The sequence below is a fragment of the Leptosomus discolor genome, chromosome Z (assembly GCF_034619465.1).
Source record: "Leptosomus discolor isolate bLepDis1 chromosome Z, bLepDis1.hap2, whole genome shotgun sequence".
Lineage (NCBI taxonomy): Eukaryota > Metazoa > Chordata > Aves > Leptosomiformes > Leptosomidae > Leptosomus > Leptosomus discolor.
In genome coordinates this window covers 3,611,897-3,862,273 of record NC_141419.1, presented here as the reverse complement: position 1 = coordinate 3,862,273, position 250,377 = coordinate 3,611,897, and the positions used below count along the sequence as shown (strand labels likewise).

Below are 250,377 nucleotides of genomic sequence, written 5' to 3'. Positions count from 1 at the left end.
GCACCTGCGTGCCCGGCTCGGGGTGACTCTGGCAGCGGGGCTGTTCGGCACCCCGCGTGCCGTGACTCCCGCACGCGTCACCAGGCTGCACGGCTTGGGGCTTCCCGTGGCCGGTGTGGGCCCGTGCGGAGATCATCCGGTGACTCACGCGCTCTCTGCCTGTGGAAAGCGGCCGTCACGGGGCTGAGATCACCTTGGGAGCCGTCCGTCACCCTTCAGCAGCCGCGGCGAGGGGCGGAGGGACAGGCTGACAAGGCAGTCCTTCCTCCCACCGGGCTGTTGGCTGACATTTGAGGTGTTGCTGTGGGTAGGAGGGTGACGGGGCAGGGGGGAGGCTTCGCGGGGCTTTACCCCACGCCTCGTCTGGGTCAGGCATGGCAAACGGGGTGGTGTTTGCATCCACAAATGGCCTGCAGCCGGTGCTTCTAACCCCCCCCCCCGAAATTTAACACCATCTCTAAAAAGTCACCACCGCGTTCCAAAATCCGAAACATTTTATTAAAAAAATAATTTACTGCATCTTATATACAAACCGCAAGAATGCTCACTCATAAAATACTGACATCTAACTTGGGGCAGGAGCTGCAGGCAGGAGGAGCAAAGTTCCAGGCTGTGAGCCCACGGAGGACCGTGTGGTTCCACCACTAAACCAGCTCCGCAGCGTTCACAGCTCGCTCGGGGTGAGCCCCCAGCCCCAAAGGAGGTGCAGTGGGTTTAGGTGCTCGAAGGTAACCCAGTGTTGGAAGTAGGTGATCTTTAAGGTCCCTTCCAACCCAAACCTCTCTGTGGTTCTGCCGCTTCGCGGTTCGTGGCGTCATGGAGAAAAAGATACAATCTAAGAAAAAGCCAGAGGGGTGAATCTGCACGCCCTGTAAGATTTCACGCCCTGGCTTTTTGCCCTCTTGGTGCCTCAGGAGGATCTTTCATGACCATTTGTAAGATTTCAAGCACAACAGAGAGACCAAAACTTTACCCAGACCTGATTCCATAACGTTTGCCCTCGTAAAGCGACCCCACTGCAGGCGTGTTGCTCCGCGGGCCCGACCCCCGCAGAACCCGGCTGCGAGCTGAGGGCAAACCTCCTCGCTCGGAGCCAACAGCAAAATGCACGTGGATCTCCACGAGACCCAGGAGTCACCGTGTGAAAACCGGGAGCGGGCTCTAACCCGACCTCTGTGCTCTGTTTGCAGGTGGTTGAGCTGCTCCGGCCACGAAAAGAGACAGAAACCCCTCACGGCACACGTGCTCCCCGGGACGGAGCGCCGGCACCGGCGGAGCAGGAGCTGCTCTAAACCTCGGCTGAACCGGAGCCGCTTCTCCACGTACCCTGCCGCAGCCTGGCTCAATCCTCCGACCTCACCCCTACCGAAACGCGCCCCGTTCCTCACAGGGGTCCAGAGCGCTTCACTCGCCAAATCCCCGCTCCCAGACTCGCTTGGCTGCCCCCGGCGAGGCGCGGGGAGCACCCACGGGGCCGGCAGGCGGCTCAGCGCGCCGCGGGCGCCGGCTGCCCGCCGGTGAGGGCGTACAGCATCTCCGCGATGAGCTCGACGATGTCGGCGTTGCCGATGACGGGTCGGAAGAAGAGATCGGTGATGAGGGCGGGAGGGATGGATTTTAAGGTGGAGGCGATCAGCAGAACGCGGGCAAAGCGGCCCTGGTCCTTGGGGTGCAGGGGCTGCAGGACCTCCTGAAGCGCTCTCTGGGCTTCCCGCTGGAGGCTCTGGATGTACAGCGAGGCCCTCAGCCCGGGAACGTCTGCCAAGGGAGAGGAGGAAGAGCCGGTGAGGAGGAAGGCTGGGAAACAGCCCCGGGGTTCTCCCATTCCCACCGTTTCCCAGGAAGGCTCTCGGAGGCCGCGCTACTGCAGCGCTATGGAGACGTAGCTATTCCAGGGCTGCCGTTTGAGGGAGGAAAAGTAGCGAATTGGGCAAATTCTTGCTTTACAAATGAAATCCCAGGGTCCCTTATTGTCTGCAGGGCAGGCAAAAGTCTCTGGCTTTTATCCCTACAGGTCACATCCCTCCTCCCCTGCTCTCCGGCGCGTTCGGTGACGATCGGTGTCACGGGTAAGGTACCCAAGCCCTCTCCCCTCGCCCGCCTGCCCCCGCTCTGACCGTCTCTGAGCCCAGAGGCGCGTGGGACGTGACCCCCCGAGGGCCGGGCACTCACCGGGGTTGAAGAGAACGGCTCCCTTCAGGTAGGCGTATTCCTTGGGGCTCAGGTCCAGGCTCCAGAAGGTGTGGAGGCAGCACTGCAGCCGCTGCACGGCGGCTAGCGTGGGCTGCGCCCGCTCGGGCTCCTGCCATTCGCTTTGGCCGTCGAGGAGGATCTTCTTGAGCATGCTGGGGGCCGGGGTCTCCATCACCTCGAAGGTGACCATCTCCTGGACCAGCCCCAGGAGGAAAAGGGGGCCCCAGCAGCTCTCCAGCAGCAGGAGCTGATCCTCTCGGGGCAGCAGGTGGAAGGAGGGGAGGTTTTTCAGGAAGCTGATGGTTTTCACCAGCACGTCGGAGGCCGCCTGGCAGGTGACGTGGGGCGTGCGGAGGCAGACGGTGCGGCGCTGGTGACAGAGGCAGCGCTGGTGGGCTGGGCTGCGGCCACCCCGGCTGGGGTGGAGGTTCTGGCTGAGGAGGGTGTAGAGGATGGCGGTGCGCTGGTCTTCGCCGTGGCACCGGCACCGCTCGCAGCCCACGTCCATGCCGCTGGTGGTCACAGCGGGCAGGTCCTCGGCGCAACTCGGCTCCTGCGACAGCAGACGGGAGAGAGGCTTATAACCCCTTCCCGAAACCCTCCGTCGCAGGCTGGATTCTCCCCGTCCTCCCAAGCTCTGCCAGCCCATGGCTGCTCAGAGCGGCTCTTATAAGGCGGGGTCACCAGTGAAACACCCCTCCACAGCCTTGACCGCTCTGATTAAGCGGTTCTCGTTAAAAAAACCCAACCACCCAGCCGTCCCTGGGCTGATTGGCCGGGGCAAACGAGTTCCCCGCGCGCGGTGTCAACGGCCGTTTTCTCAATGAAGCGCCGGCGGGGAGGGGGGCGGTGGGTTGGGTGGCCTTATCACGATTACCCCAACAGTCTAAACAGAGTCATTAACCCAGCCTGTACCATGGCACCAAGGCCCCGCGCTGTCACCGGGCAGCGCCGTGTGGCAGGTGTCACTGCCAGGAGGTTCACACGCACGCAGGGCGCTCGTCTGGGCCCTGTGTTCAACGACCTTGGAAAGAGCAACCTGGAAGTCGTTTTATCAGCGGCTGTTTGCCTAACCTTGCTGACAGGAGACTGTTACGGTCGAGGAAGAGAAATCCGGTGAGCTGACCGGCCGTAGTATCCAGCCCCAGGCAGGGCCCATCGGTTCACGTCTCTCCGAGGAAACGCAAGGCAGGGGAAGGGCAAAACCGAACGCGAGCCGGCAATGCGCGCTGCCAGAAAGCAAATCATCTCCTGGGCTGCATCAAAAGCAACATCAAAAGGTTCTGTCCCTCTGCTCTGCTCTGGTGAGACCCCACCTGCAGCGCTGCGTCCAGCTCTGGGGTCTAAGAAAGACAAGGAGCTGCTCGAGCGTGTCCAGAGGAGGCCAAGAAGATGCTCAGGGGGCTGGAGCACCTCTTCTGTGAGGGCAGGCTGAGAGAGCTGGGGTTGTTCAGCCTGGAGAAGCTCTGGGGAGACCTTAGAGTGGCTTTTCAGTGCTGAAAGGGGGCTGCAGGAAAGGTGGGGAGGGACTCTTGATCAGGGAGGGTAGTGACAGGACGAGGGGTAACGGCTTTAAACTGGAAGAGGTGAGATTTAGATTAGATGTAAGAAGAAATTCTTCACCATGAGGGTGGTGAGGCGCTGGCACACGTTGCCCAGAGCAGCTGTGGCTGCCCCCTCCCTGGCAGGGCTCAAGGCCAGGCTGGATGGGGCTGGGAGCGACCTGGTCTGGTGGGAGGTGTCCCTGCCCAGGGCAGGGGGTCGGCACTGGGTGACCTTCAAGGTCCCTCCCGACCCGAGATTTTCACCGTGAATCACCAGGTATTTTTACCCGTTGCCCAGCAGAAATCGAGGCGCTTCTCCTCCCCCATTTCCAGGGGGCTGGTGGCAGGGTGAGGGACTCCCGCGGCAGCGAGGGAGTCCCCCCCGCCCCCGTAACCGGGAGACCCCCTCCGGGAGACCCCTCCCCGCTCCCGTACCCGGGAGACCCCCTCCCACCCGGGGATGGCGGCCACTCGGCCGGAGGAAAGGCCGGCCCCAGGCCTTGGCCCGCCACGGGACCCAGAGCCGGGGGGGTCGGCCCGGGCCCCCGGTCCCCGGGAGGGCAGGGCCAGGCCCAGACCCGGCCGTGACACGCAGCCCTCAGGAGGCCCCGCCCCCTGCACTTTGACCCCTGACCCCCCCGCGAGGTCACGGGCTCCCGCCGAGCTTTCTGGAAAGGCCTGGGGGGGGGGTGGGGAACCTGCCGTCGCTATAGCAACCGGACCCAGCGCCTCGCGTCCCGCCTCCTTCCGGCGGATTGGCCGCGGTGGCGGCCAATCCGACGAAGAGAGCGGCGCGGACTGGCTCGGGGATTGGCGGGTAGGGGAAGGTGCGCGCGTGTGCTTCCGGTCGCGCCGCTTCCGGTTCCGGGTGGTAGCGTGAGGGGGCTGAGGCGGCCGGTGAGGCGGCGGTGGCGGCGGGCAGGATGGGGCTGAGCGCGGAGGAGGCGGCGGAGCAGGAGGATCGCTTCGATGGCATGCTCCTCGCCATGGCCCAGCAGCACCAGGGCGGCGTGCGCGAGGTAGCGCCGCCAGGCCCGGGCGCGGGATGAGGCGGCGGAAGCTTTTCCGTATTCCCGGGAGGGGGTGGGGCGGGCCCGGGAGGAGCTGAGCGGAGCGGAGGTGAGGGCGTCCCGGCCCTTCCCGGGTCCCGGCCCTTCCCCTCCCCGTTCTGAGAGCGGCGATAACGGCGCAGGCCTGCGCCAGCCTCGGGGAGCGCGGAGGACGCGCTAATTAATTAACGTGATGGTAATTAACTGGCGTAATGCTGAGGAGCTCCGGCCTGTGCACTCGCCACGGCCTCGCACGCCGGCTCCTGCCGCCTCCGGGCTTCCCGCACCCCCAGCCCTCGGTCAGGCCGGCGGCGCTGCCCCGCCGGAGGTGTCGGTGCGCGCAGGCAGCGCCTGTCCCGGGTGACAGCAAAACCGCACCCCGCAGGGGAGGATGGAGTCCCTCTGTCCCGCTTTCCCAGCGCGACCCCCTGGTAGCGGCCCCTTGAGGGGTTTAGACTTTGGCCATGGAGTGTGTTTGGTCGTGGAGGTGGTTCCCCTCCGCGTGGCCGGGGCTCTGCTGACACACCCCACGCTTCCCGCCCTGCTGAGTCTTGCTGGGGGCGCTGGGGGTCCGGGTGCTGACCTGCAGGAGGGCTGGAGAGTGTGGGAACATCCCACTGCCAAATGGGGAAATGGGCCTAGTGACAGCTCGTCGTGCTGGAGGGAAACCGCTGACTGAAACACTGGCAGGAGGGAGTTCCTGGGAGATAAAGAAGCCAAGCCCACGGATTTCCCTAGGGGTCTTTGGGGGTGCCAGTTCATAACTGGTAATTCATCGGTGAGATCTGGCAGGCAGCCGGTTATTTTTACCAAATAAATCGCACATTTTGAGGGTTTAGGCATGCAAAGAAGCAGGATATGGTGTATGTGTGTATCTATGTATGTGCACGTATATATGCACAGATACACGCACCCAAATTCCTGCCTCAGATACCAGCTTGGGGTATCAAGGTAGATGTCCCTCCCGGGTGACCTGAGAATAAACCACTTGCCCTTTCTTCGTGTAAACACCACAAATGCCTCTTCTACAAACTGGGGATCCAGGAGCTGAATCTCCACAAAATCCATGGGACATTTTCTCTGGGAAAAATGGGGCTGATTTCAGCACGACCCCGGCACAGGCAGGGAGTACAAAGAATAAAGGCTGCTTGAGACATGAGGTGGCTTGGAGGGATCTGGTCTCATGGTTCTTTTTTTTTTTTTCTTCTCTCCACCCCTTCTCCCACCCCCCTCCCTGTCTCCTCTACCAGCTTGTGAACACCTTCTTTAGTTTCCTGAGGCGTAAAACGGATTTCTTCACCGGTGGAGAAGATGGAGTAGCAGAGAAGGTAAAAAAACCACCCAAACCCAATCCTTGAGCTTTTTTATCTCCTAAGTTAGGTGCCACCCGTGTCTGTGCACACTAAGACTTCCTCCCCTGAGCAACTCCAAGCATTACGGTGCACTTGGGGACTATCAGCCCGTGATGCTGATGGAATTCATCCCTGGAGCAAGGCAGTAATGAGTTGCCCCTGTCTGGGGCGAGGCTCGGGCGAGTGGTGCTGACGGTGCGGGGTGGTTTTTTGCTACGCTCTGGCCAAAGGCTTGTTTGGAAAGCAAATCTGCCAGCCCCACTGACTGAACGGTGACAGACACCGCGGCGTTGATAACCCCAGGTTACCTTGTTTGTTCATCTCAGGAAAAGCCCAAAGTCCAGAGCTCTGCACCTTTGTCTCGGGGCTGGGGAGCGAGCCTGGGGGTCCGGGTGGCCTCGCTGGCAGCCTGAGCATCTCCAGTCCAGCTCGAGAGCTGGAAACCAGCATTGTTTCACTGTAGGGAAAGAAGAACCAGAACATTCAGACACAAACTGAAGGTTTCTTGTTTGTACTTACCAGCGTAGCAGCTGTTCCCCTCCCTGGACTACTGGAACGCCACCAGCCAAGCAGGCACTGCTGCCCAGTTGGATGTGTTAGGGCAGGTGTTAATTGCTAACACGGCGTGTGACGTACTCTGTCTGGTCTCTAAAGTGGCAAAACTAAACTAAGGCGGGTAAGGGATGGGAAAGGGGATGTTTCAGAGTAAGAAAGATGAAGCCTGCTGTCATTTTTCTTAGTCTAGAGGGCAAATCTCCCCAAATTCCTGGGGACTGTGTGCTCCCAGGGAGTGAAACCCTGAGTATCACTTCAGAGACAAGCACTGGCTGGTGATTTCGGAGGTCCTGGCTGCTGTTGTTGGCAATTCTGTGTCTGTAAAAGTTTGTGTCCTTGAGTGGTATCTGTGAAAACACTTCATGGTCTTCTGAAAAAGGTGCTCAGAGTCTGACACCACAGTAACCCCCACAAAAATGGACGAAGCTGCTTCCCCAGTCCCGCTTTGGCAGGAAAGAGAAAGAGGAGAGGGTGGGAAAGTCATCATTTATGGGGTGCCCTTCTAGTGTAGAGTGTGTGTGTGGGGGTGGTGCCTTGAGAGAAGCTCTGACAAGCTCGGGCAATGGATTGTTGTTAGGAGCAGAGGCTGGGAGATGCTGGTTGTGAATTCTGTGTCCTAGGGGACGCTGCACTCGCCTTGTGTAACTAAATCTTGCTCTCCCCTTTTAAAACAAAGCAGAAATACTTGGTTGGTTACAAAACGACAAGGTGTGGATGCTTTGAGTTGCTCTGGAAAGGTGCTGAACCCCCCCCTGAAGTTTCTGTTGTACCTATAAGCCACTACCTGAAACCTTCTCTGAGAACTCTGCTCCGATTCCTTTTCTCGGGTTGTGTCTGTATGGTTTTGCGGAGCAGGCTTCAGTTCTCATACGTGCTGCTTTGCACAGCGCCGCTGGCGTTATCGACCCCGGGGCAATTGCTCTGGCTTCTTGCCTGTGTACTCAGCTTTTCCCCCGGGCAGCACGGCTGTTTGCATCGGGGACCTTGAGAGTTTGCTTTTCACAGTCACAACAACAGGAGAAACCGGAGGGAGGTCTGAAGCAAAGATTTGGGTAGCAATTTGCCCCTAAGTGTGAAATACCGAGCTTTTCAAACGTTTCTCCTCTAAATCCTGACACTGGATCTCCCATCTAGTGCCTGGGGAAAAGCCCCCTCGTGGGAAAGGTCAGAAGTAGGTCAAAACCTTGGATCCAGTGTCTCCATTTTTCCAGCTGTCCCAGCTATCCAGAGTGGCTGTCAGATGGCTGGTTAGGCATCTGCTTATCCTGCTGGAATTGCACAAAGACCAAAACAAATGGACTATTTTTATTTCTCTGTCTCCATGGAAGTACATTCCCTGCGTAAGGAAGAACTAGGAAGGGCTACACGTAAATATTTTGAATTTTATCCTACTTGTCAAAAGACTAGAGTGAAAACGAAGGGAAAAGTCACGACATCTGGGTGCCTAAGTGCTCCTCAGCAGACAGCGAGTTGCCTTCATTTGGGTTTGAAGAAGTGGTGATTTTTTTGAAACCCCTTTGACACGTGTCCGTGCCTTTCAGCTGATCACAGATACCTTCAACCATCACAACAAACTGGCTCAGAAGGAGCGGAAGGAGAAAAAGGCTCGTCAGGAGGCGGAGCGGCGCGAAAAGGCAGAGCGAGCTGCGAAACTGGCGCAGGAAAAGCAAGACGCGAACGAGCCGCGGATTAAGGAGCTGACGGATGAGGAAGCGGAAAGGCTGCAGCTGGAAATCAACCAGGTGAGAGCCATGGCTGGTGCCTGCAGGGAGCGCCCAGGTCGTCTCCTCCGCTGGCTGCCTGTAGCTCGGGGAGCAGCGAGTGGTTCAAAGGGCTCAGACGTGTTCCTCGGAAGCGTCTGGAGCAGGTGGGGTGGGGTGCTTCGAAACTGAACTGGCCTAGGCACAACCCTTGGCATTTTCACATGGATTCTCCCATAATTCCCTTTGCTTTTCTGCTTTCGGCAAGCTCGGCGACTGTAAGGACACCCTCTGCTGCAGTCATCGGGGTGGGAGGACCGAGGGGTCTGCCCTGGGCAGCGCCGCTTTCCTGTAGCGCTTCGAAGGGCTGAAGGTTCAGGCTCGGGTGCAGTTCTCAGTCCCGCTCTGGGGTTTCGGCTGAAGAGGCTGAGAGGCCACCTAGTGTCAGATCAGCGAGTAACACAAAGGGCCAACCCTTCCCTGAGCACGTTCGTTCTCTTTTTTTTTTTTTTAAACAGAAGAAGGAGGCACAAGGACAGGTTAACGGTGTCCCCGTGAAACCCTCGGAGGATGAAGGTGAATCTTCAGATTCGAACAAACAGGTAAAGCTCATCTAAGGACTTTATTTTAGGCTGAGAGCAATATGTTTCTGGGCAACCATGAGAACTCCTGTGAGTGTGAGGGGGTGTCCAGTCTGGCTTGCTTTAAGAGTACACACTTAATTCCCAAAAGCTTCAGTATGGACTTTTTTTTTTTTTTCTTTTTTTCTTGTAATTACATTTTAACAGAAACACCTAGTCATTTCGGGCTGAATTTATGGGAATATCAAATACATGCACCTGATCTGAAATTCTTATAAAACCCAAGAGCTGTTGTTACAAGTGAAGGATAAATGGAAACTTGAAAAGCTTCTTCCTTTTCACTTTAAATTGGTTGCTTAGGAAACAGATGACGAAGAAGAAGATGAGAAGGATAAAGGAAAACTTAAACCCAACTCTGGCAATGGAGCTGACCTTCCAAATTATAGATGGACACAGACTCTTTCAGAACTGGATGTAAGTATTGCCTCGCTGCCGGCACCTGAGGAATCTGAGATGGGGAATAAGAGCAGGAGCTGGTGAGGACGGGGGAGCCGATGCCCTGTATCTGGGTGGCCTGTGGAAGGTTGTTAGTTGTACTTGGCAGCGTTTCAGTAGCTGGGAGAGAGCTTGGTAAGAAATAAAATTAAAATAAATCGAGAAGCTGTAGTTAGCTTTGCCAAACCTTCGTCTTGTTTTAACAAGACATTAAAACCCTCTTCCCTTTTTATGGTCCCTTGGAGGTGTTGGCCCTCCTGTGCCAAACTCACTCTTGCATCCGTTCACCTCCCGTTCGCTCAGTACCCCAAGGAAAATACTGCGTGGTGAAACCAAGGCAGAAAGTCTTAGAACAGCAGCATGAGAGGGTAGGGAGAGACTTCACTGCTCAGCTCCTCAAGTCTGATCTTTGTCTGGTCCAGCTGGCCATCCCTTTCAAGGTGAACTTCAGGTTGAAGGGGAAGGACGTGGTGGTGGACATCCAGAGACGGCGCCTCAGAGTTGGCCTGAAGGGCCATTCGCCTGTCATTGAGGGGGAGCTTTTCAATGAAGTGAAGGTGGAGGAGAGCTCCTGGCTGATTGAAGATGGTAAAACAGTCACCGTGCACCTGGAGAAGGTAAAGAGTGGATCAGGGAGGATCCAGACTTGTCTGCCTCTTCCCTGGTGAAGTAAGAGTCTGACAAAACCTATGAAAGCCCTGGGCTTTGTCCACCGAAACGGAAGGACGGTGCTTATCCTTGGTCAGTGATGCTATTGGAAGCGGAGTGTTGGACGTTCCCCCTGTCTGCAGCCTAGCTTCGTGCTAATCCAGGACATCCAATTGATTGCTCAGCAGTGCAGGAGAAGCTGGAAGGGAATCAGTCATTTTAAAGTTGTTCTTTAGTGGGATAACGGCATGTTTTGACATCTGTGAGCGATGAGAAAATCCAGGGACAGACCTTAACTGCTTATTGTGTCCCTTCTGGGCCTCTCCAGGTGATTTGTTTGTAATGCCATTTATGTCACGCCAAACGTGACATCTGACATGCTCTGAGATTTCCTGGGTGTGGACATTCAGGCTGCCTAAAGTGGTTAGGCATGGAAGTGGTACCCTTGATCCATGTTTAGATTTTACTGACATTTAGAAAACTGTCGAGTAAAGTTTGATTCCAGCAGTTTTTTTCCTGTGACTGAGACATAAAATTCCTAGAGCAAGTCCAGGAAAAAAAAAAAACCACAAACATTTTTGCTTCTTCATCCTTCAGATCAACAAGATGGAATGGTGGAACAAACTAGTCTCCACAGACCCAGAAATCAACACCAAGAAAATCAATCCAGAGAACTCAAAGGTAAGAACTTCCCCCCGTTTTATTTCTCTTGTGCTCACAGCCGGCTCACGTGCAACTGCTACGTCTCTTTTTTTTTTTTTACCACTGCTGCACCTGGTGCTGTCCTATCCCATAAGCGCCCCCAAAACCTCAAATGAATGAGGCTGAGTCTGTAGATGAGTGTCTGTATAAGGGTTTCTGCAGCCCGTGCGTACGGCGTAGCGTGACCCCCTGGGAGCAGGGTGTACGTAAGGGCTGAAATAAGTTATTCCAATTATTGATCAAAGTCCTTGCTTTTAGTTGTCAGACCTGGACAGCGAAACTCGCAGTATGGTGGAGAAAATGATGTACGATCAGCGACAGAAATCCATGGGCCTCCCCACGTCTGACGAACAGAAGAAGCAAGACATTTTGAAAAAGTGCGTAGACCTCGTTAATTTGTGGGTATTGGCTTTCCCCGAGCCCTCTCTCCTCTTCCTCTTTGGCACAACCACGTGAGCAGAAAACAGGTTGGCCTTCAATCCTACCTGTGCCCACAGCTGCATCGTCATTGAGTTGTTGGCCAACCCCCCCGCCCCGTGGCTAGAAAAGCCCGTGGGGTTAGAAAGCAGAATGGGAAATTCTGGGAATAGCCTAACTCTGGAATTGTCTTAATCTGCTGATTTCAAGTCCAGGAAGCATGTTTGGGCCTGGAGGTGCCGTCTCTACTGAACTTTAACATGGTCTAGATTGTTTCCTAATCTCCTACTACTCGGTAGCCCAGATAATCACCCCTCCCTGCCACCAGACAGCTGTCTCCAAGCCGACAGCACTTTTATGCCTTTATTGCCCTGTTTGGCATAAATGCACCTTGGCAGGGAAATTACTCACGGGGCTCCCAAGGCCGTTTGGGAAGGCGTGGAAGCAATTCTGGGACACGCAGCTTCTTCAGCAAGCGCGAACCCCCGGCTTATCTGAGGGGCGGAAGGAAGCTCGGCGCAGCAGGCCTGCCTCCTGTTCTCCCTTGGCTTATCTCGAGCGGCAGCAGCTTCGCTCCGAGCACTGCGTAGGGTGTTTCAGAGCAGAGAGCAGGTGTCCTTAGCACCTGTCTGTCGAGTTCCTAGAATGGGAGGGAGCTTCCCAGGTATTCTTCCTCCTGGGAAGTCCACATACAGGATACCTTGTGGGTAGGGTCCCTTGTTCAGCTCTCTGGAAGTTTTGACCGGGTTAGGACCAAGTTTTGACCGGGTTAGGACCAAGTTTTGACCGGGTTAGGACCAAGTTTTGACCGGGTTAGGACCAAGTTTTGACCCGGTTAGGACCAAGTTTTGACCCGGTTAGGACCAAGTTTTGACCCGGTTAGGACCAAGTTTTGATCCTTTTCAGGCCAAAGTAGCCTCAGGGACGCCCAGGTGGGTCCTCCTCTTTGCCAGCAAAGCCCTCCTGGCTGCTAAACAAGGACACTTACTCTCCCAGCACCTCTTTCCATAGAAACGGCAAGTGTGGGAACGCTGTGGTGGCGTTTCGGGGGAAACCGTTGAGGTGAGAGCGCGGAGGAAGGCGGAGGCCCGCTTTAATTTGCGCTTGGTGCGTGAATCCTCCACACGGTTGTGTGTGGCATCCCTTGGGGAACTGCGGGGCAGAGGAGGAAGCCAGGAGCTCCTGGGTGCGCGGATCCCTCCTGCTCGCTCACGGGCGCAGCGTGTTGCTCTCGGAACTTTCTGATGTGGCAGCCTGAGTCCAAATAGTCCCGTCTGCTGGGACGGCGGGGCGTTTGAAGTCGGGTTGCACCGAGCCTGAAACCAGATTTCTCTGGTCACGTCCTCCAGGAGTTTTCCCTGTCGCAGCACTGGAGATATTCCCTGCGTCCCCAGTCACGCGTAAGATGACAAGTTTGAGCTTAAATTGTAATCTGCCCTCGCAATCTCCCCTCTGCCCCACAATCACTGTCGTAGCTGCTACGTGTCCGTCCGAGAGGTAACAGCGAAAGGGTGTGTGTTTGATAATTAATAACTCCCCTCTGTGTGGACTTGCTGACCTTGAGGGCTGGTAGGATTGCTGATACCGCTGACCTGAGGAAGGAGGGTTTGTAGTAAGGGGAGCGTGGCCCAAGCTCAGCAAAAGAGTCCCTGCAGTGGAGGGTGTGGGGAGGAAGCAAACTCGGTAGTGCAGGAAGCGGGGATGCCTCAGCCCCCCCTCCAACAGAGCTGTTGTGTGGCTCCCGCTGACTCCTACCCAAGCTCTTGTCTTTGGTTTCCTTGCAGGTTCATGGAGCAGCACCCAGAAATGGACTTTTCGAAGGCGAAATTCAACTGAGCCCTCCCCTCCTCTTTCACTCAGCCTGTCAAATGGGGCAGGATATGTATTGCCAGATGTCCCTTCCCTTGAGCAAGTCAACACCTCCAGCATCCCCACCTGAGCTTGCTGTGGCGGCAGCTTCATGAGGTCGCCCTCAGTTGTCCCGTGTCGAGCAGCGCGCGAGGCCCCGGGAGCAGCCTGTGACACTTCCCAAACGGCAGTTAGGAGAGAAGGAAGGGGGTACAGCGCGAAGGGTGGTAGGGCTACAAGAGCCAGGCTTGAGAGGTTTTGGGGCATGTCCTTAATGTATCCCCTAGTGTCATTTCTGGCTCCTCAGAGCCGCTGATCCACTCTTTGCCGTTTCAGTTTGGCAGCAGGTACGCCCCGGTTTTTACTCCCTTCCCCTCCTGTGAGAACAAGGGCTGGTTTATTTTGTAAAGCAATTCTTCTGCCTCCTTGGGAAGGGAAAACACCAGTCTGAAAAAAAAAAATCAGCTGTTACAGAGGCAGACTCTGCTCCTCCTTGCTGCTGCTTCTGTTCTGGCCAGCAGCGGAACAGACTGAGCCCCGCAGGGCTCCCGCCACAGCTGGAGAGGTTGACCTGCTGTCCTGCAGCAAGGGACAGCTGGAGAGTCTGGGGTTTTGGGCAGGGAGAGAGGAGGTGGTGGTGGGGGGTGTCTTTGGGGGTGCTGTTCTTGCTGGCAGTGCATCTCCTGCCTCTTTTCCAAGAGCCTCTCTCCCTGCTGACTCCCGACAGGCATCGCTGCGTTCTCTTCCGAGCCCCCGCTGACAAGTGGCGTAACTTTGCATGTTCGTATCTTTGTTAAAACTGCAGTGCAACATAAAAAGGAAAAAAAACAGTGGTGTATTTCGAGGTAGAGTGTGTGATTTCTCCTGCAGAAGGGATCCAGGCTGCTGTGTGAGCTGGGAGGGGGCAGCGTCTGTGAACGAGGGTGCTGCTGCCAGGGGCTGGAGGGTTGTGCTCTCTGCAGCCGCCTGGAGATCCCTCTCGGGCTCCCTGCTCTGATGTTCGCTCCCCGGCTAAGGAGAGGTGGGGTGGGAATGCTGGTGCACTCCATGTCCAGCTTAAACACCCAGGGATGACCAAGGCTCCTTGCTCCAGGCTCCACCCTCCACATGGCAGCGCGTGACTGCGCCGAGGAAGCCACCCTTGCCCCAGGTCTCCTTTAGGATGAGCTAAGGAGGAAAGTGTCCCAAAAGTCTGGACTCCTGCCAGCCCTTGGCAGGCTACCCCAGATCCCTGCTGCCGTGGTTCTTGCCTCTGCCTCCCCGAAACGTTTCCACCTCCTACCACAGGGAGTGGGCACAAACGGCTGAAAAACCTGCTTGGGCGAAGTCCAGCCTGGTATTGCACCTGGTCTGTTGGGTTTTATTATTTTTTTGAGTAGTAGGACATGGGTTGCGTTTAGTCTCCCAGTTTTATAGGTTCTTGGGGTCAAAAACCAGCACCCATCCAGTTGAGCTTGTGGGTGAGCAAGCACCCAGGTGGAGGCAGCTGCCTCGGACTGCTCTGCTCTGGATCCTCCCGCCTGTTCGCTGCACAGGTCACCCTGCACGTGTTTGCCTGTCTGTGCTTTGGCCCTGATGAAACACCAGGGTCTCCCCTTGCTGTAAAAAAAAGCCACTGTGTGGCTCCGAAGGGGCTTAGCCCAGGAGCGAGTGTACCCACCAGTGTCTGCTGAACCGGGGGGCCTGGGGCAGGCGAGCTGCGAGGTCCGAGCTGTTCTCAGGGGGGTGTGTGATGAGCTTCACCCCGTTCTCAGCTGCTGCTGCTCCCTGGAGTTGCTGGAGATGAGGGGAGACGGCCGGGCTCTGCACCTGCAGCGGGATCCGCATCCAGCTGCCAGCCCCTCCTAAGGAGCAAGCACAGGCAGGCACCAGGATGGCAAACTGGGACCCATTGTAAACTGGTGCAGTTCACAGCACCACCCCAAGCCCAACCTGTAGCTTCGTTATTGCCCCATTACCGCCTCAGCCCTGTACCCAACACCAGAACCCCCCAGTCCGACCTGAGCCGACTGCTGGCAGCTGCCTGGATCTGGCAGCAGCCGCCGGCTCAGGAGGTCACTGTTACACGGCCTAAGTGCAGAGCTCCCTCAAAACCAAAATCTTGGGGCTGTTCCTGTCCTCAGCCCCTGCAGGGCCGTGCTGTGTGTGAGCCATGGCAGTGGTTGGGGTAACAACTGGGAAACTCCTGAGTTTCCCAGTTCAGGCTGGCGCTGGGCTTGGAGCTTGCAGGAGGTAGAAGCTGAGAAAAGGCAGCGGCAGGAACCCCAGAGGAAGCTGAGGGAGGTTTTTGGGAGGGTGAAGGACTGTCATTTTGCCTTGTGAAAGGGAAAGGCAAACAGTCCTGGGAGAATGGGGCCACAACGGCGGCTCGGCATACGGCAGGTGAATGCCCGGGGCTGTGTTTGTGAACCGCGGCTGATCCCAGCGCTACCCCTGGACTTCAACCCTGCCGGCCAGCGGAACAGAAGGTGTTTCTCCTGATGGCCTTGTCCTCTGCAAACACCCAGCTGCCACTGACTTTCCCCTGGCCAAGGTGAATGAAAAGCACCCTTTTGCTTCCAAAAGGCCGTTTCCCCTGGAATAATCCATGCCAGGGCTGGGCTGAGCAGCTGCAGAAGAGGCTTAAAGAAAGCAAAGCCTCACCTCAGGCTGAGTTACCGGAGACCACGGCCTTGCCCTTGTCACCGTGGCAGGGTGACACCAAGCACCACAAGGGACGTTGGGACCCAAACGCTACAAATACATCCTTGTCCTTCGCTCCCAGCAGATGTTTCCCTGCCCAAGCCCCAGCAGAGCGGGGAGGGCCGTGCTGGAGGGTGGCAGGTGATGAAGGTCCCTTTGCCTTTCCACACCCGTGTCAAGTCACCTGGAGAAGCCGTTTCGGTGCTGCCACCCGCCGGAGCCGCGGCTGCCAGCAACGCCCCGAGCTCCTCCACCCGCCTGGCCGTGGCTCCCTCGCTGCTGGGCCCCTTCTCACGGCCTTTAGGAGCAAAACCTTGAAGGCCTACAGGCTCTGCAGAGGGCTTTCCATCTGGTAAAATTTTCCCCTAGTCTGGTTTTGAGTTGTGTGGTTTTTTTTCCTAACAGGAGCTCTTGGCTTAGCTTTGATTAATGAGCATTGCAGCTCAGGCCAGACTGCAGGACTGCTTTGGAAAGAGCAATGAAACAGCAAAACCCCAAAGAGGGAAGCAGAGGCACTGGGTATTTAACACTGCCGCTCACTTTGAGGAGAAGCCACAGCTCCTCTGTCACTGCTGAGGACCAGGCTGTAAAGAATTAGGGTCAATCCATCCCCTTTTGAACTTCTAAGGCCACCCTGAAATACATAATTCAGTAGTTCAGGGTGTGGATGGGGAAGATGAGTTTCTTAAACACTCAAAGCCTCACGCATCCATTCCCAGCGGAGTTACTGAGCTGCCTTAACCCGAACCCAAGGACCACGGGCCGGGGGGTGGCTTGGGCTGTGCCCCACATTGGATCCTACTGAAGTGACAGCACGAAAGAGCGGAACTTTTGCGGCACGGCGAGGACCCCTGCACAGCGTGAATCTCTGGCGAGTCTCCTGGCAAAACCGAGCTCAATAAAAATCAAACGATGTCTTCAGGAAAAGAAAGGTGCTGAGTCAGGCTCCCAGAAGGAAGTACCTGCGCGAAAAGAGCAGGTTTACGTGCACGCAGCCGGGTAAAGGGCTCTCGTGTTTGTCAGATCCCCACTTGGGCAACCAACTCTTTCTGCCGGGTCACTCAGCAGAACACTCAACCAGAGCAAAAACCACTAAAGCAACAGCCGAGACAGCTTGATCGATAGCAAACACGACCTCCAGCAGACAAAGAGACCTGTGGGTTCATCCCACGTGCGGCTGCGAGCAAGGAAACCCACGGTCCACGCGGCGAACTTGAAAGCAGGAGAGCTGCTGAACGCAGGACTGGCAGCAGAGACAGATCGACTGCGGCATCGTAGTTTTAAATGCAGAGTTTGCCAATCTTTCCAGAAACTGCAGGGATCTTGCAGCAGCAGCCAGCCCGTTAGGAAGCAGCGCTTTGGGGCAGGGGATGAGCTCCCGCGCCGGGCACCCAGCAGAGCCGCGCTGAGCGGTGATCCAACCCCGAAGCCTCCAGAAACTTTTTCCCCCAGGGATTCAACGTGCCCAAGAGAAGCAGAAGGGATACTGCGTGTTACAGCCCCGTGGTCACTCCAGCTGCTTGAACGAGCGCTGAGGGAAGATTAACCTCTTCCAGGAAAAGCTCTGGAGGACTTTAGAGAGGAAGAGTAGGCACAGAGCAGAAAAACGTGGCCCAGACTTGCAGGGGGAACTAGCAGGGCGGCTTAGGAGCAGGTGGGGACAGCAGAGACGGCAGTGACACAGCCACGTCCCCGCACGGGGTGCTGGAGGCTGGTCAGCAAGCTGCTGCTGGCAGCCTTTGCTCCATTTCCCTGGGGGCCCAACCAGCTGGTTTGAGGGTTCCAGACACAAAACCATCTCCCCTGGAGACCTTCCCAGCCGAGAGAAGGCAGCATTGACCTGTTCACGGCTCTCAAATCCTTCCAGGAAACACATCTCTCGCACAAGCGCGGTGGACTCTGCCTGCTGCTGCCCAAGGCTGGCCAGGTTGGACTTTGTGGTTTAATAAAATGGGGGCAGGAAAGGCAGGGGACCACGTACAGAAAGACTCAAGTTTGGGCTCAGTCTTCTGCCCGTCTGCACAGTCTAGACAAGAATTACAAATCCTTAACAGACCAAACTTAAGGAAATAAAAGAGGAGTTAGTGCCAATCCTTCACACGCCTCGCCGGGATGCGCTGAGCAGCGACGAGACCCAAAGGGGCATCTGGGGGGGGGTAAAAAAACCCCCACCCACCCCTTGTGCACCAGGGGGAAAAAACCTACCCACGACCACCTCCCCTCCATCCTCTGCCCAGGGAGGGCGAGGGAAGGTCAGCAGCAGGGAATGGAGCTCTGCAGGTTGTCAGCCCAGTTTTTGTAGTGAAATGAGAAAGTACAAAACTGGTCCTTCAAGTCACAGGGTCAGAGGCTGAGCCAGGCTCCCTCCCCAGGCGGATCCTGCCCCGCCATCCGGGACAGCAGCTGCTCTGGAGCCATTCTAGCATTTTCTAGCAACAGCTGTCACCACCACGGGGACCAAGCTGGAAATCCTTCCCCCCAGGCTCAGTTTTTCCAGAGCTGGGTTCCAGCATCACCCCCTTAGGGAAAATCCAGGTTTCCCTGCATGCAAACAGGCTCCTTTATTTGCAACCCAACTTCCCATGCATCAGCTCAGCATTCAGCCCTCTGAAAAATCCCCCGGGCACGGGCAAGTGCTGCCAAATGGATGGAAATACCTTCGTCCATGGGAAAGCAGGGATCAGCAAGCCCCTGTACAGACCCTTTCCCCCGCTCCTGGCCCAGGCTCCCTCCACAGAGGGATGCTCTTCCCGAACTGAGGCAAGCAGGAATGTGAAAGACACAGCACAGGTAAAGAGCACATCTGTTGCTTTATAAAAAAAAAAAAAAAAAAAAAAAAAAAAAGACCAAATCAGACGTTTTAAGGCCAAGGAGTGCAAAAGAATCCCGTAAAGACACCACAGGTGCACCAGCTTCAAGGACCATGGAGTTGACAGTCTTCCTTTTAGTGAGTTTTTTGGGTTTGGGTTGGTTTTTTTTGCAAGCTTAATCCATACCCATTCATTTTTGGTACACAGACTAAACATAAACCGTGTCCTATTGCATCTGTAATAGCCAGCGGCAGCTTTTTGCATCCTCACCCCTCGTCTCCAAAGCTCCAAGCGCGCAGACCACAGAGCTGCATGTCAGCGTGACCCATGCCGACGCCTCCGTGCACGGCTTTGAGTCAACTCGTCCAAATACGCGGGTACAAATCCATTCGGAAGCGGGAAGCCAAGCGGGTCCGTCGGTACATGGGGCCTTCAGAAGGAGGTGACCCAACACAGCTCCTCTGGGAGTCCCGGGCTGGCCTTGCTTCAAGTCTCTTCCTTGCATAAACGGAGTTTTTCACAAAACAACAGCTTTAAAAACAAAGCAGGGAGGGGAAGCCAAATCCAAGTCTCGGGCTCTCCCCTTTATTTTCAAAATCTCTTGTCAGTGTCTCAAGGTGTGGCCTCAGTAACGTCTGTGACTTATAAAAATTTACAAAAACAGGCTCTAACAGGGACTTGAACTGTCATTTCAAAGGGCTTTGGCCAGTTAAATAAGCCTGACTGCTCGTGTGAGGAATTAAATCCTTTCCCCCCCTACCCAGCCTTCTGAAGAGTCATCCCAGGCTGTGAAATAAAGGCACATTTCTGTTCAATTAAGGCACAAAACCGTGCTCCGCACCAAAGCACGGGGCCTATTTTGGTTTCCCTCTCCCCCAAAACCAGAGGCTGTGTTTATCCTCCGGCTGATAAATTCAACCGAGCGTTTTCTGTTCATGTCCAAGGGCACCCCAACGTATAAACAAGCCCCACGGCTTCACGTGTTTACTTATGATAAACAACCCAGCGGCAACACCAGGGCGACGCAGCTTCCTCCTGCCGCAGGGCTGCAGCCCTCAAGGTCGCCCGGCGCCGCGCCCCCGGGGTAGCAACGCCCCATCTCCTGCTTCTGACCCACAGGGGAAAGGCAGGAGCCAGCAGCTCCTTGCAGACCCTCTCAGGGGAGGTTTTTTCCTTTCGAAGCAAGCCACTTTTAAGGGAGTTTCTAGCAGAACAGTCAAGCAGCCCGATCCTTAATTATAAGAATTAAAAATGAACCGACTGTTTCCCTCACCTGCCATAACCCGAGTTCGAGGCTTGCCCGGCAGCCAGCGTGAGGCTGAGCGTGCTGGGGAAACGCAGGGGGCTTGGCAGAGGAGTGAGGAAGAGCTGACTGGAATTGTGAATAGGAGGCACACAAGGTACCCAGTGGTGGTTGGAACAGGTGACAGCAATTGTGACAAGCATCAGCACAAATCAGCTTTCCTTCATCTATGAGCAACCAACTGTCACACACTTTGAAGGACCGAAGTACCTCATGTCCAGGAGGCCATCATTAACAGGGAGGGGTGAAGCCCAGACCCCAGCTTGCTCTAAAAATGGGTCTGCTAGCCAACAAAGCGAGTCTTATTCACCAGTGGGATACGCAATGCCACACTGAAGGGTTTGGGTTTTTTTTTTTAAAAATATATATTATTGGCAGGTCACAGCTCAACGCGTGCCATCGGTAACGCCTCCTCCCACAGCTCACATCAGCCTGGCAGCCACTGCAAAGCTGATCCCCAGGGTCTGCCCGGGAGGTGTCCAGGCATCCCGCCCCTCTGCAACCGGCACTACCTCGGGAGACAGGCCAAGAGGCCGAAGATGAACCCAGCGGCGTTACCTGAACCTTCTCCTTGCAAGGCCGCAGGAGACGACACCGCCACGTGTCAGCAGGAAGGCGGCAGATCTGGCTACGGCAAACACCACGGATAGAGGATTTTGGGGACCGACCCAGCCACTTTAAATAGAGATTTGGGTCCCTGGAGAGCAGGTGCTCGGCCTTCACCTCAGCACGGGCACAAACAGAGGCACCATCCAGTTATTCCCTACCCAAGTTAACGTATGCAATGCCAGAAAGCAAGAACTGTGCAACAGCTCCTCAAAGCAGCGAAAGGGCTGGGCCACTGAGGTTGTCAATGCTAAAGTACGGAAATCAGAGAGGCACGAGTTATCTGATACTTCCTCGTCCATCTTCTCCTCCCTGGGCACACATTCCACCTCCCAAGTTCATTAGCTCCACAGTTCATTTCCTTGATGTTCTATATCGCCCCCCCCCCAAAACAAAAAAAATACCAGTGAAATTCAGACAGCAGGTGAAATTTGGCTTCAACAAAGGATCAGGGGAGACTGGGGGGGGGGGGGGGGGGGAAAGGCGGCCTAAGACACCCCGTATTGAAAGAGGAGAAATCTGATTGCAGCAAAGCCTTGGGTCCTTGCTCGCTGCTTGGGTCCTTCTCTTTAACAATACACCTGAAGCAGAGGTGCTCCAGATGAGTCAGTCTCTGTGTCTTGGAAAGAGGAATCTCTGCTTGTTGGAGAGCCTTGGAGAGGAAAGAGAAGAGATGGTGACATTAGCCAACGTGTGAACCGGAGCAGCCGAGTGCCTGGCAGCTGCCACAAAAGCCTTTGTGTATCATGAGGGAGGAGAAAGCCACACAAAGCCCACGGGCAGGGAACAACCCTGCCTGTATTGTAGCCATTTTCTAGACAGATCTGTCATTAGGCAGGAGGAAACTTGTCTTTTAGCCCTGGGCTGCTCTTTGGAGTGGAGCAGGCATGCCAGCAGGGTCAGAGCTCAGGGGACAGCCCGTCACTCCCCCCTGCTTCGCTTTTACACCGTTCCTTTTGTTCCCAGTATAACCCAGCTGTGACCCCAGCCGGTCACACCCCAAATCCAGCCCCAAACTTTGTCAAGACACCCAGAGACTGAAAGCTCTGAGGGCAAGACACGGACAGAGAACACTCCATACTTGGGTTTCGTTCTTCTTCAGAAGGACCCACCAGCCCAGGCAGTCTCCTGAGCTCCCTCCACTCCCGAAGCTCAAGAGAACTACACCCCGGAGGGTAACCCAAGAGGCAGGTGTCAGCTCAGCCTTTGCAGATGGTGACAACCGAAGGCATATGGGAAATTCAGGGCATTCCCCTCACTCCTGTGATGCTGCTGCAGCTGAGACCCCCCGGCCAGGAAGGTTACCTGCGCTGCTGTGCCGCCTCATGTTCCTGGCTATCACATCTGCTGGTGTTTCTTCCGATATTTGCACGGCCAAATCTGGAATGGAAAACCAAGAGGGCCTGAGCACAGGAAAGGATGGGCAGCTCTGATTCAAGATCCCTGTCAAGGAATGCACAGGGCTCTCCTTCAGAAGGCACCACCCTCAGGTAAGAGGAGAGGTAGAGTCTGATTCTTCAGATTGCTTCCACCATTGTCTTGGTAATCTGAGCTTGAGAGTCCCTAAATACCAGGAAGCAACAGGAGTCTTAACTGCTAAGCTGAGAGGCACAAAGCCACCTGGGTTTCCTCCCGCTACTTCTGGATGTCTCCTTGCCCCCCACACTCAGCTTTTCCAAGGTCTTTCTACAACAAACTCTCTTAGAATCTGTTGTGGATGTCGGTCACTTCAGACAAGGAAGACGGCACCCCTGACAGAGCCACGAGGCGCTCACGCTGCGGCAGCTGCCCTTCCCTCCTCTTCGCAGGGATATTTCCTGGCTGCCCCTCGCCCCGCTGGGTAGAAGTCTCAGCTCCGAGGAGGCGCTCTGTGGCGTTAGCAAGGAGCGCTGGGAGAACACGGGGGAAGAGAGCCAGCTTAGGAACTGGACATCCTCTGGCAGAAGCCAGCTCGTCTGGTCATACCAGTTAAGTTTGACTCATGGTCTTTCTGCCTGGCTTAGAGGTGCGGAGGAAAGCCAGAATCATTGCAGCAGCAGAATTAGCCCTTCCATTGCTCAGCACAAACTTCACAGACAGTGGAAGATGCCATCAAGAAAGCCACAACCCCGTGGCTGGCGAGAAGCAGAGGTCTCCAGCGACACGCAAGGACCTCCGCTCCCACATCCCAGGAAAAGGAAGCCCAGCCCGAAGAGAGACGTCAGTTTTCGACCCTGCTCCACCGCCACATCTCCACGGCCTCAATAAAACCCCCCCTCTGGTCTCGAACACCAGGGAACCCCCACGTACCGTCTTGGCTGATGACCATGGACTCCAGCATCGTCTCGTTACCGCTGTCTGGCGCATTGCCTCTGCTGGACTTCTCCTCGTGGCTCTGGCTGGCTGGGATAGAAATAGGGGGCCGGACCCTGCTTTTGCGGGTGCTGATGCGGATGATGCCTCGGACCAGCCTGCATTCAGCATCCTGCTCATCCAGGTTGTAGTCCTGAGTGATGCTGTTGATGAGGTCCGAGATCTTGTTGGTCTTCTCCAGGAAGACAGTGTCTGACGTGCACTTGGCCAGCTCATCGATCTGGTGAACGCTGAAGAGCTCCGTCAGTTTCTTGAAGATGAGGACGTCGATCTCCCTGCTGGACATGGAGCCGTTCAGCTCACAGATGTCCAGGTCGGACTCGTGGAAGGAATAATATTCCTCTGAACTCCGGTGGCTGCTGGGGAGCGGTGGCTTTTCGATGCTGTTCCTGGAGGGCTTCTCTGAGAGCTGCTCTTTGCAGCACGAATCCGATTCCAGGTGGTGGCTGGGGCTCCTGTTTTGATAGACAGGAATGCCCTTCAGTTTCACATCGGGGTAGCTGAAACTGCTGCCCATGCTGGACTTCTTGATCTGGTTCCCATTCTTCTCAGCAGGAGAGACGTTGGCGGGGCTGTTTGGCAGCCGCCCGTTATAATCTCCGTTCTTTCCCTCATCAGTGGAGGTCTCGGTGGGCCCCGGATAGGGGATGCAGACACTGCAGTCCTGAAAGCAGCCCCCACAGGTCACTATACAACAGAAAACAGCCTTGTACGTGTTCCAGGCCTGCGACAGAGAGGAACAGCAAAAGCTCTGGTTTGGGGGAGCCTCCGCCGTACCAGAAATGAAGGTGATCGTTTCGGCCTCTCTCCCGTTGGAGTCTTTGAGGTCAGCCTTGCGGCCTTTCCGATCCCGCGCCTGCTGGGCTCTGGCGCGGCTCGGTTTGATTTCGGGCGTCGAGCCGCTGAACACCTCCAAACTGACATCCGTCTCCTTGGATGCTCTGGTCCGCAGGGGCACAGCCTCCTGGTAGGACTGGTTCAGCTGGCGGTGGCTGTTCAGGTGGTGGGGGAGTGCTGTTTTCCGGCCCAGCATGGCTCACCGCTCAGGCACCTGGGGATCGAGAAGGTCTCGGGTCAAAGCAAGCGTTGGTCACCAGTCTCACCTCGGCGAGCTGTTGATCAACGGAGAAGGACCCAACGTTCAAATCTGGTGATTCTCAAACTCAACATTTCCATGAGTTAGAGAAATTAGGGCTCAGGCTGCTCTCGCTTGTCGCACAGAGAGGGAACCCAGCCTTGAGCTTCAGGGTTCTCCGACTACTCTAGCTTTGCTACTTCCCTTCGGTAGATGCTTGAATCAGAAGAGATATGTTTTAAAAGGGCTGGGTTTAAGACTTCAAACTCCCTGTCACCTTCAGAAGAGGGTTCCTCAGCGCGGCTGGAAGACGAGTCAAGCTCCAGAGTGGAGCAGCACAGCCATAGGTGGAGCCAGCTGACAGGCTCCAAAGGGAAAGTATCTGCTTTTAAACAACTTCCCCTTTGTCTGGCATTCCTTCGGATTAAGCTGGGCCCTGACAGCGCTTCTCAAAACACACCGTGCCCAGGAGGAGATGACAAGCAATCAATCACTATGCAAGCGGCCAATTCGGACTCCAGATTATTCGGGGCTCTTCAAATTTAGGGGATTTAGCAACAACGGCGTTCCTAACACTGATGACTTTTGCTAGTCGTGCTAAGGCTGCGCTACCTTAAGGACCTTCCTTGGAGATCTGATGTCTTCATCTGGATTAAAGACAAGATCTTGTCAACAAGTCAGTCCCAAATCCCTCCTCACAGGGGCAAAACCTTTACAAAGCCTGACTGCAGGAAGCCCACAGCAGGCTACCGAACGGTTTTTCTCGTTGCCACTGTACTAACACACCTGCCCCAGGGCTGCACACAGGAGTGAACGGTTTTTACAGGGTGCCGTGTCACCCTTTAGCTCCACAGATCCAACACGCAGAGCTGGGCCCGTGGAATCCCCCTGTTAGGAAGAAAGCTCAGCACTGGGCGACGTGGAGAGGAAAGTCGGGTCAAGGCTCTCACCCTTCAGTCGCGGCCGCTTTTATCCCAGGCTGTGGTGGGCCCCTAAATTGTCCACGGTTTCTAAGCTTCTTGGCTAACCCTGCTTTCACCCCCCAAGAGATCCTTTTAAATACTAATTAGGCTAATTAATAAGCAGTGAGAGCCCAGCCATAGCTTAAGTGTTTCTGGACTGTCCCTGCTGCTCTACTATATAGTTTCTATAGGGCATCTCAAGCATGAATAAATCAATCTGTCCCTCCTTGTTAGGGCATTGCCTCTTTTTCCCTTTTTTTAAAACAAACAGCAGCGTTGCTCCCACAAAGGAACAGGCACAGACTGACAGCCAGGCAGCTACAGCACACCACTGCTTTCCAGGAATACTGTGGCTCCACCGGCTTATAAAAATCCCCACGTAGCGCGTGTCCCAGGAGCTCCCTTTGCACATTCCTGGACAATATGTTCAATATAAGAGCCCCAGACGCTCCAGTTTCAGCGCTGAGCAGGCAGAGCTCCCTAGACTCAGCACCAGCAGAGAGTTCTGAATGCTTTCACTTCAGAACAACAGGTTTGTTTTTCTTTTTCCCCCCCTCAGCTTCGTTTCTGTAATGCAGTTCAAAACTGAAAAACAAATCAAAAACTGGAGCTGACCTAAGCACAGAACTGCTTACTGGGATGTTACCGAGGCCTCATCAAGAGATCCAACCTCTACACTGCACAGTGACCATCACAGTATATAATATTCTGACATTTCAGAGCGTTTTTGACATGAGGAAGAGCATTATCTCAGCTCTACAGAAAAGGACTTGCGGGCTCAGAGGCTGAACCACTCACCTGACACAACCCTCAGCTGCATCAGGCGTCACAGACCCCCCCCAGCCCCAAACCCTGAGCTCTCCCCCTTCCCATCACAGCTCCCGTTTCCGCGACCACCGGGTCACACGTCTGAAGAGCTCCTCGGGAGCAGGTACAAGACACAGCTCCTCGATCCAGCAGCTGCTCTGGCACAAGCAGCAGACCAGACTGAAACCCGCAGCCAGCTGCTTCACACAGCCATAAACAAAAGCTCAGAATAAAATCCCCAGCCGAGCTGATACTTACAGGATCGTTGGGAGCTTCGTCTGTTCTCACGCAGGCACCGGGTGCGAATTCAAGTGTGTGACCAGAGAAGATCCTTCTAAAGAAATGCAGCATCTGCTTCAGAAGAGGGAGGAGGGACTCACAGTTTGCGCCTCTAAGAGTTACCCGGGATCTAAGATCTTCATTGTTCAGAGGACAGGATATCCTTTGAAAGTTTAAAAACAAAACAAAACAACACAACTAAATTAAGTCGCAAATCTACCTCATAATGCCACATCAGTCTGCCAATAACAGTATTGCCACTGGTTTTAGAAGCTAGGGAAGCCAAAGCGTTAAGTTAAAAAGGGGCCAGAGGACCTAAATGTAGGATACAACATTTATACGCAGATACAACTTCTCCTACATATATGGAAGCATCAATAGCTGTTAAGTTTCCAAAGCAGCCTGGCCAGGAGCTGAAAGCTCCCCGACTCCTGATGGTTCTGCTGGTACCAGGCAGTGACAGAGACCCTGGCCCAGAGTTAACAGGGATCCGGCTCTTTGTGTGGCTCTATCCTCCCTCTCACCTACCTGGGATACAAACAGCCCGACCAAGGAACTGCCTCTCCCCAAACGCTTCCCTTCACCCCTGGCCCAAAGCACATTTCCCCCCCCCCCCGTCCCCGTTCCAGCTGACAACCAGGACTCCACCGCGGTGCAAGTGAACAGAATTTGCGCCTTCCTTGTCACAAACGAAGCGCTGCAAGGAGGGGAGACCCGCCAGGGCACCAAGCAGAGGCCCCTCTGCCTACCCTGAGCCCCCAGACGTCCTCGACGCGGCGAGGTTTTGAGAGAAGAGAAGCTGCCAGCAGAGAACCGACGGTTTCCAGCACAGCCACTGACCCGTCCCGGCAAGGCCTGCCCTTTCCCGCACAGGCTCCCCACCGCCCTCCCCCCTTAGGTTTTCACCCTTCCCAAGACCAGCCGACCCCCAGCGGGGGCCAGAGAGACCCGACCCCGCACCACCACGCCCCCGGGAGAGCTCCTACCGACACCAGGGCGAGGGCAGGGAGGGTCCTAAAGCAGCGGGAGGGACGGGGACAGCTGGTGGCGGGGGTGGGGGGGGTGGTGCCTGTCCCCCAGCCCTAAGCGGGGGTCCAGGCCCACAGCCTGGGGACGCCTGGCTCGGGGGAGGCCCGGAGCGCACGGAGAGGGAGAAGCCGGTTTTGGCACGGCGGGGAACAGCACCCGGGGCACGCCGGTCTCGGGAAGGACCGTGGGGATCCGCGGTGTAAGAAGCGGCGGGGGGTGGGGTGGGGGGGTGGGGGGTGGGCGGGCAGCGCCTGCCCCTCCCTCCCGCCGTCCCTCCCTGCCGGTTGCGGCCTGCTGCTGCCCCCAGGCCCGGGCCGGGCGGCCTCGCCGGGGGAAAGCGCCGAGGGCGGCGGTGGGCGCTGCCGTCGGGCCGGAGCAAGGGCCGGGGTCGGGGTCGGGCTCCCCCCACCTCCTCCTCCCCCTCCCCCTCCTCCTCCTCCTCCTCCTCCCACGGCGGCGTCGCGGCCCCCCCCGCCCCGGCGTTACCTGCGGGCCAGGGAACGGCGTCCGGCCCCGCCCCACCTGGGCCAGGTGAGCCACGTGACCCGGCCCGACGGGCCGCCGCGAGGGACAGCAGAGCGCGGCCGGCGAAGCCGTCCCGGCCCGCACGGCCCGGGGTGCCCGTCCCCAAGGACCCCTGCCCCCAAGCATCCCTCTGCCCGAGGGTCCTCGTCCCCGAGGGTCTGTGTCCCAAACTGTCCCTGTCTCCCACGGCCCTCGTCCCCCCAGGATCCCCTGGTGCTGAGCATCGCCTTGCCCGAGGGTCCCTGTCCCCAAGGTCCCCATCCTTAAGGTCTTCATCCCCAAGGACCCCTGTCCCGAAGAACCCTTGTCCCTGAGGATTCTGTCTCAAAGGATCCCTATCCCCAAACATCCCCATCCCTTAGGATCCCCATCACCAAGGATCCCTGCCCCAAACGATCCCTTCAAGGATCCCTGTCCCCAAACATCCCCATCCCTGTGGATTCAGGTCACTGAGGATCCCTGTCCCAACAGATCCCTGTCCCCAAGGGTCCCCATCACCAAGGATCCCTGCCTCAAACGATCCCCACCTCCAAGGATCCCTGTCCCCAAGGGTCCCCATCACCAAGGATCCATGCCCCAAACAATCCCTGCCTCCAAAGATCCCTGTCCCCAAGCATCCCCATCACCAAGGATCCCTGCCCCAAATGATCCCTGCCTCCAAGGATCCCTGTCCCCAAGCATCCCCATCCTTGTGGATTCAGATCACTGAGGACCCCTGCCCCAAGGGATCCCTTTCCCCAAGAGTCCCCATCCAGAGGATCCCCCCGATCTGCCATTCCTCGTCATTTTAGCTCCCATGCAGGCAACCCCCCCCCTGCCCTGTGCTGCCTGTGCCGGGCAGCACCGCCCTGTCGAGGGCCATGAAGTGGCAGGCGTGGGGTGGCCGCATGGGTCACTTGGGGTCCCGCAGGACCTACGCCCCGGGAAGAACACCTCGCCTGCACCTCCCCGGGTGCTGCTTGTGGTTTTGGGTGCCTCACACTGGAGTCAGGAGCCCATCCACCCCAGGATGAACCCCCCCACCCAGGCCATGCCTGGCCCAAGCGCTCCGATAGCCCCAAAGCCTTCGGCCACCCCTCCTGCCCCAGCCAGCCCTGCTCTCCCAACCCATCCGCAGCCACAGAGGGACCTGCACCCTCTGCCTGGGGGGATTCCACCCTCTCTGCTCAGCACCCTGCAAAGCGACAACAACGTCTGTCCCTTCACCCAGTGGGAGCAATCGTTTCTGCCCAATTCGCCCTGGGGACAGCGGTGGCACAGGGGGACATGTCCTGCAGGGATGCCCAGCGCTCCCCAGGCACCAGGGCTGCTGGGCTTAGCCCGTCCTGTTTGCTGCTGCTCAGTGACTCAGTGGTTCTCTCCAAAGAGCTGGTGATTCACGCTCAGGGAGTCAGATCCTTCCCTGAAGGTTTGGGGAAAAGGAAGGAAACCAGGAGGGGAAAGGGGGCAGGCAGGCAGGCAGGGAAGGAGCCCGCCCGAACCGCAGCCACGCACCGAGGCTGCAGCCGAAGCAGCAGCCGCTCTGCTCGGACGCACCAGCCCGTTTCCGAGAGGAAAGAGGAGAGAGAAAAATCAATTTAAAGGGTGGTGACAGTGCCAAGAAGCTCATTCCTTCTCTAAAGGGCACAAAGACCGCGTTTATTTATTTAAGCCTCTGGCACAGGAACATCGTACTCAATTCCAGCCGGTGTCATTTCCCTGGCCAGGCTGGAATTTGTGTGTAACTCAAAGCACTGCTTGGAAATCCATTGTCTCCATCTCTGCCAGGTGCCTTGAGCACAGATCCCGGCCACGAAACCTCTCCTGGTGTTGTCCCATCGAGCCTGGCACTGCCAGCATGAGCTGAGCAGCCCCGTGCTGCGCAGTGCCCCTCGGCTCCTGCGTTTTCCCCGTGCCCCATCACCTCCCACCATGGGCCAGGGCTCCGGTCCCAAACCGCCGCTGCCAGCGTCAAGGACAAGCGGCGTCAAGGACAGCGGGGCAGGGAGCTACGTTGACCGAGGAGTCCTGGGGCTTAAACCTGAAATCCTGGTGCAGGATTCCTTCCCTTAAACTGGGCCAGGATGCGAGAGCAGCGCCTGGGTCCCCCTCTGTCCTGGTAACTGGGACACCTGGGGAAAAAAAACTTGCAGAGACTGGGAGAGTTGGCACTAACATTCATTATTTACTGCTATATAATAAGGCTTCACTTTTCTGGAGCGCATCCCAATGTGGGGCTTTAAAGAGGCTGGAGAGAAGAGGTCAGCGCACAGCCCTCGGCCACGTTCTCCCGCAGGGCTGCCCTACCCCGGGGCAGAGCTTGGCCGATGCGGGGCTGGCTGCCCCCATCGCTGGGACAATACTGGGGACCAGCCCCGGGCTGGCTGGGGGATGCAGCGTGGTGCCCCATCCCGGCGGTCGGTGCTTCCGTGGGCGGCTGCGGAGGGTCGCTGCCGGGGAAGGGAAAACGACGCTCTCAACCGGGCTTTTGCATTAACGAGGTTTATTCTGAGCGCTGCTAATTTCAGACTCTGCTGCTACATCATTAATAGCTCATCAGCCCAGGCAGAGATCCCGCAGCAGCGCAGGAGGGTTTCTGGGACTCAGGCAGTGACTTACCCCGTGGGGCAGTTCTTCTATTTTTGTATTATTTTACCAGCCTCTGCCTGCTCAGCTACCGGGATGTGCTATGGCCGGCTGGGACAGCCTCTGCAAGGGGCTCAATGACACCCTCAGCCTCACTGGCCAACATCCCCAGCCCATCTGGTCCCTTCTTATTTCTTAAACTCATGTCCAGGCGTGGCTGCTCCCCGTTTCCATTCTATTTTCTCACCCTGGACCAGGGACTGGAGCTGGGATGGTGACGAGCAGCACAGACCTGGGGGGTGTCTCCAAAAAAAGCAATTATTTTACAAGCAGCTGACTGGTGGAGCAGGCACCTCCAGAAGTCCCTCCAGCCTCAGCCACTCTAAGGTTTCACTTTGAGGGAATGGGGGAAGCTCACTGCAAGACAGACCCCAGCCCTTTCCCGCTTGGGGGGTACCCTTGGGGGTCCAGGTTCCACCAAAGCAGAGCAAAAAATCAGAGAGGAGGATGTTCTGTTCAATACCTGCCTGTCCCCCGAGTTTCTTTGGGTTGGAGGCAGAGCGAGCAAGAGCAGAGCTTTGACCCTAAACCTACGGTGGGGCAGCACCCCTCAAATCCCCAAACACCATTTTCTAGAAGAAGCATTTCCATCGGATACACGAAGACGGCTCAGCCTGGGCTTCAGCTTCCCTAGAGCCCGAAATGCAGCCTGCAGAGCTGAAGCAAACGTCGTGGCCACGTCTCTGACACCGGGCAGTGAAGATGCAGCGGGAGCCGGTGGACGGGCAGGGACGAACAGGCAGCGGGGGCCGGGAGCGGTGACGCAGCAGCCTCTGACGCTGCTCCGGTGTCTGGCAGACGTGTGGCAGCGCTGGCAAGAGCACGAATGCAACGCAAAGCACAAGAGATGGGTTGGGTTTTTTTTTTCCCCCTAAGGTAAAGAAAGCAAAGCTGCCATCAGCCCACGTAGGGTGGGGGTGACATCCACTGCAGGCCTGGATATGGCTCTGCCTGGAACAGATTTAGGCTGGGTTTTGTTCCTCTCTGGGGGTGGGATGAGACCTCGGCACCTGTTTTCTGTCACCCCTTTTATCCTCCCTGCGCCTCTGATGCGAAGCACAAGCAGGCTTTGCCCCATGCAACTGCGTGAAGATGCAAACACTGAGCTAGTGACATTCTGGTCCCAGCAGGAGGGACCCCAAAAATGGGGGGGGGGCAATGTGGGAGCAGCACCCTCTCGCTCCAGCCCCTTCCCTGCACTGTCTCAGCCTGCTCTCAGCTCTATTAACGCTATCTTAAATGATAATGACATTGGCAGTGACATTGCTGTAACAGTCATGCAACCAAGGACATGCTGTCCTGGTGCCACTGGTGCCACATCCTCTGCACCCCAAGGCTAGGACACTCCAGCTACAGCCCTGGGGGGGGGGAACGGGGGCTGTCCCCTGCCCTTTTCCCTGCCCCAGGCTGGCAGCTGGGGCACCAGCATCCCCCAACCCGCACCAGGAGCTTCTTAAGCTGCTTCTCCCAGGGACTACAGACATGAAACGAGTCATTCCAGTAACCCATCCCAGTCCAGCCTTTCCCGGTGATCCTCCAGTAACCCTTTCCCAGTGACACCCCCCCCCCCCCCCTTCCCAGCTCACCATTTCCCAGCAACCCCCCCAAACCTCAAGGGAGGGCAGTTTTCCCGCACCACGAACCACTAATGCCACCGGGCTGGGGCTGCACCGGGCGGCACCGACCCCGGGGCCGTGCTGGTGGCGATACCGGTGCCGTGCCGCACCGGACCACACCGAGCCCGGGGCCATGTCTGTGTCGGTGCTGTGCTGTACCGAGCCCGGTGCTCGTATTGAGCCCGGACTCGTGACAGTGTCACTACCGGTGCCATACCGCGCCATACCCAGCCCGGTGCCAGTGCCGTACCGGGCCATACCCAGTGCCGGTGCCGGCCCGTGCCGCACCGGGCCATACCCAGTGCCGGTGCTGATGCTGGTGCCGTACTGGGCCATATCCAGTGCCGGTGCTGCATCGGGCCATATCCAGTGCTGGTGCCGCACCGGGCCATACCCGGTGCCGGTGCCGGTGCCGCACCGGGCCATACCCAGTGCTGGTGCTGATACCGGTGCCGTACCGGGCCATACCCAGCCCGGTGCCGGTGCCGCACCGGGCCATACCCAGTGCTGGTGCTGATACCGGTGCCGTACCGGGCCATATCCAGTGCCGGTGCCGCACCGGGCCATACCCAGTGCTGGTGCTGATACCGGTGCCGTACCGGGCCATACCCAGCCCGGTGCCGGTGCCGCACCGGGCCATACCCAGCCCGAGCACCACCAGCCGTCCCGTCCCGGGCCGGGGTCACACCGCCCTGTGCCGGTGCGGCACCGGCACCGGAGCCGCCCCCGGCGGGGCCGAGCCGCCCGGAGCCGGCACCGCCCCCGGGCTATATATCCTCACAGCGCGGCGCTGCCCCGCTCCCGTTCCCGTTCCCATGGCGGCGGCGGCAGCGGCGTCGGCTCCTCCTCCGGTTGCGGGCAGCGAGCAGCGCCCCGATCGCGGCGGTACCAACCCCGGCAGCACCAACGGCGGCTCCGGCAGCGGCAGCAACACCAACAGCGGCGGCAGCAGCAGCAGCGGCGGCGGCGGCGACAGCAGCAGCAGCCCCGGGTCGGTGGAGCTAGCGGCGGCGCGGCGGCGGCTGGTGGCGGCGGAGGGTCGCCGTCGGGCGGCGGCGGAGCTGGAGGGCCGGGTCCGGCAGGTTCACTGCGCCCTGCGGCACGCCGAGCTCCGCCTGGCCGCCCGCGCCGAGGCCTTAGGCCGCTTGGGGGCCGGCGTGGCCCAGGCCCAGCTGGCGCTGGCGGCGCAGAGCCAGCGGCTGCAGAAGGGGCTCCGCCGCCGCCCCCGCCCCCGCCCCGCCGCCCTCTTGGCCGCCGCCCGCGCCCTCCGCAGCTGCGTCCCTTGGGCCCCCGCCCGCCCCCGCGGGACCGCCCCGCCGCCCGCCGCCGCCCGCCGCCTGCCCGCCGCGCCCCGCAGCCCCGCCTAGGGGGGGGGGAAAAGAGGGAGGGAGGGGGGGGGGGGGGTCTGGGGTCCTTGAGGGGGTCCGGGGGAGTCTGGGGAGTTGGGAGCCTGTGGGGTTTGGGGGACCGAGTGGGGTCTGGGGTCCTTGAGGGGGTCCGGGGGAGTCTGGTGAGTTGGGACCCTGCAAGGTTTAGGGGACCCTGATGCGGTGGGGGGGGGGGGACCCAGCGGGGTCTGGGGTCCTTGAGAGGGTCTTGGGGAGTCTGATGGGTTGGGACCCTAATAAGGTGGGGGGACCCAGCAGGGTCTGGGGTCCTTGAGGGGGTCCGGGGGAGTCTGGTGAGTTTGGACCCTGTAGGGTTTGGGGGACCCAGCAGGGTCTGGGGTCCTTGAGAGGGTCTTGGGGAGTCTGATGGGTTGGGACCCTAATGGGGTGGGGGGACCCAGCAGGGTCTGGGGTCCTTGAGGGGGTCTGGGGGAGTCTGGTGAGTTGGGACCCTGTAGGGTTTGGGGGACCCAGCAGGGTCTGGGGTCCTTGAGAGGGTCCTGGGGAGTCTGATGGGTTGGGACCTTAATAAGGTGGGGGGACCCAGCAGGGTCTGGGGTCCTTGAGAGGGTCCGGGGGAGTCTGGTGAGTTGGGACCCTGTAGGGTTTGGGGGACCCAGCAGGGTCTGGGGTCCTTGAGAGAGTCCTGGGGAGTCTGAGGGGTTGGGACCCTAATGGGGTGGGGGGACCCAGCAGGGTCTGGGGTCCTTGAGAGGGTCCTGGGGAGTCTGAGACCCTCATGGGGTGGGGGTACCCAGCAGGGTCTGGGGTCCTTGAGAGGGTCCTGGGGAGTCTGAGGGGTTGGGACCCTAATGGAGTGGGGGGACCCAGCAGGGTCTGGGGTCCTTGAGAGGGTCCTGGGGAGTCTGAGGGGTTGGGACCCAGTGGGGTTTGGGGGACCCAGCAGGGTCTGGGGTCCTTGAGAGCATCCTAGGGAGTCTGATGGGTTGGGATCCTGCAGGGTTTGGTGGACCCTGGTGAGGTGGGGGGGACCCAGCAGGGTCTAGTGTCCTTGAGAGGGTCCTGGGGAGTCTGATGGGTTGGGACCCTGCAGGGTTTGGGGGTCCTGAGGTGACCCTGCAGGGTTTAGGGGGCTGGGAGGACCCTGCAAGGTTTGGGGGACCCTGCAAGTTTCAGGGGACCCTAATGGGGTGGGGGGACCCAGCAGGGTTTGGGGGTCATTGAGAGGGTCCTGGGAAATCTGATGAGTTGGAACCCTAATGGGGTGGGGGGACCCAGCATGGTCTGGGGTCCTTGAGGGAGTCTTTGGGAGTCTGATGGGTAGGGATCCTGCAGGATTTGGGGGTCCTGAGGTGACCCTGAAAGGTTTAGGGGACCCTGATGGGGTGGGGGGGACCCAGCAGGGTCTAGTGTCTTTGAGAGGGTCCTGAGGAGTCTGATGGGTTGGGACCTGGTGGATTGGGAGGGTTTGGGTGTCCTCAGGGGACCCTGTGGCTTTGGGGGACATGGGGGGACCTTGCTGGGTGTGGGGGGATCTTGGGGACCTCATGGTGTGGTGGGGGACCCAGTGGGGGTCTTGGGGAGTCTGATGAGTTGGGGACCTGTAGGTTTAGAGGTCCTGGGAGGGTCCTGCAGGTCTGGGGGACTCTATGAGGTGGGGGTACCCAGCAGGGTCTGGGGAATCTGTTGGGCTGGAACCTGATGGGTTGGGGGGTCCCAGAGGGGTCCTGCAGGGTGGGGGTGGGGGTCTAGGGGAACCCAGCGGGATCTGGGGACCTTGGGGGTGGCCTGAGGAGTCTGGGTTGGGACCCAGTGGGTCGGGAGGGCTTAGTGTCCTTGGGGATCCTAGCTGGATCCTGCAGGATCTGGGGGACCCTATGGGTTGAGGGGACCCAGCAGGGTCTGGGGTCCTAGATGGTGGCCTGAGGGGTCTGATGGGAGATCCTGTGGGGTCTGGGGTTCCTTAGGGGACTCTGTGGGATTGGGGCACTCCAGGGGACCCAGCAGGGTCTGGGGACCTTGGGGTGCCCTGAGGAATCTGGGGAGGGGGTTGTCCCTCGGGGACCCTGGGGGTTTGGGGTGTTTGAAGGACCCTGCAGGGTCAGGGGTGCGGGGATGTGCAGTGAGCTGGCAGAGCTGGGGGGGGACAGTGAGATTGGGGGACCCAGCAGGGTCTGGGAACCCCCATGGTGTTGGGAGACCCTGCAGGGTCTGGGGTGCACAAGGGACCCTGCAGGGTCTGGGATCCCTGGAGGATCTTGCCAGATCTGGGGGTGTTTATAGGGGGAATTTACTGTCAGCACCCCCAGCAAGGTCTGGGGTCACCTCCCTCCCTCCCAAAGGCAGCAGCCACTATGGGGCAGGGCCCCTTCCCCGCCTGAGCCCCACTGCCCCCCCCCGGGAGGGGTCCCCAAGACCCTGGGCCAGCAGGACACTGGTGGGACCGTGCCTCACGCCGGGAGTCGGGTGCAGCCTTCACGTGCCCCCGTGCAAGCCTCAGCGGGGGAATCGAGTGGGCTCGGGGTCACCCCACTTCCATCATCCCTGGACGGTGATTTCGGCTCCGGACTGTGCACCCCCGCGGGGGCAGAGAGCAGAAGAGGACTAGTCCTCATGGTGGCACCGGCACCGTTTGCCTCCCGCTAAGCTGGATTTTTGGGACTGCTTTGACAACCGACCGGGTGGGTGACACTTGAAGCCACCCCACTCTTCCAGCAAGAGTCCTCGGGCACCCCAAAAGTCACCCTGCAGCAGAGCCTCTCGCTGTGGGCACCGGAGGGGCGAGACGGCACGAGGAGACGGAGGTGGGCGTAGGACAGAGCACCCCTCTCCGGGCAGAAGGCTTGTGCGGGGCCGTGGCATTGCTGTCCCCATCGCTGTCCCCATCTCTGCCCCGCCAGCCCTGAGCCGGCCTCGGGACGGGGGGCTCGGACCCGACAGCATCATCCCTTCCCCGCCGGCACCCGCAGCGGTTCAAGCCCACCGTGAGCCCGCTCCTTTGCCGGACACAGCCGCAGCCTTCGCCATCCCCGGGCTAACGGCGTCCCCGTGGCCTAGCCACCGAAACGGGGGCTCGCTTTGCCGTGCCAAGCTTTCGCAGTGGCTTTCCCCGGAGGCTGCATGAATCCCTCCCTCCTGCTGGAAAACCAGAACTCCCTTATTTATTTATTTTATTTTTTAATTAAAAAAAAAACAAAACCCAAACCCACTCGGTTTGGGCTGGGGTGGGTGGGTGTGTGTGGGGGGGTGGATTTCACTGACTCATGAATGTGCCGCGACTACCTTGGTGTGAGACAGCGGGTCTGTTGTGTAAATCCTCGCTTCTCGCCTCTGCGCCGGCTGGCGCTGCTGCCGGACTCCTGCCTGTACGGTGCTGCCTGCGCGGTGCTGCCCGCGCTCCGCAGCGGGGCACAAGCAGAAGTAAACTTTGATATATTTTATTCACGACGCGCCGTGTCCTTAAGTGCCGGCTGAAATCTCACCGGGAGGCTGGTTAGGGCTGGGATTAGCAAATAAGCCCCGGTAATGGCGTGTAATTAACACCAGAGTGGATTTCTCTGATTTACTGACCTCTTCCCTCCTCTGGGTGTGCGGGGACGCGGGAAATACGGTGGGAGCCGAGTGTCCCAGGGTCTCTGCCAGGCACTGCAGATGTCCATATAAAATAACATACGCATGTACAGACGTTGTCCTGAAAAATTTGTGTAAGGTACAACTTGCACGTGAATGTGTGCAAAAAAAAACGGGCGGCAGAGAAATCAGAGAAATATTTGAACCACCAGCATGACTTCACGGTCATGTGCTGCAGGGGGGGGATGTGTCTTTCTCCTATTAATCCTCGTTTTCAAACAATTATTTTTGGATTTTGTGCTACCCTCCGCGGAGCTTGCAGCTGCTCTGACACCCCGTGGCTCCTCGGTGCTCCCTAATTTCTACCCCTGCACCAAATTGCTGCCTGCTGGAGGTTCTCCCGTGCGTGCAGAGCCCTAATCCCAACCAGGAGGTGATTCCCCAAGCCGGGTGGGGAGTTTGTTGCTAATAGCAGCTTACAGGTCTCAGCCGGGAGAAGGGACACATTATCTCTCCCAGGCTTTCAATTAATAGTATGAAATGCACAGCTTGGTCTTAAATCCCTCGATTTTTTTCCCCCCTCCCTGGTGATTATTTGCAAATCAGCTTTTGACCTGATTAGAGCAGAACCTACTTAAAGGAACTGCAGGGAAAGACCTTAAAAAAAAATCCAAAACCACACCAAAAAGACCTCCATTAAACCAGTAAGACTGAAATCATTCAAAATCCTTCGATGCGAGGTTCCTCCCCACCCTTCAGTCTCTGTAAGGTTATGGTCTCATCACACTTTGTGTTCCCGCAGTATCTTTGGCTGGAACATGATGTCCATTACAATTCACAGGTTTATTCCCATTTTCCTACGGGACAGGGGAGGTGGATGCAGTCAGCGAGGACGGGAGGGGTGGTGGAAGGGCAAGGAGGAGATCCCGGGTCTCCTCACAGCTCCACCCTGCGCACATTTAGCTGAAATAAGGATCCCAGTCTGCCCAGGGAAAGCCACAATCGGGATTTCAGAGGATGGGGAAAGGCAGCTGGGGTCCCCTCGGTCTCGCAGGGCAGGGGGGTGGATGTCCCCCCCTTTTGGCAGGAAGAGCAGCGGGTGCAGTTGAACCGCACGGAGGGGTGATGGGGAGGGAGGTTGTGGCCACATCTGAGACCTGGTTTTCGGAGCGGAGGGGTAACAGCAGCTCCCCAGGCTGAGGCTGGAGCGAGATGCGGTTCCTGTTTCAGGAAAAAGAATAAAAAGAAAATAAACCCTAACCCCCGAGTGCTGTCACAGGGGGGCTGCTCGAGGGCAGGCTAACACACCTCTGCCACCGCCTCTGCTGCGGGGGAGCAGCCACCACCTCCTGTGTCCGCACGAGTCCGTGGGCCGTGGTTTTGGGCAAGGTCTCTGCAGGTAAATCCTCATCCAGAGACTGGTCCTGCAAGGCACTGCTGGTCCCCAGCCCGCTGGGCCTCCCCAAAGCCGTGCTGTGGGGTGCGGCAAGCCCCGTCCCTGCACCACGGCCGTGGCTGTGGTGGCACTCGTGCGTCCATCGTCGCTTCTGGATGGACAAGGCTGGTCCAGCCACTGGCCAGGAGCCTCCCACAGCACCATCCAGGGACCATCCTGGTTTAGTTTTGGGGGTGACCTGGCCCGTGAACCCCCCGTGCCCTGTACAGCACAGGAGCCCTGTGCCACCCCCAGAAAGCTCTGGCTGACGCCGTCACCGAGCTGCTCACGCACCATGGGGACAGCAACAAAGTCCTGCTGAAGAGTCCTGGGCCCATTTGGGGCACGAATTTTGGGGAGAAAACCCCACACCACCTCCAGCACAAAGTCAGAGGGAAAACACAGAGCAGCAGCCATCAGGCTGCCAGCTTTTGGGAGCATCCCCTGCCCTGGGAGCACAGGGCTTTACATAACCCCGCTCGCCTTTCTGCCCTCCCGCCAGCAATAACGTTACATAAATAGCACCAACACTTGTTGGTTTTAGGAGATTATTTTGTTACAGACTTTCTGGGAAAAATAAAATTAACGTGACATGTTAATACCTAAGCCCAGCTTCTCTCCTTTCCGCTGTTAATTCCTTCGGGCTAGTCCCCATGAAGTGTGTTGGCACAAGGCCGGTGCCAGGGAGGGTGCCAGGGGTGCAGGCACCGACGGGCAGGGACAGAAACTCCCCGGAGGTGAGATTCTGCCAAGAGGTTGGTGCGAAAGAGATGGAGGGGGGACAGGGATGGGGTGAGAGCGATGGAGGGGGGACAGAGACAGGGTAGAGAGCGATGAAGGGGGGACAGGGACAGTGTAGAGAGTGATGGAGGGGGGACAGAGACGGGGCAAGAGTGATGAAGGGGGGACAGGGACAGTGTAGAGAGTGATGGAGCGGGGACAGAGACAGGGCAAGAGTGATGGAGGGGGGACAGGGACAGGGTAGAGAGCGATGGGGGCAGGACGGAGACGGGGCCAGAGCGATGGAGGGAGAGGGAAAGGGATGGGGCGAGAGCGACGGAGGGGGTCAGAAAGGGACGGTGGCAGAGCGATGGGGATGGAAGGGACAAGACTACGCCCAGAAGGTCCCCATGCCAGGTCCCAAGAGGCCACCGAGGAGGCTCAGAGTCTCTCCGGGTCGCCGTCGCAAGAGGGCACTGCAGGAGCCGCCTTCCGCAGCCCAGCCCAGCGCCGCAGCAGCTCCGCGGGGCCGGCGGCAGCCCGGGCAGGGGGAACCCGGCTCCCCCTTCCAGCCCCGGCACCGGCGATGGGTCCCCAACTCTGGGGTCGCCAGACAAGCCTGGCCTCCTCCCCCCCGCAGCATCCCCCCAGCTCTCCTCTTTCCCCGCAACATCGCATTGCATCCCATCCCATCCCATCGCATCCCATCGCATCGCATCGCATCCCATCCCATCTCATCCCATCCCATCCCTGCATTTGAACACCGTTTTCCCCAGCCCACTGCCTTCCCCTTAACCTTTTCCCCCTGGGGACATCCCCCCCCCCTCAGTCTCCATTTCATGCCCTCTCTCCCCACCCCAGCCTTTACTCCTTCAGGAGGCTGTTACAGCCCAAATTAGCCACAGAGGGTGGGAATTTCCCCCCTGACCCCTGATTTGCCTCTTTGGGCAGCTAAGCCCAGCCTGGGCTCCCCTGAACTTTCAGGGGGAGGGGCTGGAAGTCACCACACCGGGACTTTGGCCTTTTTCTGTCTCATGGCCAGAGTAGCTGGTGCCTGGGGGTGTCTGCAGGGGCTGGGTGTGTGACCTGGGATACACCTGGGCATGGTTTTGGCTCCTTTTGAGCCCCCCCCCCAACAGCCCCCGGGAGGCGCAGCCTTGTGCTTCAACCCCCAGTTTAGCTGTGCTGAGAAATGCCAATAAATCCCTTCCTTCCCATTCAGTCACCCCATGCCTGCCCAGAACCCCCCCATTGAAGATCTGAGACACCCGCTCCCCACTTGGCCCAAGGGACAGGGGGTCCCTGTGGGTTTGCAGCCACCCCATCCCCTGCGTGAAGAGTGGTGGAAGTGGGGGATGCTGCCCCGGGTCAATTCAGGTGATGAAGGCAGGCACCTCTTGTCCCCACCACCCCGTCTCCCCCAGCACCACCAGCTCGACACAGCCTGACCCCATGTCCCCACCCAGGGTCTTGCTTCCAGGATGGGCTTCCAGGTCTCAGGAGCTTGCTCCTGCCTCTCGCCTCACTGTGCTAAGCGCGTCTTGGTCCAGTTCTCTCCTCCCTGCTAAAGCTCCTTAAGTCACTGATCTGGTTAAACCGTAGCAATCGGTTTGTTTTGCCCTGTGAGTTAATGTGCCTAATTCCTGCCCCGCTTGCTCCCGACGCCCTGACTCCTGCAGAGTCCCCGTGCCCACGCGGGGACGGGCACGGGCACATCGCACACCTCCCCCTGCTCCTGTCCTGGTTGATTTTGATCGTGGCAGCCCCCCGTGGAAAGGAGTCCTGGGGAAATCCCTTGGTTGTCCCTGTCTCAGCCCCCGGGGGTTGGATGGCAGCGTGTGGCAAGGGCAGGACAGTGCCCAGTGTCCCCAGCTCAGCGCAGGCAGGAGCAGCCCTGGCAGCAAGCTGCAGCCGGAGGTGGGTCAGGGGTGCTGCAGAGATGGGCAGCTTTGGACCAGGGTGCAAATCCATGCCATGGGGTCCTTGCGAGCCTGGTGGGTCCCTCAGCATGAGGCTGACCTGCCCACTTTCTCAGGGTCCTGCCCCATGCACCCCACTCCCCAGCAGGCTGGGATGAGGCTCTGCTGTGGTGCCCCCACTCCTTGTCATGGCTGCCCCCCCCCCCGCCAGACCTTCTGCTCTTGGGTGGAGAAGAGCAGCAGAAGGTGGCTTGCTCAGCCTCATCCCCCTCCCCACACCCCTTCCAAATGTTTGGGCATTGAGGAAGGTTTTCTCCAGGCTTTTGAACCCTTTTTCAAGGGAATCATTTAAGCAAAATGGAGTAATTAACTCTGCTACCTGTGGACTTGGGGCTGTGGTTTCTCATGGCCTTTCTCCTACCACGAAGGAGCTGGACGAGGCCGTTGGGCAACAGCCGGGACAGTCCAAGCTGTGATTTTCCAAGGTTCAAATATCTTTGCATCTCGCCTCCCACCCAGGCTTGGCTGAAGCACCCCATGAGCCTCCCGTCGCGGAGCGGCGTCTCTATTTTCGGCCCCAGCTGCCCTAATCCGATCACACGCCTCCGCCTGCGCTGCAGCCGGCTCCTTCCCAAAGCCCACAGGTGTTTTGTGTCACCGGCTTGGGCAGGATCCGGAGTCTCCTCCAGTGGCTGTGTCTGCAACGGAGGGGAGTCACCATCCTGCTCCTCCCTGGAGCTGATCCCGAGCATCCCAGCACCCGCACAAGCCCCTTCCCTAGAGCGCCGGGGTTTCCCTACACCCTCAGCAGCCAAATCTTCGGCAAGTCTGGGAAGGGTGATGGAGAGAGGACTGCGCCCCAAAATAGCTACATAACGTGTACAGCAAAAGGGCAAGGTGCCGGCGAGCGGTTTCGCCTTGCTCACGATCCCAGCTTACGCACGGCAGGGCTGGGGGAAGCGGGAACAGATCCCCCCTGCAACGCCAAATAGATATATGCTCATAGATACAGATTGATTTATTTTAATATATATAAAAAGCCCAACACCCCACCCTGCAGTAGGGACGTACGGAACAGAGGGACTACGGGAGACAGCCCCTGCCCCGCACGTTTCGTTCGGCTGTCCCTGCTAATCCTCAGCAATCCGACGGGATGGGAGACTTGTAACGTGATCACGGCTCGTTAAGGGGTTTAAAGAGATTAATTGCCAAAAGCACCAGTTATTGCTTGCAGCCCTCTGCCCCGCTGCTGCCCCCCTCCATCCCGGGGAGGACTTGGAGGTCCCTGGGCTCTGCACACCGGGGTGTCCATGGGGATGTCCTAAAATTGCAGTGGTGTAACCCCCGCACCTCAAAAATAATGAGTTTTGGGGTTCCCCTTCCAGAGGTGGGGGAGCAGAGGCAGCTCTGGGTGTTCACCTGCGAGATAGTGGCACATCCCGGTTCCCACGTGCGGCACCTTCCCCCCACGCCGGTGCGTGGCTGTGGAACGGGTCACACCGTGACCTCGGCATCCCCGAGCCGGGGCTTGCACGCTGCCGTGACTGCGGGATTTAAGGTTCGTTCAACCAGCAAAGCTCATCTGTTAGAGCTAAAAACGGGGTGGGGTTGGGGGCTCGAGTGATCCCAGCGCAGCGGGGTGCGGTGCTTGTCCTGCTGCCCGGCTTCTGCGGAGGACTGAGCTCCCGGAGTCCCGTGAGTGTGTGAGAGTGTGAGTGTATGAGTGTGTGAGGAAGGCAGGCAGGAAGGAAGGCAGGAAGGCAGGAAGGAAGGAAGGAAGGAAGAAAGGAAGGAAGGAAGGGAGGGAGGAAGGGAGGGAGGGAGGGAGGGAGGGAGGGAGGAAGGCAGGAAGGAAGGAAGGATGGCAGAAAGGAAGGTGAAAGAAAAGCAACCCACATTCCTTCTTTCTCTTCCCTCTCCCATGCCTGCAGGGGTGGTGGACCCGCAGCACCAGCGAGCTCACCCCTGTGCCGTGGGCTGGCTGACACCAGGAGCCCCAGCCTCTTCGGCTGGAAACACCCCCCGGTCAGGGCGCTGCGCCCACGTCCTCACACAAGACCCCCGGGCACCATGAGGCATCGAGACCCTGCGATGTCCCCGGGGTGCTTCTGCCCAACGCCTGCCCACCGGCCCCGGCCCCGCTGACGTGTGGCCAGGCTGACGCCGGGGACTATATCGGTCGGTGACAGGCAGGAAAGGAATCCGTGGAGGGAAGCCAAGCGCAGGCTCCTCTCGGCTCTCCCCATCGCCTCGCCTCTTATGGAGAGGAGCCGGAGGGAAGAGGGGCCGGGAGCAGCTCCTGTTATGGAGAAGCCCTGGGGAAGCCCTGGCTCGCACGGGCACCCAGTGGGGGGCCCCAGCAGCCTTCGTCCACCCTGGCAGGACGCAGCGGGGATGACATGCTTGGGACATGCCATAATCCATGTGGGCAGCCCCGAGACACGGCTTAAAGCTGCCAGGCCATGGCGGGACAGCGGCTCCTGGGAGATGCACTAGTTATCCCCAGGTTTTAGGCAGCTGCCAGGCACGCCGGGAGCTCCCCGTGCACGGGCAGAGGGACTTGTTGCAATAAAGGACACGGGGATTTAAAAACCAGCAGGACCACAGGCAGGGCAGACACCTTTATGTTACAGCCGATGCCTCCTGGAGAGGAGGAGGAGGAGGAAGAGCTCACACCAGGCATTGGGGACTTGGCTGGGAGCAGCCAGGCCACTAACCTGGCCTCACCCCGGGGCTTTTTGTCCTTGATTAGTGCTGACCCTTAATGCTTGGGGGTCAGCCACGCTGCCAAGCCATGAGCAGAAGGACCTGGCGGGTGGTCATGGGGTGCTCGGTGCCACTGGGTGCCCCGGCGGGTCGGGGCTGGTGCCGGTGCATCAGCCTTTGCCTCTTGCACAGGCTCATTCCCCAATTCCCACATCGTTTCCAAGAAAAACTGGGTGGATGGGGAATGTGCTGCTTCCAGAGCCCCACCCTGGGAAATGGCTGTGGTGAGGAAGCAGCGTCAGGCCCGTGTCAATGCCACGGTGGTGTTGGCACAGGAGGGATTTTCACTCCTCAGCTGCTGAGCGAGGACTGGAGGATGGTCTTGCTTTATAAGCGATAGAAAACGATGCTTGAAGGTACTGCAGCCATAGGGAAAAGCCTCAAGAAGTGAACCCTGGAGAGACTAAATAGTAGGTGGGAACTCCCCAAGCACAGAGTTGCCACCACGGGGGTGAGGGACTGGGGGTGGTTTGGGGTGGAAGGGGATCTGGTATCCGATGTGCAATGCCCCACTCCAACAGCTCAGTGCTGCCACTGCGCAACGTTGCTCAGCTTCATACACAGAAGGATTTTGGGGTAGATTTGGGCTCCCTGGGGACCACAGGAACTTCGAGCATCTTCAGCGCAGGTGGCAGGGCAGAAGGTACAGCCCAGGTCCTCCCTGAGCGCCCCTGCCCCTGGTGCCCAGCAGGGTTTTCCATAGCCAGCCAAGAGCGATGCCTCTTTGCTCAGGTGCAAATTAAAAGCCTCTTTGTGCAAACCTGCGGAGCATAAAGAGGTTTGAAACCTGGGCAGTTCGGCACAGCGACAGGTCAGGGCACGGTTGAACCCCCACGGACCGAGTCCGGCTCCCCAGGAACCTCCCCCCAGAGCCAGGGAAGCAAACGCTCCTGCTCTTTCCCATGTGTTACTGCGCTGTGCAAATATTTGCTTTGGAAAGCGCTGCCTTGCCCCGAGCCCCGTAGCCAAGGCCGGCCCTGGCAGAACGGCCGCTCACACCGGGCACCGAGGATGGATCCTGCTCAGATGCAAAAACGTGCTGGCCTCGTGCTCCGGGGATGCTCTGCGGGGACTTGGGACCTTCCTCAGAGCTGGGTGGGGAGACGCTGTTGCAGCTTGTGGAGCTCGTGGGCTCCGGCGAGGGGACCCTCCTCCTCCAGCCTCTCCTTGGCCGCCTTCACAGCCTGGAAATCACCTGGGGAAGGGGCCAGCGGGGCCAGAGGGGACATCAGCACCCTATCCCGCAGCACCCCAGGGTGCAGGGAGCGTGGGAGAGGCATGCGGGTGCTCAGGGCTATTGGGCATCTACACTGGGCTCGGAGCCGCCCCAAAATCCTAGGAGATGGGCTGGGGATACACCTGCGGAGGGAAGAGCCCTGGGAAGAGCTGGGAAGCTGCTTGAGGGTCTCAGAGGGGAATCCCAGCCCTTTTGTGCTGTTTTTCAACCCCTCTTTGACCCTAGAAATGCACTTTTGGCTGGCGAGCAGCAGGAGAAGGAGCTGGGCACGGCTGGGGGGCTGCAGGGGCAGGAATTTGGGGCAGGGGCCCCTGCGGTGGTGGCGTTTCTGGCTCTGCCCGCGCTCCCCAGCCCTGGCCTCCGCGCCGCCGGGAGCCGAACCAGCCCTCGGCGTCTGGGACACTGGCCTTTGTTTCGGAGAATAAAGTTAGCGCTGTTACTCAGCCTGTCGCTATTCCAGCAATTCCTGCCTCCACTTTCGCTCGGCAGCGGGGAAACATTCCTGCCTGGGGGCTGCCAAGAAAAATACGCACCGGAGGGACACGCAGGGACAGGGACTGGCACCGCCATGGTGACAGGGATGGCTGTGGGACCACGGCTCCCCAGGACGGGCATCGCACCCTGGCTGCGGGGTGGTGCCTGTTTAGTGTCCCATAAGAGCCCACTCCCAGCACGCGACACCAGTAACCCACCCCAGCAACATGACGGATGGCTTGGGGTCCCTTGGGCGAGCAAACAGCAAACGGAGGGCACGGGGACAAGGCGTGTCACCTCTGGTGCGTCCCAGAGGTGAAACGTTATCGCCGAGCACCACCAATTTCCATGGAAAGTTTTCCCGATGCCAGCAGGGCTCCCGCGGCCGCAGCCGCACGGAGCTGTGGTGTTTTTCCCTGCCTGTTTTCTGCCCTTTACCTTGTGATAGGCAAAGCCAACAGCCCGTCCCCAGGGTCCCTCTGTCCCCAGGATCCGGCCACGTCCTAGTGCTGCTCCCGCGCTATCACCCCCGAGTGGAAAAAATGTGGCTGCCCCGATAACCCCTCTCCGAGCGATAACACAACCACCTCGAGCAAAAGCTGTGGCCTCTGTCAGCTCCCACGTGTTGGCTACTGACCTGCTGCCCGGGGCTGCGGGGGGCTGCGGGGGGCTGCGGGCAGGGGCTGCGGGCAGGGGCTGCGGGCAGGGGCTGCGGGCAGGGCTGGGGATGATGCTGTGGTTGAGTCGTGGGGGTCGCAGTGAAACGGCAGCCTGGCTTTGCTGGGAAAGAGGACGTGGGGAGTCTGGGAGGGCTGCGGGCTGCCAGGCTGGGGGGGCTCGGCCGCTAGCTGACTTGCCGTGGCTGAGCTCATCCAGCCCGTCTGCGGCAATTCCTCTTTCAGTTCTCGCCGGAGCTGGTGGGAGGACGGAGGAAGGGAGACTTGAAAGCGAAACCCACCAGCACCTTCCTCCTGCACCCATCCCTTCCCCTGCATGGGGGGAGAGGGAGCCCTGATGGAGATGTTTGGGCGCTACCAACCCCAGTCCTGGCCGGCACGTCCTGCCCACGCTGGGCTGGGGCTGTAGGACACATGGAGCCACGTGGGAGCCGAGAGCACGTCCTGTTCCATCCTTTTTTGGGGGGGATGGTCCTCTCCGCTCCCTCCCACCACAGGCATGGCATCCTCATGCCCTCCTCTGTAAAACCTTGGAGAACAGAGCCCCTGCCATGGGCATAGTCCTAAAACCCACTGAAAATCCTTGTGAGCACCAAGACCCAACATGCTTTAATCTGTCCGACCGAGGACAAAGCAGAAACCCCGGGGCAGCACACCCGCAGCTGGGGCTCCGTGCTACAATGCCCAACCCGGGAACAAAGGGAGGTTGGAGGCCGGGAACGTCCCTTCCCAGCTCCGGGGACATTAAACAAACCCCAAGAGACCATTCTCCCTTTGTCAGCCCCACAGGTCACCCGAGGTTTGATCTACAGCCCAGTGCGGTGGATGGAAAAATTCCCGGCGAGGGTTTTGGATTGGGTCCCTGCTGTTTTCTTCTAGCTGGAGAGTTACTGGTAAAGCTGCTGGGATACCCCTTTCTGCAGTGCGAACCCCGAAAAGCCCTGCCTGTCCTTTTGAAGCCCCTCTGAAGTGCATCGTAGGGTTGTATTTTCTCCACTCCCCTTCTTTCTGAAAGCTTTTAATTCCCTCCTACATCTGAGAAGAAAAGTTTGAAGGCTGGCAGGTGAACCACAGACGTGTTCATCAGCTCAAAGCGTGGAAACGTCCTAAAGTTAAGCCCAAGATGCACCGTGAACTCCTGGGGTCACAACCCTCCGAGCCCCCATCACCCACTCCACTTTCAGCCCAGGCTTTTAGCCCACATTCCCACTTGCTACTAAACTTTTGGCCAAGGTGAAGCTGTATTTCCACTGCAGAAGAGCTGCTGAGGGCTTTGGGGAGAAAACCTCCTATCCTGCAGTGCCCATGGGTCTGGCTGAGCCTGGGACATTTGGGGACCAACCTAGGGGAGAAAACAGCCACATTATTTTCCTCCTACCACCCTGGCTTGTCAAAGCAGGTGGTAATATGCCCCAAAAAACCAATTAAAAAGGTAAAAGCTTCACTTGGCTTTGCACGGCTGCAAGGCTGGCCCACACTGAGTGAAGCAAAGGGTGCAATATTCACACTTGCTGCAGCGTAATGCGCTTTAGGAACCCATCAATTTAGCCTTATAATTGCATTATAAGCTGAAGCTATTTTAATGTCGCTATCTCCCTCTCCTAGGCTCTTCTGATAACCCCAAAGTTATGTACATAAATAATGCTAAATGGCTGTAATCTCCTGTACTGCACACAGAGCCCGTGCTGGGAGAAAGCGGCCAGGACACAAAGGTTGCCGTAATCTTGAAATACCTGAAGAACAGGGCACGGTGAGGAGAATTTATTACCTGCTGTCTCGCTCTGCTCCGGCCAGGGCTGCCTGAGCCACAGAGTCACCGGGGAGAAATTCAAATAGTCCCACTGAGAGCAAATCACCCGGCCCCGCTGCAGCTTTTGGGATGTTTTGGTGCTGTGCTGGTAGCGCAGACGATGCTGCGTGGCTGGGCTTGGGCTCAGAGAGATGGGAAGGGGATTTTCTGGGCTCACCTCATCCCACCGTGCTTTGTGGGACAGAGCTGATGCTGGTAGCAGGGTCACCAGTGCTGGGGACAGGGACAGCAGGCGCTGGGAGGCAGGATCCAACCCCTCCAGCGTGCACAACCCAGCGTGAGCCTCGCACGAGGCAGCCCCGGCACCGGCCCGTGCCATGCCGATGTGCCAGCCCACGACGGACACGTGGGGCGAGGTGGCAGTGGGCACCCACATCTCCTCCCCGTTCCCTGCACCGGTGGGCTCGCGTGGTCCTGGAGCAGGGTGCAGCCCGCAAGCCTGTCCCAGCACGTCCCAGCACAGCTGTGTGCACTGGGAGGGGGGGCTCGGTGCAGCTGGAAAACTCATCCCCCTTCCCAGGAGGAGAAAGGCTGGATTAGACCCCCCCAGCCTGGGGCCAAGGGAGCGGGCTGGAGCACAGCACGGGGCGCGGGGACAGCCAGGTTCTTATCTCGGCTGCCCTTATCACGGCTGGGTACGCGTGTCGACCGCTGCACCGGGGGTTGGCACACGCTGACCACGCACAGCTCCGGCCCCAGCAGCAGCGGCTGGAGAGGAGGAGTTGGACAGATGGGTATCACAAAGCACCGAGCGCCTCATCACCTCCTTTTTCCAGCCCATGGCCTCCGAGGGGACAATTAAAAGGTCTTCCCTGGGTGTGACACACGGCCTGGGGGATTCCCAAAGCTGCCCCGTCTGGTTCAGGAGGGTGATGTTCCCCCAGCACCCTGCTCCAGGCTGTCCTGCTCGCACACGTGGCCCTGGTCCTGCCCTGGCTGTGACAGCAGGCTGGTGGCGGTCGCTTCCCCCAGCCCCTCTGCTCCTGCCCGTGTGGCTGAAAAGGCAATTCCCACCGGGACAATGCAAGCCCCAGGAGCAGGAGGATGAGACGTGGGCAGCACCTCTGTCCAGACGGAGCCAGGGGTGCTGGTGGGTGCTGGTGCTGTGCAGCTGCAAGGGTGCACCGGGCTCAGCTGGGCTCTGTGTCCCTTCCCAACACCCAACACCTCGTGCTGGCATTTAGGCTCTGCCATACAGCACCTCCTGGCTCCCCTTTACTCCGGGAAGCGTGGCTGGCTGAACCGGCCCTGATGGTTCAAACACCCCCCCAAGCTCCAGCGTGACCCGGAGTCCACAGCTCAGGGCAGCCCTGGGTGCTCCTGCCTGCTGAATGCCCTCCCTCTCCATCGATATTGCAGCTTGGAATGATTATCCAGCTCTCACACAGCTCCTCCTGCCTAAACAGACCTCTTCATCCTTCCCGACGGATCTGCCCGGTGTATTCACCCGCCTGTGCAGACACCCCAGGAAAGCCTGGCTAAAAGCACAGCCGTGCTGGGGGGGACACCCCGGTGAGCATCCTGCCGTGCCGGGGGAAACCACCACACTGTTCTCCCCTGCCACCTCGTCCCGCAGCCAAGTCCTCCCTGGAACTGGCCCCGAGAGCGCTGGCCTAGCCCAGCCGTGCATGGCTTACCGAGCTGGACCAGCTCCCAGCCACCCGGCCAAGATCAGGCAGGATCAGGCTCTGCTCGGTGCTGGAAGGGCACCCCTTCCCTGTGCACCCTGTATCCGGCTTCCCCCTCAGCCTGGGTGATCCCCCGAGCCTGGGTGCTGTCTCTGCGCTGGCAGGGCTGCACTGCAACACCTCCTTTAACCCCGTTAATCCATCGAGACGCACCAGAGCGGCTGTCGAGCAGCTTTAATTCATACTCACCCACCAGCCCGCCGGACCCGGCATGGGCTGCCAGCAGGCAGGTGCTGGTGCAACGCAGGCAGCAGGGCAGGCAGGGGATGGTGGGGGTGTCTCAGCATCCTCCTTGGATGTCTCAGCATCCTCCTTGGGTGTCTCAGCATCCTCCTCTTCCACCAAGGCGGCGATGGAGCCGACCCGGCCCGGCAGCCGGTGCGGGGAGCATCCCTGCGTGGTGGAGGTTGCACGTCCCGCAGCGCAGGGCATGGTGGGCGCTGGGCCAGACCCCGGCACGGGGCTGGGCTGTGGGGCAGAGCAATGGGGCAGCACGACAGGGCTCAGTGGTGCCCCCAGCCCAGCCCAGGGCAAGGGGAGGTGTGGGTGTGGGCGAGAGGCAGACCCCCAGGAGCCCCCTCTTTGCCACGAGTTGATTTAATGGGGCAGGTCTGGCCGGTGGTGCTGGACCCTGCGTGTCCTCCCAGGGCAGTGGGGGCATGTCCACCACCACCACCACCATGCTGGGTGAGAAACCACGGGCTGGCAGGGTTTGGGGCTGGCAGAGCTCGGGGCTGGCAGGGCCCTTTGCTTTGCCATAAGGCAGCGGGAGGCAGGAGGAGGGTCAGGGTTCCGGGAGAGCCCTGCATGGTTTCCCTCGTAGGTGGATGTGCCACATCTGGAACTCGCTGGTGAAGCTGGACTTGGATCTGGGTCCTGTTACAGGCAGGCTCAGACCCTGGGCTGGCCATTGATGGGGCACAGCCCGCTCTCCGCTCGCCGAAGGACATCCCGGCACGGGGATGCAGGAGCTGGCGTGCGAAGGGACAGGCTCAGCAGGGACGACGCTCCTTTCGGGAGGCTGCGGGGAGGAGCTGGCAGCTCCACCAAGGAGAAAACCTTGTGCAGACGATTAAGCTTTACCCCAAAGCAGCCCGGAGGCGAACGCAGGCAGCTGCCGCCCTGCAGTTAGAGCAGAAAACCCCACCAACCCAACCCAACCCCTTTGATCCCGCAGCCTTTGGTGGCACGAGCCGGTGGCTGGGGGAAGCCCTGTGGCCACCCCAGCAGCTTGCCAGGCTCCCCAGCCCCACGCAGGGCCAGCGGTGCCTTTGCTGAAGTTCGGGAGATGGGGGTGGGGGGAGCGGTGGGGACCGTCCTGAGAGGAAAGGAGGAAAGGGAACGAGGCAGCAGCCACCGATGGGGCTAATAAGAGGGTAGATTTCCTCACTTATAGGATAACGCCAGTAATCCCGGCTTTCGAAGGTTTAGGGGAGTAACAACTGCTGTGGGATGAGCCCGCCTTCCTCCCACCCACACGACGGCCGAGGAGCCCGGTGCCTTCGCTGTGCCCTGACCCAGGGAGCGGAGCAGCACCCCGCCTGCCCGCAAACACAAACCTCGGCACCCAAACACCCTGCAGCACCCTCACGCCCTGCAGCACCCTCGCCTGCCCAAGGGTGCCTTGACATCAGCTAAAAACCACCAGCCGCCCCGGCGGAGATGGACTCTCCAGCCCAGCCCGTCGTGGCAGCTCCTGGCCACCAGCACGCTCAGGCCGGCGGTGTTTGGAGTCACCTTTCCCGGAGGCGGGAGTTGGCTCTTCCCGGCTGCCGGTGGGTTTGGCACTTACCTGGGGCCGCGGGGAGCTGGTGCCACAGGGAAGAGCGGCGTGCCCCGGGAGCTGGATGCATCCCAGCTTCTCAGGAGGTCACTGCCCTGCAAGGAGGGGAATTTCCTTTATGCCGGCCAAAAAGATGCTGTCCCTGGGGCGGGGTGGCAGCAAGAGGGGCACACGTGGAGCCAGATGTGACACTTTGTGGAGCCAGACGTGACACTTTGTGGAGCCAGACGTGACACTTTGTTTTCCCCCATTTCAGCCCTCCCCCCCCCACCCCCCCCCCGATCCCCCGCAAAAGCCCTGAACGTCTCTTTTATCCTCCCCATCCCAAGGAGGAAGAAATAAGTGCTTGGAGATAAGGAACCGGAGGGATGGCTGAGAGATGGGGCTTGGTTTTGGCACCGGATAAACCGCATTCATCCAACTGGGAGCCGGCTGGAAAACAGAGCTTGGCCCCGCAGCATCTCCTCGCTCACCTGCACAACCCAGGATGGCCTCGGGGCGGATGGGTTGAGGTTGGACGTAAGGCAGCCTGTCTGGATAAAACAAGTCATCAGCTAAATAACTACCGGGCAATTATGGCTATTAGCAACGCCGACCCGGTCTCCAATTCCTTGGGCATTAATAGGAGGTGGAGGGTAGCCGGCCCCTCCCAGGGTTAGGTCACCCCTGACGTGGGGTGGTGGTGAGGATGCCCTTACTCACGTCGCTCTGCGCCCTCCGTCACGGGCAGCCCGGCAGCACCCAGCCCCAAACGAGCAGGTTGCGTTCAAAGGCCGCCTGCTTTGGCACAAAACCCCCGAGCTGCTTGTGGTAGGAGCAACCCCCATGCCGGCCCTCGCAGGTGGTTGTCACCGTAGGGAAGGGCTGCATCCCTCCTGCCTTCCCACCACCCACAATTAGGGTGGTTTCTTTTTTTAGCCCTCCCACCATCCACAATTAGGGTTGGGTTTTTTTTTCTGTAGCCTTCCCAGGACAGTAGCGCTGCTCGGGATCTCGACTAAAACACCCCCGGGCAGAGGATCATCCTTTCATGGACAGATTCCTCCCGAGCTCTGTTGCACCAGCGAGAAAATCTCTCTGCGAAGGGGGATGACACCCTGGTCGCTCAGCCTTTGCGATGGGAGTACAGGGACCGTCTAGGGCTGCAGGGGGGGAGGAGCAGGGGAAGAAACTGGCTCAACTCGTTACACTGGTGATCTTTGAAAAGGGTGGTTAGTAAGTGGCATGTTAACATTATGTCCAGTCTTTAAGGAATGCATCCAGGATTCATTAGGGGAGCAGTAGTTAGGTGAGTCACGCTGCGGACATGCAGATTTAACCGGGATTTCAAGCCCAAGCGACCTGTAATTGCATATTAGTAGAGGGATGCTTAAAGTAATCAGCTGTTCCAGCCACGCTGGCCCGGTGGCTACTGGTGGAGGGGGGAAGGGAGGAGGGCTGGAGGGGTGTCGTGCATCCAGCCCCTCCTTGGATTACAAGGCAAAAATGTAGGGCACACAAACACCCCGGGGAACGCGCTGCTTGGTGGCTTTTCCTTTGAAGGCAGGGTGACACTGCTCTTGCTGAGGCTGGGGGGGTGATAGTGGCAAGATAAGCAGGGTAAATACGCCGTGGTGGCAGGAGAGGGCAAGGATCAACCACCCCGGCGCTGTCGGCTGAGCCCCAAACAGCCGGCCCCGCGCAGAGCTACCCCCCCCAAAAGAGAGCCGTCCCCATCCGTCCCCAAAGAGAAACCTCCTGGCCAGGAGGGAGAGGTGGGAACGGCTCTGACACACGGGAAGAACAATGTGAACTCTTAGGAGTGAAAATGCGTGTTCTCGCTTGTTCGCTTGTGCGGGGAGAGAGATAACACATTACACACCGCCCTGCGCCTCCCCTGGCACCGCTCCAGCCTAACGCCTGGCACCAAAACCACGGTCCCACCTACAAGTCCTCTCCCCTCCTGGAAATGCCTTTTTTTTTCCCCCCTTGGCATCGCTGAAGGGCTGTGCAGTGAGTCGGGGTAGGGGGGTGCAAGGACACCCCAGCCCTGGCCCACCTCACGGCTCAGTTGTGCAACAGCTTGAGGCTGCACGTTGACTTCCCCCCCCCCCTCGCTCCTTTCTCTTAGAAAACATGACTTTGCAACTGTCAGTCATTCTCCTTAATCACTCGGGATGCCAGCAGATGATTTCAATCAAATTTGTCAGAGCCATCAAGTTGCTACAAGCTGAAATGGGTGGCTGGGCACGGGGATCCACCCAGCCGAGGGAGCAGCAAAGCGACCGCAGCTTCCACCCGAGCAGCAGCCGGGCGCTCGGCACACGTGCGGCTCTCACCGGCGACGGCCGATGCCAGGGCTTGCTCCACCAAAGCAGGAGCTGCTAGAAAAGCAGGAGCAGGGAAGAGCAGGAGCGGGGAAGCACAGGCACCCAGCGAGGCGGCATTAGCTTTGGCAGAAGCACATCAGGGGTTTGGACTGCTGTCCTAGGTGGAGCGGGTGAGAGGCTCTGCACATGCTGATCTCTTCTTGCCATGGCTCAGGAGGGAAGGGAACACCTGAGCTTTCGATTCGAGGCTGGATGCAAGAAGACAGGAGGTGGGGGAAGGCGCTCGACCCCAGGGATTCATAGAGCTTCCCGCTTCCCCAACTCCTAGCCAAAAGGCATGCGGCAAACCGCATTTGGAGCCAAACTGTGCAAATGTCCCATTCACAGGATGAAAAAAAAAACCCTTTTAAACACTCCTCCGCCTCCAAACCAGCTCTAACACGAGCTGAAATCCTCTTTGTAATGCAACAGCCTGAACCAGAACCTCCAGCAGACAGCGAGTGGGGCCAGGAGATAAGATAGGAGGGTTCAATGACAGAGTACAAGCTGCACGCCGCACCATTTCCCACTATCAGCCTTCACCCTCCTCCAAGGCTCAGCTGCTCCCCGGGCTCAGGACCGTAGCAAAAGGGACGGAGTTTGTGCCATCCTCCGGCAGCTCAGCTCCGCTGCCCCAGCCCCGCCGGGAGCACGCTGCCCTCCCGGTATGTACATGTCAATGAAGCATTTGTCTCGTGCTTGGCACCAGGCGTCGGAGCACAAGGGTCCGTGTGCTGGATCGCCTAAACACAGCTATAAATGGAAAGAGGAGCCGCACAGACAGACTGTTCTCTCATTCGGCGTGATCTCAAATGGCAGAGTTAACGCCCGCGCTGCCCGAGCGGCTACCGAGGAGGAGGGCAGCCGGGGAGAAACGCCGGCGCGCTACAAGAGAGGCGAACGGGAGAGCCCGAGGTACAACTTGAATGCCACGCCGGGTCTAGCTACCCGCCCGCATCTAGACGGTGCCACCCTCGGCATCGAGCCGAGGGATTAAGGACAGCTGAAAGCAGGAAGGTTGGAGCAAGATGTTTCTTGCATTCTGGAGATTCAAGACAAATTCCTCCCGTTTCAGTGATTTTGGAGCTCGGCCAGATGTCCTTCCAGGAGAAAAGCTGCTGCAGGCAGGTCTGCAGCTGTAAACCCGGCCCGGCAAGCCCTGGAAATGATCTAGCTGATGGCACACGGAGTATTTTTGGATGCATTTCAAAGGATCGATCACCCACCAGCCCTTTGCAGAGGTGCTGCAGGGCATGTGCCGCACTCACACGCAGTCTGCGGCGTGGGCTTCTCCGCTCCCGCCTTCAGTTATCTGAGCATAACCCAGACCAGTCTGCCACGGGCATTAACACCAGTGGTCTGAATACAGGGAACTGCCAGGGCAGAGCCACTGCCACCCCGACACACGCCTTTCCTTGGGGCAGAGCTGAGAGAAGCACTCAGGCACCCAGCGCTCACCAACACACCCATCACCAGAGTCCAAATCTCATCCACCAGATACTCAGGCACATCCTGACTTGTCCATCAGCCCCTGCGAGAAAAATAAATGACAGACTACAGGCTGTGAGAAAATATATAGGTTTGGGGTTTGGTTTTTTTTTTTTTTTTATTATTTGACAATTAACAAAAGAGGGATCCAAATCTCAGTTGTAAACATTGATAGCTCCTTTCTGATCACAACTAGTACTTTCCATGAACATCCCTTTGTATAGTCTGATCCGCTCCAACAATGACAAGCCGACTCTGTCAGGGCTTTTGCTGCTCTGCTCAGGGTCACAAATCCAGAGGCAGCTTATTCACCACGGCATCAACAGCCACGGGCAGGACCGACCCCTGGCACTGAGGAGACGGCTAACGAACTAAGCAGGTATTTTAGAGCCGCTCCCACACGCAAGATGCGCTCAGGGAAGGCAGGAGCTTCGTGCAGGGTTGAGCGTCAGCAAGAGGCGAGCACCCCATCTCGCTGCCAACAGGTTGAGAGAGAAATCAGCTCTGCAAGAGTCAAGCAGGCGATGGGGACACGGTCCTCCGTGGTGCCAGCCCAGCAAGAACAACCCCGACCTGTTGTCAGAGGGAAGCTTGGCCCCGGACTGCGGAAAACTTGGAGATGCAGAGCCAGCAAGTTTGTCTCAAAGAGGGACTGGCACGTCATCGGCTCGATTGTTGCAGTGGAACCAGCACTGCCTGTAGCTTGACAAGGGGAAGTGAAATTTCATCTCAGGCTGGAGGGCAGCCAGAGCTGGAGGAGCTTGCACCCAAGCTTCCAGCCATCCCACGGGAATCTGGCCTGAACATCAGCAGATCCAAGGTTTTTTGGGAGATAAACCTTTCTGAGCCTCTCACCCTCCCCTCTCCAAGAGGAACCACTCTGCAGGTGGCTCAGCTACACAAAATAAGCAAATCTTCGTGACACAAGCAACCTTCTGCTGCTCGTGACCATTGGAGGAGAATGAAGCCGCAGAAAGGCAGCAGCAGCGCCAGCAAGAGTCTCCCAGTACCGTCCCCAAGAGCAGGGACCTCAGATCACCACCAGCACCCAGCAGGCTGCCACATGGGGCCACCCTCCCCCACCAGCAACTTGAGGAGCCACCAGGAAAAGGGAAGAACCACAACACTAAAGAACAGTGTTATAAATAGAAACCTCCCTCGGCCGCAGGAGTGACCTGCCAACAGCTACACGCTCCGCAGGCTCCGTAGCTGCTTCGGTTTGAGGGATTGAGCAGCCAGACGCACAGGGAGCATTTGGCCAGGTCCAGAACCAGGCTCTCAGCTCGAGGTGACCAGCTGGTTCAGAGCCTGGTTCTTGGTGGGAGTAGGGTCGGCCGTCTCAACACCACGCTACCCGGATGGACAAGCAAATAAAAATAAAAATAACCCAACAGGTTTGAATACACTGTATTTATTTGTAACAGATTCTAAAGAATCTAGTGAGTCTATGTCAAGCCCATTGCATGACAAGTGATACAGGTGTAGGAAAAAAAAAAAAAGACATTTAAAACAAAATCAAGTGCCATTCAAGCTACTGGAATTTTCCAATTGCCCCCTCACAGGGGGTAGCACAGTATCACTGCAAGGTCTAGAAAAATTCAGATTCAATCCATTCACAAGAGTCCCACCACACACACTCTGTAAATCAAAAGTGCAATCTCAACATCAGTTGCCCTGTCGAGCTGTTGGCTGTAGGGAATCTTTTTGACATCTTAAAGGGAAGGAGGGAATCTCAGTTTAGTGCGTCTATGGGTCTGTGGGTAGAGGGGAAGCAGCTTGTAAAAAAAAAAAAAGCATGCTACATGTCATCTATGTTCATCTGAAGTTTAAAATGCAAGAAAAAAATATCTTCCCTTGAAGCCATGAAGGTGGCATACTTAGGATCTCAACAGCAGCCCTTAAACCAGTTTTACCTTGCACTGGAAAATCTCAAGCTCCCACCACAGGGATTAGGCTCTGGGCACCAGGGAGTTACTGGGCTGTGGCAGAGTCTACACGCCAGCCTTGCCCACGAAGGCAAGGCTGTACTACGGGAAGGCAGTTAAACCTGCAATAACTACATCGTTAGTGACACTTCTTCAGCTCTGTCTGGATAGGAAGCAAAGCTGGACCGATTTCAGCTTGGTTAGTTCATGTTAAGTGCAAGAGCCCCCAGATTACTCCCCCACCCACCCCTTACGCCCACTCCACATCGCCCCTACCCCAAAAAAGGTAGCAATCTGGCTATACACATTCCAAGGATCTAGTCTTTATTAGAGCGTTCATTCTGCCCAGCTATTACAGTTTCATCACAAAAAAAAAACCCCAACAAAACCCCCCCTCCCAAGTTAAAGATACTCAAGTATGTCAGCCTCGGAGGAAGCACCATGAAGTCATGGTGGTTCCAGAGCAGCATCTCTAGGGAGCGCCCGCTTGCTCGCCCACCTCTCCCTCCGTGCATAGCTAGATCTGAGATGATGTTTCACCAGAAGGGGCACAGCAATCCAGGCACCTCAGTGAAAGACTGTTTGTGCTCTAGACACCCAACTTCAAAGCCACATTTGACTAAGAGAGCCAAACCCTTAAGACACGAGAGGGTTTGTTTAGAGAAGACATACTTTTTCCTAAGGCCAACTGACTTTCACATTACCCACCCCCCACCCCAAGCTCCATTTCTAGCTAGAGAATGAATTTCAAATGCTATCAGTGGCTCACATGTGGAATCACGTAGCTGGGAAGAGGTTGCTTTTGAAGATAGGACCTGCCCAAGGGCAAAGGGAAGATCTCCAGCCATAGGAGGCTGAAGTCTGGAAGAGGTCTGCCTATCTCCTAGAAGGACACGGGCTCCAGCCTCCCAGCACAGCACCAGCTGGAGATAACTGACTAGTGAACTAGTTGGTTTGTGCTTCAAAGGACAAGCCTCATCTTCCCAGATATCCCAGCTGGCCTCTGGCTTTGTGCATTAAAACCACACTGCATGCCAAAAGAAAAAAAAATAAGCAGCATTTCAAATTCCCCTACAAAATACATAATTAGGTACAGTAGCCTGGGGCAGGCTCCTGGACAGATCTTCTGCCTCATCAGTTATATACACGGTTACATTTTGGCACTGCAGACTTGGGAGCTTGAGTAAATTCAGATGCAGGTCCCTGCTGCCTTTTGTTTTTCCTCCATAAAGCTCTGCACAGCGTTTTCTCCACCATGCACTCCCCCCACCCCAGTGTCCCCAGTTTTAGGCATTTACACATAAAGTCATTCCAAACCCACCCCTGTTGATGCAACTCCGCTTGGACAGCTATTTGCCACAGCTGGTCCTTCACAGGCAGCAAGCCAGAAAACCTCAGCGACATGTAACCTGCCATCCCAATTCCTGCTTCAGCGAGGTTACTAGAAATGATCTTACGACCCTCCCTGACTTCCCCCCCCCCGCCCCAACCCCCAACAGAAACATTCTCCTCTTCAGACATCCCCGCTCAAGCTCTTGGGATGTCAGCCCCTGCGAAAAAAAAATAAGGTTTACAGTACAGTTGTGTTTATATTGTTACAGGCACTTAAAGAGGATTCTTTGGTCCTTCAAAGGAATTAGCCACTCTGGCTTCTATCGTCAGAAACCACAAGTCTGCACACCCATAACACCTCCCGCACTAAAAAAAGAAAAACAAAAACAAACCAACAACAAACAACAAACCCAATTCAGATCCGTTTCAGGGCAGTGCAGCTCTACCTTAGTGTAATTCTACAATCTCCCCTCACACACCCTCGCCCTCCCCTGTTGCCTCCAGAATTCAACAAGCAATCGAGTCCTCCCGTAAACGTCCGAGTCATCTAGTTTCCATAACACTGCACTTCCCATCACAGTGTACAGCAGACGGGCCTCGTTCCAACAACCCCAGGAACAAGACACTCAAGCAAGAGTCCAGGAAGTTCCTTTTGTTGCAGATCTAGGAAAGTTCTGTCTTTTTTTTTTTTTTTTGCCCCCCTCCACCCCCCTCCCCAAGGCAAGGAAGTACCTTGGAGGACAGAGACCCTGAAGTTTGTCCTGGCTCAGTTACAGGGAAGCCACGTTGGGTAAGACTGATTGCAAGGCAGGAAGGGCTGCACGTGGGTGACATAGTAGTTGAAGTTTATTTCACTGACATAAGGAGCTGGCTGGTAGTAGCAGGTAACGTTTGTGACCGTGGGGATGATGTTCTGCTCAGCCAGGACTCTCACAGCCAGCATAGCAATGAGGTTCAGGGTCTGCCTCCTCTCGTGTCCCATAAGGCAGACTGTGCTCTCATTGACCACCCTGTGGAGGGTCATCAAATAGTCATATCTTTTGCTCTCCATCCCCACAAAGTGGCTCTGAAGGTAGCACTCCAGCTTCCTCTGCTGCTCACCGATGTCAGAGAAGTCTATGAAAAACCTGGAGCACATGTATCTCTGTAGGGCCTTCATATCCACTTCCGATTTGGGTTTAAACCCCCTCACCAAGAGGTTGCAGTATTTCAGAAGCCCCCCACCTCTGATCTCCTCTGGGTTCCTGGTGGCGATGACCCTGTTCCGGAGATGGTCCATTGCCTCCTCGAAGTCCCCGTACATGCTCTCCCCAGTGACCGTAGGGTGGAAGTTCTCAGCCATGGGGTTCTCTGAACACTCCCCAAACAGCAGAAGCGAATCCAGGATGATCTGGAAGGAGTCCACGCTGAACTCGAACTGCCGTCTGAGAGAGTCCACGAATTTGAGCTCCACGTTCTTCCCGCTGTTGTTGGAGAGCGAGATGAGGCTCCAGCGGTCGGTTTCATTGCACACCTTCACAAGCTTCTGCACGTACGCTTCCTTCAGAGTCATGGGGGTGATCTTGTCTTTGTTGACACCTTCTGGGAGGAAGTCAAGAAGGCAGTCCATGACCACATCTTTAACAAGCTGGAAGACATCTTCGGTCTTCAGATCTACGCCAAAGATGAGGTCTAGGTCTTTGTACCCCAAGCCACTGTCTTGATGTAGAACGTGACTAGCTGCTGAGCCATTCAACCTCACGTTATGGACTGCGATTCCTTTCTTCTCCAGGCGACTACGGACAACCTGAGAGATAAAGAGAGTCAGTGAGAAGCACAAAAGGGTTCCTGGAGCAGGCCGGTCACAGCAGCAGGATTCACTCCCTGCACTTATATGGGTCATTCCGGTGCAAGACAAGTGAAATAAAAAGCTAATCCATTAGAAATAGGTCACTCTGGAGTCTTGCCAGCAGCTGGCGGTGGCTCTCCTCTACTTATTCCCTCGCATTAGAGGGTTCTTACTGCACAGGAACAGCTGTTTCTGCTTCCAGGACAGCTGTTTGCTCCTCCCTCCCTTCCACCACAGCAGAGAGGTTACCTAGACCCATTCTTTAGGGAGGTCTCTGCCTCCTCCATCCCCCCCACGGGCGCAGCCAAGCCTTTCCAGCCATCGAGCGAAGCCCAGCCGATCCAAAAAGGACTCCCACTACCAGGCGGCGGCACAGTCTGCAGCAGGCCCTGCTGATTTAATCAGGGTGGCTCAGCCCTTTCAGCCTCCCCCCCTCCTTTGCCTGTCAAGATTCACTAAACACAAACCAAGATGCCAGAACTGCTCAAAAGCGCCAGCCAGGCGTATGCAAGTTCATGTCCTAACTAGTAAGTGTATCCTAACAATTTCCAGTGTGTCAGAGCTTCGTGCTGAACTTGGCATGCTATCAAGCACAAGAGGCAGCTTTCATCTCACGGGTGTTACTCCAGAGATTTTAATGCTGCCTGCTCAGTCCTGGCACACCCACCAGTCCCTCCAAAGCTTTGTTCATTTAGAGGGAAGCTGAATCACTTGCCTGATTACTTAACATGCAGGAGGCTGAAATAACCCCAAGACCATAAAATAAACGATCTGGACAGCAGCTTACAATTTGAGTTTAAGTGAGCTCAAAGATCCCAAGAAGATTAAGTTCACATCTTCCACCAGAAGCTCTCCACATTTCTTTCACCCTGCTTTCGTGTTTCTCTCCAGCAATTACCCCACATCCCATGAGCCCCAGCTAGCCAGCCTGCTCACCCGGTGCTTGAAGCAAGGCTAGAGCTGGAAAGAGCCAAAGCTTGGGATACAACTGGACAAATTATATCACTAGAAGCCAGTTTGACTGGGCTATTCAGCCCTGTGAGGCTGTCCTAGTTAGAAAGGCCCCACCAAAATTCACAACTTCAGAGGGGCCAAAAGCCCTGCTTGGTTGACACGGCCCTGAGCAGACGGACCTGGGGACATCAGAGCACTGCAGCTCCAGTGGGTCTCAGCAGCTGTAAAACTGCCCCTTCACAAGTTTTGTTTAGAAGAAACAACACGGAAAAGGCGAAGGACTGCAGTACGCAACGCTGGGCACGTCACAGACATGCAAGGGCGCATATCCTGGTACAAACTGGTGAATGGTGGGTTTTTTTTTAAACTTGGAGGTTGTTAAACCCCCTGATGCAGCTTCTCTGCTGGTGTTTCCCCTATTACTCCCTGACGTGAGCCACTGCTGCTCAGGCTAGAAATGTGCCCGGGCTCCTTGCCAACCGAATGGTGACAGTCACATGTCAGGCAACAGTTAACCAGTGAGCGATTCACCATCGGAAGTCCCAAGTCCCCACCAGCACATCCAGTCCAGCCACGAAAGCAGTTGTTTTCAAAGGCAGAGAGCCTGAAAACAGAACTTACTCCTAGAAAAGACACGGGGTTATTCCCCCCTATAGAACAAATACCAGGCAGCCGAGCCAGGGCAAGTCCTGGTGCGCTTTTGTTGCCAACCCATCAGTCACTGGAGTCGCTCACCCGAGGCACAGCTTTGTGGAGTTAAGAGTTTTGTGCCATTAGGCTTAGAGAGACAAGATATAGGTCACAAAAGCGTTAGATGCAGAGCTAGGACCAGAGCTTGGAGAAGATCTCATTCCAGATTAATTTCCTAGCCCCAAAGAACATCTGCTTAACCCCTTTTTGGGCACGGCTCAGGACCTGCAGCATTTCAGACCCATAAGCTTCAGGCTTACAGGAGCTCCCCAAATTTACAGGTCCACCCATGCGTGATATATTCAGAAAAGCAAGGGAAGGGGGGGGGGGAATAATCCAACTGCTCATCTCAAATCACCCCAAAAAGCTCCAAACTGCAGAGCACCAGGGAGCAGAGAGCCTTGCCACTTCCCCGAGGACAGCAGGCTCCAGCCTACCAGTCTCAACCTGAAGCACATCTCCCCGGTGGGTTCAGGTATGTGGTGTTTTGTTGTTTTTCCCCAGGGGGGTTGGATATTTAAAGGGTTAGGCAGCTGCTGACCTGCTTCCCAAAACAGCACCTCACGTTACCGTGTGGTTCAGATAATTGACTCTGACAGCCAGGCGGGAGCAGAGCCTGCCTGCGCCCTGACCTGCCGCTTCCCACCTCCCACAACAACAAGAGCACGCAATAAATAACTGCCTTTTAGGTTACTTGTTGCAGATTAGTCAGCCCTAAATACAGGGTCTGCCGGGGCAGTTGGTCAGAAGAATTACAGCCCTCAGTTATTTGGTGTTTGAAGTTGCTAGTGGCAACATCCTTTTCGGCACCTCCGCCACCAAATCGCTTCAGTTTCGTGGAACCAAACAGTAATAACTGGTGGAATATCTGATGCTGCGCCGGCCTTGCGCAAGCCAAGGGCAGTGTCTTTGACAGTAGCGCTCGTCTGTCGTTCAGCTGAAAGCTTTAGCAGCCAATATTTAGTGCTTCGGCCGCCAGACACAGCAGAACTCGAGGAATTTGAAATCAGCCGAGGCTTTCGTACGGCAGAGTGTCTTTCAAATGTCACCTTCCCATTTTCCAGCCTGAAGTAGAAATATTTCTCAAGCAGCTGAGGCTTCAAAACCCTAGCGATTAGTTTATTGTGAAAGCCAGTTGGGTTTTAAGCTTTGTGAATAGCCTTTTTAATTAGAAGCTAACATGCCCGATTTTACATTTGATGAGTCATTACCGAGGAATGAAGTCGCCTCCCAAATATGAATATGCATCAGCTTATTTGAACTACATTGTTAGTTTAATATTAAACACAGTTATTACTTTATGGTTAAACTAACAGGAACTCTTCAACAAGACAAAGTCTCAGGCAGGCTCTGGAGGACACAGGCAGGGAGACGAGAATCAAAGGACACTGACATTTGATCCAGCATCTCAGCAACTGCCTCTCACCACACACGAGCCCAACATGTCCACCAGCACGAAGCCATTTCGTGGCACCAGCTCCAAACCCCCACTTCGCCTCAGCTGCCCACATTTCACAGCTCAAGGGGCACCAAACCGACCCCAAAAGAGGAGGGACACAGGACGGGAGGGAGCAAAGCAGGATCCACAGCACAAGCTGCAGGGGCTCAGGCACGAAATTGAAACGCGTGTCATTTTTTGTCAAATTTTCTTTCTTTTTTTTTTTTTAGAGAAAGCTGTTTCCAGTAGGGTCCTTCCAACTTCCCCCCCTTCCCTGCAGCAGGCACCCCCAGGCCGAGCAGCCAGCCCCACCGAGACCCCCACCACCGGGGCCAGCCGAGCACCCAGCCCCCCCAACCCCCTCCACAACGCGGGGGCTCCCCAGCTTTTAAACCACCCTCCCCCCCCCGCCCAGCATCCTCAACCCCCTCCACGCCCGGGGGGGGGGGGACGACACCCCCAGCCGGCCCAGCTTCATGCGGCCCGGGAGCTCTGCCCTGAGCCCGGCGGGGGGGAGGCAGAGGGTGCCCGGCCGGGCTGGCTCGGGGCCCGGCGGGCCGGTTACCGCCGCCTCAGCAGTTTTATTTTCTCCCTGACCCCCGCGGGAGCGGGGCAGAGTCCAACGAGGCGGCGAAACGCGGCCTGTACCCCCCACAACTACCTCCCCGGCACCCCCCCTGGGCCTACTGCGGCCTCCCCGGGACCACCCCCCCCCCCCCGACCCCCGCCGGGCCTCACCTGCACGATGGTGCGGGGCCGCACGGAGAGCGTGGGGAAGTTCCCGCGGCCGTGGATGGGCACGGCCTCGCCCAGGATCTGGTCCAGCCGCTGCACCTGCTCCCACGTCAGGACGCTGAAGCGCTCCTCCGAAACGCCCGGAGCGGGCCCCGCCGCCGCCACCAGCATCGCCCTCCCCCCCCCCCGAGCCGGAACCGCCGCCGGAAGAGGAGCACGAATCACCCGGAAACGGCCCCGGAAAACAGCCGGAAGTGCCGGGTTAGGAGAGGAAATGGGAGAAAAATTTAAAAAAAAAAAAAAAAAACCCACCCCAAAAAACAAGCCCCACACAAAAACCAAAACCACTGTTTCTGAGGGCGGCTTCCCGCGGGGCGGAGAGGCGCGGCCCGGGGGGGGGGGGGGGGAGGGTGGGGGAAGGCACGCTGCAACGAACCGGCCGGCGCCGCTCCCCACTCGCCACCGGCTACGCTGAGCACTGCGCTGCCCGCGCCCCGCCGCCGCTTTATATACCCCTCCCAGCCGCGCCCCCATTGGCCCGGCCCCTCCACCTATCCCTACGCGGCCTCGCCGCCTCTCCGGCTCTCTCATAGGTCCAGGGGGAAGGTTGGGGCTGGGTTAGGAACCAATCAGAGGAGCGGGTAGGGAAAGAGGAGGAGCGAAGGGTAGAAGAGGGGTGGGAGATGCTGGTGCAGCCCCGCCCCTCCGGCGCGGCTCGCGGCGTGCGGGAATCCCGGCGGTGATTGGTCGGGACGGAGCGCGGGTTAAAGGGACACCCCATTGATGCCCCATTGATGCCCCACTGATGCCCCATCGACGCCCCATTGATGCCCCGCAGTCCGATACCCCACCGGTGACCCACGTCCTTCCCGATGCCCCACTGATGCCCCGTGCCCTGGCACCCCGCTGGTGCCCCAAGGTCTGATACCCCATTGATACACCACAGCCTGGCACCCCACAGCCCCCCCGCCTCCCGCCCTGGCACCCCCCCCTCTCCCCAGGGCACTCTCTCCCCGGCCACCAGTGTCCCCAAGGATCCACCGCGCCAGCCAGCTGCAGGGAGCTCCGGCACCCAGGAGACACGGGGTGATGCCCCGGGGGGATGGAGCCCACCGGCTCAGGGGGCTGATGCTGGGCGCTCCCAGGCCCGGGAGATCAACCCCAGCCCCTAAAACCCACCATGTGGCCTCGCTGCTGGCCGAGCCTCCGCCTTCTCCTCGGGCCAGGCATGTCCTCAGCCGCCGGCTGCCCATTTCCTTTCATCCCAACAATTCCCATCACTTTGAAGAGCTCATTTCTCCACAGCGTTTAACCCTGCAGACATTTCCAGGAGGCGCCTCCCTGCCGAGCCAGTGCCCGATGCCCCGCGGTCCCACGGACGGATGGGCACAACTCCAGGCTCTGCATCTGCAACCGCTGCTCCCATTTCCCTGGTTCCTGCTCAGAGCCGGGATTCATCCTTAAAAGGCACGACCCCAGCCGGGGTATGAGCCAGCACTGATTTATTTTTATAGCCTCGCAAGGATTTATTGCAAAAGCACCTCTGAAAACCCCCAGACCCCCAACCTGGGGCATTTCGTCTTGTGGATATCGTTGCAGAGCTCTTCAGTGCTGCAAAGTCCATCTCCGAAGCTGAGGCTTGATGGCAGCAGGCTGCCCCCCCACCATATCCCAAGGGTCTGCCACTGGAAGCTGGAGTTGGCTGCGGAAAAAGTAACTTAGGGACAGGGGGATTTGGGTTTGGGGGTCAATGGGGTGTTTAGAGCACCCACAGCTGGGGTTGGAGGGAGAGGGAGCAAGGGGGTGCCCCAAGCCCTCACCCCCTCTGAAATCCTCCCCACCCTGTGATGGACCAACAGCCTGAGGGGTCCTCACGGGCGGCTCATGCCGGGGTCTCCATGGGGGGATGCTACTCATGCCACCGTGTTTTGCCCTCTGGCTCCCACCGGCGTCATCATGTGGCTCCATCAGGCATCTCCATCAGGATTAAATGCTGCTCCTGGTTACTCCCCATGAGGCTCCTAATCGGGGTGTGGGAGGAGGGGATTTTCCAAAGAACTTGATAAAAACTCAGGCAGCTGCCTCCTGTTGCAAAACCCCTTTATCCTGTTGGTGAACGAACCAGATCAGGAAGAGTTTCCCAAGAGGCTGAGCGGGGCCAAATGGCTTTGGAGATCAGGATCCACCCTGCCAGCCCATCCTGGGGGTCCCACCGGGGAGGTTCAGGTGCAGGAGGAAGCACTGGCCGGGTGCTGAGCATCCCATGAGCAGAGCAGTTCGGGGGACCCCACCAGCCGCGACACCCTTGGGGCGGTGGGACAGGATGCGGCCGCGGAGCTGATGGGATGAACGAGGCGCTGCAGATCCTTGGGGGATGAGCTGGTGGCCCGGTGATGAGCTGGGAGATACAGACTGGTGCTGCCTGGGCCGAGTGGGGCAGGGGTGCTGACGGCTCCAGAGAAAACATGGGCCCATTAAAAAGAGCTGACGCGCTCCGGCCGGACTGGCTGAGCTGCTCGTTAACATCCATCACCAAATGATTATCCCAAAGAGCCGCCGGCAGTGAACCCAGGACCGGGAATGGCATTGAGGCTGTTTCCTTCCAGCTCAGCTAGGGCCAACCCCGGCTTTATGTGTTTGTTTTGTTGGCAATTAAGGAATAATCAGCGTCTTGGGGGTGAAAGGCGGGTGGATCCTGCCTCCTGGGTCATGGCACGAGGGTTGCAGAGCCCCTTTGGGGTTGTGAGGGTGAGCCAGGGGCTGGGCAGGGGAATGCGGGCTCGGGGATGCTGTGGCCCTGCTCGCCCCGTGGATCCAGGATTGGCAGCATCCCAGTTCTGCTCAGGGGGCACCGGCTTCACCCTGCTGGGAAATCACCTGGGAGGGAGCTGGGACGTGCCCCGGCGTGTGCACGAGGTGGAAAGGGGCACCTCACCGCCAGGACACGGAGAGGGGCAGGGGCTGCTCGGTGGGGGAGTTGGGGGAAAAGAGCTGAGGGAGCAGAGCAGGGGGTAAAAGCCCAAGGTGGAGATGAAGAGAGACCTTGGGGACTCCCTGACCCGCGTGGGACCAGCTCCATCCCACCCACCATTAAGCAGGGTGTGTGCAACTCCCTGAGCAAGCAGGAGGGACCAAGCCCTTCTCCCAGAGTCACGAACGTCACCCAGTGTTGCCCCAGGGGAGCAGCAACGCTCCCCGTCGGGGTGGGGGCATTCCTCCTGCCCCGCTCTTACAGCAGCCACCCCCAGAATCGTCACCGTGCACACGCCAGCCGTGTCCCAGGCTGTCCCCGTGCACGTACTGGCTGTCCCTATGCCCACAGCAGCTGTCCCCCTGCATGCACCCGCTGTCCCATGCATGCATCAGCCACCCCTGTGCATGCCCGGGCTGCCCCATGCACACACACCAAGCGTCCCCACGCAGATGCCAGCTGTCCCCGTGCGTTCGCCTGCCGTCCCCGTGCACACTTGCCACCATCTCCGTGCAAATGCACACTGTCCCATGCACATGTGCTGCTGTCCCCACACGCCTGCCACCGTCCCCACGCCCATGCTGCCTCCCCACGCCCGCTGTGGATTTAGGAGGTGGAGCCCTTCACCGGGGCTGTGTCCAAAACCTCCCTTGGCAAACACCGTTCCTGGACACCTTCCAGTCGCTCACATCCACATCTAAGTCCCGTTCGCTCCCACACAGCCCGTCCCAGGGGTGCCACCGCTGCTCGCTGTCCCCAGACCCTCACTACTGGGCCACCCGTGTCCCCAGGGCTGTGCCAACGGCTGCCTCCGTGGCCCCGAGTGGCCCCAGCAAGGCCAAATTCGGTGTCACAAGCAGTGTGGCTGCATTGGGAGCACCCGTGTTCACTGCATGGCATGAGGGGTGTCACTCTCTGCTCTCAGCCCAGGGTCCCTGTGTCACCGGCCGGGACCCCCAGACCCCACCACATCTCCAGCTGCCTCCTGGAATTAATGATAAGTGATGACGCCAGGACGCCCTCACCCTGGAGAGGGACACCTCGGAGGCCCTGAGATGAAAGGGAGCGCAAGGTGTTATTACTGTGGGTGACACAGAGCTGGGGAATGGCACCCGTCACCTCCCCTGGCTGCTGCAAAATGCTGCCCGGGGAGTGCAGGGGGGACACGGCACCGCCGGGGCACGGGGAGGGTGACACAGCACCAAAGTGCAGCCAGAGCGGAGCAGGGACCGAGCTGCCCCCTTGAAGCTGGTGTCACTGGCTGGGGAGGTCCCTGTCCCCTGCTGTCCCCCCCCCTGGAATGAACAGTGACCTGTGTGTCCCAGGCTCGGTGGCTTCCCAGTGACACCATGTGCTGTTTTGCTTGGTGAGACTTGAGCTTTTAAAGCCGTGGCAAGGGACAACCCGTCTTAATGCCACTAATTTGAGCCTAGTAGAGAATGCAGCTGGTCCCTTTGCTTGGGGTTTTTGGGCCCTGGGTGACACCCGAGTGTGGCTGCGGGTGGTGGCAGCTCCAGTACAGCCTGTCCCATCGCCCACCAGCTGCTCCATCGCCACCCTGGCTGCCCCAATAACGCTCCTCTTGGGAAAGCCGGGCAGCCAGCCGGGAGCCCTGTTTTGAGTGGGTGCTGAGCCTGGAGCTGGTGACACTGAGGGTGATTTCATGGCTTTTCCCGAGGGGTCTCGATCCCCGCTGCTCACGCAGTGGCGTGGGGCTGTGGGGCTGTTTGCTCTCCCCCTGCCCCTTGCTGCAAGCCAGGGCTTCGTGCCAGACCACGCAGAGGGAAACGAAGGCACGAGGGAGCCCAGGCATCCCGGCCAGGGCAGATTCCTGCAGCTGCAGAGGCAGCAGCTCTTTAATCCCCACGGATGGGGGGGTTACGGGAAGGGGGACAAACGCCTCAGCACATGCGTGTGTGGGAAGAAGGTCATCCCGCTCAGGGTTCCTCCATTCTCCCTGGCCTTGGAGCCACCACCAGGGCCGCAATGCGCTTTGGGAGGGAGCAGTGGAGTAGCTGGGGGCTGGGGGAAGGGGTGTACAGGGCACAGGGGGGCTGTACATAGGGAAAAGTCATAACCACCAGGACGGCAGGGCTCGGGGCCCATTTGCCACCCCCTGTCCTCAGTGCTGTGTGTGCTTTGGCAGTTGCTCAGCGGTGACAGCCCATCCCTGGAGGGATTATTAGTCCCCCCTCATTAAAAAAGATTACTCACCTTTTAAGACAGAAGCAAAAATATCCTGGAAATGCCTCGGTTTGGTGAGTTCTAGCATTAAAGGTATGACCAAAATCAAGAGGGCGGCTGCACGTGACGCTCACCAGCACGTGGGGCAGGTGAGGTGCTCAGGCAGAGCCCGGGGCTGCTGCGCAGCCCTTTCCCCTCCGTGCCCGGGATGGGTGGCCATCACCCGGCTTCTGGGCTGCAGCCAGCACCTCTTGGTGCTCCCACCCATCGAGCTGGGATGGAGAAACTGCTGGTCTCCTCCAGCCCATTCCCTCCAAACCCTCCTGCTTCAGGCTCCCCCGGCACTGCTGCCCCGGGGACAAGGCCCCCCAAACCCTGCGTGGGGTGCAAGGACGGCACCAACCCCCCACAGCATCGCCTGTCCCACATCCCCGGCCACCCTGTCCTGCTCAGGGACCCCCCATCAAGGTGGGGAGACCTCCGCAGGGTGGTGGCCGGGCCAAGTCCCAGCCTGGGGCTATGGGGGACTCTGGGCTTCAGGTATTTCGGGCACATGAGCCACGCCAGCCGATCGTGCTGGATGGCGAGGGGCTGAGTCACGGCCTCCTTGAATCAGCGCTTTAATTGGCAGCTATGACACACGCTCCCATCGCAATTGCCCAAAAGCGAGGAGCTCTGGCCACCCCGGGGCACCCCCAGCCCTGGGTGAGGGGCTTCTTGGCAGAGGGGGAAGGTGCGAACGCTGTTGGGAGCTGGGAAGGGCTTTCCTGGGGGATTTTTGGGTTGGGGTGCAGCCCCTCACCCAGGCACCACCTTGACCCTCGTCCCTCTCTCTGGTTGTAGGATGCTGGTGGGAAGCAGCTCCTCTCTGAGGGCTTCAGCCCCGGCTTCTGGGATAACCCAGGAAAAACATCACAGGGTTCAAATGTCCCCAAGCCCCCTCCCCTGGGAACAGAGCCATTAGCCCCCCCAAACCCCGCTGCAGCGCAGGCAGGGAACCAGGATAGGCGGGTGCTGCCAGCAGCGGGATGTCTGCCCCTTCCTCCCCGGGGGCAACACACGGGGCTCGGGGAGGGCAGAGCTGTGCCAGGACACCCGGCCGGCACCTCCCCGTGACGGGGCGATCCATGTCCCCACAGAAGGACCTGCCTTTTGCCTTCTTCCCCCTGCAAGGTGACAAAAACTGCCCTTCCCCTCCCAACACACCAGCGTAGCCCCGGGGAGGGATGCGGGGGTCCAGGCTCTGCCAAACCTCTGTCTTCGCCGAAGTTGGGAATGGCTTAAAATGTGCCCCCCTTGGCCGGGGCTCCACATCTCCTCAAGCCACAGCGGGAAGGTGAGGGGGAAACCCTCCATCCTGCCAGCACTGGGGACGAGGTCTCACAGCCGCCTTGTTCATCTGCGACCCCGTAGCAGGGGTAGGATCCTGAACAGCCGTAGAAACCCCCACTAAAAATTAACATTAATTTATTAGAATATTCATGATAAAAACCAAGATTCTCTTTACATGTGTGGTTTTTTTCCTTTTTATACAAGAGAATTTTCATTGCTTTTTTCCTCCTGGAGACAGAGCAGGGCAGGCAGGCAGGCGCAGGCAGCGACGTGGGCTCTCGCCCCGGCGTGACGAAGCCACGCAGACGCCGGTCCCCCGGTTACCGGGACGTGGAGCGGGTGGGTGCGCGGGACAGGTGCCCACCGAGGCAGCGGGGCAGAGACGACGCATGGCAAGGCACGGCGCGGGGAGGGGGAAGCAGCCCGAGCTCCCCGGGGAGGGGGCGCTGAGCGCCCCACGGCACGGGAGAAGCAGCACCCATGGCAAAGGGTGACACGTGGGGGACGAGGTGACACGTTCGAGCACGACGCAGGACATCCCAGCGCTCCCTCCCAGCCAAGCCATGGGGAAAGACGGCTCCTTCCAAATTCAGGACCCCAATACCCCCAGTCGTTCCCCTCAGTGGGGAGATAGTCCCCCTCCTGCCAACCTCCCTGCCCCAACGTGTCCCCATGCTGGGGGGGCTCTTCCCCAGCTCCTCTCTGTTGCAGGGAGAGAAAAATCACCCCCCCGCGTGCCCCCTCGCCGCACCCGGGGAGCCCGGACGCCGTCTTTGGTTAAGGAGCAGCCGGTGCCGCTGCTGCGCTGCCGAAGAGGCACGGGGTGAGGGGCCGAGGGTCCCCGTGGGGGTGGGTGACAGGTAGCGGTTCCAGGAGGGCTGGAGAGGCCCGGGCTTGCAGGGCCACTCAAAGCGAGGGGGGACCCGGCTCCCCCCTTGCATGGCTCTAGGATATTTATTTAACAAGACCTGGCATGAAATGCAGGGCCGGAGGAGAGGTTCCCGGGCGGCAGCCGGCCCCATGGGGGAAGCAGCCAAGGTGGGGAGCAGTGGCATGAGCCCGAGGTCCCTGGGAGGCTGCCCGGTGAGGGGGTGGGTGCACCAGCCCCGACGCAGAGCCTGGCTCCCGTCTGCCCGTCTCTCCGCTCCGGAGCAAGGCGAGGGGGCGGGTAAAACACAAGCCGGGGAGAGGCGAAGCGGTGCCATGGGGCAGCCTCCACGGACACCCCCAGCTCCCCGGCCAGAGCCCACCCTGTGGCGGTCGCAGCCGCCCCGAGGAGCCGCTTGCAGGTCCTGAGTGGGTGGGCAGCCTCCAGGAAAGCCCCACCGGGGCTGCGAGGCACCTGCAAATCCCAGTGCCGAGCGGTAAATCGTCCGTCACCCCCAGGCCACGGCCGCCGAGGAGCCCGGTGCATCCCAGGGGCTCCTTCCTCGCTCCTCGGGGCCAGCCCAGGGCTTGCTGGCCAGAGCTGTCCTGGCAATCCCAGTCCATCCAGGAACGGTCTCCCCTTCCCGAACCCGGTGTGTAGTGACAGAGGAAACCAAAAAAAAAGGAGAGCAAAGAAAAAAAAAAAAACGAATGAAGAGAAAGAGAAACCGTGTAGAGGCGGGTGAGGCTTCGCACGCCCGCTGCTACTGCCCCTTGGGGATGAAGGGTTCCCCCTCCTCCGGCTCCGGCCGAGGCCCCGGGTCACTCAGGCATCGCAGCATCCGCTGGTTGCTGGGGCTGTCGCCGGTCCCCGGGGTGAAGACATCGTCAGTACCCGGGGAGGAAGGCTCCTTCACCCGCATCACCAGCCCTTCCTCATCCTCCTCGGGCGAGGGCGGGAGGCCGCCGCAGCCCTTGGGCTCCTCGTTCATCAGGTCCACGGACTCTGGGGACTGCGGGGAGGCTGGGTCGATGGTGATGATGGGCAGGTTCTCCGAGTCCGCCTTGGGTTCGTAGGCCAGCGGGTCTGGGGAGGCAGAGAAAGGTCAGGCAGGGCCTGTCTCACGGTATTATGGACAAACTGGGTCAGGATCACCTGGGGAAGGGGAAGGGGGGTCTCAGGGACCCCCAGGCAACGCATCCCAGATATCTGGGGCTGGGACACCTGGGCTCGCTCGCTCTCTGATTTCCAAATCTGCTGTTTAATTCCTTTTTTTTTTTGACCTCCACGTCCCATCTGGAGCTGCTCCAGACAGCCCAGCCCTGCCTCCCAGGATTGCTCGTAAGGGGCAAAGCCGCCCTCTGCCGATTAACCGCCGGCGTGGCAAGTGCCAGCAGCGGCGTCACACCCCGTCACGCTGTCCCCAAAGCAGGAGAGGACACAGAGGACGGGAGGAACCAAAGGTGGCAAAGCAAACGCGTGATGGAGAAGCTGGGAGTCCGGGGGCAGGTCTCAGGGCTGAGCACTCCTGGTCATCTCCCCTGCAGGGAGAGGCAGGGCCAGAATATCTGGCGTTGTGGATGGAGCGAGCTGAGCTCCGGACAGATCTACCGACCAGCCAAGCTCACTTCCCAGCGGGAAGCGTGCCGGGAAGCGAGCCGGGTACTTCTGCTCAGGCAGAGCTCGGGCTTGAGAACACAGCAAACCCCCGGGGCTTGGCTGCACTGCCGTGGGGGAGCGGGATGGGAACGATCGGGGCTGGAGAGCCGCAGAGGAGCGGAGGGGGTGCAGGACAACACGACCTCCGAGTGTTTCGGCACCGAAGCGTCGGCGAGGCCCAGCGAGGTGCTGGCAGTGGCGCTCCCCCAGCCGCTCCGTCCCACCTACCTGAGCCTATGCGAGCCCGGGACATGGTGGGCGAATCGAGCTTGTGAGCCGGCACCGTCAGGTAGTTGTTCATCTGGAATCGGAGCACAGGGACCATCTCCATCAGTGGTCAGGATAAATTGGGGAAGGGGAGGCAGGGAATTGACCCCAGGCCACGGGGATGAATGAGAAGCAGCAGCAGGATGCAAAGGACATGCGCATGCATCCTCCCGGCCCTGCTGGAGGGGCTTGCTCGGAGCCAGGGACCATCAGAGGACCCCCAAGGCGTGGGGTCACCCGCTGTCATCTGACCCTCAGTGCCCTCCCCATGCAGCACACCGATGGCCTCCCCAGGCTGGGTAGCCCCCCTCGGTCCCCCCTGTCCTCCCCCAGCCTTCTCCAGCATCCCCTTGCCACCTTCTGTTCCAGCTGCCGGGCCTTCTGCCTCCGCAGGAGCATCTGGTTCCAGGCTTCCTCGTAGGGGTCGGCCACAAGCGTGTGCCGGTTGTAGGATCGCAACTGGGAAAAGGCCCCAAGGAAAAGGAGATGGGTTAAAAAAAACACCTCACAGAAGGGCAAAGGAAGGTCACAGCACTGTTTCCCTCGGAGGTGGATGAAACAGCCACCAGTGGGAAGCGCACATCCAGGCAAGCTGGTGGCTCGACCCTTGTGTGCTCCCATGGGATGCCTGATCTGGGCCCACCTTAGCCCAGCGAGGGTTTAAACGCTGGGCTCAGCCACCGACTGAGCCAGCATCCCCCTTGGCTCTATCCCAGCACCATCCCAGGAGGAAAAGCCTCCTGGGGAGGGAGAGCCAGACCAGGGACACGAGGGGCAGGAGGGCAGGGACACTGGGAGTGAAGGGCCCAGCTGGCCCTGAGGGCTTCTGGTTGGAAGTGGTCCTGGCCACCCCCAGGGAAGCAAAGGGAGCACACGCACGGTGCCAGGGGACGCCTCACCCTCTGCCTCGTTTTCTGCAGGTTGTTGCGAAGGATTTTCCGGATCTCCTCCTCCTTGTCCTTGGAGAGGGCCGGAAGGATGCGCTCCACGGGGAGGGTCTTGGGGTTGATGTTCCTGTGCGGACAGACAGGATTCAGAGGGACGCTGCAACGGCCACGGCAGGGCCCAACGGCTGGTGGCCCTGCGGCCACTAGCAGGGAGCGCTCAGCTAGACCATGGGCCCGCCGGAGGCACAGGGCAGCCAGGGCTGAGGAACTCACTGGATGGAGACGGTGGAGACAGCGGAGGGGATCTTGCCAATGCCCCCACTCTCCACCAGCTCGATTGCCTGCTTCATCTCCATCTTGTGATAGAAAGCGATGAGCTGGGGCTCCTTGGACCTCTCCCCCGCAATCAGGCACTTCTTCACGTACTTCTTGTTGAAGCGATTCAGCCTTCCCGAGGACGGGGGGAAAGGAGGAGCAGCGATATATCAGGCCTCCCCCTGCCTCAACACCCACTCCCCGCTCCCCGGCCCCGGCCCAGATCAGCAGAAGATGGTTCAGCTCCCACCAGTGCAGGTCAGACCAGGTTTCCCCAACTGCCTCCAGGCAGCCTCCAAAACACCCAGCAGCTACGGGCACCCACCACGGAGGGTCCTGAGCTTCCTGCAGGGACCAGCCACTGGCAGCTCCCTCGCCGCTGCGGACATGCCGTGGGCGGCGTGGCGAAGGGGTGCAGCCCTGCAGCCCTACTCGCACCCAACCCCGGTGTAATTCACCGAGGGGAGTGTGGGTGTGCGGATAATACAGCCCAGGGAAAAATCCAGCACAGGACTGGAAAACCTGCCAGGCTTTCAAACCCTTCCCTACCTCCCCCAAGGGTCCCCTGGGTCACCAAACCTCCGCACTCACTTGTCCTTCCAGTGGTGATGCCCGTAGTGACCACAGATATCCTCGATCCCAGTCAGAAGGTGATCCAAGAACTGGAAGAGAAGGTCCAAGGTGTAGGCAGCTCGCAGAGCTGTCGCCCACCCTCTCCCCACCCCGACACCCACGCTGACACAGGGGTGAGGGCACTCAAGGGGGTGCAAAACCAGGGCTGTGGGTCCAGGATGGGCCTCAGGAGGGCAGCACGGTCCTACACAACCGGGCTGCTGTTCTACCAGGCACAGGGGAGGTCTGGGTCGGAGCGGGCACCACCGGACGACACAGATAGGGGAGAGCCCTCGCTCCGTCCCCCCTTACCTTGGGCATGGATTTAGGGGCAGCTCCCGCTCTGTAAACCCGCCTGGTTACAGCGGTGGAGGCGGCAGAAGCAGAGAGAGAAGAGGGCTAAGGCAGCGAAGAGAAGCGCGGGGGAACGGCCGGCCGGTGCAGCGGGTTACCTGCGTGTGGATCTCTTCGTTGATGGAGCGCTTTGTCTCTTGCTTCTTCTTCACGGCCAACAGGTCCACCAAGGGCCGGATGGTCATGCCCTAGGGAACGGGGAGGGTGGGTTAGACCTCTCCCCGAGGCACACCAAGTGGGAGCGGGATGGGTTGAGCCCAGCCGAACCACGGGGCTCCGCACCGCCCGTGTCACCTGGCAGCTTTTGGAGAAGGGGGACAGGGACAGGGTCAGGGCTGGAGGCTGGGGATGGGCTCCTCAGTCGCTGCACACACACTGAATAACCCCCTTTCCCTCCAAAACCACGCCGTGACCGCCTGCGTGCCACCAACCTGCACGAAAACTGTGAAGAAGATGACGGTGATGATGGCTGTGAGGAACATGTCCCTCATGCCAAAATGCTTATAGTCCAGGAGGTAACAGAGGGAGAAGGCGATGGCTCCCCGCAGGCCCCCGTAGGCGATGATGAACTGGTCCTTTGGCGTCAGCTTCACAATTCGGAACTTGTTGATGAACCAGGTGAGGACCAGGACGCCTGGGGGAGTGGGGCAGGGCCTCGTGTGAGCCACGGGGAAGGACGCCCTCCAGCTCCAAGGAGACCCTCCCCCAGCAGCCCAGCACAGTGTCACCCCCTCAGAGCCATGGGTGCAGGTGGGTGCTGTCCTGCTCACTCACCCCAACCCCCTCACCAGCTTCAACCCCGCCTCTAGCACAAACGTGGCCTTAACCCCACCTCCCCACAAAGCCAACCACCGGCAGGGCTGATGCCCACGGTGGAGCAGTGCCACCCAGTCAATTCCAGTCTCCCCAGCAAGGCAAACCGGGGCCCGTGTGGCCCTGAGAGTTGCCCGTCACGCAGGACCATCCCCAAGGACTTTGCCACCACACTGCCCCCTCACCTAAAACTCTGGCGATGAGGCAGAAGAGCAGCGTGCTGATGACAAAGGTCCAGTTCCAGTAGTGGTGGCCAGCCACGGTGGAGACACCGAGGAAGATGAAGATGAGGGTCTCGCTCACGCTGCTCCACATCTTGAGGAAATACTTGATGGTGGTGTGGGACTTGTGGGAGATGTTGGCTTCCACATAGGGCCGCATGACCACGCCGGAGGCGATGAGCCTAAGGGCAAGGTCGGGGCACTCAGCAGCCACGGGGACAGGGGGACAACCCCAACCCCTGGCCCTGCAGCAGCGTTTTGTGCTCTTATACCAAACCCCAGAGCAGGACAGGGCTTGTGGGACACCAGCAACTATTCAAAGCCTCCAGAGAAGGCAACACGAGTTTCTTCTTCCCCCTGGCAGGGCAGGAGTGAGCATCAGAGACAGGCAGCACCAAACCATGTCGTCTTGAGTGCTCAGCAGCTCCTGCCTGCTACTGTGTGCCCAGCAGAATGGGCAATGGGCTCCCAGCACCCTGGGATCTGTGGGACAACTCAAGAGTGTCACTTCCCTCATCTGCCTCCCTGCATATCCCAGCCCAAACACACCTCTAGCCCTCACTGGGCATGTACTGGCCATGCTGGGAGAGCCAGAGGGCTGTGGTTACACCAGAGTAAATCCTCCAAACGGTCCTGGGGACAGGAGGGCACCTCATCCCACCCGTGCCCAACTCACGCCATGATGCCGGAGAGGTGGAAGAGCTCAGCAGAGAGATACGCCATGTAGCTGTAGAGGAAGACGAAGAGGGGCTCGATGACTCGGATGTGGGAGGTGAAGCGGGACGTGAAGGCAGCGATCACCCCATAGATGACGCCCACGAAGACACCGCCCAGCGATACCACGAAGAAGCTGAGGAAGCCGAGGATGATATCGATAATGGTCACCTGCTCGAAGTTGGCAAACTCCTCAAAGAGGTGGTAGAGGACCTGGGAGGGAGAAGGGAGAGGGGGGTTTCGAACTGCTCCGCTGGCAGAGACAGCCTCACCTCGGAGGAGACCTGCATGGGGACCTTCCTTGGGAGAGCAGCAGCAAAGGGAGGTAGGCAGGTACCGAGCACGGCACACCTGAGATGAGGTGACCCTGAGCTGGGTCCTGTGCTTGACCAAGCCTCATGCCAAAAAAAGCTGGTGGTGCTTTGCTGTATGAGACCCAGACCCAGAGGGACCTGCTCCCCGTCCTCCACGGGTCACAGGGACACGGTGCCATCGGAGACGTGTCTGGGACAGCTCTGCTCTCCAACACAGCCCTGACCACCATCCTAGGAAGGGCTTCGGCCAAGGTCTGAACCAGCCAGAGTGTGTTCCTGTTTCCCAACGAGCAGGTCAGGACAGATCCAGGCTGGGGGACACTTGACAGCCTTCTGGAGAGAAAAGCCAACATCTGCCCTGCTCAGCCCAGACAACAGCCCAAACCCTTCCTGCAGCTTTGTGGCTAAGAGGGCAACCTCGTAGGAGGAGCCCACCCCCGGGCTGCATCGCCTTCTCCCACTCCCTGACACGTTTCCTGGAGAGATATTAAAGCAGAAGCTGACACAGCCATGTCAGGACGGGAAATGGGCTTCAGAGCACCCTGCAGGGATGGCAGCGCTTGCGAGCCGTGAGAGGGCGAGCTGCCAGCTCCTGCCTGCCAGGGCCAGGTCCTGGGATATGGGCAGGGACTGACATGACAGCAGAAGGCCAAAGCATTCCCCAGGGATGGGAGCAGGGACACAGACCCTGCAAGCAGCCCCTCTGGTCGAAAGGAAGGGAGAAGTGCCTGGGAAAAGCCCTGTGGTGGGACAGCATGTTCCTCGTCACCAGGAACCTCGTCAGCGGCGTGCTGAGCAGCCAGCTCCGAAGCGGACAGCTGGGATATGGGAGAAGAGCCAGGAAAAAAACCAGTGGGTTAGAAGTAAATTTAGAGGTCAGCTCTGCAGAGCAGAGGACGCCATGCTGACGGCCAAGCCAGCACCTGGACACAGATGTCCTTTGGAAACAGCCCCTGGGTGGGTGGCCTGGTCCCCGAAACCTCCCAAAGGTCCCTGCAGAGCTGCTGCTCAAAGACTGGGGCTGAGGGGTGACCCGGGCTGGATGCCAGCCCGGCCGCAGCCCCCACGGCTCCCCCTTTGCCACAGTTGGCCCCATCCTGCCCTCCCACGTCCTCGGTGCTGCAGCTGGGGGAGAGCAAGGAAGACCACATGAAGAAGGGAGACAGGAGGGAGCAGGAGCTACACGGCAGCGCTGCCTGACCCAGCGCCAGCCCCTCCGTGCTCCTGCTCGCTTTCCCTGGCTGGGCAGGCATGAGCACGGCAGCAGGCAGCAATCTCACCCAGGGGAGCAGATTCCCAGGAGACCAAGGTGCCAGGCACAGTCCTGCTCTTCACTGAGAGGCAGTAGCTGGCTGTGGATGTGCTCTCGGCCTCCCCAAACCACCGTTTCACCTCAACCCACCTCTGCGGTGTTTTGAGCCGCTATATTTGGCTTTGCACCTGCAAAAGGTCAGGAGCAAGCGGAGCTGCTGCAGCTCAGCGGGCAGGAGGCACCCGGCAGCTTGCAACGGCCCAGTCTGCGGTTCTGCCCGCAGGGCTTGACGGACAGCTGCCCATCCTGGTGCCAACCACCCAGAGATGCTCCACCAAAGCGAACCCCCACCCCCTTGGCCGATCCCCCTCGTCCACTTACGACTGTGACGGCATCGTTCAGCAGGGACTCTCCAAAGACCAAGATGTGGAGCAGCTCGTTGATGTGGATCTCCTCAAAGACGGCCAGCACGGCCACCGGGTCCACGGCCGAGATGATGCTGCCGAAAAGCAGGTTGGCCAGGAGGCCGATGTGGTTCAGGCTGGGGCCGCCGAGCTGGCACACGGCGTACATCAGGCCACCCAAGAAGAAGGCATTCCAGAGCGTCCCCACCACGGCAAAGATGAGGATGGTGCCCAGGTTCTCGGTGAATTGGCGCAAAGGGAGGAAATAGCCGGCATCCAAGATGATGGGTGGGAGGAGGAAGAGGAAGAAGATGTCCGACTTGAGGATGGGAGGCTCTTCACCTACCCCTTTGATGAGCCCCCCAACCAAAAGGCCCACCACGATGAGCAGGCAGCTCTCAGGAACGATGCTAGACACCGAGGGGATCACATGGAAGCCTGGAGAGGAGGAGGAGGAGGAGAGAGCTAGACACACGTTGGCTACGTGAACGGAGGATGCTCTTTGCAGCAGGACACCCTTGTGGGAGCTGGGGACAAGTTCCCAGCCCTCCCTGCACTCTTCAGGATCATTTACTCTTTGTGTGCCTCAGTTTCCCCTTCCAACCCCCTTCTTCCCCATGGTCCTAAGCTGTAAAGTGGAAACTGCAGCTTCACCAGACCCACATACCCTGGCACGGCTTGATCTCAGGCCGTGAAAATAACAGCAAGTCCCAGTTGAACAGGCGGCAGCCGCCCCCTGGGCACCCTGGGGTCTCTCAGGGGACCCCCAGGCCCCCGTGACAGCCGTCTGAGGCACAGGCAGTTCTCCCAACACAAGCTGTCGCTGGCTCCAGCTCTTCCCAGCGCAGCTACTAATCCCGTGCGCACGTAGGCACTGGCATTTACCTCCCGTCAGACAGCAGCCTGCCCACCCGGGCGCCGTTCCACCCAGCGTGCCAGGCTCTGGCAGGAGGCAGCAGCGCAGGGCCCGTCCCTGGGTGTCCCTGACGCAGGGAGGGGAGCTGGTGCTCGGCAGGTCTGAGGATGCAATTGGGATGCAGATCCTTATTCCCCCCCTCCTGCAGCTTCAGGAGCAAGCAGGTCGCAGGCAGGGCTGCTCCCGGACACAGAGCGGGGCAGGGCACATCCTCACAGTGCAGGGCTATTCCTTGGGGTGCAAGGAAAGAGGGAATTTGTTTTCCCTTTTGAAATGACAGCACGACTCCCAACGCAGGTCTCTGAGCCAGCCATGACCCGCTGGGATCCATCCACCAAACCCCCCCAACAGCCCCAGCAACGCGGGCATCTGCCTGCCGGCTCGGGCAGGCAGCACGACGCCAACCGAAGCGGCACTTCAGCCAACGCACCGATACCCACAGAAGGATTTTGGGTTCCCTGGATCCTCTCCCAGGCTTTATAATTATTATTTTGAAGTGAGGCACATTTGTTCCCTGGCAAGGGAAGCGGTTTAAAATAAGGAACCCTGCCTTGGCATCCCGCGTTCCTCCGTTCCTTCCGGCCGGGCGGCTGTGCCATCTGCACGCCGTTTCACAACAGATTAAAGAATAAAACCCACCCTCCCTTAACGAGCCACCATCCCGCTGACGATCCCGAGCCGCTCGGCATCGCAGCGAGCCCCCCCCCCCCACACCCCCCCCCCCGAGCCTGCAGGGACCACATCTGCGCCACGGTGCCGGCTCATCCCTCCTCCACCTGCGCAGCCAAGCAGGGAAGGCGCCGCACGAATCCGGCTCCGACGGGAAAAGCGGCTGCTTCCACAATCCCTCCCTAAGGACGGGCAGTGTGAGTCAGCTACTGGCCACGGCCACGTCCCCAAGGGCAGAATTACACCTCAATTTGCTACCTGAGCTTGGAGGCACTGCCCCTGGCGTGCGTGAGCCCAGCACCGCAGAGGCTGGAGCATTCAGCACACCCAAGGCTGTGCCATTTCGGAAGCAGCCGGGTGGCTCCAACGGGTCTTGAGTGCTGGAGTGACGTGGGAAGGAGTCTGATTTCTACCTTGGCTCTGCTGCAGCAGCACGGATCTCTGAGCCTCGGGTTCAGGCATGAGGGGAAGCTGGGAGAAGCCAGGAAGCATCCAAGCTTTCTCCCAGTGTCCGGCCACCCATGCTCGGCGACCTCCCAGGCCGGACATGGTTCCTGATTTCCCCTCATGGAATTTTTCTTCTGTCTTTGATCCCCTCCGGAGCCCACGCAAGCGCTGAGCACCCCAAGGCAGCCCTGGCAGGAGCTGCCCATCGGAGGGGAGGCGATAATCCCTTTTCCTAGCACAGCTCATGCACACGCCGGGAACGACACACTGGGCAACTGCCCGTCTCAGCGTCCGCCAGCCCTGGCTGGGACAAGGTTTAAAGCCACACAAGCAGCAAGAAGCCCGCAGCAAATCAGTTTTTACTTGCTAAGTACGTTCAATCATGAATAAAACACAAACACTGACAATTAAGCATCTCTCACTTCTTCCCCACAGGCTCCAGGATCCCATTAAACTGGAACATTCGCGTGCTGATGTGAATTCAATGTTTTAGAGCCTTTTTGCAGGGCCCTAAAAATACACTCACATGGGCTGCATGTTAATTATGCCTTTGATTTCGCTGAATCTCAGCCATTTTTCGCTCCCCGCTTTCTCCACTCAGTATTTTTAGAGCACTCGAAAGCTCATCGGTCCCAATCTGTTGCTGGGATCCTGCTGGGATCCTGCTCCGAGTGCCGGGTCGGCATCCCACTTCGGGGTGTGGGTGATTAATGGGAAGAAACGCTCTCGCTGCGGCGGCGATGCCAGGCAGGGGTGAACTGGTCCGATCCCTGCTCTGCCCCTGATTTCTCTCCCGGAGGAAGAGGGAGGCTGCGGCAGGTTGCTGGGCGATGAGGATCCCGGCCATGGGCACAGCCAGGGGCAGCGGGAAGGGGAATAAGTCTTGATAATAGCCTTAAAAATAATAATAAGCCTTAATAACCCCCAGGCTCTTGTTCCCGGCTGCTTTGGTAAACAGTTATTTGCACAGCAGGTAGCCGTGCTGCTCGCCTGCCCTGGCACCTACTGCTGCCACCCACCTGGCCCCAAATGTGGTGGCCCTGCTCCAAACTGGGACTCATCTACCGCAGCGTGAGCTGCAAATCCTCTGCCTCCAGTGCAAACCCAGGACGAGCTGGGAGGCGGCGGGGGGCACAGCAAGACCCCGATGCTCCTTCTTTTTCCTGTGTTAAGCAGCAAGTGCTTCTTGCCGCAGCAGAAGGGCAGGAGCCGGCATCGGAGAGGTGCCGCTGGCTGGGAGGGCTGTGCCGGCTGCACGGGAAGCGCTTCCCTAAGGAGCGAGGAGCAGTGACGGAGAGGCAGCGCCTGCACCAGGCGTACGAGACTCCTGGCACGCCGCTGCCCGCACACCCTGAATAAACAAGTGATGAGAGAGTGGAGGGGACGAGGCAGCCCGTCTCCGGCACATCCGCATCCAGAGGACGAGGAGGGATGCGCAGGAGCGGGTAGGCAAGCACACAGGGCAGCTTTTCCCATGGAGAAGCATCCACTGGGCTTCAGCTGGTTTTCCTGAACCCCACTGGGAGGGAAGTCCCCTGAGAGCCCATTTCCCTGAGAGCGACTCACGATCTCCAAACCACCAGCACGGGGCACGCACAGTCACCGAAGTTTCTGCCTTTGGAAAACAAACTCCATGGGAGCAGTTCCCCTATCAACAGCATCAAAAACCACCAAAACTATTAAAAGCAAGACCAGTTGAGTAAACATCAACCCCAAGAGCTTGAGCAAACAAGGAAAAGGAAATCCAGAAGTTAATAGTCCCGATTAAAACGGTTCCTTGCCCACATCACGCACCCCAGCCTGCATGTGCGCAGCAAGGCGAACACAGAGATCACTCTCCGCTGGTGGTCAGTTCTTCCCTGGGTTAGGGCAGAAAGGAGCTGGAGACTGGCTTTCCAGTTTTAACTGCAGCCTAAGCACTTGGAGGACAGGAGGAAATCACCACCCTTCAAATTAAAGAGGTTTTGGGCAAGGAAAGCTGTTACAAGGCGATGCTCGTGCCGCAAAAGTTGGCTCTGCCGCTTCAGAACATCAGTCGTCTCTGGTTTGGGCTCAGCAGATTTGCACGGGGCCATTTCTACGCCAGTGCAGGCAAATCGAGGGCAACATCAGGAAGTTTCCTCCACTAACTCCAGCGGTGGCGAGAACCACCGCTGCCTGTTGGATTGTGCAGCCAGGCAGATTATTCTTCCCCTGGGTGCACGAAGCAGGCTTGTACTTTGGAGGTTGGGGAAGCTGAACGAAGACACCTGAGCACAGCCCCAGCACGGTGAGCCGCCTTCGGTCTCCAGACTTGGCAAGGACCGGTCCTCACGCCAGCAAATGCAAGGGCCCCCATTCCAGCTGTGAAAGGTTCATCCCCGTCCTACCAAGGGGGAGCCGAGCTGCTTTTCCCCGAGCCACCCCTGGCTGCTGGCGGATGCAATGCCACGTAAATATTTACTCCTGATCCATCAGCTTGGGTGAGGCTCTGACCTACGTGTGGTTCTCTCCTTCCACGGCTGTATCTGGGTTACCGCCGCCCCGGCGCACGGGCTGGATGCTGTGCCTGGCATTATATAAGCTCCATCCAGCAGCATCTGCTCCTTCGCTGCCTCATGACTCAAAACCCACCATATCTGATCCGCTTCCATCGTCAGCCTGGGCTGGAAGAGCCTGGAGGGATAACGGAGGGAAGGGACACGGGGGAAAGGGTGCTGGGCACCCAACCCAGACCCAGCATCCCCACCCCAGGGGAGCGCTGCTGTCAAAACAAGCCAGGTCCCATACAAGTATTTGCCTGAGGTGATGCTTCCTGCACTGCAGCTAAAGCAGAGGGATCTCCATGCCCCCGAGCTGCTCACAGCAATTGGGAAATCCTCTCTCAAAGCCAGGAGGGGATGATTTGCAGCTCCCAAACCAACAGAAGATCTTGAGGCGGCTCCGGTGCTGGGAATCTACTGTAAAAGGGAGCGGGGAGCAACCCCCTTTGCTCAGCCCAGCCTCATCCCACAACTGAAAGCCCCAAGGACCGTATGTGCCGTGTCCTATAGCATCTGTAAGTCCTCTCCCTCCCTGCCTGACGGCATTTCTCCGTCCCATCTCTCCCTTCCCATCACCCCAGCCGCTGCAATACAGCCCCATATGGCGTGGGACCCGCGGTCAGGCTTAGTCAGAGCTCTGGCAGCACTCCCCTAATTTTAAGGACCTCTCTCAAAGAGTTATGGAAAGAACACTTTCAGAGTATTTTAACCAAACGCTTCAAAAAACCACTTATGACGAAAGAAAGGAGGCAAAGCCTTCACGCACTTCCCTGCTTCAGGCCAGGGCTCCACCCTGGCTCCCACCGTGGGGACATGGCTGGAGTCGGAGCTGTACGAGCCCCTGCAGTCGCCGAGGCCCCGAAAAATACTGGTGTTCACAGGCGATAAACACAATAAAACGTAAAAAATATTTATCTATGCATATAAAAATAAATGTATAACGCTGATGCCGGAGGCAGCCTGCACCAGGAGACAGCGTGCCAGCCCTGGGGACTGTGGGGTGCCCCCGGCCCCTGGAGCCACCGCGCGCTCGCCCGCACGAGCCAGTCCTGGCAGCTGGGATTGCCCTCAGCCGTCACACCTTCCTGGAGCTGCAGGAGCTGGATTTGGCTGGGATTAACGTTCACAGGAGGAAAAAGAAACATGAAGGAAGAGGGAAGAAAACCCACTCGGTTGGTGTTGGAGTTGGAGCCGGGTACAGAGGGGGAGGAAGGAGGGAAGGGAGCATGTGGCGTGGCTGGAAGGGCTCAGCACGTTCACGGTTAAGCAGGACGCTCCTGCAGCTTCACCCCGGCTTCCCAAGCGCCCACGCACGTTGCGGGAAAACCAGGCTGCTTCCAGGAAGGTGCCTGTTAGCTAAAGGGAGGCACAAGGAACGAGAACGCTTACAAAAACACCCTGTCCTCCCAGGCTGCAGAAGTTTATTAGAGCAGCTGCAGGCTCCAGCACGCAGGCGGCAGCCCCGAGAGAGAAATTACACAATTATTAACCAGGGATTAGGCAGCTCTTCCACCCCCCTGGCTGTAGATGAGGGGTTAGTCTGGGCAAGGGGGTGGTGGAACCCCCCCCTGGGTGATGCTTGCTGCAGCCCCAGGGACATCTGGGTGCTTGTTTGGGCTGCAGGGTGGGACCGAGAGGCAACGTGGCTTGGGTGCGGAGCGTGCTGCCGTGCTGGAAAAGCCCTGGGAGAAGGCACAGGGTCGGGAAGGAGGCGGCGAGGGGGGGAGCAGGCATGCTCAGAAGAGCTGCCCTTCTGAAGGACACTGCAGAGAGCACCGGCTGGAGGAGACACACGAGTCTCAGCAGCACCAGGGCCCCTCTAATGGCCACTTTAACCCTTGAGGACACCAGGCTGGCAGGGGCCGGGTGGGCCATGCAGAGATGGAGCCGCCCTGCGTCATCAGCAGAGCCATCGACCCAGTGGTGAGGGACCAGGCTGGTGAGGATGCCTTCCCACGCTCCCACGGGACACGGGGACCACGGAGAGCCCCGACATGTGGACGCTTTGCTGGATGAGCCACAAAGTCACCGATGTGTCACCAGCCATGGGGACTAGTCACCTGCAAAGCCATTAGCCAGCACCGTCCCCTTCTTCTTTCTCCGCTTAGAAGGAACAGCGGGGCAGGGAGGAGGGCTGGGGCTGGGCTCCAGGGTCTGCAAAGCACCAAGACCACCCTGACCTGGTGTTCACGCTCTGTATTTTGGGGCGGCAGAGGGTTGAGGATGTGGGGCTAAGCCGGGCTAAAGCCCTGATGATGGCAATGCAGGAACAGAACATTTTGCAACCGGCTCCCCGGGGAAAACCCATCTCAGGCTCCTTAATTTTGGCCACGGTTCCTCTCCATTTATCCCCTTTCCTCCCCCAAAAAAAGGCGCTGGATTTCTTTCTTCCCCTGCCCAACCACCGGCTGCTGCTGCAGTTGTCCAAAGATCAGCCAGGCTTTGCTGATTGCTGCTGGCCTCCAGCACAACCCTCGTGGGTTGTCTCATAGCTGCTGGGAGCGCGTCTCAGCCCCGCTATGCAGCCTCCCTTGTAAAATGGAGCCGGATCCATCGACCTGCCTGCAAAGACACGCAACGAGGAGCCTGGGGAAGGGCACGGAGAGAGAGCTGCATGTGCCCGGCACCGTCATGGGTACCAGATGTAATGGGGAAGTCTCGAGGGAAGGGGATGAAAATTGAACTTGCTAGAAAGGAATTAAATAGCTGGTGATTTATGTCTAAAAATAGAGCGAGGCCATGGCTCGTGTCACCCTGCAAGGGGAGGTGGCAAACCATGATACTTAAATTACATCCACTGCGTCTCGCAAGCGCCAACGTCACCACCTGCCCTGAACCCCCGAGCCCTGCTGAGCACCAGCGCGGCTCGCCCCCACCGGGACGGCACGTGCGGGGCCCTGCCGCAGCTTTGGCTTTGCCAAACCCTTTTCTGCTTCACCACGGAGCAGGTCCAGGTCTCCCGAGTGCTCTCCTGCAGCTCTCTTTGGGTTGGTTTCAGCAATTTGGGTTGGATGGGGCAACCTTTAACAGAACCATCCAATGGCCTCAATGTCCAGAATGGAAAAGCTTTGATTTTACACCCCAAAATGAGATTTCCTGCTTAGAATTGACTTGGGTTTTTTTTTTAAAAAAAAGATACAGGTACAGAAAGAGCTCCTAAGCAAAACAATTTCCTCCAGATCAAACCAAATGTTTCATTCAAGCCTCATTATTTTCTTGTTGCTAATTACAAGGAAAAGCCAAGAATGAGGAGCGTAATTAATTTATACTGCTTTTGGTGACTCACTGAGTTAATGCAGATACCACACAGCGGCCACACAGCCGGCACCCACCCAAACCTCGCCGTGGGCTTGGCGTGCAAAGCAAGCACAGGGAGAGAAGGGTAAAGCAAGACACCCAGCCCTAATTTTGGGGATCACGCTCCTCCACCCAGCCACCCGTGAGCAGGGGGCTGTGACCAGCCTGATGCGCAGGACTCAGGTTAAAATCCACGACCACCCAGCGCCGAGCTGCAGCCTCCAGACATGTTCAGTCTGCAAGAAGTGGGGATCCAACACCACCATTTTGCCTGTTTTAAGCATCCAGCCGGGATGCAGGTGGAGAGGGAGACAAAGCCCCATGCTGGGTCCCTGCAGGGTCCACCCACCCTAACGCAAGGTGCCCAGCACAGCCCGGCTGCGACCGTGGCCAACAGCCAGACCTCCCTTCTGAGCTGGATTGCACACAGCACCCCTACAAGTCACGTCGCCGCTGTCAATAGCCATTAAATCCCGTTGCTAGTTGCCAAAGGTACGGCTTTTATTTTCTTTCGATGTGACGTTACCGTCCCCCTCGCCTACAGACCTTGCTCAAACAGCTGGGTCCCACCTCGCAGCCGCTGAATTGCCCCTTGTTTTCTCCCACTTCCCCCCCAAACTGCAAACAAACCGGGGGCAAATGGAGTTTCCTGCGATAGGAGACCGAGAGCTGCCTGGTACAGCCTCCAGCTCGCTCCACCTCGTGTATTCAGCCCTGACGCCTACGGCGAGGCAAGTGTGCATGAGAAGGTGACCCGTCTGGACCCTGCCTGCTTTGCAGCAGATAAGAACAGCGTTGATAGCATCGGGCCAGCCCACGAATGAGTCAAAACCTGAAAGCTACAGAACAAAAAAGCAGACACTGTCAGGTACCAGCGTGCAACAGCCTTGCTGCAGCTTCGCCAGCCAGCCACAGTGACTGATAACTTGCAGTGGCCTGGCCCTTGCAGACCTCGCAAGGACTGGTGCAAACCAGCTTGCTCAAGCCCTTAAAGTACAGCCACGTTAGCAAAAGCGGGTGGCCCCGCTTTTTCTGCAGCATCCCAGCATCAGGGAAGAGCCCTTCAGGCCAAGCAAAGGGCAGACGGCTTCTCCGCATCTCTATCGCCAGGAGCTGCTGGCAGGGGGTTTGCAGCAGGGCTGCGACGTCTTGACAGCTTCCCAGTTGCACCATCCTCCTGCAGCAGCAATTTGCAGCCAGTTCCCACTGGCAGGCCCTGAATAAATCCTCCCACGGGAGGGGAGACAAGTCTAGACACCCTGCACCCCCGAGGCAGCTGGAGAGAGCAGACATGCACTCGCCTTTCCCAGATCTTGCTGTCCCTGGGGGACCTTCGGGGAGCAAAGCCCACGCCCCAGAACAGGATAAACAGAGAATAAGCTGCAGCCAGAGCCTTCCTCCTCAAGAGGATGCTGAGAGCTCCCCACGCCCCGTGCACACAGGGGATGGATGCCAGCAGGAGCGATGCTGGTCTGGCACTCTGCAAGGTCAAGGGGCCAAGGGAGAGGACAGTTCAGAGCCGGCCTGGGGCGCAAAGCTGTGCTAATTTCATGCCTGGAGCCTTTCAGAGAGCAGTTATTTAGAGCCATTTCATGCATTTTAACTGCTAGGATAAGCAATGGCCGTGGGGACTGCCAATAACGGGAACGGGCCCATCGTGCTGCCGCACCAGCTGACGTGCGGAAAAAAAATCTTTACAACCTGAAAGGTTATAAAGTAGGTATGTTTTTAATAGTTTTAGCATCTTCTATGTAGCTCTCTATTAATATTTTCGATATATCTTCGGTTAGAAAGTATATTTTCTATATGGCCCCCTATCACAGCCATTACGGCAGGGCGCGGAGGGGAGGGTGAGCAAGGGGGTACCGCTCCTCCTCACCCCCCAGCGCTGAGCAGGCAGCAATAGCAAGGGCAAAACCTCTTCTGGTACCTCAGTGCCTGCAGGAATAGGAACATGCCTTGACTCCTCAGTGTCAGGGGCTTGCCTTCCCCTGGGAGCGCCTGCTCAGCACCCCTTGGGGCTGGTAGTTCTGCTGAGGACCGTCCCAGCCACGGTAGGCATTGCCTAGCTCCAAAGGGATGCAGGGGTGCCAAACTTCACGCTCTGTCAAGGCAGCCCCCTCCCAGCCACAGGCAACGTCAGCAGAGAAATACCCAAGGATGATGACGGCACTGCCAGGAAACCACAAGGTTGTTCCTTTCGTGCAGGGCCGGATTCAGAGACGCAGAAAGGTCACGAAAAGAAGAGCAGCCCGGGGAACGCAACCAAAGGCATCGCTGCATCCTGCAGCACCTGGAGTCACGAGCTGCATTCAGATAAGCCCAGCTCCCCACCCGCCCTGACAACCCCCCCGGGAGCAAAACGCTCCCCTTGGCAAGGGAAATCTCATTTTCTCCACCCAGAGCCCTGCTGGAAGGTCGCAGGGGAGGAGGACGCTGCGCTGCAGCCAAGTGAAACGCGGGTGTCGCGGGACCTCGATGGCAGCGCTGCAGTGCTGCAAAGCGGGAGGAGGATGCAACAACGCCGGGCACGCAGGAGAGCCGTGAATCATCTGCAGGCACCCTGGGTATCAGCCCGCCGGGATGGGCGGACCCCCCCTTGCAGAAAGCCGCTGTATACACTAATAAACACGCTGTTTACACAGACCAAGAGAACTTCAACGATAACAAGGAGAGATCTCTCCCCTGGAGCCCAAACCTGGGCTCAGCACCGACTCACCCCTCTGGCACAAAGCTGGGGACAGGGGGGCCTGCTCCTTGATTTGCAGCTTGCCCTCTCAGCCGTTCCCCCATCGGAAGGGGCTGTGTCCCTCTCTCTTCCCAAAGCACCCGGCGCGGGACAGCTCAGGGAAGCCCGCTGAGACCTCTGCACGGTCCAACACCCGGCGTCCCCTGCAGCCCTGCAAACCAGACAGCAAACGCTCACGCCGCCTGGCCTGCAACTTCGCAGACAAGCGCCAAACAGCCGGCAGCAATTCCTCCCAATTAAACCTTGCTGCCCTGACCCAGAAGGTCTGGTCAGCCAGACGAGCCAGCGACAGCCTGAGCACTGCCTAATTCTCCCCCCCTCCAACTCTAAAAGATAAACTAATTAATTAAGATCAACCCAAACTGGCTCTGCTGTGCTGCGTGGAGCAGCTTGCAGCAAACTCTAATTGCGGCGCTGGTGTCCATCAGTGGGAAAGGGACTCATCCTGCTCCCTATCTGCCATCGCTCCAACTTGTGCTTTCCCTTGCCTCAGGCTTATGTTTCGGTTAGGTTTAGGCTTAGGAACCAGCCTGCCCAGGCTTCCAGCCCAGCCAGCACCTCCCTGCAGAGCTGGCCCTGACCTGGGGCACCTGCTGCAAGAGCCGCATTCCGGGGGAGACCCGTGTCCAGGAAAACCTCCCTAAAACAGGCAGAGAAGTGCCAGGTTGCAACAGCCCTCGCAAGCAGGGCAGGGCAGGGCAGGAGCGATCACTGCCTCCCTGACTCACCCACCCCTGGCCACTCACAGGCAAACCCTAAAAAAGCCCATTTCCCCCCCCCCCCAACCTACTTCACACCAGGAGGCCTGCAAGGTGGCACAGCAAGGCAGCCCAAAGGCAGGCTCCTGGCAGCTCGCACCCGCGCAGGCAGACATCCCCGAGGGCTCACGTTGTGGGAGGTGAGCATCACCACAGCAGCTTTTTGGGACCAACAGCCCCCTCTGACCAGGCTGGGATGGACACCACAGTCTGCTGCTTGCCCGACGGCACCTTGGCTGTGTTGAGAGAGAGCTGGTGAACACTCTAGGGAGGACAGGGAGAAAAGCATCAGCCTCTCAGCAGAAGAAGGTGCCCATACACTACCATAATGTGCTGTGACAGCAATCCACGGAACAGAGGTGTTTAATAGAAACATTTGAGTGGTTTTTTTTCCGAGAGCAGGGAGAATTGATGCAGCAAAAGCATGAACCCTCATTTTATCTCCGAAGCACTCACAAGAAATTAACAGATCAATTGGGAGTCTTTTACAGAGCTGGTATTAATTTCCTCCCAGCTGTAAAAAGGAAATGAGAGACAAAAGACATTAAATGGACTTGCCCAACTCCCCAAGTGAACGGCGCGAGAGCTGGCATGAGAACCCAGCGGCTCCTGATTTCCAGTCCTACGTTTAGATAATGCTTCTCCTTCAAACTAGAAGAAAAGCCAAGGACACTCTGCAAGAAAAGCAGATATTAAGAAAGACCTAATTGCTATTATAGACTGAGAAACCCACGGCGCCTTGGACTGTCATGCAACAGCTACAGCATTTCAAGTAGGGAGGGAAAGACAGAGCCAACTGGAGATGCTGCTGGAGCAAGCAGTGGTGGCTTGGGAAGCTTCAAGGATTGGTCCCATCACATCTTGAAGAAACCTCTTCCAGATCCAGCTGCGCACAGCTGTGAGCAGAGCAGCTCTCCTCCCCGCCTCTCCAGCTCCAGAGCCGCCCCGTGACGAGCTACCGCAAAACCCAACGTTCTCCTCCAGAGGAGCTTTGAGAAACCAGTCGAGGGTTTGGCGCTATGTTCCAAGCTGGCTATTAAAAACCTCCGGTGACTCGTGGGTACTCCGGTAACCCTGATCCCTGCGGACTACATTCCTCTAACCACACATTGCAAGGCCACTCCCAAACCACAGGCTGAGATTAGCAAACCTGTTCAAAGCCTTCAGGCGTGCTCCACGCATGGTTTTGCTAAGGTGGGACCTTATGAAGCCTTATCAGCCTGTGGCATTCACCCAGCAGAAGCCAGGCAGGCAGGTACGGAGGCGCACAGGGACAAACTGCCATGCAAATTCCTGCTGCTGTTGCTCCAAGACTCATTTTGACTCTTCTCCACCATCTCTGGATGGGTGCATCAGGCAGCCAAGCCAGCAAAGCTGGGCTCTCCCTGGCACAGATCGTTTACCCCACAAAACTGAGTTTTCTATAGGGCAACAGCATCCTCATTCGGGTTTATAGCCTTCAAAAGCATCAAAACAGCGGCAGCAGCTGGACTTGGGCATTTTGAGGAGGCCTAATAAAAGAAGGTCTAGGAAAACTGCTCCAGCTCCAGGGAAAGGGTCCAGGAGCTAAACATAACCGCTCACCAGCCACGCTCTTCCCAGATTGCTTCAGCTGTCGCAAGGCACGCTGGATGCCACGAATAGCTGGGCTAGGAGGGGTCAGCGCAGCACGCCTGCCTCAAGCTGGGGGATTTCTATAATAAAACCCTCCCAGTTACTTTCTGCACGGTGCAAAGCAAAGCTTCATGCTGTTTAATGCAGATATTGAATTGCTCTGGAGCAGAAGGTACTCAAGGCGATGTGAAGAGATGGTACCCGGTCACCTAAAAAACAAGGCTCCAATCTGGTTCACCCAAAATAAGGCTCCGGTCGCTCTCCCAGCTCCTTGCCCTCAACCACACGGCGCAGCATTTAATACAAGGTTCCTGCTGACCCTCGAAGCCTCGGGAAGAGTTAAAGCTGAGCCAGCCCAAGATGACCACAGACAAACTCCCCAGGCAGAGCGATGCCAATCGCCCTTCCCAGGAAGGGCAGATTTCCTACCGGGAACACGGCAGGAAAGACAAACAAAAGCTTTTCAGGAAATAACCTGTTGGTCTCCACTCCCGACGGGAGGGAGGAGGTAATTGCAATTATCACTGATTACTACCGGGCTTTGCAAACTCAGACAAAGCAACACCACTTGGAGCACACGCCAGTGGCGAGCCGAGAGCCAAATCCAGCACCCAGACGCCTTTGCCTCTTCCCCAGCTTTCAGCAGGAGCCGCTGGCACGTGGAGACCCCACCGGCTAACGGCAACGCTAGCGAGACCCCGGGGGCTGGAGAGCCGTCCCCGTCAGACGCCCTTTCAGCCCTCCAGCATCCCCCCCTCAGCCGGGATGCGGGCGATGCTGTTTCACACCCAGCCAAGCTAAAACGGGAGCGCTCCTGGGAGCAGATGCTCTCTCCCCTACGCAGCACTTCAGAGACAGGAGGGGAGCCCGTACGCTGCAAAACGCACCCCTCCAGGGACCGAGGCTGCCGTGGGAAAAGCGCTCCCAAGGGAAACTGAGGCACTGGCAGGGCTGGATACACCAGCTTTTCTCTTTAAAAGCCTGTGCGTGATGAAGTGTGTGCCTGTGGCATTTGTGCTGTTAAAATCTCCAGCGCCGGGGTGGGAAGCTGCCTTCTCTCCAAATACATCATTAAGATTTAGCACGTTGTGACTCCAAAACGCAGAAGAATTCCAGGCACTGAAACAAACCCACTGCAAAAGGGAGTCTGCTTCTGCTAATGTGCGTCTTGCGGGCCTGATAAAGCGAGGGGAATTATTTCCCCACCAGCACCCTCTATTAAGCAGAATTTAAGAGCAGTCCCTCCAAGGCTGATTGCATTGCGACTTTCTGGAGACAAAGACCATCGATGCTACGATGTTCATGAGTCACTCCTGGGAAACGAGCTCATTTGTCCTCTTCTGATTACAGAAAGTACTTTGCATTCTCCAACCTTCCGCTCAGGGATCTCAAAAACACCACCCCAACTTCAAACGAGCCTTTGGTCAGTCCTGCCCCTATCAAATCCATCAGGCAGGTGGGTAAGGCTCCCTTGGGGAGGAACCCCAAGCCCTGGTGACACACCACCGAAGGTGACACACCACCAAATTTGTTCTCACGACTCCACTCCAAGCAATGATCAATCTTTGATCTCGCCTTTTCTGACAAACACGCAGCAACGTGTGTGTGCACGCCTGCCTGTAGAGCTTTTGATTTAATTTCTTTCCTCCCAAGCAGAAACACACGTGTTCTTCTGCCCGAGGAAAGAGCAGAAGAACAAAACATGACAAGATAGCCGTCCCTCGATTAACATGCAACTGGAAGACGTTGGAAAATTAGAGAGATGAGCAAGATATCAAACGCCACACAGAACAGATGGCGATCGTACAGCTTGCCTAAGGTGGTATATTGGCCGGCACCACGATGTGAAAGGACCAAGCATCGATACTCGGTTCAAATCAAGCCATCAACCACGACTTCCCTGCTCCTCTGCTGTTCTCTTTGAAGCCGGCCGGACCAGATTTCCAAACACCGCGGCTGTTATCAAACCAGCTTTGAGCCCCAATGGGTGAGAAGAAAAACTGCTGACAACCCAGGCAGCCCAGCGAAGCCAGCGTCGGGGAGAGGTGTAACCCAGCTCCGTCTCTGCTCGGCAAGGCTGTGTTTTCACAGAGTATTCCGGATGGATTTCGGTTTTTATTTGAACAAATTAAGCCTTGGGGACCCAAAAGAGAGGAAAAAAAAAAAAAAAAAAAGAAAATCAAATGTTTACAAGGCAGCTGCAGTAATTCATCCTCATTATTGCTTACTTTTAAAGTTTCCTCTCTCGCTACCCACAGCTCCAACGATGCGCTAGAAAAGGATCGACTCTGGCACGACCCTGGGACAGTCTCTACAGCCCCCATCATCTCTGCAGTCTACAGCCAAACCCCAGGACTCGCAGGAGGGAAAAGGGAAAGGATTATGTTAATGAAATACTCTTTTGCAAGCCTAATGAGCTTCTGGTTTATACAAGTGCCATTGAGATGTCTGTCTCTCTTCTGCAGAAGACAGGCTCCAGCCCCTCAGTGCTACAGGTTTATTTGCTTGTATCCCAAAGAACGACCCTCTCCCCTTCCCTCCACCACCACCCGGGTTCCCCTTCTCCCACGTGTAATTCTCAACCCACAAAGGACTCTTATTTAGCCACACTAATTGCAGATAAAAGACTCGTTCTCCACCCCACTAATCCCCAAGGGAACTCCAGCACCTTTGGATAAGCCCTGGCTGGGTGATGGGGCAATGTGGGATGGAGGACATGAACCAAACAGGCCAAATACTGGCATGTTCTGCTCCTACCCCACAAACTACCCCAGCTCTACTAGAGGATCTCAGGGGAGGGACAACTTCACGGGATGTCTCCAAAAGCCAGGCCAGCACCCATCTGGGTTCTGCCCGTTGCAGGACTCGGCAAGTCCCACATCCCAGATTCCACCTGCAGACTGGGCGGGAAGCCAGCCCATCCCTGACACCCAGCACGAGGTGTCGAAGCCTTCGTTAATAAACGGGATGAAACGACATCTTTCGTTCCTGAGTGGCCTCAAGGACCAGAAAGCAGAACCAGGCACTGCTGTGGGTGACGGGGTCCCTGAGGGGAGCACAGCCATGGCTGCAAACCGAGGGTAATTCTGCTTTAATAGACGTTGGGGCTCACCAGGGAGGTATGGGCTGTGATTACAGACGTGTTCAGCTTTTCCCACTCCATCACCATCCCGTATTTCACAGCAGGAACCTTTCACTCTTCCAGCCCTAATTAATCTAACGGTTTTCTCAGATCCACGGAGAGAACAGTTTGGATGTTGGGTTTTTTTCGCTCAGACGCCCACAACGGGCAGAGAGGGGAGGAAATACAATTCTGTGGCTGTTCTTTCTGAGATGGCAAAGCAGAGAGAAAGGGAAACCACAGCACACGTTTGGATCGTTCCCCAATAAAGAAGCGGGAACGCAACAAGTCTGCATTAGAAGAGGCTGTTTAAATTCATTATCATGACAATTTACACTTTTGTGGCACCAGCTGCATCAGTACTTCAAAATCCTTTCCTCACAGTTATTCATCAAGCCTCAATTCCCCTGCAGAACAGCCACCAGCTCACTGATACAGCGATCTCAGACCACACGCCACCTTGGTATCTGCAGCCCACACACGAAATCAGCCGGGGCTGCCGCTTGCGAGCGCGCAGGTTTTCAGACAAACATTTCCCTCTGGCTCAGCAAGGGAATCCGCATCAACCAGTCCCACCGATCCAGCTGAAGCAGCCCACGAAGCCTCCGGCAGCCCTTCCCACTAGCCAAGCTTTGCCACAGGCCGTCCCCCAGCAAAGCCTGCCCAGCACAGCCCTGCCTGGCACCCAAGAGGAGCCAACCTCGCAGTGGCAGAAAGGGAACGGAGATAACCTCCAGCACGATCATCCTGGACGTCAGACACACATATTTCCAACACAATGACGAAGGCTGGGGTGATGCACGTCTTCAAATGCTTCTTTGCCGTCCCCTCTCCAAGCCTCGCCGGTGGCTTTGCTTTGGGGTGTTCCTGCCGCGTCCAGTCTCAAGACCTAGTTCCTGCATCCTCTGCCACCACCGCAACAGGTTTCTCCCCCCAAAAAACCCCTCGAGTCCCTGACTCACAGGTCTCTGTACTCTGGGGTGACCCCTCCAAAAGCCCCGGTTTCAGGGGAGGGATGCAGGCTGCTAAAAGCATTTGAAAAGCACCCAAGCGTTTTAGCACCCAAATCTCACTGCCAGCCAGCAGCTGCCAGCCTCTGAAAATGTTTCTCTGGCAATTGTGAAATTGTCCCTGCTCCTTCGTGCCCAGGAGCCACCCAGCGCCTCTGCCAGGCTCCACAACCCCACTTGCACCCGTCATGTTTTGCTCTTCTTTTCCCAGCTCCTATCACAAGCCCGCAGGCACCAGGAACTTCCTTAACCTTGTTCCTCCCCGGACACCAGCAGCAACGGGGACGGTCAGCACTGGCCAAAGGCAACCGCTGCCGCGGGAGCGGCACTGAACACCAGAGCCTGTCGCTGGGATGCCTCGTGCCCAGTAAACTGGGCTGAGGTGTGTCACCAAACAACTCCCACAGCAGCAGCGTGTCCCCACATACACACCCCTGCCCGCAGCTCTGGGCTCGCTTTCTGCTCGCTTAGCACAGACTCTCCACCAGCCCGACCATCACGCAGTGGTGATTTTTCTGCAAGTACCAGGTTGGCGCTGGGGGGAACACCCCGGCCAACAGCCCCAGCCCAGACACATGAAAAAGCTGAGTGCTGCGAAGGGGGAAGAAGAGACAGAGCAATGACTCAGGGATTGCTACAGGCGCCAACCCCAACTGGAGCGCAGCGTCTAGCGTGCATCAGCGAGCAAAGCCAGGCTAAGAGAGCTCAGCCGTGAAGCAGTGCCTCAAGGGGACCCTCCGCAGCAGTCACCGGCGTGGACATGTAGGAAATTAAGTCCCCACCACGCACTTGAGCTGTGAGGCGGAGTGGCCAGGATGCTCCAAGGAGGCTGGGAAGCTCAAGAGCCGTTTGGTGCAGACAGATGGCCCCGCAGACAGACAACAGGGCATGCCTCGATCGAAGGCAGCGCCTAACGCAGGATGGAAATACGGCTGCTGTGCTTTTCTGCTTTAGAAGGTAGGGCCTGAGAGGTGCTTCGGAGACAGAGGTAACCCCAACTCTCCCCCAAGGTGGGTAAAAGCTGGTGGTTTGCAAGAAAGCCCTGACCACCGAGCCCCAGCCCGTGCCCGCACAGCCAGCAAAGGGACTGGTAACCACAATCTGTTATTTACATTCCTGACTCACTCCTTCCCTTTCCCCGACACAGAAAACTATTTACAGTTGAACCTGAACTCTCCTGAACGTCTCCTGGAGCCACGTGAGCCGTAAGGTCAGTGATCAGTGTCAGGAAACCAGGTTCTTGTGCTGAGAAACTCCCCAGCCCTTCCCTGCCCCTCCTTGGGCACAGTGTGAAGGAAACGCTCACGATATCCTTGCAAAACCTTAGAGACGGGCACAGAGGGCTTCTGATTTGGACGTTTTACGAAGGTCTGACCTTCTGCAGCAATGCAACAGGTTGAGACAAAGTCTGGTTGCAACCCTCAAGCCACGAAGGCTTCTCCACTTTCACTGGCAAAGTCAAGCCATCACCAGATGTGGTCTGCACGTAGCTGGCGGGACTTTGGAAAGGCATGGTTGTAGCTACCCCTCACTCCCTCTTCTCCTACACAGTCTTAAAATACCACGTGAGTATTAAGCAAAGCAGCCAGCACCAGCCTTCCCCTTCTCTACTGGGATTAGCAAAACAGAAGCAGCCCACGCCTGCAGGACACGCTGGGATGACAAGTCCCTCTGTCCCAGAAAGCCACCCCCTGTCACGTGGTGAATCCTCCAGGGACCAACATCCTTTGAGGCATTTTACCAAAACTCCATCAAGAGGGGAAAGGCTCAACTCACACCTTTGATTCCCCGAACAAACTCAACAGTTAGGGCTGCTGGAAAGAGGATAAATCACCTGGAAGGGCCAACGCCGGGACTCATTTCAACCTGAAGAGCTGTCTAAAGCATCAAGAGCAATGAGGGGAAACTAAGCAACAGGACCAGGGTCAGGTTGCATCTCCTGGCCCAGAGGAGAGCCCTGTAAGCACTTCTGAGCTCCTCTACGTGGTCACCCCTGCCCTATGCCAGCAGACGACACCCAGAAACCATTCACAGGGTTGAAGACTTTCAGTCTTGCAGCAACACGTGGCTCAATCGCCAGCCCTAACCCAGCAAAGGGGCATCTGGAGCTGGAGGAGAAGGTGGGGAAAGGAAGTCAGGAGGTGCCAAGCTGTCACGCTGCACCGACTGCCCCTCTTTTGGAGAAAAGGTGTTTGTCCCCTGCACCTCAGGGTTTTGCAGGGTTACCTCAACGTATCAATAAATGCAGACTAATGGGGGGCGGGGGGGGGGGGGGGGGAAGCGCCACAAATTCCTGTTCTGCTCATCATCTCCCTTCCCCTCTACATGGAAACGGGATGCTCCAAACCCTGTGGTTTAGGGAGCCTTGGAGATGTGTGTGCCTCATCCTGCCATCACAGGTTGTACTGCACAGGCGTGCAGCAGCGGCCGGTTGTGTAAGAGCCATCCCTGGGTGGAAAAAAAAAAAGTGTATTTTGCTGCTCCTGAACAACATCCTCTGATTCAGGGCGGGATCGACAGGGCCGGTATTTAGACACTGAGCAGTGAGATATTTTTGCAGGTCATGAGTGGAGGGAGCCTGAATATTCGGCTGTACCAGCAACTTGGGAACTACATGCCAAGACAACGTGAACAAGCAACGCTATCCCCTTCAAAACCCCGGAGAGGAGGACAAGGCAAAGGATGCTCCAGGACTGCTCTGCTGTCGAAGCCCCTGTGAGAGGTGTAGGGAACCTAAGGTATGGATTTTCGGCGTAATCAGCATCCCTGGAGCTCTGCAGAGCACCTGCCATCTCCAAAGGACCCTTGCCAAACTTACAAGGCAGCTCCTCCTAAAATACACCCCTTAAACACGCAGTCTTGCATAATACTTTGAACACGTAAGAACCGCCGGGGCTCAGCTCACCGCCAGAAATAACTTTCCCCGCAGCACAAACGAGCCCCAACTTCAGGCAAGGGCGGCAGGAACAGCTTCACGCAGCGCCCCAGCGCAGCGCCGATGACGGAGGGCGCCCGTGGGAAGGGGGGCAGCTTGCGGGCAGCGCTGCCCCCCCGTGTGCCCCCCACCACCTCCGTCCCAGGGGAACCGCTTTTCCACTGCCCATTCCGGCGCTTTCCAGCGGCGGTTTCTCAAAGCACGGCCCGGAGCAGGGCCGCAGGCCAGCGCTGTTAGCCCCTCCTTTCTCCACCAGCTTCCGCACCGATACTTCTGATTTCATCACTCTTTGCTCTGCGAGGCAGGAGAACTGAAAACGCAGTGCAATAGCCCCAAACAGCTACCAGAGGTCGCTTAACATGCGCTGGGTGAGCCCTGGGAAAGGAGATTTCACGGCTGCGTTTCCTACGGCAAGGCACCTTTCTAGCTAAACGTGCCTTCGATCATTTTGGGCAAAGCCGGGGAAGGATCGACCCCACGAATCCCACTTCGTTGCGTTCTGCCCCGACCGTTTGTCTCCCAGACAGGCAGGAAGCTTCTGGGTCTGGAGTGTTTGCACTCCTGCGCCTATATGTAAATAAAACACCCAGGAGGGATTGTTGAAAATGGGGCTTTACCTGCCTACGCACGCTCGCAGCAGGCTGGGAAGGGGATATTTTTAGGAAAAGCTGGGCAGGGAGGATCTGAGCTCCTGGGGGTCTCTCAGACCCCTCCAGGCCACGACAGGGTACAGTTTCCAAGAGGCACCAGCTTTAAAAAAAACCTCCCAAAGCAAGATTTCAATCAGCAAGCTGGAGTGCTCCAGGAGGAGCGCTGCCGTTAGCGTTATTAAATCACTGATGGTAATTGAGGAGCAAAATGAAGGAACGCAGAGCTCCCTTCCCTCCCATCACCTGCTCTAAGGAAGGAACAGGCAAACATTTCACCTGCCCTCTTGGCTTTAACACCGCTGACGGGACCGGGGCCAGCTCGACCTCTGCACTGCCAGAGGCCAGGTCCGGCACGCTAGCGCCGGTGAGCACGGAGCAGTTACATCACGTCGCACGCTCTGGGGTAATTCAGTTGGTATTGATCCAGCTGCAGAAGTTTGGGAAACACTTTGTCAACAACCCCCACCCCGGCAGACTGGTGCTTTCCTAAAGCGGGTCATCGTAGCAGGTGACTTTTCCCAGCCCTCTGGCCCCTGATGCTCGTTATCTTTAATGCAGGAATCCTCCGGATGCTCTGCAGCACAGGCAGCTGCCCACCCTGGTTTGCTGCGGAGGGGGAGGAAGGGGAGGCTGAAGCACTGGGAGGTTTTTTTAAGTGACTTCTCCCAAGGTTACAAAAGGCAGCTGTGGTTGAGAAAGGAAGCAAAGAAACAAACTGGACGCTTCCTCCCTGCTGCTGCCCGAGTGTCAATGGGAGGAAAGCAAACCTGGTCCAAGCAGGGGATGGTCGGGGGTCGGGGAGCATCTTCAGCCCCGCTGCCGGGCTGGGGTGCTGCTGCCCTGCCTGCCAGGCCTACGGCAGGGACCCAAGGTCGTGGGGAGAGCGGTGCCCACCCCTGCCCCAGGCTGCCCTGGAGGGGGGCGGGTTGCATAGGATGTGCAGGGGAATTTGTCCTGGGATGCTTGGGGGGGTCCCACCCTGGGGTGCTCCGAGGGGGGGGGGTGTCATCCTTGGGATGCTCCGGGGAGTCTGTCCTTGGGATGTTTGTGGGGTCTCTCCTTGGGCTACTTGGGGGTGCCTGTGCCATTCAGCTGGGAGGGTCCCACCCTGAGATGCTCAGGGGGGGTCTCTCCTTGGGATGCTCACATGAAGCCCGGGGATCCCTTCCCGGGGCGCTTTAGCCGGGGGGGGTGGGGGGTGGGTGTCCCTCCCCAGTGCCCTTCCCCAAAGGGAACCCCACCGTGACACCGCCGACCTACCCAGCTTCATGAGGCAGGCCAGCAGGATCCAGAGGGAGATCTCGAAGGGGATGCGGATGTGGTTGTAGTCGATGCCCAGGACGGGGAAGGCTTTGCGGGGCTTGGCGTGCCCCTCGCCCGAGCCGTTGGCCGGCTGCTTGTTCAGCGGCTGGATCTCCTGGGCGGAGGCGGGGGGCGCCGGGGTGAAGCCCCCGATCTCGCCCCGCGGCAGCGGGGCCGGTTGTCCCTGCGAGGGCTCGGAGGCCAGCATGGGGTTGGCCTGCAAGCCCTGGCCGAGCAGCAGCGGGCCCAGCAGCAGCAGCAGGGCCCAGAGCAGGGCGCGCAGGGCCGCGGCGCCCATGGCGGCGAGCGGCGGGGGGCTCGGGCGGGCGGCGGGGCCCGCCGGCGGCGTGGGGGGCAGGAGCCGCCCCGCCGACAGCCGGAGCGCTGCTGGGGCGGCCGCGGCGCCGGGGCACATCCCACCGAGCGGCCGGGGCGGCCGCGGGGAGGAGGCAGGGGCGGAGGCAGCGCCGGCGGCGGCGGCGGCGGCGGCGGGAGGCGGGCGGGAGGGGGCCGGGGAGGACGGGGCGGGCTGTGGAGCTGGGGGGGGGGGGGGTGTGCTAGTGCGAGGGGGGGGGGTGCGGGGGAAGGAGGGGTGCGGAGCAAAGGGGGGAGCAGGGGGTGGTAGTGGAAGATGGGGCGCTCTGCGAAGCTGGGTGCTGCTGGGGAGTGGGGGGGAGCTGGGGGTGCTCATGCAAGAGGGGTGCGGGGCAAAGGGGGTGCAGGGGGGTGCGGAGCAGAGGGGGGAGCAGGGGGTGGTAATGGAAGATGGGGTGCCCTGGGTGCCCTGCAAAGCTGGGTGCTGTTGCGGAGTGGGGTGGGGAGCTGGGGGTGCTTATGCAAGAGGGGTGCAGGGCAAAGGGGGTGCAGGGGAGTGCGGTGGAAGGAGGTGTGCGGAGCAGAGGGGGGAGCAGGGGGTGGTAGTGGAAGATGGGGCGCTCTGCAAAGCTGGGTGCTGCTGGGGAGTGGGGGGTGCTAGTGCAAGATGGGTGCAGGGCAAAGGGGGTGCATGGAAGAGGGGGTGTGCAATGCAAGGAGGGGCACAAAGAGGGGTGGAAGGTGGGTGCCACTGCAAAGGGGGTGCATAGAGGCAAGGGGGTGCAGCACAAAGCAGGGTGCTAGTGCCGAGGTGGGAGCAGGGGGTGGAAGATGGGGTGCAGTGCAAAGCGAGGTGCAACTTCAAAGCAGGTTTGGAGCAGAAGAGGGGGAGCACGGGAGCTGGGGGTGCTAATGCAAGAGGGGGTTCAGTGCAAAGGGGTTACGTGGAGGGGGGAGTGCACAGAGGAGGAGGATGTGATGCAAGGAGGGGTGCAAAGAGGGGAGGAAGGTGCAACGTGAGGTGGGTGCTACTGCAACAGGGGTGCGTGGAGGTGAGGGGGCGCAGCGCAGAGTGGGGTGCAGCACAAAGGGGGGAGCAGAGAAGTGGAAGGGTGCTAAGGCAAGGTGGGATCCAACTGAAAAGGGGGTGCACAGAAAGGCAAGCAATGGACAAGGGTGCAAGCCTCGGAGGTGAAATGCAAGGTGGGGTGCAAGGAGATGAGGGGGTGCAATGCAAAGGGGATGTACGTGGAGGCAGAGGGTGCTAATGCGAGGCTGGATGCATGGAAGCAAGGGGGTGAAAATGCAAGGAGGGGTGCACAGAGGGCAAGGGGGGGTGCAAGGAGTCAAAGGGGCCCTAATGCAATGGCAAGGAAGTGTAAAATAAAGGGGGGGAAGCGAGATTTGCGGTCTGGCCTGGTGGGTGCCCGCTGCTGGAGGGGTGCAGTGGGGTGACGCAGCACTACGCCGTGCCCAGCAGCGTGGGGGTGGCAGGGAGACTGTGGGCGCATGGCCCAGGCCCACCGCAGGGAGGCAGCTGGGGCTCGTGGGGCTGGCAGAGCACCCCAGGCCCATCGGGGAGAGCGGAGCAGCCACCTCCTTCCTCTGTGTTTGCTGCTCGGAGAGGGACAGGCGTGGTCTGCTTCACCTCAGCGTGGAGGAGAGCTCTAGGGCGGTGGGATTTGCAGAGCGATGACTTCCAGGGGGACAGGCCCGGTGGGCACTGGCCGCTATTCTGGACCAACGTGGTGCTGTAACCCCGTCTGTGCTTGTTGGTGCTGCCGTGCTCTTCACCCAGGTCACCAGCGTAGTCTGAATCACCAGGAAATCTGATAAGGCTCTAGTAAAACCACTGGAGTAGCATGAGGGGGTTGCTCAGCACCGTACGACTGGGCTCAGCCACCCTGATTTCTTGGCTCTGCTGCCGACTTCCTGAGCGTCATGTGTGTGTGACCAGAGCGAGGAAAACTGGCAGGAGTTTTGAAGTGGTTTATTAGCTAAACTTTAGGGGCAAAGGAGCCTTTCAGTAAAGGTGCAGTCCCTAATCCTTGGGCAGACTCGATGCGGTGAGGGTATGGGCCCTTGGCATCACCCACGGCAGCTAGAACTCGAGCTTTGGAGGTTACACTTGCTGGTTTGCATCGGTTACATTCTGGTTTTGAGGTGGCCTCCGTTCCCAAAGCACTGGCGGCTGGACTGGCTCGGGGAAGGCTGCAGGGAATACGGCCCTTCGCCCTCCTGGCAGACAGGAGGGGAGCACAGCAGCCTTGCTGCAGCTGTTTGGTGGAAATCATCAACAAACGTGACCCGTCAATTAAAGTGAATCATCAACCTGAGCAGGAACCAGCTAGGTGTGTCAATTCCTCTCTTCCGCTCGGTTATGTTCTGGATAGTCAAATTAATCTGGTTTAGCAATTAAGCGAGAAATCCTGAGCGTTTCTCATTTTGAAAGGGCTTAGTCATCATCTGGGTGAGAAGCCTGATCCTAGACGACGGCGGTTGGTACGTGTTTCGGTTGAAGCAGGACCGTGCACTGGCAGCGCGCAGACAACTAGAGGCTTGTTCAGGAGAAAACGCGGGGGCTGGTTTTCTTTCAGAAACAGTTCCTAGAAGCTAAAACCAGTACCACGTTCCCGTGAAATAACTGGGTCAGATTTTTCTACCTCCTCGTGCCTGGATCAATCGGCAGCCGCGGTGGGTAGGTGTGAGGTAGTGCCTCTGATTTAGCACCTGGTTGTTGCACGTTTGCCGGGGGGGGGGGGATGCGGCCTCGAATTAACTTCTTGCTGCTTTGGTTGCGTAGGTTCTCGACCTGCTTGGCTGAATGCTGCTGGCTGGACGAGGGCCTTTCTACCTATTGAACTCTGCAGAGGGTTTTGGTTAGTGCAAATTCTTGACAAAGTGGAAAGATATTCCTGCTTCCTCCGGATCGGGAGATGAAGACCTGGAGACATCCAATTAAATCTGTATTCCTGAGTGAACTGCTCAGCGCTGCAGTGCTCTGACAGCGGCAAAAATCCCCATCAGGGCCTTGGGGCCTGAGCTGCTTCGGGGCTTTTTGCAGTTATGTGTGTCTCCTGTGTTCGTCCAGCCACCTCTGGCTCTTCATGGCCCAGCTGAGATGCTCGCTGTGATTCTTGGAACATCCTCACACCGGGAAGGAGCGTAATTAGGATCAAGCTTCTTAGTCAGCAAAGGGAGAGCAATACATCCGCATGAACAGGCAGAGGGAGCTTTAAAAATGTCCCATCAAGCAAATTACATAAGTTATAGCACACCAGAGCTTATCCTGTTGTATCTTGGAGAGCAAAATCAGACACTGAGTGTATACCTGAGTTCATAATGGTCTTCCCTGGCCCCTGGAAATACTTCATACTTCTTGCCTTTGAGCAGCCCTGCAGCTGGGCACCTTCTCTGCCCCAGGCACTGGTGTTTTCCCCTGCCCCTCCAGGCTCCTCAAGCACACAGAGCTTCATAACCCAGCACACGCTAATACAGTACCCAGCAAATGCCCAGAGTGGTGTTCACATGGAAATCACTCAGAACTCATCCCCGTTATTGACAGAATCCTCTGCGAAGCTTTGCTATTCTGTAGTAGCTTTGATCAGAGGGTCTAAATATTTTCCAGCAGATGTTAACCATCGAAAGGTAAACATCATTTACGCTGTACAGGGAGGTAAACCCAGGTAGACACCAAAAGGGAAGTGTTTTCTGAAGTCGTGCAAGGAATCAGCAGCAGATTTGCTCAAAGAAGCCGGGAGTGCAGACCTTGGGGTACATCCTGGCCGCAGCCCACGCTGGCTACAGGAATGTTTCTGTACGTTTCTAGTCTGTTTCTGTACTTGACCCAACTCTTTCTTTCTCATCATCTGTGCATTTATTTGATAAAGATAAACTCGGCACCGCTACCTCTCTCTCTGTGTGCGCTTTGTTCCCCATCCCCAGTTGCAACTCAGAATTGCCCAAGCAAATTCGGGGCAGGTCAGGCTTTCTCTCAGTCAAATGATTTTCTTTTTCTCCAGTCTGCCCCAATAAACAGCACAGGGAAGTGGAAAGTAAAGGATGCACGACTGAACTTTATTTTGACTGCTCCAGCCTAACCATTTCTACCTGCAAACAAATCCTAGTCCAGCTCCAGCGCTCGCTGGCCAGGTGTCTGCAGGGCAAACCATGTTGCTTCTCTCTCACAGGACACGGTCTGTGTCTAGAAGCCTGTGTGTGTGTGTGCTGTGACTTCCTAACTATGTAAAATTTAACTTTTGTGCGCATGTTGTGGGTTTTTTACACCGAATTGTCTTTTTTTTTAAAACGTGTGTAGCATAGATTGAGGACAGAATAGGAGACGTATTTACTGAGACCATTTAACATTTGCCTTCTGTATGACTTCAGTTGTTTTCCCTCAAAGGCTGTGAGAAGGGCAAGTCCAACTCTCAGGCGGTTTTATGCCTCGCTGCCTGCACCTTTCTTTGGACTGAAACCCCCGCAGCCCTCTTTCACAAGGATACTCTCCCAGGTGGTGTGTATCCTGCAGGAGGTCGGGTGTTGGGAGGAGAACGCCTTGTGTACATTCCCCAACGTGCCTCCAGTTCCCTTTGAGAGCGCAGCGGGAAAAACTTCAGCTCTGTCAGAGCCCGCAAGTGCCCCCCCGTCCTCCTTGGCTCCAGCCACTGTTACGTCTGTCTGTCACCAGCGTGGAAAAAAATCAAGCTCCTGTGCCCCAATTTTCTCTCCGTCAGCAAGTACAACTTATATGTCAAGGGCATCCGAAGCCTGCCTGATTGTCTGTGTAGAGCTTTAGATCCCCATGAGGACGGCATCTGAGAAAAGAAGATAAAACCCTGTTGTAAGGATGAGAGTGATGGATCCCGATTATTATTTGTTTAATTAAAAGAGTCTGGACAGATGCAGAGGCAACAATTAACAATTATCTTCCTTCAAGAACTTTGACAACAGCTGAATAACTTAATGGGTTACGAGATGAAGACAAATCATTACAGCTAGTGGTTGGTCTGTCATTTATGAGTCTGGAGGTGTGTGGGAGAGTTCTCACGCTTCCATGTTATGTCTGATTTAAGGGGCTTTTTGCTCCTTCTGTTAACACAGAATAGGCAAGTAGCAATTTTCGTCTGTTGTGCAGCTGGAATTATCTAGGAGCCATGGAATTAACTTGAAATGAATTAAATGAAAATTTAAACTCTTCATTACACTTTATTAATAGACTTCGGAAGGTTTAATTGTGGAAATAAATTAGAGAGAGATGAATTCATAACTGTTGATTTATTTTACACACATCCCCCCCTCTTCGGGAGGGTGCGTTAAGATAATTAGGACTAGGGGAGATGCCAGCCTTGCCTTCACCCCAAGGGCTGGCGGCCACGTCCCCAGGAGGTGCGGGGCGGCTGGAGGGAGAAGGCGAAGGGAAGGATTTTGCTAACACTGCCACCCCCTGGCTCTTTCCACAGAGTTATTTATTTCCCCACCCCAAAAAAAAAACCCAGTAACTTTGTGCTGCCCGGGGGAGCTGTGCACTTCACTTCTAGGAATTGCTGGTGCAAAGACCAAACGTCGGCGGGCAGGGGTTAGTTTTCCAGCAGGGACTCGGTCACAACCTGCTGCCCGTGGGAACTTCACGCCTGTGGAGGCACCGGCCTGCCGGCTTCCACCCTGGAAAGGGGGCTGTGAAGCCCAAGCCCCCCGCGGAGGCCGCGTTTGAGGGCAGCCCGGGCACCCTCTGGGGTGAATTTGTGAGGCAGCTGGGGCCCAGGCCCTGCTGCGGCCTGCGAGCTGAGGGGATCCAGGCCCAGCCAGGGCTGGATTGAAGCAGTCCCCGGGCTTGGGAAAGAGAGAAAGAGGAAGAGGAGCCGCGGAAGGGAATGGCGGGAAGGGCAGAGGGATGTGGCCGAGCCCTGAGGCTCCAGCGCCACGGACAAAGTCCCCCCGAAGCCGACGGCCATCCCTCCCTCCGCGAACTACAACTCCCAGCAGCCCCTTCGCGCCGCCGCGCTCCCGCCCACTCCCCCTCCGACTGGCCGAGCTCCCATGAAGACCTCTGCCCTTTCCCGTTGGCTCGGGAAACCGTCAATCACGAGGTGGCGGCCGCCGGGAGGACAGGACGAGGAAGTATTCCCGAAAGCGACTTACGCCGTTTACGTGAAGTCGGAGTTGCTGCGGGTGCGAAGGGGGTGGTGGCGCAGTTGGCGTGGCGCATGCGCAGAGCTGAGCGGGGAGAGCGGCGGCGGGGGGTGCTGCTGAGCCCCGGACAGCTGGAGGGGGTAAACAGGGGAGGGGGCGGGGGGGCACGGCCGGGGCCTAGGCCGGGCCGCGCCTGAGGGCCCTCCCCGCACCCCGGGGACGGTGCCCGACACCTCCGGGGTCCCTTTGCCTCGTTCCCCTCCGCTCGGTCCCTCTCTCCCCCCCTCGCATGGATGGAGCCTCGCAACTTCCAGTGCCCGCTGCGCCCGCACCCGCGAGGCCTGACAGGTAACGGCCCCGCCGGCCGGCCGGGCCCCGCCCGCCCTCGCAGCCCCTCCTCCCTGTCAGATATCCCCTCCGTACCCCCTTCCCTGTCAGCTACACCACCACCCCCCCCCACGCCTCTTATCTCCCTTTCTTGTCAGTTTTTCTCCCCGCACCCCCTGCTCTCCCCCCCTTTGCTGTCAGTTACCCCCACTCCTTATCTCCCTGCCGGGCTTCCCCCCCTCCCCCTTTGCCAGGAGCCTGACCCCATCCCTCTTAAGAAGCCCTCCTTTATCCAGCCCTACCCCCCTGGCCCATCATCCCCCATTTTCCCCATCCCTTCTGCCTGCCCTCCCCCTCTAACGAAGCACCTCTTTCCCCCCAGCCCTGCTGATACCTGCATCCTCTGGCTGGTACCTACCCGCCTGCCAGGTTCAGCCCCTGCTTTTTGCCTTCTCTTTCCCCTCCCACAGCTGGCACTGCCTTGTCCTCACTTTCCTCTCCACTTTCCTGAGGGCTGACTCTGCACTGCTCCCTCCTCTGCTCACCTTTCCCTCACTAAAGCCTTCAGGTGAAACTTTCCCCTGCCCCAGTGGGTGTCCTGCAGCTCCTTTCCTTGGAGAGGTTATCAGCCTTTCCTCCTCTGCTGGCTAAACTCCCCGCTGGAGGTACTGGGCCATGTGGGTCTTGGCATTGGACTGTTACTTGTGCTGGGCTGAGGTGTTGTCTTGCATCTTCCTTTTCTTCCTGTGGATGGTTGTGTCAGCTGGAGGATGGAGGGTGGAGGTAGGATGCCAGCTTAGGAGGCTGCTGCCTGAGCTGTAACTGCCATGTGGGCCAGTGTCTCTGGGCATATCAAAGTTTCCCTGACACTACTGTCCTCTTGTGCTGCATCTGTCAGGTTTCAGGTCCTACCTCTTCTCCTGTCCACCTCTGTCATAAGCAGCTCCTTCCTCTGTTGTTGGCTGGCTCCGTGTTCTGAGCCATCTGTCCTGGGGAGCGACTGCTGTGCCTGGCAACTCCTTCAGCTGTAGCAAAACCTTCTTTTTACGAGGTGTCTGCTGCTAACCAGGTCATTTCCTCTTGTTTCTCTATGTTTTTTAAAAAATTCTACCTGTTTATATGTATATATTTTAATTTGATCCATGACCTTTTGGAAAGTCAAGGTAAAGAGGATAGGGAAAATAAGTTGTGAGACTAAAGCAGCCTGCTGAGTTGGGTCCCAGGTGGTATTTGGATGGGTGAAGTAATTTATAGATGCTTAAGGGAAGGGTCATAGGAATCTTCCTTAGGGATGAGTTGTGTATCTGCAAGGCTTGTAACGTGTGGAGTGCTGCTTTTTCCAATGACCTTGAATTTGGAGACTGAGAAACTTGGGCACATCTGAACAGTCAGGAATTGGATTGCTTATTTAAGATTGCTGATTTAAGGATGAGTCCTGCTGCTTCGTGGAGTTCTGTAGCGTTGCTGGAGCTTTTCTGAAGGGCAGTGGTGCCCAGGTTTGAACTTTGAAGCCCACGTCGGCGGGGCACTTCTCTGTGTCAGCGCGGTGCTGTGGATGTAGGTGAGGTCAGGGGGTGGGTGTAGGTGGTTCTGTGAAGGGAAAATACATTCAAGCAGAGGCACAACCCCACAAATCCTGGCTGTGTTGGGACTGTTCAATATCAAACAGACTGAATTGTTCACGTTCTCGATGTCAAGGCTTTGCTTCCAGACTTAGAGCGAGTGTTTCAGGAAAATTAGAAGAGCCAGCTGGGGAAAGTCAGAAAATTTTATCACTCCCCTTCCTTCCCATACTCCAGAGCACCCTTTGAAAGCGCACTTTTCCAGGAGCTTAAGGGGCTCTTAAGTTCCTGTCAGTGTAAATACAGCCTAGCAGATTTTGAGCCCACAGCCTGCAGAAATCTGTGGCTTGTTAATTTTTGACTGCAGATTTAAAGGCCAAGTGTTGCGAAAGTTCTTTTTCTGCCTCTGGAGCTTTGCGTGGCAGGAGCAGAAGAGTTCACCAGCTAACTGCAGGTGGGATGGTCCTCTTCATGCTTCAGCGTGTAGTTCGAGAAGAGGCTGTTACTGTGGATGAGGTGACAGCTTTAACTGGATCCCAGGTTTTTAGTCCTGTCTGGGGTATTCCAGGCAGGTTTGGAACAGTGAGGGATGAGGGAAGGTTGTCCTTGCTTGGAATTGAGATGATCTTGAAGGTTGACAGAGAAACGTGCTCCAGTGTCATCTAATAAATGACCAAAAAAGGTCCTGGTGATCTCTTACGTGTAGCCAAAGTGAAGCTGCTTGTGGGGTCATCCCTGGTAGCGATAGCGCAGATTTATCCTGAATTGTTCCTTGTCGCTGGGGCTTAATCCTCTCATTTCATCCTGAGTTGGTTGCGCAGGTTTAGTTGAAAGCCAGAGAACTGCACAAATGGTTTAAGGAACAATGTATCCAAAAGTGAACAGAATTTGTACAGCGGTTGTGCTGAAACAAAAAAAACCCAGAGGTTTTGCTGAAAGAGGAACATCCTGTACCAATTTACATGCCTTTAGTGGTAACAAATGGCCAGACTCTTTGAAAGGGTTTCATGATTGGAAGCTGTTATGTGTCTAAGTAATCAGAGGTGCAGTTTATTCTTCTCTGATTATTTTTTTTTTTGTTTTTTTTTTTCCTACAAATCTTAGGGGATTTTATGCTTTATGCCAGGGTCAGCTTCTGATGTAATTGCAGCCTGTGGATCCACGTGTGCAGTGGTGGGTCAGTGCAGTCTTTAGCATTAAAAGCCCTTGTTTTATAGTGGGAGCTTTGCATGTATCAACTGGTAACTCCTGAACTGGGTAAATGTCACATTCATGGTGAATGTGAGTCTGGGATTGTGACTGGTTGTGACTAATGGACAAAGTTGGACCTGGAATGAGAATTTGGGACTTGTTAATTCTTTGTCTGTGATTCCATGGTCATTTAAGGTTGCCAAAGTCTTTGCAGCTGTGGTTTCTTTCTGCTGAATACCTGTTGAGCAACAAAAAATATCCCTGTGAAAGCAAGGAGGGCTTCTAGAGTCACCTCGGCCAAGCACACACGTATACTCCGGGAGGGTTTTAAGCATTTTACAACATTCAGTCGCCAAACCAAGCCCTGTGTAGGCAAAAGGGACATCTTAGGTTCGTGCAATCCTGTTTGACTGTCTTTTTCCAAGCCTGTCCTTTTTTTTTTAATGATCAAATGCTACAAAGTGTGCACCAGCATCTTGGTTACACCAGACCCTGAACAATTTGCTAGCATGGCCTTGGATGCTGGTATCGGTATGTTCAAAGTCAATTTTGCATCAGTTGCTTTGTTTTAAACTCTGGCTTATTCTGCTTTGTCAACCAAAGGGCTGATTTCACAGATGATTGTATCTTTTAAGAAATAAAGTTAAGATGTGCTGATCCCTTGTTGAGAGCTGCCGAGCAACGATCTGTCGAGAACACCTCTGAGTTACCGCAGCTGGCAATGACCCGCCCAGAGAGCTGGGAAGCTCCACAACACACCTGTCATCCTCAAAACACGCGCAGGAACAGCAAGCTCCTCTGTATTGCAGCGCTCCCCTGGCCAGTGTGTGCTTCAGAGTTCCAGAAGGTGTAAAATGCTGTGGAGGAGAGGAGACAAGACTTTGTCAGAGAGCAAGGGAATTTGAGTCTTTCTTAAGGAGTGGTAGGTTTTGGGGGGTTTGGGTGTTTGTTCCCTCAGAGCATCCTGCTCATACAGTCAAAGAGTGGATTTACAGTGTATTAGTAGTTTTGCAGTAACTTCTTCAGCACTAAACTGGCTTCTTGGTACGGGTTATTTACGTCTGTAGAGTGTGGGAGATCTGTCTTTCGATGAACACTCATTTCTCCATGTGTGTCCTTCAGATTATTTGGTGCCGTTTTCTTGCTAGGTAGGAGTTGAATGAGAAGGAGCTGTTTAGAAATTAGCCATGACTAGAGGTAGAAAATGTGACAAAAATACTTCCAGGGGTTTTAAGAGAGCAGTGGGGCATTTTTCAGTTGGGAAGTGACTGCCTGCTTGGCTCTGGCATGGTGTTAGGCCTCCTTGGGGTCCTAAGATCAAAACAAAACTGCTCTTAAAGAGGAAGACAAGCAGTGCCTGCCTGGCAGGGAAGAAGAAGAGTTAGTTGGATGCTGCTTGGAGAGAGGAGACTGTGGACAGAGTCTGGGAACGTTGTAGGGAAGCACTAAGAGTGGAAAGCTGCAGACAAGAGTGAGGCGCTGAGATCTGCTGGAGTCTTGTCCCTCGTGTCTCTTGATGATGTACGTTGGGTTAATAGATCATTCACTTCTCTGGAAAAAGTTGTTTAACTGTCACCAGTCACTGGTCACAGGTTCCTGCAGAGAAGTGCTCTGTGGGGTCAGGTGGCTGGTGTGTTTAATAGGGCTGTGTGGAGGAGGAGGAGGAAGGGAGCCTCGGGATATACTCTTAAAGATGAGAAGACCTTGAGTTTAGTCCAGTGAGTACCAGTTGCCTGAGGGGTGAGCTGCTGAGGTGTTTCCGAGCGATGGAAGGTCCCTCTGCCCTGTTGCAGCTACGGATGGAGAAAACACTGTGTATCCTGGAGGGTTTGTTTAAGGAGGCCAGTCTGTGGGGATCCAGCCTAGGAGAAGGGCAGGTGGAGGCTTGTTGGCTGGAAAGGGTGCCTGGAGGAGAGAGGTCACAGATACGATTCATCCCTGCACGTTTAGTCTATCCAAACTTGAAGCTGCTTTTTGAGTGAGCAGTCCTCTCGCTTGCAGAACTTAGCAGAAAAGTGTGTCTGGAAACCACGTCCTCGTGGCTGTCACCAGCAGCGTAGCTTCTTTAGCCCAGCTGGCCTTGGGCACGAGTAGCGATGGGTCTGTCCTGGCTCCCCCCCGTTCACCTCTGAGCTGCAGAGTCAGCAGGATCCACCTGCCCTTGTGCCGAGGGGCTTTGCTGCTTCCTCTCCTTCCCACCCTTGTGAGCCGTCCGTGGGGGCCGTTGTTGTCACCCCCTTATAGACGCCATCTCCGTAAAGAGGCAAAGCAATACCTGCGCTAAGCTCGTGGGGAGAGCCGGAGGATAGGTATCAAAATCTGATGGCTTAATCAGACTACTCCAAGAATTAGTGTGAAATCCTGATGATCAAATGCAGTCACAGTGCTGCCTCTTGCTCTTAAGCCTGGGAGTGCAGCAGCTACTACTTATCGTGGGAGTGAGTGAGGTTAAAGATGCTTAAAACATGAGGTGTGTTCCTGGGCGAGCACGCCAGCTTTCCTGGTGCTGCTTCTGGAGTAAAAGGAATGTGGATTCAATACATACATGGTGGAGAAATGCATATATGCTAGCTCAGCGTCAGCCTGGCCGGTGGATTTTAGGGGAGCCCCAATTTATGCACTAAAACAGATGATGGGACCCAAGAAATCTCAGCTGATTGCTCCAGCATCTGGGGGTGCGAGTTGAGCTGCTTCTGCTGCCGTGGTGAACTCAAGATGTGTGGCAGAGGCTGACTGGGCACGTCTGCTGCAGAACCTAGACTTGGACAGTGGTGGGTTTGGCCTGCCATGTGTCCATCTGGGCTTTGAATCGGGCCTGGTGAACGTACGGCCTCGTTAGCCCTCACTGGGCATGGACTGGGAGCAGGCTGGCCGCGCAGGGTCCCCGCCTCGTCCTGACTCACCTCGCGTTCAAGGCCTACGCTCTCGTTGTGGGTGTTTTATTAATTTTGTTCTCATCATACTGGATGGAACTGGAGTGCCGTACAAATGGAACTGGAGTACATCTGTGAGGGCTGCTTGACTTTTGCCAGCTGCAGTAGGGAGGTTCACCTTCAGAGACGTACAAAGAGCTGTGCCTTTTCTCTGTGTTGTATTGGGGAGATGCTATGGCTACCCTAAAAATCCTGCTTAGGAGCCCACTGCAAGGAAATCCAATCTTCAGTTGGTTTGTGTGGCTTTTCTTGCTATCTGTAGGTCCAACAACCTCTCTGTGCTCCCTGCGGAGCTGCACAGAGGAGCCAGCTCTGTTAGGAAAGCGATCCCAACTTCCACTTTGGACGGACTCTGCTTTCCGTGAGGAAACGTGAGTTCTCAGTACTTCCTACCCATGAGGAAAAGCTTGCATGCTGACAGGTTTTTTGAAAGCAAATTGAAGCTGAAGCCCAGGGCTTTGCGGATCCTGGGGTGCAGGAGCCTCGTGGGTTTGCTCTGGAGGACGGTTGCAGGGCCCTGAAATCGCTAATGGTGGAAGCCCTGGCTTTGCAGCAACCTGATAGAGGAACCGGTAGAGAATCAGGCAGGGTTTGTCAAAACTTCTGCCTGACCTCAGCGGAGTTATTTGTTGCTGCGTTTCTGTGAAATGTTCTTGTTTCAATGAATCAGCATTTCCTCATTCAAAAGAGAACTCGTTTGAAAATTTTGGCTTGTTCTGCTTGTGAATGTTTGAAGAGAATTTAAAACTATTGGGCTACGTGGGGCAAAATGAGTGTTTAAGTTTGGGGTTTTTTTAATTTATTTTTAAAAAGGACTGTAGAAATAGCAAGATGGGACAGCACAGGGCCTGCAGTATGTAAATGAGGTGAATTACATCATTTCTCAGAGACTGACTGGTCCTTTGCTAGGCAGCCTGTCCGGAACGGCGATTGTGACAGTCACTCTGCAATTTCAATGTTTTCAAGGAAGTGTAGCTGATGCTATGGGGTTTAAATGATTTAGGTTAGTGCGTTAAATATGAAACTCCACTAAGAGTGTGGAAAACTCTAATTTCTCCTGGAAGTACAACTTTAAACGATCACCCTTTTTTCTGTTGCTAATGTAACTGGGTGTTCAGGTGATCGTGTCACCTCATGGTTGGCTGTTGCGATTTCTAAGGAGCACTTTTGGGTTTTTTTTTTTTTGGCTGATAATCAGATGTAGTAAATGAGAGAGAGGAGGTGGCCAAAAATATCGATGCCTTGTTTATTCACAATATAAAAAGTCTTGTTGGTTGCTGAGTTTGGGAAACGTGAAACTGGACACGAGTGGGGACGTGTAATGGTGGGAGGCAAGCTGTGAGACAGGGTGCTACCCTGGGCTTGCAGGGGCTGGGCTGGCACAGGAATCCGGCTTTTCTTGGCTGATGAAGTGCTGGAGTTCTGCTGGTTGTGAATTTCTCCGCAAACTGGGGCTGACCTCCTAAGTCAGATGTTCTTCAGTCTTACGTTGTTCCTTCCCATCCTTGAGTTTCCTTTATACGAAACTTTTCGGTTCGTAGCCACCGCTGTTTTTTGAAAAGAAAGTGCTTGACATCATATATGAACGGCCTAATACACTTGTATGCCTGCTTTTGTTCCCTCCCTGTTGTCCTGCAGGTAATTAAATGCCCTTAGTGTGGATCTTTGCTCTGTTGGCATGCTTGGATGCACAGCAGCTCTTCCGATAGCTTCTTTTCGTCTGCCCCATTGCAAGAAGATGGCAAAAGCAAACATTACCAGAGACATCATCCACAGACAGATCAAGGTATGTGTTAGCCGAGTGTTTGCTCGTGTTGGGTGGAGAGCAGATAGAGAATCGGTGTTCACGTACTCACATTGTTGCCTTGACTTCTGTAAAGATCTCTGCTACTTACGCCCTGATAAGCTGTGTAAGAAGCTTAAGAGAACAAACACATAGGACCTATCACTGTCCTTAATGAAGGGCTGGGATGAAGTATGGCATAACAGGAATACGGTTCTTCTCCCTAGCGGGAGCGCACCGTGTTAATTTGACATCAGCAGGTCTGTTCCTTTTGAGTACAACGTTGAAGAGAGAAAGATGGCTACTTGTGTTTGGGCACCACAAAGGACCCTTAGCTAGCTTCCCTCGTGAGTTTTCTGTCTGCTTCTTTATGTGTTCTCTTCGTGTGATCTTGCCATCAAAGGTATTTTCTGACTGTAGCAAAGCTAATGATCTCTGTCTCAGTCTCCTTCTGTCTCTTTTTCTTTCAAGAGTGGTGTGTTGCTTCCTTTGTGAAGGGAAAAGCTTCTATGGTGGTCGGATCAGTCGTCTGATGGCTGCATTTGTGAAATCTCTCTTCACGTGAAAGGGCTAGCTACAGCAGACACAATAGGCAATTATTACTGGGACTCAGAGGCCTTAAATCATTTGCAGCTTTGCTGGTAATCAGCATTCACGAAAAGTGGTCTGTTAGTGGCCAAAATAAGGAACTAGGAGTTTGAATGCTCACTTTGCAGTTTGGTACCAAACTTTGTATTATAAGCTTGTAATTTAATCCATGTGCAAAGATTTATTTTGCTGCTCTAACAAGGAAGGGATGGTTCCGTGGTTAGAGCATTAGCTTGGGATTTTTTCGCGCTGTCTGCTCTGTTAGACTTTCATGTGTGACCTTGGGAAGATTGCAAAGTCTGACAGTTCCTTGTAGGAAAAGCAATATCCTACCGCACAGACCTCACAGAGCCGCTGAAGTTGCCAGAGCAAGGCAATTACAACTGCAGCACCTTGCACTGGGCCTAGCAGTGATTTGGGAATGCTGTCCGTAAAGATCTGCCAAGGGGTTTGAAGTTTGTAATGGAAGTTACTACAAAGAAGCCTGTTTTGTTTTGCTTTTCCTCCAGTCCCCTTATATCCGTCTCCATTTTGTTTTCAAATAGCCTCTGTTGTGTGGAGTTCATTACTTCACAGTGGTCTGCAGAGCTGTAATGTCTGCAGAGCTGGTTCCTCGTGTCTGCTCTGTGACCACAAACGTGTTCCTGGTACCATCAGTGTAATTTTTGACGTTAGTGTTCTCATCTATAAGTGGTGATGCCAAAGGCTTAAGCTGTCTTCGCTTGACTATAGCATGGCATGGGACGGGACCGAGGCTGGATTAGGTCCTAGGAAGGAATCTCCTTGGACATTAGATGTTCCATCCCAAAAACGACTTGCATTCCCTTTTCTTCATGCCTGCCTCTGCGGTTGGCCTTCTTTCATCGAAGCCATCTGCTGATGCATCTGTGAACCCTGTGAGATCGCAGGGGAAACAACTGTCCTGCTTTTCCTCACCTTCATTTGTACTGACGCAGTTCTGTGGCAGCTGTTCCCTTCCCTGTAGAGCAGGCTGTGCTGTGGTACTGCAGCTACGTGCTCCTCCTCCGTTGCTGATGAAATAAGCCGTCTCTAAAGGATCCTGTCCAGTTATGTTCCCCAATACTTTGCCCCGTGGTGGTGGTGGTGCCTCAGGACGGATCCTGTGTAGTGGCAGACTTCTCCTGAGCGGCTGGGGTCTTGTACCACAGTCCTTGGGAGTGAGTGGCTTCTGAAATCCTTGCCAAGGGGTAAAGACAGGCGTTCCCAAGCTCTTCTGTATCTTCTGTTTCTGGCTCAGCGTAGGCAACTTCTTCTGTCTTCATGTGGGCCTCTCAAACCTTGTCTTGGCTACCCAGCTGGAGCCTGGCAATTAGAGAAACAACATTTTAAACCAATTCAGGGGCAAGGATTACAAACTGCGTGCCTGGAGATGATGCGAACGATGTCTCCCTACTACGGGACAGGTACCTGGTGCTGCGGACACCCCAGTACCTGGCAAGGTCCCTGCTTGATTTTTCAAGTTCTGGAATCTTCTCTTAGAGGAGTGTTTTGTTTGTTGTAGTCAGTGTGATGTTTGCTTTGTGCAGGAGAGGGGTGCGCTGGGCTTCGAACGGCACTATCATGTCACCGATCCGTTCATTCGACGCCTGGGCCTGGAGGCAGAATTGCAGGTGAGTAGGCAGCGCTCGAAGACCAAACTGAGCTGCTTGTCGTACAACTTGCCGCAGAAAGGACAACGTGCAGGAGTGTATGGGATAGACGCTGATTGCTTAGTCCCCTAAACTGCATTAGAGCCAGGAATAGCTTGGTGAGTTCTTGTGTGAGCTTTTGGCATTACCTCGTGCCCCTACGAGAGAGCCTTTACTGGGTGTGTATCGGCTAATCCCGGCAGTGGTGCCTGAAGAAGGCACTTGTCACCTGTTCAGGATACTCAGCTCTACTGCTGAAGAGTGTAACGTGTTGCCTAAAGAACAGGTTGTTGTATTGCAGCCTGACACAGCTTAAAAAGATCTCAAGATTATCTCGGTTTGGGGGAGGAAAGGATTCTTTTGTCCCCCTTTTCAATTGCATCTCCCGTATCAAATGCTGCTTAATGCTCCCCTAGCCTTTCCTGGTACAGTTGTTAGTTAATTTGGATGAAGATGGGCGATACAGCCACCCAGCAGCAAGGTGTTTCTGAAAGAGTTATCAAAAGTGCATTTTCCCCACGTTCCCAGAGCACGTGTACGTGTTATTTGTCAGCCTAGCCAAGGGCTGTTGGAGCAAAGTCACCTTTCCACGTGTACAGCAGGATTTCATCTGTAGCCTCTGAGGCTAAACTGCCATTTTATTCCACGTTACCTTTTTCTACCCCAACTGCTATAGCGTGTCTGTCTTTTCTGGAGGTGCTTCTCTGCCGTGTGGGTGGTTTTTTGCAGGGTTGGAGTAAAAAAACCTGCTGGTGTTGGAACAAGTTGTTATGTGTGGGGAGCTTGCTGTGTCCTTGTCTTGGAACAGCTCTCTTTGATAAGTCTGTAGTTTGTGTAATACCTTCTTCCCTTTTTTGATTTTGTTTCCTCAGGGTCACTCTGGGTGTGTCAACTGTCTAGAATGGAATGAAAAAGGAGAGTAAGTACGTGGCTTGAGTCAGGGGATCAACAAACTGATAACCCCAGGTTCTCCCGAGAGTAGGATGTAGGTCATCTTATCATAAGCAGCTGCTTCCATTCCTAGTAAAGTGGAGCTCGCGCTTGAAGTTTCGAACTGTAGTAGAGCTCACGCTTCAAAAGAAGCTTTATTTTGTTAAATATATCTGGATATTATTAGAAATGCCCCTTTAGTGAGTTCAGAAGGGAAATGGTCAGACTAAGAAGTGGAGATTGAAGGCTGCTTCTCTTCTCTTAAGTGGTATTATGGATTATAATGGATCTTTAGGATTTGCCCAGCTGGTAGCGACATTTCCCCACCCCCTTCACCATGCTGTTAAAAGCTTCTGCTGGGGGACAAATATATAAGAGAGGGAGGTAGAGCGTTTACCCCTCTGCCCTTTTAGAGGGAAACTAAACATAAGAGCATTTCCGTTAACCAAGTGGAATAAAGAGAAATGGCTGGATGGAAGGAAAAGCGTATATTTCTTGACATGCCTCTTACAAGATCCACAGTCTCCTGTTTGATACTCTTCAGAATTCTTTACCAGTGAAAATTTCAGGTCTGGCTACAAGGAAATAAGTTTAAAACAGCTAATAGTTGCAGACAGCAAATTATTTTGCTTCAAATGAAGTTAGATGTAGGAGGCAGACAGCGCCTTGCAATCCTGCTGCCGCACCCTGCCCTTAAAAGCAGTCTGTGAATCACTAAATGAGCCCTGGCTTGGGGCTGCTTGGGCACATCCGAAGTCCAGGAATGAATGCCTTGGCTTGGGTTCGGGGATGATGTGGAGCGGTTGATGCAGCCAGGCTCATACGGAAAATGGAGGCCCTGCATTTTGTTGTTGACCAAATGCTCCCATTGTTTTCCCCTGCGCCATCTGAATCTGTGGTGAGCTGGTTCAATGAGCTAAACCAACGAAAACCACTCGCTGTATTTTTCTGTGGAGTTTGATATTTGGCTGGTTTAACTCCCTGAACTGGCTGAATGGATTGGCACACGGGGAGCAACCAGAACACAGAGCTGAGAAGAGAGAGGAAGTGAGCTGCTTAGGGCTGAATTAACTTAATGGCTGTCTGTGGTCAAACCACTCTAAGAAATTGGTCATAGCTTAGAACAAAGGAATACATGATGCATAGTTCTCTTCTGTTTCTTTCAGCTTGTTGGCCTCTGGCTCTGATGACCAGCATACCATTGTCTGGGATCCTCTGCACCACAAGAAGCTCCTTTCTATGCACACAGGACATACTGCAAACATCTTTTCTGTCAAGGTATATGGTTAGAAGGAATGAACGGCTGACAAAATTGTCAGCCTTGATAGGACAGGAGGGAATGGCCTTAAGTTGCACCAGGGGAGGTTTAGATTGGATATGAGGAAAAATTTCCTTACTGAAAGAGTGGTCAAGCGTTGGAACGGGCTGCCCAGGGAGATGGTGGAGTCACCATCCCTGGAGGTGTTCGAAGAACTTGTAGTTGTGGCACTTGGGGACATGGTTTAGTGGGCATGGTGTTGACGATTGGACTTGATGATCTTAGGGGTCTTTTTTAAGCTTAATGACTTTATGATTCTGTGAACTTATGAACCTAAGCAGCAAGAGAACAGAGCCTTGCTGGAAAACGTGTTCCTGCAAGCAACCCCCACCCCCCAATAATGTCAGGAAAAAAAAGTGCGTCAAAACCAATACCTGCACTTTTGAGTTTATGCAGCTCCCAGGCTTATCTCATTCTTTCTGTAAATTCAAAGGAAATGGCTGTAGCAAATTGTGAGGTGAAGAGACCGTTTTGGGTGCTACCGTAGCTGGTGACTCTTGAGTGTGCACACTGGCACGTGTGTAATGTCGGTAATAACGTGGGTCAGCCTGTGTTCCTAAAGCAAGGTGCTCTGACCTGCCAGGAGAGCTCCCTGATGTCTGTGTGAACAGCCTCGGCGCCTCTTGAGTCTGAATGTCAAACCTGTCTCCCCCAGTTCTTGCCGCATTCGGGGGATCGGATCCTCATCACGGGAGCTGCGGATTCCAAGGTGCATGTCCATGACTTGACTGTCAAGGAGACCATCCACATGTTTGGAGATCACACCAACAGGGTGAAGCGGATTGCCACGGCTCCCATGTGGCCTAACACCTTCTGGAGTGCAGCAGAAGATGGGCTAATCAGGTATGGAACTCTAGTTGTTCTGCCCCAAAGTTAATTGGATTAGGATCCATCGCAGAATGTACTGTGCAGAGATCTGAAGAGAGACTGTCTCTGTACTAAAGAGCTTAAGCTAATCTCTCCCTTTGCTGAAACTGGAAGGATTCGTCTTGAAACGTAGACTCCTCTCATAAATACTTTCCTCAGCTCCTCCGTTTCCCTCCGCTGAAAAGGGAGGCCAAGAAAGGAACGGCCATGTCACATGGAAGGGAGATACAACACCGGGAGACGTTTCCCTCCAGAGTCATTGAGACTCTTAGGTGAATAATGTTACTACGAGAGCCTGTTCCACTTTTGATACAAGCTACTGTTTGCGAGGTCGTGACTTGGGGGTTAATTTGGAACTTGGATGAATCTGTGTGCGTTATAGAGCAGGTTTTAATGGTTGTCCTGCTATTGAGGCCTAGTGTGTACTGAACTAAGGTGCTCCCAGGAAGCTGTGGCACAAATGACTGTTAATGTCGTTCGTGTCATCACTTCATGCACGAGGCAGATAATTAAGTGTAGGTCGCTACGGAGCAGTATAAATGTGCTGCTTTGAGTGATCTCCAGTCTGGTCACCATGGAAAGCTAACCTCTCTCTTAATGCTGCCTCCGCTCCCTAGTGACACGCGTGGCTCTCTCTTCCCTTTGCAGACAGTACGACCTGCGAGAGAACAGCAAACGTTCAGAAGTGCTGATAGACCTGACAGAGTACTGCGGGCAGCTGGTGGAGGCCAAATGCCTGACGGTCAACCCCCAAGATAACAACTACTTAGCAGTGGGGGCAAGCGGACCCTTTGTGCGGCTCTATGACATCCGCATGATCCACAACCACAGGTAACGGCAACCGGCTTCCCTGGGCCTGCTGGGCCCAGACGTGAGCGGTACGGAAACCTGTTCAAGGCTCTGGTGGGAAGCGGGAGTGGCAACAATTTGGCGCTCACCTGACTTGCTGTGAAGTTTTACCTTTACCTGTGGAGCTTTTCTGTCACCCACAGTCTTTTTTTTGGTCTGTGTGAGTACTCTGGGGTGGTGTGAGGCAGGCTTGTGGCTGTGCAGCTCTGTCGGCCTCAGGCCTTGCCCTTGTGTGTGGGCAAGAAGCGCCCATGTAGATCAGGCTTCCAGCAGTTGAATCCTGTGATTGTAAGAGTGTTCTTCTTTCTGGCTAGGAAAAGCATGAAGCAGAGTCCTTCAGCTGGAGTGCACACGTTCTGTGACCGACAGAAACCCCTCCCGGATGGTGCGGCGCAGTACTACGTGGCAGGTATTGGGACCTGTGCCGGGGGTGACTGGTGGGACTCTAATGCCTGAAGAAGCAGAGTTCTGCCCATCACACGAGAAACCAATGCTTGGAAGAGTTCTTCTCTGATACAGGGGTGTTCCGTGGAACTGCAGTTTATTTCACTTCCATGCTGTGAATTCTTGCTTGTGTTCCCTGCCCGCTTGCCCTGGTTTGGCAGTGGTGTGTGCTGGTGAGCTGGCCGCCCTCTTGGCTAGCGTAGATGTCTTCTTGCACTTTTATTGGAAAGCCAAGGATTGGATAACCTGGGTGCTGTAGGCTTTCTGCTGGAACTGGTCCCAGCAAGGCTGCTGTTCAAAATCTTTTTGGCACACAAGTGGCTTGTCCTCATCCTGCAGATAAAGAATCAATGATGCAGTACCTGGGCAATCTAGATGACATTCTTTTCTCCAGCGCTCATTATTTACTATCTTTTTTTTCCCTAAAATGTTTGGTTTTTTAAAAAGTATTTTAGACCAGCATGTTCAGCAGACCAATTTTGACAGTCTTGCTTCTGATGAGTCTCACTAGAGGATTTCTCAGGTCCCCTGAATTGGTCATGCAACACATCTGCTGTCTGAAGCGAAAGAACCTGCGTGTGAGCTGAATATTTAGGAGCCTTGGTTTGGTTGTGCTAAGGGCTTTATTAAGGAAACCCGATGAGAGCATTGAAGGTGGAGGTATTCGCTCGCAGATGGTCACAAATCACAGAAGCCCAGTTGTAGTGAATCCCTAAAACTGAGCTTTGCTGGGTTCTGCAGAGTTCAGTGTTCGCAAGCTAGCTATAATCCAGTCTTCCCTTCCTACGGAGAAGGCCTTGCAGAACTGGTGTCTGGAACTTGTGAGAAGGCAGCTATGTCCATCCACGTGTTTTGGTGGCTGGTGGAAGGGTTCAATAAACAGCAGTAGGAAATGGAAAATGGCTTAGGTGGACGCTGTCCTAACAACCCCTTGTGAAAGGGAGCAGCTGGGGCGGGCAAAGACAACGGTTCCTGGTTATGCTAATACGTGTGGACCTCTTCTCTCCACAGGGCACCTCCCAGTGAAGCTTCCGGACTACAACAACCGGCTGAGAGTTCTGGTGGCCACGTACGTCACCTTCAGTCCTGATGGCACTGAGCTCTTGGTCAACATGGGAGGGGAGCAGGTAAGGAGACGGCTGAAGTTTGGCAGGAACCTTCACATTCGGTTGTGTTTGGGTCACCGTACGTTGTTGTGTGTTCTTTGAAAACAGGTATAGCAACTTCCCTGTGGGTAGTATGATTGATTTTTAAACTGCTTTCTGATTCATTCAGACTAAATGCTTGGTATTAGGGATTTAGTTGTGCTACCACTGATGAAATTTGAACATTATTCTGTTCTGGTTTTCATATTTCACTCTCTGGAAGAGGGGAAAAAACCAGTTCTGGAACTGACCTTTGCTGACGTAGGAAAGATCTCATAACTCATTCTTGAAACATCGAACTGCTTCTGTAATAGAATCTGGTGAATAAGGAACTTAGAGAAGGCAAGGCCTTCACCTGGAATATTGATTGCTTTAATTTTAAGCGCTGGGTGATATTCATGGATCTTCTGTAAAGCCTATCAGTGAAATGAGAAAATCCTCCTGACAGCATTAATCAGCATGGATTAAGCAGGACCTTCGCTTGTGGGCAGGTTACTCTGTGGTTGTCCTCTACAGAGCTCGCATGTGCACTCATTCTGTTTAAGAGGAGGTGCTGAGTTAGAGGAACTGTAGGTCTGATCTGGGCTGTCAGTTCCTATACCAGTACAGTTTTAAAGCCCCAGCTTTGCAGGGCTGCTTTTCCTAAGTTTCTCAGGAAAGCGTGGTTTCCTCATAAAGAGGCTTTTGCCTTGGTTTAGCATACCACCTCTTTTCTGTCAGTAAATGTTTGATTTCTTCATGATCACTGTGTCAATTAAGTAGTTGAAGTACCTTATTGGAGCTGAAGCTTTTTGAGCAGGTTGGTTTGTGGTCAGGTTGTCTTTTAAGTTCTGTAGGTGTGGAGAAGGCTTTCTTACCTCTTGAGTAAGACAAGGCTCCTATTTCTCAGCCTTATTCTTTCTGAGCCCAGTGCTGGAATGGAACATGCCACTGGTACTGCTGTCATCCTATGGGGACCTGTCTATATAGAAGATACCCAGTTTGAAAATTGGAAATAGCAAAACACAAACGTGGAACCATATACCCATGTAGCCCTGTTTTATTTCTGTGACTTGAGCATCGACGTTTCACTGACTTTTTTTTTTGTTTTGTTTATTCTCTTTCTTCGTTCCTCAGGTCTATTTGTTTGACCTAACATACAAACAGCGACCATACACATTTCTCCTTCCAAAGAAGTGCCATACTTCAGGGGGTAAGTATGATGCTGTCGTGAAAGTGAGTGGAAGGCAGAGTGAAATCACATACTACACAACTCTCTTTTTTACAGGTTGCAGCCCAGTCTGGGCAGGAACTAGGAACATGAAGTAGGGTATTGCTGTTCTTGGCTGTTTCTGCAGTGCAGCTCATACCCTGAGTTCTAAAACCCTTCTAGGGAGTGACAAAACGTGTGTCTTCAGGGGAGAAGTGAGCTGTTGAGAGGTGTATGCGTGTGTGAACTAAGGAGAATCCTTAAAGCTCTGCACAAAGGATAAAGTAGACTTCACAGAGTGGTTGAGGTCCTGGTATCCTGCCTTCAAGTAAGGAGGAAAACTTTGAGGACAGGCCTGGAAATGGTAGATTGTTTTTATTTTTTTTAAAAAACTTATTAGTGAAAAGTAGAATACGTCTGTTATCCCTTTATACACCCATTAGGAAGGAGGCAGAGCAATCTCTTCCCTAGTCTTAAGAATCTGGCCTGGCACTAATATCCCTCCTGGTGGTGAGATAGCTGAATCAAAGAGTCATTTATTTGATGAGTAAGTATATCCCGAAGCCTTTTTATTCCTGGCCCTGTTTCTTAGAGGGCCTGTTTGTGCACAGATATTGCAGGCAATACGCAGTGGATGGCTGCAGCATTGCTCCCCGGGCAGAGGCTGACTCTTATCAAGGGAGTGTTCCCTGCTCAGCCCCTTCCCTGTTCCCGGAGTGCTCTGGCGGAGGTTGATTTGTGTACTCAGCATGCCTTAGGCCTTAATCTACCACTCACATCCTGGTAGCAAATATATGCCCTGCCTGCCTTTCTGTTCTGCCTTGAATGCTGTGGGTGATCCACGCTGTGGTATCTGGTGAGGTCACGCTTTCAATGGCAGAACAGGGTTTGAACAGGCTCACAGAGGTGCAGTTGCAGCAAACGCTCCACCCTGTCGGGCCCAGAAAGTTCAGGCAAAGGCTGCGAAAAGGCGGTGTCAGTAGGAAGGCTGAGCTGCGTGTGCACGCCTGTCTCTGCCCACTGAAGGCTCCCAGCAGTTCGGTAGATGGGTTGGACAGTGTCCCTGGTTTCCCAGCCGCAGGAGCCCTCCCCATTGCAAGATAAAAGGCAGTTTGTAAAAATTTAAGCAGCTATCGAAACGGCAGATGATGTGGCTGCGTGACCTTCAGAGGATTACTTCGGCTTGTAACGGCTCCCTGAGCAATAGGGTGAGAAAGGAAAGGAAGAGAGCATCTGGAATTCCTTGACTGCATTCCTCCAGTGGTTCTGCTCATCCTCCTTGTTCTATTGAATGTTCAACAACTTACCTCTACGATTCTTTATCTGAATCCAAAAGACAAAGTTACTGATGTGACTAAATACTTCTGCAGTTTTGCCTGTCAGGCTTCTGGCGATCAGTCAGGCACTGATTATGGCCCAGACTCAGTCTGAAGGCTGTTCGGTTCAACCTGCCCTCTCTCTGTGTGCGTATACTTCATTCCGTGTGTATCTAGTTTTCTGTTCTGGAGTTGCATTGCGAAGGCTCCCGCAGAGATTTTGCAGTAAATGTGAGAAGGCAAATCCAGGTGGCTGGAGGAGGTGGGGCGTGTGGAATCGTGGAAGTTTTAGTTCTGCTTGGAATGGGCCTGTGGTGTTAGCTCGGCTCTGCTGTAAAATAGCACCGTGAAGCTTCAGATACTAGTTTGTATAATCTACACTGATACTTACCATGGCTGTATATATATATATATATATTTTTTTTTCCCCTAACCTTCAGAAGTGCAGAATGGAAAAACCTCTACCAATGGAGTGTCGAACGGCATCCATCTCCACAGCAATGGCTTCCGCTTGTCGGAAGGAAGAGCACACGTGAGGTAAGGGGACAGCTCAGCCTGCATGAAAGCCCCGCGGCTTTATTCTTGTCCTCTTCCTCCTGGCAGGGTTAGATGCTGCTGAAGAAGGTGTGAAGTGCAAATCACTTGGCGTGCTGACTTGATTGTCAGGTGGCCTCTGTTTTAGGAGCTGTGGTTTGCTTCTGGCATGTGGGCTGTGACCAAGAGTCAGATGAGGCAAGAGTGTCCTGGGAGAAACGTGAAGATTTCTCCCCTCATGATGAATTACTGCAGACAAAACTAAGAAATGACTTTTCAGGCCTGGAAGCAAGGTGTTCTTGGTTGTCCTGAGCAGTTGTTACTCTCTGACCTGCAAGAACTCTGTCTTAGTTAACGGGAGAGGCTGTCAGGTCGAAAGAGCCTTGCTTTCCTTTGCCATTTTTTGGGGCACCTGCCTGCTGCAAACTGAACTGAAGCAGCCAACATTGCTTTATGACAATGACACTGGAGTCATTACTCCTGCAGTCTGCATGTGAGCTAGGAATGGGTGGAGGGCCCTCTGCTATTGTTCCTGCTGCTTGCTCTCTTTAAGAGGAGAATGCAGTTGGGGCTAAGCAGAAGCTGACTTGAAGCATGTCCTGCTGTTTTTCCTCCGGCTGATGAGACATGGTTAAAAGTCAAGACACAGTTGCTTAATACCATATATGGGTAGTCTAGGTTCCACCAAAGTCACTTTGTTGAATGTTTTCAGCTTGTTTCCTCTAGATGGCCCCTCCAGCACGGCAGCAGAGTTGTGGCTGGAATTTTGGGTTTCTGAGTATGGGCCTGGTGCAGCCCTGTGAACTCAGATGCTTGGTTTCCTTCTCAATTTGCATTCTGTTATACATTGCTAAAAGAGGATTAGAAACGTTGTTTATGCAGTCAAAGCAAAGACATAGTGGTGAAGTCTGAGGGATTAGATGCTTAAAATACCCACTGTTCAATTTTGAGTGTACGTCTGTATGCGAAGAAGACATGGAAGCAGTCAAGTGGTGGTCAAAAAGAAACCTTCCTCCCAAACTGAGGTTGTTCAGGGTCTCTTCTGCCTTTTTCTGAAACTTTTGGTATTAGCTAATGCTTGCTGGGACTTGCTAAGCTAGAACAAAACACTGCAGCCGTTTAGTTGGAGTTAAGAGTGTTAGCACGTGAGACTTACCTGTGCTCCTTTCTTCTTTCCCTTCAGTCCCCAAGTGGAGTTACCTCCATACCTGGAGAGAATCAAGCAACAAGCCAACGAGGCTTTTGCTTGCCAGCTGTGGACTCAAGCCATCCAGCTGTACAGCAAAGCAGTCCAGAAAGCCCCCAACAATGCCATGCTGTATGGAAACAGAGCTGCTGCCTACATGAAGCGCAAGTGGTAAGGAAGCAGGGAATATCAGAGGGTTTAGTGTCACAGGCACTGCTGGTGCTTGACTTCCAAGTGCCACGGACACCATGTTGTCCACTGCAAAGCACCTGGCTTCCCTGTGTGCGGAGCAGGGTTGGGGTTATTGGATCAAGCTGTAAGTGGGTTGCCTCTGGCACAAAACAAGGGGCTCGCACAGCAGCACGTGTTGGGAAAATTACAGCCGCAGAGACCGCGCAGGCAAGCGCAGCTGGTAGTAGCTCATCATTTTTGCCTACTGGCATGCTGAGTAATGTTCTGTTCCTTTCCTGTTGAAAAAGAAACCAAAAATCCACTTCTGAGTAACAGCATTATGAGCGTCTCCAAGGGTGTTTGTGTTTCTTTGGGTAGTTCTGATCTGCATTAGAGTATGGCTCTGAATCTGCTGTCAACAGATGAGGTAATGGTTACTGTGCTTTATAACTTCGTATCTCGTGACAGAAGGTTGCTGTAGGACTGCCTGGAGTTGCTTTGGCTGCTGCTTTAGCCAAGTAACTAGTACTGCAGATGGATGTGACCTGGTGGTTCCCGTCTTACCCCAGCTAACCCTCGTTCCCCTTGACTGGAAACAAACCGCTCTGAGGGATCTGGGGAGGTGGCAGCTGGTGCCTCAGAGTCTGGGAGAGGTTCTGTCTTGAGTGTTGCAAAATACGCCGTTAGCCTCTGCAGTAGGTAATGTCCTCCCTGACCAACAGCCAGAGCTGCATCTGCAAGATACAGCCGAGTTATTTTAGTGTCTGTCCCCTTGAGCAGAATAAGACTGAGTAGCATGACTTGCCGCTAACATATTTAAAATAGTTGTGGTCCTTCATCTACATTTGCTTTGTGAGGATATCCTTCTCCTCTCCCTGCTGAAATCCCCAGTATGAATTCTCCTATCTTCTTGCCAAGATAAAGAGCAGCCAGCAGTTGTGACTGTTGGTAACTGGCCTACTGGCTGTTTTGCAATAGCAGAGATTTGGGAGCTGCCTCAAAAAGACCTCAGTGTTCAGAGGGAGAAGAACAATAGGTTAAGATTAAGGAATGGAAGACAGAAGCTGAGTGCTGATTTCATAAATGACATTTTTCTTATAGGAATTGTTTTTTCCCGAAGGATGTTGGCAGATCTGAACCTTTCTGTGTGTCAGCTAGTGCTTTGCTACAGTTTTCAGTAGCAGGAAGATGTGAAAATATATGCACAATGGGTTTGTGTGGCATGCAATGATTAGAATTTAAATAGTACTGAGCCAGTATCTTCTCAGGTGCAGAAAAGACAGGGCACTTTTCTGCTAGGAACAGCTACTGGTGTGTGGCAGAAGGTGGCTGGGATGTCACTGAGGAGGGCGGCGAAGCAGTTGGCCAGTGACCCACGCTGAACCACCGTGTGTCTCTAAGGTGTCCTTCCCGTGTGGAGCAGGAACAGCTCTAGGCCACCCTGCAGAATGCTGCAGGTCTTGCTTTGGCGTCATTCGCTGAATAACAGAGAGATCTAGAAAAAAAAAAGAAAGAGAAAGGTCTGTAATTTCCTAACCTTCCCCAACCTTCCCTTGCTCATCTCCTGGAAGATGCTACTCATACTCTTAAGGCTGTCCTTTTAAAATTTGCTCATCAGAGCCAACTGCATCACTCTCCAGATTGCTTTTAGCAGTCTGTGTTGACAGTGCTGAGCTGGTTTCTAGTTAAGAGCATTTTTGCACAAGCTGAGTCAAACCTGTAACAATGGGAGAAGTCGGCGCCTGCTTTACATCTCAACGTGTACATTTTCACACCAGCCTGTTGGGCTGACACCGGTAGTTGAGGTTGAAGGATTTTTGAGGGTGGCAAAGCGGCTAATAGCCCTGTCAGCTCTGAAAATGTGAGATACCCGTCTGTCATCCTAACAGGTAACTGGCATTCCCTCTTTCTTTGGATAAAAGTGGCCTGATGCTGTGCATCCAGCCTCCTGGATTAACACAGACACAGTGCTGCAAAGACAGCCCTGGAGAACCATGTTCCTTCTGCTCTGCTGCAGCTCTCCTGGACAAGGCACTCCACCTTCTGTACTGTGCTAGCGAGCTGTGACGTGTGGCCAGTCTCCACCTAGACGGGAGGGAGCAGTAGGATGAACGGTTTGCAGAATGTGCTTGTGGCACTGAATAAGCACAGCTTAGCATGTAACCCAAAGTTTTGGAGCTCCCTCTAATGAGTAGAGGGCACAGGAGCACAGTCCTCCCTGACAAAAGCTCCACGAGGTCTAAAATTGTCACCTAGGGGAAGGTACAGGGCGATTCGCCCCCTTCCCCTTGGGACTGTTTCAGACTTTGGTAGGTGCAGTGCACATAGGTTACAGGTATGAAATTATTGTTATTATTCTTGTTGTTGTTATTATTCTTCATATTATTATTCATATGGAGACTCGGCACTCTCTCAAGCCGAGTTGTGGTGCCTCTGAACAGTTTAGGCTCGATGCTGGTACACCAGGCGTGTCAGTTCTCAGCCTCTGTCAGTCTGAACTGCATAAGAACATGTAAGGCTCGTCAGGTCTCTCCTGCTTCCAGAGCACAAGCAAAGGCATCCTCGTTGCCACAGCCGTGGAGCTTGGGGAAGTCAAGCATAGTCTCCAGTAACTGTAAATCAGAGATAAATATCTGTTACGATACCAGTCTACTGTAACGCTTATTTCTAAAACTTAAAGGTTTTTCCTCTAAAGATGAGAAGAGACTGCTGCTTTAGATGTTTGTCCATCAGGGCTATGAAGTGTGGTGGTTCTGTAGCTCCTTCTTGAGGGCTACAAGTGGCTGTGGGCAGGGAAACGTGCTGCCACGCTGTGCGTCCACCAAGGGGCACGCGTGAGCTGCCGTGCTCCGAGGAGGCCCCGCTCGCCTTGCAGGAGAGGCCTTGTGTCTGCTTGGCCAGAGGGCTTGTGCATCCTCCATCTTCAAAGGGCTTCCCTAAACGCCTGGTATCAGTGAGCTCTGCTCTGTCGGATTTAAAATGGCAGGTCAAGACTTGCAGGGCTTCCCTGTGCGGTCACGTTGCGGGGCTGCCTGGGTACGTGGGGAGGTGCATTCAAGAGCCTGGGCTTGGTCAGAGGGTGCCCCTGAGAAACTGCAAATGCTGTTAGTACGTGAGCTTGTGGGGTGTCCGCTTGTGTGGAGCGAGCTGGAAACAGCAAGCTGTGGAGTGAAAGGAGGGCTTGGAGACAGCGGTGGGAAACGTGTGCTGTTCCTGCTTGGGCTTTCTCACGCGCTGCTGCCTTTTCTTCAGGGATGGGGACCATTACGATGCTCTAAGAGACTGCTTGAAGGCCATATCCTTGAATCCGTGCCACCTGAAGGCCCATTTCCGTCTTGCCCGCTGTCTCTTTGAACTCAAGTACGTGGCAGAAGCGCTGGAGTGTCTGGATGACTTTAAAGGGAAGTTTCCAGAACAAGCCCATAGCAGTGCCTGCGATGCCCTGGATAGAGACATCAATGCAGCCCTCTTCTCCAAGAGCGATAACGGTGAGTGCCGACGCTCCGCGTGGTTCTTCAAGGTTATACTAAAATCTAATGGTCAGACAAGGAATATTCTCGTTAAACTGCCCCTCTGAAGGAAAGCTCCGACTCCTGAGAGAGATGGATTGTTACTGGGCACAAAAACTTCTTTCCTTCTGCCTGGCTCTAGTTCACTCTTGAGCGAGAGGATGATGAAAGGAGTCTGATGGGCCCAGGAGATAATCTGGAAGGAAGCTTGTGCTCTAAGCCCTGCTCCCTGCTGGAATTGTCCTTAACTCTTCTCTAAAGCTGTTTGTTAGGGTCTCTGTCTGCTTAGAACACGTTCCCCTCCAAATTGTGATGAGGGAAATCTGTTGTCCTTCCAGCTGAAGACAAGAAAGGGGGTGGCCCCATCCGGCTGCGAGCCACAGGCCGCAAGGATTCCATCTCAGAGGACGAGATGGTGCTGAGGGAGCGCAGCTACGACTACAAATTCCGATATTGTGGCCACTGTAACACTACTACAGACATCAAAGAGGCCAATTTCTTTGGCAGGTATGTTGGCAGAGCGTAATAGGGATGCAGGACAGGAGTGTGAGCAGCAGCAGAGTGCTCTCTTCCGTCGGATAAAGCCTCGTGCGTAGCCCCACGTGACTGTTGACAAAATGACGCTGACACTGGTTTGCAGGGTTGAAAAAGATGACAGAAACCCTCCTCCTCGTGTGGCTGCCTGAATAGGTGGTTCAGTAGCAGATCCACCGAGGACCTGGTTGGGCTAGCGTTTCAGAAAAGCCATTTGGGATTGAAAACGTGAATCCTGGGGATGGAGGGAACCAACACAGAAAGCTTTATCTGGATCCATAAGCGTGAGGGGTGGCAGCCTGCTGATTGTAGAAGCCAACTGAGATTCTCATGTCTGCTAGAGACTAGCTTTGGCTCTGAGCTGTGATCTCCAGTCTCTGCTCCTCTCACCCTAGCAATGCACAGTACATAGTCAGTGGGTCAGACGACGGCTCCTTCTTCATCTGGGAGAAAGAAACCACCAACCTTGTTAGAGTGCTGCAGGGAGACGAGTCGATTGTGAATTGTCTCCAGCCTCATCCCAGTTACTGCTTCCTGGCCACCAGCGGCATTGACCCAGTTGTACGACTGTGGAACCCTCGGCCAGAGGTAAGAGCTGCGGTGAACAGCCTCTCTTCTTGTCATGAGATGTAACACATCCTGGTCTTCCCAACTGGGATTTCTTGATAGTGGCAGCAGCAGTAACAGCCCCTCTTTGGTCCCAAGCGCTGACTTCTCTCCCTCCTTGCCTTGCAGAGCGAAACCCTTAATGGCCGCGTGGTTGTAGACATGGAAGGTGCTTCCCAAGCTAACCAGAGACGCATGAATGCGGACCCGCTGGAGGTGATGTTGCTGAACATGGGGTACCGGATTACAGGACTGACCAGTGGTGGGGCTGGAGGCTCAGATGATGAAGACAGCTCAGAGGGGCAAGTCCAGTGCCGGCCCAGCTAAAACAGAACTGCCTCTCCTTCCTCTAATTGTTTGGCTGAAAGGGAACCTAGTTTCCTTGGTCCTGAACTTTCTCTGATGAATGACTGCACTGTTTCGCACTATGCACAGAGTAGGACAAGCTGGCAGGGGCAGGAGCGGCCGTCTCTTTAAACCATCGCCACCATCTCCTCCTCCTCCTCCCGTCACGCTACTGAGCAGCATGGCAGTGCAGTCTGGGGTTTGCCTTTAGTGGAATTTAGTCCCAACAGGGGTTTTTTTGAGTTGTCTGTGAGCAGTGTAAGCTGGTGAGTCTTTTTCCAGAGCTGCCGTATGATCTGGTGCAGGGGGGTGTGTGCTGCCTTCATGCATTTGCAGAGGGGACGTTAAATTCCTGAATAAAATACAAACCTAGGGCAGGGGTTATGGAATTCATTTACTGCAGTGATCTTGGTCTTGAAAGCTTGACTCTGCTTTTGTGCTACCAGCCTGTCTAGACGCCCCTGGTTTAGGGTTGTTAGCCATGAAACACTTTCGTCCCATAACACCTTTCTTCTGGCTTCCATCTCTTAACATGTTGTCACCAGATGTAGCCGTGTTGTTTTAAGGACTGGATATTGCCCGTCTTGTCCCTGGGCATCTGTCTTAGTTGATGAATCAGTGAAGGCACTGAGTCTGTGCAGCTCAACAGGGCAGGATGTGCTTGCCCGGCTCCAATACTTTCTTCTGTCGTCTCTGAGCCCACGGAGAAAGTTGACAGCAACGGGAGCAGGTTTGATCAGAGGCCTAGGACTCGTGTAGCTAAAGTCCCTGAGGAAAGGGGCTGGTAACAGCACTCTTCCAGAGCTTCTCTCTCCGTTGCCCAAAACGTGTGTAGCTGTATTCACCTTCTCCTCTCCATGTCACCTGTGCTGGAGCCGAGAACGTTGCCCCCGTGTATATGTTGCAACTGAATTTTCGAGCTTTTTAGCAGCGTTTCTGTACAGTCAGCTGCTCTGTCTTGGCCAAGGTGGGCCTCCTCCGCCTCGTGGTTGGTGTAACATCTGATGGATTAGTGGTCCTCTCAGGTACCCTCCTTCCTCTTCCCGCTCTCCACACGCTGACTCTGGCTGCAAAGCCAGGAGCACACCTGGAAATGCAGCACTGTACTTCCATTCCTTCCCCTCTCGTCTAACGTGCAGCCCTGGTTTTTTCCTCTTGCAGTTGCCAAACACTAAATATCAAATAGATCTTACGCAGCTGTGCTACAACCAAATCCGAAGAGGTTGGGTTTGTTTTTTTAGTTTCTAGGACTATCAACTAAGACCAAAGAGCCCCTGGAGATCTTAACTGCTCTGCGCTGTCTCGTATCTCGTACTGCTGAAGGTCTGAACATGCTAGCCTTGGTCCCAGGGGTGTGAGATGTGTGTCTGGGAGCGTGTGCGCATGTGTGTGTGCTGCATTAGGGCTGTTCTTCCATGTGGTGCAATCCCTGGTCTTCCTGTTCCTGCTGGGGAAAGATGAGAGGCCTCCCTTTCCTCCTCTGGCTGCTTCTGGCTGCCAGGCGTTGATGAGAGAGACTGCGCAGTGCTGGCTGATCGAGGTAACTGGCTGCTTCTCCCTTCCAGAACAGTCCTTAGGAGATGAGCGAGGAGGAGGGAGAGAGGTCACAGAGTCTCGTAGCTGGCAGAGTCTCTCCAAGGACACTGTTCCCTGCTTGGAGAGATCCCCCACGTCCCTCCCCCCCCCCCCCCCCCCCTTCCAGTCACAGTGGAGCTAACTGGGACCTGATCTCTGCCCCTCAAAGACGTCCATCTGCTCTTTCCTGTGTGGGTGAACCTGAGCCTTAGCGAACCCCAGTCTTGTGGGAACATGCCCCTGGCCGCCCAGAAACGTCTGGCTGCCCCTGGGCCGTGATGGCAGGCTCGCCCTCCGTCTCCTGCTGGAGCAGAGCTCTCCTGGGACAGATTGTCCCTTGGCTGCTGAGGGCACGTTGGCTTGTTCCCGTGCAGCCCCAGCACGGTAGATGTGGGGCCGCTTGGTTGTGTACAGGCTCCCCCACCCCAGGTGTACCCCAGCACTCAATGCTCTTCAAAACCCAGAGACAGCAGACAATTCTTCTCACTTGGGTGGCTTTTTGACATGGTCTGGCCTTTGCTTTTTTTTGCTTAAGGCTTTCCTACCAGACGCATCCTCTTTTTTTTTTTTCTTTTCCCTTTTCTCCTCCCACTCAAACTTTTTTTTCAGCTTTCAGTAGACAATGTCTGCAGACTTTGATTTTTTTTTTATTTTTTTTTTTTTTTGTTAAACTGAGAGACTGAGATGGAAAGCTCTGAAGAGAACAGACCTCTCCCTCCCCATTCACCTTTTGCTGTGGCAGCTATTTTTTGTTGTTTTTTTACCCTTGTGAGACAGTGCAGCTCTTTTACCTGCCAGTTGCAGTGTGAAAGCTACAAGATTCCCTGCCTCTGCAGTGGTTTGCTTTTTTTTAATGGCTGCTTTGGTTAAAAAAAAAAAAAAAAAAAGATAAATAATAATGGGAGAGAAGGGGAAGGAAAAATCTTTCTGCCTCTGGCCCCTTTTCCCCTTTTCGTGGGCAGATTACCTGCTTTGCCGCTTGTTAATGAGGAAATTTGTATTTATTGGTGAAGGAAGAAACATGCTGGGGAAGTAGGGAGAAGATGTTGCTTTATTGACCTCTGCTGTTTACTTCAACCCCCTCTTTGGGAAAGCTTCTTCCTGCTCTTTCTGGTTAACTCTCTCTAGCCTGGGATGTGCAGGGATGCCTCCTTTATTTTTGTATTCTAGCAACAGGCTCTCCGTTAGGAGACGTTAGGATTCTCTTAGTGTTGCAATGACCATTGTTTCTCGCTTTTTCAAGTACTAAAGATGATCATCTCGTAAACTTTGCCCCTGCAGTTGTAGAGGTAACACACAAGCCTTACTGCCCTCATTAGAAGGAGCAGAAAACTTGTTTCTCTGGTCCCTGGAAGAGAAGGGGTTAAGCAATTAAACAATTCTTTGTTCTAGTTCTTTCTTGGTGTCGTTTTGTTTGGGGGATTGCTCTGGCTTTGTTCTACCTTTCTCCCACATGGAGGTGGAGAAGGGTGGGCGGAGGGTGGCCTGGTTGGGCTGGATGTTGTCTGTTCAACAGTGCTGCTTGGTGGAGAATGGAGGCCCCAGTAAACTTGAGTGGGAAAGAGGCTGGGAAGCCTGAAACGTGGCTCGTAAGCTGTGGTGGCTGCTGAGTTAGTGCTGGTGTTGGTTGATCCAGGTGTGGGAGCTCAGATCTGTCGGTGGAGGAAGGGCCGGAGCTGTGTTCGGAGGCAGAGTCCACCTCCAGCTTGGTTTAGAGCTGGAGCTGCTGGGGGGAGGGTGGGAACGGCTGCCTGGGGCTTGCTGGGGAAGAGAGGAGCGATGCACGTGTCTTGCAGAAAGGTGAACGGTGCTGGAATGGGGTTAGTTTCTCTGAATTATGTTTTGTCAGGGTGGGGGGTAAAATTGATTAAAACCCTCATGGAGTCCCTGCTGAACCCAAGAGTTAGAGGTGAGCGAGGGGGAGGCAAAAAGCTGAGCCGGGAAAACGGTCCGTCCTTGCCTTTTAGCTCTTCTTCAATAGCTTCTTGCCCCGAGAAGCAGAGCCCTGGTGGCTTAGGCTGTGGGGCAGAGCCAAGGTCACCTGCCAGAGTCACCGTGTTACTGACTGATCTTCTGAGATGTTTCCGCTGTCAGAAACAGCGCACTTACTGCCTTAAAGTGTCTCGCACTCAGCGTGGTGTGTTGGGCACCAACATCTAGACCCAGGGATGATCCCTTGCTGAAGGATATCGTAAACTCACTTTCTCCTCTGGGCTCCTGCTGCAAAACCTCCCAAATACTTTCCTGCCCTCCAAGCTGCAGAATGCCAGGCCTTAAGTAAGAGTTAGAAAACCAGTCTGCTATTTTCAGAATCTCTGAACTCTTCTCTTAAAAAAAAAATTCCCGTTGGACACCTTTCAGCTGAAAGCCTTTTGAGGCCTCTTCATTTCAAATCCTGTCTGATAGAAATTATTGCTTTAAAAGGCAGCTCTGCTCTAACAAAGCAATGTGCATCCGCCGCTGGAATTGGCAATCAACTAATTAGGTCAGATCTTGGACTGAAGGGTTGGACAAAGAGGAAGCGTGGAAGGGGAAGCCGAGTGGTTGAATCTGTGGGTGGAAACGGCTAGAAGGACCCAGAAAAATGAGTTTTATTTGTAATTTGGGTGAGGGAATTGGGTTGAGGAGGGAGAGGAGCGATGTGCTCTGGGATGTGGGGAGAGGAGCAATCACAGCCCTGCTGATGAGTTCACTTTTCTCTGATGTCACCGTTCACAGTGCCAGGAACAAGGCTGCAAAGGGCTCAAGATGGCTCCTGTCTCTGAGCAAAATGGGAGCAGGATGTCAGAAAACCGCCTGCTGTTGTGGCAGCGAGGAATTCAGTCCTCTGCCTGTTAATGCCCCTCAGAGCTTGTTCAGACCTTGCTGCTGCAGGAGGTGAGACCGAGGGGGAAGCCCTCCAGGGCTGGCAAGGGGAGAACGTGGGGCCTTTTCGTGGATTTTGTAGCTGAGAAATCATCGTGACCTGCACTTGGCTCTTTGGGGCGCTTCCGCCTTGTGCCTCTTGTCCCTGAGAAACTGGTGGCTTTTCCTTTAAAGATAAAAGTTGCCCTGTGGGTTGGCTGTGTCAGTTGGAGAGGGAGAGAGAAGGAAACGCGGCTTTTCGAGTGACAGGGAAGCAGAAAAGACCTGAAGGTTAAAGCTGAGGGGTGAGACGGCTTCGGGGCATTGCTTTTGGGGTGGGTGGCTGAGCCTCCGCGTGCGTTCTTGCGCTCGTGAGTCGCACCCTCACCGGTACAGCGGCGAGCGACGTTTCTGGTTCACGCTGAGCGATTAGAGGCTGTCAGATTGCAGCAGGCAGGGACCACAGGAAAGGCACAACAAAAACGCAAAGCAACCCCACCCCAGCCTCACCTCCAGGGCCGGGGAGGGGGGTGAGAAGGACGCCTGGGTGTCCTCCATCCGCCTGTGCCTCGGTGACATTTTCAATAGGCTCCTGCACGCGGGTGTCGCCTGCTGCTGCCTCGGTTGTCAATGTCAGAAGGGGGAGGGGATCTCCTCCTTGAGTGGTTTGGTTCTGGCAGTCCCTGTAATGTTTGAGCTGTCACAACAGGGAAGGTTCCCAAGGAAGCCGCTCGCTGAACAAGAGCTGGCTGGGTGCCTGCTGCTCTCAGGCTCAGCGATGAGCCGGGGTAGAAAAGGGGAGGTAACCGACCCCCGTTCCAGGCCCAGCTCCAGCCATGGCGGCGTGCGCTGGGACAACCCCAAACCGGTGTGTCCTTCCCGAAGCGGCCAGGCTCTCCTCTGGGAAGGGCTTGGCAGCTCCGGGGCGGGGGGGGGGGGGAGGCGGGGGTGAGCGCTGCACTGGTACCTGGCAGCGAGCAGGCCAGGAGGACGTTTTGGGGCCGACAGAGCCGCTTCCGCGCTGGCCAGGGGAGAGAGGAGCCATCGGTGGCCAGTCGCTGGCAGAAGTGGGAGCGAAACCTTTTGTTTCTTGTCAAGTGAGAGATGGCAAAAACAATGGTGGCACTATTCCTGCTCTGTACATCGATCCAGTACTGTAGGCAAACGAGAGAGCTGCAATAAAAAGCCCAGCCTTTAATTTTATGCATGGAGAACTTCTTACCTGCTCTCCCCTCCCTGTTTCCCCCCCCCCCCCCCCCCTGCAGTTTCTTTTCCAACTGCAGCTATTTTTCCCTGCTGACTTCAGGTGTTTTGTATTCTGCTTAGATCAATAGCAGTAGAACAGCAGCAGCTTTCCAGTTGTCACTAGGAAGACCCTGCTGTCAGCTACAGCTCACCCGTTTCTGCCAGTGCCGTACTGGGGATGGAGAGCCCTTCTGCTTGCCTGACAACCACAAAAGAGAGCTGTGCGGTACAGGAGTGCTGTATTGATTTATTTTTAAATTATTTTATTTTTTTAAAATCCACCCCGAGGAAACCAGTATTCTTCCTGTGCTCCAGCAGCTGGGTTTGCCTTCCCGCACTTGCTTTAAGAGGGCAGAAACTGGGCTGTCTGAAATGCCCCGGGAGGGGAGGGCGTGAGGTGGCACTGCGGGGAGACGCGTCCTGCCGAGGCTGGCGGTGGCATCCTCACCATGTGGCATTGCCAGGGGAGCTGATCCCCGGTGAGACGCTGCTTGGCAGCCTCCGAGGCGCACGCAGGAAGAGCAAATCCATGGCTTAATCCCGCAAACCGCGTTAGCTGATGTGAACATTGGCCTCTATTCATAGATTTTTTTTTTTAATTTTTTTTTTTTAACAATCTCTGATATTTCTGTTAGCCTGGAGCAAATCAATGCGAGTATTTCTCTGCATCGAACAAAAAGCGTTCCCTGAAACACATAACAACCTTTGTGTGCATCTTCCAGCCGAAGTGCCAAAATAGAAAGTGTCGGTTAGAAACCAAAGCACCAGGCATGGCTTTGCTCTCGAGGGTGTCTGTATTTCCTCAGCTTTCTCTCTCTTGGAACCAGATTATTTTGTGAATTCCCTCACCGTCGGCCTCCGAGGAGCGCGGTTTCAGGCTCTTGATCAACTCTTGACGCGGTGACCACCGGTCACGCGGAGACGATGCCCGTGTTGCAGCTCGATCCGAGCCGCTCTGCGCGAGCGCTGGGCGGATGGCTCTGCTTCCGTCCAGCTGCCTCTGAAGCAGCCCTCCCTCTTGGAGGGGCCGTCCTAAACCAGGGTCTAGACTAGGAAACAAGGTGGGATGTTAGATCATCTCGTGAGGGCTGGGTAGAGGTGAGGAAACGTAGTCTTCAGTGCGTTACTAAGCTAGTTGTGTTGAAGCCTGAGTACTCGTACGACAAGTTAGCGTGTACCGAGGGCGGGTAGGCCACCTCGACACTAGACTGTTAGCCAATGCTTCTTACTGCCACTCTGGCAACTCCAAATCAGTGTCCCCCTCCCCTGACGTGCCTCTGCTGCGGGTAGAGGTTATGGATCTCCTGGGCTTTCAAGCTGGAAGCTTCACTCATCTAAAAGTCAGTGAGCGTGTCAGTGCTGTTCTGTCCCCGGGACAGAGAATACATTGATAAATGTGGAAGGCTGGACTCAGCTTAATTATTGAGCAAAGTCAGGTAATGGGAAGCAGAACGTGTAAAGTCAAGTCTTTAATGAAGGAGAGAAATTTCGGTGAAAAGTGGGGCTGGTAGGTGGAAGCCGTAAGTTTGTGACGACCGTTGGGAACGTGGCTCTCGCCATTCGTGGGGTTCACTAGTGACAAAAGCCAGCACCTTCTGTGAGCAGAGGGGCTTCTGCTGGAGCTACGCGGGAGGAGGAACCCAACCCTGCGCACAAAGGGGCTGAGACTGTTTTATTAGCAAAAAACCCCTTGGCATCGTGCTGTGTAACACCGCAAACTGCGCTGGAGAGCTCTGGTGACTACGGGCCTGGAAGGGAAATGCAGCTCCAGGGCTCTGTGGGAGGAGGAAATAAGCGGCTTCCAAGGAAGGCACGGAAGGCTGCGGAGAGGAGAGCGGGGGCTGGATGCTCGGCAGCTCTCCTGCACCCGCCGAGCAGGACAGCCCCGTCCTGGGTCTGCTGGGCTGGGGCAAGCGCCGTCCTCCCTGTTCTTCCCACTAGTTCAGTGAGTTGTCACTCTGTATTTTGCCGAGTGTGTTGTGGTGGGTGGAAATCTGGAATAAACATATTTCTTCTTCAGCTTTCTCGTGTAGTTTGAATTAAAACTTCCTAATAAAGCAATTGTTATTTTTCTAATCCGATTCTCCATTTGTAAATGCTGTTCCTACCCCTGGCGGTTCCTTGACCACCCCCTCTGTCACGGGAGGCTTAGTGGGATGTTTATTGCTGCTTTGGCGATTTCCTGGGGGGCTCTTCTCCCGGGGGGAGCTCTTCCAGCTTCTGACCTGTGGCAGGGCAACAGGGAGAAGCTGGCTGCCAAGGTTCGTGTGCTGGATCCGCACCAGGTCGATGCGAGGGGTGAAGGAGCATCAGCGGAGCAGAAGGTGAAACAAACCCTGGCCCTTCTGCAGCACATGAAGCCGCTAAAGGGCTGGGGCCGGGGGGGGGGGGGGGGGGGGGGGAAGCGCCAAGCTCGGCTCTCCGGGGGCGGCGGGAGCCCCCGCTCCGCCAAGCAGCAGCCGCGGGGCTGTGGGCTCCCTGCCCGGGCTGGCCGGCAGGCGGGGGAGCCCCGGGGCCCCTGCAGGCCGGACCCCGCTCCCCAAAGCGGGGAGGGCCCGGAGGAGGGGGCGCTGGGCCCAGCGGGCCCGTGGAGGCGGGGGGCGGGGGCCTGCCCCTGGTTCTCGCTTCCTGGTTACCGGCCGTACCCGGAAGCGGACGCGGTCTCCAGGAAGTGACGCAAACACGGCGGGCAGAGGGGGGCGGGCCCCGGTGATGGCGGAAGCGGAGGCCAAGATGAAGCAGTTCAATGGCGGCGGCGGGGCCGGGTTGGACGCGGAGCGCGGTCGCTTTCCGTACTGCGTGGTGTGGACCCCCATCCCCGTCCTGACGTGAGTGCCGGCCCCGGGGGCGGGCGGCCCGGCTGAGGCCTGGGCCCGCGCTTCGCTACCGGGGAAGGGCCCGGCCCGGGGCACCCCTCGCTTCTCCCGCCTGCCCGGCCGGCTTCGGGGTGCCTGGGTGCTGGCAGGGAGCCCGGCCCGCTTTGGGGTCACGGGATGCTAGCTCGCAGACCGGGGGAACTGGCTGCTTGGCCTGCTCCGGGGTAAGCAGAGCGGCTGGGCCGCCTCGGGGTGCTCGGCTTGCTTTGGGGTAACCGGGTGCCAGGCTGCTTCGGGGCCCCCGTGGGATCCTGGCCTTGGGGTAGGGCTCTCCTCTCCCCGCAGCGAGGGTGGGTGTGGGGAAAGCTGTGCGGTGAGCGGGCTTGTCTCTGCAGGAGCGGATCCGGTGAAACGTGGGAAGGCTTTCCTGGTTTTGGAGCCAAGGTTGGCCTACGGGGATCTTAGACCGCCTTATGCCTTGAGGAGAGACTCTGCGCTTCACTTCTAACGAGTTAGGAGTCGATTTGCCTTCCCAGTCTTGTCAGCTGAGCGTAAGCAGGCTCCAAGGAGAACTTCTGAGTTTTTCTCTGGTCGTGGGAAAATGAGAAGCTGTAAAATGTGGCTTTGGGGCTAGTCTGGGAACACAAAGGCACATTTTTATGCCTTCCTCTTCCCCTCCGGTTCAAATCAGGTGATAGTGTTTACTGAGCCAGAGCTGAAAGTCAGGTAGAAGACGTGGCATGGTCCGTGCCAGGATCAGGAACGGCTCCGCAACTCTCCTCGGCGAGGGGAAAGCTGCAACTTTCCTCTTGCTGTGTCGCATACAGCTTTGGTTTTTACCTCTTTTCTTTTTTGATTGCTTAAAATTTTTACCTAAGTCTTTTCCTGGAGGATTTCCCAAAGCTTTTCACTTTCTTATCTCCCGCTGGGACTGATGAAGAGAGCTGTCCTGCCGCCAGAGTCACTGGGCGTCTGTATTTCTTTGTGGGTTCATTCCCCGATGAATAGTGGCATCTTCCCGTTGGTGGTGTTTTGCAGCAGAAATTTCGGGCAAAAATCTCTTGTTAGACTGTACAATCGCTCTCTTTACTCCCTCTGATGTTTCCTGTCATCCTTGGCTTTGGAGGCTTGAAAGCTAGTCGCTGCTGAGAGAATTCAAAAAAAAGGAAGAAGCGTCTAGACCTTTGAAGGTGGCGACACCACAACAGCATTATACAAGCCTTTGGGCTGATAAAACATTGCCCAGAGCGCCCAACTGTCTGGCTGCTTTGGGTCAGACAGGAACAGGCAGAGGGTAAAAGCGCAGGACATCGAACTTTGCCGAGTTCTTTCCCTGCGCCGCGGGGTTGTCCGCAGGAGCCGTGGCTTGTTTTGCCTTGTGACACCCCCCACCGCCTCGGCCCCTCTTTATTTCGGTAGTTTTAGGAGCTCTCCCATGGAGCTGCAGCTGGTGAGCCTGGCACTGTCTGGTGTTGCTGTAACCTCTTCCCAAATACTCACCGCTGCGTCCGCAGGCTCTCGGGGAGGGAGAAATCGGGAGAGAGGCCGGCAAACCTGGGAAGGCTGGAGGATGTGGGAGAGCGCTGTAACTTCCCTTGGAGTATTTAATTCTGAGTGATGATGATGGAAGGGGGTTGGGATATAAATCTGCTGCTCCCTGGGGCCGTAAATATCCAGCGGGGAGGAGAAGGTCTTTGAAACCCTGGGATCACTTGGGGGAGGGAATGCCTTTCCTGGCGCCAGGAGCCCCAGTTTCTGTCTGGGGTGCTCAAATCCAGTTTGCTGTGAAGGGCTGCGGCGCGGAGGGGAGGACGGGCACCTCCCGTGGAAAGTCCTGTTTTCTCTCCAGGCGGTTTCTCCTGGATTTAAGCTTTTTTACTTGGGTACACGAGTGGGTTTTTCTGGGAGACGGGGGCTCGCCCTTCCCCGGCCAGAGCCGTGTGTGGTGCAGGCCATGGGAGCCTCGTGCTCTCCGTCCCAGCGGGTAAAACCCCAGAGCCTGCCTGCCCCACGGACGAGCTGACTCTAGACTCATCCCCTGCCTGGTTTTTTTCTTTTCCTTGAACCTCTTCTGTGCCTGTATCCATCTTTGCTGGGCTTTGGCTCTCCTGCTTTCCTCTCCCCGCTGCCGGTACCACGTTAGCTCTGCCATGCAGCCGCTCCAGCAGTCCCCTGGCAGCGTGTGGCCCTCACTCGGTGTCATCAGGGGGCAAATATCTCAGCCTGACGGTTTGCTTCTTGTCTTGGTAGATGGCTCTTCCCCATCATCGGCCACATGGGCATCTGCACGTCGACTGGAGTCATTCGGGACTTCGCCGGGCCGTACTTTGTCTCGGTGAGTAGACGATGGGTGCAGGTGCTTAAGCAGAATCTGTGCTTGGGCCGCTTCTCACCTTCTTTGGTGACTTTTGAGCCATTCCCTGTCCTTGGCAGCTCGAGGTTCTGCAAAGCAGTGGCTTCAGACGTTTCTGAAGATCGTGGAGGTTTGCTGGTTCTCTGCGGGCCGCTGTCCAGTGGAGGTCGTTTGGGGGATGGGATAAATAGTGGCTAGTTTAGTGAGCAGAAGGGAAAAAAATTCGTAGTCCAGGCTGTTAACTGGGAATTTTGGACCTAAATTCTCTCAAGTCAGAGTGGCAGAAGCTGCCTTCCAGCTTCCTCGGCGTGCCTGTTACTGTCATGCTGCTTAGCACCAGCTGAGTGCCAGTCTAACCTAGTGCTTTAAGGTCCAGTGGGTTTTGAAAGTAAGGGGGGTTTAATTTGGGATAATTAATACTCTTAATAGATTGGGACATTTACGACTTCTAGTTAACAAGGGATTAACAGTTAAAAAAAGAAAAAGGAGGGGAAAAGAGGTACTTATGATGTAGCTCCGTGCTGTCACTGTGCGTAGAGTATAAACACGCTCGTGCCTACGCCAGGAGTAGGAAAGCGATTGAAATCGAAATCCAGGCACACAAATAAGATGGGTGTCCTGAGGCTGCTGAGGCAGCGTGACAGCTTTGGCACCGAGCGATCGCGGGCCGTGAGGCCTTCCAGCCAGAGGCCTGGCACGACCGTTGCGCGGGGTTGTCCTCTTGAGACCTTTTCCCTTTTTTGTAGGAAGACAACATGGCATTTGGGAAGCCAGTGAAGTAAGTGCTCTTGTTCGTTTTTCTTGAACTAACCAACTGACCTGCGGATGTCCTTTAATTCCTGGAGACAGACGTGCTGTAATAGTGCTTTTCCTGCTGTTCAGATGCCCGAATTCAAGTGGATGGCCACTGTGTCGCTGCTTTTCAAGAAACCACGTTAAATTAAATCTTTTTAGAAGCGTGACAGCAGCGTGAATGGTATTAATAACTACAGCTGTGGAGCCTTTATTTAAAGAAAGAGAAAGAAAAGGCTAAAACATTTTAAGATGATGTTAACAAGCAGCGCTCCAAGTAAACACTGCCTGCGCTGTGCTAATGAACTGTCACCACTCACGGCCCGTTAATGGTTTTCCAGAGGGAGGAGGAGAGGTGCCTGGGTTTTGTGTATCTGTCAGGTCAGGTTTACGTTTTGAATGGCCGGGAGCTTTCGTATCAGGGGCTGGGAAAGCAGTTTGAGGGTTGTGCCTGCGCCCCTGAGGTCTGCAGTTCCTCTCTCCTTGGGGTGCTGAGCAGTACTTTCTGCTGCCCTCCCGCTGTCTTGAAGCGCTCGGCTCTGTGGACTCCGGGGGTAGCGGATTTCTCGAAGGCCTCTAAGCACCTTCCCGCTGGGAAGAGCAAGAAGTTGTGACGGCGCAGCAGTAACGGAAGGGGATCTCTTCTCCTCCTCCTAGGTACTGGAAGCTGGATCCTAACAAAGTATACTCCACCGGTCCCAACGCTTGGGACACGGCCGTACACGACGCCTCGGAGGAGTACAAGCACCGAATGGTAGGACTGCGGTGGTGATGTCCTGTCTGTGTGTGGAGCAACATCTCCTTTGGCTCCTCGCTCCAGGAGTGGGCCCTGTGGCTCTGCGCCGGCACGGGGTGCAGAACTGGGGAGCCTCCAGAACAGGATTTCTAACCCTGTGCCCCTTTTTTTTTTTTTTTTTTTCCTGTTCCAGCACAACCTTTGCTGTGACAACTGCCATTCTCACGTGGCTCTGGCCTTAAACTTGATGAGATACGATAACAGCACCTCCTGGAACATGGTGAAACTCTGCTTCTTCTCACTCCTGTACGGGAAGTACGTCAGGTGAGCTGAGGAGCAGTCTAGGCTCAGCGGGCAAAGGGGCTCCGTTTCTTCCGTTCTTCCTAGCCCTCTAAAGCTTCAGCCTGTCCTGTGGAGAAGGGAGAAACATCTCTTCCCCCGCAACATGTGGGGGGGTGTCGCTGGTAGGTGGTACTGTCACTGCCTGCTGCCTGCTCTTAGGAAGAGAACCGAGAGTGCTTTCTGGGTTGCGCTAGATGCTGCTCCCAAAATACCGTCTCTGGCAGCTAATTTAGGGTGCCTGGAATTTGGGAAATGCTGGTTACAGCAAATCTCGCTCTGTGTTGTCTTTTGGCTGGGTTAGGTCAGAACATAAGGTCACAGAATGGCTTGTCTCCAGGGCTTACTGGTTTCTCTTCCCTCTCTTGAATCTTTTTTTACATAAAAACTAGTCAGATTTCCAGCTGCCATGGAACTTCCAACTTGAGTGGAGAGGGAAACCCCGAGCCTTCCTTACTGGAAGGGGCACTTAATCTCCTTTTCAGCTCTTTGTGCCTGAGGAGGAGATGCTGCGAGGATTGCCCTGCATGGAGCTTTTGAGTCGCTGCCCTTCTGCTGGGGCTTCCCTGGTCTGGAAAAGCTTCTCTGCCAGCTTCTAGGCAAGCGTAGCCCCTGCTGGCCTGGTTAAATACACCAGCAGTCTGAATTAGGAGGCCTGCAGTAACAGGGTTTCATTTTTTTTTTGGTGGTCTCCTGTCACCAGCCTGGCCTGTGCAGATATGAAAGGTTCTAGTCTTTGACCTGAATTTAAGCTGGAAGGAGAGCCCAGCCCTGTTGTTCAAGTTGTAGTTATTTGTGGACCTGATTTAGTCTCAAATCTTAACGCTGACTGAATCTCCAGGATGAGATGTGTGGCAGTGCCAGCAATGGATAAGGAAGTCAGAAGGGCGTCTGTCTCCCTCTGGTTTCTCCAGTTATTCTCACAGCCTTCTCTCCCTGTTGTCTCTGCTGATTTCTTACGGTTAAACCCTTCCCCCTTTTTTTCCCCGTGTTGCAGCATAGGGGGATTTGTGAAGACCTGGCTTCCCTTTGTCCTCTTCTTGGGGGTGATCGTGACCGTTGTTCTCACCCTTCACTTGCGGTGATGGCAGCTGCAAACTCCCTATTCCATGGACACACGAAGGAAGAAACTGTGACTGATCCAGCGAGATGGAGGCGCGGGACTCTGGGAGGTGTTTTCCAGGGAAGGTGGCAGCTCCGCTCCGTTGTAACAGCTCATCTTTGTTTCCTGGAACCGGCTTCTTTTCCTTCTGTTTTTGTTCTGTCGATGGTGTCTCTCAGTGTCAGGGGTCCTGAAGCCTCCTGCTCTCTCCCTGAATACGCTCCCTTTCTGCATTTTGGTAGGTAGGAACACAGTCAGGAAGGGAGAGACGTAGGCACCTTTGCTTTCCGTGCCAAGGACAAAGCTGCAAGGCAAACCCTGCCTCCTGGTTCGGGAGCAGAAGCAGATGCACCTTGTGAGGTTCTCTCTGACCACCTGCTTTCTTCCTCTTGGCAGGCTTCCTCAGATTCTCCCTCAGATTTCCCAAAGTCTCCCAAGGAGGAGTTGTTGTTTCCCTGTTGCACGGCTCTCCCGTAGCCCATGTTTCAAAGCGGAGGTGTGGGGGCTCCTCTCCGGGGGACGCTGTCCCCAGCGGTGGTGACGGCGGGGCGCTCCTCTGAGGAGACGTGCAGAGGGACGCTCTGTGGCAGGGCGAACCCACCTCGTCCTGCTGGTGAGCCCAGAAAGGCAGGAAAGTCGGATCGACTCGCTTGGGTACGGCTCGTGGCGGTCTGCGCGCTTTCAAGGGCCTGTGGCAGAGCTGGGAGTCTGCTGCGAAGTCCCTTGTAGCTTGTGCCAGAGAAAATACAGCTTCCCTGCTTCTCCCTGGGCTCTGGATATCTAAAATTGTCCTTGTGCTTCTCGTGAGCCACTGATTTTTTCCTTTGATCCCTAGTGCTTTGTGTGTCGCAGCGTCCCTGAGCCTGCAGAGGTGGCAGCAGCAGGTACAGGTTTCTGGGGCTCAACGCAGGGTTGTGAGAGCAGCACCTGAGACCTGAGCTTAGTGGGGCCACCAGAGATTAAGAGGCAAAGGGACTGGAAGACACCCGTGTTCTGGCTGGGCTTTGCAGCAGCAAACTGGGACAAACTGGCTTTTCTCGCGGCTCGTCCCAGGACGGCGGACAAGAAGGTCTCTTTACTTCCTTGGCGTGCTTTGAAGAGCACCCCCGGGCCAAAAGCGCTTTGCAGGACTGGCTTTGGTGTGAGGGAGGTTGGTCTGGCAGCGTTGGGGGACGCTGGTGGCCCTTTTGAGCCCTGGATCGGGCAGGAGGGGTAACAGAGGGGTAGGTTGTTCTTGAGTGTGAGGCAGGAAGGAAATCTGGTCGTGACCCAGAGCCTCTTGCAGGGCGAGAGGACCAAGGCTGTGTTTGCTGAGGCTCTGGCCTGCAGCTGCTGCATTCCGTGGGGCTCTGAGCCAGGTGGCTTTTTACCCAAAAAGTGTGGGTTTTATGTGATTGAGCAGATCCCCTCTGACTGTGGAGGAGCTGGAGTAGCTTTTCCCCTCGTGCCTTGACAGGCCAGCTCTTCACTCCGCTACCTGCTGGATTCCAACCCCGAGGAGTACTCGTGGCCAGCAAGAAAGCTCTTCTCTGCTGCCTGCTGTCCCTGTGGCTTCTTCTGACTGGGAAGCCCAGTCACCATCACCCTGCTGGCTCAGACCTGTCCCCGTGTGCCTCATCTTCCATCTCCCCGACTCCTCTGGCTGTATGGGAGGCTTGGGGACTCCTCTTGGGCCTCTTGATTTCTGCATTTCCTCTTTTTTTTTTTTTTTTCCCTCGGTCACTTTTAAACAGCCCCTCAAACCTCTCCCTTCTCCCTAGCATCCAGTTGTCTTGTCATCTGCTGCTGACCTTTCTGGGGTGGGTGGAGGGGTGCAGACCTCGGCGGACCTTCCCCTTCTGCCTGGAACTGAAATAGTCGTCGGTGTCTGCCCTGTACGATCATTTCGGGGCTCCGTGGAGAGCGGGCTTGGAGGCTGCTCGCCCTGGGGCCGATCAGAAAGCCAAGATCTGCATCAGAGAGAACCTTATGATGAAAGGATGGTGTCTTACCGAGCTACCCTGGGCTGCTGCGGTCTCCACCCAGCTAGCCTGCTGGCTACCATGCCCTAGGACAAGCCAGCTGAACAGGAGCGATTAGTCCTTTGCCTCTGTCTTTAATTTAAGTCTGATTTCTCAGTGTGACCCGCCAAGGATGCGCTCAGGAGGCCCCAGGGCTGAAGCCAACCTGTCTTACGCTGTAGCAATAACCTAGAGACTCTTAGGCCTGTCTCACACCTCGACTCGGTGTTGTGTCGATAAGCTATACAAGCGTTGCCAAAGCTCAGACTTCGAGTTGTCGGGAGGGGGGAGGCCGGGAGCGGGGCTGCTGGCCACGGTCCCCGCTCCTGGGACTCCTGAAAACACGTCGAGTGCCGTTCCCCACCGTGAAAATCCTTGTCCTTTGCTCCTAACCCTTTTTCCCAGATCGGGGTTTTGAAGGGAGAGTTGCTGTCAGCAGCAAATGGGCCTCGGAGGAGGCTGGAGCGCTGGCTGCCGGGGGAGGGATGCGGCCAAATCCTGGCTGAACAGCCGCCCCGCTGCCACCGGCGGAGACAGAGGATGGCTCCGGGCATCCCAAGGGAATGTGGCCAACAGGGGAGCGAGGCCCAAAGCTGAAGTACCCCAGAGCCAGCCCCCACGTCCCTGCTGGCCGTGCCAAAGCCGTCTGTAACTCTCCCAACGGAGGATGGTGCCCGCAGGGGTCGGATACCGGGAGCGGGGTGGTGTCAGCCCAGCGCTCCCCAGCGTGGGTCCTGTGGGGTGGGCTGCTTCCCCCTTGCCGTGGGAGGTGGCAGAAGGGGTGTGGGTGAGGAATGTCCCCTCCTTGCAGCTTCCTTCATCTCGCTTCTTCCCAGTGCCCCCTTCGAGTAGCCACGTTAAAGGTTCGCAGTGTCCTTTGCCCTCCAGGTGCCAGTTTCGTGCTCCCCTCCTGTCCCCTTTGCACTCTGCGAGCCCTCCCTCCCCTCACCCTTTTGTTCTCTTCATCTCCGCGGGGCGCTGGGTTGCTTTGTAAATATTTAAACTCCTGCTTCTGTGGTTCCATAATCCCGACGGTAGGGGAAATAAACTTAATCTCTGTGGATGTCTCCCGAGTGCCGCATCTCTTAGAGTCAAGTCTCTGTCCTCCCAGCTGGGAGCGGGGTTGGTGTTGCCCCCTGCCCTGCCGAGCTCCCACCCCTCTCCTGCCCGCAGGAGCTGGACCCCTGGGCTCCCCCACATTTTACTTTATGATCTTACCCTTTTGCCCTGGAAAACCTCCCATCCCTGTTTTCAGACCTGCTGTTGGGAAGGGGGGCGGGGTTGGGGGGGGGGGCAGGAGGAACCCAGTGCCGAAGCGTTTGCAGGCTTTAATGCCTGGTCTCGAAGCTGGGGACCTGCCAAGGGTCTTGGTTATGTTTGGGAGGAGGAGGGGCTCTGCTTGCCCTTGCCCTTTGCTGATCCCTAAACCTCTGCCCCGGCAGCAGAGCCCTGCGTGGCCCTGGGCTGCGAACCGAGCGCTCGGGCGAGGAGGAGAATGCTTGTTTAGACACTAAGCCCCCTCTTGCAGCCTGATCCCGTTGAGCTCTTCCCTTTCCCTAGTCCTAAACCTCTGGCATCTCTGTTTTCTGGGAGGCCGGGGTCCTTTCCCCTGCCAGCTTCCATTTCCCTGCAAGCTGTTGGGCAGGGGGAGATGCAAAGAGCCGGCCTCGGCCTCGTTTTCCCCTCTCCCAGCAGGATACCCCTGCCTGAACTGGGAGCCAGGGAAGCTGGGCCTCCGAGTGCTCGACCGATGGCTCATGCAGCGCCCGGCTTTCCCTTACGTCTGATGTCCGGAGGCCAAAGCTGCGCCGTGGGGGAAGTAGATCAGCCTGAAAATGAGGTTGGGTACGAGGCTCGGGGATTTCACGGTGCAGCCATCTTACAAACCACCCCCTGGATCCTCTCCTGCTCAGCCCTTCCATCCGAACCACGCTGCTCCTGCGGCTGCCTCGGCTCCAGCCCCTGCCTCAGCTCTGGGGGCTGCCAAACAGCGGCGGTGGGGGGTGGCGGGCAGCCTCCCAGGGGTCGATCCTGCGCACGTCTGTCGCTGGAGCACGAGGTGAGGACGCCAAACCCCCTCCCCAGGACCACGCTCTGCCCGGCTGTCACCACCCTGCTGGGTCCCTGCTCGCCTCCTGAGCGCGGCAGGATTTTTCTCGCCCGCTGCTGCTGCCTGGGGAGCCGCGGGGGGATCTGGCGGGAGCTGAGCCGCGCAGTTCGGGTCGGGGTTTTGGGGGGATTATAGGGAAGCAGCCAGCCTGAATGCACCAAGGTGGTCACACTCGGGCGCCCGGGGTGCTCACAGCGCTCCGGCCGCAGCAGGAGGCTGGACCCTGCAAGCCCAGCGCCTCTCATTTCTCTCCCCTACCTCCCAGCGTGGCCAGCCCAGCCCCCAGAGGGATGAAGGCCGCGAAGAGGAGTGGCAGGATCTGTCCCAAATGGCCTGAAGTGCGTCATCGGAGCACCCTCCCTGCCTCCCACCCGTCTACCCTTAGCCCGGGAGGGCCGAGCGTGGCTGATCCACCCCGGCAGCCACGACGTGGGGGCTTCTCCAACCCCCCCCCCGACCTCCCCACGGGGCTGGGGGAGCGCCCACCCCATCTCCAGCCGCAGGGCTGGCGTGGAGCTGCCTTGGAAGCGGGGTCACTTTGCCGCAGCTGGCCGGAGGGGAGGGGGCCCCAATTTCTCACCCCCTTGGCGGGGAGGGGGGGTGCATCAAAGGGCTCCCTGGGGAGCAATATCCCATTTATCCAGTTGCACTTAAGCGTGTGCACGGTGAAAGCTGTCGGAGACGCCAGCGGCGGTGGCTGAGCTGCCTGCGGCCGTGGTGCCTCCTGGCCGTGATGCCTCTGGGGCTGCAGCTCCCTCCTCATCCTCAGCCACCCCCTCATCCACGTCGTTTCCCAGGCAGGGTAGGGGAAGGGGGTGCAAGACCCAGCGCTGGGGGTTCTTGACGGCCACGTCTTCCCAGACAGGCCACGCACATCATCCCCAGCCAGAGCCGAGGGTGGAAACGCCACGAGGTCCCTGCTCTATTGCAGGGATTAAAGATTAAATAAAGATTAAAAATGAAGAGGGGGGCTGCAAGGAACAACCCCCCAGCCCGTGGGAGATGGGGTCTGTCCCCACGTGCCCATCAAAGGCACTGGGAGGGCAGAGGGCACGGGGAGTCGAGTCCCTGGGATGGTGATGGGGCCAGATGGCCCCATTGCTGGGGTGGGGGACGTGGTGGTGTGAAAGGGGGTTTGCAGAGAGGTTTGTGTCCTGCAGCTGGTGCTGGGGGGGGTGGGATTTAGCATCTCCTGCCCCTGCTGCCCGCGCGGGCTCCGTACATCAGGACAAAACTGCCCTCCCATCCAGGGGTCCCCGGGGGGAGCGACCCCCATCCTGCCTGGCATTCTCCCCACCACCCCAGGGTCAGCACCTCCTGGCTGGGGGGATGTGAGCTGGGGCTGCTCGGGAGCCCCCAGCCCTCCAGAGCGCTCTTGGCCGCTGGTGGCCGTGGAGCTCGGCTGCTGTGGAGTTCGGCTCCCGGCGGAGCCTTCAAAGCCTCCGTTTCCCTCGATCCCCCCTGGCCCTGCAGCCCACCCTGGGTGCCCTCAGGTGCTGCCCACCCCACCAGGGTGCTACTGCTGCGGGTGCTGCCCCACTCCCCCACCTGCAAACCCACCGGCAGGTGAGACGCTGCCGATGCTCCGCTGCATGCTCCCTGCCTCAGTTTCCCCCCAGGAGAGCCAGCCTTGCCTGCGCCTCCTGAAAAACGAGTCCTCGGTGGGGGGGGGGGGAGGGGGGGGGGAGCAGGATGGGACTCGCTCCTCACCCCCGCTCCCTAAACGCCCAGTGCAGAAATGAGGCAGAACCTGTTCTGTGCACCCACTGGGATGCTGCCAGCGCCCAGCACCTGGCACCCAGGGGAGAGCAGGGGGGGGGGTGTTGCTCCCTTGGGTGCTGCTTCGGGAGGTGGCTGGCGCCGGGCTGCAGGCCATGGTGGCTGCCTGGCTCGCTCCGGGGGTCTCTGCAAGGAAAACCAGCCCCAAGGGCTGGCTCAGCACCTTGCTCGCCTTGTGCTGGTGGCCAGGGTGTTCCTGGGTGTCACCAGGCTGGCACAGCCTCTGGCCACGGCTGCCCCGGGCACTGAGGGAGGCTCTGCACCAGGGGCTGAGACCCAGCAAACTCACTACCCCTCCTGGGTCATCCTCACCAGGGGGTACCGCAGGATGTGACCCACTGCTCCCCTGCGCCGCCGGCTCTGTCTGTGCCGGGCCGTGCTCAAGGCTGCCTCAAGCTGCCTGCCCGTGGCCCCAAGGAGCAGCACCGCCCCACTGAGCAAGCCCATCACCGGGGTGTCGGGTACCGTCCGTCCATCCATCCGTCTCCAGAGATCCAGGAGCACGGGGTGGATCCTGCCACATCCTTTCCCGTCCCAGCCTCGGCCGACAAACATTTCTTCTTGTGAACACCGCTGGTACCAAGGGTCTGGGACGCACAGAAAGGGCTCGGTGCCCACCCTGGGTGACCCGGAGCTGAGCCACCAGCCCACGAGCATCCCTGCGGGGACGCAGCAGTGCCCGAGCCACCGCTCCCCCACCCGCAGAGATCTCGCCGCACTCGCTGCATCTCCAGAGCACCCGTAACAGGGACCTTGTCCACCTGGGGCCTCTCCCCACCAGAGCTGAGCAACGAGAGACCTGAGAGGGGAGGAAGAGGAGGGCGGCTGACAGACAGACAGACAGAGCCGTTGCTAAAGTCTCGTTTCCTTAGAAACCACGCTAAAAATAATCCCCTTTTCTTGCGGTCCTGCGCTCGGCGTGCGCTGCCAGGCTGCTGCACCCCACAGCGATTCCTCCCCCAGCACCACAGCAGCTCGCTGTAGAGCTGGCTGGGTGATGGCTGGAGTGTGGTGAGGAGCGTGACCACCCCCCCCAGCCAGCCAGCCTCCCCCTGTGATCGAGGGAAACTGAGGCACAAGCCCCCCCCCCCCGACTGGGGAAATGATGCTCCTGCCCCAGGTGCTGGGGTTTACCACTGCCAGGAGTTGCTGGCCTGATCCTGGGTGGGGCTGAGCACCCAGGTTTGTCCTAGGTGGGTGGTGATGAGCCTCAGCCCTTCAGAGCAGGATGGGATTGTGCCAGGCAGGATGGGGGATGTGGGGCTGAGGGTAGCCGTGGGCTGGGGGTAGCCATGGGCTGGGGGTAGCCATGGGCTGGGGGTAGCCATGGGCTGGTGGTAGCCATAGGCTGGGGGTAGGCATGGGCTGGGGGATGTGGGGCTGAGGGTAGCCATGGGCTGGGGGATGTGGGGCTGGGGATAGCCATGGGCTGGTGGTAGCCATGGGCTGGTGGTAGCCATAGGCTGGGGGTAGGCATGGCCTGGGGGATGTGGGGCTGGGGTTAGCCATGGGCTGGTGGTAGCCATGGGCTGGTGGTAGCCATGGGCTGGTGGTAGCCATAGGCTGGGGGTAGGCATGGGCTGGGGGATGTGGGGCTGGGGGTAGCCGTGGGCTGGGGATAGCCGTGGGCTGGGGGTAGCCATGGGCTAGGGGTAGCCATGGGACAAGGCTGGGGGCTGGGGCTGTCCCATGGGATGGGAGCCGTGGGGCTGGGAATACCCAGTGGGATGGGGGGGGCCCTGCAAAACCCCGCACTGCCCCACACCAGGTTTTTGGGTTGGGGGGGGTTGCTACAAGGTGCTATGGGGAGGGCGCATTTGCTGCCCCCTCACCCCACCCCCCCGCCCAGCAGCCACCAGTCTGCCCAGTCCCCGTCCCCGTCCCCTAGTTCATCCCGGGAGCTCTCCCAGAGCTGCTCCGGATCAGGCACCCCGAGGTCTCATCCTGCCCCCTGCGCTCCCCGGGGGGGGGGGGGGGGGGGTTGTCCCTTGGTTTCGAACCTCAACAGGGTTGGGGGGGGGCGGGGCTCCCTCTCCCCTGGGGGGCTTCGCCTCTGCACCACCCCTTCGCAGCCCGCCTGCCCCCTCCCAGTTCAGCCCAGTTCAGCCCAGTTCAGTCCCGTCCGGCAGGTGCTGGTGGCTCCAGTCCCTGCTTTCGTGCTGCCGGGGCGAGGAGGCGCTTGTTCGCCTGCGGTTGACTCAGCTCTAGGCCACCAGCACCCTGCCGGGCTGGGGGGGACACCGGGGGCCACCCACCGCCGCGAGGGTCCCCGTGGGGTACTGGGGTGGGGTGCGGGGGGGTGTGTGTGGGCAGGGGACGAGCCACCGTGACCCCCACTCGCAGTCCTGGGCAGGTAAGGGTGGCCGTGGGGCTGACACACCACACCCCCCCCCCCCCCCCCCGGTTGTCCCATGGTGGGGCTGCACCAGCACCTTGGGGTGGGGTGGGGGTTGGGGTGGGAGAGGGGGGTCTGCTCTGCTCCCCACCGGGATGGGGGGGCTCGGGGACCCAAAGTTCCGCGGTGGCTTTTACCGTCCCCACTCTGTGCGAGAGGCCTGGCCCATCTGGTGGGGCTGGGGGGGGGGGGGGGGGGGTGGCGCGGGTCTGAGGCCACGGTGATGGGCTGGTGCTGGGAGAAGGGGGTGATGGGTGCTGGGGGGTAGGGGGGGGTGTATCCCTGGGCTGTGGTGAGGGGCAGTTGGGGTCTGCCAGTCCCCAGGGGTCCCGGGGGGGACACACCAGAGGGAGCTGAGCCTGGGTGCATTTTGGGGGCTGGGGGGGGGGGTGTGGGTTAGTGTTTCGCACCGTCCATCGCCCCCCTCCATCGGGGCGGGCTGCTTGCAAAGAAAAAAAGGGGGACGTGAACACCCCCCACCCCCCAAGCTGTGGCTTACTGGGGAGGTTTAACTGGTTTGACTGGTCTCCCGTGCAGGTTGGAGGGGGGGGGGGGGGGGGGGGGGGAGCGGGTGCCCAGCACCCCTCTGCACGCCGGCAGGAGCGGGACGTGGGTGCTGCGCCCACCCGCCGGGGTCCCCACGGCAGCGCCTGTACCAGACCCGGGTGACTTTTTTGGGTGCCGGCTCTGTTCCGGGGAGGGGGGACACCCCCCCCTGCGCCACCAGTAAACAGGATACGAGCGGGCTGCGGCGGGGAGGCAGCGGCAGCATCGTCCCAGCCCCGGTGACAGCCGGTACGTGTGTGTGTCCCCCCCCCCCCCGAGACCCCCCACCCAGCCCTGGTGCAGCCTGGCGGGGTGCAGGGTGCTGGTGGGTGTCGCAGGCTCCTGCTTAGAGTGGGGTGCTGGCTTGGGGGGGGTCCAGGTGGTGGTGGGGGGTGTCCCTGGTGTGGGATGGGATGCTTGGTGTGTGATGGAGGGGGGTCCCTGGTGCTGGCTTTGGGGGGGGGGGGATTTCATGTTGGCGGGGGTGGGGGGTCCGTGGTGGGGTTGGCACCCAGCCTGCCCACTGGCACCAGCATGCTCGGATGCTGCGCTGGGGTCCCCAAAATTGGGGAATGTCCGACACACCCCCCCCCGGGGCTGCGCCATGGGCACTGGTGGGGCTGGGGACAGGGCTGAGACAGGGCCACCTGTGGGGCAAGCACAGGGTGACCCACAGGGCTGGGGTAAGGGCACCCGTGGGGCTGGGACAGGACCCTCTGTGGGGCTGGGGGCAGGGCCACTGGTGTCCAGGCCCCACGGTGAAGGTGGGAGCCCCACGGCCGTACCGGGGTGCAGCCATGCCGGTGCTCATGCCCCGGCGGGGCGCCTGGGGTGGCGGGGGGCCGTGGGGTGGCAGGACGGATCCTGCCCCATCGCTGCCGCAATTTCCTGCCCTCGGCACCCCACGCCGGGCAGCGCTTTCCCAATGCCAGGGCCAGGAAGGGCAGCGGTGAGGCAACGCCGGGCAGTGGGGCAAGAGCCCCTGCCGCACCCTCCGCCCTAGGAGCTGTGATGAGCTGAGTACGGTCTCAGCCTGGTTGGGTCCCAGCCCGGTTCGGTCTCAGCCCATTGTGGGGGCAGCTGAGCCCCCTTTTGCCACCCACCTCGGTGCTGTGGCACCCCGTGGGACCCGTGGGGAAGCAGGCAGGGGCAGAATTGATCTGCAGCAAACACCCTTTGCAAACATGGGCAGGGCTGGCCCTGGCACAGGGCCTGGCAGCAGGAGCGGCGGGGTTTCCCTCAGCCTGCCCGTGGGATTACCCTTGGCACCCTCAGCATCGTCCTACCCCTCAGTTTGTCCCCATTGGGCTTCCCGGGGTTGTTTTGGGGTGCAATGTGTGTGGGGGGGGTGTGGGGGTGTGTGTGCTGAGCTTCCACTCCGTCTCTTTGCAGAGGGTCAGGATGATTCCCACCCCAAAGCGGCCTCGAGGTCCCTCTCCCGATGCTGGCATCGCTGGTGCATGCCCGGCACGCTGAGCCCCCCCGGCTGCAGCCCCCCCTGCTTCTCAGCACCCACCTAGGTCAGCTCCCTGGGGTGCCCCCACCGTGCCCCCACCCCCCCACCCACCCTGCCATGGCGTTGGAGCTGGGGGCTGAGGCGCTGCTGGACCTGAGCTTCCTGACGGAGGAAGAGCGATGTGCCATCGCCGAGGTGCTGCGGCGCGACTGGCAGCTCCGCCGGCGTGAGGAGGGGCGCATCAGGTGAGGGGGGGGGGGTGTCCCCTGCTCAGCATCACCCTTTGGGACAGAATGAACCCCCCAGGAGCAGCCAGACTGGGATCCATCACCCCTGGGGACAGAGCAGCCAGACTGGGTGGTCCCTTTTTCCACTGGGTGGTGGCACCCATTGAGCCTGGCCAAGACACCAGCCTGGGAGGGGGTCCCCAAAAACCCTGGGAGAGGGTGGCTGGTGTCCCCAGCGCCGGTCGTGGGGGCTCCCCAGCTTCTTGGGAAGGGTGGTGGGGATGGTGGCGTGTGGGTTGATGGCAGCACTTGGGGGGGGGGGGGGGGGGGGGAAGCCAACGCCGCCCTCCTGTCACCAGCAAGCTCCGCAAGTCGGTGTCGGACCCGGTGCGGCTGAGGACCCTCACCGGGGACTGGTTCTGCGACGCCCGTGCCCAGCGTCACTGGCACCACATGGGCTCCGACCTCGTCCGTGCCTCCATCCGCCGCAGGAGGCGGCCCCGGGGTAGGCGAGGGATGGGGACGTGGCGGGGGGACGACGCTGGGGGCCGGGGCTCAGCCTGCTGAGGTCCCCCAATGTCCCCAGGAGCAGGGGACCCGGATCATGGCCCCAGTCTGGGCGAGCTGGAGGCCATCGGGGAGCCGCTGGTGGAGGAGAAGGAGGATGAGGATGGTGTGGCGGAGCCAGAGGAGAGGTAGGAGGAGGGTGTGGGGGTGTGTGAGTTCTCGTCCCACAGGTGCCCCAGGGCTGGTGGCATCTCTTATGGGTACCCTGCTGGGGGTGGCACAGCCCTGGGGTGCCCAGGGGGAGCTGGTAGTGGGCAATTGGGAGAAGAACCTGTGGTTTAGGGGATGGCACAGCCAGAGCTGCCCCGTCCCGGTGTCCGTCCACCGTCCCGGTGTCTGTCTGTCCCCCACCCAGGACCCCGGCTCTATAAATGGCTGCGGGGAGAGGAGAAAAGTGCTCGTTAGGCTGGTGCCTTCTCGAGAAAAACTAATTATTGTCTTTTCTCGCAGGCCCCCTACGGAAGAGGTGCAGGCGGCCTCAGAGCCCCAGGTCGGTGGCTGGTGGGGAGGTTTGAGCCCGCAGCCGGTACCTGACACCCCGGTGATGGGCTTGGGCAGTGGGGGAGCATCCTGCAGCCTGGGTCACCCTGAGTGCTGTGAGCCCGGAGCCGCAGTGTCACCCCAGGAGGGTGCTGCCGTTGAACCCCGTGGTGTGGGGAGCGAGGAGGGGGGGATGTCCCGTGGGATGTCCCCCACCCTGTCCCCAGGGACCCAGAGGGGTTGGACGGAGGGGAGCAGGCGAGGGAGAGGAGGGTGCCTGGGGTGCCCGGTTTCACCCTTTCCCCTATGTGGCACCTCGCAGCCCGGTCCCACAGCCCCGGCTCTAGAGGGGACCCCGGTGTCACAGCCCCTGCGGCAGGGTGACGTCCCAGCGAGGGAGCAGGCCAGCCCGGCCCAGCCAGGTAACCATGATGGGGTGTAGGGGGGGGTCGGTGCTGTTGAGATCTGGGGGGGTTGGGAGCCTCTCAGCACTACTTACCAGCCTCTTACCTCCTTCCAGCCCCCCCATCACGATGTGTGTCCCCCCCCCACTTGCCTGCTCGCTCCTCTTGACAAAAAAAAATAAAGGGGGAACACTCCCATCCCCTCCATCCACCCCTGCTGCTTTGGGACCCCCCCCATCCACACCGTGCCCTTGCAGGTGACGCAGTAGGTGGGAACCCCTTCGGCACATCCAGCACGGAGGAAGATGAGGAGGAGCCCGACTCCGTGCACAGCAGCCCCCATGCTGGGCAGGTGGGACTGGGGGGGCCTGTATGGGGCTGGGGGAGACTGTATGGGGCTGGGGGGGGCCTGTATGGGGCTGGGGGGGGCCTGTAGGGGGCTGGAGGAGACTGTATAGGGTTGGGGGGGCTGGAGTGGGCTATATAGGTCTGTCTGGTGTTGTGGGGGGCTGTTTGGGCTGAGCCAGCATGGCACAAGCTGCGCCCAAGCGCTTGCTGGGAGCTGGGTGCCCTCAGGAGCCCATACTGGGGATGGGGGTCCAGGGTTGGGGTGCTGACCCCTCATTCCTTTGCCTTTCCAGAGGCCAGGGACCCCCCAAACGGATCACACATCCCCAGACCGGGTATCCCCACAGAACGGCCACGCACCCCTGGGCAGCCTGCTGACCACCAGCTCCTCTGTATCCAGCCTCAGCTCCTCCACGGTATGGGGGCTGTAGGGGAGTTGGGGGGGGGGGGGGTGTCACTTCTGCAGCCCCCCTCCCCCCCCCCCCCCACTGACCCTGTCCCACCTCCCCGCAGCTGAGCAGCAGCCTGATGAGCCTGTACAGCGAGGGCGAGCTGGGCAGCGTGGCGGTGCGGGGCTGCGTCCAGTTCTCCCTCCGGTACGACCCGGCCAAGAAGGAGCTGCAGGTCCACGTGCTGCGGTGCCGCGAGTTGGCCGAGGCCAAGAAGCAGCGGTCGGACCCGTGAGTGCCCCAGCCCCGATGCCCAAGGGGGTGCCCACGGTGGTACCCACCGCATCCACCTCGGTTTTTGGCTCCAGGTACATCAAGACGTACCTGCTGCCGGATAAGTCCAACCGCAGCAAACGCAAGACAACGGTGCGGAAGAGGAGCTTGGATCCCATCTTCAATGAGACCCTCAAGGTTTCTAACCCTGTTTTGGGGTGTGGAGGGGTTCCTCCTTGTTCTAGGAGGGGTGGATGGGTGGGGGGCAGATAACTTCACCCTGTCTGGGTCCCCTCCCTGCCAGTACAAGCTGGAGAAGAGGGACCTGCAGGGCCGGACCCTGAACCTCTCGGTGTGGCACCACGACAGCCTGGGCAGGAATCTCTTTCTGGGGGAGGTGGAGATCTCGCTGGGCACCTGGGACTGGGCCAACACACGCCCCGAGTGGTTCGCCCTCCAGCCCCGAGTGAGTCTCTGCCCCCCCCCCCCCAGCCCACTCCCACCCCTCCACAGCGCCCCATAACCCCCCTCCATCCTCCCCAGATGCCCATCTCCTCGGATGGCCTCGCCAGCCGGGGCAACCTCAACTTGGCATTGAAGTTCATCCCCGCCGGCTCGGAAGGTGAGAGGTGCCCGTGGGCACCCAGGGAAGGGGGGGGGGGTCCTGGCATAGCAGGGTACCCCTGACCCCTCTCACCCCACAGGTGGGGGGCTGCCCCCCACGGGCGAGCTGCACATCTGGGTGAAGGATGCTCAGAGCCTCATCCCCCTGCAGAGCGGCACCGTGGATGCCTTCGTGCAGTGGTAAGAGTGGGGGGGGGATGGCACCGGGGGGGGGGGCACCTCGAGGGGCAGGTGGGTGTCCCCCCTCTTTCACCCCGCTGTTGCCCCCAGCTACGTGCTGCCGGATGACAGCAAGGCGAGCCGGCAGAAGACGCGGGTGGTGAAGCGGAGCCTCAACCCCCTCTTTAACCACACCATGGTGTACGACGGCTTCCAGGCCAAGGACCTGGCCGAGGCGTGCGCCGAGTTCACCCTCTGGCACCACGAAGCCTTTTCCAAGCGCCAGCTGGGTGGCATCCGCCTCAGCCTGGGCACAGGTGTGAGGGAGGGTGGTGGTAGAGGGGAGCCCCGGGCACCCCAGGGTGCTCCCCATGGCTTGCAAAAGCGGGTGGTGGCAGCAGCGTGACCGAGGGGGTGACGGTGGTGGTCTCTCCGCAGGGAGCAGCTACGGGCTGCCGGTGGGCTGGATGGACTCGACGGCCGAGGAGCGAGGGGTGTGGGGGCGCCTGCTCCAGCAGCCCGGGCAGTGGGTGGAAGCGCTGCTGCCCCTGAGGACCAACCTCGTCCCCCGGGCATAGCCCCCCCAGCCCACCCCCCCCCCCCTGCCAGGGACCACCCAGTGCCAGCAGGACTGTGGGATCCAGGGCTGGGGGCGGGGGGGGGGATAGGGCTGCACCCAGAGCATCACTGTGTGGGGCTGGGGTCTGTGCCCCCCCCCTCCCCCCAAAATTTGGCAGCAATGAAGTGGCACCGGAGGGCACGTTTGGCATGTGGGCACCGATGTTTATTGCTGCGGGCACCGCACCCCGACTTCTCCCTCCAGCTTGGGGCTGAAGCCGCTGTGCCCGACCGCTCCCAGCATGGGGCTGTCCCCTCTGTCACTGGCCTGCCAGCACCACCACTCCCCCCTCTGCCATGCTGGCAGCCCCTGGGCTGGGGGGGCTCACTCCCCTTCCTGCTGGGCCAGGGTCCGGCGATGCTCCAGGATGGCTGCCCAGAGGCGGCACGCCGGCCCACGCCTGCTGGGACACGGAGGGGGGGGGCTGTTGGAGGGAGGGGGAAAAGCCGTGCCCACCCCCTCACCAGCACTGCCCCCCTGTTCTCCCCCCCGCCTGCTGCCCCCCCCCCCCCCCCCAGGCCAGGGGGTACCTGATGCCCACGTAGAAGAGGTCGTCACGGGTGGCACAGCCCAGCAGGACCCGCAGGGTGAAGCCGTGGGAGAGGAGCTGTGGGAGATGGTGGGGGGGTGTTGGGGGGCAATGCTGGGGGGGGGGAGGGGGGGGGCTGCCCCGCTCATGCCAGCCCAACCCCCAGCCCCCACGTAGCTCTGTGTGCCAAGTGGCCACGGGCCTCACCGTGGCCGTGGTGGCCGGGTCCGTGCCGTGCCGCTGCAGCCACTCCAGGAGAAGGGGGTCAGCTTGTCCCTGGGGGGGCTGCGGGCTTGGGGAGGAGTGATCCTGCCCTGGGGTGAAGCAGCCTGGGGGGGCCTCCTTGTGCTCACCCCTGTGCTGGGGCCAGCTGGGGACCGTGGTATCCTTGTCCCCAGAGCGAAGTGCCTGCTCCATCAGCTGCTGCCACTCCTGCTCCTTCTCAGCCAGCTCCTGGAGCAGCCTGGGGGGAGAGTGGGGCACAGACTGGCACGGGGGGGAGGCACAGACTGGCATGGGGGGCACAGACTGGCACGGGGGGGGGGCACAGACTGGCACCCAGGGAGATGGAAGCCCAAGGACCCGTGATGCTGTACCTGCCCGTCTCCGTGCGGAGGTGACAGAGCTGTGCCACCAGCTCTGAGGGGGGCTGCAGGGAGGGGAGAGGGTCTGCCCAGGTGCTGGGGCCGGTGCTCAGCCCCGAACTGGTGCTGTCCCGCTGCGGTCGGCTCCTGGGGACGGGCAGCCTCGGCGGCACAGGGTCATCCTTGTCACTCATGTCCTTGGTGCCATCGCCCCCCTGGCAGCCGGCCTTCAGTCCCAGGTCTGGGGGGGGGCAGAGGCAGTGGTGGGCACAGAGAGGTGCCCGATGGTCTCAGCCCCCAGAGCACCAGGGACAAAATGGGGAGCTGCTGAGCCCAGCCAAGGCTGCCCCATGCTGGCTCCCGCCTCTCATATCCCTTTCCCTGCACCCCAAAGTCCCCCAGCCCACCCCGGGGCCAGCTGCCTTCTTCCTCCACCCACCCTGCCACAGTGGTGGGAGCTGGACCCACATCCCAGCTGTACCCCTCCAGTGCCACCCACCTCTCACCAGCACGGTGAAAGCCGCCTGCACTGCCTGGCTCACGGCGTCGTCCAGCGCAAACATCCAGTGGGGTTTGATGTGATGCCGGCGCAGCACCCGTCTCACCTGGAAGGGGCAGAGCCGTGCCAGGGCATCACTGTGCCAGGGCTAGAGCCGTGCCAGGGCATCTGCCACACTGGGACATTGCCCTGCACCAGGGCATCGCCCGCACCAGGGCATCGCCTGCACCAGGGCATCGCCCACTCAGCACCCTACCCTCTCCACCCTGGGCGCTCACCGCTGGCTGGAAGTTGAAGAGAGGAGCCTGGAGGTGGGAGAGGCTCAGCCCCTCTGCCCGTAGCTGGGTGTACAGTGCCAGGAGGTCCTGGTGGAGCTGGTGCTGGCCGGGGCACTGGATGTAGCTCCGCAGGCAGCTCAGCAGCTGGGCGAGATGCTCCGAGCCCAACCTCGCACCCGCCGTGCTCTGGGTGGGCGAAGGGGATGCTCAGGAGCTGCCACCATGCCCGACCCTCTGCCCAGCTGCTGTGCAGACCCCCCCCCACACCCACCCCCCACCCCTGGCACCCAGCACCCACCTGGGTCTCCTCCAAGGTGGCGATGATGCCCGGCGCCTCGGCGGTGAGGACGCGGTGCAGCGTGGCGCGGCGCTTGCTGTCCTTCCGCAGGAGGAACCCGTCCCCGCTCTCCTCGGGGGAGGACGAGCACAGGCTGTGGTCGGAGCCGGCCGAGCCCTGGGCAGTGCTGGGTGGGGGTTTGGGGGAGACAGGCAGGGTTGGCATTGCCCCCCGCCCCAGCCTTGGGCATTTGGGAGTGTGGCCTCGGGGTGGGCACAGCCATTGGGCTTGGCAGAGGGCATGGGGGGGCCTCCTGCAAGCCCCCCCCAAGCTGTGATGGGAAAGGATGGGATGCCCTAGCACAACGAGGGGGCATCAGGGGTGCAGTGCTGGGACACAGCAGGGGGAGTGGGTGTCATGGGAGGCAGAAAGCCAACCCCCCTCACTCCCATGGGGTCCCTCCATCCCCCCACGCCCGGGATGCCGTACCCCAAGTCGCTGCGGCTGGAGGTTGCCTCACCAGGATGGCACGGGAGCAGGGGGCTGCCTGCTGGGACCCTCACTGGGTCATCCTGCCTGGCTGAGGAGCATCCCCCGCTCCCATCGCTGCCCTCCGCATCCCCATCCCGCTGCCCAAAGTCGGGGGGATCGCCTGCCAGGGAGATGATAATGGAGATGGTTATTTAGCAGTTCATGCCAGGTCCCCCCCATCCTGCCCCCCCTCCCAAAACTCACCCCCTGCCAAGGGCACGGGCCGGCTCCGAGATCTCCTGGCACTGGCGAGGAAGGGTTCCTGCAGCAGCGCGGCGGCCGTCGCCCGCTCGGCCGGGTCGGCCTGGAAGCAGCTCAGGATGAACCTCTTGGCTTTGTCCGACATGGATTCGGGCACCTCTGGGTGCATCTTGAACATGCCCACCTGGAGGGGAGGCACTCGTGGGGCTGCAAAGGGACCCGCCACCCCAAGGAGAGGGGCAACTTCAGGGCTGGGGAACCCCCTTCCAACCCCATGGGTACCTTGAACATCGCAGCCTGGGGGCTGCCCAGCTCGTAGAAGGGGGGCTTGCCTGTGGCCATCTCGATGATGGTGCAGCCCAAGGACCAGATATCCGCTGGCTTCCCATAGCCCCACGGCCCCTGGTTGATGATTTCTGGGGCCATGTACTGCAGGGTGCCTGGGGAGAGGATGAGGAGGGCTGAGAGGAGCCCGTATCCACCACCCAAACTCCCTCCCGGGGTGGGTTCTCCTTCTCTACAAGGACGCAGACCCCATCATCGCCTCGTCCTCAGCATCCCACCACCCCCAAGTTGGGGGAACCCAGTCCCCAGCCCCGGGCTGCCCTTACCCGTGAAGGTCTCGGCGCTGGGGCTGATGCCCGCCAGTCGCTTGGAGGTGCCAAAGTCGGAGATCTTCAGCACCCCGCTGTACGTGTTGATGAGGATGTTGTCTCCCTGGTGGGGCGTGAAAAGGACACCCCAAAATAAAACCAAGCTGCGAAAAGCTCCTGGAGCTCGAGCAGGGCATCACCCCAGGGGCTTTGGGCATGGAGGGGCAGCTCCCCTCCCCTCGTGTCCCCAGGATGGGTGATGCCCCCCCCCCCCCCCCCCCCCGCCCCTCACCTTGATGTCGCGGTGCACGATGTGGTTGTCGTGGAGGTAGCTGAGCCCGTCGAGGATCTGGCGGGTGTAGAAGACAATGGTGGGCTCGTTGTCCTTCAGGGGTCCCCACTTGGAGCGCAGCAGGGATGAGAGGCTCCCTGGAGAGGGGGGGCAGCACCTCTGTTTAGGCCACACGCTCCTCCCCCCCCCCCCCCCCGTCGCCTCCCCCTTTGACCCCCAAATCCCATCCCCGGCACTGCCCACCTCCCGGCACCTCCTCCATGAAGATCTTGATGAAGCCGTCCTGGCTGATGGAGCCCAGGTACTGCACGATGTTCCTGTGCCGCAGGTGCTTGTGCAAGGCGATCTCCTCGTGCAAGGACTGCGAGTACCTGTGCGGCGGGACACCGGGGTGAGGGGCTGCCCAGGGTCCCCCAGGACCCTCCAGGACCCCCCCCCGCCACGGTACCTACCGGCTGTCCCGCTCTGGGATCTCCTTGATAGCGATGCGCACTTGGTTGCTGAGGCAGCGCCCGGCGTAGACGACTCCGTACGTCCCCCTACCCAGGACCACCCGCTCGCCCTCCTCCGAGTGCTCGTAGCTGTACTGGGGGCAGAGATGCAGGGTGGCAGCCTGTGCCACTCAGTGTCACCCCACGTCACCCTGTGTCCCCGTCTCTACCTCCAGGATGGGCTGCGTGGGGCTGGGCACCTCCTCGCTGCCCACCGCCTGCTCGGCCAGGAGGGACTGGATCTGGTCGCAGAACCTGCCGGTGGGAGGATGATGGTCCTGAGCCCCGGTGAGGGTGCTGGGAACATGCTCCCCCTCCCAGTCTGTCCCCCACCAATGGCACAAGGGGGAAGCTGTGCCACCCTGCTTTGTGGGACCCTGCTGCAAGGGTCGGGTCCTCAGGACCCCCCAGAATTAAGGTAGGGAAGAAATAGCACGGTCCCATCCCTCCCCGCTCACCAGGGCAGCAACTCGGGGTCTCCCACCAGCAATGTGGGGGTCCCTGTGCCCCCCCCCACCCCTCCACTCACCACCGGCAGTGCTGCTGGGAGGGGAAGTAGAGCTGGAAATCCTCCTCTGCCTGCATCACGTAGAGGAAGCAGCCCCGCTCGTCGAACTTGCAGATGCTGGAGGCAGAAGACCCCCCCCCCCCCATCAGCGCTGGGGCTGATGCTGCCCACGGGGCTGGCAGAGGGGCTGCGGGTACAGGGGGGCATCCTCGGTCCTGCCGGCGAGGGGACCGGGGACACCCTCACCTGACACCCCGGATGGCCGTGGCCGCAAAGGTCCAGCTCGATGCCGCTTTCTGCAGGAGAAGGGGCAGGTAAGGAGGGGGTCAATGGGGACCACCCCCCCCTCCAGCCCCCTCCCAGCCCCATGCCGACCTCCTCCTTGGGGCGGACGAGGGTGAGCTTCAGGGTGGGCTCCTCCGTGTCACCGTGCAGCGCCAGCCGGGCCGGCTGCAGGACCTTGCTGAGCTCCAGGACCAGGACCTGCAGCAGCGGGGGGGGGGGGGTTTTGCGGGGTGAGACCCCCACCCGCTGGGTCCCCAGCCCGCATCCCTGCATCCCCATCCTCCCACCTGGGTTGGCACCGGTGGGTTGCTTGGTGCCTCCCCAAACCCCCAGACCACCGGCTTGTCCCCAGGGATGTCCGGGGGTCCAGGCAGGAGGGGGTTGGCTCCGTGGGGCCCCTCACCGGGCAGTGCGGTGCGGCAACGAAGGGCTGGCACGCCTCGAGGAGGAAGCCCAGCCAGAAATCAGCCAGCTCCTGCCGCGCAGAGGGGACCTGTGGGCTCCTCTGGAAGTGTTTGTAGAGCAGGAAGGTCTCCATGACCGAGACCAGATACCTTGTGGGGGTGAGAGGAGAAACAGACGTCCCCAGCACCCCCCAAAACCCCCTAAACCCCCTCCTGGGGCACAGACACCAGGGACTGGAGACCTGGTCTTGTCTGGGTGGGCACGTGCCGTGCTGTACCAGGCTGGTGCGTTGAGCTTGTAGAGTTTCTCCGAGGCTTGGATGACTTTGTTGAGGTCGTTGGCCAAGATGCCGGCTCCGAGACAAAAGCCCACGTCCCAGTAGTAGCGCAGCTCGCCCGGGCTGCCCTTGCGACCTTGCAGGCAGCTCAGCTTCCCCCCTGGACACGGGAGCACGATCCCATCACCCCTCCAGCCGCAATCCCACACCCTGCTCCGGGGGTGCCCCGGTGCCAACGGACCCCAGCGCCCGCTCCCAAATCCCTGGTGGGTCTTTGTCCCTGCCCCGTGGGTGGGCACCCACCGATTTGCCGCAGCTGCACCGACGTTTCGAAGCGGTGACCGGCAGCCACGAGGAGGACGGCGGCGTTGATGCCTGCGTGGAGGCTCGGCTCCACCTCGAAGGCTTTGCTGTACCTGGGCAGAGATGGCGGGTGGAGGGCACGGCCGCTGCCATCCCCCTGCCAGCCTAAACGTGGCCACCTCGGAGTCCCGGAGATGCCCCTTAGGATGGGGGAGAGCACCCAAACCAGAAAAAAACCCAAAATAGTGAAAAAAAAAAAATAAAAGCCCAGCAGGAATTGGCATCACCTGCCTTGGTGTGGCTGCTGGGAAGGGTTGAACATGGGGCTGTGCTGCCCAGAAACCCCCCAGAGCCCCTACAGCCCCCTCCGACAGAGGCATGGGCAGGCAAGCGGCGCCCAGCCCCGTCCCCAGTCTCACCAGTAGAAAGCCCGGTCCCTCATCTTGGTGTCGGTGAGGCCGGAGCCGATGAACACGTCCTTGTAGATGCGGCCGCACAAGCAGAGGAGGTCGGGGGCAGCCCCCTCCCCGCGCTCCACCACGGGCAGCAGCACCGACAGGGCCTTCTCCCGGTCCCCGGCACGGTTACGCCTGCGCACACGCAACCGGCGCTCGGCAAACGGCACCGCCACCGTGGCCCCTCGGTCCCCTGACACCCCCCCACCCCCCCCACCCCAGCTCCATGCCACCGGAGTGCCTGGGGTACGTGTGTCCCCATCAGCGCTCACCGGCTGAGGGCAAAGGCGTAGTGGAAGCGGACGTTGTGCTGCTCGGCCACCGAGCAGGCCGGCAGCGCCTGGAGGGTCTCCACCAGCGAGACGATGGCATCGTAATCCTGCGGGGACAGCAGCGGGGTTGAGTGGGTGACCCCCAGGCTGCCCATCCCCAGCTCCGTGGGGCGATGGTCACCCCGGTCTGGCCAAACCCCGGGCGTCACAAGCTCCTCCGAGCAAAGGGAGGCTGTGGAGCAGCCCCCTGGGATGCTGATATGGTCCCCGGGACCCCCCCAACCCTCACCTGCACGTCGCGGTAGGAGAGGAGGAGGTTCACCACGATGTCCAGACTGAGCAGCTCCACGCTGTCCAGGCGCTGCTGGATGCGGGCCAGCTCCCGGCTCAGCTGCTCCCCCCGGTACATCTCCCGTGCCCTCCGGATATCCCGCCGGATCGTCTCCCGAAAATACCCGCTGGGGATGTGTGTGTGGGGGGCATAGATGTGGGGCTTTTGGGGTGGTGGTAATTCTCTGCCAAGCCCCCCGTGGGTTTGGCCGCAGCCGGAGGGGTGGGCAGCAGTACCAGGAGTCGGTGGGGATCCCCTCCAGCAGCTGGACGAGCCGGGCTGCCAGCGGGGTGAAGGCAGCCTCCGTCTCGAAGCTGGGCTGGGAAAGCTCTGTCAGGCCCTTCATGGCCCCGGCGTCACAGCAGACGACGTTGTTCTGAGGGGTCACCGCGTAGGGGATGAAGGTGTAGCTGCCGCAGAGGCCCTGAGGGAGGGGACAAGGGGTGAGCGGCTGTGCCAGCCGAGCTGGGAGTCCGTCTGCTCGTGTCACGGACCAGCCCCCTCTCCCCAAGCCTGCCCACACCATACAGGCCATGCGAACACAACCGCCTTCCGTAAGTCATTAGCAAGGAAAGACAAACCAGCTTTATCTCTGACTGCCATCATTACGCTCCAGAGTGAACACTCCTCATTCTTTCAAAACCAGGTACCCCTCTCCGTGCTGCTGTTCCTAGTGCTTGCTCTGAGTGGTTGAGCCCCTCCCCTCCCAGATTTGGGGAAAGGTCTCGCTCCTTGTATGCTGCGACCACCCTTGAAGGCTGGGGAGAAGCAGCTCAGGGGGAGAGAGGGGCTCAAACCTCCCCCTCCCCCCCCCAAGCACTGTGGCAGCGAGCACGGGGAAAAGAGGCGCACCGAGTTCTTCTGGCAGATGTCCTCCTGGGGAGAGAGGGAAGGAGGAGGGATTTAATCAGAGCCCCCGGCAAAAGAAACCAGCTGATTTCAGGCCCAGGGATCAGAGTCACCTGGAAAACAGCCAGGGACAGCGAGGGACAGCGAGGCCAGGCCACGAGGGTGGCTGGTCACCCCCACACCGTAAGCGTTACATGCAGACACCCCCCACCCCGGGCAGGGCTGGCTTCTCCTCCAAACCCGGGACGGGGTCACCGAATGGGAGACTGGGGCTTCCCTGAGTCAGGGTGACATTTGGGGACAATTTGGATGGGCTCCCAGACCCCGAGCGGCGAGAATCCCTCCCGCCAGCCCCTTCCATGCAGAGGGTTTCACTTCCAAGGAATCAGCTTTCCCTCAGGAAAAGTGCCCATTCCCAAATTGCCGGCCAGTTGGGGCCAGGGGAGCACCCAGCACCCCGCATCCAGCTCCTGGGGTCACCGGGGTCCCCCGCCACCCCCTCCTCATCCCATCCAGATGCAGAGAAATCTCTGCCAGGGGGGGATGCGACTGTGGGAACTCAGCCGGGCTCGGGGCCGGATGGAAAACCCCCTTGTGCGGATGCTCCAGGCGCTGGGGGCTATTCCCACCCTGGAGTAGCAGCACCCGGGGGGGAGGGGGGGGCAGGGTGTCCCTGTCCCTGTCGCCACTGACCTGCAGGGCCTGGAGGGGGGGCAGGTCGGCCTGGCAGCACAGCAGGATGTTGTGGGACATGTTGAAGCTCTCCCGGACACCCAGGTGGTAGAAGAGGGAGGGCTGGCAGACGGAATCGCTCAGCTCCACCATGGCCACGTCTGCGGGCAGGACGGCGGCGATGCCCACGGGAACGACGCCAGACCCCGAATTCGTGGGGCAGGAGAACGCAGGCCCGCCCCGCCCCCCCGGCCAAGGTTTGGGGGGGGTGGTGGGGGTGGTGTCAGCATCCCCTAAGAAAGCAGATGGCCGCTGCCATCACAGCACCTGAAGCCACAGTGAGGGGCACCCGCTTGCCCCCCCTCCTGCACAGGGTTGACCCCTGAGCAAACCCTCCACCAAAAAAACCCCACCCCATCCTTTCCGAAATCACCCCCCGCGTGTTGAACGCCAGGGAGGAAGACACCCCGGCAAACGGCCAACTCCCCTGGAAAGTAAACAGGAGGAAGGCAGAAAAGCAAACAGCAACCACCCGAGCGCCCGGCCGGCAGAGCTCCGCCGGGAGCTGCGCAGGGGCCAGGGAAACTCTTGGCCCAGATATTCCCAGACAGCTGGAACGACCAGGGAGAACAGCAAGAAAAGGAGGGTGGCAGAACCCGGGGATGCCACTGGCGGAGCAGGTTGGCATCCTCACGAGGGCCAGGGAAATTCTTAGCCCAGATATTCCCAGACAACCAGAACGATCAGGGAGAATGGCAAGAAAAGGAGGGTGGCAGACCTCAGGGATGCTGCTGGTGGAACAGGGTGGCATCCTCACAGGGGCCAGGGAAACTCTTAGCCCAGATATTCCCAGACAGCTGGAACGACCAGTGAGAATGGCGAGAAAAGGAGGGTGACAGAACCCGGGGATGCCACCGGAGGAGTGGGGTGGCATCCTTGCAGGGACCAGGGAAGCTCTTAGCCCAGATATTTCCAGACAGTTGGAACAACCAGGGAGAATGGCGAGAAAAGGAGGGTGGCAGGACTCGGGGATGCCACTGGCGGAGCAGGGTGACATCCTCGCAGGGGCCAGGGAAACTCTCGGCTCAGATATTCCCAGACAGCCGGAACAACCAGGCGGAATGGCGAGAAAAGGAGGGTGGCAGAACCCGGGGATGCCGCCGGCGGAGCGGGGTGGCCTCCTCACCTGCGTTGTAGAAGCGGTCGAGGGTGCCGGTGTCGCCCAGCGCCAGGGTGCCGAAGGGCAGGGCGTGCAGGTGTGCCCGCAGGAGCCGGCAGGCGTCGTGCAGGCTGCGCAGCGCGGGGCAGGCGGCCGGCTCGCGGCCCAGCACGCAGACGACGCTCAGCGCCCGCCGCCCGCTCGCCCGGCCCTGGGTCCCGCACACCGGCCGGCCCGCCGTGCCCGCCACCGCCAGCGGGTCCTGCCAGCAGCTCCCGGCAATTGGGGGGGACCTGGGCACCTCCATGGCTGGGGGCAGGCTGGTTCACGGGGAAAGGGGGGGGTCACGTTGAGCACCGGGAGGAGAGCCTGTGACCAGCACCGAGCTGCCCTGGTCCTTACTGGGAGAGCCCTCACCTTGCATTGGGCTGCCCTAATTCCCCCACGGGAGAACCTGGGCCCTGGACCGGGTGACATGCACTGGGCTGCCCTGTTCCTTCCCAGGAGACCCCACATTGGGCTGCCCCGTTCCTTACCGGGAGACCCCACATTGGGCTGCCCCGTTCCTTACCGGGAGACCCCACATTGGGCTGCCCTGTTCCTTACTGGGAGACCCTGCACCAGGCTGCCCCATTCCCTACTGGGAGACCCCGCACCGGGCTTCCCTGTTCCTTACTGGGAGACCCCGCACCGGGCTTCCCTGTTCCCTACTGGGAGACCCCACACCTGGCTGCCCCGTTCCTTACTGGGAGAGCCCGTACCAGGCTGCCCCGTTCCTTACCGGGAGACCCCGCACTGGGCTTCCCCGTTCCCTACTGGGAGACCCCACACCTGGCTGCCCCGTTCCTTACTGGGAGAGCCCGTACCGGGCTTCCCTGTTCCTTACTGGGAGACCAGGCACCGGGCTTCCCCGTTCCCTACTGGGAGACCTGGCACCGGGCTTCCCCGTTCCCTACTGGGAGACCCCACACCTGGCTGCCCCGTTCCTTACCGGGAAAGCCCGTACCGGGCTGCCCCGTTCCTTACCGGGAGAGCCTTTCCCTTGCACCGGTCTGCCCCGCATCACGGTGCCTTACTACCCGCCGGGAGAGCCCGTAGTTTGCACCGGGGCCGCCCCATATCCTTACCGGGAGAGCCCGTACCCCGCCCCGAACCGCCCCGTTCCCCACCGGGAGAGCTCCCTACCGAGCCAGCTCGCACCGGCAGGGTCCGTCCCGCTCACCGGGCTCCTTCCCGAGTTGCTCCGCACCGGGGCTGCCCCGCACCGGGCTCCGCTCCGCCCCGGGCACCGGGAGCCGCTTCCGCCTGGCCCGGCCGTGAGTCACCGGCGGCCCCGCCCGCGCCCCCCCCCGGGACGGGACGGACCCCCCCCCCGGCCGGATCCTGCAGCGGTTGCAAAGGGCCGGTTGCGAAACGGGAACGAGGGGAAGGGGAAGGGGAAGGTGGGGGAGGGCCGGGGCCGGTTCCCCCTCCCTGCCCTTGTCGCAGCCAAAATAACGGCCCCGAAGGCACCGGGGCGGTGGGAGCGGCGGCAGAGACGGGGTTCTCCGAGGGGGGGGGGGGGGGGGCGAAGGGGCCGGGCAGCCCCCACCCTGTAACCCCATCTCATGCCCCCCGGTCGAGGCGAGGGGCTGGGGAGGGTCCCCATGGGGTGGAGATGGGATGGAGACGGCTGGTGGGTCCGGCTGGGGAGCGGGCAGAGCTGCGGGCAGAGCTGCGGGCAGAGCTGCCACCCGTGACGGCTGGGAAAGTCGTGGTTTGGGGTGAGGTGCAGGGGACAGGCTGGCACGGCACCGTGGGCTGGGCTGCCACGCAGGCAGAGGAGCCACCACGCAGGCAGAGGAGCCACCACGCAGGCAGACAAGCCATCGTGTAGGCAGAGAAGCCACCACACAGGCAGAGAAGCCACCATGCAGGGAGAGAAGCCACCATGCAGGGAGAGAAGCCACCATGCAGGGAGAGAAGCCATCGTGCAGGCAGAGAAGCCACAGTGCAGGCAGAGAAGCCACAGTGCAGGCAGACAAGCCATCGTGCAGGTAGAGAAGCCACCAGGCAGGCAGAGACGCCACCGTGCAGGCAGAGACGCCATCCCAGCGTTGTTCCCACAGCAGGGCCAGGCCAGCCCGGAGCAGGAGGGAGGAGCGGGGATCCTGGGTGCCCGGGGACAGCAGGACACGGAGCCCTGCGTGCCCAGGCCTGCTGCTCAGGCCCCACCGCCATTTCGGGGAAGGCAGAGCCGGGGGTGCGGTGGCTGCCGCACACACCCTGCCCGGCCTCCTACTCCACCGCTGCGGGAAGGAGCGCGTCCCTCCTCCCCATCGCCATCCCTGGGGCTGGATGTGGCCGCAGAGGCTCCCCCTGAGCCCCCCGCTCAGCAATTCCCCAGTTCCCCCAGCCTCAGCCTGCGGCCACCCCTATCCACTGCAGCCCCCCAGGGCCAGGCAAGGGGGTGCGCCCCACAGAGCGGGACACCACACGGTGAGATCCCCAGGACAGGAGAGGACGATGTTGCTCCATCCTCCAGCGTGGCATCAGCGCTCCCCATACTTGTTCCCCTCCCCGGCTCACTGGGAGGACTGGAGTCACTCTGTTCTCCAGCGTGGCATCTCCCATCCCCATACTGGTTCTGCTCCCCTGGTCACCAGGAGGGCTGGAGTCACCCAGGGCCACCCACCACCACCAGCCTGTGGGCAGGACACAACCACGTTCCCTAACTGTAACCAAAATCCCCCAGGGCAGCACTCACTTGGGCTCCGGGGGTGATGGGCGACGATGACACGGACACCGGGAACAGGAGGAAAATCCTTTATTGGGTCTCTGTCCCCCCTGCGCCAGCTCAGGCTCTGCCCGGCGTGGGGCTGGGGGCTTGGCTGGCAAAAGGCCACCCCACTGATCCCCTGGGGTGCCCAAGCCTGGGATTCAGGGCTGGATGGGACCCCCCTGCCCAGCTGCACCCCTCTGCCCTGCTCTGGCCCCCCCCCCACCACCCCAGGGAGCAGCCGGACGGTGGGACTGTGGCCACACTGGGTGCAACTCACCCCCCCCGGAGCATCCTCAGCCACGCTGGGGACAGGGGTCAGGTCTGGGTGACGTGTCTCACCCTGGTGTCCCCCAGGGCAGAACCAACTTTGCATAGTTGTGGTGTGGGACCCTGCGGCACCCCTGCGGCTACGGGGTGGCAAGGGGGACAGTCCGGCAGCGGGCAGGGATGCTGGCACCAAGGCAGGGATTCAGGCAGCGGGCAGGGACACCGGCAGCGCTGGCCTCTTCTCCGCCTGCCCCGGGGAGGACGAGGGCAGCATCTCCCCAGCCCAGGGGCGCCCGGTGGCCTCAGATCCTGGTGCAGCGGACAGAGAAGAGCTCGTAGGAGAAAGGGCCTGGGGAGCTTTGCCCTGGGAAGGGGGGGGGGGGGTCCAGCCCCTTGCAGCCCCCCCCAGGGAGTGGGGGTGCAGGTGGGGGGGTGCCCCAGTGCCCACCCTGCTGCACCCACGCAGGTGGCAATGTCATGGGGAAGGGTTGGCCTTGCACCTGGGACTTGGGTGGGGGCTACCGCAGGGGAGGGATGGGGGGAGCACGGGGTTTCTGCAGCCGTGCACCCCCACCCCAGCTACCTGACATCCCCCCCCCCACCCCCACCACCCCGGACATGACACAAACACCACCTCGCAGAATTTAATTGGGGCAGCCCGAGCTACAAGTCTCACCCCACGGCACACGACACGCAGCCCCCTCCCCAAAACAACACACAGAAAGAGCGGGGGGGGGGGGGGGGGTAGGGACCCCTCCCGTACACCCCCCCCCAGCAACACAGAGGCACAGCAAAAGCACACAGCAAGGCCCTGGCTCCGCTCCTCCCGTGGGCACAGGGGGGCTGGGGGGGCCAGGGCTGGTTGGGGGGTTGGAGCAGGGGGCTGGGTGCTCCAGCCAAAATGATGAAGGGGAAAAGCACCTGAGAACCTGCCGGGGGAAGAGGGGACCCCGAGCCCCCCCCCCTGCAGTGAGCCCCAAGGCTGGGGGGAGGCAATAAGGCAGGGGGTGCGCAGGGTGGGGAGGGGGGGCTGCTGGGTGCTAACTGGGGGCCAAACTGGGCCCTGCAGGTGCTCAGGGGGAGTGGGGCGGGGGGGGGGGGGGTCTGCACCCTGCCACCACGGGGCTGGAGGGGGTGGAGGGCAGCTCGCCTGCAGAGGAGGGGGCAGAAGGGGCACGGATATGCCATGGGGCCGTACATAGGCTGCATCCCGCTGGGGACTCTGTGCATGAAAGATGGGCGAGGGGGGGACACCCCCTTCCCTGCCACAGCTAACAACTCCCAGGAAAAGAGCAAACCAGCTGGGAAATCCCCTTCATGCAAACCAGGAGAGAGGGATCACGCCATTCCCCCCACCACCACCCGTGGACGGGCGAGGGAAGGGTGAAGCTCTGGGGGTGCAGGGGGGCAGCCCCTTCCCCATCGCCACAGGCACCCAGAACCTACTAGTTGTCCTCTCTGGCAGCGTGCAAGGAAAGAGAGATGGGGCACGGCCCCCCACGTTAGACACGGCGAGCCCCACAGGCACGAGAAGAACACGGGTCCCCACTTGGCTCAGCCTCCGAGGGATGGATCTGGGGGGGTCCCGTGTCCCCCACGGGGCTCAGAGCCACAATCCAGCCAGGCAGCAACAGAGAGAGGCAGAGGCAGGACAGCTGGACACCAGCGAGCGGACAGGCAGGGGAGGACGAGCCCCTCCATCTCCCAAATCCTCCCCCCCCGCCAGGCGAGGACCGGCACAGACAGCCACGGGAGACAACACAGAGCTGCGAGACGGGACACGGCCAGACGGGCCACGGAACCCCACGCACCGGGGCTGACCCCCATTTTTGGCTTCAAGGGTGGCCTTGACCTAGGCACGAGCCAGCATGGGACCCCCCCCCCCACCCTCCACCCTGGCCGGGGGTGCGGGAGCCTTACAGCGTTTGGTAGGTGCTGTCCTTCGACTTGATGAACTTGATGATGAAGAAGACCACGGCTTGGACGCTCAGCACCAGCACGATGCCGCCGATGAAGCTGGCGGTGTCAAAGCCGGGCGGGTGAAATTCGGGGCTGCCTGTCAACGGGGCGCTGGTGGTGGTGGTCCCTAATGGCAGAGGAAAACGGGGTGTGTGTGGGGGTTACGGGTGCTGTTGGCATCCCTGGGTACCAATGCCCCTGCCAAAGAGAGAAGATTTGGGGTCCACACAGACCCAGCACCCGCATGGGGCTGGGATGTCCCCACCAACACACGGATGCAGGGACAGGCTTGGCCCCTTCCCATGCTGGAGCAGCCAGCACCACGCAGGAGAGGAGCCAGCAGCAAAAAGATCCCAGTGGGATCAATAATTCAGAAGGCTCCGGGCTCCAGTTACCCACTGTAATTAGCCCAGTGCTCTCCAGTTCCCGCTTCCTGGAAGAGGCTCCTTCTCTGCCCCCCCAGCCCCTGCTCCAACCCAGCCAGAGACGGCACCTCCCAGCAAGGATGGCAGCGGGGCTCGTTCTGGTGGGGGGCTGCAGGGTGTTACACCCCACCCCCCCCCCCCCCAGCCCCATCTGGGCATGGCTGCAGCATTGCTCAGGGCAGAGAGGGGGGGAACAGGGACAGAGCTGTGACCCCGGGGATGGCACGGGGGCACAGCCAAGGTTGAAGCTCCAGGGATGCAACCCCAAGGGCGGCTCTGCTCATCCCTCCCCAGGGGTGTGAAACATGGAGGGAAGTGGCTTGTCCCATCCCACTGGCCACTGTCCCCTCTGGGGCACTGGGACCCCCCCAACCCGTCCCCCCAGACCCGCTCACGTGGGGAGTGCGTCACTGGCTCCTTGCTATGGGCCCGCGGAGGCTCTTCGGTGGGGGACTTCAGCGCTGCTGCAGGCCGTGACAGAGGGAAGGGGGGGGAAAAGGGTTGTTAAGGGACATTGTCGTGCACCCCCCCACCCCATGTCCCCATCCCGGGGGTGGGATTTCATCCCCATGGCCCTGACGCCCACGGCAGCACCTCTGTCCCAAAGGCTGCTGGGTCCGGGGGGCTGCTGGGGTCTGGGGGGCTGCTGGGGTCTGGGGAGACACTCCTGCTCTCGTGGGGGGAGCGGGGTTACCTCGACACAGGGTGCTGGTGTTGTAGAGCTCACAGGTCTCTCGCGCTGCCGCCCCTCTCTGCACGCAGCTCCCCATCTCTGCGGGAAGAGGGAGCAGGGTTTTCCCAAGGGACCCCCGCCCCGACAAACCAGCCTGTGGGAGCACCTGGGGCGTTGGGGCCCAGTGCTGCCCCAGGCACCCGAGGGTTTGGGATGGCAAGGACCCGTTCCCAGGGGTGGGCACCCCTCCGAGGGGCTGTGAGCTGGGGCTTGCATCCGCACCCCCCGCAGGGAAGAGCCCCAAATAAGGGCTTTACAAACACCCAGCTTTCTCCCCATCTCCATCGCTTGGTGCTTCTCCACCCACATGGGGAGGTGGAGGGTTCCCAGAGTTACCCCAAGCCCCTCAAATCCTGCCCCCCTTCCTGTTGGGCTGGCACCGATGCCCTGCCTCCCCCAGGATGGGTCAGGTGAGACGGACCTTGACCACAGAAAGCCACTGGGACCTGGCACCCAAGGGTGCTGAGCTGCTGGCACCATCCTGGCATGGTCCCAGCCCAGTGGCAGGGGCTGGGGAATGCAGACAGGAGGTGAGACCCCCTCGCTGTCCCCCCTCCACAGCTGAGCCCCCTCACCTGGCTCCTCGGGGGTCTCGCAGCCCACCCAGACGCAGCCAGTGGTGTTGTGCAAGGTGGCGCTGGCCGTGCATGTCTCGCAGGACCTCAGCTGGTCGCACTCTCCTACCAAAACCGGGGGAAAGGGGTGAGGTCCGGGCCAGTATCCATCCCCCCGTCAGCCAGGGTCGGGGCTGGACCCTCTGCTCCACGGAGGAGGATTTCTCACGACGCAGCGGGAGGGATGAAGGCACCTCTCGCAGCACCAACCCCACTAACAGACCCGTCCCGGCAGGCTGCAGGCGTGTTTGTGGCATCACCAGCTCTCTGGAGAGGGTCCATCCTGCACCCCACAGCTCCCAGCACCCACAGCCACCCAGGACACGCAGGGCTCACCCCACCACCCGCAGCCACGGTGGGCTGCAGCGCAAGCCCACCCCAGCCCAGGATCTTTTGGTGGAGGTTTAAAAGAGACGAAGCAGCAGCACCGGGTCGGGGTTGCCTGAGCAGCGTCACCCCTCTGCCCCCCCACCCCAGACTGTCCCACAGGACACCCCCCCCCCCCCGCTCCCCATCGCCGCAGCAATGGCAGTGAGTCACTTGGGTGCTCGCAGAGCTGCTCTGCCATGAGCTCTTCCACCCCCCACACAAGCTCATCATTAATTTACAGCGATGACTGTCAGTGAGGGAGGCTGCGACGGGGAGCTGCGGCCGGGCCCTGCCTGCACCTCGCTGCATCCCACGCCCACGTTTGCACCATCCTGGGAAAGAGCCGGGAGCCATTCCCCACCCTGGACACATTTCCAGGCTCTCAAGGGACAAGCAACCCACCCCCAAGGGCTCACAGAAGGGTGCTGGGGGCTGGTATACCCCCCACCGGGCTGGCTCCCATGGGTGTCAGCCACGCTGGGACCCACTTGGCCTCACTTCACCGGCTGGCAGCGCTTTGCAGAGGACTTCCCACCACGCCACCTCCCTTTGGGGTGGGCAACTCCCCCCCCCCCCCCCAAGCTTTTAGGATCCTCCTGGCTGCCTGGCCCATGCCTGGCTGAATGCAGAGGCCCTTTCCTTCTCCCAGTGCCCCCTCCAGCAAAAGCAAAGGGGGCAACTGGTGGCGTAAGGCACAAAGTGGGATGCTGTGGACCCATCGCCATGGCTACGGCGTGGTGGGCACGCCGCTGGGCCCCCCCCATCCAGTATTTAGAGACCTGCTGGGAACCAATGGGAAAGTAGGACTTTGTTCGCAAGGGTTTCAGGCAGGTTTGTAATTTAAGTTATTTTTATCGCGGCAGGCGCAGGAACAGACGTCGGAGCCCAACGTTGTCAACTCCCGCTCCTGCCATCAGGTGTGGGGAGGGGAGAGGGAAATAAATGGGGGCAGGGGGCCAGCTAAAGGCAACCCCATCCCCATGGGTGCTCTGGGAACACGTGTGGGTCCCGGGGGGACAAGTCAGGGTGGAAATGGCTCCTGAGAGCAGCGCGGGGGGGGGGGGGGGGGGGGGAGGGGAGCAGAAGCAAACCTGGGGTTTGCATAATTAACGCCCGGAGTTGCACCCCGAGCGGAGGGGTGGGGTGTGTGACAGCTCCGCTCCCCCACCACGGAAACCACCACGACCCATGAGATCCTCCCCTCGCTCTTCAAAGAGGTCCCTGCACCCTTCCAGGCCCTGGGAGGGGCAGGAGCAGGGACCCCTCTTCCCCCCCCCCCGCAAAACTGGGGCCAGTCGAGGGAACGGGGCTCTCCCGGCCGCATCACGGGGCATCCCGCGGGGGGGCTGGAGGTGAGGGGAAACCCTCCCTCCAAAAAAAAAAAAAAGAACCTCACCAAAAAGTTCGACTGTCCCAAAGCTGCAAACTCCCCGCCCCCCCCCCCCGGCCGTACCTGCGCGGGTGGGTGCGGGCCCTTGCGCGCACAGCAACGCGCAAAGCAACGCGCAGCGCAGCGCCCCGGCGCCCGGCGGGGCCATGGCCCGGCCCGGTTCGGCTCGGTTTAGCCAGGCTCGGCTCAGTTCAGCCCGGTTCGGCTCGGTCCCAGCGGGAAGCGTCGGCTGCGGCACCGCGGAGCTCCCGGGAGAGCGGAGCGAAGCCGCGGGCACATGCGCGCCCGCGGGAGGCGGCCCCGGCGGCGGCGGGAGGGGTCGGAGGTGGGGTGGGGGGTGGGGGGGAAGGGGGGCGGCCCCGCCTCGTCCCGCCCCGCCCCGCCCCGCCCCAGGGGGGCCCGGCCCATGGAGGGGGGAGCCCCGCTCGGGAGGCGTATCCGGCCCCCCCCCCCCCCAGCCGCCTGCCGAGGCCGTGGGAGCGGCCGGGCTGCCCCCAGTTTGGGGGGGGCTCCGGAGCGCCAGGCGCTGCAGCCCCCAGTGCGCGCTGCCCCGCTGCACGCACTGCGCTGCGCTGCACCCGCTGCGCACGCTGCAGGACCTTGCACACGCTGCGCACACCACGGCACTCACTGCACACCCTGTGCACTGCACACCCTGCACACCCTGTGCACTGCACACCCTTGCACACGCTGCGCACACCACGGCATTCACTGCACACCCTGTGCACTGCACACCCTGCACACCCTGTGCACTGCACACCCTTGCACACGCTGCGCACACCACGGCATTCACTGCACACCCTGCGCACTGTCTGTGCACTGCACACCCTTGCACACGCTGCGCACACCACGGCATTCACTGCACACCCTGCGCACTGCACACCCTTGCACACGCTGCACAGACCACGGCACTCACTGCCCACCCTGCACACTGCACACCCTGCACACTGTCTGTGCACTGCACACCCTTGCACACGCTGCACGCACCACGGCATTCACTGCACACCCTGAGCACTGCACACCCTTGCACACGCTGCACGCACCACGGCATTCACTGCACACCCTGCGCACTGTCTGCGCACTGCACACCCTTGCACACGCTGCGCACACCACGGCATTCACTGCACACCCTGCGCACTGCACACGCACTGCTCCGCTGAACGCGCCACACTGCACACCCTGCACACTGTCCGTGCCCTGCACACCCTGCACACGCTGCACAGCCTGCTCATGCTGCACTCACTGCACCCCCTGCACCCCCTGCACACGCTGCACACCCTGCACACTATACTCACTGCACCCTGCACCCCCTGCACCCCCTGCACCCCCTGCGCACCGCACACCCAACGCCCCGCACTGCCGCTCCATCCCCAGCCCCCGCACCCCTGACACGCCACCCCCCTCCCCCCTCTGCCCCCTGCACGGGGCACCGCGACCCTCTCCGGGGCTGCAGCGGGTCCCTCCGCTCCCGCCTCCCGCTCCGCACCGGGACCCGGCGGCCGCTCCGTCACGGCGGCGTTCAGCACCGCGAACAGCTCCCGCCGGGTCGGGCCGAGCCGGGCCGGGCCGGGCCGAGCCGAGCCGAGCCGAGCCGAGCCGGGCCGGGCCGGGCCGGGCCGGGCCGAGCCGAGCCAAGCCGGGCCGGGCCGAGCCGAGCCGAGCCGGGCCGGGCCGTGCCGGGCCGTGCCGGGCTGAGCCGAGCCGAGCCGAGCCGAGCCGAGCCGAGCCGAGCCGAGCCGAGCCGAGCCATCCCTGCCTCTGGCCGGGCTCCGAGGGGGACGCTGCAGCCGTGCCCCGGAGCAATGGGTCTTCCCGACGCCCCCGCGGGGGTCCCGCCGGCGCCGCAGCCCGGCCCGGGCACCCCGGGACCCACCGAGCTCTGGCAGCGGGGCCGGGAGAGGCCAGATCACCCCCCCACCCCCCGGCCCCGGCGGGGGCAGGTTGCTGGGGAAGGCCTGAAATGCACCGGGCTTCGAGAAACCGGCGCGGGGGAGAGTCCCGGCAGGGTCCCGGGGGTGTGCACGCCTTCCTCCTCCTCCTCCTCCCCCGGGGAGGAGGGATCCCTGCCAGCCGCCCTTCCCGCAGTCGTCGTCCCGTCCCCCCCCCTCCCCGCCCCAGCCGGGCCAGGCCTTCCCGGTTCTCCCGGTGATGAATTATTCAGCCCCGCCTGGAAAAGCTTGGCCGCGGGGACCCGCCGGGGAAGCGGAGGGGGGTGGGCTGCGCACCCCCGGCTGGTCGGGGGCGGACCCACTGTTGCTCTCACCCCCCCCACCTTTCCCCCGGGGTCGCCCCCTCCCCGCCCAGCCTGCAAAGCAGAGCCCCCAAACCTCTGCAATGGGGGGGGGGGGGAACCTCTGCAATGGGGGGGGGGGGGGGTGAGCCGGCGCCCCCCTCCTCCACAGCCCGGCCCCGCAAAGGACACGGGGGGGAGGGAAACCGGGCTGGGGGTCTCGGTGACGGCGTGGCCCTGGGGGCGTGGGGTGGGATTAAAGGGGGGGGGGGGGGGGGCCGTGTGTGTGTGTTTATTATTTTTTATGAATGGGCTGCTCCACCCCCGGCGCGATTACTATGCGGCGCGCGCGCGCGCCCGCGCTGCCAGGCGGGGCGCGGATTGGCTCCGGCGCGCCGTTGACGTCAGAGCGGGGCGAACGGGGCTTGGAGGAGGGAGGAGGGATGGGGGGGGGGGGGGGGGGGGCGGTGGTGAGTCACCCCCCCCCCTCCGCACACCCCTCCGCCCCCCTTATCCCCCCCCCTTATCCCCCCCCCCCCCCCCCGGCGGGGCTCGGTCACTATAACTCGGCGGCGCCCATGGCAGCGGGGCCCGGGCCGCGGCCGAGCATCCCGACAGGTGAGTGCCTGGCACCGGGGGGGGGGGGGGGGGGGGACGGGGGGACACCGACACCGGGGGGAGGGGGGGCACGGGGAGGGGGTGTGAGCCCGCTCGGGTAAAGCACACCGCTATGGGACCCCTTTTTCCCGGGGCTGTGCTACCCCGGGAGGGACAGAACACCATCCCCCCCCAAGGGAAAAGAATGGGGAGGGGGATATATTCCCCCCCCCCCCCCCAGTTGTGGGGCGTATGATGGGGCTGGGAGGGCGCCTCTCCCCGCCGGGCTGTGCCAGTCCTGGGGGAGCAGGGTTGCCCTCTTCACCTGGAATCCCGTGGGTTTCTCCTCAAAGCCCTCGGGGGGGTGAGGGGTGGGGGGGGGGGTAGGGGGATTGAGCCAGAGCTAGTCCTGCTCCCCGGTATTTATGCACCAAAATCGCGCAGTGCACCAACCCAGCCGCTAAGGCAGGCAGGAGCAGGCTGAGTGGGGAGTCATCGTCATGTGCGTGTGTGTGTGTCCCCACTTTTATTCACATATTTATTTTTCTTTGCTTGCAAAAGAATTAAACCCAAACCCCCTTGTCCAGAATAATCCCCTCGGAGCAAAGAGCAAGCACCCCCCAACATGCGCTGCTCAGCCCCCACTCCCAGACACAACTTTTGGGGGAAGGGGGGGGAGGCAGGATTGTCCCTGGCTGGGTGGCACAGGGACAGCTCAGGCGGGTCCACGCAGCGGGTGCTGAGGGGGCTGCTCTTGCTTTCGGCTGCGGCAGGTCAGCCTCCGGCAGCATGATGGAGGAAGAGCCCCCCAACTCCAGCGAAGGCCAGCAAGGCTGGTTCACGGCCAGGAACGGCAGCGACACCTCCTTGGACCTGGAGACTGTGGTGCAACCCCTCGCCTTGAACCCATGGGACGTTGCCCTCTGCATCTCCGGGACCATTATCGCTTGTGAGAACGCCATCGTGGTGGTGGTCATCTTCTACACCCCGGCGTTCCGGGCTCCTATGTTCCTCCTCATCGGCAGCTTGGCCACGGCCGACCTGCTGGCCGGTTTGGGGTTGATCCTGCATTTTGCCTTCGTCTACTTCATCCCGTCGGAGGCGGTCAGCCTGCTCACGGTGGGGCTCCTGGTCACCTCCTTCACGGCCAGCGTCAGCAGCTTGCTGACCATCACCATCGACCGCTACCTGTCCCTCTACAACGCCCTGACCTACTACTCGGAGAGGACGGTCACCAGGACTTACATCATGTTGATCCTCACCTGGGGAGCCTCCATCTGCTACGGGCTCCTGCCCACCGTGGGCTGGAACTGCCTGAAGGAGCCCTCCACCTGCAGCATCGTCAAGCCCCTGACGAAGAACCACCTCATCATCCTCTCCGTCTCCTTCTTCATGGTCTTTGCGGTGATGCTCCAGCTCTACGTGCAGATCTGCAAGATCGTCTGCCGGCATGCCCACCAGATCGCCGTCCAGAGACATTTCCTGGCCAGTTCCCACTACGTCACCACCCGAAAAGGCATCGCCACCTTGGCCGTCATCCTGGGCACCTTCGCTTCGTGCTGGCTGCCCTTCGCCGTTTACTGTCTCCTGGGGGATTACAGCTACCCGGCCCTCTACACCTACGTCACCCTCCTCCCCGCCACCTACAACTCCATGATCAACCCCGTCATTTACGCCTTCAGGAACCAGGAGATCCAGAAAGTGCTGTGGACCGTGTGCTGCGGGTGCTTCTCCTCCACCATGCCTTTCCGGTCCCGCTCCCCCAGTGACGTCTGACACGTCCCCCCCCCCCCCCCCCCCCCCCAGCCTCTCTGCACCTTTCACTTACCGATTGCGGTTGGGGGATTTTCTTGTCTTTTTTTCTTTTCCCCCCCTTTTTCGTTCTTCTTTTCAGAGACACATTGGAGGAACTCTCGGAGGCAAGCAGCTCTTCCCAGCCCCGTCCTTTTGGGCAAAACCTCTTCCTCTATTTTTCCACTTTTTGAATTTACAGGAGAGAAAAAACATATTTTTTATCCATAATATAATCTATATTTGTGCGTGCGCAAGAGAGAGAGCAGGGGGAGATCCTCATATTTTCTTTAAAACTATTTATGATGCTTTATTTTTTTAAAGGGGGGCAATACCGGGAACGTTCACTCCCTTCTTGCTTTTTTTTTTTTTTTTTTTTTTTTTTTACAGCCTTGTTATTTACCTCAGATAGTTAAAATATATTTTTTACGTTTGGGGAAGGGGCGGGGGGGGGGGGAATAAGACTCGTTTGCCAGAGAAGGAGGGACTCAAACCCACCCCCTTCTCCCAGCCACCGTCCATTTATTTATTATTTTTTAAATTATTATTTAACATGAGTCAAATGCCGCCCTCCCAGCGCTGGGGCTTGCTGCCCTCTAGTGCTCGCTGCCTTCGGGCAAAGGGTGCTGCCGGAGGCTCCGCACCCCCAAAACCCAGCAGCTTCGGGGTCCCCTGGGTGCTGCCTTTCCCCCCCTCAATGACACCCAGGGCTCCCTCCCCACCAAAGCCTTGCTTTGCACTGGGATTTGCACATTTTCGGGGGGGGGGGGGGGGGCTGTGGATGCGAAGAGGCCCCTTGGGATGGGGACCCCTCGGTGGGGTGCTGCAGAGCTGGGGTTTGGGGGGGGTGTGTGTGTGGGGGGCTGCTTCTTGTTTACAACCATGGAATTGTGTGTTGGGAGGGGGGAATAAAAGTAATTTGTGATACGAGGTGCGGCTGTTTGATGCTGGGGAGGGGATGGGTGGGGATGGGGATACCCGCAGGAGGGTAGGGCAGGTTGAGGTCCCTGCGCCGTCACCCGAGTCCAGGCAGGACCTTCTCCCTGCTCCCTTTCCCTGCACCCGGTTAAGAAATTCCAAGCGACAGCACTTCCCCCACCCATCAGATCCTGTTAGCAGGAGCTGGCCCGGGGGGTGGGGAGCAGCACCGAAGGCCCTGGCCACCCTCATCCTCATCCTCACAGTGGTCCAGCAGGCAGAGGGGCTGCAGCCAGCCTTGTGCTGGTATCGCTGCCTCCATCCCAGCCAGATCCCGGGCAGCTGCCTGCACCCAGCCCCTCTCCTGCCAAGGGTGGCACAGGAGGGTGCGGGGCTCTGCCCAGGACCCCTGCATCACGCTGCGAGAGCTCGACTAGGGTCTGGGATGCCCATCGTTGCTGCCGTTCGCATCCAGTCGCAGGGAAGGCAGGGTTAACGGTGGCAAAGCTAATTAGGACAACTCATCCCCTCCGGTAGCAGGGCTCTGCGCCCCGAGAGCCCCCCGTGCCCCTGCCCACCCCGGTCAGGGAGCAGCAGGTTTCTTACAGGCATTTGTGCATCCGCAGACGCGCCGGATGTGGCAGAGCCCAGGGCTGAAGAGCAGCCGGAGCCCGGCCGGGTGCTGCGGCGCGGGTGGCGCAGGATGCGTGCCGGCCCCCCGAGGCTCGGCTTCACCTTGGGCTGGGGGACCTGGTGGCAGCCCGGAGGGTCTGTGCTGTTTATTGCAAAGCAAATAAACATTTCCTTCTGCTTCTGGGCCGAGCTGAGCGCTGGAAAGGGGTTATGGCAGCAAGCGTCGAGGGGAGATGGGGCTGGGGAGAGGCTGAAGGACGCCCAGACTAACCAGTCTCCTGCTCTTCAGGGGCTGGGCTCAGCGCTGAGGAGGGCGTTGGGGAATTTGGGGATCCCGTTGTCCCCTCTGAGGTTGAGCCAGGGGCAAAGGAGCAAAGCTCAGGGTTGGAGACACCCGTGGTGCCGCGGGGCCAAGCTGAGGATCCCCAACCAGGGGATGATTCCTGAGCCCACCTCCACCTCCCCTGGCCGTGAAAAATCTGCTAAATCCCAGCCCTGCTTTACTCATGGGCAGTTTATACCTGGTTGTTCTTACGTCAACACTGTACAGCAGCTTAAATAGCTTTTCTCTCCCTTGTGCTTCCCCTGCTGATGTCCTCAGAGGCAGCAGCCGCAGCCCCTTTGCTTCTCCACGATGGGCAAGTCCAGCCTGTGCCTCCTGCTCCCTGGGGTCACCGTCACCTCCCCTGGGGACAGGGTGACACGCCGGGGTTTGCCGCAGGTGGCATAAAGGCAGCACCGTGCAGGTCTGCTGGGACCCCTCCCCTGGGGCCTCCTACCCACCATGGTGGTCAGAGGGCTGCAGCCCCAGCTCCTGGCAGGGCTGCACCGGTGCTGATGGGCTTCCCAAATCCATCTGGGGGCAGGGCGTGGGAGATTCACAGGGCTCAGGAAAACTGGGGTGAGCTCATGGCGACAGCTCAGCATCCAAACCCGCCGTGACCTGGCCGCATCGCACCACATCAGGCCGAGGGGCTGCCTGTGCCCGGCTCCCCCCCATGGCTGGCCATTTGGGGAGCCCTTGGAGCTGGAGGCTGCACTGAGCCCTTGTTCCCCACCACCGTGGGTCCCCTGAGAACGTGACCCCCTCGCAGCCCCGTCCCCTGCTGCCGCCAGACACCACGGTGGCCGTCGTGGCTGCTCTGCGCGCTGCTTCCCAGCTGGGAAACGCACCCGTCGGCTCCTACCTGTGCCCGATTCCCTCCTACCAGGACGGACGAAGCCGGGACCCCGCTGTGGTGCTGGCTCCTCTCCCAGCACACCAGCCAGTGAATCCGGAGACAATGCCGGCTGCTCCAGGCCTTTCGGGGGACGGAGCAGGGAGATAAACAGCCCCCAGCAGGGCCCAGCCTGCTCCCTTTTTTTGGTGGAGAACGATGCAGAAAGCGAAGGTATAAAAAAAAAAATAGTCGAATCCATCCAAGAAGGCGCCCGAGTGCCGAGCAGCCACCCCCACGCTGCTGATGTGCAGGAGAGGCTCGCGGGGGGGACCGAAGGACCTGCTTTGGGGTTAAAAATATGAGCTAAGAGGCTGTGAGCGGGATAAAGGCGTGGGCACGCCATCGCCCCAGCTGTCTGTGCACATCTGGCGAGCCCAGCCCTCCCCAGGCAGCCCCTGCCCTGCACCACGGCTCCCAGCAGATGCTGTAAACCACAGGCAGCCTCTTGCCTCCAAACCCTGCCTGTGCTGCGGTGGGGACATGGGGCTCCGGGCAGGTTTTGCTCCCCTTCTCTGCTGCGGGCAGTCCCTGTCCTGTTGGCAGCAGTGGGGCTGGGTTATGGCTCCAAGCGCCTGCCCTTTGCCACCTTGCCGGGAGCGGGGATGCCGGGCAAGAGCGCTGGCAGTAACCACAGCAAAGCCAGGGTTGGTCCTTGCTGGAAGAGAGCCCTCCTTTCCCTCCGCCCGGTGCCAAAAACTAAGGAGGTTTGCCAGCTGGGAGGATGGAGGGAGGTTGCTGCTACCCCAAAAAACCTCCCACCAGCACCCTGAACCCCGCCTGGGGCAGAGCCAAGAGCCGCCCATTGCTCACGCCGCATCCCAGGGACAGGTCTCTGCTCCCAGCGATTCCCCGGGGTGCCCATGATGGGTGCGTCCCGCCGTCCCCCGCTGCACCGTGGCAGGCGGGTGAGCTGGGAACACTGGGCCCTGGGGAAGGCTGAGCAGCTCTGGTTGTTGGCCTGGGTTCCATTTAAATGAGAAACCTCAGCCCTGGCTTGGGGGATTTTGTTTCCTTGGAAGCGGGAGCGGGCAGGAAATGAAGAAAACGCGGCCTCACTCGTAAGCGTTTTACCAAATGCCGAAGGCAGCGGGAGGCACTTCCCGGTGCAGCTCGGGCTGGGGACCATCGTCCCTGGCCACCACCGGAGCCACGGCTCTGGGAGGCATCAGCCAGCGCTTCCCGGGGAAGGAGAGCCTGGCCGAAAGCGCTGCTCCGGGTGGGAAGACAGCAAAGAGCACGGTGGAAAGCAGGGCGGGGAAAGCAACCTCCCATTTTTCTTCCTGCAGCAACATCTGCTGCAGAAGGTGGCTTCACGCCACCAGCCTTTGGGTGCTCTGGCTGGGATGCAGGGACCCGGGGGTGACAGCACCCTCTGCTCCCCCGTTGGCAGCTCGCTCGGGCTTTGTCTAACTCGCCCTGGCCTGGAGACGGCGATGGGGAGGGTAATTTTGGCCCTGGCCGCAGCCCCAGCTCCGCGCCGGCTGCCTGAAGCCCTCCACATGCAGGCGCTGGCCTTTGCAGGAGCGGATGAGCCCAGCGCAGAGCTTGCTGCCCTGCCAGACTGCAGAAACTTGAGCTCCAAATACATAATTCCTCTGGCACCCCGTGGTTATTTGTGAGCTGCTGTGAGCAGATGGAAGAGTTACAGATAAAGCCATCCGCAGCACGGGAGCCGATTGCCTTCCCCACACAACCGCGTAGGCAACAGCAAAGGCAGGGAGGAGGGAGGGAAGGGGGAAAAAAAAAAAAAAAAAAAAAGGGAAAAAAAAAATAAAAAGGCAGAAAGAGAGCGAGAGAGAAGGAGTCAGCCATTTCTACAGGGGCTGAGCTGCCATCTCAGCACACCTACGTGCAAGAAACGGGGACTCTCTGCTGGCAGCGGGCCCTTCCCGGGGAGTTGGAAGAGGGTAGTGCTCTCCCACCACCCGTGGATGCTTGGCGAAGGCAGGCAGAGCGAGTCGGGGGTGACATTGGCACGGCAGAGCGCTGCCACACACTGGGAGAGCAGGCTGTTAACGCTGATCGGAGCTGGCAGCGCCTGCACTCGCTTTGGTCCCAGAGGGGGAATTAAGGGAGAGAAGCTGACGTCAGTGGTGGAAAGGACACGCAGCCCACTCGTCCACGGCAGCATCTTCTGGGTGTTGCTAACACCACCTTGAAGGAGAAAATTAAATAGGTCTTTGGAGACAGGGGGCTCCTGTGAAGCCGGAGCCCGGCCAGCTGCGAGCTGGTGCAGAGCCCCACGGAGGAGACAGACGGGCAAACGCGGCGGAGGCTGGGGCCACGGCCAGAACCCAAGAGACTCTCCCCCAGCTGCAGCAGCAGCTCCTCCGTAGGAAAGTGCTGCTCATGGAAGGGGCTCGGGCTCCGAAAGCGTCGGCACATGATTCATCTCGCTGCTGGGCTTTTCCTCCCTGCGCTGAGCTAAACCCCGGGCTGGGGAGCAGCAAGCAGCTGGTTTTTAGGGGGGGTAAACCAGCGCGACACTCACCCCTCTGGTTCCCAAAGGTGACTTTCAAGGGCTGGTAGCCCAAAAGCACAGGGCTACGTGTGTCCCTCCTAAAAAAAAAAAAAAGGCAGAGGCACCAAGTCAGCCCTGGCCACGGCCAAGGGAGCCAGGGGGCACCGGCTGCTCCTCTCGGCTTTGAGATGGAGCCAAGAGCTGGGACACGCAGCGCCGGGGAGCGTGGAAGCCCAACAGATCCCTCCTTCCCCTGCCCTCCGCGCCCCAGCACGACTAAAGGGCTTGCTTGTTCAGAAGCTGGCAAGGCCAATTAATCTAATGAGGTTTTGCAGCCAGGGACCATTGTCAGCCAAGAAAGGCACAGCGCTGCCGAGCGAGCGCACGGGTGTCTCCTAGAAGCCAAGGGAATTTGGCAGAGCAAAGCTCGCGGTGAAAGCAGGGACGAGGAGCAGCAGGGACAGACCCTTTTGTTGCTCTCCACCGACCGGCAAGGAAAAAAAAAAATCCACCCAGGCGACGGGCTCACGTACGGAGCCCAGACGAGGCACCTGAACACCGGGCCAGGAGCCATCGCCGCTGCGGCTGGGGCCGGGCAGATGAACGGCAGAAGGGACCTTGAGCAGCTGAAATGGAGGCAAAAAGAGAAAAAAAAAAAAAAAAGAAAAAAAAAAAAAGGCAAAAAAAAGCACCAGCAGCCCCCTCCCACCCCAGCTGCGGCGGCTCCGCTCTTGCAAGATGGAGCAGGGGCTCATTTCGTATGGCAGGGAGCACACGCGGGAGGCTGGTGGCTCCTCCTGGAGAGCTTCCTTGGCGCCGTTACCCACCGCAGGCGGCACGAACCACCGCCAGCGAGAGCCGCAACCCGCCTTGGCACGGCTGCCGCGCGGGTGGCGGCGGCAGGACGGCGTGGGACCCGCTGGCTCCCTCCGTCCCTCAAGCCCAGGCACCTGCGGACAGGACGCGGGCCCGACGGCCCGTCGAGGGGTGCCAGGCTCCCCAAATCGCAGCCCAGGCGGCCTCGCCAGGGGCGCTAGGGGACACGTGTTGTCCAGGCACGAGGCGCTCGCCCCCTCCCCGCCCTCCTAGGGGGGCGAAGGCACCGCCAGAAGCCGCGGCGGTGCGACTTCGCCCGCTTTCCGCGTGCCGCAGGGCCACGGCGCAGCTCCCCCCCCCCGTGCCCGGAGTAACACACGCAGGCAGGGCTTGGATAGAAAGGTTTTATCAAGTTTACAATTTTTAAAAAAAGGATCAAAAAAATTATTTTTTTCTTTTCTTTTTTCTTTTTTTTTTTTTTTACATGTACATTACAAAAACAATTTGCAGTTGGGATCTTGATCCAGGGGTTACTGAGCTGATTATAAGGAAAAAAAAACCCAACAAAACCACCCCAAAAAGGCAGCAGGAAAGCCTGGCTTACACAGCAGCCGAGGGGGACCGGCGCAGACAGACGTGGCACAGGTACGGCACGGACCAGGCGCCGCTCCCTCGGCAGCGCCAGCTCCACGCCAGGCGGCAGAGCCCGGCCATCAAGTGTTTGTTGTACAGGGGTCAGAAAACCAAACCAACCTACAGTGTTTTGCTCATGAGGTTGGGTTGTGGTGGTGGTGTTTTCTTTCTAAGCAGAGTTTCATTGCTGAAACCCCTTTGGTCTGAAGTGAGGAACCCTCTTGCACCCTGAGAGTATCTGTCAAACATCGCCCTTCCAACCCCTGGCCTGGCTGGGTCCTTCCAGGGCACTTCCCATCTCTCCTCCCACCGTATCTTCTGCTCAGCAATAAACCCCTAAGATGCAAGTGGAATAATTACTCTTATAAATATATTTATATCATGTAGGAAAATAAGGCACTTCAGGAGGGTTACAGCTCGTCTAATTCTAGGACATTCTAATCAGGAAGAAAAAAAAAAAACGGGTTAGTTTCTGAAATGAATTAAAATGAACGTTAATACAGTAATAAAAACAAATCGGATCCACTTCCCACTTCAAGGCTTTGTTTGAAAAGAGAAGAAAGCCCCCCCTGCCCTGCCCTGCCCCGAAATCCAACAGCAACGCAACCTGACCCGGGGCAGCTGCATCTGCCAGCGCCTGTCAAGGGCAGGTCCTTTCCAAAGAGCCACGTTAAATAAGTTCACGGACTAAAAAAATAGTAATAATAATAATATATATCCTTTCCCTGAAACGATGCTCCACACAGTCTCTCGGCCCTCTGGGACCTCCAGGAGCCCCTTCCCCTCGGTGTGGCCCGGTGCTTTGGGTCTGATAAAGCGAGGAGAAAGCAGTGAAGGTCACCGACTGCGGATGAGGCTCCAGGCTGAGCCCGGGGAGCCGGGACGAGGCTTTCCCCGCCAGCGTGGGAAGGGGGGTGGCGGGGGAGAGGCTGCCGGGAGCAGCAGCCAAGCACTGCGGGCGAGGACACCGGGAGAATGTTTAACCAGGAGCGCGGCGGCGGCGAGGGGAAGGCGGCGGTGGCCTGCCCGAACTCGCACGCCCCGAGCCAACGGGCACAACGGCTGCTCGGGCTCTGCGGCTCCGTACGGACCCGGGTCGGGCTGAAATGGAAAAAGGGAGGGGTGGGGGGGTGGGCTCCAGAGCAGGGAGGTAACCCCAGCTGCCAGGCTCTCGCTTTTGGCTTTCTGAAATGCTCGAGGTGAGGTTCGCCCGCCGTGCCGCTCAGCCCAGCCTTGCTGGTGGGGAAAGGGGAGGAAGGAGCGAAGACGGAACGACAAAGATGGCAGGGGAGGCCGGCGCAGGCCCTCGGTCCGCACGGGGCGGCAGCCCTGCAGGGACAGCGCAGCTGCTCTGTCTTGCAAAGGTTGTTTTTGGCACCTCTCCTCTTCCCCTACTGGTTTAAGAAATATTAAGCTTACTTGGTGGCCCAGCGCTCTGCGATTTTGCAACGATACTCAAAGCCGGTCACTTTACACCAGTTGTTTCTCAGGAATCTCATAACCGCTTCTTTTTTGCAATCAAAAGAAGGCTTAAAAAAAAAGTCATTAAAAAAAAAAAAAAACAAACAAACCAACCCAACTCTCAACTAACCTTCCCTACCTGCCCCAAACCCTTCTGTTTGGGATCCAGCAGTTTTGATTCTCACCTCGGGAAGGGAGTTTGGAAGCCGAGGGTGGTTACAGCAGGCTTGCACGGACAAAGCAGCGTCCCTCCCGCTGCCAGGAGGGCCTTGCGAGCAGGCGAGGCAGCCGGGAGGAGAAGCCGACTCCACCCGCCGCCATGCCGGATCGCCCACACTGCAGCCCTTGTGCAACAGGCGGCGCGCGGGGGCGACCCGTGTCCCCCCGAGGCACGGCCCGGCCTGGCAGACCATCCAGCTGGGTCACGGGGAATATGGCACTTGGGCGGATTTCACGCGACGGGGAGGGGGGAAGAGCTCGCTCCCCCTTTCCCAACACCGGGGGGGGGGGAAGTTTTTAGTTCAGGCAATTGAAAATTAACCCAGGTTTGGCATTTGCGAGCTCCTCGCTTCCCTGTGTGAGAACGCTGTCAGCTCGGGTTAGCTGAAAGGTCCATTTTCCCCAGGAACCTGTCTCCGAGAGAAGCCCGAGGAGGACGCTCGCAGAAAGAGCAGAAGAACAAGAGGCAGCGAGTCTCCTCTAACCCCCCTTACCCAGCTCGCAGCCATAATCAGTTTGCATTTCCAAGTCCCTCCACTGCACGATGGCTCACTGGCACTCGAGGGGTTTGTTCCCTCTTCCAGAACCTGGAACTAGCGCGCCTCAGATGTTCCCAGCCCGTCGGGATGCCTCACCATCTACGCTCTTTGCATCCTGCCTAGCAGCCGATTCGCAGACAAAATCTGATGGTGTAGCGGGCCAGTAAATCTCTCGGGGTCGCCCTGCATCTCAGCTTGATCCTCACCCCAGAAAAGCCCATCCTCCGGGCCGTCATCTGCTCTGCCACAGAGTAAAAACGCGCACACACACACACACACACGAGGAATGAGGAAGAACTCAAACGGCACAAACCGAAGCCATCCATCAAACCCCAAGAAGGATTTTCAGCAACCTGGCAGCCTCGGGCTGGGCCTGGCGTCGCAGGGAATCAGCAACATCATGATACAAGGCAAGGCAGAGAAGAGACAACAGGCACAGGCTGGCAAAATACTTTACAAGAGGAAAGGCAAAGAGGTTGGGGAGTTGGTCTTAACAGGACGTTGCAGCTGGTCCCACCCCCCAACAGCTGGACCCAGGATCTCCACAAGGCTTTGCAACTGCCTTCTTGCATGACCCTGACTGAGAGAGTCACGCCCAAATTAAAATACCAGAAGCCCATCTGTAGCATCGGGGGTGTTTTGTGTCTAGATTTCCAAGATAACGCTTATATTCTACGTAAGGGAATATAAACCAGCAATAAAACCTAGGTCAGCTAGTTCAAGTTTGCCATTTTCTCCTCCTGCCAGTACTGTATCTGTAGTGAGCAGCCTGGGATTTCACAGGGTTAGCGAGGAGAAGAAACATTTTCTTAAAATTAACTAATGAATTATAATAACAAAAATCTGGGAAACTAGGTTAGGTCTGATGTAACCGACGGGCAACTCGGTTCGCACACTAGATGATTTTAGGCACACAAACTCCCCTCCTTTCGGGGGAAGGGAGGAGGAAGCAAAGGTAATACCAGCGTTCGCTGCTACTCGAGTCCCTGTGTAAAAAGCACGGTCACCCCCGCGAGCAAAAGCACCTCTTCAAACGGACTGCAGCACCGCCCCGACCGGGCCAAGGAAGATCAAAGTGCCTGGTGTTCGGAGAACCCCTCCCCACGTCATCTCCCTGTTCTAGGCACTTTTTTTTTTTCTTTTTTTTCTTTTTTTTTTCTTTTTCTTCTCTTTTTTAAACATACTCTCAGCATGAACGGGAGAAATCAGCCAAACCACCGCTCAGCGCTGACCACACAGACGTGGCTCAGGGGGGCAGTGGCTCTGCGCTGGCAGAAGCGGGAAGCCCAGCCACCCTTTTGCCCGGGGTTTCGCATCCCTTTGTCCATGTCTCCTTTGGCAGACTTGGCGAAGCAGTCCAGGAGATTGGAGGAAGGTAAAGGCAGCTTTTAAAATTAAAAAAATAAAAAATAAAAAAAATCCTCCCTCCCTCCCATTGCACCCGACGCTCTCCACAGCCCTCGAGCCAGGAAGCGCACCCCACGCAGGGCAGTCTGGAAATAATACTAGGGGGTCAGAGGGGAAAGAATTGTGCACTATTGCCAAAACCTGATTATTTGACAGTGGGATGCAGCAGAGAACTGACATTTAAAGCCCATTTTCTTGCAGCACTACCAGTATTCACTGGAAAGGAAGAGCCATCAGATCAACTGTCTGCTGTTGCAATGAGAAAACTAGCTGAAAATGTCCTTCATCTGAAAGGCCACGCGGCCGCAGCAGGATCATCCATCTTTACTTTAAAAATCCCTCAGGACGGAGGGTTTCTGTGTGCTCTGCCCGGTGGCATCGAGAATCTGGAGGTTTAGCTCTCTTAAATAAGCAACCGTTACACCCCCTCCAGCTAAATCCCAACACCGCATCCTCGGTGGCCGTGAGGAGACCTTTTGGAAAGGCAGAGCACAAAGTCCTGCCCAAGCCGGAGGGGGAGGGAGAAGGGGGAGATATGCGGCTGGTTTGTCTGAAAACCCTTGGCACATCTTTGGTTACGGGATGAAAAAGGAAGTGGTGGAAGGTTTGGCCACCTGATTCTTTCAGAAGGAGTTAACCCAGGAGAGAAGGGGAAGAAGGGGGACGGGACCGTGGTTAATCCGACCATTCGTCCTCATCGAACTCCGAAGAGTCGTCCTCGGAGTCGCTGTACTCCACGGCGATGCGGCGTGACAGGATCGTCGCCACATCGTTGCCCACAACGTCCCGCTTCTCCTGCTCCCGCTGCTCCTCCACCTTGCGGAGCTGGAAGCCTGTTGGGAAGGAGGCAACGGAGGGGATCAGGCAAAGGCTTTGGTCACACTGCCATCTCCAAAGCAGCCATCCCTTTGACACAATCCTTTGAGCAAGGCAGCCTGTCCTCTGCCAGTAAGCGTTGGACACGCTGTGGGATAACGCTGATGGTGAGTGACAGCCAAGACAGGCTGGGTGGGCAGGCGGAATGGGAAGCGAATCGTTTCTGTGCCCCTCCGAGGGGTTAACACCACTGCTGTTCGATCCACTCGCAAACTCGGACCGCGCCAATTCCGGCACCGCCGCCTCCAAAGGCGCAGGCATAAAACCTCGCGAGGGTGTCATCGGGGTGGGCAGACCAGGAGGGACAAGGGACAGGTCTCGAGCAGCGAGACAGTCGCAGCGCTGCTCACGAGATGGCTCCCAAGCGCTCGCGCTTGGATCCTGGGAGGTTTTTCCAGGGGCAAAAGGAGAAAGCCGGTATTGAAACAAAACCTTACCTTGACGAATAGCTGAAAGCAGATCACTCCTGGCATCGCTAACCGCAGGCAAGGATGACTTGGGCTTGGGGGCAGAGGTGTCTGAGGGTGGAGGAGGGGGTGGGGGACCATCCAGGCCACTGGAAGACAGAGGTGGTGGGCCAGGAGGCGGCGGTGGTGGAGGGGGAGGCGGCACATTCCCACCGCCCGGCTGCGGCAGCGGAGGTGGGAGCACGCTGGCATATTCGACTGCTGGAGGCGGGGGGGGTGGCGGCGGGGCAGCAAACTCGGGGTGAGGAGGGAAAGAAGGGGGTGAGGGTGGTGGTGGGGTTGCCGGGGATGGGAAGCCCACGGGAGGTGGTGGAGGGGGGGTGTTTCCCATTCCCAGTGGTAGCGGTGGTGGTGGAGGTGGCGCCGGAGGGGGAGCAAAGCCCGGCCTGGCTGCGGAGGGGGATCCGATGGGAGGAGCTGGTGGCGGGTGACTGGGGCTAACCAGGCTGGATCGTTTGGTCCCTCCAGAACCAGAACCTCTTTGGTTGTCTACAGGATAGCTGTTGCAACAGAAGGGGAGAGAGAGAGAGAGAGAGAAATAAGGCTACTGGCCACGAGGCCAGAATAGACCGTACAATCTCAATCTTAACGCGAATCACGTGTGTTTGTTGAAGTCCAGACAAAAAAAAAATTAAAATCTAAGTTCTAGCTTTAACTGGTGTTTCCATGAGACCTCACCCCTTGCTTTTAGTTCCTTCGCAGTGTTTCTTTTGGCCTACACCACCAGAACAAAGGAAAGCTTCTGGGGACTGGCAGAAAGGCTATCATCCGTCCCATCTCCCAGGCTGACAAGGACCACGAGCCCCCTCACCTCTCCGCCCGAGGCCAGGCGTCGCGTCTGAGCTCAGAGCAGCCTCCTGGCTTAAGAGCTCCTGCAGCAACGCAAGCCCCTACCCCCTCCACGCTGAGGTCAGCCTTGTGACACGCCAAGCGGCGACGTCCACCGCGATGGATCGCCCAAGGACCGGTGGGTGGGCCAGGGCAGCACATGCTCTGAACATCTGCTAGGAACAGATCTCTTCACCGGATTCCAGGGCTCGGAGCTGGAGGGCAGCAGCCACGTCTCACAGCTCGCCGTGGGGAGTGAGGAGGAAGACATGGAAACCCAACGTGCTCTTAAGGAAAACACCGATTCCTGAGTGACTGAACCTCCCATTTATGGAAGCTGTGTTATACCAGAGAACGCTGCTGCCCATAAGATGCCGTAATATCCTACGCACGTGTAAAGGAAGCCCCAAACTGACATCTCCTTCCAAGGTAAAACACAAAAATAAGGTACATTTTCCACAAAAAAGTCACAGTTTTTAACAGCGCACAGTGCTGATCCAAGACAGACTACTGGAGATCAAACCTAACTCCCAGGGTTCTTGAAAAACAGCCACCAAAACAAAACCAGAGAGGGGAGATGGCTGCGGCTGGGCAGAGATCTAAGCAACCGCATACGGCGGCGTAAGCTTCATCTGAGAGCTCGTTTCTGCTCTGCCCTAGAGGAACACGCTGCAGAGTGGAGCGCTTGGTCTTTTTGACACATCAGAAGAGCCTTTTCTGCAGCACTGCTGCCTTTGGATAAGATGGAGACAAGCTAAGGCAGTCCTGTCTATCAGACGTACTTCCTCCTGTTACTTTTGACACTGATTTAAAAAAAAAAAAGCTCGTTTCACCCTTTGTGTCTTGAGCTACTGCTGGACCTAATTCTCATTTCTAGAGGTGGCTGGAAGTCACCATTTTGTCTGACACAAAGCAGTTGCCCCGAACTCGCACTGAAGTCTCCGGGAAGGAGTCAGCTGGTGTGCTCAAGCCCTTTAAATTTAACTACATCTACATCTTCAGCGCCCACATCGTGCATTTGTCAAAGAGAGTTGGGGCAAGCGGTGACAAAAAAACCAAGAGGCCAAAGCAGCCGCTCTTGGCAAAGCTCCGTCAGGGACACACACACTCTGGAACAACTGCAGGGGAAAACCCATGCCACGGAGCCAGACCATTGACTCGTTCAGACAGTGAAACAAGCCTGCTCCAGCCCTTGCCCAAGCCTACCGTCCCCTTCCACGTGGGAACAACGGCGGCGGTTGGGATTTCTGGAGAGCTGCGCTGCCCGCGCCTCTGCCCCTGCCTGCGGTTGCGCTTCCCCTCCAGACAGGAGCATTCTGGTTCCCATACAACACCCGTTAGGAAGTTATGCTGAACTCTCTCAGCCTGTCTCATGTCATCCTTTTACACCACCTACTACTCCTTGGTGACAGAAGGGATCCCGTAGGCTTACCTAAATTCCACCGGGGGTGGAGGCAGGCTGTCATCTGGGAACGAAGGAGGTGGTGGCACAATAGAGTCAGTCTGCGGCGGTGGCGGGTAGCAGTTCACGTCCATGCTTTCGTTGGAACCGATGCTGCCGTTCTGATACACCATGTTGGAGGGGTACCTGAGCGAAAGCAAGGCAAGCAATTTATTTAAAGAGCTCAAGGCAATCTCTAAAGCTCATTTTTCCCCCCTCGCTCACAACAGCTTTGCCTCCTGGAAGCATGTGTTTGTTGTAACTGTAGGCAGTACACACAATTTGATAGTTCATTTATAGGAAAAGTAGGAAGGAGTCATTTAGGAGTCATCCTGATCTACAGAGCTGTGTTTCCCTCTGCTCCCACCAAACAAACCAGAGGAACCTGTGAGTTTGTTGAACATTCTTGTGGACTGTCAGCTATTGTGCGTTTAAAAAACCCCACAGAACAAACCTTTAAACCAGCATTATATAGTGTATTAAAATACAATCCTTTATCCTCTTATATGAGCCAGATGATGCTCCAGCTGAAGTTCCCATAATTTAGGAACGACCGTGCAGCAGTTCCACCGCCGAACGGCGGCCATGTTAACCGCGGGGATGGAGCAACCTGGAAGATTTAGGAAGGAGGTTTTCTAGCAGGAGTGGCTTTTCCCAGCACAGCGGGACCTGCCTTTAGCCAGGACCTTATCAACCACCACAATAGGACATGGAAAACAAAACCTTAAAGCGACATGAAAAAAAGAAGAAGAAAGAAAAAAGCTCTTTGTTTCTCAAAGCATCCTGTATGAAGAATCACATCTAGCTGTATTAGTTTGTGCTGCGTAATTCTTGGCTAGAATTTGCCCAGATGCTCCTGTGTTTGTTTATTGCTACCACACACAAGAAGAGCACGAGTATATATGTCAGTGAACAAGAAAACACCAAAATAAAACCCAGGTTTCTTAAGGTTTGATTATAGAAAACACATTCATGAGAGTGTGCTTTGACCAGGCTGGACTTGAAGGACTCCCAGGTACATCGGGTATCGTCAGTGGCAAAAAAAAAGAAGAGGTAAAGATACCAAAAAATAAGCTTGGGACTAGACTATCAAAAAGAACCCAAGAAACAGCAATGCCATTAAAAGCAAGTATCCAACGCTGAAATAGCACTGAAGGAAGAGACCACCCTCACAGTCAACTTTCAATGAGCTCATTTCACTGTGGGATGGTGGAACCACCCCGTTCTTGGGGGCTCTGGCCCTCAAGCGAATTGAAATGCACGAACACACTTACATGAGAAAACAGAGGAGCAAGAAAATGGTGCTGTTGTGCTGCTCGATTCCTCTGCTAGAAACCAAACCTGTTCTCCTATTAAACTAAAAGCAAGTTTTATTTTTAGCTGGAGAGTGTGATTTAAAGAGAGATTTTTCTTATATGAAAGGAAGCTGCGAGGAGCGAGGAAGCGAGAAGTGCATTGTGGGGAATTCGGGCTGCTTCCAGCCTCGCTGGTGTCAAAAGTTAAACGAATTCCCAAGCCAGAAGTGCTAAAGAGAGATCTGCAGCTTGAAATACTTGGCCGGGGACAGCCCCCGCTTCAACTTTAGGGTGTGAAGAGCCGTTTGTGAACTGGAACAAAGCAATCCCACAATCCCACCGAGGTGCCACCCCGCTCCTCAGCGTAAGGCCCAGAGGCTGGGCGTGACGGGAAGGGCATCGTGACGGGGTAGGGAGCCAAGGCGCTCTCAACACTTCCGTGCCCACAAGCCAGGCAGCTGAGAGCAGACTCGCTGCCGAAGCTGTTCCTGCCACCTTGTTCAAACCGTGTAGCTCCCTGATTTATTTAGCAAATTCTAAATCAGCAGACGGATTTACTTGGGAGGATCTGATTAGTGGCAGTATCGATCCGCGCCGCGCAGCAGAACCGGAGAAGCTGCAGAGCAGGGTGAACTGCATTACAATCAACACCGCCCGCCCGCTCCCCCTCGCTGGGGAGCTCAACAGAGAGCCCCAGACTTGCTTACCCAGCAGGACCGTGTTTGTCCTTTGACTCGACAAATTCTTGTCCCATTTTCAGCTTCTCCCACTCTTCTTTCCGCGTTTTGATTTTCCGCGGGTTCACGTTTCCTCGGTTCGGATTCTCCTTTTTCTCTTTCTAAGGAAGGAGGAACCAAACAGAAACCTTATTTTGCTTTAAACTCACTAGAACAGACCTGCAGCAGTTTCAAGAAGACATATTCTCAAAAGATGGTTGGGATTTTTAATTTACTTTCCTGATGGCTGCAAGCTCCAACGACCTCCCATACAAAGAAGGTGGAGCACAGACAGCATTAAAAAAAAAATAAAAAAAAGAGACAACATCAGATTTCCCCAGCGCAGCCCAGACACGATGCCATTGTTACTCCCTGGCATGGCCGCCCGGAGGGCAGAGCGAAAGCTCAGTTTCCCACATCAATTCAGTTTTTGGCCTCTGTGTCAAGACTGCCAAATCTCACCATCACCTCGCTGGTATTAAGTGCTTTGGGGTGCAATATGGACACCTGCCCACAAAGAACTGGGCTTTAGCTAGCCTCGCTCTCTGTATTCTAACACGCCCTTTGTTATTTTGATTGAAAAAATCATGAATTGTTTTGGTATTTAATACTCTGGGTGCTCAAAAGCTGAATAAACTACGCTCCAGCTGAATCTTTTATGGTGTAAGTTTCAGCGTTGGTAAACATGAGTCCAAATCCCCAGGCAACCAAACCAGGAACTCTACCTGGCATTTTCAGCTTAAACAGTTTTGTTAAGCCTCCTGTTTGCCCCTAATTTAACATTAGGGCCTGGTGTTGCACTCCTGAAGGGACGGTTTTCTCCTTTTGTTATTCTTCCACAGTAGAATTTACTACACTGCTCGACACGCTGCGGTGCTGGGGCAGCGGGATTTGCGCCGTTTCGACACTGAACAGACCCCTCTGCAACACCAGAAGTGCAGAAGAGACCCTGACACAACTTTCTCCCCCCTGCTGACTGCACCGGCACGATGCTTGAGGACTACAAATCAAGCCATTATAACCACACGAAGCTGGTGGTATTTGGAAAAAATAGATTAAGGGTATCTTTGTTGCGGGTCTTTGTTTGTTTGTTTGCTTTTTTTTAATTAACAAGGATGAGAGCAAGCCAGATTAAAAACTTCACTGAATTGATCCCTAAAGAGTTTGGGAGAGCAAACCTGCATTCTGGATAGCAATTCTGGAGCCCAAGATTTATTAACACTTCCCACCTCCTGTTCTTCCCCGACATGCCTCTGTTGGCAGAGATCTCCCATTTCCTCACCCTGTGTTTCCGCTTCTCTTTCATAATATCCTTGGTGTCCTGGAGCATCTTCTCCTTCCAAAGGTCAAAGAAATACGAAGGATCTGTGTAGAATTTAAGCGCCTCTTTGCCGTCATCCCTAGAACGGGGAGGGGAGGGGGGGGGGGAGGAAAACCACACAAACAAACAAGGCCCAAGTCACACGTTTGTCCGAAGCCCGAAGAAAACACAAGGCACAACCCCAGCCGACAGTTTAAAGGTCTGCAGCGAGAAGGTCAAACATGCTGCTCTCACCTCTGTCCTCCATTTCAGCACAGGCAGCAGACCCACAGTCTCACTTGTCCTGGCTCTCCCGCTTGCCATCCCTTTTGCCCTCACACACACTCTCCATTACTCAGCACCTGAAGTGCTCCACTGCTCCGAACAATCACCAAGAGAGCAGCAGGTCTCTCACTTCAACTCCCACTTGTTTGTGCTGTAGTTTTGGTGTGAAAAAAAAAAAAACAAACCACCCTCCTTCTCCAGCTCAGGAACCCTAAATCAGACCAGCAGCGTCCTTGAAACTCATGAGCGAGCACACAGACACATACTCTCCTCCTACTTTGCAGTGCAGCCGCGTCTGGCAGAAGACAGCTGCCTCCAGCTATCTGTAATTACTTTTTACCTGTTCAAAAGATATTTATGGATGTGGGCTAAGTCTCTGTATTCTGACCCCCTTTACTTCTACTACCTACAAGATGAAATCAGAGCAGGGCTGCTCAGGAGAACGGGTTACACAGCCAGCACGGGTCACATCAGATGTCTCAGACCAGGCACAGAAGGCCACTGAAAGCATCTCCAGATCTACAGGAGGCTGCTGCACCCACCTGGGTGAGAGCCATTTACAGATGTATGCTCTGCAGTTTGCACTGCGGCTTTCTGGAAAGGAGCCACGGGGCTACGGAGAAGCACAAGAAAAATGCATCATCTGCACAACACCTAGCATGTTGATGCAGTGCTAGCCAAGCCTTGCCCCAAGGCAGTCACAAAAGTGACAGCAGGTAACCAAATATATAATTTTCTAGCTACGCTCATTTGTACAGCCCCAAAAGCAAAGTTTCACCTAATCCAGAGAATGGAGATTTCCTGGTGGATCTCAGTCTAGCAACTGAAATTTCCCACTGGAAACTGCTACTTCAATACAGCACGGGATGGGGAAACGGCCTCCTCGGCACGTTGGGAGCAAGAGGACCTCCCTGCAAGGGAGCAAGGGGCCAGGAAGGTATTGCAGCCATACCTGTAAGGCGAGAGGATGTTGAGAGGTGGAGGAGTATTGCAGGTCCTATAGGTTTCAAGGACAGGCACGGGGAGAGAATCTCTGTCGAAGAGCTTTTGGTCCTGAGTAGTGGAGCTTTTGAAGGCCTTCCTGGTGTTAATGCCTTGCAGGGAGACTGTAAGAAAGAGGAGAGAGCAAGTGAAGAACAGCTTGACCCAGGCCAATGACACTGAAGATCAAGCAGCGAACATCTGATTTCAGTTGGAATTCTTGGCATGCTTAGCACTTCTTAAGGTCAGGTTCCTTTTCCCACAGATCTCCTGGGAAATCCAGCAAATCTCCGATCGCGCCGTGCCAAGATCTGCTGCTGTATAGACACGGCTCTCTTGAGAGCTGCCGATGTGGTTTTGAACCCCGGCGACGAAGACTCCAGAACGGCACCGCCACCAAACTGCTGAGTCTGCACACGGAGACAAGCCCATCCAGACTCAGACAGAAAGGTGAGCCACGTGAGCAGCGCTGCGCTTTTCCAGGAGGGGAGGAAACGGTCCCTCTTAGTCCAAGAGAAGACCTTCCAACACCCACCGCAGCGTCACGCTCGCTTGACGGCCGTGAACCAACCACGCTGACTCAATGAGAAACTTGACCACGCTTGGTCTGCGAGGGCTGAGCTCCGCTCCATTACCTTCTTCCTCTTTGGGATCCAGCTGAGTGACTTTGACTTGCAAGCGGTCGACTCTCTCGACTACAATGCTCATCCGAGAGGCAAAGGTGTTGGCTTGAGTAAACAACTCTCCAAATATGTCTTCTGCGAATTTACCTGGAATATTAAAGTGTCCACATTACCATCAGACCACATGCAGTCTCCCAGCTTGTTTTCTCGAAGAAAGAACGAACGAACCATGCCTCTTTTCAAGTTTGTCAGGGTCGAGTTTAACATCCAGGAAGAAAACACTCCGTTCCACCAAAACCTGACATTTCCAAGGGATCTTCAAGCAATAAAGAAACAATCGAGACATACTTTCGAGCCATTATTAAAGTAACGAAATAAAGAGGGCTGACAACACTGTACTGGTCTGGATCTGGATGGGTCTGCAGGTCCTTTAAGGTTCTCTGCTGCTCTGTTTATTAGACAAGCAAATACGGTTAGATTTTTATTGCTCTGGAGAATCTCAAAGGCTCCCAGTCTCCAGCAGGCCTGCCTCCGGGATAACTGGCACATATTTACAAGCTCAAAGTACTCTGGAATTAAGAGAGCAGACCCAGCCCTTGATCCTAAAGCCTGAGCTGTAACCACCGACGAAAGCACTGACCCTTCTGTTCCTTCAGGTGGCAGTGTCTGAAAAATTGATGCATTCACGTTGATTCTAAATCAAAACCAAAGGGGAACTTCTCAAAACGGGGATATTCTCTCTGTAACAGCCTGGATTGCCCAGTGGGCTGCTATGACAAACACCATCCATCGTTTGGACGGCGAGAGCGCCTAGGGGCTTGGATCGGGAGCTCGCTGCACCACTCGCAAGCCTCACCAAAAGATGTCCCCTGTCCTTAAGAGTTTAAAACCTACGCGTGCCACGAGAGATGACCACAGGTAGACAGAGATGGGAGAACTGGAAGAAACCCAAGAACTTAGGACGAGTACTGTCTTTTTTGTTCTGCTCTCAGGCATAACCCAAGACAGGGAGCCCTCCCCACGCTGAGGACAACGCTGATCAGAACAGACTTGGCACCGACAGCAGACACAGGCCCATGGAGTTCCCACTGATGGGAAACATTTCCAGCCACGGCTGTTGAGTACAAGGCTGCTCCCAATAAGCAGTCTGGGTTTTGAAGTGCATCATCATATGGTCAACAGTTTGTTCTGGAATCTGTTACTCCTAAAGATCCTCTCCGACATTCAGGAAAGGATAACCAGTTGGAAGCCTAAGTTTAACAGCAATTTTGGAAAATCTGGTTGTCTGCAGTGAGTCACATCAGAAAGACAAGCGCCCTTTCCACAAGGCAATGCGAGGGCATCCCCCAAAGCCCAGCTGCACAAATACTTCCAGCTATCTAAACTGACATATCAGCTACTTGTTCATACTCCCATGCAGTTCTCCTCTCACTGCCAAGCACGGGGAACCAGCCTGGTTAAAAATCAACCTCCTCCACCCCTTTCGGAGGCAAGGCCAGCTTGAAGTGTTTGTAGAAAACAAATGCTGGAAGTTAACTTCATCTGACCTCCTCCTTCCACTCTCCTAGGCGATACAGACTCCACATACTTCAACAAGCCCAACCAGCTTTCCTCAAACTCATGAGAGGGATTTTGTTTCTGGAGGCCCAAGGGCCAGGTCGCTCTTGCTGTAGCCAGGTTTCATGAAGCACTCTCCATGTTCAACATCACCACAAGACCAGGCTCTCCTGTTTGAGGGCAAACGTTTATCTATGGGATAATCTGACACTTTCCAGCCACAGTCCGAAAAAGAAAAGCTTTAATTTGGTTTCTACTTCAATGAGAATGAAAAATAATTTCTGAATTTCACAAGCAACTGCAACAAGCACTAGGGAAAAAATAAAATCTTTGGTTGGCCATGCTGAGTAGAATGTTTCAAGCATAAAAAAAAAATATATAAAGAGCATTGTGTATACTGCTCTCGACCCTGGAGCGAGAAGAAGGGATGGTCTGTCTTCCCTTGCCTGTGTAAATGCACCTGTACAGAGTTATCACCCAGCATCTCGCACACCGTTCTGTGTTTCATGTACACTTTTAGATGGGGCGAGGCAAAGATTAATTTTTTGGTTTAGTTACTTTGACTGCAAAAGTGCAGCTTACAATCAGAATTATCTTTGTCATGCACTGGCAGGAAGACAGACGGCATGATTTAATAGGTCTTTCCATCTTTAGCTTGTGGATTCTGTAAAATCACACAGAAACGTGCAGTCGACTTATACAAAGTGCTACCAGCTGTGATAGTAACGAAGGGTAAACTCACTGGAATATGAAAGTTTGACAAGATTTATGTTTGCATCTTTGTAAAGAGACTGTGGTGCACTAGGCATGGCTGATTATTCACTTGACAGGGCTGTCACAGCCTACTGAACCTGCTTTACGTTCCTGTAATATTCAACGTACGAGGAAGGAGCGGGTTTATTTTTCAGAAGTCAGGAGAGAAAAGAGACGGGGGGGCAGGAGTTTGGTCATCTGGGTGCGAGCATTCTGTAGCAGTTCGGCTAAATACTGCTTCATTTAAAATACTGCTGACCCTAGGGAAGCGGGGAAGAGACGGTGCTCAGCATTTCCTCCCCACCTGCCTGGCTCCCCTCGTCCACAGCCAAGCACGCAAGTGTCAGCAAGAGTCACCTCTCCCGAGTTTTCCCTCCAGCGCACTCCTCGAGGTATCTGCGATTGGTCCAGCAGCACGCACCTCCCTCCCCACATCGCCCAGCCAGGCTCCCAGGGTGCCTTCCCGAGAAAGAAGCTGCAATTTGGCTTCCAGCGCTTCACCCTCTCCGACGAGGCAGAAGCAGAGAAGCTTTGAATATTTGAGCTGCGCAGAGAAGGTCTAAACCCGAAGGATCTCACCACGGCTCTGTCACACTAACCCACTGCATGCCTTTGGACTGGGATTAGCTTCCTCTGCAGCTGAGATCTGCACAGCTTTACTGCCTCCTTCCTCATCATTTCACATGCACGAGACGGATTTTACTCACACTCCACAACCATCTTGGCCACCAGACCTAACAAACGAACAACAAGGGCCAGTTGAACGCGAGCAGAGAGACTGGTCTTGCCCGTGCAGTGACATTTCTACAACCCAACAGAATGTGATACCGACTGGCAGCAAACACAGGCCCAGATTTTTAGCGACAGCCATGGTTTTTTGCTGCTGGAATGAGACTGCACCCAAACTTTCCCTGCCACCTTCACGCTACGGCGGACGACCAGGGGACTGCTTCGCAGAGCAAGCAGGAGCGCTTGCAGACACCACGGAGAAGCCAAACAATATATTAATTTGATTATCGAAGTCTTGCTTCAAGGGCAAAGGTGGCTAATCAGAACGCAGAGCGTTTGAGCAGAGTAAGGAGTCATCCCGGAGAGACCGCAATTAACTCCTCGGTTCTCCCGCGGCGCGTAGGCGCCCGTTTTCCCTCCAGCCTTTACACGGCTACTGGTCAGCCCACTGGAGAGCTGAGCTGGGCATTGCTACAGCTCAGGCTGCCATTTGAGCGAGCAGCCCCGAACCCCCAATACTCCAGAGGCAACGCTGGGCTCAAGAGGGGGCGGGGGGAGGACACTTTGGGTCTCGCAACGCCACAAACAGCAGGGGCAAACAGGCGGCTCCTGCGTGTGTGCTTTAATTACCTTTCATTAAAAAGAAGGCTACTGACACACTGTAGATTCAACCCAGTCAAGCTCCATTTAGTAGCGCGTGCAATTACAGGCACATTCTCTGACACAAGATCCTGGCTGCTGGGAGAGCCTCCCATTTTACAAGCCTGAGTTGTGCTCCATCCTTCCATCTGCAGTTTCGCTGCAGCCTCTCACACACGCACAGACACACACATACACAGACACACACATACACACACACCCCCCCCCCCCCATTTTCTCTTCGATAGGAAGGCAGTGGGACCAGGGATATGAAATTAGCATCAGATTTCTTTAGGAAAACATTTTAGCATTACCCAGGGAAGGCAGATGGGGGAGAAATAGGAACACGAGAGTAGAAAGGAGCTAAATAAAGAGCACTAGCGACTCCTGAGGGCAACGCGCAGGCTCGCCATGGTACTCACTCAGGCTGCCCAGCTGTCGAATGACATTTGCCAGGGTGATGTTGGTCATGCATTCCAGCTCGCTTTGAACGCTAGGCAACGTCTGACGGCACAGGTGCCTTGGCTCAATGTTCCTCGTTACTAACGGCATGGTGGACCTGCTTCAGGCACTGTTCTGAAAGATGAAAAACAACCCAAAAAAGAAACAGGAAAGGATTACTCAACCGCAAATTCCAGGCACACCAGAGCCATGGTGTTCGTTTTTCCTGCTCTCAAATGGCTTTATTTATAAGCCTTCTTTCCCCCCCCCCTCCCCACCCTTATAAAACTGGTTCATCAGAAATAAAGATCCTGCTGTTCTGTGGCTTGCAGTGACAGCAAAGCCCCACCAGCTCAGGTACAGAGGCAGAGATGGAAAACTACACATCTTCGCCCACACGCAAGGTGCTGCTGGCACTGCCGCAGCCGTTGTTCCCTTCCTACCCATCCGCCGCCCCTGAGCAGTCTCCTTCCTCCCGCGCTCACGCACGGCGTCTTTGGCAAGTCCTACGAGCTCTTCCTCAGAAAACATTTTCAACTTGCAATCAATAGGTTTGCTTAAACCGAGAGGATGAAGACAGGAGACATTAAAAACCAAAACCAAACCAAAACCAAAACCAAAACAAAGACCAAAAAGCCCAACCAACCACCCAACCAAAAAGCCCAACCAACCACCCAACCAAAAAGCCCAAACAACCACCCAACCAAAAAGCCCAACCAACCACCCAACCAAAAAGCCCAACCAACCACCCAACCAAAAAGCCCAGCTTCTTCCAGCACACCAAAGCATCCGTGGTTCCTCCCTCCTGCAGCAGCACAGGCAGGGCTCTCCTGAAACAACAGGAAGCGCTTGCAGCTGACCAGGAAACTTTCTGGTGACTGTTCCTTATCCTGCAGGCTGCACCCCTCTTCCCTTGGGAAATCCCCCGGGGGCCGAGGTTTACACTGGACCATTGTTTTCGTGCTACAGCAGTTTAACGTTGAGGGAGCTCTAATCAGGATGCAGGATTAGAGTGTGCTCAGAAAGAAGTCGAGATTGATTGTACGACAGTCAGGACAAACTTCCAGCTCTTTTTTAACAACAACAACAACAATTTAAAAAGAAGAAAACATAAGTGTCCGGAAGTTATGCTTTGGACAGAAACCGCTTTTATGTGCAGGTTGGTGCCCTGAACCAACAGAACTCTCCTTCGCCAGCAGGCCGAAACGGTGAAGCAACAAACGGCTCCCTCGGCTCCCCCTCAGATCGTTCGCTTCCAAAAGAGAGGAGGAAACTTGGGTAAACAGCTCAGAACAAGGAGCACGATACACGCCTGAAATCTTTAAGGCTAGGTGAAAGCAAATACATCCCAACTTCTTGATTAATTTAGAAGGGGAAAGAATCACTTTTCTAGGTCAGCTGAGGAACAACCCAAGAGAAGCAGGCAGCTCCCATGTGATAGGCATGCTGATCTGCTCGGGCTGGGTGTAAAAATAAAACAGGAAGCTAACAGCTTGGGGAACATGGCTTCCTGTCACCACCAGCAAAAACCCAAGAACCATAAAAAATCAGCTGTTTGCTCTTGACTTTGAGCCACCCTTTGATAGTCTCTGTGGCAGCTGGCAGCTTATCTTTGAGGTCCAGGAGTCCTTCCTGGATGCTTTTCTATCAGGGTGTTAAGAGGAAGAAGTGGGCATTATCCCTCCTAATTACCTCACAAGCCAGATTTTGAATTGCTAAATTTGACCCATTAAGGCAGAGGAGTTCAAGAGCCACAGCATAGCGGGCACAGGGATCTCTCCCAGACAAGCAGATGTAGGTTGCCATTTCGCAACGCCTCTACCAGAGGGATTTCGCGCGCCCGTCCCTCCGCAAGGAAAGGGTCCCCAAAACCGTACGCCTCATAGAAGAGGGGAGCGAGATCTGCATCCAAATACATGAAAGCAGAGACTCTCCGAGGACTGAAGTCCGTGTTGTTCTTCCCTGTGTCCAAGCACTGCAGCAGCCATCAGTAACTGCTGGGATATTTCAAGAACAGGGTGAACTAACGAAGGGCTCTGACCTTCGCTTCTAAATACCCCGTGTTTTATCGATTACAGCCCAAGCCCTACAATCTTTCGTCAGCTTTAGCGCTTTATGCCAGACAAACTTTCCCAGCTCCCCCCAGACTGCAGTCTGCACCAACGAGCAGCTCTCATAAACAAGGCAGCATTTGCAGGCTGCCTGCATCGAGCTTCTCCCCCGTGTTTCCCCAGGGCTCGGCCAGGGAGCGCACGCGGTGGGATCTGCAGAGCCAGAGTGGACAGCCCATCCACCAGGGCTGGCTGGAAACCTTCCAAGGTGCAGGACGGACAGAAGGAAAACAGCGAGAGGAAAAATAAGCCTGTAAAGGGGAAGAGATGTGAGCATTCATGTATAAAAAGACACAAAACCCCCAGAGAGGATAGGTATGCCAGGTCAGAGACATGCAGGTAGCACTAATCCCTGCAAGTATGGGAAGAACGGGGCAGAAAATGGAGTAGTGCCCCAAATACCCACAAATAAAAAAAGGCTCAGAATATGTTCTCTACATACAGCCTCTCCCCAAAAGCATTTGCCTTCAAAGCATGTTTTGAAACTAAAAGCAAGGAGTAGTGGTGAAAGTTGCCCCCCCCCCTTTTTTTTTTTTTTTTTTTTTAAAGAAAAACAGCAGTGGTACAGCACACGTACAACATGAATTTGCACCGGTGCAAGACAGCAAGATAAGGGCTAAGAAAAAAAAACACACTCCCTTTATAGCCTGGCTCATCCTGCCAGCCACCCCCACCCTCCCAGCACAGCCTGCCACACTCCACTGCAGAATTAAGAGTTTCGCCCTCGTGATCGCTACGACAAGCCCTCGTCGGAAAGAGGAGGGCAGCATCGCTTCTTCCCAAGGCGACAGGGACGCCCTGCTGCCGCTCCTAAAACCAGTCGGGATCCAGCCAGCAGCAGTCAAACCAGAAGAGATTAACCCTGTGGAGCGCTGGAGACGAGCAATCAGGGAGGACAGGATGGGCTGTGGACAACCACCCTTCTGCTCTCCCAGCAGCCTCTGGGATAAGAGGCACTTTAAAGCAACATTTCCTCTCCTCTGAGCGGAAGGACAAGGAGCTTCAAGGTTTCAGATGTTTTTGTAGGGTGGAGGCAGGCAGATAGGAAATCTGGGACCTAGAACCAAGGTCTGGTGCCAACGTTAGTGAAAAGAGCAGCCGATGTCCCCAAAAGGCGGCACTTCCCTGTGAGACCTTGGTTTTCCCCGTGAGCCTTTGGAGGGTAGAGATAACAGCTAATGGGCTCCTGCAAAACCTTCATGCCTCATGAGTAGGTGGGACAGAGATTAATAGTCTGGATTGGAAAACAAGTGGTGTATTTCGCAAGCGGCAGTCAGGAGGGGCAGAAAATCAAGTGTGCAGAAGGGACAAGGTGTGAGAGCAGAGGGAGAAGGAGGAAGCAAAACGCTGGAGACGGCACAAGGCATACAGCTGGGGGCTGGGAAGAGAGACAGTAAATGAAACAAGGAAGGGACAGACCTGAAAAAGCTTTCCAGGAGGCTCCTGCTTTTATTCTTTAAGAGAGTCATTAAGAAGCCGATTGACAGCATGCTACCAGCAAGGGCCATCCAGAACCGCTTTACTTTCAGTGGTCAGGGCATGACAGCACAGCAGTTTTCCACCCCAGCTAGCCAGACTGGTCATCAGGCATTAGTCACTGTCACGTAACTACCGCAGACCATACATTATAACTAAATCCTACCATTCAGAAGCAAGTTAAATGAATTTTGAGGCAAAAAAAATCCTTATCCTCTGGGCGAAGATAAGCATTTCCACTTGCTTATTAATGTTGAAGATTAGATTTGTTTCAGCAGTAGAGTTTGGGGTGCAAAGGCTGTTTTTAAGAAGCTGCAAGAACGGCACGCCATGGGTACAGAGGACCTGCTCTGATCCCGCTGTAACGGGAAAGGAGATCAAGTATGTTAAATGGAAACTGCCTCTAAGAGAGAGAGAACTGTCTGCAACAGATTTCTGATGAATATGGAAAAAAGAAAAGCGCTAGCTATGTGAGGAGTTAAGTGATCTTTGCTGGTTGCAGAGCACCAAGGAAAAGGGCTGATGCTGGAGCTGCTTGCATGCCAAATCCACAAACACTGCTGCACCAATCCACGTTCCAAATACTCATCCGCCCAACCGCCGTGCTTCACACCTTCTTAAAAACAACAAGTAAGGGCTTTTGTTACGGTAACAAGTTTTCTCTCCCAGTTGAATCAGAACCTTCCTACCTGCTCCCGGCAAGCATTTCCTCCAAAGTCTCCAAGTCACGGCTTGAATCAAAGAAGGCTCCAAGCCTTGCTAGGACGGCAGTGACTAAAAGCCAAACCATCTGAAAAGCCCAGCTTCGCCCCGTAGCTCTTTTCCCCTTGCCTCCCCGCAGCTGTACGCTGCCCCACCTCCAGCCGGGCATTGCCAGAATTCCTCATAATTTCCCCTCTCCCGAAATGCTTACGCACGCGTTGCCGAGCCCTAGCCCGCTCCACAGCCCCGCGCCGCCCCAGAAAAGGTTTGCTGAGCACAACAAAAGCCCTGGAAGCTGAGCTCACTGCTCCTACATTCCTGCTGATCTTCCAGCCACAACTGGCACCTCTTTTCCAGGATTCAGAGGGCTTTTGCTTGGCATCACCCTTCCTATCCTGCACTTTCTCGCTGCACACACGGTGGTCTTGGATGCCTCGGATTTCTCCAAGAAAGCAGGATCTGGGTGTAGGGCTTCTTCACGTGGCTGCCGACCTGACACCCGGCTCCCTCCGCAACAAGCTCTCACCTTGAACGCCTGGCTCACCAGTTTTTAAGCCGATGCTGATTTTGGGCAATTATTTCTGTAAATACAGGGTGCTGGAGAACAAGCGTGGTGCAACACGGGCCTGTAAAGTGGAAAAAAACCCCCACCAAACCCAACCCGCAACTTGCAATTTTTGCCTTTCCGAATCCAGCAACCCTGAGCAAAGCAGGAGGTAAATTCGAGATAAGCATGTTGCTCTAAGATTTCTTATCAGCCAGTCATCGACTGCTCTCCCCGTGAGCTCTGCTGTAGCAGATCACTCAGGAATCCCAGTCCTGGATTAGAATCAAGTACAATTGGTTTGTTTGAAACAAGAACTGCCAGTCTATAACCCCCTCGCACAAAGCTGCGTCTTATTGACTATTTTTAATAAATAGGGCTGGCACAGTAAAATTGGGCAATTGTTACGAACAATAAAGGAGACAGACTTTGATTACAAGTACTGAGAAGCAATACAGGGACATTTTAGGATTGAGTATTTGCTTTCCAACACGAGTTCTGTCAACTGAAAACAGCAACTCGGAGCAAATACTCCTTAACAAGCAGTTTGGAGCAGAGCAGAAAACAGCACTGCACAGCAAGAGAGGAACCAGCCTTTTTTTGGGGTTTGGTTGTTGTTTTTTTGGTTTTTTTTTTTAGTACAGCAGGCAGATAGCACAGACAACACCGTGGTGCAGAGGAGAAGGCAGGCAGGACTACAAGGTGAGCCGTGTGTCTGCAAGGCACACAAAGAGCTGTAAATAACAGCCGAGTTGGAGGGAGAGATCTGGCAAGGTTCTTCTCACTGGTATTTGACCAGCTAGCATAGCATTACTGGGAGTCACCTGGGTAATTCCCCACTCAATGTGACACACAACCTCTTAGATCAGGGACCATCTGCAAATAAATCTGGACCCCAGCAGTGATATCATCTGTCATAGTGTCTGGTGTAGCACAAAGCACCTAAGGAGGACAGAGCGCATTTTTGGGGAAGGGGAGGGAAATTAGGCTAGATTTTCGAGTACGTCAGGGTGACCAATCCCCCTGCCCTCCGCACGGCTTACCAAATCCTCTGCCTGGACACAAACAAGCAGCACAGTCAAGGAGACCAAGCCTTCAGCTAAGCGCCTTGGAGAGCAGCCTTTAGGAGGACCCATCGGGGGATTAGACACACCAGCAGGTTTGGGAATGAGGGAGAAAGGAGATAATCAGATCTGAAATTCCCATCAGTATGAAATGAGACTTAACTCAGTAGCTTGCCAACGCAGACTGACTGTTCTTTCTAATGTCTGTGACAACTCTGCTTCAAATTTCAAGCTTCTCTCAGCAGTAACTACTCCCCCATGTAGCTGTAATGGCCAGAAAGAGACTGGCTTTTATGTAACCCCAAAAGACTAGCAGAAAGGGAAGCAGCAGCCACACACACACAGAGAGAGAACTGGAAAAAAAAAAAAAAAAAAATAAATTCAGCAGAAGGCTCTGCCGAGTGCTCAGGGCTATATCCAAGCTCACAATGCAGCCACAGAGAAGTGGGATGCAGCAATCAGAAATGCTACAGTTCCACACTCGGAGAGAGACCTAGCAATCAGCGCTGCATCCGAGCAATAGGGAGTGAAATTATAGAGCAAACTGCCATGTGATGCCACAAACTACTCCATCCCGCCAGCTGTAACAAGTATTCATTCCCAAAAAACGCGTCACTGGCTCATCTGTCATTAAGAGCCCAGCCTGCCAGCAGCTGAGCAGGAGTCAGCAGCGAAGGGCAGCTGCAGGGCTGCTTCCTTTCACAGTGGTCTATTCTCCCCAAAAGCCACGGGGGAGATGCACGGGTAAAAACCCCCGCCCCCCCCAAGCGCCGGGGAGAACGTTGCCCACCATCTCTTACCAGCCGCTAGGACGGAAAGCGCAGGGGCTGCGTTTTCACCCACCGTCGCACAAAAGCTTTCCCGAAGCAGGATCTACTGAAAACACGGGGCCTTCAGGAGGACACAGTTAGTCGAGTGCAAAGAAAACCCCACCAAACAGCCCCTCTGTACATTAATAATCCACTTCAGTCACCAACTCGGGAACTTCGCCGATAGGATCTGCCGGCGTTACGAAAGAGACGTTTCGGCAACCGCGTGGGGCAAGAGCCGCGCTGCCCATTTCCACAGCGAGGTTCTGACACTGGGAAACGGCAGCCCTGATCTCTCAGAATAACGAAGCATTGTACAGGGCGCTCTGGAGTCCTTGAGACAACAAACATCCAGTTCCCAGAGTAAAAATACTCTATTTTTTTTTCCCCCCTGCCCCTGTTTCTCCCCCCCCCCCCCCCCCCGCTCCAGTCTGCTGGCTCTGAAAAATGCAAAAGAGGCTCAGAAAGCCATTTTCTGAGGTTTTTTTGTCTGGCTCATGCATTATCATCATCATTTACTGCCCTCAAGGGGATTGCACAGGTGTGACTGAAAATTTGGCTCTTCCTTTTAAACTTTTGTTATCAGCTTTACTGAAGATGATCTTGCTGGAATAAATGCCAGCCTGCTCTCCTGGAGAGGGACTCGCTCGAAGCTGTTGGCAGAAATCGAGCTGGGGGTGGAAGGATGGGGGTGTCACTAACGGGGAACATACAGATCCTCCTAGCTTCTGTTGGTGTGCAAATACAGCCAGCAGTTTGACCTAGACTTTTTTTTTTTTTTTAATTCCTAAAAACACACCATTGCCCTAATTAATGTTTCCATTCATTTAGCCGAAAAACAAGTTAAACAAAGAGGGTCACCTGGTGTTCCTATCAATGCCTGACTAGGATACAGGCAGAACAAATGCATTTAAATAAAACTCTAGAAGAGATGTGACAAGAGAAAGGCAGTTTAGCTCAATTAAAGAGAGCTGTCACAGGGATTTGATTCTCAGAATACAGAACTATTGATTAAACAGGAATTAAAGCTCCGAAACAGAAAGGTTTCAAGGTCTTTGCTGTGAGGATATACATCAGGGGAGAGGCAGGGCTCCTTCAGTGCCAGAAGAGCTCTGCCTTTGTTGCTTCCTAGGAAACAGGAGCAGCAAAGGGAGCAGAATGCTTTCTGTTAAACCCATGAATAATTTTGGCAAGGATACAAGATCAGCGACAATACAGAGCAGTACCCCAAGCTTCAATCAACAGGTAGCTTTGGCATACTCAGGTACAGAAAACCCACTATAGGCTCTCAAATATTTTAGGAGTATGTGGGGAGAGGCCCGGGCAGCAGGCAGCCGGCAGGAGGTCCCCAACCTGAGCCCAAACCACCGTCCAAAGTCAATGAGATGAGTCAAGGAATCGGTCTCAACCTGTCCCAGGAGATAACACCCCTGAGCAGTAACAACCCCTGGGATCAGCGGTCACAGCGACCCAAAAGAGAGGTGTCTACTCAAACAGGATTGCCACTCTGCCCCAAAAGCCAGTCCTTAAAGGCCAAAGGTTGATGATCTTTCATCGGCAAAGCCATCTGTTTGTTTCTGTCCCAATCCAGCCAAAACGAGCACTGGATAAAAAAAAAAAAAATCACGAGATCTCATTTTTCCAAGCTTCCAAGCCTAGTAACAGCGCTGAATTCCCTCGGAAAGGTCCTGACTAGAAGAGATGCAAGTTAGATGGCAAGACAAGCAGCATCGTTCCCAACAGCTTCACCCAGAGGTGCCCCGAGCCTCGCGCCGGCACCGTGGGGATGCCTGCGCGGCGCCCCAGGCCGGCTTCTGCAAATGGCGCGTCGCTGCGAAAGCCAACGCCGCCGAATCGCTCATTCCCGGGCTGAATTACTGCTAATGAGGATAGCGTGTTTTCTTCCTCTCCTTCGCACCAGCCTCCTCCAGCGAGAGGAAAAGGCTTGTGCCTGTTAGCACGAACAAAGCGCTCCCTGCAAAGCCCAACTCTCTCAGTACGGCAGCACGTTTGCATTCCAGGGCAGCGCTGGGTAATTAATACGGAAAGAGAGGGTGTGGTGGGTTGTTTTTTTTTTTTTTTCTTCTTCCAAATGACTTATTCCTGAAGCCTGAACATACTTTAACCTTCCTTTTCAGCAGATAAACTCTGTCTCATTTGCAGCTCAGCTCAGCCTCCCCTCCTTTAACACACACTAAACTATTTTGATTAATGAAAGAGTAGGAACAAACCAGTTCCAAGTGTTTTCTATACAGCTCAACTGCTCTTTCAGTTTCAACTCACGCCTAGATAATTATATCACAGCTCTGAGTGCCCCCACCCTTCTGCTGCACTTGGGGAATACTGGAAAGATAAGTCTTTTCTTAATTATTAAATGTAAATAGCTCATTAAATATAATCCAATTACTTTAATTGTAAGAAAAAGGAAGTAATTACAATATGTACATGTATTCTTGCCTGAACAGTTTTAGTATCTTAAATGAATCTTTGCAGCATTAATATTTTAAGTTAACCTTTGACACGAGGAAAAAAAAGACACTGACTCCCTGGTATTTTCCAGAAGTGTTATATCTGCTGGGATTTCTGTCACAAAAAAACCAAGAGAACGGCCTTGAGCATCTAAATTAAAATGGTTTATGAACAGCGCCTTAATAAAGTCAAAATAACATACAGGTTTTCTGTTGCGGAGGGGTGGGGGGAAAAAAAAAAAAAAAAAAAAAAAAGAGATACACATGATGCCACATTAAGACCCTGAATGTTTTTCGGATCTCAGGAGTCATGTGAGATGGGTACTACCGTGAACTCGGGCAAACAGGCAGGTCCCCACCTCTGGGTACCAAAAGCCACCACGTATCTGGGGTTTTCCAGGCAGTTCTCCTTCCCCACGCCTACAGTCTGTCCTGCCCGAGGGTGGGAAGAGGAACAAGAGCTGTGGGAGGAGGGCCCAGCCCCAGGTCTGCCAGTACCCCGTTCCTCTGTAGAGGTGCCCAGCGAGGTGACCCCCACAGAAGCACCGAATCTGGTTTCTGTGCGTGCACAAGCCATCTGTGCAACGTACGGGCACGGCGCAGGATCCCGAGCTGCCGTTTGGGATTTGCAGGCAGAGCAGCAGGACGCTGCGAGTAGCGGTCTTCTGGTTTTGCTCAGCAGCATGACAATCCTTGGACTCACTTTCTCCATCCCTGCGGCCAGTGGGACCAAACAACCTTCCAGGCAGACTTCAGCGAGGCCCCACTGTTTCAATCAGCCCCCCTGGTCTGACAGAGCAGGGTCAGATTTCAGCTTGGACGTGGTGACAGATGCCTGCGTAATCTCCTTGGGACGGTCTGAAAAATACTCTTTTTCAGCTGTAGTTGTTTCCATTTTGCATGTTCTGGGCCCAGCAGTGATCTCACCTTATGTAATCTACAGTGCAAACTCCAGGCTCTGCATCATCCAAAACTATTTCAGAGTGTTTGAAATCGTCACTTTATTGAAGCGATCTTTTTGGGAGAAGAGAGATTAGACCGTATTAGGGATGCTAAAGATGCAAGTCCTTCTATCAAAGCTCACCACAAGGTCTATAATAAGCTGCTTTATGGAAACCTCTCATGTGAAGCCAGACCCTAGATGTAACCTCCTTGATACAATATTGAATTCTCAATAGCAACCAAAAGGCTATTTTGTATAAGTTAATTACACGCGTTTTTAATTTAGCCTCCAAAAGGGAAGCGGCCAGTTATTTCATGCTGCCCCAGACAGAAGGTAAAGGTTTTACACAAGCTGTGTTTATAGCTACACGCCTTCCTCCAGCAAAGGATCAGCTCAGCAGCTGTTGGTATTGAAAGAACAGGATCTGGGTGTGTGCACGGTTCTCTCGCTAGGTTTTTTTCCTCTCTTTTTTTTTTTTTTTTTTTTTTTTTTTGCAGCTGCAAGGCCAAAACCATAAGAGTGTGTGCTTTTTCTTACGGTGCACAAAAGCAGGGTGCCTGAAAGGGAACTCGCTTCCGCTCTGGCAAGCACTCAACGAACTATTTGCTGGGCTAAGGGGTGGTCGGGGAACTTTCACCCATCCATTCAGCCAGGGCCGCTATTCCCCCTCCCTCCCAATTAAATCCCATTTTTTGCACTCCATGCATGAACTGCAGCTACACCAATACATCAGATATTGTGGCTGATAGCCTTCTCTGAATGCCACTTAAAGCCCTCCAGTGCGGAGCTGCCTGAAAGCAAAGCATCACTCATTCTTTGAGCAACAGAAAGAGACTTTTGCTATACAGAGACTTGAAGTAAGGCTCTAAGAAGTAGGAAAAGGGCACCCAGTGAAAGAGGAAATGAGAAATTAAAACCACATTCAATCTTATTAGCGGTAACACAATAGGTCAACAAAGTACTTCGCAAAACTTCACAGCATGGGAACAATTTATGCCGAAGTGACACCAGCCCGTTCGGCTATGACGGAAAAAAGCAAAAGATTGTCAGTGGCTATTTTAAACAGCCCAGCCGGGAGGGGAGATGGCTGGAGAGATTGCCTCCACGCCTTGCAGGAGAGTACGCTGACGAGATGAGAACGGGAGGAATATTCCTGCTCCTCCTTTTCCATCTGAAACATTTCCTCTCTCTAGGGATTTCCAGCATCTTGTAAGCGAAGCCTGTTTGAAGTACCGCAAAGTGGCATTGCTCATCATTTCAGTAATGATAGTAAATAAGCTCCAGTATTTTGTTGATCCTTTTCCTTTTGCTTTACAAACAAAAGGTCAGAGTCATTAGCCCAGTTTTATGAGTGGGGAGAAATGGAGGCTCGGCAGAGGCAGGCTGCTCTGTAACATCATCAGAAACGTCAGCAAGCAAACAAGACAAGAAACCCTAAGCCACGGGACTTGAGAATAGCCATGCTGGGTCATCCAGCCTCCAGATAAACCGGCAGCCTCTGTCCATCGGTGGCCAGATATCAGATGCGCAAAGAAAAGAGCATGAGAACGAGACAGGCACAGAGCAACAGTTCTCCCCGCTGTCTTTTTCCACGCTGCAGCATCCCACCGCGCCTTAAGACCATGCGGAAACAAACACTATCGTTTAACTGTCCTTTACGGATCTCACTTCCATGAACTGGTCTCTTCAGCTTCTGAGCTCATCTAGACAGTCGGCATCCATGAAACCCCAGGGCAGCAAGTCCCACAGTTACCATACCAAGACGCTTCCTTTTATGTCCTTCACTTTACAATTAGGAGATTTTAATCTCCAATCCGCGTGTGTCTTTTGCTTCATAAAGAAGTCGTTTAAATAAACGCATCACCATTCATATTAAACAAGCGCCTTCTGAGAAGAAGGTTATCTGGCAGCATCAGACAACACAAGAGAAGCTCTCAATTCTTATCGAGCACTTTCAGCAGAAACCAAAATAACAAACTCATGGTTTGGGTTTGATTTACGGCAGCAGTAAGAACAGATTATTTTTGGTGGAACAGCTCTTCACGTGCTGTCTGTCCCATTCTCGACTGTGCACCACTTCCAACAGTAACGCTGGAGAATCAAAAAAACCCCCAAGACAACAGGTCACTAGTGAGCTCAGAGCGGCTCCTCTAAAGCAGTGGCACAGCCACAACCTCCCAGGCAGAAATTTCGGCCCTCGAGAACAAATGCTAACTGCTGCTGCTTCAGAGGCATCTCCCTTCCTCCTCTCTTGGCATCACAGCACCCCTTAAAGCACCACTTCTCCCCAAAAAGCGGTCTGAGATACCGTTCTGTAAGAGGAGACGACACAGAAGGCATCGAAGGAACCGAGCAAGCCGCCACTGACCCCCTTTGTGGGAGACCAATCGACATTCCTGGTCCTTTAAATTTTCTTCATCAAAGCCCCTGGCAGATGCATCCTTGAGATCTGTCTGTGCTCCACCACTTCTCCAGTAGCAACTTAATACCAGAAAGCTTTACTGCGATTTCAAGAATTAGGGTAGGATCTAGAGGAACTATTTCCCAGGCCCATTACTGCCACGAAGGCGAGCTCGGGATGGAGAATGTGATTAACGCTCTGCTCGGCCGCTGCGCTGCTGGCTCGACAAAATAACGTGGAAGTTCACGTTTCAGTTCTTGTGGGAGGGGACCTCCCCCCTGCCCCGCTGCTGCCTCCCAGGCAGGGAAATAAAAATCCTGCAGACCTTCAGAGGGAAAAAAACCCCAAACCTTGCAGAAATCAGAACCAGGCCTGAAGCCGATCACCATCTATAGAAGCGCCTGTGAGCGAGCCCGGCCACCACAGCGAAGCCTGAGCGGCAGCACCGGCAGGGTCCCCTCCTCAAAAAGAAAACAGACGGTCTTTTTATGACACAGGGTTGCAAAAAAAAAAATACAAAGGAAGTAAATGTCACCAGGGTGGTTCTGTTCTGAGCAGTCATTTGCTTATTACCCAGGAGCCATTTCCCCCTGCCTTTTTTTAAATCCAGTGTTTATAAATACCTAAAATATTTAAATAAATGTTCATCTGCTGTAACTCAGGCCCCGATCTCACAAATATTTATCCTTGCACAGAGAGAATAAATACTCAAGGACACAATTTCTTACTACAGATCCCATCAGAAGCAAGAGAGCTGCTGAAAACAGTAACACACCATGAGATAGGCTGGGAAAACAGTCGCATTTTGCTTTCCTAGCTTTCCGCCCACTGGAAGCGTCACTTTTTGGTTTGCCTCCTGTGCGTTTTGCGCAGCGTTACTTTAGAAACTATACAAAGGAGCAAGCCCAGCGCTGAGCCATCAGAGAGGGGCCTGTTCTGGCTATTTTAACCCTCAGAAGAAGCTTTTGGCAGTCTGTGTTTGTGCCGGTGTCCCATTCTGTACCGGGACAGCGGGACCTTCAGTCACCACACACGCCAGCACAATTGCTATTCAGTCCTTTTCCCGGTTTGTGACTGACTCGTGCAGCACACGCAGCGACGTATTTTGCTCAGCTGAATGACCAAGGGCTAAGTATTATCATGAAAACTAGCAGAAACAAAACAGAAACCTTACATTTCCAGTTATGAAACATTTGAGTCCAGAAAACCCACAGAGAGAAACCATCTAGGACAATTAAAGCCAAATCCTACACTTGTTGAAATCTTCCTTATTACAGTCTGTCAAAGAAAACTAACCTGATTTTGGGGAAACATTAATCCTAACAACCTTCTTTGTTCTTCTACCACCACAAAAAAAAATTTAAAAAAACACAAGAGATGGATTTGCTGCCGTAACTATAAGCATATGAGGCAATCACTGAAGTTTTAACCCCTCCACCCACACTACACCATTATCTAAGCTTTGTGAATGAAATCAACTTTTCCTAGACCAGCCCTGAAGAATGAGATATATTCAAAGCATGCTGAGAAACTGGGTTGGCAGTTATCATAAAGGTTGTATTCTTGCTAATGAATCACTGCTCACAAATACCTCCTGAGCTGTAACTTAAAAATACACCATTTCTGTTCGGTGTGTCACATTATTCATAGGGAAACCAGTTTTATACTCCGCTTAGAAGAACCGTACTATTAACTCCTTACTTCAAACCCCAGCAGCGATATCTCTAAAGCCACGAGGGCTGCAGTTCCAGCCTCTACCCTTCTTAGGTAAGCCACTCACTTCACAACATATTTCAAATAGGACTTGTACAAAATAAAGTAGCCAGAAACACACTGTATTTCCTTCCTTTTTTTTTTTTTTTTCCCCCCCTGCAGCCTTAACCTGCATCTTCCTACCCACCCCCCAGCACAGGTTTGTAAAACCAGAGCTTGAAAGATTTGTTAGGAACACAGACCGGACAGAAGGTAAAGTGAGAAACTGGGGGTGAGCCTGCAGCCACTGCTTTTTTGTGGGGCTGGGAAGGGTGAAACAGAACAGGGGTCTCACTAACCTCACCATGCAGCGGCTTGGAAAAACCCAATCAGCAGCAGACAGCTTGGAAAGGCTTTATCTTCACGGCTGTGAAGAGGAAGGAGTCTGACAGGCATGAGCTCTCAGAAGGGATTTGTTTGTTGTTTTTTTTTTTTTTCTTTTAAATTAAAAGGAATGGAATTCAGGGCATTTACTTTTTGAACTTGTTACCAAACAGATAAAAAAAATGCCATGTTTCTTTTTAAAAGCAGTGAAAACATGCTGTTGAGGGAAAAGTTTACATTCAGTTCACCCCTGGAAGATTATCCTCTTACAATGTATATATAAAGTACAGCAAGGCTTCGCCTTGTCTCAGCTGCGCTACCCAGGGAGCTGGTAAACCTGCTCCTCAGCCCAAACAGAACGAGGCCTTCAGCCAAGCAGAAATGGATGCTTCGGAGGGCAGAAGTCCTGGGTTTGATCCCCACCATCACCAACCCACCCAGGGACAATATTGACCACTATAGTTTGACCCAAAGATCAGCATGAGGTGGGTCTTTAAAGCTGGGGTCAAGCTCTCTCGCACAAACTTCATGTTTTCAAGCATAAACCTTACTTAAAAAAAAAAATAAAAAGAAGAAAGAAAAACGCACAGAACTGGAGTGTCTGGCCTGCTCCACCCCACTTTCTGGATAAAGCTTGTCCTTGGCTGTGAATGCAAGCGGATTTTCAAAGTCACTCTATCAACACGCTGTCTGTGTTTTCAGTGGGTAGATGTGAGCTTTGGTTTGGTTTTAACTAAGTTTTGGATTAAACTCTGTATCGGTTTCTATGACAAAAACCCACTCAAGGTCAATAAGGGGCAAATCGAAATGAAAAGTGTCGCAACGCAGCATTTTAAATTCCTGCAGCATTTAGCAGCAACCGACTCTGCAGATGTTTAAAACGGGTGGAAAACGTAACTATTGCCCTTCCTCATGTGACCAAGCACACAGACTGCGGTACTTCCCATAAAGTAACGTTTTGCATCAGCTTTGTCACAGGGAAGCACACGCACACACGCTCCGCTGGCTTCTCACGTCTTTTACTCTCAACTTTTCCAGCCCACAAGTCTTGGGGAAGGACACGCAAGTGTGAAGGTTACAGAGGGCTCCATCAATTCTGACCCTGTCTGCAGCCAGGGTACTTAATAAAAAGTTTTTTATCGCTATTAATATAATTTCACATCCACCAACACCTGCAGCGCTGAAAGACTCAGACTTTCAGTGTTTTCTAGTGTCTTATTGAACAGGCCTACCCCTGGCATCATGCAGTCCCAACAGTGGTCTGGTCTACGTAGAGGTGCCCAATTCAGCTGCTGCTACTAATGAAAGTAAAAGAGTAATGCCAAATGCGGAACTTTGGGCAGGGAAAAAAAAAAAGCCTACCACAGGAAGGTCCTTGAGGTCAAATATTAGCTAACAGGGAGGAGCTGCAATCTCTAACCTTTCTCCAAAGCACATAGGCTATTTGTATCCCAAAAGAGTAACCCCAACACAAACCTAAATGCTGGGGAGGTACAACCCCAAGGACATTCCCTAACAACTTGCTTCTCCTCTGGAAGAAGTACGGTCCGAGGTCATCAGCAGGTCAGTGCGTTTGACCAAACTACCCGACCATATCCTGTCACACCCTCTCCAAAGCTTCCTTTCAGGGAGTGCCTAGGGATCTAATATTGGGGAAAACATCTTCCAAAGCATTCTACAGCACCCACACAGTCTCGCCCCAAAGAGTTTTACATTTTGCGTGCCCACAGTTAATAGTCAAGGAGCTTACACACATCCTTAAAGTGCAGCCAGACGTACTGAGGGGTGCACCCACTTGTGGGGCAGGAAGACAGCCCCGAGGGAGAAGTCGCTTTCGCAGCAAGAGCGCAATCACCAGGACCTGCACCAAGTACGGTGGCCAGCTCACACCCAGAGACAGACTTTGTACGCACACACGTTTGCACAAGCACTGATGTCAAAACCCAGACAGCGAAGGCTGCAACCAGCCTGGAAAGGGAGGGCCCCCCCCCTCCCCCAGCACAGCACCACTGCCTCTTCCCTTTGAGGGGACCCTGCAGCACCCCCCGCTTCTCCCCAGCCTCCCCAAGCTATCCCCCGCTAAGTCAGACCTGTGGAACAGCCCCAGGGCAGCAGACACCGGCAAGGCCTGGGGAGAGCCCAGCAGACCGGCACTTCCTCAACCCAACGCCGGGCTCTGCCCACCCCCCCGGGCAGGCCAGGCCTCTCCCTACACCCCAGCCCCTCCGGCCAGCCCGCCCCAGGGCTGTGAATGCAACCTCTGGGAGGGGCTGGGCAAGTGTCAGCCCAGGGATGAAGCCATCTGCTTCTCCCCTTCGCCAGGCTGGGGCCGAGCTCACCCCAAACCCCCCAGCCCAGGGACACCAGGGCCCACAGAGGCGGAGACTCACTATGTGGCAGGAAATAGTGCCCGGCTCAGCCCCATAGCTCACTATTTGGCAACGGCCTAGCGGCCCACCCCAGCGCCTCCGTTTCTCTCCCTCAGGAAGAGGCGGCCTGGGAGGCCCGGGGAGTCTCTGCTTGCCCCCCTCGTACTCACCCCTCTCCGCGGCTGTCCCCTCCGGCCCCCTCAGCTCGTTACCACCAGGGCGGGCCAGCCCGGCCGTCCGCCATTCCACAGCTCCCCCTCCCTGCCCTGACTGAGCCTCGCCCCGCCTCCTCCCGGCCGCCGGTCCGCTGCACCATTGGCTAGCCGGTCAAAGATATTGCCACGCTATTGGTTATTTCTGGATGTCTATCAAAGCCGCCTTACGCCACTTGCGTAGGAAACTGGAGCAGCAGCAGAACCCCACCCAAGCCGGCCGCGCAAAAAGAGTAAACACGGAGGAACATACCATTAGGGGAGATAGAAAGGGAGAGACCCGGACAGTTTTGGGACAGATTCCAGAGGAAGAGGGGAGAACCGCGACATCAGATATAGCCACGACATTTTTAAAATGCTTGTCTAAGTATGTAAGGGCCAGAGCTCGATATTCTTCCATGTGGCTTTGGAGGAAAGACGTCTCTATCCCTTCCGTGTCCCCCCCGGAGAGGTCTCCCCTTTGGTGCTGCCCGTCGCCTCTATGGTCTCACGCCCTGCGAGGAAAGTTCCACCTGGGGGAGCGGGGGTGTCACTCCAGGGCGGGGCGGGAGGGGCAGAGCTGGGGGGGGGGGGGGGGCTGTGGGTCAGGGATTGGGGGCCGGGAGTGTGGGGTGGGGGTTAGAGGACAGGGCTGGGAGGACAGGAGGAGGGAGGGGTGGGGGGTTTTGGGGTGGGGGTGGTGGCAGTGGGGTGCAGGTGACAGGGACAGCGCTGTGCTGGCGAAAGGGACCGGAGCCTGGCGGCTACCTGTTCCTCCTGCCACAAACCCAGGGGGCCCCTGGCTGCCTCCAATCCCCAAACCAGGGCAGGGGGTCGCAAGCCCCCCATCTGCCTCCAGCCTTCAAACCAGGGCAGGGGGTCCCCCAGCACAGGGGTACCCGGAGGCGGGGGGCACAGGGGCAGCGAGTTGCCCTCCTCGCCGGCCATGCAGGGGCAATGGTGGCTGGAAGCAGCCTTGGTTTTAGCTCCTGCCTGGCTTTCTCCCCACGGCCTGACAGGGTGGGGAGAAGATTCACGGCTTAAATGAGCCTGGTTTAACGAAGGGGGGCTGGCAGCGTGTGTATAGGGGGGACGTAGGACGGGTCCTGCTGAGTGGACACCGCCATGCACCCCAGTCCCACAAGGCCGTCGTGCTGTGGTTGTGGCGGGTGGGTTTCCCACCGGGATGGGCAACACGGCCGAGCACGCCAGGACTTGGAAAAGCCCTGCTCCCTGCCTGGCCTTGAGCTCGGCTGACCTGGGCAGCGTCCTTCCAGCTCGGCCCGGTGCTCAGCAGAGCTGGGGTGATGCTCATGGCCCCCCTCAGAAACTGCGGGAGCAAAGACTCGATCAAAAATTTCCAGCACGCGGCGTGCCGCGTTTCTGCCTGCGCACCTGGATATTAAATCTTCCCTCCCCTGCCTGATTATCGACATTAAGCGCCGGGTTCGTTTGTACTGAGAGAAGGGGGGAAGAGGGAGCGGGTGGGGGCAGGACGAAGGGCACCGGGCGCGGACATCCATCTCGTCGGTGCTCAGAGTGCTCCTGCTTCAAACCCAACCGCAGGGAGTAAATCACTGTCGCTCCCGATGGGGAAGCAAACAAATCCATGTCGGCGCTGCCGGGAGCCGCGGTGGCAGCCAAGGAGGGCACCTCGGCCACGGGCATCGCCGACGGGCAGAGCCAGCAGCCCCGACTGGAGCAGCCCGGGGGTTGCTCCGGTGTGTGCTGTGCCTGACCATTTTGCCCCCAATTCCTGCCCCGTGGCACAGCCCTTGCCCACTCCTGGGGTCTCTCCGCCACCGCCGCCATCTCCTTTGGCTCCTCCTGGGCGAGACGGGCACGGGCACGCGTTGCAAACAGCCATTTCTTGCCCGTTTTGCTTCACTCTCCCCCTGTGCGCAACCACCTTGGGGGTGCTGCTCAGCATCTCCCGGCACCCCCAGCACCCACTGTCCCCCTCGTGCTGCCCCAGCAGCCCCCCGTCCCCCGCTGCGGGTGCAAGGCAAGGGCCGAGGTGCTGCTGGAGGCCACTCAGCTCCAGGTTTTCCAGGCTGCCAGCGAGCCGTTCCCTTGAAGAAGATCTGCTTCTATCTCAAGGTGTCACAGCCTCAAGGGAACCACCTAATCTGTATCTGCACTGCAACCTTTATCTCTCCCTGGCTGTGTGAGAGGCTCTGTTTATAGCTGCCAAATAATACCTGCTAAATTGCAGGATCCAACCCTCCACCCACCCCCCCCTTCCACGATACCCCCTGACACTTGTTTCTCTGCGAGAGGGATGCTCTCGCCTGCCAGGTGCCTCCATGCATTTTGCTGGAGGTAAATGATGCTCTGGGGAACAGGGAAGGGCAGCTGGGCCGCTCCTGCCTCCTGGCTGGGCTCCAGCCACGTCCAAGCCCCTGATAACCCCAAACAGACAGACCCTGGTGCAAATTGCTGTCCCCACCGGCTTCATCCCAGCCCTGCTTCCCTCAGCCCGGGCTTTCCTTCTGCTGAAAATGAGGTGGGACCCAGCAGGTCCAGCCTCATCCTTCCTCTGTGTGACCCGGGGATGGGGAGAGGGGACATCGTCCACGGGAGGGTGGAGATGGGAACTTGTCAGAGCCCACGTGCTGCCCCAGCCTCACACGAGGCCATGGACACATCCTTGCCTAGGGACGGTGGCCAAGTGGCTCTCTGAAGTCACCCAGCCTCCACCAGGAAGCCTTGGGTGCCCCTTCCCTGGCTGGCTGCCCCTCTCCTGGCCCCGCCATCCCGCTCCCCCCGCAACGCGTGGCACCGTGGCACAAGGGCTGGTACGAGAGCAGCGTGGCTCCGGCTGCATCCCTGCTCCCTGCGGGAAAGGAGCCGGGGCTGTCGGCACCGGAGCTGAGAGGATGCTCTGGAAACATTTGCCCCACGGCGTGCTCCAGGCTTCTCCTGCATCCCCAGTTCCCATCGACCACGACACCCTGGCGTCAGTCTGGGCCGCAGCCGTGAGCTGGGGTGCCTGCAGGGTACGTGGGGGGTGTGGGATGCCCGGGGTGCACGGGGTACCCGAGGTGCATGGGATGCACGGTGCACACAGGATGCGATGGGGCACATGGGGTGAACGGGGTGTACAGGGATGCAGAGGATACATGGGGTGCCCGGAGTGTGTGGGATGTGTGGGGCATGTGGGATGCTCAGGGGGCACAGGGTACCTGGGGTGCATGGGGTACCTGGGGCACGTGGGATGGATGGGATGCACAGGGTACCTGGGGATGCACAGGACACCTGGGGTACCTGGGTTGCACGGGATGCACAGGATACCCGGGATGCAGTGGGGCTCATGGGATGCACGGGATGTGCAGGATACATGGGATGCAGTGGGGCTCACGGGATGCGCAGGATGCACGGGATGCAGTGGGGCTCACGGGATGCGCAGGATACATGGGATGCAGTGGGGCTCACGGGATGCGCAGGATGCGCAGGATACCTGGGATGCAGTGGGGCTTATGGGATGCATGGGATGTGCAGGATACCCAGGATGCAGTGGGGCTCACGGGATGCACAGGATGCGCAGGATACCTGGGATGCAGTGGGGCTCATGGGATGCACGGGGTGCACAGGATACCCGGGATGCAGTGGGGCTCACGGGATGCACGGCATGCACAGGATACCCGGGATGGGATGCGCAGCGCACATGGGGTGCCCGGGGTGCGTGGGGTGCCCGAGGCACCCGCTGCCCGCCAGGTCCCCAAGCCAGCGTGGCGGCGGGCAGTTGCTGTGCCGCTGACATTTACTAATCAGCTCTAACCTCAGCTGCACACCCGCTCCGTCTCGCTTGCTGTCTTGTCTCCATGGAGACTCCGCAACCTTTGCTCACTCGTTAATGGTATCTCAGCAAACGAAACTCCAACGCCACCCAGCCTTCCCCTCCCGGCCCCGGGAGAAATCCTCTCCTCTCACCTCCATCCCCATCCCCTCCCGCCGATGGGGATAAAAGGGACGAAGCCTTGTTAACGAAGGACCCAGCCACGCTGGGCTGAGCCGGGGGCAAGTTCTGACGATGGCGCGGGGAGGAGGGAGAGCCGCCATCCTCCTCGCTGCCAAAAAAACAAGGCCGGGGGATTTTTATTGCTGCGGCAGCGAGGATGGGCTCCGGCCATGCGGGATGCTGGCCAGCAGCCCCTTCCCAGATGATTTATTGAGCCATGAGGCTCAGCACAAGCCGTTGTGCCTGGGGTTACGTGTGCCCCCATCCCAAACCTGCCTTTACCCAGCGGCCAGCACCCACCAAAGCCACCAGCACCCAGAAATCATCTAGAGGCAGGGGTGGCTGTCGGGAACATGCTCCATCCCCAGTGTCCTGCTCTCGCTGATTCTGTTTTCAAATTAACATGGGAAAGATGCCCATTACCTGCTTCCAGATAATGACTATGATTAGGCAGAGCTCTGCTGCCAGCCGAGATCTGAAGGATTTCTGTGCACTCCAGCAGCGCTTGCCGGTGCAAAAACAAGAGCAATAAAGTGTAAATAAAAGACTAAAGAAAATAGCGCGGTCCGTCAGCAGAAAGGGTGCGTGGAAGCAGCTCTGTCGGGCTTTCTGCAGTGGTGGTGGTGGCTTCACCCTCGCTACAGTCAAGGCAAAATTGGAAAGGGGCTGCCCTGTGCCTGCACCCCATGTTTGAACCCGGCTTGGCCTCCACTTGCTGGAAACTAGGGGTTTTGAAAGAAAAATTTAAGATGTGCGCTTGTAAGCTGTGGTGTAATGAGTGGGGCTGTCCTTGGGGGACTCCCGGCCCAGCAGGCAGAGCCGGGAGCTTAAGGAGGGGGGGAAAAATAGCCTGATCTCCTGAGATGGCTGGACCAGTTCCTGGAGCACCCAGTGTGGTCCCACACCTCCTCTGCCCCGTGGTGTTGCTACCCTGCCCTGGCATCTCTGGAGCTGGCGGGGAGCAGGACAGAGGTGGCCCCTCTGTGCTGGGTATCTCTGGGGCGTCTCCATCCCCAGCCCACTGGGCAGGGGGTGCTCGCAGCCCCACGGGGCTCGGGACGGGCAGGGAGCATCACAGGACCTGCGCTGCCCACGGGTACCAGCCACCTGCCCCATGAAGCGCAGCCCTGATGGGCAAACGAGGGGATAGGATGGGGCACACAACCCTGCTGCGAGAGGGGAACCCCAAAACTTTGCTGCTCTTGGGTACTTGGCTCAGCTGGACCCTCCTCACCCTCCTGCTCCCCTGCCAGCCCTTACTGGGGGCAGGCACAGGGCTGGCAGAGCCCTCGCTGACTCGCAGGGTCTCCCTGGCCTCCTCGCATGCTGGCGTGTCCCAAAGCACCCTGGCTCAGCCCAACCTCCATCCCCTGCACCCCTGGGGGTGCCCCATGGCATGTCACCCCATGGCACATCACCCCACCCAGCCACCCGTCTTCCCCAGCAGCCCTGGCTGGGGTGGCCGCCCCTGAGTGGGAGCCAGGCAAAGCTGAGCCGGCAGCAGCATCGCTCGCTGCCCGCCACGCAGCAGCCGCAGGAGGAGGGTGAAGGTGGCAGACAAGGGGGAGGAAGGGTGGCCAACATGTCCCAGCGCCATGGTGGGGAGAGATTTGCCTGGTGGGAGCCCCAGGGCTGCCCGGGTGCTGGTCTTTGCTCACCCTGGGGCTCCATTTCTCACCCTGGGAGCCCGTTACCTGAGGGGGGTGCAAGAGGCGGGGACCACAGCCAAGTTTGTCCCCATCCTCTGGGGATACTGGGGTGTCAGTGGAGGCACTTGCCCTCATCCCAGTGCCAAGGGAGGCACAACCCCCTTGCCTGTGCTGCCAAGCTGAGCTCCTGCTCCCCCTGAACCTGCTGAGATCCCCGTGCCATGGCTGGGGGAGGTGGAAAACCACGGCCATGGCCGTGAGCTCGCCCTCGCCTGCAGCCTTCGAGGTGGCTCCTGCCATCCCCAAGGCAGAGCATCGCTCCTGGCTTGCCCTGAACCAAACCACGGGGCTGGTCCCCCCAGGACCAGGGTGCCACCACGCTTGGTGACGGTCCCCACAGTCCCAGGGGACGCTGGAAAAGGAGCCGCCGTTTCCTCTGCCAACCGCTCCGGGCAGTAACCATCGCCTCCAAAACCTGGTCCCACATGTGGCTCACAGGTGAGGTGACTCCCTGGGGACCCAGAGGTCTTGTGTCACCCCACTGGGCTCCTGCTGCTGGTGGGATGGGTGCAGGGCAGCCCCTCTGGACCCCCATCCTGGGCAGGGGCAGCCACAGCCCTGATGCCCACAGGAACCGTCCCAGCCCGGCTGGGCAGAGGCAGGGAGTTAATCTCTGCTCCGATTAGGCAGAGTTCCCAGCAATGGAGGTTTCTTCTTTTTTTCTCCCCCCTCAGTGATAACAAATAATAATATAATCCCCTTAATCCCTCCCCGAGGAGCCGGCGCGCACACCCGGCCGGGAAGCACCGCGCTTCTGCCGCCGCTGATAACTCGCACCGCCGGGGCCCCCTGAAAAACAAACGCTTCGGTTCACACTTTGCCCCCCAAAACCCTGCGTGCTGCCCCTTGGCTGCCCCCCAGCACCCCCAGCCCCCTCACCCAGCCCCAGTGCCAGCCTGGGGAAGGGGAACCCGCATCGCTCCTGGCTCCTTCCCGCAGGGCACAGCGGGGCAAGGCCACTATGACCCCCTTGCAGAGCCCCCAGCCCCAGCTGGGGGGGACCCAGCTGCCCCCTCCCCAAGGGGGAACCCATCCAGGACCCCCATGGGGGCTCTGCTCCCCGGAGCTCCTGTTCCCTTTGCAGCAGGGAATGGGAAAGCCCCTGGGGGTTGAGTCCCGTGGGTGCCCTCTCCTCACACCTTTTTTGTCCCCAGGGGGTTAGCGGGGAACCCCTGGGTGCCCCCACCCCAGGGGCACCTGGGGTCACCCCAACCTGCCCCAGCTGAACCCCGACTCTCAGTTTAGGAGCGTCGGTGTGGAAAGCATCGCCCCTTGCCCCAACTGGGGCCTTGCCGGCAACCACGCAGGACCCAGGGGTGCTGGCATGGATCCTGCCCCCCCCCCCCCCCCCCCGCCCCCCATCACTGGGTGCCAGGAAGGAACCCAGGCGTCCGGCTGCCAAATCCCCCTCCCTTCACGGGCACCCCAGCCTGCCCTTTCCCCATGGAGTTGGGCACGTAGCCCACCCCCCTGGTGCCAGCTCCCCCACCCTGTCATCATCAGCCAGCAAATATTAATAACAACCCCTGCAATAGCCTTTGCTTTTATTCCCTCGCTTTCCTGGCCCCTGCTCTGCTGATCTCAGCTCCTCCGGCTCCAAAACGCCTTTTAAAATTACTGGAGAGTGGAGACCTCTGCAAACAGCTCTGCCCCCGGCTGCCCCTGCCTCCCCCCGCCACGCCGGCACCCACACGGGGGGCAGGCAGCACCCATGTGCCGTGCAGGGAGCTGGGTGCCATCCACGCCGGTTATTTAAAAGGCGCCAGGCTGGGCTTGATTAAAACCAAGTAAAAGCCAGAGCCAGGGCAGAGAGGGGGGATTAGATCGCTCGGGGGAATGTTAATGGACTCCAGAGCTTTCTGCCCGGCCGGCAGCTGGGCCGAATCCAGCCCGGAATGGCTGGGGACTGGCAGGAGCAGCCCTGTGGCGGGTGCAATGAGTGCGCCAGGGCTCAGCTGGACCCCCGGTGTGGGGAGCGCATGGGGAGCCCGAGCTGCTGCTGGTGGAGTGGAAGGAGGATGGCGGGGGACGACACACGGTGTGTGTGGGGGTGGTGGTGGTGGTGGTGTGTGTGTGGAAATATCTTCCAAGGGCCTGGCCCTTCCTCTGGGAAAAGCAGGGGTGGTCTGGTCCTCCAGCTGGGCTCCGCGCCGCCTCCGCTGCCGGCACAGAGGCCATTCCTGCGGCGGGGATACAGCACAGCACCGGCTGCCTGCGGCGGGATGGCCCCGGAGAGCATCGCCACGGCCCCACGCCCCCTCCCCAGCTGTTCTGGAGTGGGGGACAAGGACATCCTGGGGCGACACCAGCCGTGGGGGACTTCAACGTGGCTAAAGGGGCTGTTGGCCAGGGGCGGCGGTGGTGGGAAGGGCCGGAGAGGCAGCAGGGGTGCTGGTGTTGGGGTAGGGGTGCGGGCGGCCCCCGGCACAAGGTGCTCCCCACCCCAGGCTGGCAGATGCACTGGATTGCAGGTCTGACGTGGGAAATCGCCTCCCTTCCTCGTTAGCTTGTGATTAGCATGTCAAGTGGTTGAAGTCGGTGGGTATAAAGGATGCGAGCTAAGAATAATGGCTTCAATTTTCTTCACGGCACAGCCATTAATTTGAAGGAGAAGGGGGTGTCCAAACCTCTCGGGCAGCTCCAGGCAGCTCCTCTGGCCCCAGCCCTGCAGGGCGAAGGCAGGGTCCGAACCGCTGCCCCCCCCGCCCCCCCCCCCCCTCCCAGGGCCAGACCCCAGGGCTGGGGTGGGCGACGCGACCCTCGCCCCGCTCTGGGTGCCGGCAGGCAGCGTCTGAGCTGGGTGCTGGGTGCTGGGGTGAGCTCGGCACGGGCATGGGCATCCCCTGTGCTTCCCAGTGCTTGGGATGATGGTGCAGCTGGGACCGGGTGTGCAACACGTGTGCATCCACGCACGCCATCCTCTGCCCCGGCACGTCGCCCCGGGAATGGGGCAATTCCCCAGCCTTGCCCCCCGACGGCTCTGTCCCCACGCGATGGGCAGGAGGGGAGGGCAGGGGGAGGAGGGCCCATCCCTGCCTTTTTTCCAAGGGGATGGAAAAAGTCGAGATGGCGGCAAAGCTGCCTTTCCCCCAGCCCCGGAACGTGCCGGATCCCGGCAGCAGCACAATGAGCCTCCTTACAGCCACGCTCCCCCCATGGCACACGCGGGCAAAGCCGTGGCGCAGCCGGTGCCTGGGACGTGGAGCATCCCTTGTCCCGCTGTCCTGCGGCATCCCCAGGCTCCGAGCACCATCGCCTGCTCCAGGAGCATCGTCAGCACCGTGAGAGGCCAGAAACCTCCCCCTAGCAGAGCTGCTTAATTAAAATAATCATCTCCATCCCGAGGAGGCGGCGTGGCCGAGCAGGTACAGCCAGGCACCCGGGGACCAGGCTTCCCTCTCCTCCCACTGGGCACTGCGTGGCACCACGGCCGCGCCAGCCTCACCCCGGTTGCCACCCACGAGCAGCACCCAAAAACCTTCGATAAACCCATGCCAAGCCCATGAAGAGGTAGCAAAACAACCGTTTCCCCCCCCCCAAATTTTGAAGTCTTTTCTTCTTCCCCCCACCTCCACCCCCAAGCAGCCTCTGCTGGCAAAACCCAGGCGAGAGCCGGGCGCAGCGGCGATGCTGGGCTGTGCTGATAAACCCCCAGCAATCAGCCCAATCACGAGGCTTTTCAGCCTCAGAAACGGCGCACGCTGCTTGATAGATTTAATTGAGTCTTCAAAAAAAAAAAAAAAATTTAAAAAAATAAAATAAATAAAATCAAGCTCTGATCCAAGCAGCCGGCAGTGCCCGGTGAGGCTGAGGCCTTGCCAGGAGGTGCCTCCCAGCGGGATTTACCTCCCCGGGAGGGGGGGATTTCACTCCCAGGTCACCCTGGTGCTGCTGGTGGTGACCTTGTGCCGGTTTGCGCCCGCTGTACCCGGGCGTTAATCAGGCCACGGTGGGTTTTGTCCTCCTTCGCTGCTGCTGGAAGGAAAGAGAGGAAAAATGGGGGGGAAAAGAGCAAATTGGACGCTCGTGGGAAGCATCGCGTTGGAGCCAAGGTGGGAATGGTCACGCACCCCCCAAAAGATTCCCCCCAGGGTGGCTGTGCGGGAGCCGGTGGGGGTATCCAGCATCTGTGGGATGCAGGGAAGGCCACACTCCCCATCCCTGCTCGTGTGCCTCAGTTTCCCCATCGACCAACGTCACGGTCAGGGGTGTTTGGTGCCCGCCAGGGTGAGAGCACAGCATCGGGGTGCCCCCCACCCCCCCCCAAGGGGTCCCCTTTCACCCCAGCTGCAGCACTCTGCCTGCACCGTGTGTGAGGTGGGGGTGCTCCCTCCTCCATCCCCTCCCCACCAGCAGCCCCCCCACGGTGCTGCAGCCACCTTGGGGTCAGCGTGCCAGGGTGGGGGGGGGGACGGACCCCACCAGCTGTGCCAGGCATGAGCAGCACCCCCAAAGTCAGCACCAGCCATGGGGTTCCTGCAACGGCCCGGCTTGGATGAGGCCACTGGGTGCCCAGTGGAGACCAGCCCCATGGGGGGCAGATGGAGCTCACCGGGTGAAGCTCCAGTGTGGGGCATTAGGGGTGCAAGTGCCCCCCACCCCCATTTTGGCCCCTACAGAGATGTGGTTGCATTGAGGGACCCATCTTGTCCCCAGCGGGGACACCCCACGCACACGCTGCCAAAAACACCCCCCGCACTGGGGAGGGTCTGTGACCCACCAGCACCCAGTTCCCCCAACCCTCACCCCGCACCCCCACCCTGCAGCGCTCAGGGGCACTTGCAGGGCCCTGGGGTGGGGAGGGATGGAAATACACACCCACCCACCCCCCCCTCCAAACACCCAGCCACCTTCACCTGGGGTGCAGGGAACCCCAACCACCCCCTGCTCCCTCCCGGCACCCCCCGGGGGGTGCTGGGGGGAGGGTCACGTGAGTCCAGCTGGGTGCTCAGGGTGCCCCTAACACCCTGTAATGGGGGGGGGGGCTGCATTGAACCAGGCTCCCTTGGTGCCACTCGGGGGAGGGCTTGGCTGCTCCCCCAGCAAGGAGGGGGGGGGTCCGTCCGTCCGTCTGTCCGTCCGTCCCCCTGCACAGCATCGACATCTTCCCAAGCTGCGGCGGCGCTGGCAGCCCCCCCCGCCCCCCCCCCCCCAGCCATCAGTATGCACCGTGTGTTCTTCTCCATAGCAACCTCCTGCCTCCCCCCTCCACACACCCCCCCCACACCCCCCCCGCGGTGTGTGTGCCCCCTCCCTCCCAAAAAAGCTGCACAAGACTTTGCTGCAGCAGCCCTGACCCCGCCGGGGTCCCACCCACGGGGAGCTGGTGTGTCCCCCCCTCCTCATCCCACCCCCCCCACCCCCCCCTCGCCTCGCCCGGAGGATGCTGCAGCCTTCATCTTCCCAGTGCTGGAAGTTGGTGGGGGTTTTTTTTGGGGGGGTGGGGTGGGGTGGTGTTATTCTCCCCATTTTTGCACCTTTATGGTGTTAGCCATCCCCGCCAAGCAGCCCTGCGTGCTCCCCCCCGCACCCCACCCCAGGGTGCAGCCCACCCCAGGGGTGCCGGGGGGGGGGGGCACCCATCCTGCCCAGCAAAGCCCCCGTCCCCGCCCCCCCCCAGCAATAACCACAGCTCTGAGCAATGGGATGAGCGGGGAGGGCAGCAGGTCCCCAGCGTGTTCCAGCTGCCCCCCCAGCAGTGGCCCCCCCCGGGGACCCCCCACTGCCACCTCCATCCCGGGGGGAGCAGCAGCAGGACACCCACCCCCCCACCCTCCCCCTCTATGCCGCACCGCACCCCGATTTGTTCCAAAAATTCAGCTTTCTCACTGCAATTCCCACCTTAGGCCGGATCCTGGCATCCCCCCCCCAAATCCAGGGAGGGTGGGGAGGGGGGTCAGCCTCCCTCCAGCAACACCCCCCCCCCAAAGAGAAGCAAGAAAGCAGCGGGCAGCGCTCAATATATAGGGTTCTTTTTTAATATAAAAAAAGTGCCTATTAAAAATTCCTTCCTAAATAACACAAAAAGACCAGTCGAGGGGAAAAGCGGGGGCTGGGCGGGGGGGGGGGGGGGGCTGGCCCTGGGGGGGGGTCTTGCCGGGGTTGGGGGGGGCCCACTCCAGCCAGGGCAGCACAAGCACTGCGCAGATGGGGAGGAGCAGCACAGGAGGGGTGGGGAAGGGAAGGGGGGGGGGGGGGGCGATTTTGTCCAGGTGGGGGGGGGTATTTCCCTTTATTATTTTTTGCATTTTGCTTTTTTTTTTTTTAAATTTTAGGGTGTTTTTTTCCTTTTTTCTTGGTTTTTGTTTTGTTTTTTTTTGCACAATCCACAAAGCTGTACAGAAGTTGCCAAACTCTTTGCGGGGTGGGGGGGGTGGGGGGGGAAACACACGGGACACACACAGGGGACTGGGGGGGGGGGGGGGGAGGAGAGGAGCCCAAAGCCCCCCCTGGCACCCACGCACACACCCACACCCTGAGCTCATCGCCGCCGCACCGGGGGCCACGGGAAAGCTGGTGGACCCCCCCCTTTGCCCTGGCCCACGCCCCGGCCTGCTCCCCCCCCCCCCCCGGCTCCCCCTCCCCACCAAGAGGGTGTGTGATTGATTTACCTTTCTTTTTTTTTTTTTTTTTTTCCTTTAATTTTTTTTTTTTTAACTCCTTTTTTTTTTATACAAATTTGGATCTTTGGGTGTGTACTGCCAAAAAAAACCCGCCTCGTTCTTCTTAATAATAATAAAAATAAAACTCAAATCATCGTCATCGTCATTAAAAAAAGGCAACGGAAACCCAAGGAACCCATGCGGAAGTTGCACACCACAAAACCACAGCAGATGTACAGAATGCAATATACAAGACACGATTTATAATAAAACATTATATACAATAAATAGGTTATTGTTACTTTTTTTTTCTTTTCTTTTCTTTTTTTTTTTTTTTTTTTTTTTTTTTTTTTTGTCGATCGATCTGTAAATAAATTTTTTCTCAGTGCATACTGGTGGGTTTTTGCTCTTCTCTCCTGCCATATTCGCCTCTCGGTCGCTTTAGGTCTCTATTCTCGGTCACTTTTTGATTCTCCCTCTGGTGCGTGGCTCTCTCTTCTTTTATTTTTTTTTTTTTTTTTGTGAATTTTCAGCTTTTTAAATTTTTTTTTTCCTTAAACATTTTTTTTTTTTTAACTTCTTTTCTTCAAAAGTATTTACAATTGCTGGTTTTGTGCAGAAAATGAAAATTAATAAAATAAAAAATAAAAATTAAAGAGTCCCTCTGCTTCTGGCCGGGGAGGAGAGAGAACGCGGCGCCGGCGCCACGGCCGAGGTGGGGGCCGAGGTGGGCGAAGCGGGGGGCGACGGGGCCGGGGTACCCCGCCAGCAGCAGCCCCCTCCTCTCCTCTCTGCTCCGGTGGCTGGGACGGGTGGGGGGCGCGGGGCCGAGGGTGCTGTGGCTGGCGAGCAGGCTGGGGGGGGAGAGGGGAGAGAGGGGTGAGTGTCCCACCGCCGCGGCCCTTCGTCCCGGCTGGGGGTGCTGGGTGTGAGGTTGGGGTTCGGCATCGCTCCGGGGCACCCACTCGGTGGGGCTTGAGGCAACTGGGTGGCAGGGAGCCCTCCCTGCGCCGGCTCCCCGTGGCGGAGGGATGGAGATGCACCCCAGGGTCTGGGGTCCTGCTAACCCCCCCATCTGGCATCCACGCACCGAGAGGTCTGGCACCCATGTACCCAGGGGTCTGGGGTCCTGTTCATCCCCCATCTGGCACCCATGTACCCAGGGGTCTGGGGTCCTGCCCACCCCGCATCTGGCACCCATGTACCCAAGGGTCTGGGGTCCTGCCCACCCCCCATCTGGCACCCATGTACCCAGAGGTCTGGCATCCATGTACCCAAGGGTCTGGGGTCCTGCTCACCCCCCATCTGGCACCCACGTACCCAAGGGTCTGGGGTCCTGCCCACTCTCATCTGGCACCCATGTACCCAAGGGTCTGGGGTCCTGTTCATCCCCCATCTGGCACTCATGTACCCAGCGGTCTGGGGTCCTGCCCACCCCCCATCTGGCACCCATGTACCTGGGAATCTGGCACCCATGTACCCAAGGGTCTGGGGTCCTGCCCACCCCCGTCTGGCACCTATGTACCCAGGGTTCTGGGGTCCTACTCACCCCCCATCTGGCACCCATGTACCCAGAGGTCTGGCATCCATCTACCCAAGGGTCTGGGATCCAGCCCACCCCCATCTGGCACCCATGTACCTGGGAGTCTGGGGTCCTGCTCACCCTCCATCTGGCACCCATGTACCCAGGGTTCTGGGGTCCTTTTCACTCCCCATCTGGCACCCATGTACCCAAGGGTCTGGGGTCCTGTTCATCCCCCATCTGGCACCCATGTACCCAAGGGTCTGGGGTCCTGCCCACCCCTCATCTGGCACCCACACACCCAGAGGTCTGGCATCCATATACCCAAGGGTCTGAGGTCCAGCCCACCCCTGTCTGGCACCCATGTACCTGGGAGTCTGGGGTCCTGCTCAACCCCCATCTGGCTCCTATGTACCCAAGGGTCTGGGGTCCTGCCCACTCTCATCTGGCACCCATGTACCCAGGGTTTTGGGGTTCTGTTCACTCCCCATCTGGCACCCATGTACCCAAGGGTCTGGGGTCCTGCCCACTCTCATCTGGCACCCATGTACCCAGGGTTCTGGGGTCCTGTTCACTCCCCATCTGGCACCCATGTACCCAAGGGTCTGGGGTCCTGCCCACCCTCACCTGTCACCCACGTGCTCAGGGGTCTGGGGTCCTGCTCACCCCCATCTGGTACCTGCATACCCACAGCTCTCCACATGCCCCTGACACTCCCACACCCGGGGTCCGGCGCCTGGCACCCCACCACCCTGGGGTCCAGCACCCCCCACCCTGAGCTCTGGCACCCCACACCCCAGGCTCCAGCCACCCACAGACCGTGGGGCAGAAAGGGTCCCCAGTTTGACGCTTGGCTGTGGGGCAACCCCTGGGGGCAAGTGCTTGCAACCCAAAAGGGGCTAGGGGCACCCAGTGAGTGAACCTCACTGGGGGCATTTGGGTTAGAAACTCCACCAGAAAGCTCGGAGCACCCAGCACACCCCCGCTGCCCTCCCCCCCGGCTCCCAGCTCCCGGCCCCACACCACCCTCCCAGGCAGCGATGGGGTTTGGGGTGGCACTTACCGGGTGATGGTGGCATCTCCGCGCCCCGCTGGCGAAGCTGCCAGAGCCTGGTGGGGGTCAGCTCTCCCAAACACCCATCGGCATCCATCCGGCAAGAAAAACACCCCCGGCAAGCGAGCGGACGGGGAGGGAAAAGAAAAAAAAAAAAAAAACAACCAAATCCCCAAACAGATCCCCCCTGGGGGGGTGGCCGAGGGGGCTGCCCTTGCCCCCTGGCCGGGCTGCAGGCAGGGGGCACCCAGCCGCTGACCCCCCCAGGCCCCACGGCCACCTCCTGCCCAGCCTGCCTGCGCTCCCTGCCTGCACCCCTGCCCTGGGCTCGGTGGGGGCCTGCTGTCCGTCCATCCGTCCGTCCGTCCGTCCATCCATCCGATTGTCCTGCTGCGGGGCGGGAGGTGGGGGTGGCAGTCCGGAAAGCAGAGCCAGGCGGTTGGCAGGCGGAGCAGGTTTGAGTGCGGAGGGGGGAAAAAACGGGGCTTTTCTCTCTTCGTCCGTTATTATATTTTCTTCCTTTTGTTTAGCTTATTTTTTAACTTTTTCCTTTTTTTTTCCTTTTTTTTTCTTTCTTTTTTTTTTTTTTTTTTTTTTTTTTTAAGAAAACAAACAAACGGTTCCAATCCCAGTTAAATACAGAACTTGAAAAGTGTTCCAGAAAAAAGTGCTGGCTAAATTACCTCTGCAAGAGAAACACAACACGGAGGGGAAGGACACGATGAGAAAGGCCCAGGGGTGCGCCATCTCCCCCCTGCCACGCCCCCCACCCCTCGCCCCGAGGGGCTCCCCCACCTACCCTGTAACAAAACCTCGTTGTCCGGTTGGCACGTCAGCAGACACTACAATGAGGTGACCGTAAAAGTGTCCTCGGGGTGTTGTTGCTCTACCATGGGTCCCAAAAACCCGCTCTTCTGGGTGGGGGCCATGACGGGGTGCCCTTGGGGTGCAAAACTGGGGTACCTGTAGTTGTCCTGCAGCTGCAGCATTGAGTCTCTCGGTACGGGGGAGATGTTCAAGTCATTGATCAAGGGACAAGCGTAGGGTCCTCGGTGGTGAGCCCGGGACATCTCCAAGGGCTCCTTCTCGCCCTTGGAGGGGTGGGTGCCGCTCGGGCTGCTCAAGTGGGGGTTGAGACACGGGGGGTCCGTCCTGCCCATGAAGTCTACCAGCATACCGGCCCCCGCTTTGCCGTCGTACGAGGGGCTACGGGTGCTGGCGTTGGGGGAATACCAGTACGGGGGGTTTTTGCAACTGGGGGAGTCGTAGTGCGGTTGAGGCATGGGGAGATCGCGGCAAGCCAGGTGGGGGGCGTGCGGCAGGGCCCCCCCCTGCATGCTGTGTTTGAGCGAGTCACAGGCGGGCAGCTTACGGAGGTCGCCCGCCCGTAGGTCCTCCTTGAAGGCCAAGGTTGGGGAGCAGTTGGGCGAGAAGGCTTTCTGCAAGCCGGCCTCAAAGACAGTCTGCTGGCCGGGGGCTGCCAGCTGGTGCGGGAGGGCAGGGAAGTGCTTGCTCTCCAAATCCGGCTGCCCCAAACCGGGTGAGTCACTCTGAAAACCCTGGACGAAGGTCCCGTCCGAGGGGGTGGAGGGGTTCATGGAGTAGGGGCCGGCGTAGTCGCAGGGGTCCCGCTCGCCCACCCCGAAGCCCCGGGATTGGGAGGGCAGGGGGGACATGCTGCTGTCCCCGCTGTAGTAGTCCAAGCCCAGGTCCGTGCTCTCCTGGAAGAGGGGGTTGACCGCCTGCGACTTGGTGGGGAACTTGGCCTTGCCCGTCCCCCTCTCCTTCTTGGAGGCACAAGCCCCCCGGGAACCCCGGGGCTGCCGGGGTCCTGTGCTCCTCTTGGAGGGGTACACAGAGGAGGAAGAAGAAGAGGAGGAGAAGTTCAGGTGGGATGTGTCGAACATGTCCACCTTCTTCCGTCGGCCCCGACCGGGCTTGGAGTTGCTCTGGAAGAGGACGCTCTGGTTCCAGTTGTAGCCCGGGGCGGAGGACGCCTCGTTCCAGTCCATCATCAGCTTCTCCAGGCTGGAGAGGCTGGACTGGCCCTCACTGGAGGAGGCCTCGCTGTTGGCACGCCGGTAGCCGGCAGGCTGGTTGAACTGGGTGCTGTCGGAGGAGGACTCAGAGAAGGTCTCCGAGACCGTCTGCTGCTTGGCTTTCTGCGGGGTGTAGTTGGAGATGTCCAGGATGACGTTGGGCTCGTTGAGGTGGCACTCGAAGCCCGGGTTGTAGAGCTGGCTGAAGGCCTCTGAGCTCCAGTCCAGCCCGCCGTAGCCTTGCCGGAAAGCCCACGGCGCGGCGTTGGGGAACTGCCGGCAATTTTCGGGTGAGGGCTGGAAGGAGGCCGAACCCTTGGGCACCATGTAGCCGCCGGGCGAGACGGTGCTGGCCCGGCTGTCGCAGCGCAAGGGGGTGTGCGCCGCGCTGGAGAACTGTCCCCCTTGCTCGGCGCTGTTGAAGAAGGCGGCTTTGCCCAGCGGCAGGCTGGGACCGGCCGTCTGCGGTGCATAACCGGCGCTGTGGGCGCTGCTGGGGGAGGACGGGAGGCTGCTGCCGCTGCCGTAGGCAAAGCTGCAGTCCTTGCTGTTGGGGCAGTCCTGGGCCGACGGGTACTGCTTCCCCGGTGGGAAGACGCTGGCGGGTGCCACGCTCTGCCCGGCGCCGTAGCTGCTGTACGGGGAGTAACCGGGGGTGCCGCTGGCCGCCGGGTGAGCCGTGGGCGACCGGGAGACGGCTGAGGGCGGCACCAGCTTGGGGAAGGCCTCGGCCCCCCGGCACTCCGATGACCCTTGGGACACCCCGTAGCCGGCGGCGGCGGCGGCAGCGGCGGCGGCGGCGGCGGCACGGCCCGGTGGGAAGGCCGGCCGGCCCTGCATCGCCGCGTGGAAGGCGGCCTCGGTGCCCGGGGTTGCCGCCGCCACCTTGCCGCCCCGAGCTGGGTAGGCGGCCAGGCCCCGCTGGCCCGGCAGGGTGGCCGGGGGTGCCGTGTAGGCGGCCGCCGACTTGCGGGACTCGGAGCGGGAGGCCGAGAGGGCGAAGTCCAGCAGGTCGGAGGAGTCGTCCGAGTCCAGCAAGGAGCGAAAGTAGCCGGTGAAGAGGCTGTGCCTCTCCGGGCCGGCCTCCGTCTGCGAGGACGGCGCGTTCCCAGCGTAGAAGCCAGCCCGGCCGGAGGATCCCGACTCCAGCCCGGCGGCATGGAAGGGTCTCGCCTCGGCCCCTTGGTAGCCACCATTGCGGCCAGCCTGGCCACCGGGATGGCCGTGGTGAGGGGCCCAAGGGCTGCCCTTCTCCCCCCCGGCCCACTCGGCGGGGCCGTCGCCGAAGCTCTGCCCGGGGTTGGGCTCGGGGAAGAGAGCCCCGTTCTTGCGGGCCCGTCGCTTTCGCTTGGGTTTGCCCACGGGGTCGGGCTCCGGCCGGCCCCGCTTGCGCGGGTGCACGGCGTCAGCGTGGAGGGCGGTGGGGGCTTTCTTCTTCTTCCCGATGCCCTCGAAGAAATCGCTGAAGGAGCAACGGGCGGCGCGGGCGGCGTGGCCACCCCCGCGCCCGCCGAAACCCCCCGCTTTGCCGCCGCGCCGGCGGAAGCCCTGGACGCGGTGCAAGAAGTGGGAGATGCTCTGGGTGTCGGGGGCTTGGTGGATGGACTCAGGCTCGCTGGGGGTCCAGCAGCGGGGCGGCGAGCAGCGCCCCGAGCACTGGCTCTGCCGGTTGAGGAAGGCCAGCTTGGCCAGCACGTCCGAGTAGTCGGCTTTGCTGTCATTGGTGTCGGCGATATAGGAGGGCTGGGGCGAGGCCAGCTTCTGCTTCCTCCTCCTCCTCTTCTTCACCTCTGGGGCAGGCTCCTTGGGTTTGGCTTGGCCCAGCAGCAGGTTCTTGGGGGGCCTGCCCCGCTTGCGCTTCAAGATGATGGGCATCTCGCCGGGGGGAAAGACCACCACCACGTTGCGCCCGTTGTTCTTCATCTTGAGCAGCGGCGTGGGCTCCATGGAGCTGCTGGCCGCCAGCTCCTTGCCCTCCAGGTTCAGGTTGCTGCTGAGCGATGACACCTTGTAGGTGGTCTTGTTCCTCCTCCCCAGAGACACGGGGATCTTGGCCATCTTCACCACCATCTTCCTCACGCCCCGGCACTTGCTCTTCTTCCCCGTCGTGGGGGCCTTGGGCACCTCGTCGGGGTCCAGGGTGGTGGGCGGTGGCGGCTGGGGGGCAAGCAGTGGGGCGTCAGGCTCCTCGGGCCCGGGGGGCACCTCGGCGGGCAGGGCGAGGGGGGACAAGATGCGGCTCTCGGGGGTGATGTCCGCCCGGCGCCCTCGCCCTGCCCTCCTCCGGCGGCACAGCATCTTTGGCTTGTCTGTCCGGCGCAGGGCGTACTTGCGGTGGTCCTCACCGCACCGCCCGGCCCCCCGGCCCCCGCAGGGACCCCGCTTCACCACACCACCCAAGGGACAACCCCCAAGCCGGGGCTGCAGCCCGTGGGGCCGTAACGGGTCCCCGGCACCCGGCTGCGCCTCCAGCAGCTCCGACACAGGCCCCAGCGGCTGCGCCTCCAGCAGCGAGGGCTCGGCGGGCAGCAGCGGGGCCCGTGCATCCAGCAGCGGTGGCTCCAGAGCTCCGGGCAGCGGCTCCAGCGTCTGCAGCCCCAGCGGCTCCGCCAGCGGCTCCAGCGACTGCAGCTCCAGCGACTCGGACAGGGGCTCCAGCGACTGCAGCTCCAGCGACTCGGAGAGCGGCTCCAGCGACTGCAACCCCAACGGTTCCAGGTTTTGCAGCTCCAGCGACTCCGGCAGCGGCTCCAAGCTCTGCGAATCGAGCAGCTGGGGCTGCGACTCGAGGGATTGCGAATCCAGCAGCCGGGACTGGGAGTCCAGCTCTTGGGCTGGCAGCAACTGGGGCTGCGGCTCCATCGCCTGCGATTCCAGCAGCTGCGTCCCCGGGCACGCCAGGGAGGCCAGTTCGTTCAGAATGTCCGCCTCGGCCAGATCCGAGTAATCGCCGGCGTCGGGCTGGGAACAACCAGCTTCCTCCACTGGCGCTTTGGAGGCCCCCCCTACACCCCCGCTGTGGCCAGGGGGCTGCGGGGCGCTCCCCCCGCCGCCGTCAGCTTCTCCGTCGCGGGCTGGGGGCCGGGGATGCCGCGGCAGCTCGGTTTTGCAGAGCACCCCCCGTTCCTCGGGGCTGCGGATGCTGTTGGCCAGGGAGGGCGAGGAGAAGAAGCTGTACTGGAGGTCACGGTCGGCGGGCAGGAGGCGGCTGTCCTCGTGGCCGCCGCCGCCGCCGCCGCGGAGGCTGCCGCAGTCCAGGTGCACCCCACTGCTCTTGAGGTCCTCGGAGAGGCGGTTGAGGTCCTTCATGATGTCGATGAGCTGCACCACGGGGTGAAGGTTGATGTGCCCGTTGCCGCACTTGCTCTGGAGCAAGGCGAGGATGCTGTCGACGTTGCAGCGGCCCGAGGCCAGTGTCGCGTTGGGGAAGGTTTTAGGCGCCCGATCGCGGGCGGCTGCCTCCTCCGCGCTACCCCCCAGGATCCGGGGCTCTCCGGCACAGCCCAGCAAGTCCTCCACCGCCTTGGTGCCCCCGTGTACGCTCTGGCACCGGTCGGCCGGGTCGCCGTGCAGCAGCGAGCCTGCCTGGTGCTCCCGGCTGAGCGCGGGGCACGAGCCCTCAGGGAAGCTCAGCACGCTGCAGGATAAGGCCTTTTCCGCCGGGCAGGCTGGGGGTCGCGGCACCGGGTGCCCCGGTGGGTAGAACTTGGGCTCTCGGACGTAGTCGGGCGAGCCACGCACAACGCTGGTCGTTACCACTGGGCCCGGGGGCTTCACGCGCATCCTGACCTCCTCCTCCCCCGCGTGCCGCTTGGCCGAGCAGTTGCTGACATGGGGGTCAGGGAAGGTGTGACCGGGACCTGCGTGGGGGGCAGAGAGGGGGACAGTGAGGCTCCGAGGGCACCACCGGCCGAAAGAAGCCAGCAGTGCCTTGCTCCATCCCCGCCGCCCTCAGAGCTGGGGTGCCTCCGTTCCCCACCCCCCCCAGCTTGTCCCTGCCCTGTCACCAGCGAGGACTCGTCTGGCACTGTGCCCCTGCCACCCCCAGCCTCCTCCCTTGCCCACCACAGCGGTGGGGAAATGGGGTCTGGCCCCCTCCCCTGCTCAGGGGGGGGCTGGATGGCCTCCCCACGGCAGGACCACCCATGCCAGCCCCTGGCTCGCCCTGGCGCAGAGCCACCTCCGTGGGGACGCAGGGTGGCTGTGCCCATGGGGTGGGGGGGGTGATCTGGGCTGGCCCGTCCCCCGCCGTGGGGCAGGGCTGGGGGGGGGGGGCGTCTGGGGATATGGTGGGGGCGAGGCTGGGACTTACCTTCGGCTTTGCTGCTGCTCCTGCTGTTGCCCTTGAGCTCTCTGCAAAAGGAAGGGGTGCGGAGGGTTAGCCCCGAGCTAGGGGGCGGGTGGGGGGACAGGGACGGGGACGGGGGCGGGGGGGGGGGGGACACGGGGGGTACGGGGGGACACCTGGGTGCCCACTGCGTCCACTTCGCAGCACCAGTCCCTCCCAAGGGACACACCAAGGGCCGATCCTCCCGAACTCCCGCAGCCGAGAGGGCGGCGCCCGCCCATCACCCTGGCGTCGGGGCTGCGAGAGCAGGGCGGGGAAAGGGACGGAATTGGGGGGGGGGGGCCGGGGGACTGGGAGGGGGGGACACACACAAGGCTGCCTCCAATCTGGGGGACAGAGGGGACAGGTTTACACCCCCCCCCCCACACACACACACACACTCACCACCACCACCAACCTCTTCCACGGGGCTGGGGGCGATTTGGGGGTGGGGGGGGTTCCCGGTGGGGTGGGGGGGGGCCGAGGCGGGGGCCCTGCGGCAGCGCTGCCACTAGGTGTCCCCGGTGAGCCGCGCTCCGCCCGCCGCCCCGGCCCGGCCCCCGCCGCCCCCCCCCCCCCCCCCCCCTCCAGCCCGGCCATACCGGGGAGGGGAAGGGGCTGGGGGGGGGGGGGGTTGTTCTTCGGCCGCGGAGGTAGCTCTGCATGTTCCCCCCGCTCCCCCCCTCCTTCCCACCCACTCGCGGGCACCGCACGCACATCTGCTGCCCCCCCCCCCCACCCCGAGGTGACACTGCCCGGTGCCAGCAGCCCTTGGTGACCACCCGCATGGCGCCTGCCTCAGTTTCCCCTCGCTGGAAACGGGGGCACAAGCGAGGGCTGTGTTGCACAGGCACCCACGGGTGGGTAGGGGTGCTCATACACCCACTACACAGCCCAACCTACACCCCCACGGGGGGCTGCAGGCACCCCGATTTGCCCCCCCCCCCCCACTTTGTGAAGACACAGAGCCCCCCATCACCATCCCCAGGGAAGCTTTGCAGCCCCCCCCCCCCCCCCCCAACTGCTGCCAAAGCAGAGCAAGATTTGCAGCTAACCCAACACTCCCCCCACACACACCCCCCCCCCCCCCACCCGGTGCAGCCCCCGCTCCCCGTTCCCGGGGCGAGGGCCCCCCCGGGGTACCTGGGCCGCGGGTGCTTGCAGTGCAGGTTCACTTTGAAGCTCCTGCCGTCGCCGTCGCTGCCGGGCTGGCGGGGGCCGGAGCCCTGGGCACGGGGGAACCACTCGGCTGGCGGGCTGGCACCGTTCTCCAGTGCGACAGGCTGGCAGGCGACCGAGCTCCCATCTGCTCGAGCAAGCACAGAGACCCCCCCCACCCTCTGCGTCAGCCTGGCGGACCCCTCCCCAGGCAGCACCCCCTGCCCCGGGCTGGTGTGGGTGCCCGCAGGGCTGGGTATGCGGGGAGACCCCCTTCACCTGCCCCGTTCACGCCTCCCCCTCAAAGCCACAGCCCAAGGGGACACCCAGGAACCCCTCTGCACCACAGGACGGGGTCCATCATGGGATGCTTGGGCACGGGGTGGCATTTTGGGGCAGGACACCCCTTGCCTCCCTGCCATGGCCATGCCTTGAGCCAGGGGCTGCCCATCAGGAGGCAAGAGCATCGCCCTGCCAGGCTGTGGGCACGTGCGCGCGTGCCAACGCGTGTGCAAGGCCACATGGATGCGCGCGTTGCATGCGTGTGTGCATGGCCACATGGATGTGCGTGTTGCATGCGTGCGTGCACGCAGAGGCCCCTGCTCCCTCCTCTGACAGCGGCGTGCCGCGGGTCCAGGCACCCAAGGCCGCTGCCCAACTGGCACAGGGGTGCACGTTGGAGCCCCCCTCAACCCATCGTGGTCTCCCGGTGCCAGCGTGTCCGCCTGTCTCCCCCCCCCCAACACCCGGAGCCGCGTGTGAATCCCTGCCTGTTGGCTCCCTCCCCCAGCACACACCCGCAGACACACACACGCAGCCGCTCGGCGTGATCCAGGCTCTTCCCGGTGTCTGGATTAGTGTGACAACTTATCAACAAGGCAGTGAAAGAGAATTCGAACCTGTCAGTCCATCCGCATCCCTCCCCACCCCACACACCCCCCGCCGCTCTCCGCCACCTCCCCATCTCCCCACCAGCCTTTGGGCGCAGCGCTGGCACCGAGGAGATGCGGGCACCTCGCTGGCAAACGCCGCCGTGTTGCCTGCGCCGGTGTAGAGTTACACCAAGGGCAAATGTGGAGCAGGAAAATATGTGCTAGAAAGACCGGTCTAGTCTCTGATGAAGCTGCTAATGTGCCCGGAGAGCTGTTGGAGGGGAGGCAGGCAGGAAGGAAGCAAACGGGAGGTTTTCCAGAACAGCCGCTGCGAGCCGGTCCCCGCCGCACACGCTGCGCACGGCTCGACGGGGAGGACCGGGGCGTCGCGGGGCACGGGGTGCGATCCCCCCCATCCCTGAGCCCGTGGTCCCCCCGCCCCCCATGTGCGTACGGCGCACGGATGCGTTGGCAAACCCTGTGGGATGCCCATGGGGTTCCCAACGGGGTGCGTGGCACCCAGTGGCGTGCACCCATGGGTGTCAGGAGCGCTGGGTGTATCCCCCCTGCCCTGCCCTGCTTGTCCAGCCGGCTCTTACCCCAAACTGGCCAGCGCCAGGCTCCTGCCCTCAGCCCCGACAGGGCCACGTGGCCGGTGACAAAGCGGGGGACGCTCCCCGCGCCCTGCCAGCGCTCCTCCCTCACCCCGGCCAAACCGCCGCCACCCAGCTGCCCCCCACGAGGCGAGGACCACCTGCACCCCGCACCCAGCACCCACCACGCCGTGGGGGTGGGCAGCACCCGCCATCGCCACCCGCTCGTGGCATGGGGTGCAGGACAGGAGCCTGGCCCCGGGTGGTGGGGAGGGGGCTGTGGAAGGGGGGAGCCGGGCACGCCGGGATGCTCGCCGCGCCGCCGCGCTCACTTTCACCTCCCCGCTCAGCCCCAAGGCAGCCGCCACATGTTTCGCATTAGGTTCTCCGGACTTCGCCATTCCTGGCTTGCTCGCCAGGGGTAGGGCCTTTTTCCCTTCTTTTTTTTTTTTTTTTTTTTTTCCTTTTTTTTTTTTTTTTTTAAATTTTTTAAAATTTTTTCCTCCTCGCTGGTTACAAAACACCAGCCGAGACCACACAAGCGAGGAGGGATGGAGGGAACGAAACGAAAAGGAGAGAGAGAGAGATGGGCGCCGCGGGCGGGGGAGAGGTGGCGAGGCTGGGTGCTGCGGTGGGGTGCAAGGGAGGGGGGGGGGGGGGATGTGCAGGGCAAGGAGGAAGGGGGGGGGGGGAAAGTGGGCGAGATTGCAGTCACCTCCGCTTCCCACCTCCTGACCCCGCAGCCCTGCAAAGATAACAGCCCCCGAAGACTGCTGACTCGCCTCGCAGAAATCCAATATCCTCGCCTGGTGAACTAATCGACTACCTGGGCTCGCCACCTCCCCTGCCCGGGCTTAATCCTGCTGCTGCAAAGCTTTAATTAGTTTAACGGTTTCAGGCTTGACAGAGGTTGGCGGCAAGTGGCATAGCCGCCCCCCCCCCCGCCCCAGCCCCCAGCCCCCAGCCCCCAGCTCCCCTCCTCAGACAGGCTCCCGCTTGGGTGGCAGGGGTGGGAGAGGTGGCACCAGGAGGGCGCAGGGGGCTGCAGACAACCCCCCAACACCCACCACCCCCCCCCCGCCCCAAATTCCCCTGAGACTGCTGGCACCCAGCCCCGACCCCCCTCCCAGCGCTGGTGGAGGGTGGTGGCGGGGGGCACGGAAGGGTTCGCTTGGCACCGGCGTGGCGGCAGCTTGCGGCGGAGGGATGGCCCCGCAAGACACGGACGTGGTTTGGTGCCCGGCTCCGAGGCCACCCAGACGTTAGGGTGGGGCCGGAGATGCCACCGAGAGACAGGCAGGCGGCGGGGACCCAGCCGCCACACAGATGGGGACACGCCGGCCCGACGCCTCCCAACCCGCCGGGGCACCGTGCCGAGCCGCCCGCGGTGGCAATGCTGGGGACGAGGGGTCCTCGCCATCACCCCGCTGCCTCCTGGGTCCCTGGGTACTGCGGGGTGCTGGGGAAGGGTCAGGGTGGCCCTAAATACCCCCCACGTGGGTGCAGTGGGGTCTCTGGGCACCCCCCACCGCGCGTGTTCTGCGTGCACAACTGTCCCTTGCGTGCGCACACGCACATCTGGGGCACTGCAGAGGTGCCCCCCCCCCTCTCCCCACCCACACAATGTGGCACCGGGGGGGTGCCCCGCTTCTGCATCTGCCCTTGCACAAGCCTGAGGACACGGGGGCAGGGCCTCTCCCTTGCACACTCACGCACACGCACGCGTGGCCGGGGCACAGCGGGGGTTTTTTCCTTGCACACGCACATCTGGGGGGCACCACAGCAGTGCAGCTCCCTCGCACACGAAAACACACACACGCTTGGGGGCTGCTGTCCCCTCCGTGCCCTGTCCCTTGCACGCTCCCGCACCCCCCTTTGCTTGCTCACACGCACCCGGCCCCTCCACCCCCCACCCCGTGAGTCCCCCCGGAGCCCATCCTGCGCCTGCTGACACCAGTGGAAAATCCCCTCCAGTGACAGCTTCCTGGCAGGAGCTTTCCGAGGGTTTCCGTGTTCCCCAGCCAGCCTCCCCCCCGGCCATCTCCTCCCTGAGCTACGCGGGGGGTCGGGCAGGCAGGAGGACCCCCCCCCCCCCCGCCTTTGCCCCCTACCCCCCCTTCCCAATTCAGCATCACAGCCCCTACCCTAAAGCAGGCGGGTCCTGCTCCCTCCTCTTCCTCCCCGCCTCTCGTCACCCCATGCACCAGGCACCCCCTGCCACCGCCCTGCCCTCCTCGGGAACGGGGGCACCCATTAGCACCAGGGGTGATTTGGGATCCCACCTTCTGGGGCACCCACCTGCCTTGGGGACCCACCACCCAGCGACGCCACCAGTGCACGGGTTAGGAGCAGGGGGAAGACCCAGCGGTCCCAAAGGGTGGGCACAGATGGGTGCTGGGCCATGGGGTGCTTGCAGGCAGCCCTGACCCCTCCTTTGGTTGTCACCCCGCTCCTGCTGCGGTTCGAACCCAGCCGTCACCATGTCCCCCCCCTGCTGCGCTTGTAATTAGGAGACGGAGCAGATGGCGCCTGGGTTTCATCT

The 250,377-nt window shown here is 57.8% G+C and overlaps 13 protein-coding genes across 17 annotated transcripts in view; 5 read left to right on the top strand and 8 right to left on the bottom strand.

Moving 5' to 3' along the window:
• Positions 1 to 1,486: 1,486 nt before the first annotated feature.
• NR0B2 (nuclear receptor subfamily 0 group B member 2) lies at positions 1,487 to 2,710 on the bottom strand. Its single transcript, XM_009948844.2, has 2 exons — positions 2,173 to 2,710; positions 1,487 to 1,758 (listed from the first exon to the last, which is right to left on the bottom strand). The coding sequence occupies exons 1-2, from the start codon at positions 2,699 to 2,701 to the stop codon at positions 1,487 to 1,489; spliced, it is 801 nt and encodes a 266-aa protein (XP_009947146.2). The 5' UTR covers positions 2,702 to 2,710.
• Positions 2,711 to 4,657: 1,947 nt separating this feature from the next.
• Positions 4,658 to 13,914, top strand: NUDC (nuclear distribution C, dynein complex regulator). 2 transcript variants are annotated; one of them, XM_086479280.1, is made up of 10 exons: positions 4,658 to 4,756; positions 6,037 to 6,114; positions 8,235 to 8,435; positions 8,558 to 8,560; positions 8,912 to 8,995; positions 9,335 to 9,448; positions 9,892 to 10,086; positions 10,715 to 10,798; positions 11,078 to 11,196; positions 13,021 to 13,914. In XM_086479280.1, the coding sequence occupies exons 1-10, from the start codon at positions 4,661 to 4,663 to the stop codon at positions 13,070 to 13,072; spliced, it is 1,026 nt and encodes a 341-aa protein (XP_086335406.1). In that variant the 5' UTR covers positions 4,658 to 4,660; the 3' UTR covers positions 13,073 to 13,914. The 2 variants fall into 2 exon arrangements, with proteins under 2 accessions (XP_086335406.1, XP_086335405.1); XM_086479279.1 differs by lacking the exon at positions 8,558 to 8,560.
• Positions 13,915 to 21,054: 7,140 nt separating this feature from the next.
• On the bottom strand, positions 21,055 to 23,870 carry KDF1 (keratinocyte differentiation factor 1). Its single transcript, XM_009958260.2, has 3 exons — positions 22,775 to 23,870; positions 21,791 to 21,865; positions 21,055 to 21,137 (listed from the first exon to the last, which is right to left on the bottom strand). The coding sequence occupies exons 1-3, from the start codon at positions 23,868 to 23,870 to the stop codon at positions 21,055 to 21,057; spliced, it is 1,254 nt and encodes a 417-aa protein (XP_009956562.2).
• Positions 23,871 to 58,446: 34,576 nt separating this feature from the next.
• TENT5B (terminal nucleotidyltransferase 5B) lies at positions 58,447 to 64,092 on the bottom strand. Its single transcript, XM_086479276.1, has 2 exons — positions 63,925 to 64,092; positions 58,447 to 60,062 (listed from the first exon to the last, which is right to left on the bottom strand). Exons 1-2 carry the CDS (start codon positions 64,090 to 64,092, stop codon positions 59,043 to 59,045), a joined length of 1,188 nt encoding a protein of 395 aa, XP_086335402.1. The 3' UTR covers positions 58,447 to 59,042.
• A 7,947-nt stretch (positions 64,093 to 72,039) lies between these two features.
• SLC9A1 (solute carrier family 9 member A1) lies at positions 72,040 to 101,376 on the bottom strand. The gene is made up of 12 exons (XM_086479267.1): positions 101,037 to 101,376; positions 79,066 to 79,526; positions 77,081 to 77,331; positions 76,369 to 76,586; positions 75,802 to 76,004; positions 75,469 to 75,558; positions 74,996 to 75,066; positions 74,363 to 74,536; positions 74,102 to 74,216; positions 73,560 to 73,661; positions 73,164 to 73,236; positions 72,040 to 72,362 (listed from the first exon to the last, which is right to left on the bottom strand). The coding sequence occupies exons 1-12, from the start codon at positions 101,374 to 101,376 to the stop codon at positions 72,040 to 72,042; spliced, it is 2,421 nt and encodes an 806-aa protein (XP_086335393.1).
• A 6,424-nt stretch (positions 101,377 to 107,800) lies between these two features.
• WDTC1 (WD and tetratricopeptide repeats 1) lies at positions 107,801 to 134,178 on the top strand. The gene is made up of 16 exons (XM_086479268.1): positions 107,801 to 107,873; positions 115,177 to 115,324; positions 117,457 to 117,540; positions 118,431 to 118,477; positions 119,655 to 119,766; positions 120,462 to 120,649; positions 121,322 to 121,504; positions 121,837 to 121,931; positions 122,978 to 123,093; positions 124,228 to 124,303; positions 126,057 to 126,153; positions 127,334 to 127,507; positions 130,760 to 130,995; positions 131,355 to 131,523; positions 131,946 to 132,138; positions 132,286 to 134,178. Exons 2-16 carry the CDS (start codon positions 115,217 to 115,219, stop codon positions 132,481 to 132,483), a joined length of 2,076 nt encoding a protein of 691 aa, XP_086335394.1. The 5' UTR covers positions 107,801 to 107,873; positions 115,177 to 115,216; the 3' UTR covers positions 132,484 to 134,178.
• Positions 134,179 to 140,871: 6,693 nt separating this feature from the next.
• Positions 140,872 to 149,003, top strand: TMEM222 (transmembrane protein 222). Its single transcript, XM_086479541.1, has 6 exons — positions 140,872 to 140,993; positions 143,232 to 143,316; positions 144,081 to 144,112; positions 144,784 to 144,880; positions 145,056 to 145,186; positions 146,199 to 149,003. The coding sequence occupies exons 1-6, from the start codon at positions 140,878 to 140,880 to the stop codon at positions 146,284 to 146,286; spliced, it is 549 nt and encodes a 182-aa protein (XP_086335667.1). The 5' UTR covers positions 140,872 to 140,877; the 3' UTR covers positions 146,287 to 149,003.
• Positions 149,004 to 159,128: 10,125 nt separating this feature from the next.
• SYTL1 (synaptotagmin like 1) lies at positions 159,129 to 160,638 on the top strand. The gene is made up of 7 exons (XM_086479665.1): positions 159,129 to 159,295; positions 159,373 to 159,475; positions 159,582 to 159,743; positions 159,821 to 159,899; positions 159,982 to 160,081; positions 160,172 to 160,377; positions 160,499 to 160,638. The coding sequence occupies exons 1-7, from the start codon at positions 159,144 to 159,146 to the stop codon at positions 160,636 to 160,638; spliced, it is 942 nt and encodes a 313-aa protein (XP_086335791.1). The 5' UTR covers positions 159,129 to 159,143.
• Positions 160,639 to 161,003: 365 nt separating this feature from the next.
• On the bottom strand, positions 161,004 to 172,339 carry MAP3K6 (mitogen-activated protein kinase kinase kinase 6). The gene is made up of 31 exons (XM_086479398.1): positions 172,260 to 172,339; positions 171,656 to 171,853; positions 171,497 to 171,592; positions 170,498 to 170,790; positions 169,333 to 169,472; positions 168,643 to 168,666; positions 168,027 to 168,214; positions 167,749 to 167,917; positions 167,460 to 167,566; positions 167,152 to 167,322; positions 166,733 to 166,845; positions 166,430 to 166,589; positions 166,151 to 166,301; positions 165,838 to 165,945; positions 165,709 to 165,758; positions 165,484 to 165,579; positions 165,125 to 165,209; positions 164,916 to 165,049; positions 164,707 to 164,834; positions 164,464 to 164,600; positions 164,190 to 164,295; positions 163,861 to 164,018; positions 163,582 to 163,762; positions 163,336 to 163,498; positions 162,868 to 163,033; positions 162,570 to 162,755; positions 162,292 to 162,397; positions 161,805 to 162,033; positions 161,416 to 161,671; positions 161,210 to 161,286; positions 161,004 to 161,103 (listed from the first exon to the last, which is right to left on the bottom strand). Exons 1-31 carry the CDS (start codon positions 172,337 to 172,339, stop codon positions 161,004 to 161,006), a joined length of 4,356 nt encoding a protein of 1,451 aa, XP_086335524.1.
• Positions 172,340 to 175,414: 3,075 nt separating this feature from the next.
• On the bottom strand, positions 175,415 to 179,136 carry CD164L2 (CD164 molecule like 2). Of its 2 annotated transcripts, XM_086479338.1 has the most exons (6): positions 179,052 to 179,136; positions 178,378 to 178,380; positions 177,191 to 177,295; positions 176,577 to 176,654; positions 176,278 to 176,346; positions 175,415 to 175,584 (listed from the first exon to the last, which is right to left on the bottom strand). In XM_086479338.1, exons 1-6 carry the CDS (start codon positions 179,134 to 179,136, stop codon positions 175,415 to 175,417), a joined length of 510 nt encoding a protein of 169 aa, XP_086335464.1. The 2 variants fall into 2 exon arrangements, with proteins under 2 accessions (XP_086335464.1, XP_086335465.1); XM_086479339.1 differs by lacking the exon at positions 178,378 to 178,380 and having other exon boundaries at positions 176,278 to 176,343.
• A 3,468-nt stretch (positions 179,137 to 182,604) lies between these two features.
• On the top strand, positions 182,605 to 183,591 carry GPR3 (G protein-coupled receptor 3). Its single transcript, XM_086479337.1, has one exon. The coding sequence runs from the start codon at positions 182,605 to 182,607 to the stop codon at positions 183,589 to 183,591; it is 987 nt and encodes a 328-aa protein (XP_086335463.1).
• A 10,993-nt stretch (positions 183,592 to 194,584) lies between these two features.
• Positions 194,585 to 206,961, bottom strand: WASF2 (WASP family member 2). 2 transcript variants are annotated; one of them, XM_086479247.1, is made up of 9 exons: positions 206,826 to 206,961; positions 202,738 to 202,872; positions 202,074 to 202,227; positions 200,819 to 200,936; positions 199,528 to 199,658; positions 197,517 to 197,672; positions 197,477 to 197,479; positions 195,227 to 195,756; positions 194,585 to 194,746 (listed from the first exon to the last, which is right to left on the bottom strand). In XM_086479247.1, exons 1-9 carry the CDS (start codon positions 206,953 to 206,955, stop codon positions 194,589 to 194,591), a joined length of 1,515 nt encoding a protein of 504 aa, XP_086335373.1. In that variant the 5' UTR covers positions 206,956 to 206,961; the 3' UTR covers positions 194,585 to 194,588. The 2 variants fall into 2 exon arrangements, with proteins under 2 accessions (XP_086335373.1, XP_009956517.2); XM_009958215.2 differs by lacking the exon at positions 197,477 to 197,479.
• A 32,727-nt stretch (positions 206,962 to 239,688) lies between these two features.
• The window catches only part of AHDC1 (AT-hook DNA binding motif containing 1), a 46,554-nt gene continuing 35,865 nt past the window's right edge, over positions 239,689 to 250,377 (bottom strand). Inside the window, exons 3-5 of one of the 2 annotated variants that reach the window (XM_086480254.1) lie at positions 246,356 to 246,521; positions 245,198 to 245,238; positions 239,689 to 244,745 (exon numbers count right to left, since the gene is read on the bottom strand). In XM_086480254.1, coding sequence (XP_086336380.1) covers positions 239,689 to 244,745; positions 245,198 to 245,238; positions 246,356 to 246,521 — 5,264 coding nt within the window. The remainder of the gene's footprint in view (positions 244,746 to 245,197; positions 245,239 to 246,355; positions 246,522 to 250,377) is intronic. The other variant, XM_086480256.1, reaches the window with a different exon arrangement.

Excerpts from the sequence above, each read along its gene's own strand:
- TENT5B (XM_086479276.1), bottom strand. The coding sequence starts at position 64,092 with ATGCTGGTGGCGGCGGCGGGGCCCGCTCCGGGCGTTTCGGAGGAGCGC. Across the intron at positions 60,063-63,924 it reads GGCCCCGCACCATCGTGCAG|GTTGTCCGTAGTCGCCTGGA; the intron begins GTGAGGCCCGGC and ends TTTATCTCTCAG.
- KDF1 (XM_009958260.2), bottom strand. The coding sequence starts at position 23,870 with ATGCTGGGCCGGAAAACAGCACTCCCCCACCACCTGAACAGCCACCGC. Across the intron at positions 21,866-22,774 it reads CATGGTCATCAGCCAAGACG|ATTTGGCCGTGCAAATATCG; the intron begins GTACGTGGGGGT and ends TTTCCATTCCAG. Across the intron at positions 21,138-21,790 it reads GAGGCGGCACAGCAGCGCAG|GCTCTCCAACAAGCAGAGAT; the intron begins GTAACCTTCCTG and ends TTCCTCTCCAAG.
- GPR3 (XM_086479337.1), top strand. The coding sequence starts at position 182,605 with ATGATGGAGGAAGAGCCCCCCAACTCCAGCGAAGGCCAGCAAGGCTGG.
- TMEM222 (XM_086479541.1), top strand. The coding sequence starts at position 140,878 with ATGGCGGAAGCGGAGGCCAAGATGAAGCAGTTCAATGGCGGCGGCGGG. Across the intron at positions 140,994-143,231 it reads ACCCCCATCCCCGTCCTGAC|ATGGCTCTTCCCCATCATCG; the intron begins GTGAGTGCCGGC and ends TTGTCTTGGTAG. Across the intron at positions 144,881-145,055 it reads AGGAGTACAAGCACCGAATG|CACAACCTTTGCTGTGACAA; the intron begins GTAGGACTGCGG and ends TTCCTGTTCCAG.
- SLC9A1 (XM_086479267.1), bottom strand. The coding sequence starts at position 101,376 with ATGGGCGCCGCGGCCCTGCGCGCCCTGCTCTGGGCCCTGCTGCTGCTG. Across the intron at positions 77,332-79,065 it reads TGAACGATGCCGTCACAGTC|GTCCTCTACCACCTCTTTGA; the intron begins GTAAGTGGACGA and ends TCTCCCTCCCAG. Across the intron at positions 74,217-74,362 it reads GTCTCCACCGTCTCCATCCA|GAACATCAACCCCAAGACCC; the intron begins GTGAGTTCCTCA and ends CTGTCCGCACAG.
- WASF2 (XM_086479247.1), bottom strand. The coding sequence starts at position 206,955 with ATGCCGTTAGTAACGAGGAACATTGAGCCAAGGCACCTGTGCCGTCAG. Across the intron at positions 202,228-202,737 it reads GGATCCCAAAGAGGAAGAAG|TCTCCCTGCAAGGCATTAAC; the intron begins GTAATGGAGCGG and ends TCTTTCTTACAG. Across the intron at positions 200,937-202,073 it reads AACATCCTCTCGCCTTACAG|GGATGACGGCAAAGAGGCGC; the intron begins GTATGGCTGCAA and ends TCCCCGTTCTAG.
- MAP3K6 (XM_086479398.1), bottom strand. The coding sequence starts at position 172,339 with ATGGCTTGTCTGCCTGCGTGGTGGCTCCTCTGCCTGCGTGGTGGCTCC. Across the intron at positions 162,756-162,867 it reads CCACCTTGGAGGAGACCCAG|AGCACGGCGGGTGCGAGGTT; the intron begins GTGGGTGCTGGG and ends TCGCCCACCCAG. Across the intron at positions 162,398-162,569 it reads TCTTCAACTTCCAGCCAGCG|GTGAGACGGGTGCTGCGCCG; the intron begins GTGAGCGCCCAG and ends TGCCCCTTCCAG.
- WDTC1 (XM_086479268.1), top strand. The coding sequence starts at position 115,217 with ATGCTTGGATGCACAGCAGCTCTTCCGATAGCTTCTTTTCGTCTGCCC. Across the intron at positions 119,767-120,461 it reads CAAACATCTTTTCTGTCAAG|TTCTTGCCGCATTCGGGGGA; the intron begins GTATATGGTTAG and ends TGTCTCCCCCAG. Across the intron at positions 130,996-131,354 it reads CTTCTCCAAGAGCGATAACG|CTGAAGACAAGAAAGGGGGT; the intron begins GTGAGTGCCGAC and ends TTGTCCTTCCAG.
- CD164L2 (XM_086479338.1), bottom strand. The coding sequence starts at position 179,136 with ATGGCCCCGCCGGGCGCCGGGGCGCTGCGCTGCGCGTTGCTTTGCGCG. Across the intron at positions 176,655-177,190 it reads CGAGACCCCCGAGGAGCCAG|AGATGGGGAGCTGCGTGCAG; the intron begins GTGAGGGGGCTC and ends CTCTTCCCGCAG. Across the intron at positions 175,585-176,277 it reads GCCAGTGACGCACTCCCCAC|GGACCACCACCACCAGCGCC; the intron begins GTGAGCGGGTCT and ends CTCTGCCATTAG.
- NUDC (XM_086479280.1), top strand. The coding sequence starts at position 4,661 with ATGGGGCTGAGCGCGGAGGAGGCGGCGGAGCAGGAGGATCGCTTCGAT. Across the intron at positions 8,996-9,334 it reads CTTCAGATTCGAACAAACAG|GAAACAGATGACGAAGAAGA; the intron begins GTAAAGCTCATC and ends TTGGTTGCTTAG. Across the intron at positions 11,197-13,020 it reads AAGCAAGACATTTTGAAAAA|GTTCATGGAGCAGCACCCAG; the intron begins GTGCGTAGACCT and ends GTTTCCTTGCAG.
- NR0B2 (XM_009948844.2), bottom strand. The coding sequence starts at position 2,701 with ATGGACGTGGGCTGCGAGCGGTGCCGGTGCCACGGCGAAGACCAGCGC. Across the intron at positions 1,759-2,172 it reads AGCCGTTCTCTTCAACCCCG|ACGTTCCCGGGCTGAGGGCC; the intron begins GTGAGTGCCCGG and ends CTCCCTTGGCAG.
- SYTL1 (XM_086479665.1), top strand. The coding sequence starts at position 159,144 with ATGAGCCTGTACAGCGAGGGCGAGCTGGGCAGCGTGGCGGTGCGGGGC. Across the intron at positions 159,476-159,581 it reads TCTTCAATGAGACCCTCAAG|TACAAGCTGGAGAAGAGGGA; the intron begins GTTTCTAACCCT and ends CCTCCCTGCCAG. Across the intron at positions 159,900-159,981 it reads CATCCCCGCCGGCTCGGAAG|GTGGGGGGCTGCCCCCCACG; the intron begins GTGAGAGGTGCC and ends CTCACCCCACAG.